The 288358-nt window shown below is 42.5% G+C and overlaps 1 protein-coding gene across 3 annotated transcripts; it reads right to left on the bottom strand.

The window, feature by feature from the left end:
* Nucleotides 1-114019: 114019 nt before the first annotated feature.
* Nucleotides 114020-281005, bottom strand: MEI4 (meiotic double-stranded break formation protein 4). 3 transcript variants are annotated; one of them, XM_075864164.1, is made up of 5 exons: nucleotides 278187-278696; nucleotides 274963-275206; nucleotides 259898-260454; nucleotides 168469-168597; nucleotides 114020-114159 (listed from the first exon to the last, which is right to left on the bottom strand). In XM_075864164.1, the coding sequence occupies exons 2-5, from the start codon at nucleotides 275198-275200 to the stop codon at nucleotides 114022-114024; spliced, it is 1062 nt and encodes a 353-aa protein (XP_075720279.1). In that variant the 5' UTR covers nucleotides 275201-275206; nucleotides 278187-278696; the 3' UTR covers nucleotides 114020-114021. The 3 variants fall into 3 exon arrangements, with proteins under 3 accessions (XP_075720279.1, XP_075720278.1, XP_075720276.1); XM_075864163.1 differs by lacking the exons at nucleotides 114020-114159; nucleotides 278187-278696 and adding exons at nucleotides 114700-115010; nucleotides 280958-281005; XM_075864161.1 differs by lacking the exon at nucleotides 114020-114159 and adding an exon at nucleotides 114700-115010 and having other exon boundaries at nucleotides 278187-278685.
* Between the last annotated feature and the right edge of the window lie 7353 nt (nucleotides 281006-288358).

The following is a 288358-nucleotide window of genomic DNA, read 5'->3' as shown; positions in this document are numbered from 1 at the left end:
ACGGGAGCGTTGCTAGGAGACGTCAGTAAATAGTCACTGTCCAGGGTGCTGAAAGAGTTAAGCGATCGGCAGTAACTGTTTCTGCACCCTGGATAGTGACTACCGATCACAATATACAGCAACCTGTAAAAAAATAGAAGTTCATACTTACCGAGAACTCCCTGCTTCTATCTCCAGTCCAGCTTCCCAGGATGACGTTTCAGTCTAAGTGACGGCTGCAGCCAATCACAGGCTGCAGCGGTCACATGGACTGCCGCGTCATCCAGGGAGGTAGGGCTGGATGCCGAAAGAGGGACGCGTCACCAAGACAACGGCCGGTAAGTATGAAATTCGTTTACTTTCACTAGGGAAAGTGCTGTCCCTTCTCTCTATCCTGCACTGATAGGGAGAAGGGAAGCACTTTTCCCGCAGTCCGCAGCAGCTAGTCCGCATCAATTTACTGCACATTTTGGGCAGATCCGCAGCCGTAATCCGCAACCCAGATTAGGTGCGGCATTGATGCGGACAGTTGCGGAGGAAATCCGCCACGTGGGGGCATGCCCTTAATTTAGTGCAGATTTCCATCCATCCATGGCTGCTGTGGAAAGCAGTTGCAAAAGAAAACAAGGTCCTTCCTCACCTCCTGTGGCATTGCCTTAGCGATGCGTTCCTGATCCTCACGTCTGGTTTCCGTGCAGCCGGCCTCCTGTGAAGGCGCCGCATCCCATGTGATTGACGCAGCCTGTAATAGGCTGCAGCAGCTACATGGGATGCAGCTTCACCACTGAAAACTGATAGCATGGAGAACAGCTGAAGGGACAAGAAACAGTAGCTATGGCAATGCCACGGGATGTGAGTATGGACTTTTTTTCTATTTATACAGGAAATAGGGATTTATTTTTCTACTTGCAATTTTTGCAACGGATTTGCAACATTTGCAATTTGTTGTGGAATTATTCTTCCAAAATGAAATCAATGGGGAAAATCCGCTACAAAAATGCAATGATTCTGCAGCATAAATTGACATGCTGCCAAGTAAAAATCTTCACCGCAGGTCAATTTCTGAACGTTTAGGGTATGTTGACACGCAGTTTCAGACGTAATTCGAGCGTTTTACGCCTCTAATTACGCCTGAAAAAATGCCCCTAATACGCTTACAGACATCTGCCCATTCCTTTCAATGGGTTTTACGGCGTTCTGTTCCCACGAGCCTTTATTTTACGCGTCGCTGTCAAAATATGGCGCGTAAAATGACGGCTCGTCAAAAGAAGTTCAGGACACTTCTTAACACGTTTTTGGAGGCGTTTTTCATTGACTCCATTGAGAAACAGCTCCAAAAACGGCCGTAAAATACGCCACGAAATACGCGAGTTGCTACAAAAACGTCTGAAAATCAGGAGCTGTTTTCGCCTGAAAACAGCTCTGTATTTTCAGACGTTTTCAGTCACTGCGACTGAACATACCCTTACTCTGCAGATTTTTTCTGCAGTATGTAGATTAGATTTGTTAAAATGTCATCCACTGTAATACGCTGCAGACTTTCCATCAGCAAATTCAAATGGAAAATCTGCAGCAAATAGGCTACATGTGAATATTGCCTTTGCATTTTTATTGCAGTTGCGGCTTGTGAAGCCACCCTAATGGCATGACCACACGTGGCGGAACTGCTCTGGAATTCCGCTGCGGAGCATAGGCTGCGGTGCGGAACTTGGTGTCTGCAGCATACACTGACTGTTGTGGACGTGTAGCGGACATGTTGCGGACTCATTGCGGAATTTCTCCATTGACTTCAATGGAGAGTCAAAATTCCGCAATGAAGTCCGCAGATGTTATGTGTGCTGCGGAGCGTATTGGTTTTACTACCATGACATTTCTTCATTCTGGCTGGACCTATGTATTTCTAGGTCTACAGCCAGACTGAGGAAGTCAATGGGGCTCCCGTAATTACGGGTGACTACGTGTGTGCACCCGTAATTGCGGGAGCGTTGCTAGGCGACGTCAGTAAATAGTCACTGTCCAGGGTGCTGAAAGAGTTAAGCGATCGGCAGTAACTGTTCCAGCACCCTGGACAGTGACTTCCGATCACAATATACATCAACCTGTAAAAAAAATAGAAGTTCATACTTACCGAGAACTCCCTGGTTCTTCCTCCAGTCCAGCCTCCCAGGATGACGTTTCAGTCCAAGTGACGGCTGCAGCCAATCACAGGCTACAGCGGCCACATGGACGGCCACGTCATCCAGGGAGGTCGGGCTGGATGGCGAAAGAGGGACGCGTCACCAAGACAACGGCCGGGTAAGTATGAATTTCTTTTTACTTTTACTAGGGAAAGGGCTGTCCCTTCTCTCTATCCTGCACTGATAGAGAGAAGGGAAGCCCTCTTCACCTGAATACGCAATGGCTAGTCTGCATCAATTTAATGCCCATTTTAGGCAAAGCCACAACAGAATCTGCGGCATTGATGCGGACAGTGGCAGAAGAACTCTGCCATGCCTGGGCATACCCTAAGGCATCCTTAACACACACTTTTATGTGCCATTTTTTGCAAATATTCCTCTTTGCGACACATTCTTTTTAAATGCCACCAAAAACGCCATACAAAAACACAACACACACTGACGATTGTATTTTTGTAAATTATGTCAAATTCACAAAAGCCAGATTTGTTGTGATTCTGGAAAAAACAAGTAGGCAGGGACTGAGTGGTGGGTAGATTAGGGCTCACTTGTCTGTCTCCCCACCCCCGTCATTACATATGAACTTCTATTTTTTTTACAGGTTGATGTATATTATGATCGGTAGTCACTGTCCAGGGTGCAGTAACAGTTACTGCCGATCGCTTAACTCTTTCAGCACCCTGGAACTTGACTATTTACTGACGTCGCCTAGCAACGCTCCCGTAATTACGGGTGCACACACGTAGTCACCTGTAATTATGGGTGCACACACGTAGTCTCCCGTAATTATGGGTGCACACACGTAGTCACCCGTAATTATGGGAGCCCCATTGACTTCCTCAGTCTGGCTGTAGACCTAGAAATACATAGGTCCAGCCAGAATTAAGAAATGTCATGTTAAAAAACCAATACGCTCCGCAGCACACATAACATCTACATAACATCTGCGGACTTCATTGCGGAATTTTGAATCTCCGTTGAAGTCAATGGAGAAATTCCGCAATGAGTCCGCAACCAGTCCGCCACACGTCCGCAGCAACCATTGTATGCTGCGGACACCAAATTCCGCACCGCAGCCTATGCTCCGCAGCGGAATTGTCCGCAACGTGCAAACGAACCGTACTAAAAAGATGTGGAAGGCAATGGAGAAACGGGTCCGCTGCGGATTTCCGCTGCGGAGTGTCCTCGTAAGTTCATCCCCTGAATTCGCAATGGCTAGTCTGCATCAATTTAATGCCCATTTTAGGCAAAGCCACAACAGAATCTGCGGCATTGATGCGGACAGTGGCAGAAGAACTCTGCCATGTCTGGGCATACCCTAAGGCATCCTTAACACACACTTTTATGTGCCATTTTTTGCAAATATTCCTCTTTGCGACACATTCTTTTTAAATGCCACCAAAAACGCCATACAAAAACACAACACACACTGACGATTGTATTTTTGTAAATTATGTCAAATTCACAAAAGCCAGATTTGTTGTGATTCTGGAAAAAACAACACTAACCGATAAAAAAATGCAAGTTAGAATGAAAAAAAACCACCACCCCCAAATAAAGCCATGTTTGTAGGGCGTTTTACCTAATTGACTTTAAGTTAACATCTGGCCGTAACATTTTTTTGCAGCTTCAAACGTGGCAAAAACGCCAGGAAAAAAGCCACTAAATCGTGGAGTTTGTATTTTATTGTTTTTTTTACAAATAACACTGTGTCAGTGTGAGTCCACCTTAAGGCCTTATTCACACGGGCGTTGCGCATCTCGGACGTGGAAAACGGCACCATGCACCATCCATGCTCTGCGCTGCAGGACACGATATCACGCATCCCCCATAAACTAGAATCTATGGAGGGATGCGTGAAGCGTGAAAAAATAGGACATATTCTATTTTCTCACGGACCCTTCACGTGGTCCGTTGAAACAACGGCCATGTGAACGGCCACATTGAATTACTTTTAAATCCATGTGACAGCCTTTGTTTTGACGGCCGTTGCTCGGACGTATAACACGTTCATGTGAATAAGGCCTAAAGGGAAGTTTCTGAATGTAATATGTTTCAGTAAGGTTAAGTTTATATCTTGTTTTTACTGTACATCTGACGTGCACGTTTTGACATGAAAAAACAGCGTCCAAACGTGTACCACAGCGTGTACAGATGTAGCCGTCTTTACCTTGACTTTTAACGCAATAAATAAACAACGGCTAGATCTCTTATCTTGACTTTTTCAATGACTTTTCAATGGCTTTTGTTTTGTGATATCACGCTGCAGCAAGTTATCAGAATCAAATTAAAGATGGCTACATCCGTATATTGATTTCTATGGTCAGGGCTGATGCCCTAATGGTGCAGTTTGTGCATACGTTTTGTGTGCTCACGTTCTATCCATTATTTTTCCATGTCCTGAAAAGCGACACTTTTCAGTACTTTTCCAAAACGTATACCATACGTATACGTTTTTACTTGTATTGAAGTCAATGGCGACGTATGGACGACGTATGCAATCTTAAATCCTACGTAAAACGTATGTTTTTGTCACCATATATGGAAAATCTTGACTTTACAACGTTTGATTTAGCTCAAGAACTAAAAACTTTTTTTTAGAAGAACAGAAACAAATGTATGCGACGTATACTAGAAAAAAAATTTAAGCGTATGTTACAAATGCATATGTTTTTGTAACTTTTAGAACTTATACGTCGTCGTATACCACAAAGGTGTGCAGAAAATAAGATGTGAACTTAGCCTTAGGGGTACTCATCTTTGCAGTATATTGTAGCTTAGATGAACCTCATCTATGTACTTTATATTATTTAGAATGTTTGGAAGAGAGTATTTAGACATTTAACCCCTTCCCGACATTTGTCGTATGGATACGTCATGGAAAGCTAGTGCTTCCCGCATTTTGCCATATCCATACGACAAATGCTGGGCACCGGCTCAGAAGCCGAGCCGGTGTCATCATCGTCGGGTGTCAGCGGTATCTTACAGCTGACATTCGGCTGTAATGGCGGGGACCGAAATTTGCTTCAATCCCTGCCATTAACCCCTTAAATGCAGCGCTCAAACGCGATCGCTGCATGGTGTTTGCAGCTCATCGGAACCCCAGCAGCGAAATTGCCGGGGTTCCGGTGGCTGCAATGGCAACCGGAGGCCTAATACTGGCCTCCCGGTCTGCCTAGCATGGAAGCCGTTCAGGACCCGCCCAAAAGCCAAATAGCGCTCTTTCCCTTCTAAGCCCTGCCATGTGTCCAAACAGCCGTTTATGACCACATGCGGGGTATTGTTTTACTCGGGAGAAATTGCTTTACAAATTTTGTGGTGCTTATTCTCCTTCAGTCTTTGTGAAAATGAGAAAAATTAGCTAAACCTACATTTTCCTTGAAAGAATGTAGACTTTCATTTTCAGGGCCTACTTCCAATAATTTTTGCAAAAACCTGTGGGGTCAAAATGCTCACTATACCCCTAGATAATTTCCTCAATAGGTGTAGTTTCCAAAATGGGGTCACTTGTGGGTGGTTTCCACTATTTTGTCCCCTCAGGGGCTTTGTAAATGTGACATGGCCTCCACAAACCATTCCTGCTAAATTTGAGCTCCAAAAGCCAAATGGTGCTCTTTCCCTTCTAAACCCTGCCGTGTGTCCAAACAGCAGTTTATGACCACATATGGGATATTGTTTTACTTGGGAGAAATTGCTTTACAAATTTTGCAGTGCTTTTTCACCTTAAGGGCATGCCCAGAAGTGGCGTATTTCTTCCGCAACTGTCCGCATCAATGACGCACAGAATCTGCGTTGCAGATTCTGTTGCAGATCTGCCCAAAATGGGCATTAAATTGATGCGGACTAGCCGTTGCGTATTGAGGTGAAGTACTTCCCTTCTCTCTATCAGTGCAGGATAGAGAGAAGGGACAGCACTTTCCCTAGTGAAAGTAAAAGAATTTCATACTTACCGGCCGTTGTCTTGGTGATGCGTCCCTCTTTCGGCATCAATGCCCGACCTCCCTGGATGACGCAGCAGTCCATGTTACCGCTGCAGCCTGTGATTGGCTGCAGCCGTCACTTAGACTGAAACGTCATCCTGGGAAGCCGGACTGGAGGAAGAAGCAGGGAGTTCTCGGTAAGTATGATGTAAAGGATCTGCCAGGCACAGCTTCGGGGTTAACGCCCATAGATAATCAGTCTGCACCTGCTTCTATGTCTGTGAGACTGACTCCATCTTCCACCACTCAGGGTGGCAGGCTTAGGAGTGGGAGAACCTATCACAGCCTGGCCAGACGGAGCTAGCTCCCGCCCTCTGTCTATTTATACCTGCCTTTCCTGTTCCTCCTTTGCTTGTGATTCTTCGCGTTTGGTTTCCTGGCCCTGCTGCAGCTTCTTGTACCATTGTCCTTGCTTCATATTGACCCCGGCTTGCTGACTACTCTCCTGCTCTGCGTTTGGTACCTCGTACACTCCTGGTTTGACTCGGCTTGTTTACTACTCTTCTGCTCTGCGTTTGGCACCTCGTACTCTCCTGGTTTGACTCGGCTTGTTCACTTCTCTTGTTGCTCACGGTGTTGCCGTGGGCAACTGCCCCTTTCTCCCCCTAGCTCTGTGAACCCTTGTCTGTTTGTCTGTCGTGCACTTATTGAGCGTAGGGACCGTCGCACAGTTGTACCCCGTCGCCTAGGGCGGGTCGTTGCAAGTAGGCAGGGACTGAGTGGTGGGTAGATTAGGGCTCACTTGTCTGTCTCCCCACCCCCGTCATTACATATGAACTTCTATTTTTTTTACAGGTTGATGTATATTATGATCGGTAGTCACTGTCCAGGGTGCAGTAACAGTTACTGCCGATCGCTTAACTCTTTCAGCACCCTGGAACTTGACTATTTACTGACGTCGCCTAGCAACGCTCCCGTAATTACGGGTGCACACACGTAGTCACCTGTAATTATGGGTGCACACACGTAGTCTCCCGTAATTATGGGTGCACACACGTAGTCACCCGTAATTATGGGAGCCCCATTGACTTCCTCAGTCTGGCTGTAGACCTAGAAATACATAGGTCCAGCCAGAATTAAGAAATGTCATGTTAAAAAACCAATCTGCTCCGCAGCACACATAACATCTACATAACATCTGCGGACTTCATTGCGGAATTTTGAATCTCCGTTGAAGTCAATGGAGAAATTCCGCAATGAGTCCGCAACCAGTCCGCCACACGTCCGCAGCAACCATTGTATGCTGCGGACACCAAAATCTGCACCGCAGCCTATGCTCCGCAGCGGAATTGTCCGCAACGTGCAAACGAACCGTACTAAAAAGATGTGGAAGGCAATGGAGAAACGGGTCCGCTGCGGATTTCCGCTGCGGAGTGTCCTCGTAAGTTCATCCCCTGAATACGCAATGGCTAGTCTGCATCAATTTAATGCCCATTTTAGGCAAAGCCACAACAGAATCTGCGGCATTGATGCGGACAGTGGCAGAAGAACTCTGCCATGTCTGGGCATACCCTAAGGCATCCTTAACACACACTTTTATGTGCCATTTTTTGCAAATATTCCTCTTTGTGACACATTCTTTTTAAATGCCACCAAAAACGCCATACAAAAACACAACACACATTGACGATTGTATTTTTGTAAATTATGTCAAATTCACAAAAGCCAGATTTGTTGTGATTCTGGAAAAAACAACACTAACCGATAAAAAAATGCAAGTTAGAATGAAAAAAAACCACCACCCCCAAATAAAGCCATGTTTGTATGGCGTTTTACCTAATTGACTTTAAGTTAACATCTGGCTGTAACATTTTTTTGCAGCTTCAAACGTGGCAAAAACGCCAGGAAAAAAGCCACTAAATCGTGGTGTTTGTATTTTATTGTTTTTTTTACAAATAACACTGTGTCAGAGTGAGTCCACCTTAAGGCCTTATTCACACGGGCGTTGCGCATCTCGGACGTGGAAAACGGCACCATGCACCATCCATGCTCTGCGCTGCAGGACACGATATCACGCATCCCCCATAAACTAGAATCTATGGAGGGATGCGTGAAGCGTGAAAAAATAGGACATATTCTATTTTCTCACGGACCCTTCACGTGGTCCGTTGAAACAACGGCCATGTGAACGGCCACATTGAATTACTTTTAAATCCATGTGACAGCCTTTGTTTTGACGGCCGTTGCTCGGACGTATAACACGTTCATGTGAATAAGGCCTAAAGGGAAGTTTCTGAATGTAATATGTTTCAGTAAGGTTAAGTTTATATCTTGTTTTTACTGTACATCTGACGTGCACGTTTTGACATGAAAAAACAGCGTCCAAACGTGTACCACAGCGTGTACAGATGTAGCCGTCTTTACCTTGACTTTTAACGCAATAAATAAACAACGGCTAGATCTCTTATCTTGACTTTTTCAATGACTTTTCAATGGCTTTTGTTTTGTGATATCACGCTGCAGCAAGTTATCAGAATCAAATTAAAGATGGCTACATCCGTATATTGATTTCTATGGTCAGGGCTGATGCCCTAATGGTGCAGTTTGTGCATACGTTTTGTGTGCTCACGTTCTATCCATTATTTTTCCATGTCCTGAAAAGCGACACTTTTCAGTACTTTTCCAAAACGTATACCATACGTATACGTTTTTACTTGTATTGAAGTCAATGGCGACGTATGGACGACGTATGCAATCTTAAATCCTACGTAAAACGTATGTTTTTGTCACCATATATGGAAAATCTTGACTTTACAACGTTTGATTTAGCTCAAGAACTAAAAACTTTTTTTTAGAAGAACAGAAACAAATGTATGCGACGTATACTAGAAAAAAAATGTAAGCGTATGTTACAAATGCATATGTTTTTGTAACTTTTAGAACTTATACGTCGTCGTATACCACAAAGGTGTGCAAAAAATAAGATGTGAACTTAGCCTTAGGCGTACTCATCTTTGCAGTATATTGTAGCTTAGATGAACCTCATCTATGTACTTTATATTATTTAGAATGTTTGGAAGAGAGTATTTAGACATTTAACCCCTTCCCGACATTTGTCGTATGGATACGTCATGGAAAGCTAGTGCTTCCCGCATTTTGCCATATCCATACGACAAATGCTGGGCACCGGCTCAGAAGCCGAGCCGGTGTCATCATCGTCGGGTGTCAGCGGTATCTTACAGCTGACATTCGGCTGTAATGGCGGGGACCGAAATTTGCTTCAATCCCTGCCATTAACCCCTTAAATGCAGCGCTCAAACGCGATCGCTGCATGGTGTTTGCAGCTCATCGGAACCCCAGCAGCGAAATTGCCGGGGTTCCGGTGGCTGCAATGGCAACCGGAGGCCTAATACTGGCCTCCCGGTCTGCCTAGCATGGAAGCCGTTCAGGACCCGCCCAAAAGCCAAATAGCGCTCTTTCCCTTCTAAGCCCTGCCATGTGTCCAAACAGCCGTTTATGACCACATGCGGGGTATTGTTTTACTCGGGAGAAATTGCTTTACAAATTTTGTGGTGCTTATTCTCCTTCAGTCTTTGTGAAAATGAGAAAAATTAGCTAAACCTACATTTTCCTTGAAAGAATGTAGACTTTCATTTTCAGGGCCTACTTCCAATAATTTTTGCAAAAACCTGTGGGGTCAAAATGCTCACTATACCCCTAGATAATTTCCTCAATAGGTGTAGTTTCCAAAATGGGGTCACTTGTGGGTGGTTTCCACTATTTTGTCCCCTCAGGGGCTTTGTAAATGTGACATGGCCTCCGCAAACCATTCCTGCTAAATTTGAGCTCCAAAAGCCAAATGGTGCTCTTTCCCTTCTAAACCCTGCCGTGTGTCCAAACAGCAGTTTATGACCACATATGGGATATTGTTTTACTTGGGAGAAATTGCTTTACAAATTTTGCAGTGCTTTTTCACCTTAAGGGCATGCCCAGAAGTGGCGTATTTCTTCCGCAACTGTCCGCATCAATGACGCACAGAATCTGCGTTGCAGATTCTGTTGCAGATCTGCCCAAAATGGGCATTAAATTGATGCGGACTAGCCGTTGTGTATTGAGGTGAAGTACTTCCCTTCTCTCTATCAGTGCAGGATAGAGAGAAGGGACAGCACTTTCCCTAGTGAAAGTAAAAGAATTTCATACTTACCGGCCGTTGTCTTGGTGATGCGTCCCTCTTTCGGCATCAATGCCCGACCTCCCTGGATGACGCAGCAGTCCATGTTACCGCTGCAGCCTGTGATTGGCTGCAGCCGTCACTTAGACTGAAACGTCATCCTGGGAAGCCGGACTGGAGGAAGAAGCAGGGAGTTCTCGGTAAGTATGATGTAAAGGATCTGCCAGGCACAGCTTCGGGGTTAACGCCCATAGATAATCAGTCTGCACCTGCTTCTATGTCTGTGAGACTGACTCCATCTTCCACCACTCAGGGTGGCAGGCTTAGGAGTGGGAGAACCTATCACAGCCTGGCCAGACGGAGCTAGCTCCCGCCCTCTGTCTATTTATACCTGCCTTTCCTGTTCCTCCTTTGCTTGTGATTCTTCGCGTTTGGTTTCCTGGCCCTGCTGCAGCTTCTTGTACCATTGTCCTTGCTTCATATTGACCCCGGCTTGCTGACTACTCTCCTGCTCTGCGTTTGGTACCTCGTACACTCCTGGTTTGACTCGGCTTGTTTACTACTCTTCTGCTCTGCGTTTGGCACCTCGTACTCTCCTGGTTTGACTCGGCTTGTTCACTTCTCTTGTTGCTCACGGTGTTGCCGTGGGCAACTGCCCCTTTCTCCCCCTAGCTCTGTGAACCCTTGTCTGTTTGTCTGTCGTGCACTTATTGAGCGTAGGGACCGTCGCACAGTTGTACCCCGTCGCCTAGGGCGGGTCGTTGCAAGTAGGCAGGGACTGAGTGGTGGGTAGATTAGGGCTCACTTGTCTGTCTCCCCACCCCCGTCATTACATATGAACTTCTATTTTTTTTACAGGTTGATGTATATTATGATCGGTAGTCACTGTCCAGGGTGCAGTAACAGTTACTGCCGATCGCTTAACTCTTTCAGCACCCTGGAACTTGACTATTTACTGACGTCGCCTAGCAACGCTCCCGTAATTACGGGTGCACACACGTAGTCACCTGTAATTATGGGTGCACACACGTAGTCTCCCGTAATTATGGGTGCACACACGTAGTCACCCGTAATTATGGGAGCCCCATTGACTTCCTCAGTCTGGCTGTAGACCTAGAAATACATAGGTCCAGCCAGAATTAAGAAATGTCATGTTAAAAAACCAATACGCTCCGCAGCACACATAACATCTACATAACATCTGCGGACTTCATTGCGGAATTTTGAATCTCCGTTGAAGTCAATGGAGAAATTCCGCAATGAGTCCGCAACCAGTCCGCCACACGTCCGCAGCAACCATTGTATGCTGCGGACACCAAATTCCGCACCGCAGCCTATGCTCCGCAGCGGAATTGTCCGCAACGTGCAAACGAACCGTACTAAAAAGATGTGGAAGGCAATGGAGAAACGGGTCCGCTGCGGATTTCCGCTGCGGAGTGTCCTCGTAAGTTCATCCCCTGAATTCGCAATGGCTAGTCTGCATCAATTTAATGCCCATTTTAGGCAAAGCCACAACAGAATCTGCGGCATTGATGCGGACAGTGGCAGAAGAACTCTGCCATGTCTGGGCATACCCTAAGGCATCCTTAACACACACTTTTATGTGCCATTTTTTGCAAATATTCCTCTTTGTGACACATTCTTTTTAAATGCCACCAAAAACGCCATACAAAAACACAACACACATTGACGATTGTATTTTTGTAAATTATGTCAAATTCACAAAAGCCAGATTTGTTGTGATTCTGGAAAAAACAACACTAACCGATAAAAAAATGCAAGTTAGAATGAAAAAAAACCACCACCCCCAAATAAAGCCATGTTTGTAGGGCGTTTTACCTAATTGACTTTAAGTTAACATCTGGCCGTAACATTTTTTTGCAGCTTCAAACGTGGCAAAAACGCCAGGAAAAAAGCCACTAAATCGTGGAGTTTGTATTTTATTGTTTTTTTTACAAATAACACTGTGTCAGTGTGAGTCCACCTTAAGGCCTTATTCACACGGGCGTTGCGCATCTCGGACGTGGAAAACGGCACCATGCACCATCCATGCTCTGCGCTGCAGGACACGATATCACGCATCCCCCATAAACTAGAATCTATGGAGGGATGCGTGAAGCGTGAAAAAATAGGACATATTCTATTTTCTCACGGACCCTTCACGTGGTCCGTTGAAACAACGGCCATGTGAACGGCCACATTGAATTACTTTTAAATCCATGTGACAGCCTTTGTTTTGACGGCCGTTGCTCGGACGTATAACACGTTCATGTGAATAAGGCCTAAAGGGAAGTTTCTGAATGTAATATGTTTCAGTAAAGTTAAGTTTATATCTTGTTTTTACTGTACATCTGATGTGCACGTTTTGACATGAAAAAACAGCGTCCAAACGTGTACCACAGCGTGTACAGATGTAGCCGTCTTTACCTTGACTTTTAACGCAATAAATAAACAACGGCTAGATCTCTTATCTTGACTTTTTCAATGACTTTTCAATGGCTTTTGTTTTGTGATATCACGCTGCAGCAAGTTATCAGAATCAAATTAAAGATGGCTACATCCGTATATTGATTTCTATGGTCAGGGCTGATGCCCTAATGGTGCAGTTTGTGCATACGTTTTGTGTGCTCACGTTCTATCCATTATTTTTCCATGTCCTGAAAAGCGACACTTTTCAGTACTTTTCCAAAACGTATACCATACGTATACGTTTTTACTTGTATTGAAGTCAATGGCGACGTATGGACGACGTATGCAATCTTAAATCCTACATAAAACTTATGTTTTTGTCACCATATATGGAAAATCTTGACTTTACAACGTTTGATTTAGCTCAAGAACTAAAAACTTTTTTTTAGAAGAACAGAAACAAATGTATGCGACGTATACTAGAAAAAAAATTTAAGCGTATGTTACAAATGCATATGTTTTTGTAACTTTTAGAGCTTATACGTCGTCGTATACCACAAAGGTGTGCAGAAAATAAGATGTGAACTTAGCCTTAGGCGTACTCATCTTTGCAGTATATTGTAGCTTAGATGAACCTCATCTATGTACTTTATATTATTTAGAATGTTTGGAAGAGAGTATTTAGACATTTAACCCCTTCCCGACATTTGTCGTATGGATACGTCATGGAAAGCTAGTGCTTCCCGCATTTTGCCATATCCATACGACAAATGCTGGGCACCGGCTCAGAAGCCGAGCCGGTGTCATCATCGTCGGGTGTCAGCGGTATCTTACAGCTGACATTCGGCTGTAATGGCGGGGACCGAAATTTGCTTCAATCCCTGCCATTAACCCCTTAAATGCAGCGCTCAAACGCGATCGCTGCATGGTGTTTGCAGCTCATCGGAACCCCAGCAGCGAAATTGCCGGGGTTCCGGTGGCTGCAATGGCAACCGGAGGCCTAATACTGGCCTCCCGGTCTGCCTAGCATGGAAGCCGTTCAGGACCCGCCCAAAAGCCAAATAGCGCTCTTTCCCTTCTAAGCCCTGCCATGTGTCCGAACAGCCGTTTATGACCACATGCGGGGTATTGTTTTACTCGGGAGAAATTGCTTTACAAATTTTGTGGTGCTTATTCTCCTTCAGTCTTTGTGAAAATGAGAAAAATTAGCTAAACCTACATTTTCCTTGAAAGAATGTAGACTTTCATTTTCAGGGCCTACTTCCAATAATTTTTGCAAAAACCTGTGGGGTCAAAATGCTCACTATACCCCTAGATAATTTCCTCAATAGGTGTAGTTTCCAAAATGGGGTCACTTGTGGGTGGTTTCCACTATTTTGTCCCCTCAGGGGCTTTGTAAATGTGACATGGCCTCCGCAAACCATTCCTGCTAAATTTGAGCTCCAAAAGCCAAATGGTGCTCTTTCCCTTCTAAACCCTGCCGTGTGTCCAAACAGCAGTTTATGACCACATATGGGATATTGTTTTACTTGGGAGAAATTGCTTTACAAGTTTTGCGGTGCTTTTTCACCTTAAGGGCATGCCCAGAAGTAGCGTATTTCTTCCGCAACTGTCCGCATCAATGACGCACAGAATCTGCGTTGCAGATTCTGTTGCAGATCTGCCCAAAATGGGCATTAAATTGATGCGGACTAGCCGTTGCGTATTGAGGTGAAGTACTTCCCTTCTCTCTATCAGTGCAGGATAGAGAGAAGGGACAGCACTTTCCCTAGTGAAAGTAAAAGAATTTCATACTTACCGGCCGTTGTCTTGGTGATGCGTCCCTCTTTCGGCATCCAGCCCGACCTCCCTGGATGACGCAGCAGTCCATGTTACCGCTGCAGCCTGTGATTGGCTGCAGCCGTCACTTAGACTGAAACGTCATCCTGGGAAGCCGGACTGGAGGAAGAAGCAGGGAGTTCTCGGTAAGTATGATGTAAAGGATCTGCCAGGCACAGCTTCGGGGTTAACGCCCATAGATAATCAGTCTGCACCTGCTTCTATGTCTGTGAGACTGACTCCATCTTCCACCACTCAGGGTGGCAGGCTTAGGAGTGGGAGAACCTATCACAGCCTGGCCAGACGGAGCTAGCTTCCGCCCTCTGTCTATTTATACCTGCCTTTCCTGTTCCTCCTTTGCTTGTGATTCTTCGCGTTTGGTTTCCTGGCCCTGCTGCAGCTTCTTGTACCATTGTCCTTGCTTCATATTGACCCCGGCTTGCTGACTACTCTCCTGCTCTGCGTTTGGTACCTCGTACACTCCTGGTTTGACTCGGCTTGTTTACTACTCTTCTGCTCTGCGTTTGGCACCTCGTACTCTCCTGGTTTGACTCGGCTTGTTCACTTCTCTTGTTGCTCACGGTGTTGCCGTGGGCAACTGCCCCTTTCTCCCCCTAGCTCTGTGAACCCTTGTCTGTTTGTCTGTCGTGCACTTATTGAGCGTAGGGACCGTCGCACAGTTGTACCCCGTCGCCTAGGGCTGGTCGTTGCAAGTAGGCAGGGACTGAGTGGTGGGTAGATTAGGGCTCACTTGTCTGTCTCCCCACCCCCGTCATTACATATGAACTTCTATTTTTTTTACAGGTTAATGTATATTATGATCGGTAGTCACTGTCCAGGGTGCAGAAACAGTTACTGCCGATCGCTTAACTCTTTCAGCACCCTGGAACTTGACTATTTACTGACGTCGCCTAGTAACGCTCCCGTAATTACGGGTGCACACACGTAGTCACCTGTAATTATGGGTGCACACACGTAGTCTCCCGTAATTATGGGTGCACACACGTAGTCACCCATAATTATGGGAGCCCCATTGACTTCCTCAGTCTGGCTGTAGACCTAGAAATACATAGGTCCAGCCAGAATTAAGAAATGTCATGTTAAAAAACCAATACGCTCCGCAGCACACATAACATCTACATAACATCTGCGGACTTCATTGCGGAATTTTGTATCTCCGTTGAAGTCAATGGAGAAATTCCGCAATGAGTCCGCAACCAGTCCGCCACACGTCCGCAGCAACCATTGTATGCTGCGGACACCAAATTCTGCACCGCAGCCTATGCTCCGCAGCGGAATTGTCCGCAACGTGCAAACGAACCGTACTAAAATGATGTGGAAGGCAATGGAGAAACGGGTCCGCTGCGGATTTCCGCTGCGGAGTGTCCGTAGCGGAATTCCAGAGCAATTCCGCCACGTCTGGCCATGCCCTTAGTCCTTTTTTCTTTGAAAAAAATGTAGATTTTAATTTTCACGGCCTACTTCCAATAATTTCTGCAAAAAACCTGTGCGGTCAAAATGCTCACTATACCTCTAGATAATTTCCTTGAGGTGTGTAGTTTCCCAAATGGGGTCACTTTTTGGGGATTTCCACTGTTTTGGCATTGCAAGAGCCCTTCAAACCTGACATGGTGCCTAAAATATTTTCTAATAAAAATAAGACCCCAAAATTTACTAGGTGCTCCTCTGATTCTGAGGTCGATGCTTCAGTCCAGTAGCACGCTAGGGCCACATGTGGATATTTCCTAAAACTGCAGAACCTTGGCAATATATATTGAGTTGCATTTCTCTGGTAAAACTTTCTGTATTACAAAAAAAAATGGATTCAAAATGTATTTCTGAAAAAAAATATGACATTTGTACACTTCACCTCTACTTTGCTTTAATTCCTGTGAAACGTCTAAAGCGTTAAGAAACTTTCCAAATGCTGTTTTGAATACATTGAGGGGTGAAGTTTTTAAAATGGGGTGACTTATTGGGGGTTTCTAATATATAAGGCCCTCAAAGCCACTTCACAACTGAACTGACCCCTGTAAAAATAGCCTTTTGAAATTTTCTTGAAAATATCAGAAATTGCTGCTAAAGTTCAAAGCCGTGTTACGTCCTAGAAAAATAAAAGGATGTTCAAAAAACTATGCCAATCTAAAGTAGACATATGGGGGATGTTAATTAGAGATATTTTGAGCAGTATATCTGCCTGTCTTACAAGCAGATACATTTAAAGTGAGAAAAATACTAATTTTTGCAATTTTTCGCAAAATTTTGATGTTTTTCACAATTAAATACTGAATGTATCGACCAAATTTTGACAGTAACATAAAGTCCAATGTGTCACGAGAAAACAGTCTCAGAATCGCTTGGATATGTAAAAGCATTCCAAAGTTATTACCACATAAAGTGGCACATGTCAGATTTGAAAAATGAGGCTCTGTCAGGAAGGTCAAAAGTGGCCAAAGAGGGAAGGGGTTAAACAAAATAATAGCTTAGTTTTTTTTATTTCAAGGCTATGCCCTATTTTCTTTTGACCATCCTGTTATCTGCAATAAATACAGCCTTACAATCACTCCTTTGTCAAAATGTTTAAGCTATTCAGTTTTTCAGTTATTATTTTAGTCTACAATCACAAGGTTCTACACAAATGTAAAAACACTATAACAACGCTACATATTCCAAAACATTTTGGCAGGTTTGCAATGTGATGTTGCTCAGCCAGCATGGAAATGTGCTACAGTAGCTGGCAAATAAATTAACAAATTATTGCAGTCAGCCCAAACAATTATGTTTGAAGTAATTGAGCATAATAAATGAAAAATAAACTGGAAACAGGAATAAAGTAACATGCAAAATAATTCTGGTCACTCATCTGGTTAAACATCTAAATCATTTATCATGAGATTTAATCATTTTATTGCATGTTGATCTGTGTGCTTGTTTCCTTTTGGCAGGTTGTGAAGATTAATTATACTCCACTGAAGTGGTAATAATAGCTTTTATAACAAGTTGAGCCAGGCTGCATTTCATGGATTCCAGCAAAGCACAGTAAAATGGATTATTTATATTCCCATTCTAACAGTAGAGAGGCTACGTTTCTCTCAGTTGCTATACAATATTTAATTCAACTTCCTCAAATATAGACTAATAAGTCAGCGCATAGGGCAGGAATTATATTGAATAAAATGCAACACATAATAACTAGTGAAAACCCACTTCCAGATAGATGTTTACTGCATATTTGGAGAACTTTAGGCCATCTTCAGACGTGGCAGAATTTTTCCACTGAAAATGTTCCTGCAGATTAATTGCGAATTTGCAGCAACATTTTCATATTTGACAGGTAATTCAGACGTTGCAGATATCACAGCGGACTTGCCACAGATTTAAGTTTTTGCAATGCAAATGCTGAAATCCGCAGTGAAATTCCGCTTCTTCTCTGCAACATAATATGCATGCCGCGGAGGGAAAATTCTGCACCGCAGCCTAAATACAGCACAGTTATTTTCCGCAACATCTGAACTAAGTTTCCTAAAAATGTATAGAAACAAATGTAAAAAAACGGCTGCTGCAAAATTCCACTGCGGACTGTCCACAGCAATTCCGCCACGTCTGAATGTGCCCTTAGGCTAGATCCACATAGGGCAATTTAGTTCCAGGAGTGAATTCTAAAGGATTTATTCACATGTGGCATTTTGTTTATGCGTTTTTTTAATGGTGTTTTTTTTTATTACAGCAAAACTTTTCCCAGTCATTCTTAAGACGCAAAATATTTGCAAAAAAACCTACGTGTGAACATACACTTATACTTATCTTTTTATACATACTTTCTTTTGCTAGAAAACAAAACTGATCCAAACTGCCTTGTGAAAACTTGACTTTCGAACTCAAAGTGTAGCTAAACGTTTGACAAACTTCTGATATGTCATAGTGACATGTCAGAAGTTTGGATTGGTGGGGGCACTGAGACCCCACCAATCGCTAGAATGAAGCAGCTGAATCGTTTGTGTGTGCTCAGTCGCTTTATGTCTGTTCGGCTTTTTCTGGAAAGCCGATGTGTCAGAGTACGGGCTCATAGACTTTCTATTGAGTCCGTACACTACACATTTATTTCCGGAAAAAGCCGAACAGACACGAAGCGGCTGAGCACTCACACAAGCGTTTTAACCCATTCGTTCTAGCGATTGGTGGAGGTCTCAGTGCTCGGACCCCCACCAATCCAAACTTCTGACATGTCAGAAGTTTGTAAAATGTTTAGCTACACTTTAAATAGTTTATTTTAACCCCTTCCCGACTTTTGTCGTAAGTATACGACATGGAAAGCCAGTGCTTCCCGCAAAATGTTGTATACTTGCGCCAAATGTTTGGCACCGGCTCAGAAGCTGAGTCGGTGCCATCATCCCCGGATGTCTGCTGTATCTGACAGCGGACATCCGGCTGTAATGGCGGGGACCGAAATTAGCTTCGATCCCCTCCATTAACCCCTTCAATGCAGCGTTCAAACGTGATCTCTACAGTTAAGCTGTTTGCAGCTCATCGGAACCCCAGGAATGAAATTGCAGGGTTTCCGGTGGCTGCAATGGCAACCGGAGGCCTAATACTGGCTTCCCGGTCTGCCTAGCACGGAAGCTGGTCAAGATCCTGATCGGCTTCCGTAGCCGCCGGCAAGATGGCGCCGGCTCATGAGATGTTCCGGCGTCATCAGCGGTCGAAGTCAGCTGTATGTTACAGCTGACATCCACCTGTAATGGCAGGAACCGGAGCTAGCTCCGATCCCTGCCATTAACCCCTTCGATGCAGCAGTCAAAAGCGATTGCTGCATCTTAGCGGTTGCTAGTAGATCACCAGCCCTGAAAGGCAATCAGGACTGGTGACTGCTGCTATAGCAACAGGAGAGACAATGGCCTCCTGCTCTGCCATTACGGAAGCCGATTAAGCCCTGTCGTGAGGCGAAGCCTAATCAGCTTGCTGTCAGTGAATAACTGACAGATCTAATACATTGCACTATGTAGGTAGTGCAATGTATTAGAAAAAAAATAAATCTGACAGTTGGAACTTCAAGTCCCCTAGTGGGACTTGAGAAAAAGTGTAAAAAAAAAGTATAAAAAAGTGTAAAAAAAAAGTGAAAAAAATAAAAGTTTGAAAACAATAAAAGTTTCAAGTAATAAAATAAAACACAATCACCCTTTTTCTCTTATCAAGTTCATTATTATTGAAAAATAATAATAAACCATATGTATTTGTTATCGCCACGACCATAACGACCTGAAGTATCAAAATATTATATTATTTATTGCACGCGGTGAACAGCGTAAAAAAAAAACCATTAAAAACTTTACCAGAGTTTCTGCTTTTTGGTCACTTTGACCTACAAATATTGGAATAAAAAGTTATCAAAAAGTCGCACGTATCCAAAAATGGTACCTATAAAAACTATAGCTCGTTTCGCAAAAAACAAGCCCTCATACAGCTCCGTCGACAAAAAAGTTATGGTGATCACAACTTGGCGACAGAAAATATACATTCTTTTTACAAAAGTAATTTTGTGCAAAAAGTTGTAAAACATAAAAAAGTGCTATCAATTAGGTATCGCCGTAATCATACGGACCCACAGAATAAAGTTAACATGTAATTTATAACGCTTGGTGAACGCTGTATAAAAATAACTAAACAAACTATGCCAGAATTGTGTTTTTTTGTTTACCTGGCCTCCCAAAAAATAGGATAAAAGGTGATCAAAAAGTCGCATGTACCCCAAAATGGTACCAATAATAACTACAGCTCGTCCCGCAAAAAAAGCCCTCATACCACTACGTCTATGAAAAAATAAAATTAGTTAAGGTTCCAATAAGTCAGGAAATAAAAAATATGCATTTGTGCCGGCCCGAGGGGAACATTTCTTCTGTTTCAAGAGGCGATTTATCAAGGACCTAAAATTAGGGAACCAGGAAAGGGAGGGCCCAAACATATCCGCTGGAAGCGACGATGCCCGTATTATACCAGGACAACATTTTCCCAGTAAAATTCCCCAAACTGCAAAGGTGCGGAGTGTGGACCAAAAGGGGGATAAGAAAGGACGCCATATATCAGTACGACACCGGACTGTGCAGAAAGGATTGCTTCACAGCGTAACACACATCTATGGATCATTTTGTTGTTTTTTTACCCCATAATTATGCCACCTGACTATGCCCCTGATGTACTCTGCCAAGCTTATATGTACCCCCACATTATAAATGGAAACACCAGCAATATTCAAACAAATCTACTACCAAGCAAATCCGCTCTCCAAAAGCTCTCCAAAAGCCAAATGGTGCTCCCTCCGCTCTGAACCCTACAATGTGCCCAAACAGCAGTTTCACTCTGCAACATCGAGTGCACACTAATTTCTACAAAACACCTGCAGGGTCAAAATGCTTACTACACCACTAGGTAAATGCATTGAGGGGTGTAGTTTCCAAAATTGGGTCACTTCTGGGGGGTTTCCACTGTTTTGGGCCCACAGGCGCCCAGAAACCAATCCAGCAACATCTGCACTCCAAATGGCGCTCCTTCCCTTCTGAGCCCTGCCGTGTGCCCAAACAGCAATTTATGACCACATATCGGGTATTTCCGTACTCGGGAGAAATTGCTTTACAAATGTTGGGTTCTCTTTTTTCTTTATTTGTTGAGAAAATGAAAAATTTTGCGCTAAAGCTACGTCTTATTGAAGAAAAAGGATTGTTTTTATTTTCACTGCCCAATTCTAATAAATTCTATGAAACATCTGTGGGGTCAAAATGCTTACTACACTCCTAGATTAATTCCTCAAGAGGTGTAGTTTCCTAAAAGAGTCACTTTTTGGGCATTTTCATTGTTTTGTCCCCTCAGGGGCTTTGCAAATGTGACATGGCCTCTGCAAACCATTACTGCTAAATGTGATCTCCAAAAGCCAAATAGCGCTCTTTCCATTCTAAGCCCTGCCGTGTGTCCAAACAGCCGGTTATTACCTTGCTTTTTCTCCTTCAGTCCTTGTGGAAATTAGAATAAATTAGCTAAACCTACATTTTCTTTGAAAAAATGTAGATTTTCATTTTCAGGGCCTACTTCCAATAATTTCTGCAAAAAAACTGTGGTGTCAAAACGCTCATTATACCCCTAGATAATTTCCTTAATGGGTGTAGTCTCCAAAATGGGGTCACTTGTGGGGGGGTTTCCACTGTTTTTTCCCCTCAGGGGCTTTGTAAATGCGACATGGCCTCCGCAAACCATTCTTCCTAAATGTGAACGCCAAAAGCCAAATGGCGCTCCATCCCTTCTAAGCCCAGCCGTGTGTCCAAACATCCGTTTATTACCACATGTGGGGTATTGTTTTACTTGGAGAAATTGCTTTACAAATTTTACGGTGCTTTTCCTCCTTCAGTCCTTGTGGAAATCAGAATAAATTAGCTAAACTTACATTTTCTTTAAAAAAATTTAGATTGGCATCTTCACGTCCTACTTCCAATAATTTCTGCAAAAAACCTGTGGGGTCAAAACGCACACTATACCCCTAGATAATTTCCTCAATGGGTGTAGTTTCCAAAATGGGGTCACTTGTGGGGGGTTTCCACTGTTTTGTCCCCTCAGGGGCTTTGTAAATGTGACATGGCCTCCGCAAACCATTCCTGCTAAATTTGAGCTCCAAAAGCCAAATAGTGCTCTTTCACTTCTAAGCCCTGCCGTGTGTCCAAACAGTTGTTTATTACCACATGTGGGGTATTGTTTTACTCGGGAGAAATTGCTTTACAAATTTTGCAGTGCTTTTTCTCCTTTAGTACTTGTGGAAATGAGAAAAAAAATCGCTAAACCTACATTTTCTTTGAAAAAATGTAGATTTTAATTTTCACGGCCTACTTCCAATAATTTCTGTAAAAAACCTGTGCGGTCAAAATGCTCACTATACCCCTAGATAATTTCCTTGAGGTGTCTAGTTTCCCAAATGGGGTCACTTTTTGGGGATTTCCACTGTTTTGGCACTGGAAGAGCCCTTCAAACCTGACATGGTGCCTAAAATATATTCTAATAAAAAGAAGGCACCAAAATCCTCTAGTTGCTCCTTTGCTTCTGAGGCCGGTGCTTCATTCCAGTAGCACGCTACGGCCACATGTGGGATATTTCCAAAAACTGCAGGACCTGGGCAATAAATATTGAGTTGCATTTCTCTGGTAAAACCTTCTGTGTTTTAAAAAAAATTGTATTCAGAATTTATTTCTGCAAAAAAATATGAAATTTGTACATTTCACCTCTGCATTGCTTTAATTCCTGTGAAATGTCTAAAGGGTTAAGACATTTTCTAAATGCTGTTTTGAATACTTTGAGGGGTGAAGTTTTTAAAATGGGGTGACTTTTTAGGGGTTTCTAATATATAAGGCCCTCAAAGCCACTTCACAACTGAACTGGCTCCTGTAAAAATAGCCTTTTGAAATTTTCTTGAAATTGTGAGAAATTGCTGCTAAAGTTCAAAGAATTGTAACGTCCTAGAAAAATAAAAGGATGTTCAAAAAATGATGCCAATGTAAAGTAGACATATGGGGATGTTAATTCGAAAAATTTTGTGTGTTATAACTGCCTGTCTTACAAGCAGATACATTTAAATTGAGAAAAATGCTAATTTTTGCAATTTTTCGCAAAATGTAGGTGTTTTTCACAATTAAATACTGAACATATTGAGCAAATTTTGCCAGTAACTTAAAGTCCAATGTGTCACGAGAAAACAATCTCAGAATCGCTTGGATAGGTGAAAGCATTCCGAAGTTATTACCACATAAAGTGAAAGATGTCAGATTTGAAAAATTAGGCTCTGTCAGGAAGGTCAAAAGTGGCCAAAGAGGGAAGGGGTTAAGAAAAAAAAAAGGTCAAAAATGGCAAATGAGCAATAGTGAGATTTTTTAATAGAGAATTCTAAGCAGAAAAAGAGATATATTAGGTCAAGCAAGGCAATATGTTGCATGTTGTAACCAAGTACCACCTACTCAGAAATTAGATCTAGCATGGGGCTACCAGGAAACACAATAAATTCTAAATAATGTTATGGGACATATACACCTTTCAACATGATAAATGCATACATATTTCCATACAAGAAACCTCCATAAATGAAAAACAGCTCACATAGAGATTATAGCAATTTTCACAAAATCACATATAAAGAACATATTGGGGAAATTTACCATTAATTATGCCAGATAAGGTGCAAAAGCCACAAAAGTTGCTACTTGAGCAAAAAAAAAACAAAAAAAACCTCTTGGGGAATTTGAGATGGGTCTCATTTAAGAAGAGACATGTTAACAAACTAGGAACATCTACATTTTCCCCATTGTGTTTATAGTTTTCTCTCCATTTAAATTTTGTGTTATTAAACTTCCTGTTTGCATTGAAGAAAATGTTCAGAATATGTTGATAGGAGTGGATTGTATTCCCTGTTAAGATATTGGAATATTATACACGAAGCTATTTTTTTCAATCGTTGTTTAGTCTTGCACTTATTACTGATAATAGAAAGTCATGAAAAACTTAATGAACATATATCCTCTCATTCTGGGGGAGCATGCGCTGAAACTAGTGCAGAAATGTGGGAAAACAGCTAGAAAACATGCCCATTATCGTAACCAACTTGACATAATATTAAGATGTCAAATATTGCAGCCTACTCTTGGGTTCAATGGATAAATGTTGTAACACTAAGAATTTATAATCCCCAGTTTATATTCAAGTGGATACTGGTAGTCCAAGAGCATTTTTGGTAAGCAGAATGGTAATGCCTAGGTCTCTGTAAAGAAAAGTCAAATGTTTTCCTCTATTGGAGACAAGTTAAAAGCATGTTAAGTTCCGCTAGTTAAGTCAACTGAGGCTTTCAAATTTCATTTTTTGGCTTTATCGCTTGATGAAATTGTTATGAATAAAATATTTTGTGGCAGAGACGATTCCCACCACTAGCTCTTTCTGGGGGATACAGTAAAGGACTATCTTCTTTAGCCTACCTACGTTTTGTTTGATGTCTTTGTTGTTCTGCGCTTTCTTGCTGTCATCTTGGTTAACTGTTTGCCTTTTTGCCTGTACTCGGCTACTTGCTCATGCTCTAGGAATAGAATTATTTTTTCCAAAATATTATCTCAGCTTGCAGTTTTTATGGCAAACTTTGTTAAGCATGAACTCGCTCTTTTCATCTGCACAGCAGTGGCAAGGCCACCACAGCCTAGCTCTATTCAAGTGAATGATCACCAGGGACCCTCGTCGATCTGGAGAATGAAGAGGCCGCAGTACTGCTTTAGTGCTGTTTCCCCTTCACTGTCCCCCCCCCCCTCCAGTGTTCACGGCCACCCACTGTGCAAGAAACCAGAGCTTTGCACAGCAGGTGGCTGGGAGCTCCGCTATGGAGGGAAAGACTCATCTCTTGACCAGTGGTTGTGAAAAACATCTCTCACTCTGAAAGACCTGTTCTGTCCTGCATTACACAGAATATCCATTGATTTTAATGTGCACTTTGTAATTGTATAGCGTCTTCAAATGTTAACGGCACTTGTGTCACTCTTATTGTATCATAATGCGAAGGCCAACCAGGGAGCCAATGAGGGAAAGCGTCCCCTGTTGCTAAGGCTACCTGTTTCATAGGACAATGTGAGATAGGCATCTCCCGTCGTCAAGACAACAATGACGTTGTGTTGAACTTACAACTGCGTACTGAGTACACTTCACAGATTCGGGGACTAAACAATGATAAGCCATCATGTAAGTGGTTCCACGCTTTACGTGTATTATAGACAAATTCTAGTAACTAGATAATCGGCCACACACAACAGTTTACATTGAAACAGGAGGAATCACTATATAAAGTGACCCAAATGCCTCCATAAAAGATTAATGCGCCTGTATATTACTAAGTATTCGTTTGGGACTGGGTCATTGCAATCCAACCCACATGTATCATGCAGACTGTATTCAAAGCTCCATGCCAATAAGGCACAACATCCACACTTTTGTGCAATCAATGCATTCTAAAAGCATAACGGTCCATTTTAAATATATATATAAATCAGGCCATTTTGCAAGGAATTTCCTTCTGTGTAAGCATGCATCATAAAAAATTGTTGTATTTGGACCTTTCTATAAAGAAAACATATATATACATAGATGGCCCAGCCATTATGAAAATCATAGATCAAGAAAAATGATCTCAGTATCCGGTTAGTCCTAAATATTCCAATATGTAGCAGAAACAGTAAAAATCTTTAAACACATTAGCATACAATTGCGGCAATGACTTGCATCCGATGGTATGTGGCACTCCATTCCTCATTATTCATTCAAGAAATCTATAAACAAATAGAAAATAAAAATTCTCCTTCTTAAGTTAATATATCACATCACAACTTTTTTTGGACACCAGCAGAATTCAGAGTAAGTAATAGGGCAAATCTCACATCTCATTTCACCATCAGTCAAGAAATTTTAAAGTCCACGTTGAGACCCTTCGGTCTTAATGTGCCTAGCTAAAATATCCATTCAAGTTTACGTTTAAAAAAAAAAAAGTTAATCTATCTCCACTACGTTTAGGAAAAGAGACATGGTCCAAAATCATGAATCGTAAGTCACGGTCACCATGTTCCAATTCCATGAAGTGCTTGGAAACAGGAAGATCCTGTTGTTTTTTTCCAAATGGTGTATTTATGGTTGTTTAATCTAGTTTTCATATCACACATCGTCTCACCTACATCTAGTAGATTGCACGGACACCAAATGACAAAAACCACGCATTCTGAATCACAAGTTAGAAAATGTTTAATTTTGTATTCTTGAAGCGAAACGGGATTTATAAAAGTCCCTCCTTTTCTCATAAGTGAACAATTTATACATTATTATTAAGACACATTTGTCTAGTCTTAGGGGCACTATTCGTGTCAGTTTTGACCAACCTATCTTTTAAGTTAGTAGGGTGTCTATATGACATAAGAGGAAAAATCTTAAAGTACTCAATGGTTCTGTGACCATCTCTTACCATCAGCCATTTATTTCTGATAATGCTCCCTTTTTCATTACTGAGATCGTTATATGTTGAAACAAAAGGCATTCTGTTGAACTTTCTAGCTCTCTTATTCTCATGTAGGACTTCATCTCTTAATTGCGGTCATTGTCTATGATTATTAACAATATGTTGAGGATAACCCCTTTATCTAAAGTTGTTTACCATAATATCAAGTGTTGGATTAACATTTTTTCCCTGGTCAACAATTCTTCTGATTCAAAGCATTTGACTAAAGGGTAAAGGAATCTATGTTTTTCTTGGATGACAATTATCGTATCTAACTAATGTGTTACAATCAGTAGGTTTCCTAAATAATTCTGTGTGTAATTTGTCACCAGAAACCACAATCTTTGTATCCAAAAATGTGATATTTTCCTGTGAGAAGATCAAAGTACATTTAATCTCAGGATCTATCATATCAACAAATATATGAACTTCTAAAAGTTGTGCTTCAGTCCACGACCAAATGAAGATGTCATCAATGTATCTCCACCACCTTAGTACATGTCTGAAGGGGTGGGATACATAGACTGACATATCCTCCAAGTCCGCAACAAATATGTTGGTGTATGTGGGTGCGGCGTTAGATCCCAACTCAGTCCCTACTTATTCTAAGTAGAAGGAATCATAGAACCAAAAATAGTTTGTAAGTATTAGTGTTAACAATTTAAGAATAAATTCTACGAAAAATCAGATTTCGATAATGCTCTTTTCACTGCCTCTCTATCTTTAGTATGGTCAATAGAAGTATAGACGTTGACGATGTCGAAGCATGCTACAAAAGCCCCTTGTGTAAATGTAGTTCCTTGTAATTTTAATTAAAGAAAATCGATGTATCTCTTATATAGGACCTAGTACTGACAGCAAAAGGTCTCAACAGTTTATCCGAAAAGATCGAGATATTACTTAAGATCGAACCCTTGCCCGACACAATGGGTCGGCCAGGGGGATCCAACAACAATTTGTGGATTTTGGGCAACAAGTATAATATTGGCATAATAGGATTTTGTACTATTACATATTCATTGAGTTCCTTATCAATGAGCCCATTGTTGTAGCATCCTTCCAATATATTAGATATTTTCTTGGTCTCTATACCATTTATGTCTCTTTATTCTTCTGATTCCGATCTAAATTTAATCTGATATGCCATCTGTTTTTCCAAGAATTTAGTATAGTCTACCTCCAATAAAGTTGTCTTTAGATTAGTTTCTAATTTAGACAATTTGTGATTAGTTTCCAATAAATCTTTTTGTAAAAATTCTATGTTTAATAAAATAAGGTCCAGCGAGTATTTGTTTGAGATTTGTGCATTTCTCATATGAAAATCTGCATTTGGGGCATACATATTAGGTTTTAACTGTGCCCTCATTCCTCTGGGGGATACTTTGAATACTGACCAGGCATGGTAAGGTGCAACTCCATGCTGACTTTGCGTTTTAAAAGATTTTCATAATTGTGTTTAATGCTGATATCTGATGGAACGCTTAGGCTGGGTTCACACGACCTATTTTCAGACGTAAACGAGGCGTATTATGCCTCGTTTTACGTCTGAAAATAGGGCTACAATACGTCGGCAAACATCTGCCCATTCATTTGAATGGGTTTGCCGACGTACTGTGCAGACGACCTGTTATTTACGCGTCGTCGTTTGACAGCTGTCAAACGACGACGCGTAAAAATACAGCCTCGTCAAAAGAAGTGCAGGACACTTCTTTGGACGTTTTTGGAGCTGTTTTCTCATAGACTCCAATGAAAACAGCTCCAAAAACGGACGTAAAAAACGCCGCGAAAACGGCGCGAAAAACGCAGCGAAAAATGCGAGTTGGTCAAAAAACGTCTGAAAAGCAGGGTCTGTTTTCCCTTGAAAACAGCTCTGGATTTTCAGACGTTTTTGGTCACTACGTGTGCACATACCCTTAAAAAGGAGGCATCTCCCTCAAAACCACGCAAAATTCTGAACATGTTCAAGTCCGTATAGGAAAAAAACATGAGATGTTGTCATACCACTGTGCACATTAAACGGTTCCTCCATAATCAAAATGTGAGTGCCAGCTGTTAGATCAATCAATAGAAGGTAGAAGATAGCAGCACTTAATTAAATTTAGGGTGCCATGCAAACTTGACCTCTATCCAGGGTCCACAAGATACACAAAAACGAATGAATCGCAGCACTCCAAAAAAATATTGTCAAAATATAGAAAGTGGTTTATTCATCCATGTAAAAGAAAGATGGATTTTCAGCTAAACTTATATATATATAAGCTGCAGCAGCATGAAGGAGATTATACATCAGTAAGGAGCAGTTTAGCTGAAAATCCAGCACTGGAGTGAGAAGATATAAATCTTGCCAGCACCCAGTGTCTCCTCTCTTTTTGCTCCCCCTCCCCTCTGCATAGACTTCTGTGGGCAGGGTTAAGTCTGACTAGTGGTAGTAACTTCACACAGAATTTGCATGGATAAAACACTTACATTTTAAAGGTAAGTAAATAACAAAGTTGATATATATCAGATGTACTATTAAATTACCATAAACTGTTTGAAAAGTTAGTGCCCATTTAATTTCCCCCAGATAAATTAAACACATACTGCCAGGTTTCCCCACAGATAACAGCTGATTGCTGGGGGCCACCATCAGGGGGACACTTTGTGATCTGTTTATTTACAAGGGACCCTTCTGACAAATAAGTAAATTTTTTTGCATACATTTTTTTTTCAGGCAAAATTAATGGCAGACTATGCAAAAAAATTTTTTTTAAGGAAGAAAAAGGAAGAAAAAAAAAACAGGGTGTGAATTGAGTTTTGCCAGTGCATAGTACCACTTTTGCCTGTAAAGCAAATAAAGACTTGTCAATCTGTGAATTTTTTAATAGGCTTTAAAAAAAAAAATTGTATAAAGGGGTTTTCCACGTTCTGACAACTGATGACCTATCCACCGCACCGATCTGCCACTCTGACTGACTCCGGACACCGGACGATATTGCCGGAAGCAGATGCTCCGGTCAAAGAATAGCGGCCAAGCTGCAGTACTGCAGCTTTGCTCCTATTCAAGTGAATAGGAGCAGAGTTGTAGTTCTGTCGAATGGCCGCTGTGCAGTGGTCGGAGCCATCTGCTTCCGGCTCCAACTACTGCAAACTGTTCCAAACATCTGGTGCACAGAGGCAGCCGAAGTGGCAGATCGGTGCGGGGCCAGGTTGTCGGACATGCAGTGATCATATACTGATGACCTATCCTCTGGATAGGTCATCAGTTGTCAGAAAGTGGAGAACCCCTTTAACATTTTCTGAGAATACTATACCTAAAATATATTCTTCATGTGCGTTATAAGCACTTTACAATTGGTCCTAAATATAATCATTTTTATCATAAAATGCAAGACACTCAAAACAGTACTGTCAATTATTTATATATTAACCCGTTAGTGACCGCCAATACGCCTTTTCACAGCGGTCACTAACAGGCTCTATTCTGATGCAGTAGCCTTTTTACGGCACTGCATCACAATAAAGCAGCGCTGCCAAGAGCCAGTTAAAGCTCCCTGCTCTCAGTTACCGGAGGTAGCCGAGAGCTTGCAGCAGACCTGCTAGATCGGGCGGGATTGAAATCAGCATCGATCTCGCCTGTTTAACCCCTCAGATTTGGTGATCAATAGCGACCACCGCATATCAGTGGTTTTAGGGGGAGGTGGCTCCCTTTCTCATGCCATCGGCACACCCACGATGCGATCGCGGGGTGACGATGGTTTCTATGGCAGCCGGGGGCCTAACAAAGGCCCCCAGGTCTGCCTCTAGTGAATGCCTGTTAGTTTTACACTGACAGGCAATAATACAAAGCAATACAGAGATACCTGATAAACTGCAGTGTATTATAAAAGCGATCAAATGATCATATAGTAAAGTCCCCTAGTGGAACTAAAAAAAAAAAGTTTGAAAAAGTTTAATAAAGTTAATAATAAATAAACAAAAATTCCAAGTAAAAAAAAATAAAAAAACACCCTTTCCCTTTACAAAATGCTGTATTATGAAAAAAAACAAAAACAAATTTCAGTTACACATAATTGGTATTGCTGTCTCCGCTATGGCCCCAACTATAATACTATTATATTATTTAAACCACAACGACCCCAACTATAAAGCTATTATGTTATTTAACGCGCTCGAATGCTGTAAAAAAATTAAATAAAAAACAATCCCAGAATTGAGGTTTTCTGTTCATCCTGCCTCCAAAAGAATGTGATAAAAAGTGATCAAAAAGTCGCAAGTACTCCAAAATGGTACTAATAAAAACTACAAGTTGCCCTGCAAAACTAAAGCCCACATGCAGCTGCATCGGCAGAAAAATAAAAAAAATTATAGGTCTTAAAATATGGCGACACAAAAACAAATAATTTTGAAATAGAATTTTTGTGTAAAAATAGTAAAACATGAGAACATTTTATAAGTTTAGTATCGTCGCAATCATAACAACCTGTTACAAGTTATTGTGTTATTTATACCACACAGTAAACGCTGGAAATTTAAGACGCAAAAAAAGAGTGGCGAAATTGCTGGGTTTTTTTCTATTTCCCCCCAAAGAAGTTAATAAAAGTTAATCTATAAATTATATGTACCCCAAAATGGTGCTAATAAAAAATACAACTTGTCCCGCCCAAAACAAGATCTTATACAGCTATATCGACAAAAAAAAAAATAGAAAAGTTTTAGCTCTTTAAATGCTACGATGAAAGAAATTAAAAAAATAACTCGGACATTAAGGCCTAAAATAGGATGGAAACTTAGGGGTTAATGGTACATGTACAGACATAAAACGCAAAATAGGAAAACATGAAACAGTTCAGTAACTTTCCCAATGACGTCTGTCTCATCCGATGCATAAACTGACTAATTAGAACTGGATATGGAATAGGATTTAAGTCATCAGGGTGTGTGATGGTGAAGTACATTAATGCATGAACTTCCTTGGCTGCATTGCAGCATAGTGCTGTACTGTAGTTCAGTAAATATGCAAACTGCCTTGACTGAAATCTTATATGATTATGAGCTTGTTAAACGCTCATATTCATACCAAATTACCGAAATGGCTGATAGCAGTCTGCAAGAAAACTCACCAACAGGTGTGACCTGTAAACAATCTGTGGTTGAGCAGACATCCAAACAGCACAGAAAAAGAGAGAAATATACATTAGTACAGTTTACATTATTTATAAAACTTTTTTTTACTTTTTGAAAGTTTTGACAGTTTTTCACTGTTTTTATTAAAGGAGTTTTCCAGCCAGTAAAAATTGATGGTCTATCCTCAATAGCTGATAGGTCGGGGTCCGACTCCCTGGACCCCAGCCTATTAGGATTTATTAGGATCTGGTGGTTCGGGAAACCTGTTTTTATGATTGGTGGGGCCCCCAGCGATCAGAAAAATATCACCATTATGAGTGCATATGCCTACTGTATTTATTCTAGCTACCTATATAGAGTATAATAGCATGTTTTAACTTTGTTCCTTGTGGGAATAGTGTGAAATAGGTCTAGGGCTCAATCCATCCCCACTTATGCCTGCCTACCTAAGTTTCAAATTAAAACATGATCCTGCCACACCACCCCCTCTGACGTGGTCTTACATACTACCATTGATTGCCTGTTTACTCAAGGGACTAGCACATACTCCTGGTCTTTTGTTTAATGTCCTGGGTCTCCTAAGCTGACCATCACCACATTCAATTGTATACAATAGTAGGTAGCAGGAAAGCAGCCATGGCCATAAGGCAAGAATGGACATCAGTTACTACCTCTGACGAATGGACGTTATTGCCACATGTGCCAAGACAATGAAGAAGCTGGAAGAGGCTAATCACATAGGTAGCATATGTTGCTAAATCTGTGGTGGGATATTGTAGCTGGGCTTGGATTTGTGGGGACATTGTGCCTAGATCTGCGGCGATAGTCATGGATGTCATGGGGGACATGAGTGTAAACTATTACAATTAGAGCAGGTAAGTCATTGAATTTAAAGTTCTTTATTCTGCCTCTGCCTGTACCTAATCAGTACTGTATTCAGTCCTCTAGTTTATGGTAGTAATAATTGGTCACAGGATAGTTGTACTGTATTTTTAAGTCAATGTATGAAATTATTTAGTCATGTTATGGTGGTAACATTTAGTAATAGTGGGGAGGTATTATTTGGTTGATGAGCCATTATTTAGGCCTTGCATATTGCTTTCATTTGGTTACTACAGAAAAAGAGTTCAGTGGTATAGTAAAATGTATTTGAATAAAAATATTTGGGGGAGGGGCTAAAACTGGACACAAACAGTACCAATGGGGAAAAACATGTTCATGTAGAGCTCTATACTGTATCCCATCTCCCCACCCAACCTTTAGTCACCGCTGATGCAATTTTCCTCCCCGCCCGGCAACCAAGCAGCGAGGTGTCCCAGATGTTTTCAAAGTCTAGCAATGCCCCCTGAATGTTGCAATCCAAAACTCGAACTATGAAACTTAAAGTTAAGTCCTAGTTCCTTATGTTTCAGGAAATTAAAAAGATTTTCCTTAAGGTGTTAAAATCTGTGGTAGGGAGATTGATAGGTACCAGGTGCATAATAAATAATACCTTGGAATCAATTTAAGATTTGTGTCGATTTTTCATATCCATCCAGAATAAGTATGCAAAATACTATTTATTTTTTCTATGAATATAGGATTTCAGATTGGATAGATCATTTAAGTATTGCAATATCTGACTGCAAGAGAGTAATGTTTAGAACTATTAATCTATACAGAAATTAGCCTTAGAATCAGATGTTAAAGATTCAAAGGATTTGTGGGAATTATTGTGCACGGTCCATTATTTAGAGTACTCCTTAAATGCAGCTATATGATGTTTGGGGGTACCCACTTTATGATCCTGACAAAAATTGTCTTGTCTGAAAATGTACCTATTCCTACTAAAAACAAAAATTGCAATCACTCCTTGGCCAGGTTTGTGTCTATATAAAATGTAGTGCAGCTATCCACAGATCACATCTCGGTAGTTGTCCAAAGGTTTAGGTTTCCGGCTAAATTCTCTATCTTATCTTTCAATCAATCATGATCTGCAGCTCCTTGACAAGACACAGCAAGCTGCTGAAAATTCGAAAGGGATACTTGGTTTAGAGTTTCAGTTACCATGGATTTAAGGACACCTTTAATACTTTCCCTGCCTGGATGTATCTCATACGTCCTGGCATTAAGGTACTTCAGTAACCAAGCACTTATCTGATACGTCCTTGCTACTAACAGCTTTTTCAGGTCTAGTTTTAAAGCTAAGATTCTGTGACACAGCCAGGGTAAGAGCAGGTTGAAGTGACAGCTGAATATACTTGCAGCTCTCACTTCAACCAACACTACTAATGGTTCTAACTCAGGCTAAGGCCTCATTTACACGAGCGTAATATACGCGCGTGCGACGCGCGTGCTTTTCACGCGTGTCGTACGCACCTATATTAATTTATGGGGCAGTGCAGACAATGCATGAATTTTGTGCAGCGCGAGTGCGTTGCGTAAAACTCACGACATGTTCTATAATCGTGCGTTTTTCGCGCATCACGCACCCATTGAAGTCAATGGGTGCGTGAAAAACACGCATGACACACGGACGCTCCTGCGTTGCATGCGCGAAATTCACGCATCACTTGTTATGTCCATGAAAAAGAGTTTATAAAGCTGGACAAAGCAAACAAAAACCAGGAAGTGCTTGCGTTTTCACTGCGAGTGGGCAAGCCTATTGACTGACACAGAACTTTCCCTCCACTGACATCTGCTGCCATGCCGCGTGGGATTGACGTGGAGCGCCTCATCGCCCTGGTCCAGGGCCATGGTGCAATTTGGGACACTCGCGCGGAGGCGTACCACGACCGCACGGTCAAGGAGGACGCCTGGGAGGAGGTAGCGAGGGAGCTTTTTGGCGAGGAGTGGGAGAGTGGCCGAACCCGGGACCGCAGTCGGTTGGGTGAGTACCATGCTTTTTCTGGCAATGCAATGTCATCCCTATTGAAGAACTGGGGCCCTGTATGTGTCTTCTGCACATTTGCCCAATGACCTTTTGTGGAGCAGGCGCATCACCGTGTACCACGTCATTGACAGGGCAGGGCCCCTCATTTTAGTGAGAGGGCACAGTTCTTATGGCGTTATATTTGTTTTTACTCCAACAGTCCAAGACATCAAAACACGGTGGCGGAGCTGCCGGGACCAATTCCGCCGAGAAATGGAGGAAAAGGGACGCAGCGGAGATGGCGGCTCGCGTAAGCGCCCCTACATGTACACAAAACAGTTGATGTTCCTGAAGGACATAATGGAGATGCACACGTAAGAGATTCTGCTTTTGCATGTGTCTAATGTGTGTTCGCCCATGTCCTGTTTGCCATCGTGTTGTTGTGGGCATTGTTCTATATTCTGTTCTTACGCAATTTTCCCATTCTAGAACCACTGACAATTTGGAGGATACAACTGAGGAGACGGACATCGGAGAGTCTCTGCCGGAACCTCCTGCTGCCCATGTCCTGCTCCTTAGCCCCGAGCCGACACCCCTGGAACCCCGCCCCTGTCCAGTCTGCACGGGCCGTCGCCTCTCCGGCTGAGGAGCGCCCCGTGCGTGCCCCCACTCGCCGGCGCCGTGCTCCACAGGCCTCCGCTGCTGGGCAAGTTGATAGCCGGGTCCTTGAATATCTACGCCGAGCCGCGGATAAGGACGGGAACGACTCCTTTGGGCGCAGCATCGTTCCCCTACTCCTGCTGGTCCCCATGGATCGTATGGCCCGTCTGCAAGCGTCGATCATAACCTTGATCGACGCCTCCACACCGCCCCACAATCCAAACCACTGCTTCACGGCCATTGAGCAGTGGCGCGGATTAGCCATGCCGGCCACCACGCCCCAGATGCCGGCAACATACCATCCAGCCCCCCAGATGCCACGGCCGCACCCCTATATGCGCCCTATGGCTCCCCACTTCCCTGCCCCAACGTACCACGGACAACATCAGCACCACTATGCTGGCGAGGAACAACCTCCGCAGCTCCAGGTCCAGCATAGTGGTGCTGAAATGCCCGCGTATTCCTCCCCGGGCCACCACTACCAACACCTGTGAGTGTGTTTGTGTCGTGATATTTGGGCGGCCAATTTGTTTTTTATGCAGGGATGGCAACTCGTCCTCTCATGTATATTACACCATGTTGGTGTTCGTTTGTTTCTACTATATGTTTGTGTTTTTTCCTGACCACACCATGTTTCCGTTGTGTGAATTCCGAACACATTAAAAACATTGATGTTGATTGTTTCTATTGTGTGTTGTTTTTATTTTACACCCCTCAACACAATGTTTGACCCACATTTCTTTTGGCTATACCCTCTCACACTTCTGGCCTTTGGGCCCAATGCATACACACGTGATATGAGGTTTTAGTTAATCTCTCGGGGTTTGACATTGTTTGCAAGAGGTGCGAACATTTGGGTGCTGTCATGGGCCCCGAAGCACACTAAGTACACTTGCAATTGGACTTGCCTAACTTTAGGCCGCACATTATTCTATCTCCAGAAAGCATGTTGCCAAATGTCCAAAGTCCTGCTCAAACCCCGACAGATGTAAGCTCGCAACCCGCGTCAAGGGTCCTCATGTTTTGCGAGTCCCTAACCCAACACGAACCCCAAAAACGTCAAAAAACCCTGGCCACATGTGACGTGTGTAGTGAAGCCTCCAAACAACAGACAACCCTTCAAAGGTCATCACGCCCCCACGGTGCGGCTCTTGATGGGCACTCGAAATATGCCGCCAAAGTATCCCGCACTCGAACGCCGGATGAGAGAGATCGGCCGAGAGGAATAACCGGGAGAGTGTGGCTGCTGCCTGCATGTGTTAGGATATATTCTGCATCAAAGGTAGCATCATTAATGCGGCAGAAGTTATGCAGAACGACACACGCTTGTATAACACGTGTCACATTCTGCATGGACAATTGCATTGTCGTCAGAAAGACACGCCACCTGTTCGACATAATGCCAAAGGCACATTCCACACATCGACGAGCTCCGCCTAGGCGGAGATTGAAAATGCGCCGACGGTCATCCAAGCCCCTTCTCGCAAAAGGACGCATGAATTGCCTTGTCAGGGCAAACCCCTCATCCGCCACGATGACATACGGGATTGGGGGTCCGCTGGAGCCCGGGAGGATGGAAGGTTCCGGCACCGCCAGTCGATTATTCACGAGTCGCTTCCCCATTCTTGATGAACGGAATATGCGGGCATCTGCCGAGCTTCCATACGAGCCGATGTCAACAATAGTGAAACAATAATTAGTGTCCGCCAAGGCTACCAATACCATGGAAAAAAACTGCTTGTAGTTATAGTATTGCGAGCCACTGCGTGGGGGCTTTCTCACACTAATGTGTTTGCCGTCTAGGGCACCAATGCAATTTGGAAATTCACTTGCTCTAAGAAATCCCTCTGAAATACTTAGCCACTGTTCTGTCGTGGGCTGAGGCATGACCGTGGTCTTTAACCTCTGCCACAACACGACACAGGTGGATGTGACAATGAACGAAATGGTGGTCACTCCCAAAAGAAATTCAAAATGTAACGAATGATAACTATTGCCTGTGGCCAGAAATCTAGAAAACAAAGAGAAAGAAAAAGAAAGCCACAACACATGTTAGGGGGGGGGGCTGGTAAAGCAGACAGCGTCATTGACTAAGTAATAGCAGCTGCACACATACCTCAAGGTCACAAGCAGACGTTCCTCGGGCGAAATGCAGCGTCTCATGTTGGTATTCTTGTAGGTGAGACCAGAGAGAATCTGCTCAAGCAGAAGGTCAAATGTGGCCACAGACATGCAAAATTTTTCAGGATGCCGTCGTAAGTCCTCAAACAGGCTATGGAAATGGCCTTTCTTCGTACGTTGGGCCACAAGTGGATGAACTCAAATGCGACATCTTACAGGCGTCTGGTGCTGCAGCATGGGTCGACGCTCCCCAAAACGACGTGAGATCATCCAGGCAAGAAGCACACGTGCCAGCGACTGAGAAGGCATAAGTGTGCCGTGCAAAGCCAATTCCAACTTCAATGGAGAAACACACACTGGGGTTTCTGCAGAGGCGGAAATAAGGTGCAAAACCGGCTTCTCCCAGCAAGCAGGGGTTGGGCCAGCTGGCCTATTTGTAGGCTGGCCTCGCATTAATCCCCTCTGTGTTTTTTACGCGCGTTGCAAATGCTAGTCGTGCGCGCATTTAAAATGGATCAACGCTGCGTATACGCAGTGCAAACGCAATGCCAACGCACGCTGCGTTTTTTCCACGCGCAAAACGCACACGCTCGTGTAAATGAGGCCTAAGTCATAGCTAGAGCTGTGACTCAGTTCTTGTTTGAAAGTTAAGGCTGTGAGTTAAAGCAGGTTAAAGTGGGAGCTGCATATATTTGCAGCTCTCACTTTAACTGTGTGGAGGAGGAGAGGGGATGCCAGCAGGGGGGCATGCTGGCATCATCTAGGGAGAGGAGGATTCTCCTCCTGTCCCTGTATGGCTGTACATTACCACAGGGGGAGATGTAACATGAACATTTCTTCTAGTTATCACCCCCTTTTATCTATCAGAGAGCTCTCTGATTGCGACATATGAGGAATCTTAATTTTATTTTAGAAAGTAAGTGAGAAGATGAGGAATAGCTTATCGAATCACTCCTCTAGGCATAATTAGGCTGTTTACTGACTCCACGACCCGGATGTTTACCAGTGTCCGTATCATGGCGTCAGATAAGTCGCACCAAGCACTTGAAAAATAAACAAAGTTTGTGCATTTTAGACTGTCCCAATCCTGTCCGTACCAGAACTTCAGTGTAAAATCTGCTGACCACTTCTTTAACAATACCCAATAAACACTACAGTTGTATCGATTACTACCATCACTAGAGGGGAATGTCAAATATATTTCTAATACATTTTTGATGGATGGAAAAGATATCCATCAGTCAGAAAATAGATTTTCATCCACTGACGGTCACCATAAATAATTGTTTTCAATTAGTTCTACTAAAAAAATGTTGTATGAGTTAACACATACGTTTAGGGAATTGTGATTATTGATTTGAGTGAGGCTGGGATCACACGTTGTGGTCAATTTGTGGTTTTTGCCACAATTTTAGTAAAATCACAACTAAATGGAGCTGTTCTGCTGCAATTTTTATTTTTTTTAAATTAAGGCAAAAAGCAAGATTTTATTTTGATGTCTGAACACAGCCTTAGAATTTATACAGGGAGATTGACAAAATATATACCTATATAATGCCCAATTTAATTTGCTTACATTGGTTGATGCATTCCTGTGGTTTTGCCTTTTTTTAACACACACTTTTGAACGTAGACATGTGTGGTATGTATCAACTCCTCACATTTGAGTATGCATTTTGGTCACAAAGATGAATTTTCTTAATTTTTTTTCCTATAATCACTGTTTGATGCAAATTGAGTAAAGGTAGTTGTGTGCATAAATGATTAAGTTGTATTTTTATACACGGTATACTGTGCAGTCTCGAAAAATTTATATTTTGGTAGCATTGTAGCTGTGTGCAGTATATATTCTTAGCACATTTGTAGATGATAGTCAAGTATTGCATGGCCTCTGTTTCAGCATTTTTGGGAGCTCTTGTTGATGTAGATGTACAGTATGTGGTTTATATACTTTGCACACCTTGAACTTTTATATTTACATTGTTTTTGTATTTAACCTCTGCTTTATGTATGTTATGATTTTTTTTTCTTTTAAATAATTCCTGTTTGACACAAAGTTACATGAAGGTGGACATGGCTACCAACAACACGTGAAGACAATTGCAATTGTCAGGTTGTATGCTTTCATTACATTTATGGGGTTAGTGTTTGCACTAACTTTTTAAGGTGTGTAATTTCTGTATTTTATAGGTTGTTACTTTTTAAATTTACAGCTTAAAAACAGATTTTTGGTCTCTTCAATTCATTTTTTTTTTTTACGAAGATATGTGCATGAAAACATAGATATGTATGAATTCTGCACATATTGAACTTTTATTTTTAGGATTTGTGGTGCGTCTAATTTTTTGCTGTGCTAAGGGCATTGTTACAATGTGCCCCGGTACCTACTTTCAGAAAATATATAGGTATATAGGTTTAGTATGATTTTTTTTATTTTGTAATTTAGGTTTTATTTGTACATGTCAAAAGTGTGAAATTTGTCTTGAATCCTGGGTTTTTCTATCTACTACTTTCCTGATTTTTCAGCAGCAAGAGCACCATATTAAGGCATTGAGATGAGAGTAAACTTTGTACATGAAGATATCAGAATTATTTTCACTAAACTCTGTGCTGTCTTAAATGTTTGAATCCTTAATATGATGGACATGGCTTTAATTCTCTAAAACTTTTTCATGACAGGGTTCAGGGCTTGTACAAGGGTGTTTTTCAAGAAAGCCCATTAAATCGAAACTGGGCCAACTGAAGCTCCAGCAGGACTTTTATCATCAGAGTCTTCCAGCACATCGGAATCCATAGCCATTACGAGACACTATTTAAAGGGAATGTGTCGCAAATTAAACGTTTATTTTTAAGTAACTTACTTATTTCTATTATATTTTTTACGTTTTTTGCGGTATTTTTTTTTTCTTCCACATGGTGGAAAATATTAAAAATTAAATAATAATTTGACATGTTTTCCTATGTTGGCCACCAGAGGGACCACTTCCCATAATTACAGCAATGTGAATAAGGCAAAGCAACCTGACTCACAGCTGCTGTAAATGTGGAAGGGAATCTCACCCCCTCCCTATTTTTGGCTACAAGCCAGGAAAATTCAGCATTGTCCGGCTGCCATTTTGGGAGTGATTGTACAAATGGCAGCTGGCAGAAGCTATAGGACACACCAAAAGGCTAAGGGTATGTTCACACACTTACTAAAAAAATGTCTGAAAATGCAGAGCTGTTTTCAAGGGAAAACAGCTCCTGATTTTCAGCTGTTTTTAATCAAACTCGCGTTTTTCGCGACATTTTTTATGGCCGTTTTAGGAGCTGGTTTTCTATAGAGTCAATGAAAAATGGCTCCAAAAAACGTCCCAAGAAGTGACAGGCACTCCTTTTTCGGGGGCGTCTTTTAACATGCCGTTTTTTGAAAATAAGGTGTAAAAAAACGCCCCATTGGAATAGAACGCCATATTTCCCATTGAAATCAATGGGCAGATCTTTGTAGGGGTTCTGCTTCCGATTTTTCTGCCATTTTTTCGGTGCCCGCGCACACAGCTCTGCTACAAGCGCGCGCACACAGCTCTACTACACGCGCGCGCACACAGCCTGCTACACGCGCGCGCGCACACAGCTCTTCTGAACACGCGCGCACACAGCCCTGCTACGCGCACGCGCACACAGCTCTGCTACATGCACACACACAGTAACAGCAGGAGTGCGGGGGGTCGCGAGGGGCGTTTCGGGGGGCACGAGAGGGTTGGCTGTGAGAGAGAGAGATAGAGAGAGAGAGAGGGACAGACAGACACACACACCTTACCGGCTTCTCTGCTGTGTGGCTCTGAATTGCGGCTGCACAGTACAGAGCCAGCTGTCAGATGCAATGGACGGGAGCCGTTCATTGTGTCCTATACACTGTGCTGTCGTATTCCATCTGTGTATGTGTCGTTAAGAGACACATACACAGATGAAATAAAACATAGCAGCCCCCAGTACAGTAAGAAAGTGTTAATAAAAAAAAAAACATTGTGTGTGGGAAAAATAAATAAAGTCAATATAATATTTTATTAAATAAAAACACATAAATGAATAAAAAAAAAATCATGACACTGTCCCTTTAAAAAAGTACAAATCGGAAAGTGGACAAGTTTTTCTTAAGGTCTAGATCACACAAGCATTTTTAATGGAGTTATTGTTTCAACTTTTGGCTCAGTTTATTCAGCTAAATACAGGACTGGACACAAAAGAAAATAGAATCCCCAGTATTTCTTTATACCTGCATCAATATGTTATATGCTGTGTATGACCTCTAGGGGTCTACTTATGTGTGGGCACGACTGGAATATTGGTGAAGCGTCCATGGCTGCGGACCGTCGGGATTACTCACCCCCCGACGGACGGCCGCAGCCATGGATCTGTGAGCGCTGGCCCACATCCCCTCCCCAGGATACGCCAGCGCTCACTTCCGCTCCGGTCTGTGGTGTCCCGTAGGGTGCGCGCGCATGCTCTTGTCTGGCCTTAAAGGGCCAGCGCGCACATGAGAATTATCATTAATTAACCCATGATCACCCTGGAGTATAAGACGGGCCCTGCCCCTTTGCTCATTGCCTGAGCGTTGTTGTGTTTTCCTATGTTAGTCTTGCAAATGGTCCCTTAGTGTTATCCTGTTCCCGTTGTTCCCGTGCCCTGCTACCTGTACCTTGTATCTCGTGCTATTTGTTCCTGTGTTAAATCTGTTGGAGTCGTGTTGTGCCACCTGTTCTGCCTGCTGTGTTACACCATGTCTGGTGTCTGCTCTCAAGGTCCCATCTGTGCCTAGCCGTTGCTACTGTCTGAACCACTACAGGTACCCTTGTGCTTTGACTATTTATATATTGACTTCGTAATCTGTTGGCCAGCTGCTATCCCGCTACGGCGGTATGGCCCAGTGGGTCCACATACCCACAGATAGTGACAATTGGTACTTGTTGTTTGGAGTTCACCAGGCAGAACATCCCAATACAATAAAATAGCTAACATCTCTATACAATAAAATGTCTGTTATCAACTACTGTGTGTGATCACTAAAGAGGAAGATCCAACTAACAGTGCAATACCCTTCCTTACTTTTAGATCAACTTCTGTCTTTCATTCAAAAAACTGAGCCAAAAGCTGCCCAAAAATACTGCATTAATACTACTACAACAATAACAACAGTCTATGTTTGGTCAGCAAAGAAAAGCTCCCTTATTACATGCAAGTGAAACGTCAAATAAAATCACACAAAAGGCAAATGTACAAAAAAGTTAAAAGTTAAGTAACTGTTCTAGAACCTGTTTGTTATGTTTGGAAGGTCTAGTCCTTTATGCCAGTGTCAAATGTAGTATACTTTACTAAGTGGATAAGTATATTTGACAGGTTTAAATCCTTGGTGACCAATGTGTACCTGTACACCTGATACTCTTAAAGTGACATAGTGTTTTCTACCAGTTTATTAAAATTTCTTAAAAGCAACCACTACAGTGGTAAATTATAATTGAATGTCAAGGGCATCATAATCCATTCAAGTGCAGGAATGCAATTGCCATAGGTCAATTATACTTTCTAACTCCCATCCTCTGTTAGAATATAGGAATTGTTGGAATATTCAAAGCTCTGTAACTGCTGCAGTGCTCAAGGACCCTGAGCTCTTGTTTTAACTGATGTAGTGCTCATAGACCCTCCCAACTTTCAAGTATTATAAAGAAGCAAGTCTCCAGTGGCGCTGCATACATTTTTTTTCCATTTAGCAAACACCTCTAAACCTACACAATTCCCAGCCATACACATCCAATTCAGTCCACAGTATATTTCTCCCATAGTGCCCCCACACAGTATTATGCACCCATAGTTCCCCCCCACAATATCATGCACCCATAGTGTCCCCCACAGTATAATACCCCCATAGTGCCCCCCACAGTATAATGCCACCAAACTGCCTCCCCACAATATAGTGCCCCCACACAATATAATGCCACTATAGTGCCTCACCACACAGAATAATGCCCCCATAGTGGCCCTCACACAGAATATTGCTCCCACAGTGGCCCCCAAACAGTATAATGCCACATAGTGCCCACCACACACACACACACACACACAGATCCTCACACAGTATAATGCCCCCACACACAGTATAAAACCCCAGTGCCCACTACACAAAGTATAAAAGCCCATAGTGTCTCTACACACAGTATAATACCCCCCCCCACACACAGTGTAGTGCCTATACGCAGTATGATGCCCCTACACACAGTATAATGTCACATAACTGCCCCACACAATATAATGCCCCATAGCTGCCCTACACAGTATAATGCCCCCACAGCTACCACACAGAAAGAGTACAATGCCCCCATAGCTGCTCCATACAGCAAGTATAATGCCTTCATAGTGCCTAATATAAATAATAAAATAAATGCTCATCTAGCCCCATTCCCACTATGAATGGAAGAGATCCTTCAGCAGGTCTCCTTTGGTCTATGCAGTGTGTACCTTGGCGCAGACAGGAGCGACAACATCACTGCATCGCGTATGTCTGTGCCAAACTGCAGACGGCAAGCATTACATAGTGAATGGTGGAGAAGGGAGCTGACGGCTCCCTGCTCCACCATGATAGAGTTTCTCACACAGGTAGATCAATTATAAAGGTTTATACGGCCTGGAGAATAATCCAGACACATGCAATGCTAGGTGTGTCATGCAGACTCTGCAAAACCAGGGGCTGCAATTTTTATTTATAGCTTCACGCTTTCCGTTAAAACACATAAACCAAATCAGATAATGACAACTGAAGGATACATACATCACTTTTACATAAAGTAAGGGTATGTTCACACGCTTAACAAAAAACGTCTGAAAATACGGAGCGGTTTTCAAGGGAAAACAGCTCCTGGTTTTCAGATGTTTTTTGAGCAACTCGCGTTTTTTGCTGCGTTTTTTACTGCCGTTTCTGGAGCAATTTTAAATGGAGGGCGTAAAACGCCTCCATTATGTCTGAAAAGAGGTCGTGTGCACATGCTTGACAAAGACTCCTGCGGAGTCGAAACGTAGCACTTCACTATTGGGATGTGTTAATAAACTCCTATTTTGACATACGGATGCTGTGCTCGAGTTTTTGGTAACAGTGGCATCTGTCACCATAGACTTTAATGGTATCCGTTAAATATATACGCTGTTAACTAAAACATTAGAGTTTATGACGTATACGTTAAATGGATATTATTACAGCCTCTGAGTGACAGATGTTAGGTATTCATTTAACGTAATATTAAACACCTTTTACTATTTTGCCATACGGATGCTGTCCTCAAGTTTTTGGTACCTATTGAGTGTCCAGGAAGGGATCCCTGGACTAGGAATTTGCATCCTGCTGAAATTGAATGGATACAGTCTGATTAAGTGAGTGCTGTGGATACCTATTTTGCAAGATGCCACTGTTAGTCATCAGTCACAGCCTACATTTAACGTATACTTCGGGAGCTTTTTCGTGACGAACTGTATACGTCAAACGTAGGCAAAAAACGTGATGTAAACGGGGCCCAACAGTCCAAACTTTATTACTGTACAAGCCAAATCTTTTACATAAACTCTCTATATTCTATACGGTTTCACAAAATATAATGATATTGATGTTCATTCTATTATTTATAGAGGCAAAATACGTAGATCATTTGAAATCAATTATTCTAAACAAAATGTGAACAATGTATAAATATGAATTAATAACTTCTTGCACATTTAGCTGATTTACACACAAAATTTTCAACAATTAAAATGCAGAAAAAATTGAAACGTACAATCACACTATAAACTGAAATGTCATTGAATGGACTAAATTTAAATAAACAAGTTAAGAGGAGAGTTAATTGAGCTAAATTTGATTAATAAAGCTTGTCAGTCAAATTTGTGAATGATAAGTGTTTTTGACATTTATATTGATTAAATTAATAGTTTGCTATGTAGCAATAAAGGCATAATAGATTAATAATTGACTAATAAATAACTATGCTAATGACCCTCTAAATATATACTAAAAATATTAATTAAGTAAAAAGTTGGATAGATGGTATGTGCAATACCGATTCAAAGTATTCACCCTCCTAAGATATATGTTATGTGGTTTTTGTATAACAGTTAATAAACAACTCTTATGACACCATAAATAATCTAGACAACTCACATATTTGTAGCTTAAATACATCTGTATAAGTCAGTTTCGTGTTAAAATAACATCACAAGGTGAAAAAAGAACAGCCCAAACAATTTTAATATACCCGTATAATATTGCACCAAACAGAAGTTGGATACAACAAAAATTTTCAAGTCAATCTATTTTTGGGTCACTTAATTTTTAAGGATCTCATACTCGAGGAAGACTGACAGCTTTAAAGGGAACCTGTCACCAGAATTTTACCAATTGAACTCACCCCTCGCTGGTCGCTGCTGTCATAAGTTCATTGCCATTATCCCCTCTCCTAAACTCCTCCTCCGACTGTAAATAACAGGTTGCAAAAATGTTGTGCCTTTTTATGGTAATAATCCGGCAGTCTCGTTCATTCCTCTTCTTATGCCTGCCCACCACTGAAAACTGGCCCGCCATGAATGACAAAATCTCATCCGAGATAGCATCATGTAAGGTCCGATACCCTTCCCTGCTTCGTCCGGGCCTAAAATCTAGTTACTGCGCAAGCACCAGAACAGGACTGGGGGGAGGCGAGGAGTTGTCAATCACAAGTAAGGAGGTGGGGTTAACGCAAAGGCTTGAGGAATGAAGATATGACTCTTTTCGAACGAAGATATGACTCTTTTATGCTCATTAGCAAACAGCACAGGAACACTAAAAAAAGGGAATACTAAAGGTACAGGTAATATAAAAATTATTTTTCACCCACTTCCACCAGGTATTGCCGGTTTAATAGATGAAATGCCGGTGACAGGTTCCCTTTAATCCTTTTAACTTCCTATAATAGTTATTCAGTGTGACTTGAATTCACTCTCGTAACAATAAAATATGAAAGACGGGAAAAAGGGGAGTGAATACTTTTTAGAGGCAGAGAGGTTGTAATGTTGCAGGTGGAATTAATAACATTTAGATGGACTATCATTGGGTGCAAGTAAAGATCTTAAATCTTAAAGAGGACCTGGCAGCACTTTTGACATGTCTGTTTTAGTGCATAGCCCATAAAATATCAATTTAGGAGCGCCTGTTTTTAGAACCATATTGTAACGTCCGCGGTCGCAGACCGCAGACTCCTATCATCCTGCAGACATCTTCCTCCCCAGAGATGCCAGCAGATGCAGCTGTCCTGTCCTGCAGTTACCACTAGGGTGCGCGCACAAGATAATTCCCGGCCTTAAAGGGCCAGAGCACACACAAGTTTTAGATTTGACTGCCTGCTCCCATATCACCCTGGACTATAAGTGTAATGACAGGGAAGGGAGACAGACAGGTGAGCCCTAATCTACCCGTCACTCAGTCCCTGCCTACTTGCAACGGCCCGTCCTAGGCGACGGCGTACAACTGGGCGACGGTCCCTACGCTCAATAAGTGCACGACAGACAAACAGACAAGGGTACACAGAAGCTAAGGGAAATGGGGCAGTTGCCCACGGAAACACCGTGAGCAACAAGAGTAGTGAACGAGCCGAGTCAAACCAGGAGTGTACGAGGTACCAAACGCAAAGCAGGAGAGTAGTGAACGAGCCGAGTCAAACCAGGAGTGTACGAGGTACCAAACGCAGAGCAGGAGAGTAGTCAGTAAGCCAGGGTCAATATGAAGCAGGGACAAATAGTTCAAGCAGCAGCAGAGCCAGGAAACAGGAGAATCACAGGCAAAGGAGGAGCAGGAAGTGAAGGTATAAATAGACAGAGGGCGGGAGCTAGCTCCGTCTGGCCAGGCTGTGATAGGCTCTCCCACTCCTCAGCCTCCCAGCCTGATTGGTAGAAGGAGGGGTCACTCGATCAGACTTAGGAGCAGGTGCAGACTGACTAACCACGGGCGTCGACGCAGAAGCTGTGTCTGGCAGATCCTTTACAATAAGAAGGGCCCGGCCCCTTCACTCATTGCCTGAGTGTTGTTGTGTTTACCCGTGTTAGTCTTTGCAAATGATCCCTTAATGTTTTCCAGTTCCCAGTGTTCCCGTTCCTGCTACCTGTATCCCGTGCTACCTTGTTCCTGTGCCGTAGAGAGTTGGAGTCGTGTTGTGTCGTATACCATACCTGCTGTATTTCACTGCGCCTGGTGTCTGCCTGCTGCCAAGGTCCCATCCGAGCCTGCCATCGCTACTATCTGTATTGCCACAGGTACCCTTATTTGAACTATAGACTTTGCCTTGGTATCCTGTATTGCCAGCTGCTATCCCGCTACGGCGTTACGTCCCAGTGGTGCCACACACCCATAGTGACAGTACGCTCAGGCCATGGACCCCGCTGGTCAATCCAAGACCATGACGACATCACAAGCCATGCAGTCAGATATGCTAGACCTCCGCTCACGACATGACCAACTCCTCCAGGCGGTGAACATCATTGCACATCAGCTGGATACGCAAGCTGCAGCCTTCTCGGCACGTGTTCCTGTTACCTCTGCTGTTCCTCCTACTACACTTCCTGGCAGTGCTAACTCATGATTTTCTCTGCCACTACCTCATTGCTATGATGGAGTACGCCATTCAGTTTCGCACCCTGGCTGCCGAACTAACCTGGAACGAAGACGCCTTGGTGGCTACATTCTGGCAGGGACTGTCCCATAAAATTAAGGACGAGCTTGCCGCCCGAGATCTGCCACCTACCCTGGATGACCACATTCTTCTGGCCGCCCGGATTTACATGAGGATCCGTAAACGGTCCCAAGAGGGAGGACTCCCTAGACCGGCTTCTACATTTCAGCAACCCCTGCTGCCTTCATCAACTGTTCTACCAGAGGAGTCTATGAAGAGGGACCATCTCAAGTTGTCTATCAAGGAGAGACAACGCAGACGCTCTTCGGGACCATCTTGTGCGTCTGTTCCCCAAAAAGCCCCAGAGCTTAGGGTTGATTGGAGAGACAACTCTGGGTGAAGAAGGACTTTCTTCCAAATTGCCCATCACCGTGACCATAGTGTCCTGTGAAAGGACGCACCGGGTCTCGGCCTATCTGGACACTGGATACGCAGCCAACTTCATTCAGAGAGACCTGGTGGATCTTTTCTAGTTGCTCACAACAACCCCGGAGAGGCCTTGATCTTTGCCTCGGTGACTGGACTGCCTCTGCCCGACCCAATTGTAGCTGTGACCAAACTGCTGAGGCTCCAAGTGGGAGCCCTTCTTTCAGAGCTAGCCTCGTTTCTTGTCCACCAATATGTATCCTCAGCATACAATGAACAATCAAGACATAAATATATCACCAAAAACCAGAAAAATGTCTGAACCAAAAAATACACAAAAGTATTCCAGTATTAGAAAAGTACAAATCTTTATTATCCCAGATTGTGAAAAACTCCCCGTCCCCTAAATAGTTAAAAACATACAATTAAAAAAGCCTCGGATAGGAAAGTCCACCATGACCCTATATAATTATTATAACAAACATTTGAAAATAATGTGAAATAGTTCACCAGAGAACAGGAATCTAGATCTCCCTAGGTACACCACAGGTATATTGCACAATGATGGTAACAAAAATCACAACAATAAAGATATCAATACATAAGTGCTTTACCTGTGTGTAGACATAATGGCAGATTACAAATTCCCAATACGAGGGGACACCTCGACGCGCGTTTCGCTACCTTCGTCAGGAGGTGACTGTACTAGTCCCTATACACATTTAAACACTGAACCTAAAGCGGTGATGTCCAATGGTGCATAGCCAGTCACACCCCTTTCCACACATCAGACCATCTGCGTCACGGCCACAAGTATGCGTGCCAGATACCAAGCCTCAATATCAGTAAATGTTTTGACAACTTCCGGTCTAACGTTAGAGAGATCCCATGACAGATATGTGCACTCATCACAACCCAGGTAATTTCTATATAATCAATTGTAAAGTGAATGTAAGAAATGTCATCCGTCAACCTATCAGAGAGAACACCCATCGTAAATTGTATATATAGAAGACATACATAGATGTAGAACTATAAATGGAATATATTTTACATGTATGGCCATACAATACATTAAATATATATATATATATATATATATATATATATATATATACATACATCCGTATATCTCTCCCAAAATTGTAGATGTAACACAGAACCTTTACCCACAAACCCATAAGTTCCGTATGTTTACACATGTATATATACAGTGCACACCAAATAATTTTATATCTCACATCCACATATACACATACATATGCAAATACAGAACCACCAGACCGTAAAATTCAACCAACTGTACATTGTATCCAAAGTTCAACTACAGATAGTTATTACACACGTATACATATATGTACAAATAAGTGTGAGATAACCAATTAACCGAAGCCATGAAGAGGAGAGCACCGCAGGTGACGGTACCATTCCCTCACCCACAGATGCAGTTACCGACTAAACAATATAAATTGTGAAAAGTATATCAAAATGAAAATATTCATAAATATACTATGTGATAATAATTATATTAAACTGTCTTAAATGGATTCAAAATAACCATCCCCCGCATGTAACGTCCGTGGTCGCTGGCCACAAACTCCTTCCATCCAGTCGACGCCCTTCTCTCCAGAGATGTCTGCACATACGGCCGTCCTGTTCCACAGTGACCACCAGGGTGCGCTCGCGAGCTCAGTCCAGACTCAAGAAGCCAGAGCGCACGCATGTGGGAGATTTGGTTGATTGCTCCCAGAGCATCCTGGGTTATAAGAAGGTCTCAACCCCGTCCTACCATGCCTGAGCATTGTTGTCGTATCCTGTTTGTCTTGCAAATGGTCCCCTAGTGTTTCCTGCTCCCAGTGTTCCCTGTTCCTGTATCCTGTAACCTGTATCCTGATCTAGTGGCGTGTTGAGCTGTTGCCATGCTGCATACCACGCCTATCCTGCTACTCCACGCCTGACGTCTACCTGCTGCCTAGTCCCAGCCAAGCCTGCCTTGTTACTGTCCGAGCTGCCACAGGTACCCTATATGAACTATAGACTCTGACCTAATACCTGTTGGCCAGCTGCCAGACCGCCAAGGCGGTAAGGCCCTGTGAGTCCACGAACCCTACGTGACACCGCAAAGGTAGGTAGCCAGGCGCCCAGGTCATTGCCCCGCAAGAGCAGGCGATTAAAGCATAATCAATATCCCGCAAGAGCAGGCAAGTCAAACAAACACCAAAATTACCAGGGATGGATATTCTAAATACATGCAAGCGAAAAAACTGTGAAAAAAAAATTGTGCAATATATATATATATATATATATATATATATATATATATATATATATGTAAGAAAAAGTGTATAAAGAAAAGTGAAAAAAAATTATATAATAAAGTGGTTAACTCGAAGAAGAGACATATTCACTGAAATATATATATTTCTCTCTCTCTCTCTCTCTCTCTCTCTCTATATATATATATACTGTATATATATCTTACATGTGGAATACTCATGTGTGACTCCATACCTGTAAGTATAAATTGATTTAAAGTTTACAATTTACCAGAGGCAAATTAAAAGGCTAAAGTGAGGTTTTAGGAATGAAGGAAGTATAATCATAGGGGTGAGATACCTGAGCACGTATGATTTTGATGTTGACAAAATACCATTACATTCATATATTGTTGAAATTGACAAATAAATAATATGTAGACATTATCCATCTTTTCTACATTTATTTATTCTTATTTTCTCATTTATTTATCTTCATCCCACAAGGGTTCCCAGAGTTAATGTTGTTCAGCATAACATCATTAATTTCCATATTCATCTATCAGTAAGGTCCAGTATCCCGTATCTCTTCAATCAGGTTCATGGGGCCCAATGGTTCTCTAAGTTTGATCTTCGGGGGGCTTATAACCTTATCCGAATCAGAGAAGGGAATGAGTGGAAGACTGTGTTTAACGCGCCTGAAGGTCATTTCGAATACCTCGTCATGCCCTTTGGGTTGTGTAATGTTGCCGTGTTCTTCCAGAATTTCATAAATGAGATTTTAATAGACTACCTGGGGGTATTTCTTGTAGTGTACCTTGATGACATACTTGTGTTTTCCAAGGACTGGTCCTCCCACGTTGAGCATGTCTGGAAGGTGCTCCAGGCCCTTCGGGAAAACAAGCTCTTTGCTAAAACCGAAAAATGTGTGTTTGGGGTGCAGGAGATAAAATTTTTGGGTCAAATCCTCACTCCTAACGAATTCCGTATGGACCCTGCCAAGGTTCAGGCTGTGGCTGAATGGGTCCAAGCTGCCTCCCTGAAGGCTTTACAGTGCTTCCTGGGGTTTGTTAATTATTACAGGAGATTTATTCCCAACTTCTCAGTCATCGCTAAGCCTCTTACGGACCTTACTCGCAAAGGTGCTGATCTCCTCCACTGGCCTCTGGAGGCGGTCCAGGCTTTTGAGATCCTTAAGAAGTGCTTTATCTCTGCCCCAGTGCTGATTCAGCCTTACCAAATGGAACCATTCATCGTGGAGGTTGACGCCTCCGAAGTGGGAGTGGGTGCTGTCTTGTCCCAGGGTACCAGGTCTCTCACCCATCTCCGTCCCTGTGCCTACTTCTCCAAGAAGTTCTCCTCCACTGATGGAAACGATGACGTTGGCAACCGCGAACTCTTAGCCATTATCTGGGCATTTGAAGAGTGGCGCCACTCCTTGGAGGGGGCTAGGCACCAGGTAACGGTCCTTACCGACCACAAGAATCTGGTTTTCCTAGAGTCTGCCCGGAGGTTAAACCCGAGACAAGCTCGATGGGCGTTGTTTTTTACTAGATTCAACTTTGTGGTCACCTATAGGGCTGGGTCTAAAAATATTAAAGCTGATGCACTGTCGCGTAGCTTCATGGCCAGCCCTCCTCCGGAGGAGGATCCTGCTTGTGTTTTGCCCCCAGGTATAATCATATCCTCTGTTGATTCTGACTTAGTCTCCGAAATTGCGGCTGATCAAGGTTCAGCTCCCGAGAACCTCCCTGAGAACAAGCTGTTTGTTCCCCTGCAATTCCGGCTAAGGGTACTCAAGGAAAATCATGACTCTGCACTATCTGGCCATCCAGGCATCCTGGGTACCAAGCACCTCATTTCTAGAACCTATTGGTGGCCTGGGTTGCTTAAAGACGTTAAGGCCTACGTTGCCGCTTGTGAAATTTGTGCTAGCTCCAAGACTCCCAGGTCCCGACCAGCGGGCTTACTGTGTTCTTTGCCCATTCCCCAGAGACCTTGGACCCATATCTCCATGGATTTTTATCACAGATCTGCCTCCATCCCAAGGCAAGTCGGTGGTGTTGGTTGTAGTAGACCGCTTCAGTAAGATGTGCCACTTTGTGCCCCTCAAGAAACTACCCAATGCCAAGACGTTAGCTACCGTATTTGTCAAACACATCCTGCGTCTCCATGGGGTTCCTGTCAATATTGTTTCTGACAGAGGGGTACAATTTGTTTCATTGTTTTAGAGAGCTTTCTGTAAGAAGTTGGAGATTGATCTGTCCTTCTCCTCGGCCTTCCATCTTGAAACTAATGGCCAAACTGAGAGGACTAATCAGTCTCTAGAACAATATTTAAGGTGTTTAATCCCTGACTGTCAAGAGGATTGAGTCTCCTTCATTCCCCTCGCCGAATTTTCCCTTAATAACCGGGTCAGTAACTCGTCAGGGGTCTCCCTCTTTTTCTGTAATTTTGGGTTTAATCCACGGTTCTCCTCCATTTCACCTGGTGGTTCCAACAATCCCGAGGTAGATGTCGTTCATCGGGAACTGTGCACAGTCTGGGCCCAGGTTCAGAAGAACCTTGAGGCGTCCCAGAGCATACAAAAAACTCAGGCAGATAAAAGACGTTCTACTAACCACTTGTTTGTGGTCGGGGATCTGGTGTGGCTGTCTTCAAAAAATTTGCGCCTTAAAATTCCGTCCAAAAAATTTGCTCCTCGGTACATAGGGCAGTACAAGGTCATTGAGGTCCTTAACCCTGTCTCCTTCCGGCTGGAGTTACCCCCGTCTTTTCAAATACACGACGTGTTCCATGCCTCCCTCCTGAAACGCTGCTCCCCGTCCTTGGCTACCTCGAGGAAACCTCCGGTCCCTGTTCTCTCCTCTGAACGGGTAGAATTCTAGGTGGCCAAGATTGTGGACAGCAGGATCGTCCAAGGCTGCCTCCAGTACCTGGTCCATTGGAGAGGATACGGACCTGAGGAGAGGACTTGGGTACCTGCCCGGGATGTTCACGCTGGGTTATTGCTCAGGAAGTTTGATCTTCGGTTCCCCAACAAGCCAGGTCCACCTAGGAAGGGTCCAGTGGCCCCTCATAAAAGGGGGGGGGGGGTACTGTAAAGGATCTACCAGACACAGCTTCTGTGTCGACGCCCATGGTTAATCAGTCTGCATCTGTTCCTAGGTCTGATAAAGTGACTCGATCTGCTACCACTCAGGCTGGTAGGCTGAGGAGTGGGAGAACCTATCACAGCCTGGCCATACGATTCTAGCTCCCGCCCTTGGTCTATTTATACCTTTATTTGCTGCTTGTCCTTTGCCTGTGATTCTCTTGCTTCCTGGCTCTGCTGTTCCTGCTATAACCATTGACCTCTGCTTCATATTGACACTGCTTGTTTGACTATTCTCCTGTTCTGCTTGTGCCACCGCGTTCTCTCCTGGTTTGACTCGGCTCGTCCACTTCTCTTGTTGCTCACGGTGTTGCCGTGGGCAACTGCCCCACTTCCTTTGCTTCTGTGTTCCCTTGTCTTGTTTTGTCTGTCGTGCACATAGTGAGCGTAGGGACCGTCGCCCAGTTGTACGCCGTCGCCTAGGATGGGCCGTGCAAATAGGCAGGAACTGAGTGGCGGGTAGATTAGGGCTCACCTGTCCGTCTCCCTTCCCCGACATTACACGTTGCCACTGATATCAGAACTTTTTGACCGCATATGAGGAGCCAAGATTTTTTCTAAGCTAGACCTGCGTGGGGCTTACAACCTAATCAGGATTTGCTGGGGTGACGAATGGAAAACGGCATTTAACACCCGAGATGGGCACTATGAATGCCCGGTGATGCCCTTCGGCCTGTGTAAATCTCCCGCGGTCTTCCAGGAAGTCGTCAATGACATCTTCTGGGATCTCTTCTATGTCTGTGTTGTGGTCTATCTTGATGACATCTTAATTTTTTCCCCAGACCTGTTGACTCATCAGAGACATGTCCGTCAAGTTCTGTTGCGATTGAGGGAGAATCGTCTTTATGCCAAGCTGGAGAAGTGCATGTTTGAGAGGAATTCTCTACCCTTCCTGGGCTACATCATCTCGGATCAAGGTCTCAAGATGGATCCTGAGAAGATAAAGGCCGTCATGGAATGGCCACGTCCTTAAGGTCCATACAGAGTTTCTTGGGATTCGCCAACTTCTACCGGCAGTTCATTCCGAGTTTCTCCTCACTGACAGCTCACATCTTTACCCTCACCAAGAAAGGCATCAACGCCAAGGTGTGGACTCCAGAAGCAGAATCTGCATTTAATAGCCTGCACAGTGCCTTCACCTCAGCCTCAACCCGATGTAGCTCGAAAATTTTCGTTGGAGGTGGACGCTTCCTCTGTTGGTACTGGCGCACTTCTGTTCCAGAGAGGTGCGAAAGGCAAGGCAGTGGTATGTGGCTATTACTCTAAACTTTTCTCTTCCGCAGAGCGCAACTACTCGATTGGGGATCGGGAGTTACTTGCCATCAAATTGGCTCTGGAGTGGAGACATCTACTAGAGCACACAGCTCATCCCATCCTGATATTTACTGTCCACAAGAACCTCACCTATCTTCAGACGGCCCAACGGCTGAACCCTAGTCAAGCCAGGTGGTCGCTGTTCTTAGCCCGGTTCCAGTTTGAGCTCCACTACCGCCTAGTCGACAAGAATGTGAGGGCATATGCCTTGTCCAGGTCGTTCGAGACTGAGGACACCATGGAGTCTCCACAAAACATCATTGATCTGTCTTGCATTGTCTCTGTCAACCCCCTGCAAGTTTGAGACATCCCTCCGGGGAGGAATTTTGTACGCCTGGCAGATAGAGGAAGAATTCTTCGCTGGGGAAACAGCTCCAAACTGGCCAGTCATGCGGGTGCCTATAAGATCCGCGACCTGATTGCCCGTCATTTGTGGTGTCCCACGCTGCCCAAAGACATCATGGACTTTGTCTCGTCCTGCACTGTGTGCGCGGCTAACAAGGTTGCTCACTCCAAACCTGCTGGTCTGCTCCAGCCGCTCCCATTGCCCAATGCTCCCTGGCAGCATATAGCAATGGACTTTGTCACGGACCTGCCTCCCTCTGCTGGATGCAGTACGGTCTGGGTGGTGGTGGATCGATTCTCGAAGATGGCTCATTTCGTTCCGCTGACCAGCCTACCTTCTGCTTCTCGACTGGCCAACCTCTTCATCCAACACATCTTCCGCCTGCACGGCTTACCTCTGCGTATCGTGTCTGATCGGGGGGTTCAGTTCACCTCAAACTTCCGGAGAGCCCTCTGTAAACTCCTCGATATAAAGTTGGACTTTTCCTCAGCCTACCATCCCCAGTCCAATGGTCAAGTCAAGAGGATCAATAAGATCATGGAGAACTACCTACGACAATTACTCTCTAGGCAGCATTATGACTGGGCGCAGCTGCTTCCTTGGGCCCAGTTCTCTTACAACAACCATACAAGCGAGACCACAAGAACCACACCAGTCTTCATCGTTTACGGCCAACACCCACGAATCCCTCTCCCAGTGTCAGTTATGTCGCAGGTGCCCGTAGCTGACTCTGCATTCAGGGACTTCTTACAGATCTGGCAGCAAACCCGATCCTCTATTTTCCTGGTGGTCGACCGCATGAAGCGAAAGGCAGACACAAGAAGAAGAGAGCCTCCCCAGTTTCGTCCGGGTACCAAGGTCTGGCTGTCCTCAAGAAATATCTGACTGAGGGTGCCGTCGTGTAAATTCGCTCCCAGGTTCCTCGGGCACTTTAAGTTCCTCCAGCGGATCAACCCATTCTCATAAGCTTTGGCTGCCCGCTACGCTCAGAATCCCCAACTCCTTTCACGTGTCTCTTCTGAAGCCTGTGGTCCTGAACCGCTAAACTAAGACTCTTAGCCCTGCAGTTGCCCCCAGCGGTTCTGCCGATGTATTTGAGGTCAAGGAGATCTTGGTCTTCAAGAGGATAAGAGAAAAAGCCTTTTATTTGGTGGATTGGAAGGGGTTTGGCCCAGAAGAGAAGTCCTGGGAGCCTGAGGAGAATGTCAAGGCTCCTTCCCTCCTTTAGAAGTTCCTCTCTCGCTCTGGCCCCAAGAAGAGGGGGCATAAGAGGGAGGATACTGTAACGTCGTGGTTGCAGACCGCAGACTCCTGTAATCCTGCAGACGTCTTCCTCCCCAGAGATGTCATCAGATGCAGCCGTCCTGTCCTGCATTGACTACTAGGGTGCGCGCTCGAGCTCATTCCCGGCCTTAAAGGGCCAGAGAACACACAAGTTTTAGATTTGACTGATTGTTCCCAGATCACCCTGGACTATAAGAAGGGCCCCGCCCCTTACTTCATTGCCTGAATGTTGTTGAATTTACCCATGTTAGTCTTTGTAAATGGTCCCTTAGTGTTTTCAAGTTCCCAGTGTACCCGTTCCTGCTACCTGTATCCCGTGCTTCCTTCTTCCTGTGCCATAGAGAGTTGGAGTCGTGTTGTGTCGTATACCACGCCTGCTGTATTTCACCGCGCCTGGTGTCTGCCTGCTGCCAGGGTCCCATCCAAGCCTGCCATTGCTACTGTAATGTTGGGGGCAGGAGACAGACAGGTGAGCCCTAATCTACCCACCACTCAGTTCTTGCCTACTTGCATGGCCCATCCTAGGCGACGGCGTACATCTGGGCGACGGTCCCTACGCTCAGTAAGTGCACGACAGACAAGCAGACAAGGGTACACAGAAGCTAAGGGAAATGGGGCAGTTGCCCACGGCAACACCGTGAGCAACAAGAGTAATGAACGAGCCGAGTCAAACCAGGAGTGTACGAGGTACCAAACGCAGAGCAGGAGCGTAGTCAGTAAAGCCAGGGTCAATTTGAAGCAGCGGTCAATAGTACTAGCAGGAACATCAGAGCCAGGAAACAAGACAGAATCACAGGCAAAGGAAGAGCAGGAAATGAAGGTATAAATAGACCGAGGGCGGGAGCTAGCTCCGTCTGGCCAGGCTGTGCTAGGTTCTCCCACTCCTCAGCCTACGTGGTAGCAGATCGAGTCACTCTATCAGACCTAGGAGCAGATGCAGACTGATTAACCACGGGCGTCGACACCGAAGCTGTGTCTGGCAGATCCTTTACAGTACCCCCCCTGGCTTATTGGGGAACCGAAGATGGAACCTCGTGAGCAATACCCCAGCGTGAACATCCTGGGCGGGTACCCAAGTCCTCTCCTGAGGCCCGTATCCCCTCCAATAGACCAGGTACTGGAGGGAGCCTTGGACCATCCTGCTGTCCACAATCTTGGCCACCTCGAATTCTACCCATTCAGGACCAAGGACGGTCTGCAGCGTTTAAGGAGGGAGGCATGAAACACGTCGTGTATTTGAAAAGACGGGGGTAACTCCAGCCGGAAGGAGACAGGGTTAAGGACCTCAATGACCTTGTACAGCCCTATATACCGGGGAGCAAATTTTTGGGATGGAACTTTAAGGCGCAAATTTTTTGAAGACAGCCACACCAGATCCCCGACCACAAACAAGGGGTTAGCAGAACATCTTCTATCTGCCTGAGTCTTTTGTATACTCTGGGACGCCTCTAGGTTCTTCTGAACATGGGCCCAGACTGTGCACAGTTCCCGATGAACGACATCTACCTCGGGATTGTTGGAACCACAAGGTGAAATGGAGGAGAACCGTGGATTAAACCCAAAATTACAGAAAAAGGGGGAGACCCCTGACGAGTTACTGACCCGGTTATTAAGGGAAAATTCGGCGAGGGGAATGAAGGAAACTCAATCATTTTGACAGTCAGAGATAAAACACCTTAAATATTGTTCTAGAAACTGATTAGTCCTCTCAGCTTGGCCATTAGTTTCAGAATGGAAGGCCGAGGAGAAGGACAGATCAATCTCCAACTTTTTACAGAAAGCTCTCCAAAACAATGAAACAAATTGTACCCCTCTGTCAGAAACAATATTGACAGGAACCCCATGGAGACGCAGGATGTGTTTGACAAACAAGGTACTAACGTCTTGGCATTGGGTAGTTTCTTGAGGGGCACAAAGTGGCACATCTTACTGAAGCGGTCTACTACAACCCACACCACCGACTTGCCTTGAGATGGAGGCAGATCGGTGATAAAATCCATGGAGATATGGGTCCAAGGTCTCTGGGGAATGGGCAAAGAACATAGTAAGCCCGCTGGGAGTCTTGGACCTAGCACAAATTCCACAAGCGGCGACGTAGGCCTTAACGTCTTTAGGCAACCCAGGCCACCAATAGTTTCTAGCAATGAGTTATGGCTCTTCAAATATGGAGACACAAAAACACATAATTTTGAAAAAGTTTAAAAGTACTAAAACATAAGAAAATCATATAAATTTGGTATTGTTGCAATCATGACGACCCGCTGAATAAAGTTATTATGTTATTCATACCTCATGGTAAATGGCGTAAATTAAAAGATGCAAAAAACTGTGGCGAAATTGCTGGGTTTTCTTCTTTTACGCTCCCAAAAAAGTTAATAAAAGTTAATCAATAAATTATATGTACCCCAAAATGGTGCTATTAAAAAATACAACTTGTCCCACAAAAAACAAGTCTTTATACACCTATGTAGACACAAAAATAAAAAAGTTTAGCTCTTGGAATGCTACGATGGAAAAACGTAAAAAATAGCTTGGTCATCAAGGTTTAACATAGGCTGGTCACTTAGGGGTTAACTTTAGCACTGCTCCGTAGCTGGAAGCGTCGCCGTTGTTAGGGCAACTGAACTTTGGATCTGATTCCTACATTCTAACCTACGTAATTGGTCATAGGTCACCTGACTTCGGACCTTCTATTCCTGTTGGATAGTTTGCCTTTTTGGTCTCTGTTCCAGCTGTATCTGCATCCTCACCCGTCGTGGTAATGGGGATAGGTAAGTATTTTTATTATTTTTCTATTATGCACATATGGGGGCATAATACTGTATGGGGAGCTGATATGGAGGGGACATTATATTGTATGGGGGCTGATAAGGGGAGGGCATTATACTGTATGGGGGGCTGATATGGCAGGGGCATTAAACTGTATGGGGAGCTGATATGGTGGGGGCATTATACTGTATGGAGAGCTGATATGGTGGGGGCCTTATACTGTATGGGGGTCTGATATGGCAGGGGCATTAAACTGTATGGGGAGCTGATATGGTGGGGGCATTATACTGTATGGGGGCTGATATGGCGAGGGCATTATACTGTATGAGGAGCTGATATGGTGGGGGTATTATATTGCATGGGGGGGCATTATACTGTATGGGGGCAGCTATTGGGGGCATTATACTGTGGGGGCTAATATGGAGATCATTATACTGTGTGGGGGCAGCTATGGGGGTATTATACTGTATGAGGGCAGCTATGGGGCATTTTACTGTATGGGGCAGCTATGGCGGCATTATTCTGTATGGGGGGCATTATATTGTGTGAGGGCAGCTATGGGTAGCATTATACTGTGTGGGGCAGCAATGGGGAGAATTGTACTAGGGGGCAGCTATGGGGGCATTAGACTGTGGGGGCATCCATGGGTGCTGTTGGGCAAGGGCGGCTGGGTATAGATGCATGCAGAGGTCTGGTGATGTTGGGGAGCCCAAGCTGAATTCTTGCACCAGGGCCCATGAGCCTTTAGCTACGGCCCTCGATGCTAGTTATTTCTCCCATCAATGTTGGAGTTGGTCAGTCTCAGAAAGTGATACCCATGTAAACAATAGGTAGTAGCCATATACGCGTTTAGAAGCTGCCTTAGCTTTTCCTTCAGTAGCCACACTGATCTGATATCCATTAGTGTGGAACCTTTATAGATGCAAATAAGTTTCCATGAAATCCGGACTGGAACATGGGTTACACAAAATCCGAACGAGATCATGGTTTACAGAATGACGCTATACCAAATATATAGGGATTTTTCTAAATGTTTACACATTTTCATACTTCATTAAAATAGTACAAAACATATTACAAAGACATGTAGTACCTCAAGTAAACATATCTGCATACTTCTACAACTGTTATGTAACTGGCCTCTATAGATATTCTAGAGTGGGTTCGACTGCAGGCTACAACGTGGTGCTGGGGAATAAAAGCCTGACTTTCAGTTGAGGTGCAAATTTTAAATAGTCCAGATGTGAAAAAGGTTAATTCTCCAAGGCAAGTTGTTAATATTATTAAATAATACAATAAATTAGTGCCATATTTATAAGATGAATGGAAGAATTTAGACTATATGATCTGGAATCAATGGATTTATAGTTTTTAATTTTTTTTTATTAGAAAGCTATGTTAATTCTCTTAAAGGAGTTGTCTGATTTAAGCAAATTAATGTGTTTTTTTTGTATAATTAAAGGTTACACATTTTTCCCAATATATTTTTTATATTAACCCCTTCCCACTTTGGCCACTTTTGACCTTCCTGACAGAGCCTTATTTTTCAAATATGACATATCTCACTTTATATGGAAATAACTTTGGAATGCTTTTACCTATCCAAGAGATTCTGAGATTGTTTCTCGTGACACATTGGACTATGTTACCAGCAGAATTTGCTCGATACATTCAGTATTTAATTGTGAAAAACACCAAAATGTAGCGAAAAATTGCAAAAATTTGCATTTTTCTAAATTTAAATGTATCTGCGGTTATACCACACAAAATTGTTGCTAATTAACATCTCCCATATGTCTACTTTAGATTGGCATCGTTTTTTGAAGATCCTTTAATTTTTCTAGGACCTTACAAGGTTTAGAACTTTAGCAGCAATTTCTCACATTTTAAAGAAAATTTCAACAGGTGCCAGTTCAGTTGTGAAGTGGCTTTGAGGGCCTTTTATATTAGTAAACCCCAATCACACCATTTTAAAAACTGCACCCCTCAAACATTCAAAACAACATTAAGAAAGGTTTTTTTTTAACCCTTTTGGATGTTTCACAGCAATTAAAACAAAGTAGAGGTGACATTTACAAATGAAATTTTTTTTTTGCAGAATTTTTCTATTTTTATCAATAACATTTTTATTTGAATTTTTTCAAACAAAGGGAGAAAAGAAAATACAGCAATTGGCCTATGCCCATAGGTCTCCCAACACAGGAAGACAGAAAGAGAATAACATTAATACAAACATAGATATGTAAATCAAATCAAATACATACTGTGTCTCTTATTTTATACAGTCATAATATTAATATCAACAGAATGACAATGTATGACATTTACATAAAATACATTGAACCCATCCATAAATTCCAAGCGTTCAGGCTGTTTTGACGAGCACTTAAATTACAGGATAAAGAAGTTTCATGACTACAATCAATATTTACTCTCCTAATGACCTTTTAGCTATTGACATTCTCGCAGCTATAAGAATATGATGAGATATTAGTCTAACTAAATGAGGAATTTCTTCCAGGCCTAAATCTAATAATATCCATCTCTGGGGTCCCCTGAAGTTGTATACAGGAAAATTCTGAGATAATTTGAAAGACTTCTTTGCATAGTAAAAGTATAGTTGGACAAGACCACCACATATGTAATGTAGAGCCTTTATTTCCACAACCTCTCCAACATGTGTTGGAAACTCCTGCAAAAAAATGTGAATATCTAGAAGGTGTTAAGTACCACCTTAAATGTATTTTCCTTACTAGCTCAATATGGTTTATGCATATAGAATGCTTAAAAATCCAATTAGCAGCTTTAATCCACTGATCTAAGGAAAATGAGTTTGCCATCTCTCCCTCCCATTTCGACATATATGTTTCCTTTGCAGAACGCCCTCTGTGCAGTAATAAGTCATCTCTGAAAGTGAAGCCCTTCTGGAAACCTTGCCAGTTAAATAAGTATTCATGAAATGTAGAGAGTTTAATTGGTTGGGCAGGAAGTTATAAACCTTGTAAAAAATGCCGTATTTGAAGAACATCCTATGAGAAAGATCAAATGAAGTGGCTACATTTTCAAAGGTCCTAAAGATCCCTTTAACATAAGAATTGGAAAGAACATTCAAACCTGCATTATCCCACTCTACCAGGGGAGTGGTAGGTATGACATTTTGAATAGAGGTCACCGGAATATGGTTTAACCCCTCAGTGACCACCAATACGCCTTTTCACGTTGGTCACTAAGGTGCCTTAGGCTAGGCCGTCGCCTTTTCACGGTGGCCTAGTCTAAGTCCTGCACGGGTGTCCCGTGAAGGTTGGAGCTGGGGCTCTGCTGTCTGGTGACAGCTGGGCTCCTGCTCCAACACCCGCGATCAAAGTTTACTTCGATCGCGGCCATTTAACATGTTAAATGCCGCCGTCAATAGTGACCGCAGCATTTAATTTGTTTACAGAGGGAGTGAGCTCCCCTGTCACCCATCGGCGGCCCGCAAATGCAATCGCGGGTCTCCGATGGGGTGTCATGGCAGCCGGGGGCTTGATAAAAGAGGCACGTCCTAATAGATTGCCTGTCAGATTTACACTGACAGGCAATAATGCTATACAAAGTATACCAAAGCATTATAGCAGCGATCTGAAGGTCGCATAGTAATAAATGTGAAATAAAGATTAATAATAAAAATGACAGTAAAAAGTGGTTTTATTTAGTAAAAGTGTAAAAAATAAATAAAAGTACACATATATGGTATCGCCGCGACCGTAATGACTCAATTAATAAAGTTAATATGTAATTTAAACCGCAAGGTGAACACCGTAAAAAAAAACCACAAAAAACAATGGCGAAATGAATTTTTTTTCCATTGTCCCCCAAAAAAGTCATAATAAAAATGAATCAATAGGTCCCATGCACCCCAAAACAGTACCGATCAAAATTACGTCTCGTCCCGCAAAAAAACAAGCCCAAAAAATCACTACATTGATGGAAAAATAAAAAAGTTACGGCTCTTGGAAAGCAACGATGCAAAAACAAATAATTTTAGTTCAAAAGTGTTTTTATTCTGCAAAAGTCGTAAAACAAAAAAAACCTCTACACAACCGTTCAAAAGTTTAGGGTCACTTAGAAATTTCCTTATTTTTGCAAGAAAAGCACAGGTTTTTTCAATGAAGATAACATTAAATTAATCAGAAATACACTCTATACATTGTTAATGTGCTAAATGACTATTCTAGCTGCAAACGTCTGTTTTTTTAATGAAATATCTACATAGGTGTATAGCGGCCCATTTCCAGCAACCATCACTCCAGTGTTCTAATGGTACATTGTGTTTTCTAACTGTGTTTGAAGGCTAATGGATGATTAGAAAACACTTGAAAACCCTTGTGCAATTATGTTAGCACCGCTGTAAACAGTTTTGCTGTTTAGAGGAGCTATAAAACTGACCTTCCTTTGAGCTAGTTGAGAATCTGGAGCATTACATTTGTGCGTTCGATTAAACTCTCAAAATGGCTAGAAAAAGAGAGCTTTCATGTGAAACTCAACAGTCTATTCTTGTTCTTAGAAATGAAGGCTATTCCATGCGAGAAATTGCCAAGAAACTGAAGATTTCCTACAACGGTGTGTACTACTCCCTTCAGAGGACAGCACACACAGGTTCTAACCAGAGTAGAAAGAGAAGTGGGAGGTCCCGCTGTACAACTGAGCAACAAGACAAGTACATTAGAATCTCTAGATTGAGAAATAGACACCTCACAGGTCCTCAACTGGCAGCTTCATTAAATAGTACCCGCAAAACGCCAGTGTCAATGTTTACAGTGAAGAGGCGACTCCGGGATGCTGGCCTTCAGGGCAGAGTGGCAAAGAAAAAGGCCATATCTGAGACTGACTAATAAAAGGAAAAGATTAATATGGGCAAAAGCACACAGACATTGGACAGAGGAAGATTGGAAAAAAGTGTTATGGACAGACGAATCGAAGTTTGAGGTGTTTGGATCACACAGAAGAACATTTGTGAGACGCAGAACAACTGAAAAGATGCTGGAAGAGTGCCTGACGCCATCGGTCAAGCATGGTGGAGGTAATGTGATGGTCTGGGGTTGCTTTGGTGCTGGTAAAGTGGGAGATTTGTACAAGGTAAAAGGGATTTTGAATAAGGAAGGCTATCACTCCATTTTGCAACGCCATGCCATACCCTGTGGACAGCGCTTGATTGGAGCCAATTTCATCCTACAACAGGACAATGACCCAAAGCACACCTCCAAATTATGCAAGAACTATTTAGGGAAGAAGCAGGCAGCTGGTATTCTATCTGTAATGGAGTGGCCAGCGCAGTCACCAGATCTCAACCCCATAGAGCTGTTGTGGGAGCAGCTTGACCGTATGGTACGCAATAAGTGCCCATCAAGCCAATCCAACTTGTGGGAGGGCCTTCTGGAAGCATGGGCTGAAATTTCTCCCGATTACCTCAGCAAATTAACAGCTAGAATGCCAAAGGTCTGCAATGCTGTAATTGCTGCAAATGGAGCATTCTTTGACAAAAGTAAAGTTTGAATGAGAAAATTATTATTTAAAATTAAAATCATTATTTCTAACTTTGTCAATGTCTTGACTATATTTTCTAGTCATTTTGCAACTCATTTGATAAATATAAGTGAGTTTTCATGGAAAACACAAAATTGTCTGGGTGACCCCAAAGTTTTGAACGGTAGTGTACATACACTACCGTTCAAAAGTTTAGGGTCACTTAGAAATTTCCTTATTTTTGCAAGAAAAGAACAGTTTTTTTCAATGAAGATAAGATTAAATTAATCAGAAATACACTCTATACATTGTCAATGTGCTAAATGACTATTCTAGCTGCAAACGTCTGGTTTTTAATGCAATATCTACATAGGTGTATAGAGGCCTATTTCCAGCAACCATCACTCCAGTGTTCTAATGGTACATTATGTTTGCTAACTGTGTTAGAAGGCTAATGATTGATAAGAAAACACTTGAAAACCCTTGTGCAATTATGTTAGCACCGCTGTATACAGTTTTGCTGTTTAGAGGAGCTATAAAACTGACCTTCCTTTGAGCTAGTTGAGAATCTGGAGCATTACATTTGTGGGTTTGATTAAACTCTCAAAATGGCTAGAAAAAGAGAGTTTTCATGTGAAACTCGACAGTCTATTCTTGTTCTTAGAAATGAAGGCTATTCCATGCGAGAAATTGCCAAGAAACGGAAGATTTCCTACAACGGTGTGTACTACTCCCTTCAGAGGACAGCACAAACAGGCTCTAACCAGAGTAGAAAGAGAAGTGGGAGGCCCCGCTGCACAACTGAGCAACAAGACAAGTACATTAGAGTCTCTAGTTTGAGAAATAGACGCCTCACAGGTCCTCAACTGGCAGCTTCATTAAATAGTACCTGCAAAACGCCAGTGTCAACGTCTACAGTGAAGAGGCGACTCCGGGATGCTGGCCTTCAGGGCAGAGTGGCAAAGAAAAAGCCATATCTGAGACTGGCTAATAAAAGGAAAAGATTAATATGGGCAAAAGCACACAGACATTGGACAGAGGAAGATTGGAAAAAAGTGTTATGGACAGACGAATCGAAGTTTCAGGTGTTTGGATCACACAGAAGAACATTTGTGAGACGCAGAACAACTGAAAAGATGCTGGAAGAGTGCCTGACGCCATCTGTCAAGCATGGTGGAGGTAATGTGATGGTCTGGGGTTGCTTTGGTGCTGGTAATGTGGGAGATTTGTACAAGGTAAAAGGGATTTTTAATAAGGAATGCTAACACTCCATTTTGCAACGCCATGCCATACCCTGTGGACAGCGCTTGATTGGAGCCAATTTCATCCTACAACAGGACAATGACCCAAAGCACACCTCCAAATTATGCAAGAACTATTTCGGGAAGAAGCAGGCAGCTGGTATTCTATCTGTAATGGAGTGGCCAGCGCAGTCACCAGATCTCAACCCCATAGAGCTGTTGTGGGAGCAGCTTGACCGTATGGTACGCAAGAAGTGCCCATTAAGCCAATCCAACTTGTGGGAGGGGCTTCTGGAAGCATGGGGTGAAATTTCTCCCGATTACCTCAGCAAATTAACAGCTAGAATGCCAAAGGTCTGCAATGCTGTAATTGCTGCAAATGGAGCATTCTTTGACGAAAGCAAAGTTTGAAGGAGAAAATTATTATTTGAAATAAAAATCATTATTTCTAACCTTGTCAATGTCTTGACTATATTTTCTATTCATTTTGCAAATCATTTGATAAATATAAGTGTGAGTTTTCATGGAAAACACAAAATTGTCTGGGTGACCCCAAACTTTTGAACGGTAGTGTATGTGGTATCGCCGTAATCGTACCGACCCATAAAATAAAGGTAACATGTTATTTACGTCGCACAGTGAACTGCGTCAATTTAAAACGCATAGAACAATGGTGGAATTTCAGTTTTTTTTTTATAATCCCCCCAAAAACAGTTAATAAAAGTTAATAAAAAAATTATATGTACCCTAAAATGGTGCTATTAAAAAGTACAACTAATCCCGCAAAAAACAAGTCCTCATACAGCTATGTAGACGAAAAAATAAAAAAGTTATAGCTCTTTGAATGCGACTATAGAAAAACGAATAAAATAGCTTGGTCATTAGGGCCTAAAATGGGCTGGTCACTAAGGGGTTAAGGAGATATGAATCCACTTTTGTTTACAAACAAACTTTGACATGCTTGTATGGAATCTGTCATAGATTGTAAGGGAAGAATAGGAACTTGTCCCCCAAGATAGGAGGAGAACATAAGCAATTTGAGAGAATGGTTGGGGACAAGCTCACCTTTAAGTCGAGATCAAAAATGCGTAGGTGAAGAGTTCCATAGTTCGCGTAATTGGTTCATTATAGCTGCTACATTATAAGAGGTGACATCATGGACACCTAAACCACCCTCCCTAATCCTGCGGTACAACAATGTTTTAGCTACTCGTGCTCTTTTATTATTCCAAATAAATTTAAGGAAGACATTTTGGAATTGTGTAGTGAGAGAGACAGGCAGAAGAAATGGGATGGTTCTGCATAAGTACAAGAATTTGGGTAATAAGAACATCTTAACTAAGTTTTCCCTAGCCATCCAAGATAACTGAAACCTATTCAGCCTGTCACATTCCTCTTTCAGAGATCCGAGTAATTTTCAGAAATTAATTGAGATGGACATGGAAATAACTTTATACCTAGATAGGGAATGCCTGATTCAGCCCAAGTAAATTGAAGTTTGCATAATTCCACCCTCATTGAAGAAGCTATATCAGATTTAGATATATTTAATTTGTAATATGAAACCGGAGAATATTGTGAAAAAACATTTAATACCTCGGTCAAAGATGTCAAGGGGGAAGTACAAGTCATAATCACATCATCCGCATGTAGTCCAATCTTATGTTCTATGGTAAGTACTTTAATGTCTGAAATATCTGGGATGTTACGGATCATTTCTGCCAAAGGGTTCCATGCAGAGTATTAAAAATTAAAGGGGGCAAGGGGAATCCCTGACGAGTCCCATTAGTTATCCTAATGAGTTTGGACATAAACCTGAGAATAATACCCTGGCCGAGGGAGAGAAGTACAATTAAAGAATTACAGTTTTTATAAAGGACCTGAACCCAAATTTATCTAAGACTTCTTTTTATAAAGGCCCAGTGGACCCTATCAAATAGTCGAATCTGAAGTTTGTGTGACTATCTGAATTAAGTCTAAAAATCGACGTGTACCATCTCTGGCCTGCTGCACTTTAATGAAACCCACTTGGTCTAAAGCAATTAGTGAAGGTAAGCAGTTGTTTATTCTTGAAGCTATCAATTTATAAAAAAGCTTACTATCGCTATTTAAGAGGGATATTGGCCTAAAATTGGCTGCGGAGTCTGGAATTTTTCCAGGTTTGGGAAGCGTGACATTGATATCTTGCAACAATTCCAAGGGAGGTCCTTGATGGGAGACTATACCATTAACCCCTTCCCGCAATTTCACGTACAGTTACATGATGGGAGTTGTTTTTTTCCCGCATCTCCACGTAACAGATGGAACTGGCTCAGGAGCTGAGCCAGCGACATCCCCGCCGATGACAGCTGTATGTTACAGCTGGCACCCTGAGGTATCGGCCAGGACCGGAGCTAGCCTCCGATCTGACCGATTAACCCCTCACATGCTGCGTTCAATGGAGATCGCAGCATGTGAGGAGTTTATAGCCATCGGCACCCCAGCAACGTGATCGCTGGGTTGCCGGTGGCTGCAAAGGCGATCGGAGGGCTAATGCTTACCTCCCGATCAGCCTGTAACGGAATCCTCCTATGTCCCGTCGTCGGCGGGGCCCAGGAGGCTTCCGGTACCATCAGCAAGATGGCGCCGGCTCAGCTTCCGGCTCAGAAGCTGAGCCGGCGGCATCAGCAGTGGGTCTCCGCTGTATGTTATAGCGGACACCCCGATCTATCGACAGGAACCGGAGCTAGCTCTGATTCCTGGCATTAACCCCTTCGATGCAGCGATCCATTGTGATCGCTGCATCCTAGAGGTTTGTAGCAAATCGGCAGCCTTGCCATGCGAAGGCAAGGCTGGCGACTGTTACTATGGCAACAGGAGCCCTAACAATGGACTCCTGTCTGCCATTACGTAAGCTGATTAGGCCCCGCCCAGAGGCGGAGCCTGATAGGCTTGCTGTCAGTGAACAACTGACAGTTCCAATACATTGCACTACATAGGTAGTGCAATGTATTAGAACATCAAACAAACAGTTGGACATTCAAGTCCCCTAGTGGGACTACATTCAAGTCCCCTAGTGGGACTATAAGTGTGTAAAAAAAAAGTGTAAAAAGTAAAAATAAAAGTTGTAAAACATACAATAAAAGTTTCAAGTGATAAAATAAAACACAATCACCCTTTTTCCCTTATCAAGTCATTTATTATTGAAAAAAATAATAAAGCCATACATATTTGGTATCGCTGCGACCGTAACGACCTTAACTATAAAAATATTATGTTATTTATTCCGCACAGTGAACGTCGTAAAAAAACAAAACTAAAAAATACTGACATAGTTGCTATTTTTTGGTCACTTTGTTTTCCAAAAATTGAAATAAAAAGTGATCAAAAGGTCGCATGTACCCAAAAATGGTACCTATAAAAACTATAACTCGTCTCGCTAAAAACAAGCCCTCATACAGCTCCATCGATGAAAAAATTAAAACTGTTATGGCTCTCACAACTTGGCGACAGAAAAAATCCATTCTCTTTACAAAAGTTATTTTATTGTGCAAAAAGTTGTAAAACATAAAAAGTGCTATAAATTAGGAATCACCGGAATCGGACTGACCCGCAGAATAAAGCTAACATGTAATTTATAATGCGTGGCGAACGCTGTATAAAAAGAACTAAAAAAATAAGGCAGAATTGCTGTTTTTTGGTCACCTTGCCTCCCAAAAAAAAAAGGATAACAAGTGATCAAAAAGTCGCATGTACCCCAAAATGGTCCCAATAAAAACTACAGCTTGTCCTACAAAAAAAAACAGCCCTCATACCACTACGTCTATGAAAAAATAAAATTAGTCAAGGCACCAATAAGCCAGGAAATAAAAATATGCAGTTGTGCCGGCCCGAGGGGAACGTTTCTTCTGTTTCAAGTAGCGAATTATCAAGGCCCCTAAAATTAGGGAACCAGGAAGGGGAGGGCCCAAAAATATCTGCTGGAAGTGAGGGCACCCGTATTATACCAGGACAAACCCTTTCCCAGCAAAATTCCCCAAACTTCAAAGGTGCCGAGTGTGGATCAAAAGGGGAATAAGTAAAGACCATTTATTAGTGCGACACCGGCCTGTGCAGAAAGGATTCTTCACAGCGTAACACACATCTATGAATTATTTTATTGTTTTTTTAAACCCCACTATACCACCTGACTATGCCCCTTATATACTCCGCCCACCTTACATGTACCCCCACATTAGAAACGGAAACACCAGTAAGCCTCAAAACAATACTACTACAAGCAAAATCCATGCTCCAAAAGCCAAATGGCGCTACCTCCCTTCTGAACCCTACAGTGTGCCCAAACAGCAGTTTACTTCCACATATATGGCATCACCATACCCGGGAGAACCCTTTAAAACAATTTTTGGGGTGTGTGTCTCCAGTGGCACAAGCTGGGCGCCACATATTGGCATATCTATTGAAAAACCATTTTCACTCTGCAACATCGAGTGCAAACCAATTTCTGCCAATCACCTGTGGGGTAAATATGCTCACTACACCTTGAGGGGTGTAGTTTCCAAAATGGGGTCACTTCTGGGGGGTTTCCACTGTTTTGGTCCCACAGGGACTTTGCAAATGCGACATAGCGTCCAGAAACCAATCCAGCAAAATCTGTACTCCAAAAGCCAAATGGCGCTCCTTCCCTTCTGAGCCCTACTCAGTGCCCAAACAGCAGTTTATGACCACATATGTGGTATTGCCGTACACAGGAGAAGTTGCTTTACAAGTGTTGGGGTGCTTTTTTTCATTTATTTGTTGAGAATATGAAACATTTTCAGCTAAAACTACGTCTTATTGAAGAAAAAGGATTTTTTTTATTTTCACTGCCCAATTCTAATAAAATCTATGAAACACCTGTGGGGTCAAAATGCTCACTACACCCCTAGATGAATTCCTCAAGGGGTGTAGTTTTGTGAATTGAGTCACTTTTGGGGAGTTTCCACTGTACTGGTACCTTAGGAGCTTTGCAAAAGTGACATGGTGTCAAGAAACCAATCCAGCAAAATCTGTGCTCCAAAAGCCAAATGGCGCTCCTTCTCTTCTGATCCCAAACAGCAGTTTATGACCACAAATGGCATATTGCCGTACTCCAGAGAAGTTAGCTTTACAAATTTTGGGGTTCTTTTATTCCTTTATTTGTTGAGAAAATGAAAAATTTTGAGCTAAAGCTACGTCTTATTTTTTTACCTTCACTGCCCAATTCTAATAAAATCTATAAAACCCCTGTGGGTTCAAAATGCTCACTACACCCCTAGATGGATTCTTCAAGGGGTGTAGTTTCCTAAATGGAGTCACTTTTTTGGTGTTTTGACTGTTTTGGTCCCTTAGGGGCTTTGCAAATGCGACGTGGTCTCCGCAAACCATTCCTGTTAAATTTGAGCTCCAAAAGCCAAATGGCGCTCTTTCCCTTCTAAGCTCCGTCGTGTGTCCAAACAGCCGTTTATGACCACATGCGGGGTATTGTTTTACACGGGAGAAATTGCTTTACAAAAGTAGTGGTGCATTTTCTCCTTTTAGTCCTTGTGGAAATTAGAAAAAATTAGCTAAACCTACATTTTCTTTGAAAGAATGTAGATTTTCATTTTCACTGCCTACTTCCAATAATTTATGCAAAAAACCTGCGGGGTCAAAATGCTCACTATACCCCTAGATAATTTCCTCAAGGGGTATAGTTTCCAAAATGGGGTCACTTTTGGGGGATTTCCACGGTTTTGGTGCCGCAAGAGCCTTTCAGACCCGACATGGAGCCTAAAATATTTTCTAATAAAAAGGAGGCCCCAAAATCCTCTAGGTGCTCCTTTGCTTCTGAGGCCAGTGCTTCAGTCAATAAGTGCACTAGGGCCACATGTGGGGTATTTCTAAAAAGTGCAGAATCTGGGCAATAGATATTGAGTTGCATTTCTCTGGTAAAACTTTCTGTGTTACAAAAAAAATAGATGAAAAATGAATTTCTGCAACAAAAAAAAAAGAAATGTGAACATTTCACATCTACTTTGCCTTAATTCCTGTGAAACATCTAAAGGGTTAAGAAACTTTCTAAATGCTGTTTTGAATACTTTGAGGGGTGAAGTTTTTAAAATGGGGTGACTTATCGAGGGTTTCTAATATATAACGCCCTAAAATCCACTTCAAAACTGAACTGGCCCCTGTAAAAATAGCCTTTTGAAATTTTCTTGAAAATGTGAGAAATTGCTGCTAAAGTTTTAAGCCTTGTGATGTCATAGAAAAATAAAAGGATGTTCAAAAAACGATGCCAATCTAAAGTAGACATATGGGTGATGTTAATTAGCAACAATTTTGTGTGGTATTACTATCTGTCTTACAAGCAGATACATATAAATTTTGAAAAATGCTAATTTTTGCAATTTTTCGCAAAATGTTGGTGTTTTTCACAATTAAATACTTAATGTATCGAGCAAATTTTGCCAGTAACATAAAGTCCAATGTGTCACGAGAAAACGATCTAAGAATCGCTTGGCTAGGTATAAGCATTCCGAAGTTATTACCACATAAAGTGAAACATGTCAGATTTGAAAAAATTGGCTGTGTCCTGAAGGCCAAAACAGGCTGTGTCTTGAAGGGGTTAAAGGTATTTTCCATGTGCGGAAATAAGATGTCTGCAAAGGTTTAAAAATATTCATTAGGAAGGCCGTCTGGTTCCGGGGATTTATTTTGTTTGGATCCTAAAACTAGTTTCTTTAATTCCTCATTTTGTAAAGGAGCATTTAACTGGATTAGTTGTGTATTAGATAACTTGGGTAAATTCACTTTACTTAGAAAAGACTGTATCATCTCCTCAGATATCTGCGGGAGGGAATTATCATCTCTGAGATTATAAAGTCCGCAATAGTAATCCGCAAAGGTTTCAGTTACTTTTTGAGGATCATATATTCGTGTCCCGCGTGTAGATTTAAAAAAAGGGATTTTGGTCTTAGCCATTTGCTGTTTAGATTTGTCAGCGAGAGTGAGATCAATTGGTGACCATGTTATTACACCAATATTTGAATTTACCGAATTCAGTATTATCTCTCTGTCCACTAGAAAGAAATCTATTCTGGAGTATGTATTGTGTGGGGAAGAGAAGAATGTAAAATCCCTCTCTGAGGCATGTTGATACCTCCAAATATCGTGCAAGTTTTCCTCTGAAGAGGCAACTTAAGCGACAACATAAGTAAGTATATTGATGCTATACTGAAACCCATGGTCGAGACCCTACCATCATATCTCAGAGATTCCTCAGATCTCCTTAAAAGACTGGAAGGGATCCAATTAGAACCCAACATGTTGCTAGCTACGTGTGACGTAGAATCCCTATATACCAACATCCGACATCAGGATGGTCTCCAGGCAGTGTCATACTTTCTGGGGATGACTGACAGCAACCCATCCATGTCCCAGTTTATTCTCACCCTTCTAGAATTTGTGCTCACGCACAACTTCTTTACTTTTAACGGATCCTTCTACCTACAGCTCCAGGGTACGGCAATGGGGGCAGCCTGCGCACCTTCATATGCCAATTTGTTCCTGGGGCTGTGGGAGAGGGATCTGTTTCTATCCGACCGGATATCATCAATGGACAAGGTGGTCCTTTGGACCCGGTTCATTGATGATATCTTTATCATTTGGCATGGCACCAGTGATGAATTTGCTCTTTTCATGACAAATCTCAACATCAATGATCTCAATATTCACCTGACTTGGAAAACTAGTGAAGTAGCTATTGATTTTTTGGACGTACTTGTCAGACGTGATAATGACGGTTATATCAGGACAGATATACATAGAAAGGATACGTCAGTCAATTCATATTTACATGCCTCATCTTCGCACCCGAGTCATTTGATCCGTGCCATCCCCATCGGTCAGTTTTTGAGGATTAAAAGGCTATGTTCATCTAACGATGACTTTGAGATACAGGCAAAGAACCTTAAACAACGCTTTCTTGACAGGGGATACAACAAAAGATGTATTAACAGGGCATATGAGAGGGCAAGGCGTTCAACACGGATCCAACTCCTTCACCCTACCACCAAGAGAAATGTGGATTCGACAATCAGGTATGTCACTACCTACCATGACAGGTGGGGGCAGATGAGGAAATGTCTGGCCAAACACTGGTCAATATTACAAACCGATATTACCTTATCAAAGATTCTCCCTGTAAAACCTGCAGTAGCATCGAGAAGAGCAAGGAATCTTCGCGATACCCTTGTCCACAGTTACCACCAACCCCAAAGTATAAAACCAATCTTTGGAGCGTCCAAACCAAAATGGGGCTGTCGCCCCTGCGGAAGATGTATAGCCTGCCCAAATGTGGCTAACAGCGATGAATTTGTGGATTCGACTGGCAAGATGACATACAAAATCACTTGGCCAATCAACTGTGGTACCAAGGGAGTGGTCTACTACGCATGGTGTCCATGCCCAAAGATCTATATTGGTCTCACTAGTAGAGAACTCAAGATTAGAACAAGGGAACACGTGAATAGCATAGAGGCAGCGAGGGGCACTGCCCCAGAAAACATTGAATCATTAAAAACCCTCCCGAGGCATTTCTTTAAGTACCATGGATGTGAATCCAGAGCCCTCAAAGTCAAAGGCATTGATTGTGTAAGAACTGACCTGAGAGGTGGTTCAATAATGAAAAAACTGTCAAAATTGGAATCCAGATGGATCTGGAAACTAAAGACAGTACAACCAAATGGTTTGAACGAAAATTTGGGATTTGCAGCATTTTTATAGAGGTGTCGGAATCTTCCATGGTGTCAGTTTTAATTGTCTAGCAACGATCAAGTTACTGTCGTTTCTAACTTTTATTTTTCTAACTTTTATTTTTAATGTTACAGATGATCGTTTATGAACTTGCTGTGATCTAACATTTAATGACTTCCTGAGACCATTACAACTCCCTCATTCGATCTCTAAACAGTTTATTTTAGGGGATTTACTCAACTATCTTACAACAACGGATATGCAGAAGACCTGGGGATACAATATTAATATGTATGGATATTTTGATATGCATTTTTAAGTGCAATTTTGCACAATTGGATGTAAACATTACTTTTCCTTACCCGCAGGGATTAGTTGAGTGTGTTCCTCACACTATTTTATCATATTATTCAAATATATATAAAAAAAAAAATTCTCACTCTATCATTACTTCTATATCACACACATGCACATACACATACACATTCTTCACTCACTTTAATTTATTTTATTTTTTCCATTCTTGCACGCACACACACATATATCTTATATATATATATATATATATATATATATATTATTTTTTTTGACACACCTATCCACATATTCTGATTTGGTAGTTTAATCATATATTTACTTATTATATCTAGTCACTGTCACTTATCCAGTAGCACATGCACTTTCACGTCACTTTTATCATTGGTGCATTTAATAGTGCCATCACCATTACGTATTATACACTTCTTCACCGTTCTTTGAGCGTATTTGTATGATCATCAGATCCGAATTAATGTCTGTTCTATAAATATATATACACAATATACATTTGATGATTTCTTATATTGGAGCTTGTTATACACACCTGTCCCTCATCATCAAAACATCACCACACCACTACACTCCAACCACTATCAAAGCTCTTTTTATTGTGGGCATGTCTTTTTATTTAAATCTGTATTAAAATTATTATATCTAAATACGTCGTTAATTTTTAAATTTCTAATGTATTGAGTGTACATATTATATTGTATTTGAACTTTGGCACTTTTGTATATGTGAATGTGTGGATGTATGTGTGTGTGTGTGTGTGTATATATATGTATATGTATATATATATATATATATATATATATATATATATATATATATATATATGTATGTATATGTGTATGTATATGTTTTTATTTATATGTTTGGTTATGTGCTCACATGCCTTGTATAACAATTTGTACTTGTATATTCTTATTCAAACCGTACTACAACACTGTAATTATCTGAATTCACTTGATTGCATCTGTCTATGTCTGTTTTGAGAAAACACACGGAAATCTCTTTGGATATGGGCACATACGCACACATGCAACATAATTCATATCATCCAATTTATATCATTTTATTTATACTATGAAATTGCGGTAGGGAAAGTAATAGAGACAATCAAACAAAGAATTAATTGTGACCAATTTAATATTAATATTCATATTTATTTCAGTATGACCTTTATTCTTTTATTTTAATTTATTTTATTATATTTTTTCCATCTCCATCTTTATCATATATGTTTAGTTATATTTATATATATATTTCTATATATAATATATTTTATTTCATTTATTCATCTATTTATTTATTATTTATTATTTTTTATTTATTCATATTCATTTTCTCCTTTGTGCTATGTGTACCTTGGTCAAATTCATCCAAATACCCTATCATTGATTTTGGCACTTGTGCAATCTGTGCACAAGTGTAATCTAACACATTATATACATATATACAATTTTTTTCTTATGATTCGTGTCGCTCCGTCTTCTGCCCAGTGCGCATGCGCGGCCTGTCAGTCTGGGTCTTCGCTGCCTCGGCCGGAGCATCTTGGAGGCGTGGCTCCCGTCTTCCGGGGTCTGAGTTCGTGCCTGGGATGTTGACACGCCGGAACTTTTGTCTGGCTGTCTTTGTCCCTGGCCGGACCGGGCTGCGGGACGCGTGACCCTCGTCTGTGTTCCGGTTCTGGCGGCTGACACACCGGACTGTCGGGCCGCGATACCTTAGTTCTTAATACTGATTTTTAGCAGCCTCAGCTGCCCCCCTTATGTTTTATTGGTCTTGGGTTGCTTAAATGATGCCTCCTTACTTTCTGACACCACCCCCAGACGAAGGCTCGAGGGCCGAAACGCGCGTCGGGGTTGATGCCAGACAGTATTGATTGTGACATGGGTAAGACGTCCTTCTTTATCTTAGAGTCTTTCATTAATTTGGTGTGTTGCTGCTTTCATGCATGCATACACCCGTTGATGCCTATATACATGTGAGTAATACTGTTGCTGCACTCAAACTCCTGCATCCGACTGTGACTAATATTCACCGCTTGGTGTGGTTTTCACCTGTTTACTGGATGCAGGACTGTGTGCACACTTTCTCTATACTCACACTCATGCATCTATTTACTCGTGTAATAGGAACTGTCAATTTTCCCATTGTCACTTTGTTATCTAATGTATTATCACTTTAACATTGCATATTTCACTGTCCGGTATCCTTTCATACTGTGGCTATCATCTTTAACTTTTAAATGTTTTTTGTTTATTGTTCTAATAAAACTTGTTATTTTTAATCTAACCTTGGTGTGTCGGACTCCGTTTTTAGGTTTATAATTCCTCTGAGACCAAGTTTTGAAGGTCATTATTTAGTCTTTTTGGTCCTGTAGTTTGATCCATATCTGAATTGTTAACTACATTAAATTTTCCAACCAAAAGCAAACCCCCTCTTTGCATATTTTTAGCTTTAGCTATTACTTTTTTTAATAAACTGAATTTGTCTTCTGTTTGGGGCGTACAGAGAAATCACATTATCAATTTCACACACAAGTATTATGTATCTACCAAGGGGATCAATATATGACTCTAAATGTTTATATGCTACTGAATCTTTGATCGCTATACAACTCCGTTTTTTTTTTACAGTCACTGAAGAGTGAATGGTATGGTATGGGGAAATTTATTATTTTTAAATAAATGATTATTTTTAGAGGATAAATGAGATTCCTGTAGACAGAGCACATCACTATTAGATTTAAATGCTTCCTTTTATAAAATGGACCTTTTGAAAGGAGAATTCAACCCCTGAGCATTAACAGACATAAATTTAACGCCCATGTCGGAAGTTTGCAGTATATTGTGCAAAGGAAGAGTAGGCAAAATTCTAAAACAACTTATATTCAGAGAAACTATATGTGACACAGTAAGAATAATTAGCAGCATATCAAAGAAAGAAAATAAAAATGCAATAACTATAACCAATAACAAATTCCCTCTTTCAGGGAAAGCGTAGAAGAGGCAACAGTCCAGCCAATTACACATTACAGTCACAATGATGCTGGAAAAAAAGAACTTAACTCATCAAGTTTCAGAAAGAAGTTCCAAGAAGGAGAACAAAACCTGTAGGTTAAGTGAAAATAATTCAGTCCCCGGTTCTCTGTCTGGTCCTGCTTGCTTTTTCGGACCAGAGTGGTAATCTCCGGTCGATACTCGTTTTTATGAGAAGGACTTGTGGGAGGTAAAGGGATCAAACCCCAAGTGTGTAATAAGTCCTTTGCTGGAGATAAGCAAACATGCTGAGTGACATTTTTGCTGATGATGAGTTTAACAGGGAAGCCCCATTTGTAGAGGATGCCTTTTTCCCCCAATATCTTGGTTATTGATACATATTCTATATTCTTTGCGTCACAGCATAGTTGCAGCAGAGAGATCTGGGTAAATTGCATGTCTTTAAATTTTTCTGGCCGGTCTGGCGAGGATTTCAGAGCAATCGTGTCTCTAGGTAGATGAGATGCTATGTAGCTTGGCTTGGGAATCCTGTGGATTCTATCAATTGTTAAATCCAAAGTAGATTTTTGAGGTAACAACAGAGCTATTTGATCTGTGAGATAATGAGACAACTCATCAGGCACAATTGATTCAGGGATACTCCTAATCTGTACATTGTTTCTCCTCGATCTATCCTTAAGATCCAAAACTTTATTTGAGAGTCTGGTTACTTCTTCCTCTAGGTTCGAGTTGGCATCTATAAGTAAATTATGAGATTTTGCAAAGTCCTCCATTTTGTGTTCAATATGTTCTGTTCTCGACGCAATAGACAGTATATCAGCTTTTAAGTCTCCAATTACTTCTCATGTTAGATTGGAGAGTCTTGTAAGGAATTCAGTTTATTAATCACATCCTCTGTAACAGGTAAGGAATCCATCCTGTCACTAATTTCATTGTCTACGGAGTCTGCTCGTGATGAGTGAGGAGAGGAGGGAGGGACCGAAATACGTATGTTAACCTCCATTTGTTGGGGAGACAAATTATTAAAGAATTCAATAAGCTTTGTTGGCTTAGCTTTAGTATTTATTTTTGATGTACCTCCTATAGTGTATCAAAATGAAGATGTGCAGAGAAAGTAAATAGTAAATCCCTTTGAGGCCTGATTTACACGAGCGTGTGCGTTTTGCGCGCGCAAAAAACGCTGCGTTTTGCCCGCGTTTGTACTGCGTATGCACTGCGTATACGCAGCGTTGGTGCGTTTTAAACGCGCGCACGACTAGCGTTTGCATCGCGCGTAAAAAACGCAGAGGGGATTAGTGGGACGTCCGCCTACAAATAGGCCAGCTGGCCCAACCCCTGCTTGCTGGTAGTGTGTGTTTTTCCCTTCACGTTGGAATCGCTTTGACACCCAACTATTATGGCTTCGCCAGCGCTGGTGCGTGTGCTTCTTGTCTGGATGATCTCACGTCGGTTTCGCGAGCGCCGACACATGCTGCAGCACCAGACGCCTGGAAGAAGTCGCATTTGGGTTCATCCACTTGTGGCCCAACGTACAATAAAAGGCAATTTCCATACCCTGTATGAGGACTTACGCCGGCATCCAGACAAATTTCGAGCCTTCTGCCGCATGTCTGTGGCCACATTTGACCTTCTGCTTGAGCAAACTCGCTCTGGTCTCACCTACCAGAATACCAACATGAGACGCTGCATTTCGGCCGAGGAACGGCTGCTTGTGACCTTGAGGTATGTGTGAAGCTGCTAGAACTTAGTCCATGCCGCTGTCTGCTTCACCAGCCCCCCACTAACATGTGTTCTGCCTTTCTTTTTCTTTCTCGTTCTTTTCTAGATTTCTGGCCACAGGCAATAGTTATCATTCGTTGCATTTTGAATTTCTTTTGGGAGTCACCACCATTTCCTTAATTGTCATATCCACCTGTGTCGTGTTGTGGCAGAGGTTAAAGAGCACGGTCATGCCTCAGCCCACGACAGAACAGTGGCTAAGTATTTCAGAGGGATTTCTTAGAGCTACTGAATTTCCAAATTGCATTGGTGCCCTTGACGGCAAACACATTCGTGTGAGAAAGCCCCCACGCAGTGGCTCGCAATACTATAACTACAAGCAGTATTTTTCTATGGTATTGTTAGCCTTGGCGGACACTAATTATTGTTTCACTATTGTTGACATTGGCTCGTATGGAAGCTCGGCAGATGCACGCATATTCCGTACATCAAGAATGGGGAAGCGACTCGTGAATAGGCGACTGGCGACTGATGACCTTTGAAGGGGTGTATGTTGTTTGGCGGCTTCACTACCCACGTCACATGTGACCATTTTTTAATTTTGTGTTTTTTTGGGGTTGTTGTTGGGTTAGGGACTCGCAAAACATGAGGACCCTTGACGCGGGTTGCGAGCTTACATCTCTCGGGGTTTGAGCAGGACTTTAGACAGTTGCCGACTTACTTTCCCCAGATATCCTGTTGTGCCGACTACAGTTAGGAAAGTCCAATTGCAAGTGCACTTAGTTTGCTTCGGGGCCCATGGCAGGACCTAAACTTTGCCATCGCTTGCAAGCCATGTCAAACCCCGAGAGATTAACTAAAACCTCATATCACGTGGGCATGCATTGGCCCAAAAGGCCAGAAGTGTGTGAGAGTGTAGGCAAAGGAAATGTGTTGCAAACCTTGTGTTGTGTGGTATAAATGAATAACAACACGAATTCAAACCATTAACCATGAAACATTTTATTTATGTCTTAGGACCAAACACAAACTTTTAGTAGCAAAGCATAGACACCAACATGGTGTAAAGTAATCCAAATCAAAAACATGAGCCCACAACAAACGTGGCCAGGCCTGCACCACACACAACTGTGGCGTCCAAATCTATTGGCACCAACACACTCAGAGGTGTTGGTATTGTTGTCCTGGGGAGGCATACGCCTGCATTTCAGCACCACTATGCTGGACCTGGAGCTGGGTAGGTTGTTCCTCGCCAGCATAGTGGTGCTGATGTTGTGGGTGGAATGTTGGCCCTGCGAAGTGGGGAGCCATAGGGCGCATGTACGGATGCGGCCGGCCCATCTGGGGGACAGGGTGGAATTGGGCAGGCACCTGGGGCGTGGATGGCGGCATGCATGCACTGCGCCATTGCTCTATCGCCGTGAAACAGATGTTTGCATTGTGGGGCGGTATGCAAGCGTCGATCAATGTGACTATCGACCCCTGCAGACGGCCCATACGGTCCATGGGCACCAGGCGTAGGAGGGGGACTATGCTGCGGCTGAAGGCATCATTACCGTCCTCTTCTGCGGCTCGCCTAAGATAGTCGAGGACCCGAGTATCGACCTGGGCAGCTGTGGAGGGCTGTGGTGCACGAACACGGCGACTGCGGGCACGCACGGGGCGCTCCTGTGCTGGAGAGGCGACGGGCCCTGCAGACTGGCTAGGTGCGGGCTCCTGGGGTGTCGGCTCGGGGCTGGGCGGCAGGACATTGGGAGCAGGAGGTTCTCGCAGAGACTCCCCCACGTCAGTCTCCTCTGTGGTGTCCTCCAAATTGTCAGTGGTTCTACAAGGAGAAAAAAACGTAAGAATACAATATAGAACATTGCCCACACCAACACGTTGGCAAACAGGACATTGCCAAACACACATTAGACACATGCAAAGGCATGAACTCTTACGTGCGCATATCCATGATGTCCTTCAAGAACATGAGCTGCTTGGTGTAAATGTATGGGCGTTTGCGAGATGCCCCATCTCCGCTGCGACCCTTGTCACCCATCTCTCGCCTAAATTGATCACGGCAGCTCCGCCACCGTGTCTTGATATCTTGGACTGTTGGATGTAACAAAAACATAACACGCCATCAGAACTATCACCTCTCACTTCTAAATGAAGGGCCCTGCAGTGCCAATGACGTGGGACACGGCGATGCACCTGCTCCACCTAAGTTTCTCGTGCTAATGAGCGGACTACACATACAGGGCCCCAGGTCTTCTATAGGGATGACAGGCATTGACAGAAAATGCGTGGTACTCACCCAACCGAGTGCGGTCCCGGGTTCGGCCAGTCTCCCACTCTTGCTCAAACAGGTTCTGGGCGACCAACTCCCATGCGTCCTCCTTTACCGTCCTGTTGTGGTACTCCTCTGATCGGGTGTCCCATATTGCAGGATGGTCCTGGACAAACAGGATGAGGCGCTCGACATCCATCCCGCGCGGCATGGCAGTAGAATAGATGACACGCTGAAAGCAACCTTGACAGAGTCTCCAGGCACTGGCTAGGCTTGCCCCCTCGCACTGGAAACGCAGGCACTTCCTGGTTTGGGTTTGCTTTGTCTAGCTTTATAGACTCTTTTGCATGGACATAACAGCTCTTGCGTGATTTTCGCGCATGCAACGCAGGAGCGTCCGTGTGTCATGCTTTGTTTTCACGCACCCATTGACTTCAATGGGTGCGTGTTGCGTGAAAAACGCACGATTATAGAACATGTCGTGAGTTTTACGCAACGCACTCACGCTGCGCAAAATTCACGCATCGTCTAAACTGCCCATAGAGTAATATAGGTGCGTACGAGACACGCGTGAAAAGCACGCGCATCGCACGCGCGTATATTACGCTCGTGTAAATGAGGCCTGAGAGTGATAAACTCGTAATGTAACAGAGGAATGTTGTTTTTTGTATGATCTCTAGCAGATATGTCTCTCAGGAGAGGGCCAGAGGATAATAACTCTGATTTCTACAGAGAATAAGTCCCCTTAGAGTTTTGTTGTATGTTTAGTAATGTCCGTTTACCATCTAAGATGGCAGAGGGTAATGCCTGTTCTCCCCGCCTCAGCGGTTAGTGCTGTTAGAAATGAGCTGGAAAAGGAGATGGGATCCTATGAGTAGGATTACCCTTTCCCCGGCTTATATATGGCAGAGTGTGAAATCTGCACAGTCCCCTCTCACCTCTCTGTCCAACGCTGCGTACATCCTTCTGATGAGGAGTGCTCTGCTGCAATGCCTCAACTGATACACAGGAGGCAGAAGGTGCTCGGAGGCCGCAACACCTAGGACCCCTCAGATCACTTCCTATCCCGTCAAAAATCAACAAACTCTTCACTAGATGCTCCAGAGTACCGGGACACTGACATCCACAAAGATCATCAGGTTTTAAGGTTTATTTGTGCCGTTTTAGGCTTCTCACATGCAGGAGCTATTCTGTCATGTGTCCTCCGCCATGCACATCCAGTCCACGCCCCCTGCAGAAATTAATTTTTTTATAAAAAAAATTTGTAATACAGACGGTTTTTACCAGAAAAATGCAACTCATTGGCCAGGTTCTGGAGTTTTAGGAAATATCCCACATGTGGCCCTAGTATGCTCATGGACTGAAGCACAGGCCTCAGAAGCAAAGGAGCACCTAGTGAATTTTAGGGCCTTCTTTTTATTAGAATATATTTTAGGCACCATGTCAGGTTTAAAGAACTCTTGCCAGCGTCGGACTGGCCCACTGGAGGATCCTCCGGTGGGCCCGGGCAGCGAGCTGCTTTTGTCCGGCCGTGGAGCAGGGAGACATTGTCTCTTTGCCCTGCTGCTGACACTTGCAGGCAGGTCCGGCATTAGGGCCCCCTGCCGACTATAGCAGCCACAGCGGCTGCTATGGAACACGTGGCATGATGAGACCCACGCCGCCCGGCACATAAATGGTATGTGCCGGGCGGCACGAGCCCCCTCATGCCCGGTGGCATCGCTAGCACCGCAGCGGGCCCTGGTGCTAGCGACTGCCACATTCACAGATTTCAATTCACAGATACAATTGAACAGCATAGGCTGCAGGCCATGTTAGTCCTGCAGCCTATAAGTCGCTGGGACAGAGTCCCTGCGAAGGCTGGCGTGATGACATCATTGCATCATGCTATCCTGCAATGTCTGAGATGGTGGAGCGCACCATACGTTGTGGGAACGGGACTAGGTAAGTAAAACATTTTTTTGGGGGGTAACACTATCTAGTGAGGGGACTGTGTTGCGCTATCTACTAGGGGGGCTGTGTGATGTTACCTACTAGGGGGCTGTGTGGTGCTACCTACTAGGGGGCTGTGTGGTACTATACAGGGGGAGAGCTGTGTGGCGCTCTACAGGCGGAGGGCTGTGTGCTACTCTCTAGTGGGAGCTGTGTGGCAATATCTACTAGGGGGGGCTGTGTGGCATTATCTACTAGGGGGCTGTGTGGCACGATACAAGAGGGCTGTGTGGCACTATCTACAAGAGGGGGCTGTGTGTGCCACTATCTACAAGAGGGGGGCTGTGTGTGGCACTATCTACAAGAGGAGACTGTGTGGCACTATCTACAAGAGGGGGGATGTGTGTGGCACTATCTACAAGAGGGGGCCTGTGTGTTGCACTATGTACTGGAAGGGACTGTGTGTGGCACTATCTACAAGAGGGGGCTGTGTGTGGTACTATCTACAAGAGGGGGCTGTGTGTGGCACTATCTACAAGAGAAGGGGCTGTGTGTGGCACTATCTATAAGAGGGGGCTGTGTGGCACTGTCTACAAGAAGGGGATGTGTGGGGCACTATCTACTAGAGGGGGACTGTGTGTGGCACTATTTACAAGAGAAGGGGCTGTATGTGGCACTATCTACAAAAGGGGAATGTGTGTGGTACTATCTACAAGATGGGGCTGTGTGTGGCACTATCTACAAGAGGGGGGCTGTGTGTGGCACTATCTACAAGAGGGGTCCTGTGTGTGGCACTATCTACAAGAGGGGACTGTGTGGCACTATCTACAAGAGGGGGCTGTGTGTGGCACTATCTACAAGAGGGGGCTGTGTGTGGCACTATCTAAAAGAGAAGGCTGTGTGTGTGGCACTATCTACAAGAGAAGGGGCAGTGTGTGGTACTATCTTCAAGAGGGGACTGTGTGTGGCACTATCTACAAGATGGGGGCTGTGTGTGGCACTATCTACAAGAGGGGGGCTGTGTGTGGCACTATCTACAAGAGGGGGCCTGTGTGTTGCACTATCTACAAGAGGGGACTGTGTGTGGCACTATCTATAAGAGGGGGCTGTGTGGCACTGTCTACAAGAAGGGGCTGTGTTTGGCACTATCTACAAGAGGGGGACTGTGTGTGGCACTATTTACAAGGGAAGGGGCTGTGTGTGGCACTATCTACAAGAGAAGGGGCTATGTGTGTCACTAACTACAAGAGGGGTGCTGTGTTTGACACTATCTACAAGAGGGGGCTGTGTGGGGCACTATCTACAGGAGGGGGCTTTGTGTGGCACTATCTACAAGAGGGGGGCTGTGTGGCACTATCTACAAGGGGGGGGTTGTGGATGGCACTATCTACAAGAGGGGAGCTGTCTGTGGCACTATCTACAGGGGCTGTGTGTGGCACTATATACAGGGGGCTGTGTATGGCACTATTATTATTATGGGGCCTAAAGGGGTATTATTATAGTGTGTAGCACCGAGGGGACATTATTTCCATTTGGGGCACTCTAGATGGTGAGGGTTTTGTAGAGGGTGGGGAGGTGCTACAAAAGCGAGAAGCCAAAGATGTTTGCGATTCAAATTCTGCCGAGGCAATTTGAAGTTGGCAGAAGGCGTCAGCACAATCTGGGCCGAATGAAGAGGAAAAGGAAAAGTGAGCGACTCCAATCTGAGAAGACGTCACTGGTGAGTCACAGGATGTCACTGTAATGTATTAATTGAGTTTTCCCATCTTAGACATTTATGGCATATCCACAGAAAATGGCAAAAATATCTAATAGATGCGTGTCCTAGCTCTGGTACCCGTACCCATATCTATAACTGGCCGCAGAATCCGGACGGAGACCAGTGGAAATGTTTAGGTCGGCTGTACATATCAAAGTAACATCTACAAACATCAGGGCTTAAGATTTTATTAGACCAAGACACCTTCTATTGCTCCATTGTCTGATACTCACATGCCCTTTATAGATGCTTTTGGCATTGAGCAAAGGGCAGCATGGTCACTCTGACTGGTTTGCGCTCACACAGCCCCAAACGCAGCAAGCTGTGATGCACCGTGTGTACTGATACCTTTCTATCACAGACCGCATTAACTTTTTTTTCAGCAATTTGCACCATAGTAGCTAGTCTGAACTCCCCATGTGAATAAATGAGCCTTGGGTGCCCATGATCCTGTCGCTGGTTAACTAGTTGTCCTTCCTTAGATCACTTTTGGTAGGGACTAACCACTCCATAATGGGGACACCCCACAAGACCGGGCTAGATGACTGGATCAGAGCATCCAAAATGGAGATGCTCACACCCAGTCATCAAGCCATGAAAGTTTAGCCCTTTTCAAAGTTGCTCAGATCCTTACGCTTGCCCATTTTTTCTGCTTCCAACTTCAAGAACTGATTGTTCACTTGCTGCCTAATATTTCTCACCCCTTTACAGGTGTCATTGTAACAATATAATTAATGTTATTCATTTGATAATAGGGCTTATCAGTTAGGCCATGTCATTCAGGGGAAAGGGGTTGGGCAAAAAGGGAAGTAGGGGGAGACAATCTGCAGAGATTTCAGGTTTTGTTTTGTTTTTTTATAAATCAGTGACCCAAGAACACCATTAGTTTTATTTTAGATGAATACAACAAAATTAGCCGACAAAATAAAAAGCGCTGCTATTTTTGACATTTCAAAACCATTTTATAATAGTATTATGTGCTTACAAGAGACCCACCTGTCTCAAGAAAATCTGGGGTGGTTAATAAAAAGCTGGGTGAGAGATATATTTCATTCAATACACTCAATTATTCAAGAGGTGTCTCCATTTTACTTCATATAACTATTGTTTCATAAGGTCAAAATTTTGTGCAATGCTGAGGGAAGATATATATTTATGCAGTATATAATGAATGGTTTAAAATTTGTGGTAGCAGCTATATATATATACTGTATACACTGTATATATCTTTATATACACCTGCTACAAATAACTTTTATGTATTACGTATTAAGTATTAAATTCTGTAAATATGTGAAAGGCATGAAAGATATGTGTTGGTCATACTGGGGGACTTTAATATAGTGTCTGGCTTTGAGCTGGACAGGGTATACAAGCTGAAGGAAAGAAGAACCAAGAGGATGTCTGGCTTTGCCACCCTATTACAACATTTTGGATGGCTAGATATATAGAAAGCCAGAGTTCCGTGAGACAAAGTAAACTCCTGTATATAAAATTGTTAGGCTCCATGTCAAGGATCAATATGATATTGTGTAATAATTTAGTGCTACCTAAGACAGAGTATATAAAATATTAATTTTGTAGACTTTCGGAGAATTCATGTTCAATTCTGAAGCTCAACGTATCACTTCCTAAGTACATATGGAGATTGAATAATTTTTGGCTAAAAAAATACCAAACTTCTTGGAAATAAAAAATGGGGTGGTAGAGTTCTTTAAAGGTAATGTTTGTTCTGCTTCAGAGTCTATAGTGTGGGATTGTTTCAAAGCATTTCTGAGGGGGCAGTTGACAAATAAGATATCCTTTATATGGAAATATTGCAATAAAAAAATAAAGGAAATGCTTTAGGACAGTTAAGGTTGCAGAGGCTTTGTATGTTAAAACTCCTACCGAAGAGAACAAAGGGAATAGGCTACAAACAACAGAGCTTCACCAAGAGTTTCTTGTTTCCCAGGCAGAGTTCCATCTAAACTGGCAAAAGGTTAAATATATCAAAGACAACGGATATGGGAGTAGACTATTGTCTGATTTGGTACATTACAATAGAAATAATGCCATTAGAGCAATCAAAGAAAAAGTGGCCTACTCGTCCAAAACCATGTTTCAAGAAAATGACTTACCCCCCTCTACAAGAGAGACAGTGATCACAATACTGCTCAAATAGGTTAAAGATCCCCCATATTTGAAATCGAATAGGCCGATTTCCTTATTGAACGGGGACATACAAATCTTGGCTAAGTCATTAGCAGATATACCACAAAAATTCATATCTGCAATTATAAAGCCAGATCAGATGGGATTCATGCCTTGGAAAGCAACAAACTATTATATAAGAAGGCTCTTTCATAATATACAACTATCAGAGCAGGAGAAGGTGAACAAAGCAATAGTTTTCCTGGACGCCAACGAGGCATTTGATAAGGAGGAATGGACTTTTTAATGGGAAGTACTATCAAGATGTGGTTTTGGTTCTAGATTAATAAAATGGGTTAAACTTCTTTATTTCACCCTTCTAGCCAGAATAATCGTTGCAGGGGTGCTGTCGGACGCATTTTGTTGCCAAGAGGCACAAGACAAAGTTGTCCACTTTCCTGCTTGTTAAATTCAATCTATATAAAGACCCTTAGCTGAAATTATTAGATTAGATTCTATTTTTACTGGTTTTTGATTGACCATAGGAGAGGGCAGGCTTATTTCCAAATGCCCTGAGTCTTTACTTTCTTCTTTAGGTACGTCTCTAATCAATTCGAATGCACGATTGAATTAAGTCCTACAACTCATTTGTGGTTTTCACTCTGGAAAGTTCATTCACTTGCTCAGAAAGCCCTCACAGAAATTGGCACTTCTTGGCCACTAGACTCCACGTAGCATTAGCTACCCAGTGGCGGAAATCTGCTGTGTATTCAGCAATAGAATGTCTCCCTTGGCGCATATTGTGCAGTTTAGCTTTAGTTGTGGTACAATGATTAGGATCATCAAAAACTTGATTCATAGCAGTGATAAAGTCATCCAAATCATTCAGAAGATTACTATTCATTTCTACATAAGGAGAGGCTCATGCCAGGGCTTCATGAGTCTGAAGATTGAATATAAACAATACTTTTTTCCTTTCACTGGTAAATGGAGCAGGTTGCATTTGACAATATATGCAGCATTGGTTACGGAAACCTCAGTAATAGCGGTGATCAACGCTGAACTTTGATGGTAGTGGAATGCGAGAACTTCAATCATTTGTAAAGCCATACACAACCAGATGTTTTTTTTTTTGCAGTTAAAGCGGCTCTGTCACCACATTATAAGTCCCCTATCTCCTACATAAGGAGATCGACGTTATAATGTAGGTGACAGCAGTGCTTTTTATTTAAAAAAAATGATCTATTTTCACCACTTTATTAGCAATTTTAGATTTATGCTAATGAATTGCTCAATGGACAACTGGGCGTGTTTTACTATTGACCAAGTGTGCGTTGTACAGAGGAGTGTATGATGCTGACCAATCAGTGACCAATCAGCGCCATACACTTCTCTCCATTCATGTACTCAGCGCATAGGGATCCTTTTAGATCAGCATGTGCGGTCTTATACTAACACATTAACGATGCTGAAGTGTTTAGACAGTGAATAGACATTCCACGGGATGTCTATTCACAATCCCTGCACTTCGTTACTGTTTCTGTGGTAGTTACAGCAGAGCAAGCGTAATCTCGCGAGATTACACTGTAAATGATAGGTTACAACGAGATTACGCTTTGCTCTGCTGTAACTACCACAGAAACAGTAACGAAGTGCAGGGATTGTGAATAGACATCCCGTGGAATGTCTATTCACTGTCTAAACACTTCAGTATCGTTAATGTGTTAGTATAAGACAGCACATACTGATCTAAAAGGATCCCTATGCGCTGAGTACATGACTGGAGAGAAGTGTATGACGCTGATTGGTCACTGATTGGTCAGCGTCATACACTCCTCTGTACAACGCCCACTTGGTCAATAGCAAAACACGCCCAGTTGTCCATTGAGCAACACATTAGCATAAATCTAAAATCGCTAATAAAGTGGTGAAAATAGATCGTTTTTTAAAATAAAAAGCACTGCTGTCATCTACATTATAGTGCCGATCTCCTTATGTAGGAGACAGGGCACTTATAATGTGGTGACAGAGTCTCTTTAAATAAGCTCTCTTTGTTTATTTTGCACTAGATCTTGCAGCTTAGAACATTTTTCTTGATAGGTAGCACCCAATTCTTGGAGTTTGGCAATTTGATGCCTCATAGTTGTCAAATAACTTTTTTCAGCAGACTCCATATTGTGCCAGACTACTCTGTCAGGGATTCATTCGGAGTCCAGTGATTGAAATGAACAGGCAGAAGGGTGCAAACAGTAAGAGTAAGCATGTAATAGACCAGGTTTGGTACACAGATTAACAGCAATAGGTAGTTACGTGAAGCAGAGATGTGGTCAGGAACAAGTCCAGAGAGGCAGGAATCAAAGAGAAACTAGACACTAAATCCAGCACTGTTGCTGTCCAACAGTGTAGCACCAGATAGACACCACTTCCTATAGGAGGTAAAATAAGAATTTCTAGTTTCTTGGCAGCTAATGCTTTATATAATTGAGATATAATTGTTGTATAGTAATGTACTTATAGGAAATACATTTATGTCCTTATTTGTTTCAAACATTGATGTTACATTAGGGTAGCAGTCTTGCTGGACAGGGCCCTACCATTCGGTATCTCTTGGGCTCCAAGAAATGTTATGAAGATTATATCCTTAGTGGATGCAGTCCTGAGTCAAGATGGTACCTTCATATTACCGTACTTAGACAACTACTCTACCATACACAGAGATTGACAGAACACACATCAACATGTGACGTTTTTGGGGTTCAAATCAACTCCTAAGCAATACTGATCTATCTGAGTACAAGGAGAAAGCATTTCCTCTGGACGCAAGTCAGTTCATTCAGGAGTTCAGATCCTGTAACGATTCTTAAAGGTATCAATCTGCAGGAAAAAAATTACATCAACAATACAGGTTGTACAGTAGCCCAGCAACAAAAGAAACCACGGACTTGCTAAGGTGGTGAGTTATTCCCTCTAGAATGGTTTGAAGCTCATTATATTGTAGGCACACATCTGAGCAATCTGCATGTACAGACCATTCTTTGTCATTAGACCCACTGAGAAAAAGATAAAAGCCTATTGTCACTGACCAAGTTAATAGGTGGGACATGAATCTCGTTCTTAACCAGCCTACCAGACCAACGTTTGAACCCCTTGGCTACGTAAAATGAATTACAGACCCTAGGGGCTAATTAACCCTTTACTTAATTTTTTTCAGGACAGTAGAGTCCTGAAGACTCTTAGGGTATGTTCACACGGCCAAATTTCAGACGTATACGAGGCGTATTATGCCTCGTTTTACGTCTGAAAATAGGGCTACAATACGTCGGCAAACATCTGCCCATTCATTTGAATGGGTTTGCCGACATACTGTGCAGACGACCGGTTATTTACGCATCGTCGTTTGACAGCTGTCAAACGACGACGCGTAAAAATACAGCCTCGTCAAAAGAAGTGCAGGACACTTCTTTGGACGTTTTTGGAGCTGTTTTCTCATAGACTCCAATGAAAACAGCTCCAAAAACGGACGTAAAAAACGCCGCGAAAACGCCGCGAAAACGCCGCGAAAAATGCGAGTTGGTAAAAAAAAGTCTGAAAAGCAGGGTCTGTTTTCCCTTGAAAACAGCTCTGGATTTTCAGACGTTTTTGTTGACTACGTGTGAACATACCCTTACGGACATCAGACCCATGGCCTCTAACCACAGATCCCTCATTTATCAGATCCTCTTAGCAAGTTATTTTCCTCACTCAGTAGATGAAAAAGAAATGAGACCACATACATTGGACCTGTACAGAGCTCTTAAAATCTATTCAGAGAGAACAAGGATCCATACATTTGTATCTTGTTTTTTTTGTTTTTCTTTTTGCTGTATACATTTAAAATACAAATGTGTGCCTCAACAGTTTCTTGTTTCTTTTTTTGCAAGAAGTGGGGAAATGTAAATTTAGCTATTGACTTTGCAATACTTTAGAATCAATACAGTCTTAAATCTAAGTTGATGAGTGACCACCTTTTAAAATATTTTATCATTAAAACTTTAATTTTATCAATGACAAAAGTCAGAGGTCAAGCTTTGAAATCATTTATACGCCCTTGCAATCAATTTCCTCTCCATCTCTTTGCAATGTTTTTAGACCTATTGGCTGAAAACAATTTCCATAACGAGAAGTTCTGAAGGTATTATTATATTCAATAATTATATAATATTTTAATTTAAAAAATCTATAAACGTTTACTGTATTACCATTCTTAAGTTGTTATGTTGCTTCCCTTATGTTACTGCAAATCATATCTGCTGGACCCAATGTCCCAGGATTATCTGCTCTTATGTGACACTCCCAATTCTACCCATTCATTCATATTGAATGACACTATGAGGTGGCATAAGATTATTGTAGGACATAATAGAGAAAGACGACTCCAGACAAGTGCTCAAGCTAGAAGCCATCCTGCTCATATGTAAGTGTAGATGAGACTCGATACAAGCAGAACGACTCCAGTTATTGCTCATGCCCAGAGTCACCCTGCTATTTTGTTTGTGTTGGACCAGCACTGGACAAAAAGGGAGATTGTGTAGGCTCAAACAATGTATGCTCCTAATATGAATTTACTGAGCATGCGTGTCCACTGCACCATGTACCACCGATTGGACACACTGGATGTTTGTTATAAGACTACCCCTTTAAGCAGTTTTACGACTCCCTTCCCCATATCACAGTGGCAATTTTATCGCATGTTAAATGCTACAGTTATGTGTAGATTTATGTTAATCCCTTTTCAAACATTACAATGGTCAGGAGCATAGCTAGGGGGGTCAGGCGGGGAATGTGCCCCGGGTGCAACTTAGAGGGGGATGCCAGCGACACCCCCTCCTGCACTATAATTGTACCTGCGTCTATAGGACACAGGTACAATTAGAAGCAATGAATGGCCAGGTACGTTCCGTGCCCGGCCATTCAGCGCCATTCTACGAGTGAAGCGGCGCCATACTTAGCGCCGCTTGTGTAGTTGAAAGGCGCTGAATGACAGGGAAAGTTATTCTGCCCTGCTATCAGCACCTTTCATGGATGCTTCTTTCAACCCCAGGAGACCTGCGCAGAAGAGAGCAGGTCTCCATTGCTGCCGGACGGTGTGGGAAGGGGATTAAGGTGAGTTTGAATAATTTGTTATTTCATTGTAATAAAAAAGTGTGTGGCTTTATCTATGGGGGTGGCTTTATCTACAGGGGGGCTTTATCTACAGGGGGTTCTTTATCTACATGGGGGAGCTTTATCTACCGAGGGGGCTTTATCTAGAGGGGGGCTTTATCTATGGGGGTTTATATATGGGGTGGTCTCTATCTACAGGGGGGGCTATATACTGTGGTGGGCTATCTATGGAGCACTATATACAGGGGTGGGCTATATCTACAGTGGGGCTATATACAGGGGTGGGCTATCTATGGAGCACTATATACAGGGTGGACTATATGTGGAGCAATATATACAGGGGTGGGCTATATCTACATGGGGGCTATATACAAGGGTGGGCTATCTGTGGAGCACTATAGGGGGAGCTATTTGTGGGACACTATATACAGGGGTGGGCTATATGGGGGCACTATCTACAGGGGGCTCCATGAGGGGGCACTATCTACAGGGGGCTCTATGGCAGCCACTATCTACAGGGGGCACAGTGTGTGTGTGTGTGTGTGTGTGTGTGTGTGTGTGTGAGTGTGTGTGTGTGTGTGTGTGTGTGAGACACAGTGTATGGTGTATGATACGCTATTATATTTATGGGTATAGTGTGTGGTATAATGAGAACTTTATCTTTGTTTATAGATGTAGAAATGTTGGAAAAGTTAGAAGCTGAAGACATCTGAGCGGCAAACTGCAGAAATCGGCTGTACCGGGAGAAGCCATCATAGAGGTCTGGACCGGATGGAGAAAAAGAACTAGAATCTGAGACGTCACCGGTGAGTCACTTAATGCAAATGTTTATTCTGCCTCTAATCAGTACTGTAGTCACTGTATGATCTGCAGCGAGATGATGGGTGGTATGATTATGATATGATTTATTTTTTGTGAAACAGCATTTCCCAGCATATCCTTACCATTGTTCGGGCCATGCTGGGAGCTGGAAACAAATTAGTGCAAACCTATACGGCAGGGGTTGCACTAAATTGAGCTGTATTTGTGCTGGTGTTGTATTTATGTACTGAGCTTTGTTCTGGTGCTGTATATATGTACTGAGCTTGGTTCTGGTGTTGTGTATAAAACTATATTGCTTGTAAAATGTACAAATGTTTTATGCTCGAGTTACATAAAAAGAAATGTGGAAAAGAAATGACACGTCATTGATTGGTAGAGAAAAAAAACATGGTGAGGGAGAAGGAGATGTCGGGAAAGAGGTTGGGGGGGCGCCAAACTGAAATCTTTGCCCCGGGTTCTGGAGAACCTAGCTACCCCTCTGCAATTGTGTTCTAGAATCAATACATAAAATTAACTATCACAGGGGCATTAAAGTATATATTTAATATAATCTCATGTTTTATTGATAATCTCTTTGTATAGATGTTGAATCCTACTAGGAAGTAAAACTGCTCTTGAGATTTTAACTTAATGAATAAATTCAAGTACATTTACAGATAGTTTATAGAGATAAATATGACTGCTGTTTATTTGGGTTTTCTGTTAGTAAATGATAATTTTTTTTTCCAGTCGCTGTTGCAAGCAATACTAATTAGTTTTTATTAGTCATTATGGTTAAATCATATCAAAGAAGCCAGCCAAAATATGCCTGTGTGCCTGCGTGATCACATATGTAAAATATAATTGCAGATTATGTTGTCATCTTCTTAATATAGTAAGGATTCCTTTGGGATTTAAATTACCGAACCTTTCTTTGCTGCTATATCTATTTTATTTTATTTTTTTTGCAAGATTTTGGTAAAAAAATCAACACAAACTTTTTATTTTAAAATATCTGGATTTATTTAATAAATAAAAAGTGTAAATATTAAGTGGCAGTTAGAAGATATTTATAACCCCTTAAAAAGGACCTGTTACTTGGTCAAAACATTGAACTAGTAATTTGACCTGAATAACGCTGTCTCCCTCATTCCAGCGCTGTTTTTAATTTTTCCTGGACTCACCATGCCCCCCCCAGCACCAGAGATATGGCACACTTTTGCGTTGACTTCCTATATGCTAATTTTCTGCATTTAGCCAACAGGGCATAAACTTCCCTCAAGCTGCCTCTTGCTTGTTCGTCAGCATCAGAAGCAGGGAACCTAGCTCCACCTCGTTAGATAACTATAGCGAATTAGCATATAGGGAGTCAACACAATATTGGACCAAATCTCCGGAACGGAGAGAAAAAATAAACGCTAGAATCAGGGAGACCGTGCTATTCAGGTAAGTAAACCAGTTCAATCTATATAACCTAGTGACAGGTCCTCTTTAAGTATTACTACCAGAAAAAGTAGGGCATAAAACAGATATACACATTCAAAGATATATCAAAATGATAGAAATTTCTTTTATTGACACAAAAAAAAGACAGAAGTTAAAAATGTTGTATACAAACAGGGAAACCCCAATAAGGATCCCACTTCAATACATATAACAATTCCTAAAATAGGATAGAAATATGAAGAAATTTCATATAGAATGCTGAATAATGAAACTCTTATCAGACCAAGGAACTAAAGGACTCACAAAGCCACCGAGGTAAAGTAAAACATAGCTGAAGTTGCTCCTCATGTACATATGGGGTTAACAAAGTGAAATATGAAACATAGGAAAAATAGAAGTTGAATCCAGCGCTTCAGAGTAAAACGTCCAATCCTTATTCCTTATCAATTAAAAAATTGTACAGCGACATCAGGGGGTTGGTGTAGAGCAGGGCTCTCAAACTCAGCCGGGTAAGTGGTCGAAAAAATGGTAGAAAAAATGTGAAGTGGTCGGGCCGCATTACTTCCAAATTTGATACAATACTAAATTATTGTTAGTCAATTTTGTTATTTGAACTACTATAACACTATATTACTATAATAATACCGCTAGGTTAAAAATTTGAGAGATTTCTCCACGTGCTTATTTCAACAATCCAGCTTTCCAGTTTAAGTGTCGCTAAATGCAGTCCGGCGGCTCAGTTAGCACACATGTCAAGATTGGGCAGCCCCTTTTTAGATAGTGCCACAGTGCCCTCGGTGGATGCTGCCGCAGAGCCCTGTGTAGATGCTGCCACAGCAGTGCCCTGTGTAGATGCTGCCACAGCAGTGCCCTCTGTATATGCTGCCACAGCAGTGCCCTCTGTAGATGCTGCCACAGCAGTGCCCTGTGTAGATGCTGCCACAGCAGTGCCTTCTGTAGATTCTGCCACAGCAGTGCCCTCTGTAGATGCTGCCGCAGAGCCCTGTGTAGATGCTGCCACAGCAGTGCCCTGTGTAGATGCTGCCACAGCAGTGCCCTCTGTATATGCTGCCACAGCAGTGCTTTCTGTAGATGCTGCCACAGCAGTGCCCTGTGTAGATGCTGCCACAGCAGTGCCTTCTGTAGATTCTGCCACAGCAGTGCCCTCTGTAGATGCTGCCGCAGAGCGCTGTGTAGATGCTGCCACAGCAGTGCCCTGTGTAGATGCTGCCACAGCAGTGCCCTCTGTAGATGCTGCCACAGCAGTGCCCTCTGTAGATGCTGCCACAGCAGTGCCCTCTGTAGATGCTGCCACAGCAGTGCCCCCTGTAGATGCTGCCACAGCAGTGGCCCCTGTAGATGCTGCCACAGCAGCGCCCCCTGTAGATGCTGCCACAGCAGTGCCCCCTGTAGATGCTGCCACAGCAGTGCCCCTGTAGATGCTGCCACAGCAGTGCCCCCTGTAGATGCTGCCACAGCGGTGCCCTCCGCAGATGCTACCACAGTGATGTCTGGGGCTGTCCATATATGGACAGAGATGTCAGGGGCAACCCCAGAGATGGAGTCCCGGGCAGATGGCTCTTCCTGGGACTCCAGCTGTGCTCCTGACATTACTGGGACTCCTGCTCTGACATCATTGTCGATGTATGGACAGCGATGTCAGAGGCTTCCCCAGAGTCCCGGAGAAGAGCCGTTAATAGCGCTCTGCCCGGGACTCCGCTCTGGGGAAGACCCTGACACACTGTCCATATATGGGCAGCGATGTCAGGGAATTCCACAGCGTCCCGGAGCAGAGCCGATAGTAGCGCTCTGCCCGGGACTCCGCTCTGGGGAAGACCCTGACACACTGTCCATATATGGGCAGCGATGTCAGGGAATTCTGCAGCGTCCCGGAGCAGAGCCGATACTAGCGCTCTGCCCGGGACTTCGCTCTGGGGAAGACCCTGACACACTGTCCATATATGGGCAACGATGTCAGGGAATTCCGCAGCGTCCCGGAGCAGAGCAGATACTAGCGCTCTGCCCGGGACTCCGCTCTGGGGAAGACCCTGACACACTGTCCATATATTGGCAACGATGTCAGGGAATTCCACAGAGTCCCGGAGCAGAGCCTGTACTAGCGCTCTGCCCTGGACTCCGTTCTGGGGAAGACGCTGACACACTGTCCATATATGTGCAGCGATGTCAGGGAATTCCACAGAGTCCCGGAGCAGAGTCTGGACTAGCGCTCTGCCCGGGACTCGGCTCTGGGGAAGACCCGGACACACTGTCCATATATGGTAAACCAAAAGGAGAAACCAGTCACGACCAGATAATAGAAAAAGTGAAAAAACCTTTATTGAAGTCAATTAGACACAAACAAGCACATAGATACAACTATACACAATAAAATAAGCCCTCATAAAAAGATGGAATCAGAACATGAAAACAGAATGGCCCCCCAGATAGAAAACCGGTCACAAGCTCGCCCAGACTATTATGGTGCATAAGTCATAGATTTACAGCGAGTGCTAGGTATAGTACATTTGCACAGATTGATAAATGAACACAGATAGATATAAGTGCAGTCACAGACATATGTTTAATGAAAACGGCAGTATACCTATACCTACAAAGTGCAGAGATAACTGGGAGATCAGACCCTGACACACTGTCCATATGTTGACAGCGATGTCAGGGAATTCCACAGAGTCCCGGAGCAGAGCCTGTACTTGCGTTCTGCCCGGGACTCCGGCTCTGGGGAAGCCCCAGACATCGCTGTTCATATGTGGACAGCGATGTCAGGGAATTCCAGAGTCTCGGAGCAGAGCCTGTACTAGCGTTCTGCCCGGGACTCCGGCTCTGGGGAAGCCCCAGACATCGCTGTTCATATGTGGACAGCGATGTCAGGGAATTCCAGAGTCTCGGAGCAGAGCCGATACTAGCGGCTCTGTGTCCCGCGGGCCGCAGATGACAGCCCCAGGGGACGCTTGCGGCCCGCGTGCTTGAGACCCCTGGTGTAGAGAGTCTACGCGTTTCTGACGGTTCCTCCGTCCTTACTCATGGCTTCATATAAAACAATATTGGAGCCAAGTACAATAAACACTAATGATTGTAACTAAAAATAAATATGCTAATTATTTGAGACATAAATTAAGTTCAATATATATTAAGCCCATTGGGCTGCTGTGTCCCCAGGTTATAGATCAAAAGGTCTCTTTTTTGCTTATATTAATCATAGGATCGCCACCTCTCCATCTATTCTTAACTAATTCCACCCCTTCAAGCTTAAGACCTTTATGGACCCTCTTGAAGTGTGCTGAGACCATATGTGTTTCTAACCCAATTTTAATATTGTGTATGTTATTTCTAACCCAATTTTAATATTGTATAATAGATATATATAATATTTAAATTGGGTGAGAAGCACATAATTTCTTGGAACACATTTCATCTATATGCTTGTATTTTATAGCTGTTTGTGAGAATAACGTATCACTTAGTATTGTTAAACGTATTGAATTTGTTGCTCCAAGTTATACAAATACTTTCATGTCTGCATTTAAGGAGCAATATGTGAAAAGCTGTCAGTACAACAATAATGTCACACTTTGGCTTTACTATATGGATGAGGTTTTTCTATTTTTTGGCGGATATAAGGAAGAGCTGGGTTATTTTGTTGACTACTTGAATGGCTGCCTTGAGTTGATCAAATTCACACTTGAAGAAAATAATAAAAAGTCACACATTATCTAGATATCGAGGTGAGAATGAACCAAAATTGACAATAATATACTACGTTATTCTCGAAGCTAACTGATAAAACTAATATACTGAAAAGAGATAGCTTCCATTCTCCCAAAATGTTCATAGAAATTCCCAAGGGGCAGTCTCTTTGGGCTCGAAGAATCTGAAATAATGATAAGGAATATGTCTCCAATATGGAAAAATTGGTGGAGAAATTTGAAGAACGTGGGTACTTGAGATGAGGAAGATAGGTCGGGAAGTAGGGACAATTCCACGTGAACAATCTAGGAAGCCTGCATCAAAGAAATCAAGGAAGAATAAATCTCTATTTGTGTCCACTTATGACAGCCATTCTGGGATGATTAAAAGTGTGGTATCCAAATATTGGGATACTTTGAAATGTGATCCTAAATATTGGACTATGTTCCATGAACATCCACAACTTGTATATAGAAACGCAAAGTCTTTGGCTAACCAGCTTGTCCGGTCTGATTGGAAACCACAAAGTCTCGAAACAGACCTTCCATAACATACAAACAGATGGCACCTTTCCATGTCAGAATTGTTCATCAAGTATAAAAGGTGGAATTTTCTGCTATTCAACCAAATCTCAATCAGGGGCTATTTTTCATGTAACTCCAAAAATTTTATATACATGCTGAAATGCCTATGTGGGAAGGTGTACATCAGACAGACTACACACTTTATTAAATTGCATCTTAACAAGCATCGTTCAGCGATCAGAACCTTTGTGCAAAAAAGTAGGGATAAAAAGGGAGATGAGAAAACAGGAGGGGGTAAGAAAGAACAAAACAAGTTTGGGGAGACAATGGTAGCCAGACACTACTTTCAAATGGGCTATAAGATCTTTGATCTTAGGTGGCTCGTATTGAAGGAAGTGGAGGGAATTGGGGAGGGACAAATAAGGATACGGTTGCTTCAACAGGAGGTATATTGGATTTATATATTAGACTCTTTGAGTCCAAAAGGGTTAAACGAAAAATGCAGTTTAAGCGTGTTTCTATAGGTTCCCTGAAACTTTGCTTTCAGCGTGAATGAACGCCTGTTCTCCTCTAGCAACATCTTTCCATTGAACATGGACTTTATTTGATAGTAAGGCTACTTTAGCCACTACTGGGACTATCCTAATTATGGAGAATATTGCATCTTTCTACTGCCAATTTTCGGTACTGGAATGATAAAAGAAAAAAGCTTTTTATATTATGCACACGGATCGTGCTTTCTCATTTATTTTATAGAACATATGTAAGGATATATGTGTAGCAGCTGAGCTAAAATGCCATATTGTCCTTGTTGGTGCTTAATCCCCTAAGGAACGTATTTGGTACGTATTTGTGCTTCAGTTTCTTCAATTTGCCCATCTTTGGTCAGCAGTCTTGCTACGCTCACCCACCTCATATCAGCTTTTCTTAAAAATCTAAAATATTATTTACTCTCTTGATTTCATATCATGGCATACCAAATTTGTTTCTAAACATACAGCCCCCACACTAAACCATTTTTAGGGCCAGTTCACACTGACAAGTTTTTTTACACGGAAACCGCGCCACAAAACGCACCAAAAAAACGGCCAAAAATGCCTCCCATTGATTTCAATGGGAGGTGGAGGCGTTTTTGAACCACGAGCGGAAAAACCGGCTCGCGGGGAAAAAGAAGGGACATGCCCTAGCTTCGGGCGTTTACACTTCTGACCTCCCATTGACATCAATGGGAGGCAGAGAAAGCGTATTTCACAGCGTTTTATGCCGGCGGCGCTCAATGGCCACGGGCGAAAAACGCAGCGAAAATCGGCGAGCAGGCAGAGGAAAATCTGCCTCAAAATTCCAAACTGAATTTTGAGGCAGATTTTCCTCCTGCAAAAAACTCAGTGTGAACCCAGCCTTATAGTGTGTAAATATAGCCTAACTGTATATTACGTGAAGACCATTGAAGCTGCTAAGTACCTGATGTAAACCTGATGTCAATGAAGTACCTTTTATCGAGTTGTATCAGACCTTAGGCATACAACATTTAGTGTTAAATGGTAACTAAACTTTCAACAAACTTCTGACATGTCATAGTGACGTCAGAAGTTTTTATTGGTGGGGGTCCGAGCACTGAGACCCCCACCAACTACTAAAACAAAGCGGCAGAAGCGCTCTTGTGAGCACTGAGCCGCTTCGTTTCTGTTCGGCATTTTCCGTAAATCAGTGTAGCAACGTACGGGCTCAATAGAAAGTCTATGAACCCGTACACCGCTAAATCGGCATTCCAGAAAAAGCCAATCATAAACTAAGCGGCTCAGCGCTCACACTAGCACTTCTGCCGCTTCGTTTTAGCAATTGGTGGGGGACTCAGTGCTCGGACCACCACAAATCAAAACTTCTGACATGTCACTATGACATGTCAGAAGTTTGTTGATCATTTAGTTATCCTTTAAGTATTACGATGTAAGAAAATAAACTGCAGCTTAAATGCAAACAAAATGAATTGTTCTTTAGAAAATGTGGTAACCTATATTTTCTCCCAACAGATTAATTATTAAAGAGGACTTGATGGAGTTTACTATGACTTATATTAATAAAATCTGAATTATTCAGTTTGGTTTGTGTCATTGCTCTTAAGCAGGATACGTAGAGGGAGCATCTTAAAGATTATGTGTTCTGAATTTTAAATACATTGGGGAAGATTTAGTAATACAGTCTTAAATTCAGACAGCTTAGAATTAGACAAGATGTGCCAAATTTAACAAAGTGGCTCCTGCTGAATGATACATTTAGTGCATCTTTAGACACCGCTGTCTAACTTTATACCACCTTTTGGTTGGCTCATTTTAGTTCACTTTTTGAAATTTGATATGATCGATAACAGGTGGATCCTGCGTGTCAGAAACATGCAGGACCCGCTGTCACCGAAGCCATCCATCCCGTTGACCTGACGGATTCTGCTCTGAGCACAAGATACAGCTTCTATGTATCCAGGATACATAGAATCTGTAATTCAAACAGTAAAAAACAAAAAACTATTTAAAAGTAAGTTGTTTACAATATCATAATGCTTTGTTTTATTTAAGTGCAAAGGTTTACATAGCCTTTAAGTCACTTGGATAGAAAAAGACAGCTGCTATCATTTATTAAATCATACTGCATACTTCAAATTACATTATTACCAGCACTTTACCAATGAGATTTTAAAAATTAACTGAACTGAAGCCGTGGCCTCGATTTTCACCTGCGGCCGGAGAGACGACTCGTCTGGCTGCTTGCATCTTCTGGAGCCTCGGAAACGGAGGGATTGCCTACCAGGCCTCTCACCCTACTTACTAAGGCAGCTGGACTCCTATTTGGCATACAGGGGCCACGTGGTACGGCTGGGACAGCTGGTGCAGGGCCGCCATCTTGGACTCCTCTCTGCCTGCTCGTTTGGACATTCCTGGGGGTTGGTGAGTAGCCTCTCTGAGGCAATTGTCGTGGTCAAAGCCCACAGTAGTACCTGCTGCAATGGCATCCTAGTACCACCCCAACCCCCCCCCCCACACCACTCCACCACACCTGCCTGCCACATCTGCCTCCACCACCTGGATATAGGCGCCCTTCCGCTAGAAAGTTGCTCTGCTGATCTTAAATTCCCTACTTGTCCTCTGGACCTACAAGGGGCATGGCCCCAATTTTTCTGGACCTCGCTACAAGGGTCTACTCTGCTGTGTCTTCTAGACTGTTCAACCTCACCTCTATTAGGGGCTTGGCCCGAATTTTTCTTGGATAGCCACAGGCTTTCTATCACACTTCTTCATCTACGTCCACCCTGAGGGCTTAAATATGCCTTGATCCTAGACCTATGTAGGGCAGCCTCATGATCATTTAACCCCTTCATGCTCAGTGACATACTATTCCGTCATGGTAACCATCCCGTTCGCGCTCCATGACGGAATAGTACGTCACGGGAGGAACGGCCATTTCGGCCATCTTCCCGACACATACAGGAGCTGTGACAGCTGCTGTCTCGTACAGCGGTTGCCGCAGCTCCCATTACGGGGACCGATCCCCGTTGATTAACCCCTTAAAGGCCACGTTCAATAGCGATTGCGGCTTCTTAGGGGTTAAACCACCATCTACGGCCCGCTACATGATAGCTGGCAGCGATGGTTGCTGTGGCAACCGGACGCCTAACAATGGTGTCCGGCTATGCCATCTATGGGGGCCTAGTGGGTCCTGACAACGTCAGGACCCACTATGCTTGCTGTCAGTGAGTAGCTTACAGCTCTAATACACTGCACTACGCATGTAGTGCAGTGTATTAGAATTGCGATCAGGGCCTCCTGCCCTCAAGTCCCCTAGTGGGACAAAGTCATAGAGTAAAAAACAAAGTTAAAAAAAGTTGCGTAAGAATAAGAAAATAAAAGTTTTAAAAGTAATAAAAGTAAAAATCCCCCTTTTTCCCTTATCAGTACTTTATTATTAATAAAATAAATAAATGAACAAATAAACTATACATAATTGGTATTGCCGCGTACGTAACGGCCTGAACTACAAAATTATTTCATTATTTATCCTGCGCAGTGAACAGCATAAAAGAAAATAATAATAATAAACCGTACCAGAATGACAATTGTTTGGTCACTTCACCTCCTAAAAAATGGAATAAGAAGAGATCAAAAAGTCGCATGTACCTAAAAATTGTTCTGATCGAAACTACAGTTCGTTACGAAAAAAAAAAGTCCTCACACGGCTTTCTTGATGGAAAAATAAAAACGTTATGGCTCTTAGAATAAGGCAGCACAAAAAGTAAATTAATTTTTACAAAAAGTATTTTATTGTGCAAACGCCATAAGACATAAAAAAAACTACAAACATATGGTATCGCCATAATCGTATCGCCCCGCAGAATAAAGTGAATATGTCATTTATAGCGCACGGTGAATGCTGTAAAAAGAATAGAATAAAAAACAATAGTAGAATTGCTGTTTTTTAGTCACCGACTCAAAAATAGAATAAAAACTGATCATAAAGTCGCATGCACCCCATGAAAACTACAATTAATTCCTCAAGGGGTTTAGTTTCCAAAATAGGGTCACTTTTGGTGGGTTTCCACTGTTTTGGCACCACAAGATCTCTTCAAACCGGACATGGTGCCTAATAAAAAGGAGACCTCAAAATCCACTAGGTACTCCTTTGCTTCGGAGGCCGGTGCTTCAGTCCATTACCACACTAGGGCCACATTTCTCAAAACTGCAGAATCTGGGCAATAAGTATTGAGTTGTGTTTCTCTAGTAAAACCTTCTATTTTCCAGAAAAAAATTGAATAAAAAGGATTTTCTGACAAAAAATAAATATGTAAATTTCACCTCTACTTTGCTCTAAATTCCTGTGAAACATCTAAAGGGTTAATTAACATTCTATATGCTGTTGTGAAAACTTTTAGTTTATAAAATGGGGTGTTTGATAGGGGTTTCTAATATATAGGCTCCTCAAAGCAACTTCAGAACTAAATTGGAAGCAAAAAAATAAATAAAAATTAGGCAATACTTTGCTTCTTACATTATACTGATAATGAGCAGTGCCCACCCCGAGATGTCCCCAGTTTTGACCGTTTGTATAAACGGAGACCCCTATTAGACCATTTCAGTGCCGATTTTTCCAAGCATAGACCCCCGAGAATTGTATATCTATTGATATTTTAAAGGGAGGCTTCAATTCCACCCGTACCTGCCGAGTAAGAGGGCAAGGTATGGCGTGAAGATGTATAAGCTGTGCGAGAGTACATCAGGGTATACTTACAAATTTAGGATATATGAAGGGAAAGACACCAGTATTCAGGCCCCAGAATGCCACCCCCTTACTGGGAGTTAATGCAAAAATTGTGTGGGATTTGGTATTTGTGTGCGGTGTGGTATAAGAAGCTGGCCGTGCACATCATACAGATGGCATTGTACAATGCGTACGCGCTATGTCGATGTACAGGCCAGAGGGGAAGTTTCCTGGAATTTCAAGAGGTGGTTATCAAGAACCTAATCTTTAGGGACCAAGAAGGGGGGCACCAGGTACTTCTGGAAGCGAGGCCACACGTATCGTACCAGGGCAACACTTTCCAGGAGAATTTCCCCAAAGTGGCAAGAAGGGAAAAAGTCAAAAAAGATGCAAATGCTGCTATAAGAGGGGGATTAGGAAGGACACAATATATCAATGTGACACATGTCCTGAAAAACCAGGGCTCCGTATGAAAGAGTGTATTAAAATTTATCATACATCCCTTGATTTTTAATCTACCCCAGTCTTACTTACCCTGATGCACTCCGCATAGCTTATTCCCCTCATCTTTCCCTTCTGAGCCCTGCTGCGTGCCCAGGCAGTTGTTAACAGCCACATTGAGGGTATTGCCATACCCGGGAGAACGCACATTACAGTTTATGGGGTGTATGTCTCCGTTTAAAATGCTCACTACACCTCTAGATGAATGTCTTAAGGGGTGTAGTTTTTAAAATGGGGTCACTTCTTTCAACTGTACTGGTACCTCAGGGGCTTCTGCATACATGACTTCACACCAGAAAATCCCCAGTAGGCCAAATGGTGGTCCTTTCCTTCTGAGCCCTCCCATGGGCCCAAACGGCAGTTTATCATCACAAATGGGGTATTGCCACACTCAGGACAAATTGGACAACAAAATGGGGTATTTTATTTCTTGTAAAAATAAGACATTTTGAGAAAAAAATACATATTATTGGAAAAAAAGTCAATTTTTTTTAAATTCATAGCCCAATTCAAATAAGTCCTGTGAAGAAACTATGGGGTCTAAATGGTCACAAAACCCATAAATGAATTCCTTGAGGGGTGTAGTTTGCAAAATGGGGTCACTTTTCGTGGGTTTCCATTGCTTTGATACCTCTGGGGCTCTGCAAATGCGACATGGCACCCGAAAACCAATACAGCAAAATCTGCACTCCAAAGAACACACAGCACTCCTTCCCTTCTGAGGCCTCCCATGGGCCCAAACAGCAATTTATCGACACAAATGGGGTATTGCTGCACTCAGAACAAATTGGGCAACAAAATGGGGTATTTTATTTCTTGTGAAAATAAGACATTTTGAGCCAAAAACGACATATTATTGGAAACAATAATTTTTTTTTAAATTCACAGCCCAATTCAAATAAGTTCTGTGAAAAATCTATCGGGTCTAAATGGTCACAACAGCCATAAATGAATTCCTTGAGGGGTGTAGTTTCCATTGTGTTGATACCTCTGGGTCTCTGCAAATGCGACATGGCACCAGAAAACCAATCCAGGAAAATCTGCACTCCAAAGATCACACAGCGCTCCTTCCATTCTGAGGCCTCCAATGGGCCCAAACGGCAGTTTATCGCCACAATTGGGGTATTGATACACTCAGGAGAAATTGGGCAATAAAATGGGGTATTTTGTTCCCTGTATAAATAAGAAATTTTGATGAAAAGTGACATTTTATTGGAAAAAAAATTTTTTTTTTCATTTCACAGCTCAATTCAAATATGTGCTGTGTAAAAACTGTGGGGTAAAAATGGTAACAACAACCATAAATTATTTCCTTGAGGGGTGTAGTTTCCAAAATGGGGTCACTTTTGGGGGATTCGTACTGTTTTGGCACCTCAACACCTCTTCAAATACGTACTGTGTAAAAACTGTGGGGTCAAAATGGTAACAACAACCATAAATGAATTCCTTGAGGGGTGTAGTTTCCAAAATGGGGGATTCCTACTGTTTTGGCACCTCAACACTTTTTCAAACCTGGCATGCTGCCTAAAATATATTCTAATAAAAAAGAGGTCCCAAAATGCACTAGGTGCTTCTTTGCTTCTGGCGCTTGTGTTTTAGTCCACGAGCACACTAGAGCCACATGTGGGATGTTTCTAAAAACTGCAGAATCTGGACAATACATATTAGTAGTATTCCTCTGGTAAAACATTCTGTGTTACAGAAAATATGGAATAAAATTGAAATTCAGCAAGAAAAATTACATTTTCAAATTTCACCTCCACTTTGATTTAATTCCTGTACAATGCCTAAAGGGTTTAAAACAAAAAAATTCTACCTGCTGTTTTGAATACTTTGACGGGTCTAGTTTTTAAAATAGGGTGTTTTATGGGGGTTTCTAATACATAGGCCCTCAAAGCCACTTAACTGAACACGTACCTTAACAAAAAGGATTTTAAATTTTCTTAAAAATATGAGAAATTGCTGTTTATGTTCTAAGCCTTGTAACGTCCAAGAAAAATAAAAGAATGTTCAAAAAACTATGCCAATCTAAAGTAGACATATGGGAAATGTGAACTAGTAACTATTTTGGGTGGTATAACCATCTGTTTTAAAAGCAGATGCATTTAAATTAAGAAAAATTCTATTTTTTTCTAAATTTTCTCAAGATTTTGCAATTTGTCACAAATAAACACTGAATATATCGACCATATTTTACCACTAACATAAAGCCCAATGTCTCATGAGAAAACAATATCAGAATCTCTTGCATAGGTTTAAGAATTATGAAGTTGTTGCCAAATTAATTGAAATATGTCAGATTTGAAAAATGGGCTCGGAGCCTTAAAGCGCAAACTAGGCTGGGTCCTTAAGTTGTTAAGTGAAAGAAACATCTACGATGGTCAAAATTGGTCCCAGCAAACCTAGAGAACCCGCTGTCTCTACCAGACATGGTAACCTTGATACCTTCTTAAAAAAGAACTCTGCTTCAGACTTGGTTAAAGTTTCCTCAGAGGCATCCGCAATGGGCCCGACCAAACCTCTTGCGAGTTCACAACAGGATTCGGGAAGCGACGACGATGACCAACAGTCCTCCTTGAACTTGCCCATATCCAGATCTTTCATCAACAGGGCCCTGATCAAAGCTCTAGATCCCGTGATCCAGGACCTGCAAGATATCAAACAGGAGGTTAAACAGATTGGCTCTAGGGCGGAAACCTTGGAGTCCTCTCATTTGCAGGTCGTTGCCTATACTGTGGCCTCTAGTACCTCTTTCCAAGCTTGCCAAACCCATCTCAACTCATTGATGAATCTTATAGAGGATCAAGATAATAGAGGAAGACGGAATAATCTGCGCATAAAGGACTTGCCGGAGTACATAGAGTCGGAATCCTTGACTTCTACGGTTAAACAACTGTTTATTTCCATCCTGGGTGACAACTTCCTGGAGGAAATTTCGATTGAAAGGGCCCACAGAGATCAACCGAAGCCTACCGAACCACCTAGAGATGTTATCTGTAGGCTCTTCAGCTCTCAAGTTCAGGATGCCATTCTACGGAAATCAAGGGATACGCACCCTCTTAGTTTTGAGGACGCTCCCATTGCTATTTTTCAAGATCTCTCCACTGTTACGCTAAGAAAAAGGAGGATTTTGAAACCTCTGATCGATGAACTTCGTGGCCAACGTATCTTATACAGATGGCTCTTCCCGTTTGGAATCACGTTTGTGGCTTCTAGCAGAACATTTATCATCCGTCATCACAGAGAACTCCCTGATGCCCTGGCAGCCCTCAACCAACCGGATTTATCCATACCTGACTGGGCGGGAGTTCAAGACCTAGCTTCTCTTCCCGCTCTACAACCACCCACTCCCTGGGAGGTTGTGGGCCCGAACAAATCGAGCAAATCAAGCTTGTCATGCAGGAGGTCCGGGAAACGTAAACCTTAGAAGATCAACATGGACACCACCTGATTTGTGAGATATAATTTGTTTGTCATTACATACTGTCACTAACCCTTTGTCTGCAGGTTTCAGCTGGGACATGTGATATTTGTTTTGCAATGTTGACCTTCATGCATACCGTTTATGTTTTTTTTCCTGTATTTCTGAACAATGTTTAAGTATCTCTGCATTTATATTGGATCCTGGGGTACTGCCCTACCCCTGGTACACCATCCATTATGACTGTTTTAGTCAATACCCTTCCCTTTACAACACCTGTACTTTTGTTTTACACTCCCCTTTCCCCATATGGTTACACATGGACCCAGATCTCTCGACTGGGTGATTGCGGACCTGTAGTGTCAGGTTATTTTTCCCATTACTTGTTTGTGTACCTGTCGCTTGTTCGTCTGAGGTTTACTGTGCTCATTCTCCTCAGTCTTTCATGGTTGGGAGAATTTGGTCCTGGGAGAGGTGTCGTTACTCTCTGAGCATCTACCCCGGTAGGAAATAATTTTCATGGCTAGTCAGGATGTTTGTGTTACTTCGTATAATGTTAAGGGGATCAACGATCCTAGGAAGCGTAGGCAGATACTTTCCCTTTTAAAAAACTGATATTCTTCCACAGCAAGAGACTCCTTTTAAATCCCAAAATACCCCCCAGCTGTCCCGTCACTATTATTCATGGTGGTTCCACAGCACACACCCTTTCTCTGCTTCCAAAGGCACTAGCATTGCTATTAAGAGGTCCCTTCCCTTCTCTCCCACTCTGACTCAATCAGACTCTGAGGGCCGTTTACTTTTTATTAAAGTTCATCTTGCTGGGACTATGGTTACACTAGCTAATTTGTACGCACCGAATGTCAATCAGGTTAAGTGGCTGCTGGAGGTGATAGAGAGTCTACTACTTTTTGCAGAGGGCATGATTATTATGGGAGGAGACCTAAACCTAGCCATCTACCCCCTGGTTGATTCCTCGACCACTAGATCCGCTCACACCTTTTCTTCTCCTAAGAGGTTGATTGCTAAACTACACTTGGCTAAACTAGTGGACGCATGGCGCCTCCAGCACCCAAGTGATAGGGACTATACATTTTATTCAGCCGTACATAACACCTACCATAGGTTAGATTACCTTTTCATATCTGAACGTCACCTCCCATTAGTGCATTCCACACAGATTGGACATATCACACTGTCCGAACATGTACCTTTTCCCGTAGGGTTCGTGGATCCACAGGGCCGTACAACCTTGGCGGTATGGCAGCTAGCCAGCAGGACGCAGGTCAGAGTCTATAGTTCATATAGGGTACCTGTGGCAAGTCGGACAGTAGCAAGGCAGGCTTGGCTGGGACTAGGCAGCAGGAAGACGTCAGGTGTGGAGTAGCAGGACAGGCGTGGTATACAGCACAGCACGGCAACAGCTCAACACGGCACTAGATCAGGATACAGGTACAGGGAACACTGGGAGCAGGAAACAATAGGGGACCATTTGCAAGACAAACTTAGGATACGACAACAACGCTCAGGCGTTAGAGGAAGGGGCTGAGACCTTCTTATAGCCCAGGGTGTTCTGGGAGCAATCAGCTAAATCTCCCACATTGGTGCGCTCTGGCTTCTTGAGTCTGGACTGAGCTCGCAAGTGCACCCTGGTGGTCACTGTGGAATAGGACGGCCGTATGTGCAGACATCTCTGGAGAGAAGGGCGTCGACTGGATGGAAGGAGTTCGTAGTCAGCGACCACCTATTCGACATTACACACCTATTCGCATACGACTTGCTATTACTTCCCTTCCTCCTCGAAGCTGGTCATGGAAACTTAACGACACACTTCTCGATGACGCTAGGGAGGTTGCTCGATTAGAGGAAGCCTTATCTGACTTTTTTGATAGGAATGAGACCTCGGGCGTTTCCCCTCATCCAGTGTGGGAAACACATAAGGCCTTTATTCGGGGTGAGTTCATTACCTTAGGCTCCAGATTGAAAAAACAGAGACAGTTAAGACTGAATTCCTTACTAGCCCAAATTTCTTCTTTGGAAACGATAGGTAAGAGATCCTTAGCGATCTCACTGCAAGACGACCTCTGTGAATTACGGTGCCAATTTAGGGACCTTCTCAAAGTCAGATCGGCCAAACTTTATCAACATAGTCAATTTAAATTCTATGCGAGAAAGGAAGTGACTACATCACTACAGCCAAGTTTAAGGACGCGGCAGTCGTCCGAAACGCGTAGGCCCCGAGGACACGTACCTCCACTTCTCACACACCCAGGACCACATACAACTGGACTTCCTTTTAATTCATTCCATTAAACTTGGAACAGAAAATCCATTTTAATTCCACCCAGCGCTGGATCCTACTTTCTTCCTTTCTTGCTAGCCTGCCGTGTGCCGACACGAGGATCCGAGCGCAATCCACAATCCACATCACACTGGAGTGTGCAAGGTGAGCTGGAGGTTCCCTCCCCAGTTTCTATTTGTTTTTAAATTCTATGCGCATGGTGATAAGGGATCTAAAGTTATGTCCTCCCTGGTTGATAAACGGGTGGGTGTGGCACATATATATCGGAAATTAAAACTAACACAGGTTCTACAGTCTCAGATATTGGTGATATCACCCGCAAATTTCTGTCCTTTTACACCTCCATATATAAGCTACCGGTAGACAGACACTCATCCGCTCAGATTGAAAATTTCTTGAACTCTTTGAATCTGCCTTCTCTCTCCGAAGTAAATAGAACTGCTTTACTATCCCAGTTTACCCTACAGGAACTGACCCTCACGTTGAGATCAGTGCCCAATGGTAAAAGCCCAGGACCTGATGGCCATCCAATCTCTTACCTTAAAAGATTTCAGGGTCTCCTTCTCCCCAAATTTCTTGCTGTTTGCAACAATTTACTCCAGGGTTCCCTATTACCTCAAGCCCTCGAAGTCCATATTACCTTTATCCCCAAAAGAGGGAAAAGACAAGGCTGAGTGTGGTAGCTATCGGCCTATCTCCCTACTGAATGTAGGCTTGAAACTGTTGGCAAAGCTACTCACAAATAGGATCAAACACCTGTTGCACAATCTGATTGGTCCGGAGCAAGCTGGGTTCGTTCCGGGACGAGAAGGCAGGCATAACTCTCCCCGCCTCATAAATCTCGTATATTATGCTAGAAAATCACACGTTCCTTTGGTATTCTTAAGTACCGATGTGGAGAAAGCTTTCAACCGCGTCAACTGGGAATACATGAGAGCGGTTCTGTCAAAATGTGGTTTCCCTCCAGGGTTTATTCAGGCCATTTTCTCATTATACTCTTCCCCTAGGGCTAGACTGAAACTTAACGACACTCTTTCACCTTCTTTCCAAATACTAAATGGCACCAGGCAGGGGTGTCCCTTATCCACTTTCCTTTTCATACTAACAATGGAAACTCTCATCCAGAGGATCCGGGGGTCAGACAAGATTGCGGGTCTAAGGCCGTATTTACACGAGCGTGTGCGTTTTGCGAGCACAAAAAATGTGGCGTTTTGCGCGCGCAAAAGGTACTTAACATCTCCGTGTGTCAGCCGCGTAAGATGCGTGGCTGCGTGATTTTCGCACAGCCGCCTTCATTATGACACTCTGTTTGTATGTTTGTAAACAGAAAAACATGTGGTGCTTTTCTGTTTTTATTCATAGTTTTTACTGCTGTTGCGCGAATCACGTGATTTCAATGGGTGCGTGATGTGCGAACAACACACAAATATAGTTAGTTTTACGCAGCGGACACACGCTGCGTGAAACTCACGGACACTCTGCACAGCCCCATAGACTAACATAGGTCCGTGCGAGGCGCGTGAAAATCACGTGCGTTGCACGGACGTATATCACGTTCGTCTGAATAAGCCCTAAAGGTGGGACATTTTACACACAAGATTTCTGCTTTTGCAGATGATTTATTGCTCATCAGCCGTAACCCTGGACCCGCTTTCCCGGAGATCCTGCGGATCATTGAAAACTTTGGCTTAGCGTCTAATTTCAAAATTTATTTTACTAAATCCTCACCCTTTCGATGGACAGATACTGTAATTAAACACCTTGGTATCCTCTTACCTGAAGATCCTGCACTCTTTTATTCTCTTAATTTTAGCTCGTTCTTACAACATATTCAAACTCACTTAGATGGCCTAAACCTACCCTTTGTGGCCTGGATAGGCAGGGAAAACTTTCTTAAAACCTACATTTTCCCCAAATTTTTATACTTAATCCAGACGGTGCCCATTTTCCTACCCTTGTCCTTTTTTATTAAATTAAAGAGAGTGTTTACACGTTTCTTGTGGTCCAAAAAACATCCCAGACTCTCATATAGTTTACAGTCTCTGCAACGTCACCAGGGTGGGGCCGGTCTGCTGGACCCATACGATTACTACCAGGCAGCACACTTAAGTAGATGGGTTTCCTTGTGCAGAAGAAATGAAAATCCTCCCCATATTGATCTTGAATGCCATTTATTAGGTAACTTTCACTCCGCATTATTGTGGGGATTGTTCCCACACCTCCCTGTCCCCAAAACCATCAGCCCACTCTCCAGAGGGACTATAATAGCCTTTCGTTCCTATCTTGCCTCTTCGGACCCTCCCACAGAGTTTTCCCCACACACCCCCTTGCGTATGGCTCCTATTATATTGCGTGGTAAGCCCCCGCTAGAGGGCTTATGGGATTCATTAGGGAACATCCCCATTTCAGAAGTATTTGATGACATGACTTCTGCAGATGTCTCCTCCATTTTACCACCACACCACAATAACTCCCTACACTTGCTGGGTTTTGGCCATTACTGTAAAACTTTCAAGAATAGCTTCCCTGTTCTCCTTGAGGCTTCCTGGCTAGATGTTCTCACCCACTTCCCCTCACCCCCTAAAAAATTGCTGTCCAAGATCCATTCAGACATCATGATTTGTAGAGCCCCGACAGACAAAAACCGAACTTCATTCTGGCGTGGGAAGTGGAATTGGGGACGAGCATCAATGAACTCGACTTATCCCGGACCCTCACGGGTTCTCATGGCTTCACTAGGTGTGTGAGAGTACAAGAAAATTCCTTTAAAACCCTCACCCGGTGGTATAGGACCCCGGAATTTTTGTTCAAAATAGGTGTCACCTCAGATGATCTTTGTTGGCGTTGTAGAACCCACAGTGGTTCACTCTCGCACATCTGGTGGAGCTGTCCAAAGATTGTTCCTTTCTGGCGGGCAATCTCCTCCTTTATCCCAGCAACAAACACGTGACCTTGTCAGCCGCTTTGGTTCTCTTGTGGAAACCTGATCCAACTCACCAACCTGCAAAACATGATCTAGTGACTTTCCTGATTACCACGGCAAAATTACTTATCCCCTTAAATGGCGGTCTATTGAGCCGCCATCTATTTGAATGTGGGTCGATAAAGTTGATCAACTATGTAGGATGGAGGAGCTTGCTAGCTGGGATGATAGGAATCATGCTAGATTTGAGAAGACCTGGGGTCCTTGGAGGGATGCCATGGATTGATTAATCCCCCCTCCCCCATGTACCTAGGCCATGTCTCTGATTACTCTCCCCGATTCTTTGCCATTGTGTCTCAGCCACATAATAAACATGGTCTTAAATGAGCAGTTTTTCATCCTCCCCCTTGTACATGGTTGTTCTATTTATGTTATGTTTCCTTTGTACTTCATATTACTGTATTAAGTTTTTCCAGCTTATGTGTACATTTTGTGTATATGCATGCTCTTTGCTGAAATATGACTTACAGAGCTTGTCTAAAATGTTTTTTTATCTCCTTTGATATACGAAATGTTGTAAAAATGTTCTTTCTATAAATAAAGAATTGATAAAAAGATATAAGATGTGCTTGACATTTTTATAGAAGCCCTTTTTCAGTAACAAACAGACAAACACATCAATTTTCTTCATTTCCTATGTATGAAACTAAAGTTCCCAGCCTCCACAGGATTAGACTAAGCAATGGAAATCCGTCTGAAATCTGAAGTATTGTATGGTCAAGATTCTGCACAAATAATTTAGTTTCATTGTCAAAAACGTCAAAATGCAATGCTTCTTGATCTTCTTTTCTGCGCTGTAGAATATTTTCCAGCAATGTACATAGCAAAGACATATTCTCATATTTGGTTATGTTGTATTTGTCCTGGACCTGTAATAGTAATAATAATGATGTTGCTAATAATAATAGGAATTAAAAGCATAGTATAAGGCCTCATGCACACGACTGTAGCCATGTTCACGGCCGTGATTTTCGGGTCGGCCGGCCACGGAGTGACAGCCGCCCGCAAATCGCGGGCTGTACACACGGTCGTGGCCATTATTTTCAATAAGCCCGGACCGCAGAGCACGGCTGTAATAACACATGCCCATTCTTTCTGCGGTGCGGGCCCCTGGGCCATGCACGGACCGTGGAAACCACGTTCGTGTGTATGGCCCCATAGGAATGAATGAGATCGCAATTCTCCCATGGATTTTCGGGGGAATTGCGGCCGCAAAAGCACGTTCGTGTGCATGAGGCCTAATATCTGATTTTAACACATATCTTGTTTCATAACATTCTGCTACAGTTTACAATAAACATAATAATGAGTAAATATAAAAAAAACACACAGACATATAATTTACAAGTCAAGTTTACAGATGTTTATCCTTATTTAAATATAGTAGATGTCTTAAAGGCTAGAACTCCATCGCTGCAAAAGATCGATAGCAAAAGACAGTAAAATTGCGACATTACCGTAATTTGCTCACAGCCTCACTGTTTTTCTATGGAAAAAAAAGTTGTGTGACAATTTTAAGATTTTTAACATTGTCAAAATTCTTGCAATCACTGCAAGTCATTATATAATATGGAAGCATTATAGGTGCACACTGAGCACCAACATTATCTAATTTTTTCCTTTCCAAATTTTACTTCCTTTTTTATTTTATTTCAAGTTCTTTATTTTTTTAGACACTAATGTTTTATCTTAATTTAGGCATTATATTGCAAGACCTTTTTATGTTCTATATGTCTTAGCAACAAATGTCAAATCAATGTATTGTATTCATATGCATAACAAGCATTTTGTTGTGCCGGTGGTGTTCTTCCCAAGTATAATGGAATGTAGAAAAAGAATAAAGTCCATTCCATTTAGTCTGGTGCCTAAAATGAACACATTTTAAATGACTTAAAAACAATCATAACTGAAAACAAGATAGCCTCCTTTTATCTTTCCTGTGCCAGGTGAGTTCAAAGAAAATTCTTTGGGGTTATTATATTATGTTAGTTTGTGGGAACAGGTCGCTGTTATGACATATTCACCAGTGTTTATAAAATTTGGGTAGTGGTAATCTCTCTAACATTTTCACGTATAGATAAATGTGGAAATTACATTTAGAATCAAGTGAATAAGAGCAGATCAGCAGTACTGAAGCACGACCGTTATACAGTGGTCGGAGCCTTCTGCTTTCATCACCGAATCCTGCATAGCTTCTGGAGTCCGGAGGCAGCCGGAACAGCAGATTGGTGTGGGGGTCTGGGTGTTGGACCCCCACCAATCATACACTGATGACCTATCCACAGGATAGGTTATCAGTATAAAAAACTCAAACAACCCCTTTAAAGGGACTCTATCACCAGTATTGAGCTCTCAAAACTGCTGGCAGCGCTATATACAGGGTGGGGAGTGTAGAGTTACCGTAGCGCAGGGGTTGGCAACCTACGGCACCCGTGCCCCAGCTTGCACGCGAGGCCTTGATCTCTGGCATGCTTTTCCAATGTCTAGGGCTGTTGCATGCTGCGACGCTGAACAGAGGGAGAGACACAGGGGGAGACAGGGAGAGAGCGGGGAGACACAGGGGCAGAGCGACGCTTCAGTTTGCTGATATAATGAAGGGACACTCACTCTGCCTTGCTGGTTGCGTTTCTTCACTCTCTCCTGTGAGCACCCCCCTACATGCTGGTGTATAGCAGCTGCTCTCTCCTGTGAGTGTGTATCTGTGTGAGCAGATCTTCTCACACATAAATTCCATCCTCAGCCCCTCATGTAGCAGCCTTACTGCAGATCACTGTAAGGCCTGTGTTAAGCTCAAAGTCACCTCATATTCACCATAGATAGATCATCTTTGCAAACTGTAAGTTTAATTTATTTATTTATATCACATACATAGCAACAGTTTGTGTTATATGGCTTTCTTGTTTGCATGGCACACTTAGTACTTCATCTTTGTTTTTTTTTGTTTTTTTATCGGCGCACCATACAAAAAAGGTTGCCCCTGCCATAGAGGATGTATTAATGCCCCCAGCTTTTGCAATGTCCTAATTAGACGCTCTAAGTCATCGCTCAGAGAAGAGGGTAGAGGCCGGCTGCCTTCAGTGAGGAAAGCCTGGAGCACTTGAACTGGCTGCTTCCATAGCACTAGTAAACGTGGTGCCAGGGGCATTAAAATGTTGATTTCTTGGTCATGCAACTTGAATGACCGGCATCACTGTGGTATAGTTATGCTGCCCTCCCAACCCTGTATATAGTAAATTATAATGGTAAAAATGGACACGGCGCCAAAAGACTATGGTGAGAGATGTAAATTCTTAAGAGGGATTGCTTCCCTTATAGTTGCAAATACTGGCAGGTATATGCAAAGTGGTCCAAGCTGCTGCCGATCCCCAACGCAAACACCCTAAGGAGTTGCCTTACATAGAAAATGCATGGAAGCTGAAAAAAGAGGGATGCTTTAGGCGCTGCTTGTATTAAATGATCATTTAATACAAGCAAACCCTGTATATAGGGCTGTCAGACGCTTTGAGAGCTCAAAACTGCTGACAGATTCACTTTAACCCGTTAGTGACCGCCAATACGCCTTTTAACGGCGGCCACTAACCGGCTTTATTCTGATGCATATGCCTTTTTACGGCACTGCATCAGGATAAAGTAAACAGAGCAGGGAGCGTCAAATCTCCCTGCTCTCAGCTGCTAGAGGCAGCTGAGGGCTGGGAGCGTCCCTGCTCTGCCGGGTGAGATCGATATTAGTATCGATCTCACCTGTTTAACCCTTCAGATGCGGTGCGCAATAGCGTGCACCGCATCTGAGTGGTTTTGGAGAGAGGGAGGGAGCTCCCTCTCTCCCCACCGACACCCGGCGATAAAATCGCCGACTGTCTGTGTCTCTAATGGCAGCCGGGGGCCTAATAAAGGCCCCCAGGTCTGCCTGGAGCGAATGCCTGCTAGATCATGCCTCTGGCATGACCTAGCAGATGCCTGCCCGTTTTAAACGGACAGGCAGTAATACACTGCAATACAAAAGTATTGCAGTGTATTACAATAGCGATCGGAGAATCGCATATTATAGTCCCCTAGTGGGACTAGTAAAAAAGTGAAAAAAAAGTTTAATAAAGTTAATTAAAAAAAAAATGTGAAAAAAATGAAAAACCCAGCTTTTCCCCATACATAATGCTTTACTATTAAAAATACAAAATAAAGTAAAAAAGTTACACATATTTGGTATTGCCGCGTCCGTAACGACCCCGACTATAAATCTATTACATTATTTAACCCGCACGGTGAACGCCGTAAAAAATTTAATAAAAAACTATGGGAAAATTGCTGTTTTCTGTGAATCCTGACTTAAAAAAAATGTGATAAAAAGAGATCAAAAAGTCGCATATACTCCAAAATGGTACCAATAAAAACTACAAGTCTTGCCGCAAAAAAAAAGCCCTCATACGACCGCATCGTCGAAAAAATAAAAACGTTACGGCTCTTCAAATATGGAGACACAAAAACAAGTCATTTGGAAAAAAAAGCGTTTTTACTGTGTAAAAGTAGTAAAACATACAAAAACTATACAAATTTGGTATTGTTGCAATCGTAACAACCCGCTGAATAAAGTTATTGTGTTATTTATATCACATGGTAAACGCCGTTGATTTAAGACGCGAAAAAGAGTGGCGAATTTTCAGTTTTTTTTCTATTCCCCCCCAAAAAAAAGTTAATAAAAGTTAATCAATAAATAATATGTCCCCCAAAATGGTGCTATTAAAAAGTACAACTTGTCCCGCAAAAAACAAGACCTTATATGGCTATGTCGACGCAAAAATAAAAAGGTTATAGCTCTTGGAATGCGACGATGGAAAAACGTAAAAAATGGCTTGGTCATTAAGGTCTAAAATAGGCTGGTCATTAAGGGGTTAAATAATCCTTTACAAAATTTGTAAATATTATTTTAAAACAAAGACCATTCACTTTTATCATGTAAAAGGTTATGCCCCTTTTACTACAAAATGAGTAAGCAAAGTAAAGAGAAATATTGTGAAATATCACATTACATCTTGAAGAGACATTGATCTTTAAATGTACAGTATTTGTAAAAGACTGATAAATGAGGATATTAGAAAGTCAACATTGCAGTTTTCAAATAGACCATGTTCAAGAGAAAAATATGTTTCTATATTATCAGAGATTCAGATCAGCAAAGAAGGAAATGAGAACATTATAAAGTAAAAATAAAGCAACAATGGCCTGAGAACATTGCTGAATTATTAAATTAGACATTATGAATGCTGTATTATACAAAACAAATGATCCAACTCACTATGCTGTTATAGTACTTATACAAACAATTATCCAGAGAAACATAACAGAAATACAAGGACAACATTTCATTTTATAACAGAGGGAATCTGAAAAGGGTTTAAACAAGACTGTATATTGCAACAAACTGATAACAGTTATCCAGCTTAGTTTGTATAACATACTTGCATTAACCCTCTGCCTTCAGCCTAAGGGTCTGTTATGATCTGCATGGGAGGCTCCGTTAGGGGCCCCGGTCACAGATCTGGTCCAAAATTACGGAAACAATATTTTTTCAGGTAAACTGACGGACACCATTAAAGTCGATGGGTTCTTTCGGGCGCCGATGGTGCATGCAACGTATCCGACACTTCGGTTATTTTCTTTGTTCTGCTCCTCTGACGCATATGTGAACAGGCCCTAAGGAGTCTAATGCATGTGATCAAATCACAAATACCATTATTTTGCATACATACCATTAAAGTGGTTAGTATTAAGTACTAACTTTCTAATATATTTGCTAAATTAACTGCAGAAGCACTGATTTCCAGGATTGCTGCTGCAGGATGGAAAAATTCTTATTATTTTTTTATTCATAACATATCACTAACATATTCCTTAGTGCTTTACAATCTCAGGGAATAAAAATTAAAAACAAAATGACATTGTAGGCAAAGTTTTTAGCAAACGCTTAGACACAAGGAGAAAGGTCATGCCTATTAGAGGTTTACAATATATATGTCTTTTAGTGAAACCTATAGATGACAACCCTGTAAGTCATTGTCTGACCTGTAGGTGACATTAGAGAGACAATTTTCTGTCATAAATTATGCATAAATTTGTCCCAGGGAGCATTGCCCTTACGACTCCCTACTAGATCTCATCAAGGAGAATCAGTTACTTCCAAGAACAATATAAGAAAGTAATGATACAGTAAGTACACCTGCCATGTTTATACCTGGACATCATAAATAATGTTAAACAAGCAAATTTTACAAATGTAATCTGTGCCCACAGATTAAGCTCAATGAAGAGAAAAATATGAAATAGAGCAGATATGATTTTGGTGGGCACATTCTCAGCCAGCCCCACTCTAGTAATGGCTTATGTATCTATTTGACTAGCAAATGCTGATATTTTATTTAGTAAACAAGAAAACTGAAAGGGATTAGATTGTTTTGTCTGTCGCTTCAGATTGGAGTGGATAGGCAGACACTGGTCAATGACATAAACCAGCTATAGTCTCGAGACGACAGCTGTCATGGTGTTCTGGGAATTGTACTTTCACAATAGCTGGAAAGCCCCAGGTTGGAGATCACGGAGACTCAGTCTCAGACTGTCTGTTGCCCTATATTTACAATGGCGAGAAGAGGTAGTTTGAAAGCCATGTTACCATGATGATCGTGATGATGGCTTTTAGCTACTAACACCATCCTACAGGGGAAAGATTTGACATCATATCCAAAGTGACTGCCTGCCTGGACAGCTGCTAATATTGTAAATTATTACAATGTGTAATTCAGTAAAAAAAATAACTTTAGGCTACAACATTTAGACAAAACAGGACATTAAAAAGATGATAACGGAATTCAGGTATTACAGCACAAAAACAACTTATCGGAAGAATTTATCATCCATACCCTTCAAAATGTGAATCCATGAAACAACCATTACTATGAATTGGAGACTGAATGGAAAAATAGCCTTTGCTAGAACTGTACTGATTACTTTGTTTTCACATAAGAATATGGCTAGGAAATGGAAAAACCAATTCTAGTCCAGTTTTGAAGTGATGTAATTTTTCATATAATTGATGGTGAAGTATTAACAGCAACATTTTAGACTGTCAAGATAAGAACTTGTTATTTGGGAGCTCATGGCACCCCCTCCCTCCACACACTCACAGCTCTGTGTAAATGTGTCCTAACTATTGTAAAAACCAAACTGCTATATAAAATTTATTTAGTTATTCCTTTCTCTGTTGTCTTAGCTTACCTTTTTAATACTATAGCTATGCAAAGGCATTTATAGCAAGTAATCTTTTATAGTAAGCTAGTACTTCACTGGCATAAGATATTATTATTATTTATTTTGAAGATCAAATGAGATGTGTGGAACAAATAAAAAGTTAGTCTAGGTTCACTCCACATTGTCCCGCCGAAGTTGCATACGTCTGCCATTGACTAATATGAAAGAATTATTTTTTTTTAGTTGTATCGAAAACTACACCCACACCAATCTCTAAAACAGGACCCGCTAACTCCCATCCTACTTGCTCCCACTGTTACTGGGCACCGGCCACTCAGTTACAAGGTGGTAGGACTTTCCAAAGACAGTGTCAGGACGTTGTATGTAACACAGCACTCAGGATGTTGAGTGCTGCCTCTCATATAAGGCCTTTACGCCCCGCGGCTGCTGCAGTGTGGTGAGCTCATCCACTCTTTGTATTCTTTTGCTTTATGCCTTTTGTCTCCTCTTGTTTTCTCTAATGATATATATAATTGATTGTCATTTAGTGAAATGTTTAATATTATGCACTATGAACACTTTTATATGAGAACACTGCTATGCATGTAATTGTACACCTGTGTGACTTTCTCTATGACGTGCTGATGTCTTGATTGGATTACCTGCACCATGTGATGTTGTATACTTCCCTATTTAAACTCACACTGTTAGACACATTGTTAGGCTTGAGAAAGACCCTCCACTTGTCACGGGTCGAATCGTTGCCATTTTTTACTGGATGTTTGACCAATAAAAGAACATATTGATTGAAATTTGGGAGACGTGTGCTGCTGTTCAACCACGCTTTTTCTGAGGACCTTGCATGCGTCACGTCCAGCTATGAGAACATGAGGGGATCAGGGGGTAGAAGCGAAGTAGTGAGGTGAGTAAATTATTTTATTTCCGTTTAGCGTAAGCGAAGAGGGGTGGGGTCCGATTGTTATGCCACAATTGTGGTACACGGCCAGCCAAAAGCTGCAATTCTTTCAGTAAGAGGCGTTCACCTCTTAATAAATGTGTCACATCTTACTCCAGCATACTGTTTTTTAAGACTGAAGTATACAATGCCAGTCTTTAAATCTTCCCCTATGTGTGACCACCCAGTGGATGTGATGTGAATTGCGGCCTGTCAAGGGTTTTCCAAGCATGTCGCTATATTGAATTGAATTGGTTTTATAAAAAGTTGGAGCGCTTAACCAAATTCAAGCAAAGGTAAAGGTGGACACATCTGTATCTCACCTACTTCCCTCATTTTCCCCTTCCTTTACTGTTGTAAGTACACACCTACAAACTGCTTGAAACCACTTTAATTCAATGACTTTATTTAATAGCAAGTTCTATATACAGACGCACAAACAGCTTTTAATTCCCTGTTTGGGTAAAATATTGAAATTATTTTATGTCTCTATCACTCTCTATCTGCTCCTGCAGCTGACATCAACAGGGAAGAAGTAAATGGAGGGTAATTCAACTCTCCTCCTAATCTGTTCATTTTGAACTGAATGGATTGCACAGGCTGAAAGTACACGCTGCTTGTATCAGGTCCAGAAGATATGAGAAAAAAGTTGTTGAAATATATGAAAATCTGGAAATGATTACAAAGCCATTTCATATGGCAAGTTTCCAAGCTGTGGATAAGATTTACAGCAGAATTAGCACTTAAAGCGTACCTACTAGTTCAATTGACTTTTCAGAGTAAGCTGTCATGTGTATGTACTAAGGAATAACACTCTTTCTTGGTATTATATGACTTGTGTCCTGCATTTTGTTTTAGCAGCTTTCCCCTCTGCAGGCTCTCTAATTCTAGCTGTGAATCCAGCACTAGGGGGAGATATAACACCTACTAGGAAGCTGCAGCAGTGTTTCTGTGTGTTTCTCTCTCACTCTGCTTCTGCTCCCTCCTCCCCTCTCCATAGGCTTCTATGGGAAATTGTAATCGGATATGTAAGTGAGCTTAGATACAGGACTCAGCAGACAGTATCACACATGATAGTTTTAGATACAGGGCGCAGCAAACAATATCACACATACTAGACTAAGAGACAGGGCCCCAGTAGTAAGCATCTCCACTTTCCTTCCCCTCTCCTGAATCGAGCCCTCTTCATTTCCAGCGAAGAACTGGGTCTTGACGTGATTCAGTGTCAAGTTGTTATGTGCGCCAAACATGCAATGTTGTGATGCTGGACGGCGCCCGGAGGTGAAGAGGACTAGATTCAGGAATGGGAAGGTTTAATATACTTTAGTAACAGGGGCCCGTGTGGTTTATAACATAGGCCTAAGTTACTACAGTAACTGTGGACATACGTGGTGCGGAGGGTCATCGGCCCCCCTGACTTTAGGACTCGGTTGCAACAGCTGCGACCCATATAGCTATGCCACTTAAGCAAATGCCGCCTACGGCTCTACTGAACTACAGACTTGGAACAGTGGTTTATTATCCCAGTATTAGTCATCCTGACAAAATTACTGCAAGACCAGGGGTGCATTTAGAGGGGATTCATAGTACACTCCAAGCCGTTTAGACAAAGTATTCAAATTAAATAATAACATTCTTTTTGTTGTCACTAGGGAAAGATTTATTAGGAAGGATTGATTATTGGTTTGATAATTGTTGTAATGTCTAAATCCCCATTGCGCTCTCTCTAGTGGTGCCTTCAGGAAGACAGAATTTTATAACTAAACTATATGGTTTTGTTAAGTGAAGCAGGGGATTTGGAGTTCTGTATCAGAAAGACCCCTATGAAGAATTCTGAACCTATTTAGATTAAATAAATAAAAATTATAGGAACATTTAATTTTCCTATATTCTCCTCTTAACTGTTCACTAACCTAAACCACCAGGATTATTATATCATATTAAACGTAAACCACTATACCACTCTAGACCCCAAGGAACACATAACCACCCTAGACCACAATGCATAATGGATATCATTGTTAATACATAGAAGCTGTATCTTGTGCTCAGAGCAGAATCCGTGAGGTCAAAAGGATGGGCGGCTTCGGTGACAGCGGGTGCTGCATGTCACGCATGATCCACCTGTTATCGATCACATCTAAGTTCATAACACGCAGGACCCTCTGTCACCGAAGCAGTCAGTCCTGCTGACCTGACCTGATCGGGTTTCAGCACAAGATACAGCTTCTATGCATCTAGGATAAATAGAAGCTGGATCTCAGAAAGTAAAACATTTTTTGAATAAAAAACAATTCAAATGTTGCATTAAACACCATAATACATTGTTTTGTTAAAAAAAGTGTTCAAAGGTTTACATAGCCTTTAAGCCAAACATGGAATTCTTTGGACTACAGAGACCTCATTTCATTCGGTATAAAGTAAATACAGGTTCCACAGTAAGAACATTACAGCAACTGTCTAATATGCTGGTTGTAGTATGATATTGTGGGGTTGCTTTGTATCGAAGCGGCTTAAAGAGCCATGAAGCGTGGAAGCAATAATAGTATTATTTCATATATATTTAATGGACTAAAGCTGGGGATAACGGAACAAGAGAAGGACCTGGGTATTCTGGTTACAAATAAGCTAAGCAGCAGTACTCAATATCAAGCAGCAGCTGCAAAAGCAAATATGATTTTAGGGTGTATAATATTATCTAAAAACCCATGATTCAAATGTAGTATTAGCCCTCTATAAATCCCTTGTAAGGCCACATCCTGAATATGGAATTCAGTTTTGGCCTCCACATTGCAAAAATGATATAGGAGAGGGTTCAAAGGCGAGAGACTAGATTATTAAATGGGATGGGAGGTGTCGCTTACAATTAAAGACTACAGAAATTGGGCTTGTTCAGCTTGGAAAAAAGACGCCTTAGAGGTGATCTAATTAACATGTATGTGTGGTCAATACAAAGAACTAGAACATAATCTGTTCTTTCCAAGAACTTTACAAAGGTACAGAGGACATTCATTGTGTGTTGGAAGAATAGTTAAACTATGGCATGCCCTACCACAAGAGGTAGATATTATGTCAGCATTTAAAAAAAAGGCTGGATGTTTATTTATTTACTGACAAATGGCATTGCGGGTTATAATTAATCAAGCAATAAATGACGTGTAATTTGTTGAGAAAGGTTGGACTATGTATGCAGTCTACCGAAAAAATCTGTCTATCAACTGAAGTGGAATTGGCTTATTCAGCAAAAACATGATCATGAGCATGGCAAAATTATGTTTTTTTTGTAACTGGGTTGGGCAAAGTTCTTTGTTAAACTAAAAAGAGATTCTGTAAAAGGACAAAAAAGGGCCAGATCATGGAAAAAAACTAGCAATATGTCTGAAAGAAGCAATTATGCAAAGAGTCAGTTAAAGAACATCAGTTTGCAATTATTACTGATAAGTGATAGAATTGCTAACACTTTACTGACGGTATGGGGACAAACCATTTCTTTCTTTGTTGTCCATGACATGGGAAGATGCTGAATTAGCCTCAATAAAATTCCCCTACTGTATGGCATATTGTCATGGCTTGCATATTTCAAAGAAAAAAAAAGAACTCTACTGTCTACAGATCCAGGCTAAAAGATGTATGTATCTATAATGGTCAGTAGCAATATGAAACATTGTCTGCACAGAATAATCACAGATGTGACACCATCAAAGATATTAATTAAAACTTAAGATAATTAGAAATAGATCAGATAATATAAAAGGAAATAACATGAATTAATCAACGGCTATTTTCTTTTCTAGAATAATGGTTTGAGAGTGTGTGTGTGTGTGTGGGGGGGGGGGGGAGGGGGGCAACTCTATCTCTCCCTAAAGTAAAATTGTTATGCTTCATAGCTACTTTACATTAGAATCTTTAAATAAGCGAATAACTAGACTTCCACTTTGCTGCCATTGCACAAAATTGGGCCGTCCAAACTGTTCTACACAATTTGAAAATAGCTGAATCTCTATTTTAAATATAGCATTTCACAGCTTATTTGTGCCCCTATTAGCTCCTTATTGTTAAAGCTCTAATACAAAGTTAATAGGGTGCTAATACTAAGCAATTGGGTCTGGAAAAATATGCAAAAACTATGTCAAGGTCTTGAAGCAGATTCAAAGTCCAGTAGCTGAAACAATCTGGAAAGTAAGTGATAATAGCAAGCGTAACAGTCCAGGTTCGGTACGCAGATAAGCGGCAAAAGTTTGTAGAGTAAGGCAGAGACATGATCAGGAAACAATACAAGTTCGGTAAAGGAGCAGTAGTCTGTCAAGTAAGGCAGCAATAAACTAGATTAGAGGCAGGAAGCTCAATAGTTTGTCAAGGAGGAAGTGCAAGAGCCTATTGGAAGCCAAAAGGTTGAGACTAATTAGGTAATGCTCCCACAGGCCGAAAACACTGCACATTTAAAAATAAACAAGCGGAAAATACACAGCATTTACAGTAGAAGCAAAGTGGATGCGATTGCAACAAATCTCATCCATACACTGCGGCTAAAATCTACTCAAAATTCTACATTCTACTGCACATTTTACATTGCGAAAAATCTGCAGCGTATCCGGCCTGCGCCTAAGAGGCAAGAAGAGAACCTAGACAAGAGATTCAGCAGTGGAGCTCTCAACAAAATAGCTACTGCCTAAGACACATGAGCTTCTGTATTTAAATCCTATTATTTCAAACTTCTCTGACTTTGATAGAGCACTGGATAGGGTTGTATTCTCTCCACTGGAGTCCATGGTTCCCTATCTATCGCTCTCTAAGACTATGAATACAAACATTCGTTTGTTTCTAATTAATTGGTTTCGGAGTAAACACAGAGTAGAGTGGCATTATTATTTAAATACATTCTCAAGTTCTCACCTCTGTAATCAGCCTTCATAGACAATGTTCTAAATTGCTACTGTCCAATACAAGTAATAGCTTTAGTGGCTTCTACAGTTAATTCTCAAAGCGGCATGGTTTTTATTTCTCTGATACAGGATAGGCACTTTGCTTAGAGAAAACATCATGCAGTAAAGAGAAAATATAGAGATGCACGCACTATATTTTTAGCTTTGGCATCCACATATCATACGGATACTGTCACATTCATAATCTGTTTTCCCCAGTTACATAGGTACACCCCTACCATATCACCTAAGATAATCATGTCAATATTGTAGATTGTTTTCTACCACCCACCTTAAATCTACAGGAATGTGCAGAAGATAAAATCTGTCAAAAGTCTTAAAGTATTTTTAGTAAAAAAACAACCTTAATAAGAGATAACTATTGAGGTAATTTCTTACTCCAACTAAAAATCTAACAAAACGAAATTAGTCTTTTAAAACTGAAGGTACTTACTAACTCAATGCCATATTTACCAAAAACTCCAGACAGATTGCTTGGGTAATATTTCATTTTAGATAGGTAAAAAAAATAAATAAATAAAAACGATAGTTCTGGATGGCAGGAAACTCCTTTATTATGTACACGCCAAAAGTATACTCAGAAAAGTGAAATCATCATATGCGGCAGCCATTCAGTGTGAACAAAGTCTGTAATTCCATTAAAATTAGTTTTTTTTTATATAACCATCATCATAGCAGAAAGCTAAAATGTACTAAACTTTTATGCAGCAGGGATTCAAAAACGTATCTGACATAATAACATGGCTCACCAACAAAGTTATTTTTAGCTACGGGTGTGGAAGTTGTGAAAGGTAGAAGACATAGGAATAAACTATATGCTATTAACTCTAGCTGTGCAATCCTCCAACTTTTTGCAGAACCCTTCTTCCAATGCATGTAAGGGTCAGAAAAATAACTTTACCCCACTTGGGGAAACAAGCGTAATGGTTGCAGCGTAGCGGTTACAGTCACAAACGGGCACAGAGCTTGGCAGTTACCGTCACAGCTGGGTACAGGGCTTAGCAACTGCGGTCTAATTCACCAGGGCCCAAGTCACTCAGAGCACCTGGCTCAGATCAAGGAAACTAGTGCATACTACTCAGCAGGATTCACAGGGTCAGCCTTTTAAGCAACATACGCTGGTACAAACCAACTACTCTCATACAGCTCTCTCTGTGTGGTACACTATGTCATCAAAGTGCATGATAATCAGAAGCATACAACAGCACCTCATTAAATAGATTTGCTCCACCCACAAACAGAGCAAAATCGGTGTCATGATCAGGAGTCTGCATACATAACAAGAGTCCACTCTCCCACGAGCCCACTGTGTATGCCAAATATACATGGCTTTATTATTAAAGATACAGTGTCAACATATTCACAAGCAACACAGTATAACAATAATGGGACAGTTGAAGTGCACTTTTAAGAAGCACCTCCTCACATTTCCACCAGATTTAATGAGTGCCTCGGCACTCCCTACCCACCATTCTCGGCCAACCCCATAGCAGCATCTCCATCTGACCGACGCCAAGGAAGAACCACCTCAACAGTGGGATGGGTAATTCTCAGTACCTGCAGGTAGGAATGTACCTGTTTGGTTGGGTCTTTCTATAATTCCATGGTCTTCTCTCTCAGCATTCCGTGCCTGCCTTGGCCAGGGCGCAAGCAGGCCAGCACAATGGCCTCAGCAGTGTCTTGCACTTCGGCCTGTTAGCCATCAGAGCCTGGGTCTCCTCTACCTATGGCAGACTTGGTGAGGGTGAGAGCCACCTGGACCAGAACCTTTATGTCCCTCTACTTGATTGACCGCCTGTGCACAAAGATCTCCTCACCGATGTTGTCAACTTGCACAAACCCGTACTTTTGAGTCCGGTGGAATCAAACAACAGTTCCTGTGGCCCCTCCGGGTGGATAATCACCTTTGTCAAGTAACCTTCCCAAAAACCGTGTTAATTTTCTGCCGCCTTCACCCCTTCACTCTCTTACTTCATCCTAAGGCCACTCCTAGGCCCATATTGGTCTTGTGCAGGCTGGCTCTCACTCAGTCCCCTCCATTTTACCCACAGTTATGGGCTTGACCCTGGATGGGTCAAAGTTCTCTTCATCGCCCTAATACCACTAGCGGTGTGAAACTCCGATTTGGATCCTGCCGACTACGCCAACTGTAAGACGGTCAGTTCCTACTGTATGTGGCCCTAGGTCTTGAACCGGTACCCCACTCAATGATGGTCTCTAGTCACTCTCTCCAAATATACAAAACCTCCAGATGCATTGGTACACGAGCTCTCTCCCTCTGGAAGTAGTCCATAACCACGTGAAGAAGTGACAGGGCCCTTAATTTATCCAGTCCTAAGTCACTCACATCAGAAGATAAAGGTAACTGGTTCATATCGCACAGCATAATTCACAGGGTCTGTTTCTTCTGCGATGTATGCTGGCACAACCCACCTTCCCTCCACATATCTTCCTCAGCTTTCAGCTATACTGCCAGTCCCATGTAATTTCTCCTCTCACTTAACAGCTTGCTCCACAATGTACCTCTCAGGATTAAAATGCGAAGACTCTAGTGTCCCAGACACTAGCTATTTTTGTCAAGCCATTGGTGCGGTGGACAGCTCCACTGCTTGATTTATTGATTAGCTTCCCTTGATTCCTGCCTCTCTGGATTCCTTGCCTTGATTGCTTAAATTGGTCTCACTATTGTGGCTTCTACAAAAGCTTGGATTTTGCAGTACCTGCTTGCCAGACTATTGAGCTTCCTGCTTGTGGCCTAGTCGTCTCTACCTCACATTACTACCAATTGCTGTTTATCTGTGTACCAAATTTGGAATGTTTCCTGACCACATCTCTGCCTATTGTAAATTCCTATTGAAATTTTTCTGTGTACCGAACCAGGACTGTTACTCCAAACTGGCCACAGTCCCTGACAGCGCCACTCTGGCTTTCTCTGCCATGCACTATGACACTGTACACTAAGCATTCTCTCCAAGGCATGGCACAGTACAGGCAAACTCAGGTGTCCGCACACATGACCAGACCCCACCAACATCTCCCATGTGCTCACCAAAAAAGGCTTCATAAAGACACAGTGTCAACATTACTAACATATTAACAGCAACACAGTATAAAATGTGTACAACAATGAGACAGTTCAAGTGCCCTTTGGTGAAGCACCTTCTTATATACATGTTTGTAATAAGTTGCTTTATAAGCACCACCACAGCAGGTCTGTCTTCAATAATTCCACACTAAAGAGTTTACGGTCTTGTAAAATTATAGATTGGATACTGTATATCTGTTCACACTGACAATAAGTACTGTATATATTCCTTCTAGGGTTCTATTACGTTTTTACAGCAAGATATAAAGAACTCCCAATGGCCCATTATAAGTCAATAAAGTGGAATAAAGCTTTCCTTGAAAATCATTTTTCTAATTATTTACAAGTCTTTCCTTCCTTCTTGATTGAAGATACGTTTTTTTCTCTAGATGGTAGGAAATTTGTAATTTATGTTCCAGATCTCTGATTGAATTACTAATTGGAATGAAAAGAAGTGCTTGGAACAGATTGAATCTGAAACAAAGGAACTATGAAAAATTGCAAGTGAGGTCTCACAAAGTAATTTAATTATTTTTTTTAAAACAGAACTTGATACACAGTTTCAGACTTGGGAAAAGGAGATACAACAGCTGAAAGCCAGAGTATTCCAACGAGATGTGAGAGATTTCCAGCTTAACAATGTGTACAATTTGCATCATGGGTATTTTAAGAAACAATCACTTACTAGCTCTGCATCCATTACTTTAATATCAACTATAGGTAGCAATTCGGCAGCAAAGTCGGAGGAGAATGTAAGAACATAGTCGGCCACCACAGGTGGAAACATCATCATTAAGTTATCTGATCTGTAGTACTTACTCCTGCACAGACAGATGTTCTATGTCTGGGACTGAACTCTTCACTGACTGCCTCTGTTTATGTATTCACAGCGATAAAGGGTTCATACTTATTTGTTAAGAAGCGGTGTTAAAAAAATATTCCATGAAAAAACAACTTTGGATGAACTAACACTCCCGCCTGCCCCCCGACTAAAAATATATGTCAAATTAGTATTAAATTAATACTTCAAAATACCTCATATGGCAAGGAATAATAATTTTTCAGAAGATCAATGGAGGGCCTTAAGAAATTTACAAAGATGTATTTAAACTGGTCGATAAGGGAGGGAACTTGTGGTCTGGCCCATCCATCAAAATGTTCCAGAAGGAGGGTTTCCATTTGAGGCATTCACTTGAGGGATTTAAAACGTTATTATATTAAAAAAAAAAACGTGTTATCAGAAAAGAGATTCAAGAAGGCCTAATAGTGGAGTACCTTAACATTTGAGAGTCTGTGAGAATTTGGGCCCATTTAGTCAAGAGAGCTTTTGCGAGGTCAGGCAGTGATGTTGGACAAATAGGTCTGTCTGCAATCAGGGCCAACCTTAGGGGTGTGCGACCTGTGCGAGTTCACAGGGCGCTGCACCCTCCCAGCATGTAGGGGGTACCACTGGGCTCCGCCTCTGCTCTGTACTCTGCTTCTCGTTACACACACGGAAGAAACAAGAGCCGAGGAGCAAGAGCAAGGGAAGCTCCGCCCACAGCCCATCCTGCAAGAAACCTGTGATCCTGTCAGCAAGGCGAGATGGTAAGTGTCTATGTGTGTCTGTGTTTGTGTGTCTAGGAGTTTGAGTATGTGTGTGTATATATGCCTTTATTTTAGTGTATATATATGTATGCCTCTGTGTGTGTTTATATATGTATGGGTTTAGTTATCACTGTGTGTTATCTGTGGTGTTACATAGGACAGCAGGTAACATCTACTACATTATCTACACTATGTTAATATAGGTATGTATGTGAATATGTCTTTGTGCTTGTATATATGTGCCTTTTATGTATTTGTTTATGTTCCTGTCAGTGTATATATGTGCCTGTGTGTGTGTGTCTGTTTATACCAGTATGCGTATGTATGCCTATATATTTACCTTTACGTATGTATATATTCCAGAATATGTGTATACAGTGGAGGAAATAAGTATTTGATCCCTTGCTGATTTTGTAAGTTTGCCCACTGTCAAAGACATGAACAGTCTAGAATTTTTAGGCTAGGTTAATTTTACCAGTGAGAGATAGATTATATATAAAAAAAAAAAAAAAGAAAATCACAGTCAAAATGATATATATTTATTTGCATTGTGCACAGAGAAATAAGTATTTGATCCCCTACCAACCATTAAGAGTTCAGCCGCCTCCAGACCAGTTACACGCTCCAAATCAACTTGGTGCCTGCATTAAAGACAGCTGTCTTAAATGGTCACCTGTATAAAAGACTCCTGTCCACAGACTCAATTAATCAGTCTGACTCTAACCTCTACAACATGGGCAAGACCAAAGAGCTTTCTAAGGATGTCAGGGACAAGATCATAGACCTGCACAAGGCTGGAATGGGCTACAAAACCATAAGTAAGGCGCTGGGTGAGAAGGAGACAACTGCTGGTGCAATAGTAAGAAAATGGAAGACATACAAAATGACTGTCAATCGACATCGATCTGGGGCTCCATGCAAAATCTCACCTCGTGGGGTATCCTTGATCCTGAGGAAGGTGAGAGCTCAGCCGAAAACGACACGGGGGGAACTTGTTAATGATCTCAAGGCAGCTGGGACCACAGTCACCAAGAAAACCATTGGTAAAACATTACGCCGTAATGGATTAAAATCCTGCAGTGACTGTGGTCCACCTGCTCAAGAAGGCACATGTAGAGGCCCGTCTGCAGTTTGCAAATGAACATCTGGATGATTCTGAGAGTGATTGGGAGAAGGTGCTGTGGTCAGATGAGACTAAAATTGAGCTCTTTGGCATTAACTCTACTCGCCGTTTTTGGAGGAAGAGAAATGCTGCCTATGACCCAAAGAACACCGTCCCCACTGTCAAGCATGTAGGTGGAAACATTATGTTTTGGGGGTGTTTCTCTGCTAAGGGCACAGGACTACTTCACCGCATCAATGGGAGAATGGATGGAGGCATGTACCGTCAAATCCTGAGTGACAACCTCCTTCCCTCCACCAGGATATTAAAAATGGCTCGTGGCTGGGTCTTCCAGCACGACAATGACCCGAAACATACAGCCAAGGCAACAAAGGAGTGGCTCAAAAAGAAGCACATTAAGGTCATGGAGTGGCCTAGCCAGTCTCCAGACCTTAATCCCATCGAAAACTTATGGAGGGAGCTGAAGATCCGAGTTGCCAAGCGACAGCCTCGAAATCTTAATGATTTACAGATGATCTGCAAAGAGGAGTGGGCCAAAATTCCATCTAACATGTGTGCAAACCTCATTATTAACTACTAAAAATGTCTGACTGCTGTGCTTGCCAACAAGGGTTTTGCCACCAAGTATTAAGTCTTGTTTGCCAAAGGGATTAAATAATTATTTCTCTGTGCACAATGCAAATAAATATATATAATTTTGACAATGTGATTTTCAGGTTTTTTTTAAATATAATCTATCTCTCACTGGTAAAATTAACCTAGCCTAAAAATTCTAGACTGTTCATGTCTTTGACAGTGGGCAAACTTACAAAATCAGCAAGGGATCAAATACTTATTTCCTTCACTGTATATATTTGCCGGATTGTCTAAATATGTACCTCTATGTATGTACAGTATTTATGGTCCAGTATGTGCGTGTCTATATATGTGGTTAATTTTTGGTTTGTGGAGGGGAGCAATAGAGAATCCCACACAGGGCGCCATCCAACCTAAGGCCGGCCATGAATGCAATTCATTCCAAAGGCGTTCAATGGGGTTGAGGTCCGGGCTCTGTCCACACCATACACATCAAACCATGCCCTTTTAAACCTCACTTTGTGCGCAGGGACACAGTCATTCTCGAACAGGAAAGGCTTTTTAAAACTGTTGCCACAAAGTTGGAAGCATACAATGTCTAAAATTTATTTGTATGCTGTAGAATTAACTTTACTCTTCACTGGAAATAAGGAGCTTAGCCCAAATCCTGAAAAACAGTCCCAGACCATGTCCCTTCTCCACTAAATATTACAGTAAGCACTATTCATTCCATTAGGTAGCATTCTCCTGGCATCTGTGAAACACAAATTTATCCAACAGACTGCCAAATAGTGAAACAAGATTTATCACGTCACAGAATAGCTTAATACCACTCCAGCCGATGCTTGGCATTGCGCATGGTAATCTTAGGCTTGTGTGCATCTGCTCGACAATGGAAACCCATTTCATGAAGTTCCCGACACACAGTTCTTGTGCTGATGTCACTTCTAGAGGCAGTTTGGAACTCTGTAGTGAGTGAAGAAACAGCAGACATGTGATCTTACATATAATGCGCTTCTGCATTCGGCGTCCCAGCTCTGTGAGTTGGTGTGGTCTACTGCTTCGTTGCTGAGCTGCTGTTTCTCCTAGATGCTTTCTTCTTCTTCTTCACAATAATAGCACTTACAGTTGACGGAGACAAATCAAGAAAATAAAAAATGAGTGAACTGACTTGTGGAACAGGTGGCATCCTATGACAGTCCTATGTTTAAAGTCACTGAATTCTTCAGTACGACCCAGTCTACTAGCAATGTGTCTCTGGCGAATTGTATTGCTCATTGCCTGCTTTTATCTACCTCTTTGCAATGGGTGTGGCTGAAACACCTGAACTCTAAAATTAGGAGTGCTGTTCAAATACCTTTGGACATATATAGTCTACATCTGACCATTTGGTAGGTCACATGTGATGTAAAGGCTATGTATACCTCCATACAACATTAAGATGGTTTATGGCAACACGCATATTCCTGTCCATGAGTATGATTGAATTGGACTTTATACAATTTCTGATAGAAGCTACACATTTTTTCATATTTAGGTACTCTGCCTACAACTCCAGGGGACAGTAATGGGGGCAGCTTGTGCACCCTCAATCGCCAATTTGTTCTTTGAGCTACGGGAAATGGAGATGTGGGAATGGTCAATCTATAAACATGTTATATAGAGGACATCCTAATGATCTGGCAGGGATCAAAACATGAGCTGATGGATTATGGAGACTGATTGAACAACAACACTAAGAACATCAAGTTAAAATACTCAAATACAGTTAAACCTCAATAGAACTTCTGGACATTCTGATCCAGAAAGAACAGGAGGGTTATTTACATACAAATGTTTTTCGCAAAGAAACCTCAGTTAATGCATTGTTACATGCCTCTTCTTCACATTCACAACCGACAAGTGCAATCCCTTTAGGACAGTTCTTAAAGGAGCTGTCCCACGAAACAGTGACCCTAAAAGTACCTTTTAAATGAATCTAACAATTTTCACCATTGGAAGCAATTAAAAAGAATGTATAGATCTAGAGTTATTCCACTTACAAGTTCCGATTAGCCTCCCCTACGGTTTTCTCATTACGGGTCCATGCATGTCCTTTAAGTGAGGTTTTTCAACAGGACATGCATGTGCAGTGAAACCCCTGTGCTGCCGGAACTTTCCTCTTTCTTCCAGGTGCACTGATTCTTTCACTGTTATTCAGCCATCTCAAGATCAGTAGGTCCCAGCATTACAGGCACTGGGAAAGCAGAGTACAAGGGACAACCAAATGTACTGCCTGTAGTATGACATGGAGAGGAGGGGGAAAGGTTTGAAATGTAGTGTTGGAGACAATTCAGGGCTTTGAGGAGGGGAGGGGGGACAACAAGCGGACGACTAAAGGAGCTTTGTGAAATAAGGTAAAAATAGTTTTTCTGCTTACTTGTCATTACATTGATTTTCGACATAGCACTAAGCCACTGTAAAAATAAATTTTTAAACTCCGGCATGGTCTTGTATTATGTATTCATAAAATTAGGTTATTGACCAAAGCTCGGATTGGTGGCACTTGGCGATATCCTAGTTGGAAAAATCAGAAGACTTCAGCACCACTCCTTTTATAAATCCCGTGTTTTTTTGAAGCGGTAATCCACCATTATTATATGGACAACAGACAAAAGAAGGGGGTTCCAAGGCACCAGATTCTTTTAAAACTTAGTATTTATTTTCTTGGCATGTGACAAAAACAGCAACGTTTCGACCAAATGGCATTTAAGCTGAAGATATCCTAGTGCGATGCTACATTAACTTGACTGGTGAAACCCTTCTTGAATAATATCAGTCAGCACATTCAAGGTGGGCTTATGGGTTGTTTCCTCAATTGGTGTGATGTCTCTATTTAAATACATACCTCTTGAAAAAGCGAAATGTGTGTTGGGATTCCGTCAGCAGCTCCCACTTTCTTTGGCAATCAATTATTTTTTTTCACGCTGTTGCAATTTGCAATATTTACTATTGAGGTGACATTACATTGATTATGAATTGCATGTTTATTTTCTAGTTATTTATTGAGGTGTAGTATAATATAAAGTATATCAATGAATTCCCCACTTGGATGTTATTTATGCTGGGTATTTATTAGTATATTTACTTTTATTACACTTTAACTTTTTTATTTCTCAGTCCAAAAAGGATCCTGTAAAAACAAAACCCATGATATGCGAACAAAGCAAAATCAAGGCATATCAAATAAATAAGCAGCAATTTATTTAGAGAGTCTATAATCCAACCCTGGTTTATATATGAGACAATCTTATCACACAGCTCACCCTAAACGGCTGTTGGCTGAAGAAGGAGTGGGAAGAACATGAAAAGCAAACAGCAATTCCTTGGAAGCGAAAAATTACCGTAATTCACTTAACTGTGCAAATTACCAAATTGTTTGAAAAATTGGAAATTGGTGAACAGATTGACTCAATATCATAGTAAAAAGAAATGAGACTTTGTGCACTCTTTTCTAAAAGTGTCATGTACTTGTTGGTGTCTACCAAGCCATTTCTAAGAATCTTCAGAAAGAAAAGAATGTGGTTAACATTCCAATAAATAAAATATACCGCACATGTAGTGTACAGTTGAGTTATTTATACACAACTTATAGACCATGTGATGTCTCAAGGAACATGACCCCGTTTCTCAAGTGTAAATTTGTATCATACTTATACTCTCAGTAAAGATGTTGCTTAAAATAAACCTTAAGGTTCAGTCAAAAAATGTAAACATTATGATAACTTAGGAAGAAAATCTGTGGGGGAAATTGCAGAAAGCATTTAAAACCAAAAAGTGGGAAAGGCATGAATAATAATATAATGTTCTACTTCTTAGTTTATAGCAGCTTGACATAAGTTGTATTTTTTGAAAGCATTATATTTTTGAGTAAATGTTTTTATGCATTTCATTTTAAAATGACAAAATATCTTGACAGAAAATACAGCATGTGCTGAAAACAGACATCTGGAGATATGTAAGCATTTAATGCTAAATTAAATGAAAAACCCTGGGTTGAATGTTAACATTTTCCTTATTTAAGCAGTTGAAAAAAAAGAAAGTCCAGTATTAAGATTAATTCTGTATTTGAATTTAGATTTACTCTTGCCAGGAGACACAGTACACATGCTGTGTGCAGCTTATGCATTTGTTCTTTGACCATTACTAAAACATTGCTAAAAACGAGACAAAGAGAAAATACAAAAGGAAAAAAAAAAAGAGACATTGATTCTCCGTTCAACCTCATCTGCTGAAGTCCAGAAACAGAATTTCTTCTGGGATGCAGACATTAAGATAACAACATTACATCTCCTCCAAGGTATTCAAGAACTGCATGGTATAAACAATTGCACTTCAACAAACTAAAATCCCTAACTAGTGGCTGCATCAAAATGCTGAAAGGCAACAGATAAATTTCATTTCAATAACAGGGGCATCCATTATTCATTTACCACCCCAGCTGAATGCTGGTTTCAACCCTAGGGGGAGAAGAGGAAAAACTAGAGTGTAAAATGGGCAAACTGCATTCTTACTTCACAGTATTATCAAAAGGAAGCACATTTTTTTTTAAGAGTAGCAGTTATTAAAGCTATCTGTAGGGAACAGAACTGCCAGCGGCAATACTAAAGCACAAAATGCACAGATGGAATTCCAGGTTTGAAAATACTTGTGGTTTAGACTGCATGCATCACAACTGGAGCACTAAGGCTTATTAGACTTGGTTTCCTAATGATAAACGGTATGTTTGTGCATTTGTTAGTATAATCAAGATCAACCAGTTTATTCTTAACATGTTTGTGATGGAACTGAATCTTAATTGTATGCCTTCATAGTACTTAAAGGGACAGTATCAGCTATTCTTGCTGATTAAAGGGCACCTGTCATGTTGAACATACTCTCCAATCTTTTGACAGCATGTTACAGAGCTGGTTTACTGGTAGTTTACTGGTTTAAGTCGCTGCTCGGCCTGGGCTTAGAAGTCCAGTAAATGGTCCTACTACATCAGTGACAGCCTTCCTTGTATGAATGTGTTTACAGATATAATAGCCAATCATAGCTTGCCTACTGGACACCTTAGCACAGAACAACCAAGGATTTAGATGTATAAAATACAAGTTAGGCCTGATTCACACGAGCGCTGCACATCTCAGACGTGAAAAACGGCAGTAATGACAACCTTGTCGGGCTGGGGTCCACACAAACTGGTTGAGGAGTGATTTTTGCATATTTAAAATAAAGAAGAAATAGCCAGCAAATGCTCTGCAGCATAGTCCTCCCTTCAGTAGTCAGAATAGAGCTCCCCTGTTAATGACAGCATCCAGTTCCATGCATCAAGCCCCGGGTGGAAACACTCAGCCACTGAATGCATAAAGGGCAGGTAGCAACAGCTGGTCGCCAGGGCTCATAAGGTTTTGTACAGCCCTGATCTATAGTGATTTGTCTATGAGTCTTAATTTTTACTTAGATTATTTACATACACACACATATTATATATATTTATTTATTACACACATACACACTATATGGACAAAAGTATTAGGTCACCTACACATTACACCTACGACTTTTTTGACATTCTATTCTAAATCCATAGGCATTAATGTGGAGTTGGTTCCCCCTTTGCAGCTAAAAAAGCTTCCACTATTCTGCAAAGGCTTTCATCCCAAAGGTGTTCGATGAGGTTGAGGTCAGGGCTCAGTGCAGGCCAGTCAAGTTTTTCCACACCAAACTTACCCAAACATGTCTTTATGTACCTTGTTTTGTGCACTGGGGCAGTCATGCTGGAACAGAAAAGAGTCTTCTCCAAACTGTTCCCCCACAGTTGGAAGCATACAATTGTCTAGTCAGACAGATTGCATTCTCCTGGCATTTGCCAAACTCAGACTTGTCCATCAAACTGCCAGATAGAGAAACGTGATTCATCACTCCACAGAACACGTCCCAGAGACCTGTGGCGATGTGATTTAACACGACTCCATCGGACGCTTGGCATTGTGCTTAGTGATGTACGGCTTGAAAGCAGATGCTCGGCCATGGAAACCAATGCAATGAAGCTCCCAGTGCACTGTATTTCTGCAGATGTTAATGCCAGAGGAGGTTTCGAGCTCTGCAGTTATTGAGTCAGTAGAGCGTTGGAAACTTTTATGCACTATGCGCCTCAGCATTCGGAGACCCCGCTCCGTAACTTGACGTGGTCTGCAACTTCATTGCTGAGTTACTGTGGTTCCTAAATGCTTTCACTTTGCAAAAATACCACTCACAGTGGAAAGGAAGAAGTTTTGCAAACTGACTTGTTGGAACCGTGGCATCCTATTACAGTACCACGCTCAAATTCAGTGAGATCTTTAGAATGATCCATTCTTTTACAAATGTTTGTATGAAAGTAACCAAAGGGTTAATTAAAGTTGTTTACCATGTATCATTCGGACTATGAGAATGAGATAAAGGGTTAATGATTATTTTATGTACGTGGTCTGTAAAACCCCAGGAACTTTTAAACAGGTTTAAACTAGTTCTCCAATGGTGGGGGCTCAGGGCATGTCCGACAGGCTTCCTCTTTGTTTAAGTACTATGTATGTATATACCATAAGTGATCTTAACCGGTTCGGGACCGGGCTATTTTGAGCCTTCAGGACCAGACACCGTTTAGCCCTTTTTAGCACGCGTTCGTTAAACAGCTATAACTTTTTTATTTGTTGGCCTAGCGACATGATTTTTGCAATATTTTTTTTCCCAAGACAATGCAGGTTTATTCTTTTATATCATTTTTATACACATCCTTTTTGCTATTTTACAATTTTTAGCCTTAAAGTTTGAAAATAATATCTAAAAAGTACAAAAGCTTATTTCTGTTTTTTAGAATTTTTTTCTGGTAATAATATAGTTTTACCCTAAAATAGGCCTTTTATTTGTGATCGTCCTTGTCTACTGTAAATTTGAATACATTACATGTCTATTTTAGGGTAATTGGGTCAAGTCTAGCGTTACTACAATGATTGGTGGGGGGACTTTTTTTTGGTTGGGTATTTTATGTGTATTCATTATTAAAAAATTTTGTAAGTTTTTTTACTTTTATTTTTTTATTATTACCTTTGTGGGACTTTACATATATTTTTTCTTCTTTTACACCATGCTTTTCCACTGTAACTGGGGCTGCACAGCACTGTGCCGCATGCTGCAGTCTGTCTGGTGGAGAGGCGCTTAAATAGTGGGATGCTGGTGTAGAAGTTATCCACGTAAAGGTGGCAACCCTGGTCCAGCAGTGGGTGCATCAGATCCCACACTATTTTCCCCACTAACTCCTAGGATGGGGGGACATTCTGGGGTTCAATGCCTCCTTTCATAAAGTCGAAACCAGTAGATGTACCGTGAGCTACACTCGCACACTTTGTAAATTTTTATCCCATATCCCGCCCCTTCACTGGGAGCGTATATGGGCGGCATTTTAGCCTACCCTTAAAATGCACAAGGGACTCATCTATTGCAATGTTCTTTTGGGGGGTATACTGATGTAGCCGTCTTTATCTAGACTTTGAACGCACAGTGGCAAGATCCTTTATCTTTAACTTTTCAATGGCTTTTGTTGTGTGATATCACGCTGCAGCAAGTTATCAGTCAAGATAAAGATGGCTACATCCGTACGCTTCTTAAAATTTGGTGCAGAAATGATTAATGGCTGGCCTGATTTTGAATAGGCGGTCATATGTGGGGTCATCACGAGGTGGGCACTGTGCATTATCATTATAATGCAAAAATGTAAGAATAGCGTCAAAGCGTGTCTGGGACATTGCCATGCGGTAAATAGGGGTGTTGTAAAAAAATATCTGCACTCCAGTATTGCCTGATCTGTGGCTTCTTTACTTGCCCCATATGCAGCACAAGGCCCCAAAATGTAAACATCATCGCTGCATTTACAGGGGTCCACTTGAAGGGTCTAGCATATGATGATGTGGGGTTCTGGGCAATAAATTGCTGGGCATATAAATTGGTCTGGGCCACCATTAAATTCACAAAATCCTCACAAAAAAACCACCCAAAAAAATCTACTTCTGTGAGGCCTTCAGTCTCAAAATGAGTTCCTGAGCTGCCTATGAAATCAGGTATCTGAGCCTCATAATTCTCAGGGGGGTGGGTTCCACACGGGATCACTTATCTGGGGGGTTGCCTCAGGTAATGTGCTGGGTCGCCTTTGCGGGGGTTCCTCATCACCGGATAATGAAGAGGAGGAGGCGATGATGTATGGGGCAAATTCCTCTTCTTTCTCGCTGGCCGAATCAGTGTCAGAGGCCAGGATGGCGTATGCCTCCTCTGTTGAATAGACCCTTTGGGATGATTGTGAATTATTTTTTAGGAGGGTGTGTAGTGCTTGAACATGTGTAACACTGACTTTATTTTTACACAGGGGGCTGTGTGCGTTGTGCTTTTACATGTATATTTGAAAAATGGTGAATAAAAAAAAAAAGGAAAAAAAAATACTGTATATTCAGTGCTGTGAATAGTACATGGGGTGTCAGTACTATGTGTAATACATGGAGGAATGATGTGCCAGTCGTCAGGTATAGCATATCTTGCCGATGGGAGAGCATGATGGGCTAGTGTTTGGTTTGGCATGCAGAGCAGCCCGCCTTAGCTGACAGAATGGGCGTTACAAACAGGCTGTGATACGGCAAGATATGCTATACATGACGACTGGCACATTATTCCTCCATGTATTACACATAGTACTGACACACCATGTACTATTCACAGCACTGACCCCCATTTATCACATTCATATTTTTTTACATTATCACACACAGTTTTGACCCTTTTATACCGCACACAGGTTCTTTTATACCATACATTCACACCCTTGTACTACACTAATACTGGCACCCATTTATCGCACATAGTTCGCCATTCCCCTCAAGACTAGTGGGAGTGGCTATCACTATTTAATGCACTCTCCTTCTGAAGCATTTTTGACCTGTCTGCGTCCTGCTGGGAATGGGTTTTCACCTACCCACTTAGTAAGTATGGCCTTTTTTGTGTTTTTTAGTTTATCTATGTCCCATTTTTTCTGCTGGTGTTTTTAGTGTAATTACAGTAGCAGCAAAGTGGATGAGATTTCAACTGCGGTGTGAATTTATGTTACAGAGTTGCTGAAGATTTGCCTTTTGTGGATATTCCCCATTGAGATCAGTGGAGTAATACAATTTTGCAACAAATGCAAAAAAATAAAATAAAATAAATAAAAAGACTACACTCCCCTCTCATGACGCTCCTATGGTAATGCCCCCCCCTGCTCTTATGGGTGGTCTGTGCATAAACAGCCTCCTGTGATGACGTTTCATCACTTGTGACCACTGCAGCCAATCACAGGCTGAAGCAGTCAAACGTGATAAAACGTCATCACAAGAGGCAGGCTATCAAAGACCAGCTGGGGCAGCATGGGCACGATGCTAGAAAGGTGAGAACAGTCTTTCTTTGGCTGTTGTCCATTTTCCGCAGAGATCAATCCAGCCTAATATCTGTACACTATATCTTGCAAATATTCGTCTGGCTTTCCCTGCGGGCTCTGGTTCGGATAGGCTGCAGACTTTTCCAAAGAATATCTGACCTGTATTAACATAGCCTAAGGGTGAATATTTATTTGTATTTATACTTGAGCTAAATATTTATTTTTTTATTTTCTTTTTGCAACATCAACAAGGACTTTAAACACTTAGGCTGTGTTCACATCACCATTGCCCTTCCGTTGAGGGGTTCTGTCGGAGGTTTCTGTCGGGTTAACCCCTCAACGGAAAGGCAAACGGAAACCTAAGCTTCTGTTTCCTTCACCATTGATATCTGTCACGGTGGGTGTGTGGACCCACCGGGATGTACTGCCGTAGCGGGATAGCAGCTGGCCAAATAGGATACCAAGGCAAAGTCATTAGTTTGAATAAGGGTACCTGTGGCAATACAGACAGTAGCGATGACAGGATCGGATGGGACCTTGGCAGCAGGCAGACACCAGGCGTGGTGAAATACAGCAGGCGTAGTATACGACATAACACGACTTCAACTCTCTATGGCACAGGAACAAGGTAGCACGGGATACAGGATACAGGTAGCAGGAACTAGAACACTGGGAACTGGAAAACACTAAGGGACCATTTGCAAAGACTAACACGGGTAACACAACAAAGCTCAGGCAATGAAGGAAGGGGCAGTGCCCTTCTTATAGTCCAGGGTGATCATGGGAGCAATCAGTCAATCTAAAACATGTGTGTGCTCTGGTCCATTAAGGCTGGGAATGAGCTCGAACGCGCACCCTAGTGGCCACTGCAGGACAGGACGGCCACATGTGCTGGCATCTCTGGGGAGGAAGACATCTGCAGGATGATAGGAGACTGCGGTCTGCGACCGTGGACGTTATAGTATCCCCCTCTTACGCCCCCTCTTCTTGGGGCCAGAACGAGAGAGGAACTTCTTAATGAGGGAAGGAGCCTTGACGTTCTCCTCTGGCTCCCAGGACCTCCCTTCAGGACCAAACCCCTTCCAATCCACCAAGTAAAAGTATTTTCTTCTTATCCTCTTGAAGTACAAGATCTCCTTGACTTCGAATACATCGGCAGAACCGCTGGGGGCAAGAATTTTGGAGTAGCAGTTCAGGACCACAGGCTTCAGAAGAGACACGTGAAGGAGTTGGGGATTCTGAGGGTAGTGGGCAGCCGAAGCTTATAAGAGACCGGGTTGATCCGCTGGGGGACCTCAAGGGGTCCGAGGAACCTGGGAGCGAATTTGCACGACGGCACCCTCAGCCGGATATTCCTTGAGGACAGCCAGACCCTGGTACCCGGAAGAAACTGGGGAGGCTCTCTTCTTCTTGTGTTGGACTTTCGCTTCATGCGGTCGACCGCCAGCAGAATAGAGGATCGGGTTTGCTGCCAGATCTGTAGGAAGTCCCTGAATGCAGAGTCAGCTGCAGGCACCTGGGACGTAGCAGACACAGGAAAAGGAATTTGTGAATGTTGGCCATAGACAATAAAGAACGTTGTAGAAGCAGTGGACTCACTTGTGTGGTTGTTATAGGAGAACTCTGCCCAAGGAAGAAGCTGCACCCAGTCACCATGCTGCCTGGAGATGAAGTGTTGTAGATAGTTCTCCATGATTTGGTTGATTCTCTTGACTTGGCCATTGGACAGGGGATGGTAGGCTGAGGAAAAGACCAACTTTACATCAAGGAGTTTGCAGAGTACTCTCTAAAATTCGAGGTGAACTGCACCCCCTGATCCAACACGATATCCAGGGGTAAGCCATGCAGGTGAAAGATGTGTTGGATGAAGAGGTCGGCCAGTCGAAAAGCAGAAGGCAGACCGGTCAGCGGAATAAAACGAGCCATCTTCGCGAATCGGTCCACCACCACCCAAACCACACTGCATCCAGCAGAGGTGGGCAGGTCCATGACAAAGTCCATTGCTATATGCTGCCAGGGAGCATTGGGCACAGGCAGCGGCTGTAGCAGGCCAGCAGGTTTGGAGTGAGCAACCTTGTTAGCCGTGCACACCGTGCAGGACGAGTCAAAGTCCATGATGTCTTTGGGCAGTGTGGGCCACCAGAAATGACGGGAAATCAGGTCTCGTGTTTTACGGGCACCCGTGTGACTTGCCAGTCTGGAGCTGTGTCCCCAGCGAAGGATACTCCTGCCTACCAGGCGTACAAAAGTCCTCCCTGTCGGGATGTCTCTTACTTGCCGAGGGTTGACAGAGATAATGCAAGACGGATCAATGATATTTTGTGGAGACTCCAGGGTGTCCTCTGTCTTGAACGACCTGGACAAGGCATCGGCCCTCACATTGCTGTCGCAGGGCAGTAGTGGAGCTCAAACTGGAACCGTGCAAAGAACAGTGACCACCTGGCTTGAAGAGGGTTCAGTCGTTGGGACGTCTGGAGATACAGTGACGGAAATAAGTATTTGATCCCTTGCTGATTTTGTAAGTTTGCCCACTGTCAAAGACATGAACAGTCTAGAATTTTTAGGCTAGGTTAATTTTACCAGTGAGAGATAGATTATATATAAAAAAAAAAAAACAGAAAATCACATTGTCAAAATTATATATATTTATTTGCATTGTGCACAGAGAAATAAGTATTTGATCCCTTTGACAAACAAGACTTAATACTTGGTGGCAAAACCCTTGTTGGCAAGCACAGCAGTCAGACGTTTTTTGTAGTTGATGATGAGGTTTGCACACATGTTAGATGGAATTTTGGCCCACTCCTCTTTGCAGATAATCTGTAAATCATTAAGATTTCGAGGCTGTCGCTTGGCAACTCGGATCTTCAGCTCCCTCCATAAGTTTTCGATGGGATTAAGGTCTGGAGACTGGCTAGGCCACTCCATGACCTTAATGTGCTTCTTTTTGAGCCACTTCTTTGTTGCCTTGGCTGTATGTTTCGGGTCATTGTCGTGCTGGAAGACCCAGCCACGAGTCATTTTTAATGTCCTGGTGGAGGGAAGGAGGTTGTCACTCAGGATTTGACGGTACATGGCTCCATCCATTCTCCCATTGATGTGGTGAAGTAGTCCTGTGCCCTTAGCAGAGAAACACCCCCAAAACATAATGTTTCCACCTCCATGCTTGACAGTGGGGACGGTGTTCTTTGGGTCATAGGCAACATTTCTCTTCCTCCAAACACGGCGAGTTGAGTTAATGCCAAAGAGCTAAATTTTAGTCTCATCTGACCACAGCACCTTCTCCCAATCACTCTCAGAATCATCCAGATGTTCATTTGCAAACTTCAGATGGGCCTCTACATGTGCCTTCTTGAGCAGGGGGACCTTGCGGGCACTGCAGGATTTTAATCCATTACGGCGTAATGTGTTACCAATGGTTTTCTTGGTGACTGTGGTCCCAGCTGCCTTGATATCATTAACAAGTTCCCCCCGTGTAGTTTTCGGCTGAGCTCTCACCTTCCTCAGGATCAAGGATACCCCACGAGGTGAGATTTTGCAAGGAGCCCCAGATCGATGTCGATTGACAGTCATTTTGTATGTCTTCCATTTTCTTACTATTGCACCAACAGTTGTCTCCTTCTCACCCAGCGTCTTACTTATGGTTTTGTAGCCCATTCCAGCCTTGTGCAGGTCTATGATCTTGTCCCTGACATCCTTAGAAAGCTCTTTGGTCTTGCCCATGTTGTAGAGGTTAGAGTAAGACTGATTAATTGAGTCTGCGGACAGGAGTCTTTTATACAGGTGACCATTTAAAACAGCTGTCTTTAATGCAGGCACCAAGTTGATTTGGAGCGTGTAACTGGTCTGGAGGAGGCTGAACTCTTAATGGTTGGTAGGGGATCAAATACTTATTCCTCTGTGCACAATGCAAATAAATATATATAATTTTGACTATGTGATTTTCTGTTTTTTTTTTTATTTTATATATATATATATATATATAATCTATCTCTCACTGGTAAAATTAACCTAGCCTAAAAATTCTAGACTGTTCATGTCTTTGACAGTGGGCAAACTTACAAAATCAGCAAGGGATCAATTACTTATTTCCTTCACTGTAGGTGAAGTTCTTTTGTCAGTAAATATCAGGATGGGATGAACTGCGCCCTCTAGTAGATGTCTCCACTTCTCCAGGGCCAATTTGATGGCCAGTAACTCCAGATCTCCAATCGAATAGTTGTGCTCTGCAGAATTATTTTTTTTAGAATAATAGTCACATACCACTGCCTTGCCCTTGGGACTTCTCTGGAGCAGAACCAACAGAGGAGGCATCCACCTCCAACAAAAACTGTTGAGATACATCAGGATGATGGAGGGTAGAGGCTGACGTAAATTCACCAACCATCAACTACTCCATCCATCTGGACCATCCAGGGTTGCACGGCACTCATCAGTAAACAACACAGTTTGAAAATTAGTCTTCATGTATTTCTAAGCCCACTGCAACCGTTTCTGCTTGTGAGCATTGTTTAGTGGTGGCCGAATAATAGCTTTATGCACACTTGCAAACCTCTGGAGGATCCTACACCTTGAGGTTCGCAGGACTTCAGAGGCACCAGCGGCTCCAAATACCTGTTTGCTGCTTTGCAATTGCATTTTAGCAGCTGCTCTCCTAATCCTATTAATTTGTCTGGCAGAAACTTTCCTCATTATGCCTTTATCTGAACGAACCCGTCTGTGCTCTGAATCAGCCACAAATCTTTTCACAGTATGATGATCACGCTTAAGTTTTCTTGAAATATCCAATGTTTTCATACCTTGTCCAAGGTATTGCACTATTTCATGCTTTTCTTCAGCAGAGAGATCCTTTATCTTTCCCATATTGCTTGAAACCTGTGGCCTGCTTAATAATGTGGAACGTCCTTCTTAAATAGTTTTCATTTGATTGGGCACACCTGGCAAACTAATTATCACAGGTGTCTGAGATTGATTACAATGATCCAAAGAGCCCTAAGACACAATACCATCCATGAGTTTAATTGAAAAACTAATAATTAAATGTTTATGACACTTAAATCCAATGTGCATAATAATTTGGAACACGATGTACATCAGATTTTTACACAAGTCCAAAAAGTAGATAAAGATGACCAAATCAAACAAAGGACTCAAATTTTTTAAGAAATGTAGAAAATTCTGAAAGGTCCACAAAATTTCAAGCACCCCTGTATGTACAGGCAAAATAATAAGTCCACGTTTTGGGTGTTTCCAAAACCAGGAAACACAACATAATAATTAAAGGGTTGTCTTTTTAAAGTGGCACAAGTTGGACACAAAATATTGGGCAATAAAATGTCATTTCTGTGGAAATTAGAATTTTTAGTTTGCCCCATCCACTGCACATTCATTTCTTCAAAACACCTATGGGGTCAAAATGCTCAATATAGCCCAAGATAAATTCCTTAAGGAGTGTAGTTTCCAAAATGAGGTCACTTCTTGGGGGTTTTCACTCTACTAGTAACTCAGGGGCACTGCAAATGCGACATGGCATCCACAAAGCATTCCAGCAAAATCTAAAAAAGCTAAAAAGAGCGCAAGCTAAATGGCGCTCCTTCTCTTCTGAGCCCTGCCATCTGTCCAAACAGCAATTTATGACCACAAATGGGGTATTTCTATACTCATGCTAATACTATACTCTATACTAATGCTTTACACAAGTTAGATGCTTTTTCTTCTTTATTTCCTATGGAGATTAAACACTTTGAGCTCAAATGTAATTTTATTTGAAAAAAAATGGGTTATTAACCCCTTCCCGCCGCAGCCCTTTTTCAGATTTTCATTTTAGTTTTTTTCTTCCCCACCTTCCAAGAGCCATAATGTCTTTATTTTTCTGTCAATATAGTATTATGAGGGCTTGATTTTTGCAGGACGAGTTTTCGTTTTTCGTAGCACCATTTATTTTGCCATATAATGTACTAGGAAACGGGAAAGAAAATATTTGTGGGGTAGAAAATGAAAAAAACTGATTCATCCATGGTTTTTTGCGTGTCGTTTTTACGGAATTCACTGTGCAATTAAAACAACATGTTAACTTTATTCTCTGGGTCAATACAACTACGGCGATACCAAATATATATAGTTTTATCTATATTTTACTACTTTTACAAGTAAAAACCTAAGTGCAAAAAGAAAATTTATTTTGTGTCGCCAAATTCCGAGAGCCACAACTTTTTTATTTTTCCATCGATTAAGTGGTATGAGGGCTTATTTTTTGCGGGATAAGCTGTAGTTTTTAATAATAACATTTTGGTGTAAATGCGACGGTTTGATCACTTTTTATTTCATTTTTTGTGGGAGATTAGGTGACCAAAAAATAGAGATTCTGGCGTTTATAATTTTTTTTTTTTTACGGCGTTCACCGTGCGGGTTAAATAATGATATATTGTAATAGTTCAGACTTTTATGGACGCGTCGATACCAATTATGTTTTTGTTTTTTTACTATGCCCTAGAGGGAAAATGGGAAAAGGGGGGTTTTTTTAACTTTTAAAATATATATTTTTTTTTTACAAAAAAAAGAAAACCTTATTTAACTAATTTTTCTTTTTTTTTTTTATTATTCCCCCTAGGAGACTTCAACCAGCGATCGTTAGATCGCTTGCACGATATACTGCAATACTAATGTACTGCAGTATATCGTGATTCTGACAGGCAACTATTAAGCCCTGCCGGAGGCAGGGCTTAATAGGTGCACAAAGATGGTGGACCTGGGGGCCTTCATTATTCCCCCAGGCAGCCGTAGCAACCATCGCCCCTCCCCCCCATGATTGCATTGCGGGGGGCGCGATGAGCTATTAGAGGGGGTCGCCCCCTATTTCTAACGATTTAAATGCTGCAGTCTCTGTTGACCGCGGCAATTAATGAGTTAAACTAGCGGGATCGCGCTCGAGGGCGATGCCGCTAGTTACTCTGAGGTGTCGGCTGTAACAAACAGCCAACACCTGCATCGTATGAAGCGGGTTCACTCCGTGAGCCCGCTCCATACTTCCCCTACCCGACTTTAGCGTATGGATACGTCAAATGTCGGGAAGGGGTTAATTTTAACGACCAATTTGTAATAAATTCTACAAAAAAACAATGTAGTCAAAATACTCACTAAACCCCTAGATAAATTCCATGAGGGTTGTAGTTTCCAAATTTGGGTCACTTCTTGGGGGTATTCACTATTTGGCACCCCAGGGTGCCAATGGTTTGTCCACAAACCATTCCCGCAAAATATGTGCTCAGAAAGCCAAGTGGCACCACTTCCCTTCTGAGCCCTGCCGTGTGTCTAAACAGCAATTTGGGATCATACATTGCTGTACTCAGGGGTAATTTCCTTTACAAGTTTCTGGTACCTTTTCTCCTTTATTTCTTGCGGAAATTTTTTACCTAAACTACAATTTATTAGAAAAAAACAAATAGTTTTTCATTTTCACGGCCCAATTTCAATAAATGCTACAAAAAACCTGTGTGGTCAAAATATATTTACTCCATTAATAAATTCTTTAAGGAGTGTAATTTCCAAAAAGGGTCACTTCGTTGTATTTTAATGTTTTGGTACCATGTAAATGCGACATGGCGTCTTCAAACCATTTCAGCAAAATCTGCGCCCGAAAGCCAAATGGTGCTCCTTCCCTTCTGAAGCCTGCCGTTTGTTCACGGCTCAATAAAATCAAATTGAGAAAAAATAAAATTTTAGCAAATTTGATACATTTTGGTGTTTTTCACAAATAAACACAATGCATTGACACAAAAAAACTAAAAATCGCTTGGATAAGTAAATACATTCCAAAGTTATTACCACATAAAGTGAGATGTGAAAAATGGGGCTCTGTCAGAAAGGCAAAAAATGGCTGCGGCAGTAAGGGGTTAAGAGACACCACTAACATCACTAATGTTTAATATTACAATTATAAAATGTGGGCTTACGAAACCAGCAGATGGTGCATCCAAAGTGCGTAGTTAAAGCGTGATTAGCATCCATGAGTATCACCACATTTTGAAATGTTTTCTCACTGAGTTGCCAGTTATATAATATATCCAGAATATGAAGTTCATTTGGTCAAGCCCATTTATTGTACCGGCCTTAGGTCCCATTCACATTGCGTTTGTGCTATCCGCCGAGCATATACGTTTTTTAATAAAAACGTAGACCATTGAAAAGGTATACAAAAATTTACCATTTTCTGTTTACGTCTGTGTTTTTTTATAGCATGTACATTTAGCGTATACTCATACATCGGTATACGTTTCGGTCTGATTTTTATCTAAAAAAATATACTTAAAGTATACCTTATTTTTTAAAGTGAACACGGATATATATATATATATATATATATATATACAGTCCAGAGTAGATGAACACAGCACTCCAATGCTATAACAAATCAGGCCATGTGCACGTTACCTGGGGGTGAATCAATTCCCCAAAATCCAATAGAAAAAAATATAGAGCGCAGTAACGGCACCAGGACTTCAAGATAGATGAAAGCAAAAGTGGATTTATTTCACCTCAACACAGCAACGTTTCGGTTCAACAGGAACCTTTCTCAAGCCAGATGGCTTGAGAAAGGTTCCTGTTGAACCGAAACGTTGCTGTGTTGAGGTGAAATAAATCCACTTTTGCTTTCATCTATCTTGAAGTCCTGGTGCCGTTACTGCGCTCTATATTTTTTTCTATATATATATATATATATATATATATATATATATATATATAAAACAGAAAAAAAACCGGATAGATTTACTGTATGTAAACGGATACAAATGTATAGCATTACGTTTGCATACTTCGTCCATTGAGATCAATGCCAAAAAAAAAAATGTTACGTTGCGTTTTTTTGTACAGAATAGAAGCAGTCTACGCTTTTTGGTATTTCCAAAAGACAGTATCCCAACCTAAACCATGACAAACATAGACCAAACAGATGCCATTTTGGTCTACGTTTGACCCATTATAGTCTATGTATACGCCAAGCTATATGTTTCAATACTTTTTTCGTGTTTAAAAAAGTATACGCCCAGTGGATAGCACAAACACGATGTGAATGGTGCCTTAGTCATAATCATTCAGAGGATTTTTTTGTTGCCTTCCTCTGGACCAAGAGACTCCATTAGCTAAAAGCTAAAATTCAAGGACAGTTTTTTTGGTTTTTGTGTTTCCCAGCAGATTCTTTCTCTTGCATTTCCTTGTTTCCTTTTAAAATATTTCATTTAAATTCTCCTCCCTTCACTCTTTTATTACTACAATAAGTAACTTACCTTTCAATATTTCTTTCTTAACATTTTTTACAAATAACTTTACTTCTTTTCCTCATATTTACAGATTTGTGTGTCTAGTGTTATTTCTGCACACCATTGGATTTATTTTATATCTTAATAAATCTTTTGTATTACAGGGTTTTATTCCATTTTATCATGACAGTAAACAAATCCTACCATAACATTACTTTATACCTGACAATCATACTTCTGATTAGAAATCAAATAAAGAAAAGGAAAAAATGAGAAGACGTGACAAATTCCTTCACAGCTTGCAAAGCTTATCAGCAAGGAACATGAGCATTTCTAATGAACAGAATCCACAAAGAAGCTTGCTACAGTATTCTGAATGAAAGAATGAGTATTACATCAAATTACACTATTACTTCCAGCTGAATTCAGTCTAGCCAATTTATTGATTTTTCCGAGCTATGCAGGCTTGAAGCCATCACCGTTTGAAACAAAATTTCAACCACTTTGCAAACCACAATAAAATTCATAGTCATAACAGAATAGTCAAAGCTATTTCCCTAAGCTAGCATAGTCACCTGTCAGCCTTTATTCAAGGTAGTATGACAATAATTACTCGGTCCAATGGAAAACACTGAATTTATATTTACACTAATGAGCTCGAAAACTACTCGAATTCCATTCTGCAGAATGGTTGTAATTTATGAATTCTTGTAATTCACGATTCACTTCAACTAAGTCACAAAATCAAATAGACGTGTTTCAAAGGTCAAATTTACTGTTTGCTTCCAATGTTATTTTTATTTGGTTATTTTCGATAAGATGTTTATGGATAAAAAAAAAAAGTAAGAATTATATCTGTAGAGGTATCTGGCAGCCACTTGTCTCCCTCACCTACTGAAATAATATGCATACACGGCTGAGATGACCGTGCATGCTTATGGGGGAGTCAGAAAGGATAGCGGTCAAAGGAATGACACACACAGCAATGCGTATGACTAGCTTTACACTCACTGCAAGGCTCTCTTCATATCACTGTTAGGGTATGTTCACACGTCTTAACAAATTACGTCTGAAATTACGGAGCTGTTTTCAGGCAAAAACAGCTCCTGAATTTCAGACGTTTTTGCAAGTACTCTCGTTTTTCTCGGCGTCCATTACGGACGTAATTTGAGCTGTTTTTCAATGGAGTCAATGAAAGACGGCTCCAAAAACATCCAAAGAAGTGACATGCACTTCTTTGACGCGGGCGTCTCTTTACGCACCGTCTTTTGACAGCGACGCGTAAAATTACACCTTGTCTGTACAGAACATCGTAAAATCCATTGCAAGTGTTTGCTGGCGTAATGGAGCCGTCTTTTCAGGCGTAATTCGAAGCGTAAAACCCCCGAATTAGACCTGAAAATAGGCCGCATGAACATACCCTTAGGGTATGTTCACACGTAGAGTCAAAAACGTCTCAAAATACGGAGCTGTTTTTAAGAGAAAACAGCCCCTGATTTTCAGACGTTTTTTGAGCAACTCGCGTTTTTCACGGCGTTTTTCGCAGCGTTTTTGCTGCATTATTTACGGCTGTTTTTGGAGCTGTTTTCATTGGAGTCTGTGAGAAAACGGCTCCAAAAACGTCCCAAGAAGTGTCCTGCACTTCTTTTCACGAGGCTGTAATTTTACGAGCCGTCTTTTGACAGCGACGCGTAAAATGACAGGTCGTCGGCACAATACATTGTAAGACCCATTGAAAGTGATGGGCAGATGTTTGCCGACGTATTGGAGGCGTTTTTTCAGACGTAATTCGAGGCGTAAAACGCCTCCAATACGTCTCAAAATAGGTCGTGTGAACCCAGCCTTAGGGTATGTTCACACGCTTACTAAAAAACGTCTGAAAATACAGAGCTGTTTTCAAGGGAAAACAGGTCTTGATTTTCAGCCGTTTTTTAACCCCTTCTCCCTGCTTGCATTCTGGGCCCTAATGACCAAGCAATTTTTATCGTTTTTCCATTGTCAAATTCGAAGAGCTATAACTTTTTTCTTTTTGTGTCGACATAGCTGTATAAGGTCTTGTTTTTTGTGGGACAAATTGTATTTTTTAATAGCACCATTTTGGGGTACATATTATTTATTGATTAACTTTTATGAACTTTTTTTGGGGGGGGGAATAGAAAAAAAACTGACATTTTGCCCCACTTTCTTGCATCCTAAATTTACGCCACCGTGTGGTATAAATAACACAATAACTTTATTCAACGGGTTGTTACAATTGCAACAATACCAAATTTGTATAGATTTTATATGTTTTACTACTTTTACACAGTGTGCGTGGGGCTTAAGGCTACATGCACACAACTGTGCCCGTAATTACGGGCGCAACCGGCCGTTTTTACGAGCCGTGCTCCTATTATAAAGTATAGGAGCATGGTCCGTAAAATAAAAAAATAAGACGTCCTATTTTTTCGGCAGGTTTCTACATCACGGATACCCTCCCATAGACATATGGGAAGGTGTCCGTCGGCCATAGAAATGAAGGGGCCCGTAAATAAGGACTGTAATTACGGTCCGTAATTATGGGCGATTTTACAGTCGTGTGCATGGGGCCTTAGTGACCTTTCCACCAGTTGTTGACAGTCAGAATAGCGTAGACTGCTGCGCTAGTCTTTCCTGTAAGGCTTCATTCACATCTGCATTGGGGTCTCGTTCTGGCGTTCCGTCGAAGGTTTCCGTCAGAACGGGACCATGATTAGAAACAAACTGACACCGACGGAAATCAGAGGTTCCGTTTCCATCACCATTGATTTCAATGGTAACTGATCTGGTGCCCATGGTTTCCGTTTGTGTCTGTTTTGCACCGGACCCGTCGTTTTGCCAGAAGCAATATATATAGGGAGCAGTGACAAGTGGAGATTGATGGAAAGGGGTGATCTATAGTAGGGTGGTTGGAGGAATCAGGATTGTAAGCAATTTATAGAGCCACCCATTGATTGATTTCAAAATTACGAAATAGATCAGGAATACATGAGCCAATAGTTCCTTTTGTGATATGCAGTATATCAAAGTCAGGAACACCTATGCACCTATAAGATTTGTGAGGTACCAATACTTTATAGCCTATACTGGGGTGCTTGTCTTCCCAAATAAAACGAATGGCCAAAATTTAAAGTGTAGCTAAACGTTTGACAAACTTCTGACATGTCATAGTGACATGTCAGACGTTTGGATTGGTGGGGGTCCGAGCACTGAGACCCCCACCAATCGCTAGAACGAAGAAGATGAAGCGCTCGTGTGATTGCTCAGCCGCTTCGTGTTGGTTCGGCTGCCCCTGCCATATACTCACCAAGTCCTGGTGTTTTCAGGTGATAGGTCAGGTGACTGGACTGGTCTGGACTGCTCAACCCCAGTCACTATGGCGCCGCAAACCACCTGCCTCCTCCTAATGCTGATCGCTGCTGCAGCCGCCCGGCATACAGGGCGCATATCAGCAGCGATCAGATGTTTGGTACGGCTGCTCAGCGGTGCCCCCCTTCCCTACCTCAGAGTTGCGCCCGTTTACTATTGTACTATAATTACTATGAGGGATAATGTATAACAAACAGTGTGCAAGTAAATGTGCCACACAGGGCACAAAAACAGGACCATACAGGAGTGCAAATAACATACCAGAGCCATACAGGGCACAGATAACAGAACCATAGAGGGGCCAAATAACAGAAACAAACCAAGTGCAGATAACATAACCACATAGAGCCAAAATAAAATACCCACACAAAACATGCTTAACACAGAAATACAGGTCATAACATAATTTTAAATAAAAATAAAAGTGAAATAAATTATTAATTAAATTGGTTATATTACAAATGAACAACGTGCAAATTTCAATTAAATACAATTCGCACATGCCAAGTGCTTGCTGAACTTGATATCAAGGATCAGATGCTAACCCCAGTGAGACACCTGAGGCCAATCATGCGTCCGCATACTTTAACAACCAGGGTCAGGATTACAAATGCCTAGGTAATATCAGATGTACACTCAATAATGCACACAGCCACATTAATACATACATGCTTACCATGATTTTCTTGGCGTCTTCTATGCGAGCCACAAACAGCAGGTTGCTGGCACATCTGAAAAACCAAATGCCATACACAGCCGGTAGCGCTTACAGTCTCATTACCTCACGTCCACAGCAACTTCAGCCTCCTGATAGAGCATTATGTCCATCCACGCCCTTCCATACTAAAGCATCATCTGCCACCTCATAGCACCATGTCTCCCCCCTCACAAAACAATCTCCTCCTATCCTCACCTGCACCAACACATACTCCCCTCACAAAATCGTATCCTCCTCCCACATTCACAACTTATTCTTTCCCCCTGTACCATGATACCTTCGCCTTCACATCACCATCTCCTCCTCTACCTGCTGCAGCACGACATCCCCTCCTTACAGCATTTTATCTCCTCCCCCTCACATGACAACTTTTCCATCTCATCCCCTGCAAAACTATTTATTCCCACTCTCTCCTGCAGCACCACTTTCCCTGACTCCCTCCTGCAGCACCACAAGTCCCCTCCCCCTGGAATGATCATCCCCCTGCTTGCATCTTTGCATCTTTACTACCTTTCTTTCCTTGCTGTATGACTTGCAGGAGCTATTAGCAGTTCTTAAGAGGTGGCTTGGAGCATATTAACAGCAAACCATATTACCAGCAGACTCACCTTCTCCTCTCACATGAAATAAAGTGCAGGAGCTGCGTAACAGCTGTTGATGGCTCCTGCAACACACACAATGTGAAAGGGAAGAAAGTAGGAGCCGCCACTGTGGGAGTTGGACTGGAAGCTACAGAGGTCATGTGATGTTTGGAGAATATACTCCAACAAGGAAGCAAAGAAAAATGGGGGTTTCCAGAAAAGTGCTGCTGATATCCAGAGGGTTTAGGATCAAAGTTATTTATTATTAATTGAATAAAAGTTTGTAATAAAATCCATAAATTATGTGGCTACGCGTTTCAACACCGTGCTGGTATCTTCATCAGGCCATTACAAACAAGGAAATAAGCACATTCATATATATATATATATATATATATATATATACATAAAAAACAAGTAAAAAAAACACTAAAAAGTGATGAGTCATGGGCACTCTGATGTCATACAGGTTCAAAGGTTTCAACTTTGACAAGCAGTGGAGAGGACCGATAGTCAGGCTGGCTGTCAGCAGGTGAAAATGCAGTAATATACTTATATATTGTTTCAAACGTAAGACCAATCCTGAGTGTTTACAAAAGAAATAAGGTAATAATTTGTTGCCAAAAACGCTTCCTGTGCCGTTGGTGTAATCAGTTCGAATTCTTACTGATTATAATCACTGAGTTTATTAGATATCATAGATTTATTTTATCAGTTCTATTCACTTTATTCTTTGTTCCCTCACAGTTCCATTACTGCAGCACTTTCCTATCTTGAAATGACCTAAAGCACTGATCACCCTGAGATTCCCGATTCATAAATAGAATACCAAAATTTCATTAAAGACTGACACACAAGTAGAACGGTAGTAGATAAGAAGCAGGGGGTATCATTTCTTCAATAGAAGACAACCACAGATATAATAACGTTACTAATGACAATCTTGGATTAATTTCAACATTTCTAATCTTGTTTTCTTTGTGTGAACAAACCAAAACAGAAAAAAATTAAGAAGAATGAACATAAAAACGAAGATACCAAAAATGAGAGATGATGTAATAGTGTATAGACCAATCCTACCAATGGGATTTCATAGGTTAGTCTCTATCATATCATTCAGACCATTCGGTTGTAACACGGATAATTTATAAATCCAATAGCTCTCTCTTTGTCTCAACTTTTGGAATAAATTAGGCACAGTACTGGGGATTTGTCGTATGGGAGTAATTGTCAGCCCATCGCTTTAAGAATTATGGTGCATGGCAAAATGGCGAGAGACTCCATGTTTGAAGTAACCAGAATTAATGTTAGACCTATGCTTATTGGTACGTGTCCATAGGGCCTGTGTTGTGCGGCCTAGTACTGTGCCTAATAGATGCCAACAGTTGAGATGTTGAATTTCTAATGTTGAACTTACTGTTATTATAATCATATAGGCAATAGTCCGCATTACAAAAACAAAATAACCCAAAAATATATCAAAACAAAAGTACATGTTAATACCAAAATCTCTTGCTTCAACTTTTGGAGAAACCCAAATCTCTTGCATGCCTGCAAGGGAAATCAAAATGTTGCGAAGCTTTCTTCCTTGCATAATAGTAGGCTATGTAACAATTGACAACAGTATATGCCATTTGCTGACTATACGCAGTCTGCAGCCTGTTATTGGACATGTTTGGAAACATGGACTTTTTTTGAATTTTCCAAGCAGACCTGTAGTAGATTCAGATGATTCTGTCAATTATTATTATTATTACCCTTAACCCCTTAAGGACACAGCCTGTTTTGGCCATAGAGAGGCTCTGTCACCAGATTATAAATGCCTACATAATATGATCGGTGCTGTAGTGTAGATAACAGTTTTTATTTTGAAAAACAATAATTTTTTAGCAAGTTGTGAACAATTTTAGATTTATGCTAATTGTGTACAGAGAAGTGTAAAGAGCTGACCAATCAGCGTCATACATTTCTCTCCATTCATGTCATGCTGTAAATTACAGCACAGCGTGCTCTCGCGAGGCTCTGGCCTCTTTAAGGACACAGCCAATTTTTTCAAATCTGACATTTGTCACTTTATGTGGTAATAACTCTGGAATGCTTTTATGTATCCAAGCGATTCTGAGAATGTTTTCTCATGACACAATGTACTTTATGTTAGTGGTAAAATTTGGTCGATATAATCAGTATTTATTTGTGAAAACCCCAAAAAATTCAGAGAAAATGTGCAAAAATTTTTCTAAATTGAAATGTATTTGCTTATAAGACAGATAGTAATACCACTCAAAATAGTTACTAGTTAACATTTCCCGTATGTCTACTTTATGTTTGCATTGTTGTTTTTAAAAGTCCTTTTAAAATTTCTAGGACGTTACAAGGCTTAGAACTTTAGCAGCAATTTCTCACATTTTCAAGAAAATTTCAAAGGGCTATTTTTTCAGAGACCAGATCAGTTCTGAAGAGGCTTTGAGGGCCTTATATATTAGAAAGTCCCCATAAATCACCCAATTTGAAAACCTAGACCCTTATAAGCATTCAAAACAGCATTGAGAAAGTTTCTAAACCCTTTTGGAGTTTCACAGGAATTAACCAGTTCAGGACCGGGCTATTTTGAGCCTTCAGGACCAGACACCGTTTAGCCCTTTTTAGCACGTGTTAGTTAAATGGCTATAACTTTTTTATTTGTTGGGCTAACTACGTGATTTTTGCGACGTTTTTTCCGTAGACAATGCAGGTTTCTTTTTTTATCGTTTTTATACACACCTTTTTTGCGATTTTAGAATTTTTATTCATAAAGTTTGAAAATAATAGTAAAAAAATAAGCTTTTTTACGTTTCAGCTATTTTTTCTTGGTAATAACATAGTTTTACCCTAAAATAGACCTTTTATTTGTGATCGTCATTGTCTACCGTAAATTTTAATATATTACATGTCTATATTAAGGTAATTGGGTCAGCGCTAGCGTTACAAAAATGATTGGCGGGGGGGGAATGTTTTTTTTTTTGGGGTGGGTATTTTATGTGTATTTATTATTAAAAAAAAATTGCACTTGACTTTACTATTTTTTTATTACTATCGTCTGTCCCTCAAAGGTCAAAAAAGACCTTTGGGGAACTTTATATATATTTTTTTCTTTCTTTTACACCAGGCTTTTCTCCTGTAACTGGGACTGCACAGCAGCCCCAGTTACAGGGGAAATCAGCTCTCTCATAGTGACGATTGTCAATAATAGGGCTGTGCTGGGTCTTGTAAGACCCAGCAGCAGTCTGTCAGTAACAGCACCCGGTGATCATGTGACCAGTCACATGATCACCGGGAGGAATAGAGACAGCGCCGCTGCCGCTGTCTCTATTCCTATACACAGCTTTCATTGAGCGCTGTGTAAAAAGACATTGGAGAAGACAGAAGCAACGAAAGCTGCTTCTATCCTCTCGGCAGTCACTGACAGCCGGAGATCCGAGATTCAGCTGCCCGATCGCGTGGGCAGCAAGGTAAAACCCGAGCCGTAAAAAGTCTATGTTTCGGGTTTTAAGGACCCTGACCATAAAAACATAGCCAGTGGTCGGGAACCAGTTAAAGAGACTCTGTCACCACATTATAAGTGCCCTATCTCCAGGGCTGGTCCTAGGATAGATGGCGCCCTGTGCGAAATTCTCTTTCGGCGCCCCACCCCACAGTGCCATACAGTCTCCCACCTCCCCCTTGTAGACAGTGCCCCCAAACAAAAACAAAAATTGTTCTCACCTAGGTCCTGTTCCCATGACGAACTGAGCAGCTCCATGACGGGATCCTGTAGCCTAGTACAGAGTTTCCCAACCTTTTCAGACTCGAGGCAGCACTGGAAAAATAACATTTCCTCAGGGCCCCCCTACCAAAAATTGTTTAGAGAAAGACAGAAAATGGCTAAGAGCAAGCACTACACTCGTAGGGTATGTTCACACACGTTTTTTGTAAGGCAAAAAAAATCTGCCTCAAAATTCCTTCAGGAACGGACAGCGTTGTTTGACCTTTTTTTGTGTTTTTTCTTAAGCTGTTGAAGCGAATGCAAAAGACGCTGGCAAAAAAGCACCAAACGTGCGCCGCAGGTATTTTCTGCCTCCTATTAATTTCAATTGGAGGTCAGAGGCGAAAACCACTTGAAGACCATCAGTCCCCTACTCACAGTAAAATCACCATCAGCCCGCCACTCACAGTAAAATGACCATCAGCCCACCACTCACAGATTCCCCCTGTAGGTAGCGCCACACAGTCCCTTGTAGGTAGCGCCACACAGCCCCCTTGTGGGTAGTACCACACAGCCCCTTGTAGGTAGCACCACAGAGCCCTCTTGTAGGTAGCGCCAGACAGCCCCCTTGTAGGTAGCGCAAGACAGCCCCCTTGTAGGTAGCGCCAGACAGCCCCCTTGTAGGTGGTGCCACAAAGCCCCCTTGTAGGTAGCGCAACACAGCCCCCTTGTAGATAGCGCCACACAGCCACCTTGTAGATAGCGCCACACAGCCCCCTGTAAAGAGCGTCACACAGCCCCCTGTAGAGTGCGCCACACAGTTCCCTGTAGGGAGTGTCACACAGCACCCTGTAGGGAGTGCCACACAGCCCCCGGGTAGGAAGTGCCGCACAGCCCCCGGGTAGGAAGTGCCGCACAGCCCCCTGCTATGGAGTGCCACACACCCCGCTGGTAGGGAGTGCCGCACAGACCCCTGGTAGGGAGTGCCGCAAATACCCCTGGTAGGGAGTGCCACACAGCCCACAGTCCCCTGGTAGGGAGCGCAACACAGCCCCCTGGTTGGTAGTGCCCCACAGCCCCCTGGTTGTTAGTGCCACACAGCCCACAGCCCCCTGGTTGGTAGTGCCCCACAGCCCGCTGGTTGGTAGTGTCCCACAGCCCACAGCCCCCTTGTAGTGCAAGGACTACGAAAAAGGACAACTGTGCAGGAGCACACAAAATACCCAGCTTTCCCAGCCATCAAATAAATGTGTGGAAATAAACTAAGATATAACTTTTATTTAGTCTAGCTAAAGGATTAATCCTGCACAGTTGTCCTTTTTTGTAGGTAGTGCCACACAGCCCCCTTGTAGATAGAACCCTCCCCCACCCCTTCCAGTATAGATAGCGCCACTGTAGCTCCTTTAGCGCTGCTTGATGTCTCTGTCCATATATGGACAGTGACATCAGGGGAAACTCCTGAAGCGGAATCCCCGTCCACAGCGTTGCCGACGCTGTGACCGTCGATTACACTCCAGGAGAAGCTCCTGTCATCTGTGTCCATGACGTCATTGGCTTCTCCTGGAGTGGAATCCCCGGTCATAGCGTCTGCAGGTAAGATCGACTTACCTGCAAACGCTGATGCTGCTGCAGAATCAACTGTAGCCTCTGGTGCCGATGTGGCCGTCACGATGCAGGACCTGTGAGTGACGTCACAGATCTGCACTGTCAGAAGCTGGGCGTTATGAAGAGAAGAGGATGTTACTTCTCTTCAAAGCGCCCAGCTAGTAAAAGTATTAAAAACGCCCCGATGTACGCACCTAATACACGCCCACTTGGACTTTTACTTTTAAACACACCCACTTGGACTTTTGCAAGCCTCATTTGCATAACTACAAAAATGGTCATAACTTGGCCAAAAATGCTTGTTTTTTTAAAATAAAAACGTTACTGTAATCTACATTGCAGCGCCTATCTGCTGCAATAGCAGATAGGGGTTGCAAAATCTGGTGACAGAGCCTCTTTAATGACCAAACAATTTTTTTCGCTTTTCCATCGCCGCATTCAAAGAGCTATAACTTCTTTATTTCTCTGTTGACATAGCTGTATGAGGACTTGTCTTTTGCGGGATTAGTTGTAGATTTAATGGTACTATTGTGGGGTATATAAAAAAAAAATGATTAACTTTTATAAACTTCTTTTGGGGGGAATAAGAAAAACAGCAATTCTGCCATTGTTCTTTGTGTTTCAAATTTGCGCTGCTCACCGTGCAGCGTAAATAAGTTGTTACCTTAGTTCTGTGGGTTGATACGATTATAACGATACCACATATGTATAGATTTTTTATGTTTTACTACTTTAGCACAATAAAAACACTTTTGAACTAAAATTATTTGTTTTTGCATCGTCGCTTTCCAAGAGCCATAACTTTTTTATTTTTCCGTATGTAGCGATATGTGGACTTGTTTTTCACGGGATGAGATGTAGTTTTCATTGGTTTTCATTGGTACTTTTTTTTACACTTCCACTAAAATAAACAACACTTTTTAATGGAAAAAGTGTTTTATTAATAATTTTTATTTAAAGAGGCTCTGTCACTAGTTTAGTAATGCTGCCCTATCACCTAGTTAATCTAAGGCCCTGTTCACACAGAGTTTTTTGACGAGTTTTTTGGGGCAGAAACCACACCAAAAAACTCCTCAAAAACCGCCCGAAAATGCCTCCCATTGATTTCAATGGGAGGCAGACGAGTTTTTTTTCCACGAGTAAAAAAAACTCGTCGTGGTAAAAAGAAGCAACATGACCCATCTTGAGGCGGTTTCCTCCTCCAAAACCCCATTTCAATGAGTCAGAAAGAGGAAAAAAAAACTTGACGAGTGTTTTGACGAGTTTTTGTCAAACCACTGTGCAAAAACCTACTGGAGCAGTTTTTGCAGGAGGAATTTTCCTCCTGCAAAAAACTCTGTGTGAACACAGCCTAATAGGCGCTGTCACACTGATAATGCTAGTCAAAATTGTGTCCCAAAAGTTTTATTATTTTAAAAGTTATGAGTTTTTTTCTAAATATGCAAATGAGGCTATACGAGGCAAGTGGGTATCAATACTAGCGATTCTCCTGAGGTGGAGCTACCTCACAGTCTCTAACACTGTCCTATCAGCATAAGGGTATGTTCACACGGCCTATTTACGGACGTAATTCGGGCGTTTTTGCCCCGAATTACGCCCGAAAATAGCGCCTCAATAGCGCTGACAAACATCTGCCCATTGAAAGCAATGGGCAGACGTTTGTCTGTTCACACGAGGCGTATATTTACGCGCCGCTGTCAAAAGACGGCGCGTAACTAGACGCCCGCGTCAAAGAAGTGACCTGTCACTTCTTTGGCCGTAATTGGAGCCGTTATTCATTGACTCCAATGAATAGCAGCGCTAATTACGCCCGTAATTGACGCGGCGTTCAAGCGCCTGCACATGCCGCTACGGCTGAAATTACGGGGATGTTTTCAGGCTGAAACATCCCCGTAATTTCAGCCGTAACGGACGCCCTCGTGTGAACATACCCTAAAACTGCTTCAGACCGTATGAGAGACTGAGGCTTGAGAGAAGGGAGATCACTTCAAATAGCCATATCTCTGGCTGTGGACCACCTAGAACAGATTCTAATCTTTCATATGGCACCAGGATCGCAGTTCTATAAACTACACGATCACGATGTGTTGCTGGGCTGGGAAGAGGAGAACTGTATGACGCTGATTGGACATACAGAAAACATTACACCGCCTAGAGTGAAAAGAAAGAGTTACCTCCCATTTGGCAAGTATAGACAAATTACCATATTTAGAAAAATTCTGATAACTTTGCAAATAATAAACGTTTTTGAAAGAATTTTTACACTGCAGTTATCAGCATCATAGCGCCTATTAGATTAGTTAGGAGATAGGGAATTAATAAACTAGTGACAGATTCTCTTTAACGTGAATTACTTATTTTTCAGTCCCACTAGGGGACTTCACTATGCGATCTTTTGAATGCAGATATAATGCTTTGGGCTACTTAGTATACCAAAGCATTATTGCCCGTCAGTGTAAAACTGACAGGGTATTAGGCCATGCCACTGGCACGGCCCAATAGGCATAAAGCTAGGCATGGCCTGGGGGACTTTTAGGCCCCCGGCTGACATGGCACCCCATTGGAGGCCCGTGTACGCATTTGCAGGCTGCCAATGGGTAACAGAGGGAGCCCCCTCCCTCTGTAAACCACTTAAATGCTGCAGTCACTATTGACCGCAGCATTTAAGAGGTTAAATGGCCGCAATCTAAAGAAACTTTGATCCCTACTTTTAGAGCAGGAGCCCGAGCACCCGCTCCAGTCTGCACAGGACACCTGTGCAGGACTTCGACTAGGCTGCCGAAAAAAGGCAGCGACCTAGCCGAAGGCCCCTTGGTGACCACAGTAAAAAGGCACACTGGTGGTCACTAAGGGGTTAATATAGTTGACATAAGCAATAAATTCAAATCCATTTAAATACTTAATGTTATAACTGCGCTGTACTGTACTGTGTCTCTGACAAAAAAAAAAAATGCTAATTTTGTAAAAGACCATTATGTCATTTTATACATTATAATGATACTGTACTGTATAAAAGATCTCCAACCAAAATGTGTATTTATGTAACCTTGGCTTTCCTCTTTTTGCAAACATATTTTGTTCACATATAAGCCGTAATTTCAGTGGATGCATTTAAGATGCACTTCACTTAAGATAAACGCTGTTTTTTGAAGAAAAGCTTCAGATAGAGGAGATGGAGATTTTGTGATCTGTCATTATTGAAACCGCCAATAAAAATTCTCATTCATAGCCATTACATGTTGAGCATAATAAATCAACAAAACTCAGGGATAAGAATGTTTTATTTATTAGCCAACTTCCAGTGCATTCATTATGCCTCTTATTAAATGGCAGTATTTCCAAAAGGTGAAAAGGAGTCCTGGAGGTTCACAAGAAATGGCTCATTTTGAACCGAATGCTTGTTTTTTTGTTTTCAGTTGGGAAATGTTTGCGATTCTAAATTATTACTAAACAAATAGTAGTTCAATTATTTCCTAAATGTAAATATACATTTAATAATTTCTCAAAATAATCATAACAACTGGAACTGTATGAATTACTTCAAGTATATTTTCAAAAAGTACAGATATCTTTTCGTTTTAGTCAATCACATTTCAATGGCTAATAGATAGCTACTTTCTGTACAGTTCATCTAGGTGCTTTTTTTTTTTTTTTTAAAGCACTGAAATCATAAGCAGCAAGTAGTAAAAAAAATTCAAATGTCTAATTATTTATGGAAGACAGAAAGGACAAAGCATTGGTAAAATGGGCAGCAGGGGCATTTAAAGAGTCCAAGTGGATGAATTTAGGATGGATTTGAGAAGACGTAAACGGTCTTCAAGTACTTCAGTAATCTTTAAGTCAATCATATTTCCAAGGTTAATCGCTACACTATATACTACCGTTCAAAAGTTTGGGGTCACCCAGTCAATTTTGTGTTTCCATGAAAACTCACACTTCTATTTATCAAATGAGTTGCAAAATAACTAGAAAATATAGTCAAGACATTGACAAGGTTAGAAATAATGATTTTTATTTGAAATAATAATTTTCTCCTTCAAACTTTGCTTTCGTCAAAGAATGCTCCATTTCCAGCAATTACAGCATTGCAGACCTTTGGCATTCTAGCTGTTAATTTGCTGAGGTAATCAGGAGAAATTTCACTCCATGCTTCCAGAAGCCCCTCCCACAAGTTGGATTGGCTTGATGGGCACTTCTTGCGTACCATACGGTCAAGCTGCTCCCACAACAGCTCTATGGGATTGAGATCTGGTGAATGCGCTGGCCACTCCATTACAGATAGAATACCAGCTGTCTGCTTCTTCCCTAAATAGTTCTTGCATAATTTGGAGGTGTGCTTTGGGTCATTGTCCTGTTGTAGGATGAAATTGGCTCCAATCAAGCGCTGTCCACAGGGTATGGCATGGCGTTGCAAAATGGAGTGATAGCCTTCCTTATTCAAAATCCCTTTTACCTTGTACAAATCTCCCACTTTACCAGCACCAAAGCAACCCCAGACCATCACATTACCTCCACCATGCTTGACAGATGGCGTCAGGCACTCTTCCAGCATCTTTTCAGTTGTTCTGCGTCTCACAAATGTTCTTCTATGTGATCCAAACACCTAAAACATCGATTCGTCTGTCCATAACACTTTTTTCCAATCTTCCCCTGTCCAATGTCTGTGTGCTTTTGCCCATATTAATCTTTTCCTTTTATTAGCCAGTCTCAGATATGGCTTTTTCTTTGCCACTCTGCCCTGAAGGCCAGCATCCCAGAGTCGCCTCTTCACTGTAGACGTTGACTCTGGCGTTTTGCGGGTACTATTTAATGAAGCTGCCAGTTGAGGACCTGTGAGGCATCTATTTCTCAAACTAGACTCTAATGTACTTGTCTTGTTGCTCAGTTGTGCAGCGGGGTTGTGCACTTCTCTTTCTACTCTGGTTAGAACCTGTGTGTGCTGTCCTCTGAAGGGAGTAGTACACACCGTTGTAGGAAATCTTCAGTTTCTTGGCAATTTCTCGCATGGAATAGCCTTCATTTCTAAGAACAAGAATAGACTGTCGAGTTTCACATGAAAGCTCTCTTTTTCTAGCCATTTTGAGAGTTTAATCGAACCCACAAATGTAATGCTCCAGATTCTCAACTAGCTCAAAGGAAGGTCAGTTTTATAGCTCCTCTAAAAAGAAAAACGGTTTACAGCGGTGCTAACATAATTGCACAAGGGTTTTCAAGTGTTTTCTAATCATCCATTAGCCTTCTAACACAGTTAGCAGACACAATGTACCATTAGAACACTGGAGTGATGGTTGCTGGAAATGGGCCTCTATACACCTATGTAGATATTGCATTAAAAACCAGACGTTTGCAGCTGGAATAGTCATTTAGCACATTAACAATGTATAGAGTGTATTTCTGATTAATTTAATGCGGTCTTCATTGAAAAAAACTGTGCTTTTCTCTCAAAAATAAGGAAATTTCTAAGTGACCCTAAACTTTTGAACGGTAGTGTATACATGGAGGCAGACTGAGAACTCTCTGAACTCCTGGGCAATATAAGACAAAATGCCCCTTAGCAGCCACAAAACATTTGTATTTATTGTTTTATTTTAAAACTTAAATTCAAAGTTTATCTTTTATCATGCTTGGTTTACAACTAATCGGATTTTAATGGGATTAACCCGGATTTTTCAAATTGATGGTCTATCCTAAGGATAGACCATCAATATTAAATCGGTGGGGTCAGACACTTGACAACCCCGCCGATCAACTGTTTGAAGGGGGCCTTTTCATTATTTACATCGATTTTATATTTGCTTGTACACTGTTACTTTTGTAGCAGCTGTGCAAGGTTTCGCAGCATTGTCCCATTCGATTGAATGGGATAGTGTTTCGATAACTTGCACAGTCGTTACAAACGTAACAACGTGTGCAAGTAAGGATATATAAAATGGGAGCTACATAAACCTCTACGTAGTAAACTCTCCCTATTGGTGACATTGATGTAGTTAAAAAAGTACAGTATATTCAAGCAAATAAAAAGTTTCTCTACCATATGTTAAGTCGAATAACAGCAGAATTGCTTTAGAAATTAATAAAATAGGAGTAACAAACCTGTGGCTGGAGAAGATCATCCACACAATGCTTTACTTCTGAAAATAGTAGATTTATTAATGGTCCCTGGAACATGTGACATTTTCCCAGCTGATTTAGACCATCCATTTTGAATTGCTGCATCTGAAACTAGAAAAAAAAAATGTATAGGAATAAAAAAAATGAATATGAATCTATATTGCACTCTTGTCCTATGTGAGTGGATGGAGCAGGGCGGCTGTCGGGTGAATGAGCACAATGTCAGTTATCTTACAGTAGGTCTATGGCTACCTTAAATTCCCTGGAAAAATATTCATCAGTATATTAGTATTTATCTCTTTGGTTTGGTCTGGGCACAAAGTATGTATGTATTTATGTAGTTTTATTTATACATATATTTTTATTTATAGGACTCTCATTTAAAGGTTTAATCTCCTTATGCAACCCCTATTAAAACATAATAACATATAGCAAAAATGAATATTCTTGTTCTCCTAATACTCCAATAACATCTCAGAGCACCATTCACTCCTGCAGCCTTTCCTTATGTCTCCAGACCTTGACTCACCACCGATCCTCTTGTCTTCACTAGACACGTAGGGTATCCGTGTACGTGGCATACTTTTGTTCTAGGTTTTAAAGTTTTCATGGCTACTATTCCCTACTGGTGTGAAAAATGAAGCTTTTTATGGACCAGCAGCATATGTTGGTAATAAAGCAGGAGCTGTTTTTGAATGCAGTAAGGTGTCTAGTTTCAGAATATACAGTATGTGTGGGGGAGTTCTTAGTGGTAAAGTGTGAAAAAAGCTAAACAGGGTTATGACTGGTTATCATTTTTGCCATTTACAAAGAATCTAGTAAAGCAAACTTTGAGGTTTGCAGTATTCATAATGCTATTTTAGTATTTTATGGTTGTTATACCTTGTATCTGTGAAAATTTGGACTGTAAAGTATCATTTCTGTGGGGGGTTTTGCATCAAAAATTCTGTTGGTCTTTTGCTTTTAGAAAACTGTATACATTTAAGCAAGCTTTCAAACTACTTCAACTTGGTTACCATTATTGCCATTCCCTAAATATCCTGTGCAATTGTAGATGTGTGTCGCAGCAAACAAGCACCAAATCATAACATTTTCAACACAAACCATAGGCCTCATGCACACAACCGTAGCCCGGCCGTGATTTTCAGGTCGGCCGGCAGCAGTGTCACCCGCAAGCCGCCCGCGGGCTGTGCACATGGCCGCGTCCATTATTTCCTATGAGCCTGGACCGCAGAACACGGCCGTAATAAGGCATGCCCGTCCTTTCTGTGGTCCAGGCTCCTGGGCCATGCGCGGACCGTGGAAACCACGGTCGTGTGTATGGCCCCATAGGAATGAATGGGGCCGCAATTCTCCCGTGGATTTTCAGGGGAATTGCGGCCGCAAAAGCACGTTCGTGTGCATGAGGCCTTAGTGTTGCCGTGACATTCTTTCTGAAAAGCAAAGGTTTCCTCCTGGCACACCTCTCCTGTTTGTCTTCAGAAGTGGCGAATGCTATCTGTAGGTTCTGTGGTTATATTCTGGGATTCTTAGAGACTTCCTTCTGCATCTTGCACTCAGACTGAGTTTTGTTGTTGTTTGTAATCTCCTCTTGTAGCTCCTGGGCCTGAATGCAAAAATCAGGCGCTTGCTGCTAAGTAGATAGCGCCAACACAAAGTTATAGCAGAGGAAGAGTTATCTCGCGAGATTACGCGGTAAATGACAGGTTACAACGAGAGCGTCCTCTGCTGTAACTACCACAGACAGAGTAACGAAGTGCAGAGATTGTGAATAGACATCCCGTGGAATGTCTATTCACTGTCTAAACACTTCAGTATCGTTAATGTGTTAGTATCACAGCACATAGCGATCTAAAAGGATCCCTATTCGCTGCCTAAATGAATGGAGAGCAGTGCATGATGCTGATTGGTCAGTGTCATACACTCCTTTGTACAACGCCCACTTGGTCTAAAGTAAAAACACGCCCACTTGGGCATTAAGCAACTCATTAGCATAAATCTATAATCGCTAATAAAGTGGTGAAAACAGATCGTTTTTTTTAATAAAAAGCACTGCTGTCACCTACATTATAGCGCCCATCTCCTTATGTAGGAGATAGGGCTCTTATAATTTGGTGACAGAGCCTCTTTAACATGTAATTTTTACCCCATGGTGAACTGTGAATTTTTTCCAGATTCCCAGTACATTATGTGGTACAACAAATCATGCCGTCAAAAACAACTTGTCCCGAAAAAAACCCAAGCCCTTATACGGCTTTATCAACACACAGGACCCACCGACACTGAACCTGTCAGGTCCGCGTGAATAACGGATTCAGTGTAAAACGAGAGATACAAAAGTAAATTTTTTTTTAATAAAGACTAATTACAAAGTTACACTAAACACATTGACTAATCTATTTATTAACAAACAAAAAAAATGGACTCAAAAGGTGTCCATAGCCTTTAACCCCTTAGTGACCAACAATACGCCTTTTCACGTTCGTCACTAAGGGGCCTTAGGCTAGGCTGACGCCTTTTCACGTGAGCCTAGTCAGTCCTGCACGGGTCTCCCGATGACAGTTGAGCTCCTGCTCCAACGCCTGCGATCGAAGTTTACTTCAATCGTTTCCGTTTATCTCGTTAAATGCCCCCGTCAATAGCGACCGCGGCATTTAACTTGTTTACAGAGGGAGTGAGCTCCCTCTGTCACCCATCGGCAGCCCGCAAATGCAATCGCGGGTCTCCGATGGGTTGTCATGGCAGCCGGGGGCTTGATAAAAGCCCCCAGGTCTGCCCTGGACATATGCCTGTTAGGACACGCCGGAGGCACGTCCTAACAGATTGCCTGTCAGATTTACACTGACAAGCAATAATGCTCTGGTATACGAAGTATACCAGAGCATTATAGCAGCGATCTGAATATCGCACAGCAAAGTCCCCTAGTGGGACTAATGAAATAAATAATAAATGTGAAATAAAGATTATTAATAAAAATTACAGTAAAAAACATAAATAAAACCATTTTTTTCTATTAAAAAGTGGTTTCATTTAGTAAAAGTGTAAAAAAAAAAAAGTACACATATATGGTATTGCCGCGACCGTAATGACTCCATTAATAAGGTTAATATGTAATTTAAACCGCAAGGTGAACACCGTAAAAAAAAAAAAAACGCAAAAAACAATGGCGAAATTGCAATTTTTTTCCATTGCCCCCCAAAAAACTCATAATAAAAATGAATCAATAAGTCCCATGCACCCCAAAACAGTACCAATCAAAACTACGTCTCGTCCCGCAGAAAACAAGCCCAAAAAAATCACTACATTGATGGAAAAATAAAAAACTTACGGCTCTTGGAAAGCGACGATGCAAACACAAATAATTTTAGTTCAAAAGTGTTTTTATTGTGCAAAAGTCGTAAAACATAAAAAACCTCTACATATGTGGTATCGCCGTAATCGTACCGACCCATAGAATAAAGGTAACATGTTATTTACGCACAGTAAACGGCGTCAATTTAAAAACGCATGTAAAAATGGTGGAATTTCAGTTTTTTTATATAATCCCCCAAAAAAAGTTAATAAAAGTTAATGAAAAAATTATATGTACCCTAAAATGGTGCTATTAAAAAGTACAACTAATCCCGCAAAAAACAAGTCCTCATACAGCTATGTAGATGAAAAAATAAAAAGTTATAGCTCTTTGAATGCGACTATAGTAAAACGAATAAAATTGTTAAGGATCTGCCAGGCACATCTTCTGTATCAACGCCCATAGGTAATCAGTCTGCACCTGCTTCTATGTCTGTGAGACTGACTCCATCTTCCACCACTCAGGATGGCAGGCTTAGGAGTGGGAGAGCCTATCACAGCCTGGCCAGACGGAGCTAGCTCCCGCCCTCTGTCTATTTATACCTGCCTTTCCTGTTCCTCCTTGCTTGTGATTCTTCTCGTTTGGTTTCCTGGCCCTGCTGCAGCTTCTTGTACCATTTGACCCTGCTTCATATTGACCCTGGCTTACTGACTACTCTCCTGCTCTGCGTTTGGTACCTCGTACACTCCTGGTTTGACTCGGCTCGTTCACTACTCTTGTTGCACACGGTGTTGCCGTGGGCAACTGCCCCTTTTCCCTTGCTTCTGTGTGCCCTTGTCTGTTTGTCTGTCGTGCACTTATTGAGCGTAGGGACCGTCGCCCAGTTGTACCCCGTCGCCTAGGGCGGGTCGTTGCAAGTAGGCAGGGACTGAGTGGCGGGTAGATTAGGGCTCACTTGTCTGTTTCCCTACCCCCATCATTACAAAAATAGCTTGGTCATTAGGGCCTAAAATGGGCTGGTCACTAAGGGGTTAATATATTTTTTCTGGGGTCTGTTTAGATTAGGGGTCTGATTAATTCAGGTGGTCTGATTAATATAGGGTTTCTGATCTGGAAACTGATTTAGAGGTCTGGTCTGATTTCTGAATTTATATAGGGGTTTGGTATAGGGTCTGAATTAATTTAGGGGTCTGGTCTGAGTTCTGAATTTATATAGGGATCTGGTATAGGTTTTGAATTAATTTAGGGGTCTAATCTGGGGGCTGAATTTATTTTTGTTGCTATAGAGGCTGGGGATGGCTGCAGAAGCAAGGGGCCAAAAAATGTCTGGTCCGCAAACTCTGCAGACGGTAGGAGAGGCTGCGATAACGGTCTGGATGGGATGGGGAAGAAAAGGAATGATAATTTCTGCAAAGACATCACCTGTAAGTCACTGAAATTAAAGAGGACCTGACAGCTCTCCGGACATGGCTGTTAGGCCGAGTTCACACAGGGCGGACACACTGCGTAAAAGCATGCAGCGTATCCACCCTCTGCACCGCAGAAAACCACACCAAACTGTGGTGCAGTTTTTCGCCTGGAATGTCCGCTATGGAAAATTGCAGACGTTTAATCCCAGGAGACCACTGCAGACTGTGATTGGCTGCAGCGGGGATCAAATGAGATGAAGAGTCATCCCAGGAGGCCGGCCCTCTGACGTCATCCAGGCCGGCCTACTAGGCTGATATTTCATCCCATGTGCTCGCCGCTACAGCCTGTGATTGGCTACAGTGGTCACATGGGATGAAACATCATCACAGGAGGAAGAAACACAGACTTCTGGTTGAGTATAATATTTTTTTATTTTTCTGAGTTGTGTTTTTTGCAGGGAAATCTCTACGAATCTGCCGCAAGAAACGCAACTGCTGTCTGTTGCGGGTTTTCACTGAATTCAATGGGGAAAACCGGCAACAAACAAGCAGCATTTACACAAATACAATTGACATGCTGCGGAATAAGATGTGAGCGTTTTTTTCCACACAGTATTGACGCAGCGTGTGGATGAGATTGCTCCTATCCTGTGTAGTCAAGTCGGCGTTAGATAAGCATGATGAGTGGTGTTTAAGGCCCTGTTCACAGAGAGTTTTGACACGTTTCTTGCCGCGGTTACGGTGGCAAAAGACGGCCGAAAGTGCCTCCCATTGTTTTTAATGGGAGGTGGAGGCGTTTTTTTTCTGTGAGCAGAAAAAAAAATGCTCAAGGCAAAAAGAAGCGACATGCCCTATTTTGAGGTGTTTTCCACCTCAAAAACCCCATTGAAATCAATCGAACGGCCGGCGCGTTTTATGTCAAAAACCGCTCGCTGTATTTTCCTTTGCCTGTTGAAGAAATAGATTTTAAAAAAGTGTCAAAAAAAAGCGTAAAAAAATGCCTGTGGTGCAAAACCACTTAAAAAAAAAAACCCTGATTTTTCCTGGCAGAATTTTCTGTCTGCATAAAACTCAGTGTGAACATACCCATTTGCCTCTTATTAATAAAACTCCTCAGTGCTCGTGTGCTGCATGGCCTGATAAAAATAAAATGTCCATGGAAAACCCCTTTAAAATTAGAATCAGAAGTATCAGATCCGCTAAAAATGTCTAAAACATTGTTAGGGCATGCCCAGACGTGGCGGAGTTCTGCATACACTGTCCGCATCAATGCCGCAAAGAATCTGCGTTGCAGATTCTGTTGCGGCTCTGCCTAAAATGGGCATTAAATTGATGTGGACTAGCCGTTCCGTATTGAGGGGAAGAGGGCTTCCCTTCTCTCTATCAGTGCAGGATAGAGATAAAGGACAGCCCTTTCCCTAGTAAAAGTAACAGAAATTCATACTTACCCGGCCATTGCCTTGGTGACGCGTCCCTCTCTTGACATCCAGCCCGACCTCCCTGGATGATGCGGCAGTCCATGTGACCGCTGCAGCCTGTGATTGGCTGCAGCCGTCATTTGGACTGAAACGTCATCCCGGGAGGCCGGACTGGAGGAAGAAGAGGGAGTTCTCGGTAAGTATGAACATCTATTTTTTTTACAGGTTGATGTAAATTGTGATAGGAAGTCACTGTCCAGGGTGCTGAAACAGTTACTGCCGATCGTTTAACTCTTTCAGCACCCTGGACAGTGACTATTTACTGACGTCGCCTAGCAACGCTACCGTAATTACGGGTGCACACACGTAGTCACCCGTAATTACGGGAGCCCCATTGACTTCCTCAGTCTGGCTGTAGACCTAGAAATACATAGGTCCAGCCAGAATGAAGAAATGTCATGTTAGTAAAACCAATACGCTCCGCAGCACACAACATCTACATAACATCTGCGGACTTCATTGCAGAATTTTGACTCTCCATTGAAGTCAATGGAGAAATTCCGCAACAAGTCCGCTATACGTCCGCAACAACCAGTGTATGCTGCGGACACCAAATTCCGCACCGCAGCCTATGCTCCGCAGCGGAATTCCAGAGCTATGGTCATGCCCTTAGAGAGAAACCCGTCCTATGGAAACCCCGAACATTTAGTTTATTTTGCCCTTTCTTGTTGAAATGTCTAAATCCCATGGAGATGTTGTAGGAAGATTTCAAAACAGACTTTGCATGCAAGAAAGCCCTCAAACATCCCACAGTGGAAAAAAATTCTCCATGGGAGAGTGGAAAAAGGGAAAAAATTCTCAGACTGAAAGACCGCTAAAAAGCTTGCTGGATGTTTCTACCAAAAGGGGCAATACCAGGTATTAGAGGAAAGGGTGCACTTATGTTTTTCACAGAAGGAAATGGCATGCCAATGTTTTGTGTGAAGTCAAAAAAGCATTTTTTTTTTATTGTTCATTTGTATAATCTTCATATACTGTTTGAATGAAGATCAAATATTGATATGTGAAAATATACTAAAAACATTACATGAGGTAAATTTTTCACATGAATGTACTGATGTAACCATCTTTAACGTCTCTCTGATAACCTGCTGAAGTGTAATATCACACAGCAAAAGCCATTGAAAAGTTATTGAAAAAGTCAAGATAAGAGATCTAGCCATTGCCTATTTATTGCGTTGAAACTCAAGGTAAAGACGGCTACATCTGTACTATATATCTGAATTATATTATGATCTTCTCTAATCCGGATTCCCACGTAACGGAAACGCTGCGGAATTTCCGCAATGGAATTCTGTTTGAAAATTCTGCTGCAATTACAGTAGCAGCAAAGTGGATGAGATTTTGAAAATGTCATTCCCAGGCTGCGGAAAAAAACCACAACGAAAACTTTCATAGATTGACCAGCGGTGTGGAATTTAAATCCGCAGCATGTCCATTTATGCTGCGTTTTCGTTGCTTTTCTGTTGTGGGTTTTCCTCATTGAATTCAATGAGGATGCAAAACCTGCAACAGAAAGCCAAGTGATGCGACTTTTAAGTGGAATGGCAACTCCTAAATCGCAACTCAGAAAAAAACTCGTCAAAAAAACTCAGTGTGAACAGGGCCTAAAGGAGTATTTGAGTTTCAGCATGTCCTTTCCAGACTGTCTCAAATAAGCTAGTTTAAAGGCTGGGTTCTCACGAGACAGATATTTACGTGATTTTTACGCAGCGTAAGCACACATACTTACCTCCTCCCTCCTCTGACGTCCGCTCCAGCCTCCCTGGATGATGTTTCAGACCATGTGACGTTGCAGCGGTTACATGGGATACAACGTCATCCCAGGAGGCCGGACTCCAGGAAGGAGGAGGGCGTTCTGGGTAAGCATGATTTTTTTATCTCTTCAGGCGTTGCGTTGCCGTTTCATTGCGGAAATTCCGCAGCGTTTACGCTATGTGACAACCCGGCCAAAGGGTAACTAAGCGTTCAACAAACTTCCTACATGTCATAGTGACATGTAGGAAGTTTGGATTGGTGGGGGTTTGAGCACTAAGACCCCCAACAATCACTAAAACGAAGCGGCAGAAGCGCTCGTGTGAGCCGCTTAGTTTTGGTTTGGCTTTTTCTGGAAAGCCGATGTAGAGGTGTACGAACTTATAGACTTTCTATTGAGTCCATACACGACTACGTTGATTTCGGGAAAAAGCTGAACAGAAACTAAGAGGCTCAGGGCTCACACGAGCGCTTCCGCGGCTTCCTTTTAGCGATTGGTGGGGGTCTCAGTGCTCGGACCCCCACCAATCAAAACTTCCTACATGTCACTATGACATGTCAGAAGTTTGTTGAACGTTTAGTTACCCTTTAACCTCTAAATGTGCAATTTCATAAATTGGTTGGAGCATTACACAGTCAGGAAATAAGCTTTCATAACGCACTTATCCCACTCAGATTCTAATTGTAAGTTGAGCCCCCTAAGGTCTTACGGAAATATCTTGCCCTTTTAAATAGCTCAGAGATAGGGGATATCTATTTTTTTACTGTGATCTTGTAACTCCCTATAGTTCTTTTATTTTTTTGGCTACAAATATACAAAACAGCTTTAGCTAGTGACCCTATACTAGATTTTCTTAGATTGTTTTTGTCCTCTCACCAAGAGAATGAAAAACGATATATCAGTGTTTAGAAAGGTAAGCACCTGGCAATAACTCAATAGTACACATATAAGTTTTATGGGTTGGCAATTTATCACAACCTTTTACTGAAAATAAAAAATAGAAAAACGTCAAGATAACTTACAGGGAGACCATTGAAAAAGACAACAACAGAACAATAAATAATGTGAACAATCAAGACTCCACTCGGTCACATCTCCCTGGTGCGAATCTACACTGGGATTGAGCCATAATAAGGCTACATGCACACGTAGCATAATTTGATTGTGGAAAATGCACATCAAAACCACAGATAAACACAGGTGATTCGGGTGGTAAAATCTGCCCTTAACCCCTTCTCAACATTTGTCGGATGGCTTCCCGCATTTTGCAGTATCCATACGACAAATGGTGGACACCGGCTCACCATCCCCCGGTGTGAGCTGTATGTTATAGCCGACATCCTGCTGTAATGGCGGGGACCGAAATTAGCTCCGATCCCCACCATTAACTCCTTAAATGCAGCGGTCAAAAGTGATCGCTGCATTTAAGGGGTTTGTTGCTCATCGGCACCCTAGCAATGAAATTGCCAGGGTGCCGGTGGCTGCAATGGCAACCGAAGGCCTAATACTGATGAGCCCGGTTGCCTAGTATGGAAGCCTTCCAGGCCCCGCCCGGAGGCAGGGCCGAAAAGGCTTCCGCAGGCGACAGAAATATGGCGCCGGCTCAAGAGCTGAGGGCGTGTCAAAAGGAAGTGCAATGTATTAAAAAAAACTGACAGTTGGACCTTCAATTCCCCTAGTGGGACTAAAACAAAGTGTAAAACAAAGTGAAAAAAAAAAGTTGTAAAACATATAATATCGCCCTTTTTCCCTTATCAAGTCCTTTATTATTGAAAAAAAATAATAAAACCGTAAATATTTGGTAACAGCCTGAACTATAAAAATTTTGTTATATATTCCACACAGTGAACAGCGTGAAAAACAATGCCAGAATTTGTGTTTTTTGGTCACTTTGCCCATAAAAAATTTGTAATAAAAAGTAATCAAGAAGTTGCATGTATTTAAAAATTGTACCTATAAAAACTATAGCTCGTCTTGCGAAAAACAAGCCCTCATACAGCTCCGTAGACTAAAATAATTAAAAAGCTTTGGTTCTCACAACATGGCGACAGAAAAAATACATGTAATATTATTGTGCAAAAAGTTGTAAAACAAAAAAAAAAGTGATATAAATTTGGTATCGCCGGAATCGTACTGACCTGCAGAATAAAGTTAACATGTAATTTATATAGCATGGTGAACACTGATTAAAAAAAAAACTAAAAAAGTATGCCAAAATTGCTGTTTTTTTGATCACCTTGCCTCCAAAAAAATAGGACAAAAAGTGATCCAAAAGTCTCATGTACCCCAAAATGGTACAAATAATAACTACAGCTCGTCCCGTTAAAAAACAGTCCTCATACCACTACTGTACATCAATGAAAAAATACAATTAGTTAAGGCTCCAATAAGTCAAGAAAGAAAATGCAATTGTGCAAGCCCGAGGGGAACATTTCTTCTGTTTCAAAAGGCGATTTATCAAGGCCCTAAAATTAGGGAACCAGGAAGGGTAGGGCTCAAACCTATCTGTAGGAAACGAGCGTGCCCATATTATACCAGGACAACACTTTCCCAACAAAATTTCCTAAACTGCAAAGGTGCAGAGCAGGGGCGTAACTAGGAAAGACTGGGCCCCATAGCAAACTCTTGACTGGGCCCCGCCCAGGTGCCACACGCAGCCTCCCTTATAGATAGTGCCCCCTGTAGATTGTGTCACACCCGACTTGTAGATAGCGCCCCAAACCTTCCCCTTGTAGATCGTGCCATACAGCCCCCCTATAATTATCGCCATAAAGCCCTCCCTGTGTATACTGCCATACAGTTCCCTCTGTACATAGTGCCACACAGCCCCCCCTTAGTAGATAGTGCCACATACAGACCCCTGTAGATTGCGCCACACACAGCCCCCTGTAGATAGTGAAACAGCCCTCCCCCTTGTAAATAGTGCCTTACAGCCCCCTAGTAGATAGTGCCACACAGCCCCTCCTTAGTAGTGCCACACAGCTCCTCCATGTGTATAGCGCCACACAGCTCCACCATGTGTATAGTGCCACACAGCTCCCCCTTGTGTATAGTGCCACACAGGCCCCCCTTGTATATAGTGCCAAACAGCCACCCCTTGTATATAGTGCCAAACAGCCCCCCAAGTAGTACAAGGCAATAGTGCATCCGAGAAAGTTGTATCAGCCAGGGGGATGTCAATGAAACATGGAAAGGGTTTGGAGGCAGGACTATGTGACTCTTCAGGATAGCGGCACCGCCCCATGACCCTTTAATTAGTAATTAGCATATAGTGTGCGCCGTTTTAAAAGTTGATTTTATAGATTTTGCTGCATCTGAAAAAAACATACATGTGGAAATATTGTCAGGTCCTGTATTACCGCATGGTGGCAGTTCAAGGGGTTAAAACTACCAGACAGGTTCCATTAAATATACAATGAATTGAAAACAATTCTATCTGCCCTGCAATTTTGTTATTATAAATGTAATCCTATATGATTACAGCTCCAGAACCAAGCGCATACATAAACACAGTACTAGAACCAAGCTCTGACATATATACAGTACCACAACCAAGCTCAGTACATAAATACAGCACAAGAACAAAGCTCATACATATATATGGCATGAGAGCCAAGCTCAATACATATATACAGCACCAAAACCAACCTCAGTACATAAATACAGCTTTAGAACCAAGCTCAGTACATGTATACAATACCAGAACAAAGATCAGTACATAAATACAGCACTAGAACCAAGCTCTGACATATATACAATACCACAACCAAGCTTAATACATAAATACAGCACTAGAACCAAGCTCTGACATATATACAGCACTAGAACCAAGCTCTGATATATATACACAATACCAGAACCAAGATCAGTACATAAATACAGCCCCAGAACCAAGCTCAGTACATAAATACAGCCCCAGTACCAAGCTCAGTACATATACATATCCCCAGAACCAAGCTCAGATAAATATACAGCACCAGAACAAAGCTCAATACATAAATACAGCCCCAGAACCAAACTCAGTACATATATACAACACCAGAACAAATACAGCTCAATTTAGTGCAACCCCTACCGTATAGTTGTATGGCATAAAACTAAAGCTCCCAGCATGGCCCGAACAATGGTAAGGATATGCTGGGAGATGCTGTTTTACAAAAAAAAAATTAATGTCACCCATCATCTCGCTGCAGATCACACAGTGACTACAATACTGATTAGAGGCAGAATAAACATCTACATTAAGTGACTCACCGGTGGCGTCTGAGATTCCAGTTATTTTTCTCTTTTCTTCTCCCTCCGGTCCAGACTGCTATGATGGATTTCTCCCAGCCACGACCCATTTCTGCAGTTTTCCGCCCAGATGTCTTCAGCTTCTCGCTTTTAAAATATTTCTGCACCTATAAACAAAGTTAAAATTCTCAACAACTCTAAATATAATAGCACCATATACTGCACCTCTAACTATAATAGCGCCATAAACTGTGTTCCTGATTATAGTAGTACGATACACTGTGTCCCACACACACACACACACACACACACACACACACACACACACACCTTGCCCCATGTAGATAGTGCCCCCATAGCTCCCCTGTAGATACTGACCCCCATATAGCCTCTGTAGATAGGGCCCTACATAGAAGCCCCTGTAGATAGTGCCTACATATGGACTCCAGAGCTGCAAGGCAATAGTGCTAACTCCTGAGCCACCATGCTACCCCACATATAGCATCCCACATATAGCCCACCCCTGTATAGTGCCCAACATATAGCTCCCCCTGTAGATAGAGCCCCCATTGTAGTTAATGCCACTCACAGTTTTAGTATAAAAAAAAAAGTTTACATACACACATGATCCCATTCCCGCGCCGTCCGGTGGCAATGCAGATCTGATCTCTTCTGAGCAGGTCTGCTGGAACTGAATGACGCAAGCGGCGCGTCATTGAAAGGCGCTGATTGACAGGGCAGAATGATTTGCCCCGCCAAACAGCACCTTTTAACCACGGAAGCGGTGCGATGACGTCATCACGCCGCTAGCGTCGTTGAAAGGCGCTGATTGGCGGGGCAAGTCATTTTTCCACACCAATCAGCGTCATTGTAAGGCGCTTAATGGTCGGGAACGGAACTTGCCCGGCCATTCAGCGCTAATGCATGTATTTGTACCTGCGTGCTATAGACGCAGGTACAATTACTGCAAGAGGGGGTGGCTGTCGCTAGCACCGGGGCCCCCTCCGGTGCTAGCGACGCCACTGGGCATGAGAGGGCCCGTGCCGCCCAGCCCATAAGTGTTAGATTCTCAGCGGTGTGGGCCCCGTAGTAGCGTCGCTACTGTGGTAGCAGCCAAAGTGGCTGCTAGCGGCGGCGCCACAGGGCATATGGGGGGCGTGTCGGAGGTCGGCACGGGCCCCCTCATGCCGCGGGCCCCGTAGCAGCCGCTACAGCAGTGCTTACACCACTGGTGCAGTGTGTGGACCAAAAGGGGGATAACAAAGGACATCATATATCAATGTGACACTGGCCTGTGCAGAAAGGATTGCTTCACAGCGTAACATAAATCTATGGATTATTTTTTTTACCCCATTATACCACCTGACTATGCCCCTGATATACTCCAACTAGCTAACATATGCCCCCACATTATAAATTGAAATATCAGTAAAATTCCAAACTAGACTACTACCAAGCAAAATCCACACTCCAGAAGCCAAATGGTGCTGCCCCTCTACTGAGCCCTACAGTGTGCCCAAACTGCTGTTTACTTTCATATATATAGCAACCCTTTTAACAAGTTTTGGGGTATGTGTCTCAAGTGGCACAAGCTAGGCACAACATATTCGCCACTGAATTGGCATATCTAGGGAAAATTTTAATTTTTACTTTGCACCATCCGCAGCACATTCATTTATGGAAAAGACCTGTGGAGTAAAAATGCCCACTACACCCCTTAATAAATGAGGGGTGTAGTTTCCAAAATGGGGTCACTTCTCAGGGGTTTCTTTTATTTCACATTAGAACCTCTGCAATTGTGAACCAATACATTGTAAATCACCAAATTAGGCCTCAATTTCGCATGGTACGCTTTCACTCCTGAGCCTGGTCGAATGTCAAGGCAAAAAAGTCTAGGGCCACATGTAGGGTGTTTCTCAAACCGAGAAACACAGCATAATAATTAGATAGCTGCCGTGTTATGGTGGTAAAAGCTAGCACAAGTGCACACTAATCTTTGCAAAACATTTACGAGGTTAACATGTTCACTACACTCCTAGGTGAATACCTTGAGTGGTGTAGTTTCCAAAATGGGGTCACTTCTGTCAGGTTTCCACTGTTTTGGTACCACAGGGGCTTTGCAAATGCGACACAGTGCCCAGAAACCAATCCAGCAAAATCTGCACTCCAAAAGCCAAATGGCGCTCCTTCTCTTCTGATCCTTGCCCTGTGCACAAACAGCAATTTATGACCACTTATGGGGTATTTCCATACTCCAGAGAAGTTGGTTTACAAATGTTGGGGTTCTTTTTTTCCTTTATTTGTTTTGAAAATTAAAAATTGAGCTAAAGCTACGTCTTATTGAAGAAAAAGGATTTTTTTTTAATTTTCCCTGCTGAATTCTAATAAAATCTATGAAACCTGTGGGGTCAAAATACTCACTACACCCCTAGATGAATTCCTCAAGGGGAGTTGTTTCGTAAATGAAGTCACTTTTGGGGAGTAGCCACTGTACCCTACTATTTGCCCAAATAGCAGTTTATGCCCACATATGGGATATTTCCATACTCCAAAGAAGTTGCTTTTCAAATCCTGGGGGCTTTTTCTTCTTTATTCCTGGTGGACATTGTTGTTGTTTTTTTTTTTTTTTTAGCTAAAACTACATCTTATTGGAAAAAAGTAAAAATTTTTCATTTTGACATCCAAATTCTAATAAAATCTATGAAACACGTGTGGGGTCAAAATGCTCACTACACCCCTAAATGAATTCCTTGTGGGAATGTAGTTTCCAAAATGGGGTCTTTTTTTGGGTGTTTCCTTTGTTTTGGCATCACAAGACCTATTCAAACCGGACATGGTGCCTAAAATATATTCTAATAAAAAGTTCCCCAAAATCCTCTAGGTGCTCCTTTGCTTCTGAGGCTGGTGTTTCGGTACATTAGCACACTAGGGCCACATGTTGGATATTTCTAAAAACTTCAGAATCTGGGCAATAAATATTACGATATGTTTCTCTGGCAAAACCTTCTGTGTGGGGCGGAGCTTGATCGTGAGCAAGAACGGCAGCTTAGTTCGGAGCTCCTCGCACAACCCGACCGAGCCTACCTGACACAGCAGGATTATTTGCACCACGATGGGGAAAACGATCAGGGAGAAGAGCAGGGAACCCTCTGCCACACCGAAAGCGGGGAAAACCCAAGCGGACTTGTATAAATTCCTCCGCAAACGGCTGGACAAGGCTCTGGCGGGGACTTCCAAGATGGCGCCGGACCATGCGGCTGAGGCAGACTCCGATGATGAGAGCATGAGGGAACGTTCTGATGCAGGTGGTGAGTCGGACATTGCCCCTGTATCTAGGGATTTTATAAGGAGCATTTTATACAAAGCCTTGAGTCCCCTTGCTAAGGACCTTGCAGATATTAAAGCTGATTTACGTCATATGGGTGAAAGAGTGGAAACACTTGAAACTGCACACAATGCTGTGCTTACATTTGGCTCTGCAGTACATGAATCTCTCCAGGTGCAACAAGACCACATTAATATGGCACTCTTGTAATCCAAGGATCAAGAGAATAGGAGTCGCCGCAAAAATTTTCGAATTTGGGGATTACCCGAAAGTATAGCATACGAGGCCCTGCCTAAAGTGGCCCTTGAGATCTTTGGCTCCCTGTTGGGGACGGAGGCTGCAGCAGTTATTAAGATTGAAAGGATCCACAGGGCGCTTCGCGCAAAACCGCGCCCCACTGACTCCCCTAGGGACGTTATTTGTGGCATGTTAAGCTATATTGATGCCGCAGCAGTTTTTAAGGCGGCTAGAGCATCCCCTGATTTCAAATATGACGGCTCCTTCATTATCTTCTTTCAAGATTTGGCGGCCTCTACTTTGGCTAAACGCCGCACCCTAAAGCCCTTGCTGGAGGTACTGAGAATTAACAACATGCCGTTCCGGTGGTTATTTCCATTTGGCCTGTCTATCATGAAGAATGAGAAAAATATTGTTATACGGAAACCGGAGGACTTGGACTCTGCCTGGGAACTGCTGGGTATTAGCCCAATCGCCATTCCTTCATGGCTTCCTTTATCTCAGCTTTCTGGATTTCCTACTTTGCCTGCACCGGACACGTGGTCGGAGGTCCCTCATCTCCGTTCACCAGGCGGGAAAAGATCTTCTCACAAGAATCGGGCCCCATATCCTGCGCGCTGAAGTTTCGCTTCACTCATTATGCATATTATTGATTGCCGCATTTTGCACATATGATTGTTATATTTGCATACTCTTCTCCTTGAGTTGTAAGGCACTCCTGCTGCCTATTTTTCAGATTGTATTTGTTAGATTTTATGGGCCTGGTCTGGGTTGTCACGATGTGGGTCAACCTCATTTTCTACTACAGATCTCCCCACTTCTTCAAATTTGAAGGAGTTACGTTTTTCTATACTGAGCTGGTTAATATCGTTATGGGTTGCATCCGTGGTCTCCATGGTTGAGAGATATCGGATGGCAACACAAATTTTGTATGGTTTCCTTTTATATTCCTTTGTCTCAATGTTCTACATACTACCTCTGCTTGCTCTATTGATGACTGTATTTCTACATATGGAATTACTACACTAAAGATAGTTTCACATAATGTGCGAGGCTTGAATGTGCCGCAGAAGCGGAGTCAAGTGTTTAGGTTATTAAGGAAGAACGCAGCGAGTATAGCCCTTTTCAGGAGACGCATTTTAAGCATGATAGAATCCCCTCGCTTCCTACAGGTGAATTTGCTTTATGGTTTCATAGCACTTACCATGCAGCAGCTAGAGGAGTGAGCATTGCCTTTAATAAGCGTGTCCCTTTTACACTTATGTCAGAACTGAAGGATGATGATGGCAGATACTTATTTGTGAAAGGGAAAATAGGGGGAACTATTTATACCGTAGCCAATCTGTATGCACCAAATGTAAACCAAACTGCCTGGATAGTCCAGACTTTGAAGTTACTCAGGGATTTCGCTGAAGGGGTTCTAGTGGTAGGTGGGGATTTTAATCTCCCTCTGAATCCTATGTTGGATACAACTGGTTCTCAGCATGTGTCTTTTCGAAAACTATCTAAACTAAACAAGTTATTGCATTCCCTACATCTGGTGGATATGTGGGGATTATATCATCCCACGGAAAAAGATTACACATAGTTTTCTCCCACACATGACACATACCATAGACTAGATTATATTTTTCTTTTAAAAAAAATGTATCCCTTGGATGCAGGTGGTGGACATTGGTAGTATTGTGCTCTCAGACCATACCCCGGTTTCTCTAGTTCTAAGATTGGCGGACACCCCAAAAGGTGATTGTAGCTGGAGGCTTAATAATACCCTGATTGCTGAGGCTTCTAATGCACATCTTGTTGAGAGCCACTTATCTCAGTATTTTCTTCATAATGCATCTGACTATATCCGCACCTATTTTGTGGGAGGCCCACAAGTCCGTTATTAGGGGTGAACTCATTTCTTTGGGTTCTCATGTGAAAAAAAAGGAACAAAACTCTTGATTCTTTGTTTGATCAGATTTCTCGCCTTGAGGGGGCGCATAAGCATAAGAAGTCCAAGGCTGCTTCTTCTTTGAAGGAATTGTCTGCCCTCAGAGATAGAGTTAAAGATCTTCTCAATGTTCAGTCAGCTAAAATGCTCCAGATTCTGAAGTTTAAACAATATGCACATGGTGATAGAGGTAATAGGATGATGTCAGCCCTGATACGTAAACAACAGGGACATACTTTTATCACAGAGATAAAGACCTCGGGGGGAGGGTGGGGGGAACTCTGTTACGGATACTAAGCTTATAGCAGATGCTTTCCAGTCCTTTTATCAGGGGCTTTATAACATAAACAACCCAACCACTACAGGCTTAGGGGACATTACAGATTCTGAGCTTATGAACTCATTTCTGAATTCAGTTGATCTGCCAGCATTGGAGGGTGAGGCCATAGAGATGCTAGTGCGTCCTTTCACTGAGGCTGAACTGGAGAAAGTGCTCTCCACTATCCCTTCCGGGAAAAGTCCTGGTCCCGATCGGATACTATAAATCATTTAAATCTATCCTGCTCCCACACTTTACTGCTATGTGTAACTCCTTATTTCATGGCTGCTCACTGCCTAAACAGGCCCTGGAAGCCCATATCACTATTCTACCTAAGGAGGGGAAAGATCCAACTCTTTGTGGTAGTTATAGGCCGCTATCCCTGCTTAATACTGATGTTAAATGGTGGTACAAAGCACTTGCATCTAGAATTAGTCAGATCTTGCCGGGATTGATTGGGGGTGATCAGACAGGCTTTGTAAAGCACAGACAGGGAAAGGATAACACATGTCAAGTCATCAGATTGATGGAACTCAACAAATCTAAGGGTACACCGTTGGTCCTTCTCGGAATAGACGCCGAGAAGGCCTTTGACAGGGTCAGTTGGCCGTTTCTCTAAGCTACTCTACGGAAGTTTGGGTTTCCTTAAATGTTTATTGGGGCCATCTTTACTCTCTATCAGTCTCCCAGTGCTAAAATCAGGGTAAATGGAACCCTCTCAAATTCCTTTAATATATGTAACGGTACGAGGCAGGGCTGCCCCCTTTCACCCTCACTATTTGTACTGGTTATGGAACCTCTTTTACAAAAAATTAGGCAGGATCCCATGATAGAAGGATTGAAGGTGGGTTCATATACCCATAAAATAGCTGCATTTGCGCATGACCTTTTGGTTTTAACTACTAATCCAGCTGTTTTAATACTTTAGATCACGCGGTTATTTGAAATGTATGGTACGATACCCAATTTTAAGATTCATTTTGGGAAATCGGAAGCTCCAAATGTCTCTGCACCTACTACACTTATTGACCGGATTAAGGCCCATTCTCCCTTTCAATGGCCAGCTACTTCTATAAAATACTTAGGTATACACCTCACTAAGGATCCTTCTAAACTATATCAATGTAACTATCTCCCTTTGTTAACCACAGTACAAAAACTTCTTCAGAGTTATAAAGTCCCTTTCCTTTCCTGGATGGGTCGTAAAAACCTGCTTAAGACTTTTATAGTACCTACATTTTTGTACCTGCTGCAAACTTTGCCTGTTTGGTTACCACAATTCTTCTTTGACAAAACGAGAAAATTATTCTCCAAATTCCTATGGAATAATAGTAGACCCAGACTCCAACATAAGTCTCTCATTCAAAAACCTAAATTGGGTGGTATAGGGGTACCGGATGTCTTTACATATTATAAAGCTAACCAATTAAATAGATGGATGAATCTTGCTAATGGCTCTACACAATTTGAGAGACTTCTCACCACTGACGACCTGTTCTAGTGTACTATTGAAAGGGGTCTTTAGAGTTGGGCAAGAGATCCACCACTTCCATCCGCTTCTATCTAAGAACTCACCGTTAATGCCCTTAAGTCTTCTGCCTTACCTGGTCCACCCTAAACGTCCTCCACAAGCCAGTTTTTGGGATAAAATAGGGGGGATCACCCTCTCATCCTTCTTTGATACGGAAGACCAGGTATTCACGTATCTACTGCTTAGAAAGACGGGTCTTCTGCTGAAGGGTTTCATACACATCAATGATTTTCAAACTATTTGTACTAAATATGTTGATACCTACACCTCGTCGTTTTCTCTTACTCAATTTGAAACTCGCTTGCAGAACGTGGCCCTACAGAAAAAGGCATTAGCTGCTTCATATGAGTTTCTGTTGCAATTAGATACTGAAGGGCAAGTCAAATCTTTGAAGGACTGGGAGAAGATTCTGCAGGTTTCCTTTAGTGAACATGACTTTAAGACCGCGTTAAAGCACTCACATGGGTTTTCCCAATGTATTAAAATTAGAGAGAACTCATATAAACTATTTTCTCATTGGTACAGAACCCCTGATTGGTTGCATATGATTAATCCAGATATCCATGCTACTTGCTGGAGATGCCAAACGGACACGGGATCCTTATTACATATTTAGTGGGACTGTCCCTTGATTCAGGCATTTTGGGTGGCTGTTATAGACAAGATTAATATAATTTGTTCCTCCTCTGTTCCAGTCTCGCCTACTGCGATTCTCTTGTGGTTACCTGTAGACTCTTTTATACCAAAACGTAATGACCTTCCAACTTTTTTGTATGCTGCAGTAAAACTTCTCATTCCTTTGGGATGGAAGAGTACTTCACCTCCTACAATGGAACAATGGGAGCTCAAGGTTCAATAAATCTTCAGAATGGAAGAGCTTGTTCATTGGGAACGGAGTACTAGGGCTAAGTTTCTGCGCATATGGTCTCCTTGGAGGGTTTACTTGGATAATACTAGGTCCTCTATTGAATAATATGGGTTTAATATGATTCCTTTTTGCCAAGAGTCCGTTATGTAGGTGAGAAACGGCATATTGTATATATTAATTATCATACACCAAATTCTATCTTGTAGTGTTAAGCCGCGACATATGATACACGCGTCTTGTTAACATAAGAACTCTTACAGTCTCTCGAAATGAGGACTTGAGACAGGTACTTTCCTTCCCCCATCATTCCCCCCCCCCTTCCTTCCCTCATTGGTTTGTTATGTTTTTCCTTGTATATTTTCATTCATTCTTTTGTATGTATAACTCTAATGTTATATTTGTATGACTGATACCGCATTGTTATACCTCTGTTTATCTACAAAACCAGTTGTGTGGGTATGATGTTATAGTTTTGATGACTTACTACTCTTTTGTAATTTTGCTGTCTACCCCATGACTAAAAAATAGTTTGAAAACAACACAAATCCTTCTGTGTTACGGAGAAAAATTGATTAAATATGAATTTCTGCAACAAAAAAAAAAAATTGTACATTTCACATCTAGCTTGCTTTCATTCCTGTGAAACGCCTAAAGGGTTAAGAAACTTTCTAAATGCTGTTTGAATACTTTGAGGGGTGCATTTTTTAAAATGGGGTGACTTATGGGGATTTCTTATGTATAGGCCCCTCAAAGCCACTTCAGAACTGAACTGGTCCCTGAAAAAATAGCCTTTTGAAATTTTCTTGAAAATGTGAGAAATTGCTGCTAAAGTTCTAAGCCTTGTAACATCCTAGAAAATAAAAGGATGTTCAAAAAACGATGCCAATCTAAAGTAGACATTTGGGAAATGTTAATTAGCAGCTATTTTGTGTGGTATTTACTATTTGTTTTACAAGTAGATACATTTAAATTGATAAAAACGCAAATTTTTGCAATTTTTCGCTAAATGGTGTTTTTTTTTATAATTCAAGTTTTATTGAATTTTGTAATACATAAAAAAAATAAGCAGTTTTACATGTGGTATACGGCCGTATTTACACGTAAAGACAACCGTTAACTACTATATAGATATTTCAGGCAGAAAGGACATGAGACAACAAATAAAAAAATATATTTTACAAATGAAGTGAAGAACAAAAAAATTATACAAAGAGGGGGGATAGGGGTAAGACAATAAGTCAATTTACAATAAGGCAATTTACAATACATACGTATTATCAAAGTGACAACATATCAGTATATCGGAATATCAAAAGACCTCCAGCTGCCAAACCGAACTCACACAGCCATGTAGAATAGGAACTAAGGAGAGATTTTAGTAAATTTGAGCTATGGAGCCCATGTAGTGATACACGTATATTTATCATGTAATCTATTTGTCCAACTGGACAGTTCTTCAAATCTAGAAATTTGGTTTACTATAGCCAACGTAGGGCGACTAAAGTCTTGGCTGCTGTAATAAGATGGGTAACCAAATTGTGTTTAGAGGGGGTAAAAAGACTACTTGGTCTAGCCAATACTTTCATGTCTACCGTTATGTCAAAATTGGAACCAAGAATAGCACGAATAGTCTGTGTAATTTGCTCCCAGATATGAGCGATGCATGTACAGCTCCACCAAATTTGTGAGTGGGAACCAAGGTCACCTTTGCACCTCCAGCACAGATTGGAGGAGGAGATGTTGCATTTAAATAGAAACTCTGGGGTTATGTACCACCTAGTCAATAATTTGTAATGATTCTCCTGCAACAGCACACAAGTAGAAAAACCATGTGTGCGAGATAAGATAAATTTGGTCTCATAGTCCGATAAGGTGATGTTTAATTCCTTTTCCCAAGCCAACAAGAAATTCGGCTTATCAGCTGCGGGAATAACCAAGAAACTGTGATATAAATTAGATAACTTCCTAGTAACTTTAGACTTCGCAAGAATAACCTTCTCAAACTCCGTGAGAGGTCTTTTAACCCCTTAAGGATGTAGACTGTTTGGCACGTTCAAGACGCAGCCCCATTTTTCAAATCTGACGTGTCCCTCTATGTGGTAATAACTTTGGAATGCTTTTACCTATCCAAGTGACTGTTTTCTCCTGACACCTTGGACTTTAAGTTAGTGGTCAAATTTGGTCGATACATTCAGTATTTAATTGTGAAAAACAGCAAAATTTAGCGAAAAATTGCAAAAATTTGAATTTTTCTACATTTTAAATGTATCTGCTTGTAAGACAGATAGTAATACCACACAAAATAGTTGCTAATTAACATATCCCATATGTCTACTTTAGATTTGCATCGTTTTTTAAACATCCTTTTATTCTTCTAGGACGTTTCAAGGCTTAGAACTTTAGCAGCAATTTCTCACATTTTCAAGAAAATCTCAAAAGGCTATTTTTACAAGGACCAGTTCAGTTCTGAAGTGGCTTTGAGAGGCCCATACAATAAAAACCCTGATAAATCACCCCATTTTAAAAACTGCACCCCTCAAAGTATTTAAAACAGCATTTAGAAAGTTTCTTAACCCTTTAGGCGTTTCACAAGGATTAAAGCAAAGTAGGGCTGAAATGTACAAATTTCATTTTTTTTGCAGAAATTCATGTTTAACACCTTCCCGACCACCCCACGTAGATTAACGGGCTGCAGAGCTGGTCCTTGTGCCTGCAGCACGTTAATCTACGTGTGCTCCTAACAGAGCACACAGACGCTCCCCGCAGCCCAGTATCTCCCAGTACGGGCTGCTATTAGCAGCCTTAGTACTGGGGGAAAACATCGGGTCGGATCACAGCAGTGATCCGAACCGATTAACCCCTTAATTGCGGCAGTCAATAGTGACCGCCGCATTTAAGTTGTTATAGCAACATCGGCACCCCGCTACGTGATTGCGGGGGCCGATTGTTGCAGGGGGCGATTGCTATGGCAACCGGAAGCCTAAGAAAGGCTTCCGGTCTTCCATCTATTGAAGGCGATTACGTCCTGCCAGAGGCAGGACCTAATATGCCTGTCAGTGTAAAACTGACAGGTATAATACCCTGCAATACATAAGAATCACAGGGTATTATAAAAACGATCCAACAATTGGATCGTCAAGTCCATAGAAGGACTAAAAAAAAAAAAAAAGTCACAAAATTAAAAAAAATGTACAAAAGTAAAATATCAAAATAATAAAATGTCAAAATTGACTTTTTCCCCGTATAAAGTCCTTTATTATTAGAAAAAAAATAAATAAACTATTCATAAATGGTATCGCTGCGTCCGTAACGGCCTGAACTATAAACATATAACGTAATTTATCCCACATGGTGACCGCCATAAAAAAAAATAATTAAAAAACTGTACTGGAATCGCTATTTTTAGTCACTTCAGCTCCCTAAGGGTATGTGCACACACACTAATTACGTCCGTAATTGACGGACGTATTTCGGCCGCAAGTCCCGGACCGAACACAGTGCAGGGAGCCGGGCTCCTAGCATCATACTTATGTACGATGCTAGGAGTCCCTGCCTCGCTGCAGGACCACTGTCACGTACTGAAAACATGATTACAGTACGGGACAGCTGTCCTGCAGCGAGGCAGAGACTCCTAGCATCGTACATAAGTATGATGCTAGGAGCCCGGCTCCCTGCACTGTGTTCGGTCCGGTACTTGCGGCCGAAATACGTCCGTCAATTACGGACGTAATTAGTGTGTGTGCACATACCCTAATAATTTTCATAAATAGGGATCAAAAAGTCGCATGTACCCAAAAATTGTACCGATAAAAACTACAGTTTGTTCCGCAAACAACAAGCCCTCACACAGCTTTTCTGATAGAAAAATAAAAAAGTTGTGGCTCTTAGAATATGAATACACAAAAACAAAATAATTTTTTTAAAACCGAGATTTTATTGTGCAAACACCATAAAACATAAAAAACCTATATACATATGGTATGGCCGTAATCGCATCAACCCACAGAATAAATAAATATGTCATTAGTCCGTAAAAATGAAAATCTACAGTTTTGACGCCTAATTCCACTAAATTCAGCAAAAAAACTATGGGATCAAAATGCTCACTATACCCCTAGACAAATTCGTTTTAGGGCTGTAGTTTCCCAAATGGGGTCACTTCTGGGGGTGACCACTGTTTTGGTCCCTCAGGGGCTTTGCATATGCGACATGACACCCGAAAACTAATTGAGTAAACTTGATCTCCAAAAGCCAAATAGCGCTCCTTCGCTTCTGAGCCCTGCTGTGCGTCCAAACAGCTATTTATTACCACATATGGGGCATTTCCGTAATCAGGAGAAATTGCTTTACAAATCTTGGCATGCTTTTTCTTCTTTATTGCTTGTAAAAATGTATAATTTCAAAGTTTTATTGAAAAAAATGTAGATTTTCATTTTTACGGACTAATTCCACAAAAACCAGCAAAAAACCTGTGGGGTTAAAATGCTCACTATACCCCTTGCTTAATTCCTTGAGGTGTGTAGTTTGCCAAATTTTGTCTTTTTGGGGGATTTCCACTGTTTTGGCACTACAAAACCTCTTCAAACCTGACTTGGTGCCTAAAATATATTCTAATAAAAAGGAGGCCCCAAAATCCACTAGGTGCTCCTTTGCTTCTGAGGCCGGTGCTTCAGTCAATTAGCGCACTAGAGCCACATGTGGGATATTTCTAAAAACTTCACAATCCGGGTAATATATATTGAGTTGCGTTTCTCTGGTAAAACCTTTTGTGTTACAGAAAAAAATGGATTTTCCGACAAAAAAAAGAAATGTGTACATTTTACCTCTGCATTGCTTCAATTCCTGTGAAATACCTAAAGGATTAAGAAACTTTCTAAATGCTGTATTGAATACTTTGAGGGGTGTCGTTTTTAAAATTGGGTGACTTATGGGGTTTTCTATATATAAGGCCCTCAAAGCCACTTCAGAACTGAACTGGTACCTATAAAAATAGGTTTTGGAAATTTTCTTTAAAATGTAAGAATAGCTGCTAAAGTTCTGAGCCTTGTAACGTCGTAGAAAAATAAAATAATGTTCAAACAACAATGCAAATATAAAGTGGACATATGGAATATGTGAAATCGTAACTATTTTGTGTGGTATTATTGTCTGTCTTACAAGCAGATACATTTAAAATTAGAATTTTTGCAAATTTTCTTTAAGTTTTGGTGTTTTTCACAAATAAGCAATGAATTTATTGACCAAATTTTTCCACTAGAATAAAGTACAATATGTCACAAGAAAACAATCTCAGAATCGCTTGGATAGGTAAAAGCATTCCAGAGTTATTACCACATAAAGTGACACGTCAGATTTGAAAAAATGGGGCTGGTCCTGAAGGCCAAAATGAGCTCGGTCCTGAAAGGGTTAATCGTTTTTTTCTGTAACACAGGTTTTACCAGAGAAACACAACTCAATATTTATTGCCCAGATTCTGCAGTTTATAGAAATATGGCCCTAGTGTGGTAAATATGGCCCTAGCATAGGCCTCAGAAACAAAGGTGCACCTAGTGAATTTTGGGGACTCCTCTTTATTAGATTATATTTTAGTCACCATATCAGGTTTAAAGCGGTCTTGTGGTACCAAAACAAACGAAACATCCCAAAAAAGACCCCATTTTGGAAACTACACCCCTTGAAGAATTAATCTAGAGGTATAGTGTGCATTTTGACGCCACAGGTGTGTCATGGATTTTATTAGAACTTGGACGTGAAAATATATTTTTTTTATTTTTTCCAATAAGATGTCGTTTTAGCTAAAAAAAACAAAACAATTATCACAAGGAATAAAATAAAAAAAGCACCCCAACATTTGTAAAGCAAATTCTCCAGAGTACGTAAATACCCCATAAGTATTCCTATAATGCTGTTTAGGCACACGACAGAGCTCAGAATGGAAGGAGCACCATTTGGCTTTGGAGCACAGTGTAATGTCCGTGGCTGCGGGCTGTCAGCTCCAGCCTCCCGCTGACAGCTGCAGCCACGAGTCGGCAAGCACTGGCCCCAGCCTCCTCCTCAGGAGACGCCAGCGCTTGCATCCACTCACCTCCGCCGGAGCCCGCAGGGTGCGCGCGCACGCTCGTCCCCGCTCTTAAAGGGGCAGCGTGCGCGCACCGGACATCTTGAACGACCTTTGACCCGTGAGTACCCTGGGCTATAAGAGGGGTCCAGCCCCCTAGTTCGATGCCTGAGCGTTGTTAGTTTTCCCAGTCTGTCTTGCAAATGGTCCCTTAGTGTTTCCCGTTCCTGTTGTTACCCATACCTTGTTCCCCGTTCCTGTTTCCCGTGCTTTGCCCTAGTATCAAGTCGTGCCACGTCCTGTGTCATCTGCCACGTCCAGAGGAATCTGCCACGTCCTGTGTCATCTGCCACATCCGGAGGAATCTGCCACGTCCTGTGTCATCTACCACGTCTGGAGGAATCCGCCACGTCCTGTGTAATCTGCCACGTCCGGAGGAATCCACCACGTACTGTGTTATCTGCCACGTCCGGAGGAATCCGCCACGTCTGGCGCAACTTGCGGCTCCTGTGTCATCCGCCACGTTTGGCGCCATCTGCTGCACCCATCTCACCTGTGCCAAAGCTGCGGCCACCATCTGGACTATTCAGGTACCCTTGTGCGGGACATTGTATTTCTGGGGTGTCCTGTTGTTTGGCCAGCTGCCTCCCCGCTGCGGCGGTACGGCCTAGTGCGTCCACTAACCCGCTCCGTGACACACAGATTTTGCTGGAATATTTTATAAGTGCCATGTTGTGTTTGCAGAGCCCCTGAGGTAACAGTACAGTGGAAACCCCCAAGAAATGACACCATTTTGGAAACTACACCCTTAAAGGAATTTATCTAGGGGTGTAGTGAGCATTTTGACCGCACAGGAGTTTTCCATAATTTGATGGAAAGAATGAAAAGGTACAAATTTTTCCCAATTATGCCATTTGAGTGCCCAATATGTTGTGTCCAGCTTGTATTATTGGAGATACTCCCACCATAAATTGTTACGCAGGTTCTCCCGAGTACGGCAATACCCCACATGTGGCCATTATCTTCTGCCTGGACACACAACGGGGCTCAGAAGGGAAGGAGCACCATTTTGCTTTTGAGCACAGATTTTGCTGGAAAATTTGTCAAGCGCCATGTTGTGTTTGCAGAGCTCCTGAGGTACCAGTACAGTGGAAACCCCCAAGATTTTACTCAATTTTGGAAACTACACCCCTCAAGCTTTTGGAGCTCAGAGTTTGCTGGAATGGTTTTTAGTATCAAATTTATACTGAAAAGTTTATATAACTTTGTATAAAATTTGGATAAAGTTGGAAATCTGGATAGATTGGATGAAAGTCACTGATCAGCCACAGGAATACAGGACTAAAATAGGTGCAGCTGTGTTCAGCTGGTCTTTCCGGGTTCGGCCTAGGCACACACCAGGGCTAAGAAGAAATTTTATTAGACAGTTTGGATAAAATTTTGGGGAGAAAGTCCTGGATTAAAAATTAGTCATGGCAACGTCTGCAGGACTGATATATGTGAAACTGTGTTCAGCTAGTCTTGCCGGGTACGGCTTGAGCACATGGCAGTGCTAAGAAGGGAAAGAGTGGGATGCGGCATAATATTACTGTGGCTGTGCGAAGTACATCAGGGTAAATATAACAGGTGGTTCAACAACAAGATCAGAATTTCAGAGACGTATGGTATATTTTAAAACACTCCTTCATGCACAGTCCTGGCTTCTCGGGGCACGTGTTGCACTGATAGATGGTATCTTTTCTTATGCCGTTTTTAAAGCATACCGTGCATCATTTTTGGCTCTTTCCCTTCTTGCCAGTTTGGGGAACTTCACTGGGGAAATGTTGCCCCGGTACAATGCGTGTGGCCTCGCTTCGAGAAGTTCTGGGTCCCTCAGCTTCCTGATCTCCAAATATAAGGGACTTTATTACCACCTCTTGAAATTCCAGGAAAGTTCTCTGTTGGCCTGAAGATCTGAATAGCACGTAAGCATTATACAATGCAGTTTGCATGATGTGCATGGCCAGCTTCTTGTACCACACCCTTGATTTAAGCATGGCATTGTATGGCTGCAGAACTTAAACTGAGAGATCAACCCCTCCCATGTATTTATTGTAGACAAGATTGCAATTGGGTTTGAGGGTCTCTGTACTGGTACCTCGTACAGGGATGCTGCCATGGCCATGTATTGTTGTCAATATATGGACATCCCTCTTGCCCTTATACTTGACACACAATAGATTGTCGCTGCATTGTGCCCTACTCTCACCTCTTCTTAGTTTTTGCCCGAGCAGCGACTTAGGGAGGCTTCTCTGGTACTTGCGAACTGTGCCGCATGCCACTGTACTTCTGGAAGCAAGGCTCTTGAAAAGTAGTACGCTGGTATAGTAATTATCCAGGTAGAGGTGGTAGCCCTTGTCCAGCAGTGGATGAACCAGATCCCACACTATCTTGCCGTTAACTCCCATGAAGAGGGGGTATTCTGGGGGATGAATAGTGGTGTCCTTCCATTCATATATTTTAAATTTGTAGGTGTACCCTGATGTACTTTCGCACAGCTTGTAAATCTTCACGCCATACCTTCCCCTCTTATTCGGCAGGTACTGGCGGAATAGAAAGCCTCCCTTTAAAATAAACTAGGGACTCATCAACAGCAATGCACTTCTTGGGGGTGTATAACTGGGCAAATTTGGCACTGAAATGGTCTAATAGGGGTCTAATTTTAAATAGGCGGTCAAAGCTGGGGTCACCTTGGGGTGGGCATTGTGCATTATCGCAGTAATGCAAAAATCTGAGAATTATCTCAAAACGAGTCCTGGACATCGCCATGCCGTACATGGGGGTGTGGTACGGTATATCTGTGCTCCAGTATGTTTTTATGGATGGCTTTTTCAGAAGCCCCATACCAAGCACAATACCCCAGAACTTCCTCATTTCCATGGTGTCTACAGGGGTCCACCTGTTGGGCTTGGTGTAACTAGATGAGGCATTCTGGGCGATAAACTGTTGGGCATATAGGTTAGTTTGGGTCACCAATAAGTCAATACATTCATCAGTGAAATAAACTTTAAAAAAGTATATTTCCTGTAACGCTGCCATTTCAAATTGAATCCCTGGGGTGCCCATAAACCCAGAGACCTGGGGCTCGTAGTTCTCTTGGATTGGGTTCCACATAGGGTCACTACTCTTAGGGGCCGGTGTAGTAGACGACCGGGGGCGACTTCTTGGCAGTTCCTCATCCTCACTTGATGAGGAAGAGAAGGAAGAGGAGAGATATAAGAGGGTTTCTGGGTCACTCTCGGACTCGCTGTCCGAAGTAATAATGGAATATACCTCCTCAGCCGTAAATACTCTACGGGCCATTATAACAAAAAAAAACAAAACAAGTGCTCGGAAAAAACCTAGGCTTGTATAAGGCATCAGTTATGGCGATGTCACTGATCCGCCAGGGGGCGCAGAAGACGAGTTTGCGTCACTAGCAAAACCTACCTAACTAAAGTCCTATATTTTTTTTTTTGAGTTTTATATTCTTTTTTTTTATTTTGTCGTTTTTTGAGTTGTTTTTTTTATAACAAACGAAAAAAAGTGCTACAGCAAGGCTTGTATTAGGCGATCAGTGAGAACTAAGTCACTGATCAGAACACAGGACAGCAATACTCGTCCCAGGGTTTTACAAAATAAGTGGCAAAAAAGTAAAAGAAAAAAAAAACCCTGTAGCAAGGGTTTTGAACAGTGATCAGCAACTTATTCAGTTACTGATCAACAGCAGCAACAAAAATCACAGCACAGTGAAAGTAATCACTAGGATGGTGATCAGGGGGTAAACGGTGGAGGATGGGGGTAGTGGTAGATAGATATAGTACTGTATATATACAACAGCTCTTGACACAACTGCTCTGCTCCCTCTCAACAACTGCAATGAGGGATACAGGGCAGGATCATAATGAAAATAGCCACCAGTGCAATATGATTGGTCTGTGTCGTGACAGACCAATCATAGCAATCACTGACGAGGGACCAGTCTGCTTGGTCCCTTGGTGATGTATAGTGATTTGTTGCTGTCCATGACAGCAGCCAATCAGTTGTCTCCACTCCCCCCGAGGCCCGATCGCCGCGTCCAACATGGCGACGGTCAGTCAGTAATGATCACCACTGAGGGACCGCTGCGATGGGTCCCTCAGCGTTAAGCAGTGATAGTCAGTGATAGTCTGCTGTCCAGAATAGAAGCTATCACTGCTCTAAAACACTTACTCCGCCGGTGCCCGATCCTCCAACATGGTGACGGTCAGTCAGTAATGACTGACCTGTCTTGATGATCGCCGCTGAGGGACCGCTGCGCTGGGTCCCTCAGCTTTGAGCAGTGATAGTCTGCTGTCCAGGACAGTAGCTATCACTGCTCTAAACCGGTGTCTGGAGACACAGGTGCCTGTTAACCACATGACGTAAAGGTCCGTCAGTTTGCGTTAACAGGACAACGCCTGTGACAAACTATTACGCAACATAGCAGGAGAGGCAACATGTGACTTAAAAAAAAGAGAGCAATACCTTTTAAAAGGTTGATAGTGAAGAAAGGTAGGGTTCAGAGAAGAAACCATTTGTTTGGAAGAAGGTTAATCTGGAGCTTCATTTGTATTCAACAGGTCATGTATGGATAGGGTATTTAAAGCATTCCATATATGAACCATAGAAATGGCCTTGGATCCTACATAGTGAGGTATGTGCCCTGCAGGGGAAAGTGGAGAGGGAGCAGGCGTGAGGATTGTACTCATCGTGTGCCAGACCTCACAAACACCTTTCAGCAGTGGGTCAAAACCAGGAGCTTTATTTTATATTTTTTCGGATGTGGTAGCCAAATATCAGATATGAAGGAGGGACCACACGACACTTTAGCAACAGTTACAATCTCATGATTTTTACACTGGTTAACCAGGTCTAGCCATCTATTGAGTTGGATGGCTTTGTAATATGCTAGAACGTCAGGTAAATCGATACAACCAGAAGTCTTGTCTTGAACTAGTAATTCATAAGCCAGTCTAGGTTTATGTTTGGACCATAGGAACCTAGTAAAACATCTACTAAGGGAATGGAAAAGGAGAAGGTACATGTAGAGGTGCCATCTGTAAAGTATATAAGATTTTTGGTATTAAATACAACTTCAGGAGATTCCTCCGACCCATCTAGGAGACCAGAGGAAGATCATAAGATCTCAGAAGGCTCGAAATGTTTGCAAAAAGGGGTAGGTAGTTGAGGCGATATATCTCGGATAATTTGGCTGGAATTTGTATGCCAAGGTATGTGATAGCCTCTCTAGACCACGTATATGGTAAAGACCGTTCCAGTCTCTTTGCAACGGTCATGGGTAGACAAATGTTTAACATCTCTGACTTGCTCAAATTTACCTTAAAATTAGAGAGGGTACCAAAAAGAGAGAGAAGCCTAGTGAGGTGAGCAAGACCCGTCTCAGGATTGGTAACCACAAATAATAAATAATCAGCAAATGTAGAGGCCTTTAATTGAGAGTCTTGTATTTGAATTCCCCTGATCTCCTGGTCCTGCCTAACAGCCTGTAAAAGAGTCTCAATGACTAGAATAAAAAGCGTGGGGGACAAAGGACAACCTTGACGGGTTGCATTTGACATCTGGAATGTTGGGGAAAGAGTATCATTTACTTTTAATCTAGCATGTGGTGGCTCATATAAAGTAAATATAGCACATATAAGAAAAGGAGTAAAATTAAATCTCAAGAGGGTAGCTTCCATAAAGGACCAATCGACTATCGAAAGCCTTCTCGGCATTAATTCCAAAAAAGACTAGAGGGATATCGTGAGAATGAGCTAACTGAATGGCATGAAAAAGTTTAGTCGAGTTATCTTTGCCTTCCCTTCCCTTGATAAAGCCTGATTGGTTTACATGTACCAAAGCCTCATGTACCACATGCTCAGCCTAGTGGAGATGAGCTTAGCCCATATCTTCACATCTAGAATCAGAAGGGAAATGGGCCTATAGCTACTACATGCCAGTGGATCTTTACGCTCCTTTAATATCAAAGTGACATGTGCTTCTTGCGCTTGTCTTGGGAACGATGTACCCGTCAATAAGGTATTACAGGTAAGTGCAGACTGTGGTAGAAGAATCTCCTGAAATTTCTATAATAAGGTAAAGGAAAACCATCATGCCCTGGGCTCTTCCCTAGAGGGAAACTACTAACAATTTTCTGCAATTCAGATAGGGAGCGCGGGGCTAGAGGACCAGAAACCATGTCATCATCTATGGTCGGAAGATTCAGTGCATTGGGGAAGGAAGGGATAGATTCACTCCTATCGAGCGAGGGGTCCAAAGTTTCAGATTGGTGCAGATTATAATGTTTAGAATAAAATGCTTGAAAAGCCTGTGCTGTATCTTTAGTGGACATTATCACTGTACCTAGCTCATTTTTTATTGCACTGATATGAGCTTTGGCTCTACCTTTCTTTATGAGAGATGACATCAGTTTACCGCCTTTATTGCCATGGACATATACTTTATGTTGAAAGTAAGGGTGTGAAGGATTTTCCTGACACAGCTTCTGTGTCGACGCCCATGGTTAATCTGGTTAATCAGCCTGCATCTGTTCCTAGATCTGCTAGAGTGACTCGATCTGCTACCACTCAGGCTGGTAGGCTGAGGAGTGGGAGAGCCTGTCGCAGCCTGGCCAGACGGTTCTAGCTCCCGCCCTTGGTCTACTTATACCTTCATTTGCTGCATGTCCTTTGCCTGTGATTCTCCTGTTTCCTGGCTCTGCTCTTCCTGCTGTTACCTTTGACCTCTGCTTCATATTGACCCTGGCTTGACTGACTATTCTCCTGCTCTGCATTTGTTACCACGTACACTCCTGGTTTTACTCGGCTCGTCCACTACTCTATGTTGCTCACGGTGTCGCCGTGGGCAACTGCCCCACATCTCTTGCTTTTGTGTACCCTTGTCTTGTTTGTCTTTCGTGCACATATTGAGCGTAGGGACCGTCGCCCAGTTGTACGCCGTTGCCTAGGACGGGCTGTGCAAGTAGGCAGGGACTGAGTGGCGGGTAGATTAGGGCTCACCTGTCTGTCTCCCTATCCTGACATTACAAAGGGTGGTTTATCGCCGATCCAGCAGTCAATAGTGCTCATAGCTGTTCCCTAAGGGCGATAAGGTCATTCTGCACCAAAAGTGTTTGAGTATTTATGTATACGGTGTAACACTGCTATTTGTGACAGGAGAGAGTCAAAATCCTTTTGTCTGCTCTTCTTAACCCTCGAGCCGAGCGCTATCAGAAACCCACAAATGTAGGCTTTATGGCATTCCCAAACCACTGGTTGATTAATGATGCTAGTAGCGCTAAACTTAAAAAATTCTTGTAAATGATGTAGCGTCCATGGCCGCGGACTGTCGGGGTTATTCACACCTGGCGGCCGCAGCCATGGATCTGTGAGCACTGGCCAGAATCTACTCTCCAGGAGATGCCAGCGCTCACTTCCACTCCGTAGTGTCTCGTAGGGTGCATGTGCACGCTCGAGCCTGGCCTTAAACTGCCAGCATGCTTACATGGAAATTATCACTTATTAGCCCATGATCACCCTGGACTATAAGAATTCCCTGCCCCATTGCTCATTGCCTGAGTGTTGTTGCGTATTCCTATGTTAGTCTTGCAGATGGTCCCTTAGTGTTATATTGTTCCCGTTGTTTCCTGTGCCCTGCTACCTGTACTCTGTATCCCGTGCTAATTTTTCCGGATTTTTCCTTAAACATGTTGGAGTCGTGTTGTGCCACCAGTTCCGCCAGCTGTGTTACACCACGTCTGGTGTCTGCTGTCAAGGTCCCATTTGTGCCTAGCCGTTGCTACTGCCTGAACCACTACAGGTACCCTTGTGCTTGGACTATTTATATATTGACCAGGTACTCTGTTGGCCAGCTGCTATCCCGCTACAGCGGTACGGCCCAGTGCATCCACATAACCACAGATCGTGACAAATGATCTCCCAAAACCTTACCTAAATGGTGTTTTTCACAAATAAATATATTGACCACATTTTACCACTAACTTAAAGTCCAATGTATCACGAGAAAATCCTAGAATCACTTGGATAGGGGAAAGCATTCCAAAGTTATTACAACATAAAGTGACACGTCAGATTGGAAAAATAAGACTGTCAGGAAGGTCAAAGGTGGCAGGAGCGTGAAGGGGTTAATGGTGTTTTGTGATGCGTTTTTAGGTGCGTTTTTTTATAAACTTGTCGGATACAAGCAGAAACGTAAGATAAATTGACATACTACGGATTTTGAAAAAACGCACCACAGGTTAATTTACATGCACAAAATATATGCAATGTGTTGATGAAATTACTTGAAACCTCATTTACTTTGCTGGTACTGTATTACGCTGCGGATTTGCCATGGGAAAGTCTGCACGGCAAATTCGTACATAATACGCATTGTGTGCAGGAGCAGACACAGACTTTGTGGCCTTGCTATACTAAGTGGTATATGCATAAGTGGAGTTAATACACAAGAGTTAGCGGGGAAAAAAACACGAAATAGGCACAAGTTGACTGTAAATGTATTCTCTGAATACGGTAGAACCAGAAAATTCACACTAAATAAAGCAACAGGTTGCTCATATTGATAATAGACATCAGGCTGTGTAATAAACTGGCGAGACACAGGGATACTTGAATACTTTGAAGGAGAGAAGGTCAGAGGTCAGGCAGTAGATTGGCAGTGATAGAAAGATAAGGCACCTCATCATGAAAGAGGAGTCAGGGAATTGAAGTCACAGTTCAAGGAACAATACTGTCAAAATACCAGTCCAGCAAAAAGTGCACCCACTACCGGACTTGGTGCAAGTGGTCAGACTAGGCAAGTGATGCCGAACTCACCCTGCGACGTCACTGCAAATTGGGGCCCTGCCTGCCTGCAGCGAATATTCGGCTATCTGGAACCTGCTAACAGAACCTGAGTGATCCTGCAGGTGAAGGTGAAACTTGCTTTCACCTGGCAGCTGCTGGTAGGTGGAGCGGACAGGTAGAGTAGTCAGGCAAGCCGAGGTAATAACAGAGATAACGTAGAACAGTGCAGTGAAACACAAGATAAGTCAGGTAGTCCGAGGTCTAAATACTATAAATCATATGCAGTCCAAAATCAGAGGTCGAGCACCATGAGTGTTATATGAGGCTAATTAGATGATTGAGAGAAACAGCTAAGCTAAGCATTCAAGATTTTAACCCTCGCCTACCTCTCAGACCAGTTCTGAGAACAGGGAATGTGACAGTAACCCCCCCCCCACATTTACGAGGGGCCACTGTACCCTCAAGATGCGGTTTGAGAGGCTGGTCAGCGTGGAACTTCTTGACCAACCTGGGAGCAGTCACAGCATTGGCAGCTACCCACGACCTCTCCTCGGAACCATATTCCTTCCAGTGTACTAAGTACTGGCGGGAAACTCTAACCCATCTGGAATCAACAATTTTCTGTACCTCGTACTCTAGGTTACCTCGGACTATGAGAGGTGGCGGTGAAGGTTCCACAACTGGACCAGAACAGCGTTTCCTATTAGCGGCCCTCTTTTGTCTTCTGACAGAATCCTCAATACTACGTATAACATGAACTCAAACCTGTCTCAACCGATCAACATAAGACTCAACTTCAGGAGTAATGGAATTACTAGAAGAACAAGTACCAAAACGCGGATCAAAACCATAATTACTAAAGAAAGGAGAAGTAATGGTAGATTTATGATCCCTGTTAAGTGCAAATTCAGCTAAAGGAAGGAATGACACCCAGTCAGTTTGACAATCAGACATAGCATCTGAATTTTTTTTTAACACGTTAGTGACCGCCAATACGCCTCTAATGAATCGGCTTTATTCCGATGCATACACCTTTTCACGACGCTTCATCGGAATAAATAGGGCAGTGAGCCATTAAATCTCCCTGCTCTCAACTACCTCTGGTAGCCGAGGGCTGGGAGCAGCCCTGCCCGAATGGGCGAGATCAATATCAGTATCGATCTTGCCAGTTTAACCCCTCAGAGGCGGCGCTCAATAGCGAGCGCCGCGTTCAAGTGGTTTTAGAGAGAGGGAGGGAGCTCCCTCTCTCACCGCACCAGCACACTGAGTAAGATCGCAGGGTGACGGTGGTTCCTATGGCAGCCAGGGGGCCTAATAAAGGCTTTACACGGACAGGCACTAATACACTGCAATACAAAATTATTGCAGTGTATTATAAAAGGGATCGGAGGATCGCATAGTGAAGTCCCCTAGTGGGACTAGTAAAAACGTTTGAAAAAAGTTAAATAAAGTTAATTAAAAAAAATAAGTGAAAGAAAAAAAAGAAAAACCCACTTTTTCCCCTTACAAACTGCTTTATTATTAAAAAACAAACAAAACAGAAAAGTTAAAAAGTAACACATATTTGGTATTCCCACGTTCGTAACGACCCCAACTATAAAGTTATTAAATTTTTTATACTGCACGGTGAATGCCGTAAAAAAAACACAAAAAACAATGTTTTCTGCGAATCCTGCCTTAAAAAAATTTGATCAAAAAGTCGCATTTACTCCAAGATGGTACCAATTATAACTACAAGTCGTCCCGCAAAAAAACCAAAGCCCTCATACAACTGCATCGGTGCAAAAATAAAAAAGTTACGGCTCTTGAAATATAGAGACACACAAAACAAATAATTTTGGAAAAAAATGTTTTTTTACTGTGTAAGGCCCCATTCACATGACCGTAAAAAACCTCCGTTTTTGTGGACCGCAAAAACAGAGCCATTCACTTTCATTGAACACTGACACCTTTCCGTAGCACTACGGAAGGGTGTCCGTGCCGTGGAAATGTTCCGGGAATTATGGAACATGTCCGTTCTTTCGCATTTTGCGGGCCGTGCTCCTATACTTTGTATGGGAGTACGGCCCGAAAATGCGGCTGTCAGTCAGCGGCCGGCCGTGCCCGCAATCGCGGGCCGGGATTGCAGGCACGGTCGTGTGCATGGGGCCTAAAAGTAGTAAAACATACGAAATATATTTATATATAAATTTGGTATCTTTGCAATGGTAACAACCCGCTGAATAACGTTATTGTGTTATTTATACCACATGGTAAACAACAAAAATTTAGTACGCAAAAGTATGGCGAAATTGCTGGTTTTTTTTTCAATTCCCCCTCAAAAAAAGTTAATAAAAAAGTTAATCAAATTATATGCACCTCAAAATGGCACTATTAAAAAATACAACTTGTCCCCCAAAAAACAAAACTTTATACAGCTACGTCGACGCAAAAATAAAAAAGTTATAGCTCTTTGAATGAGATTATGGAAAAACTTTAAAAATTGCTCGGTCATTAACCCCTTAACGCTCAGTGACGTACTATTCCGTCATGGTAACGATCCCGTTCGCACTCATTGACGGAATAGTACGTCACGGGAGGAACGGCCATTTCGGCCGTCTTCTCGACATATACAGGAGCTGTGACAGCTGCTGTTCTGTACAGCGGTTGCCGCAGCTCCCATAGCGGAGACCGATCGCTGTGTCCCCGCTGATTAAACCACATGATAGCGGGCAGTGATGGTTGCTATGGCCACCTACAATGGCGTCCGGCTATGCCATCTACGGAAGGCTAGTGGATCCTGACAAAGTCAGGACCCACTATGCTTGCTGTCAGTGAGTAGCTGACAGCTTTAATACACTGCACTACGCATGTAGTGCAGTGCATTTGAATAGCGATCAGGGCCTCCTGTCCTCAAGTCCCCTAGTGGGACAAAGTAATAAAATATAAATTTTAAAAAAAAAGTTGTGTCAAAATAAGAAAATAAAAGTTTTAAAAGTAATTCAAGTAAAAATCCCCCTTTTTCCCTTATCAGTCATTTATTATTAATAAAAATAAATAAACAAAATGCAGTAAACTATACATAAATGGTATCGCCGTGTCCATAACGGCCTGAACTACAAAACTATTTTGTTACTATCCCGCGCAGTGAACACCATAAAAGAAAATAATAATAAACTATACCAGAATCACAATTGTTTGGTCACTTCACCTCCCAAAAAATGGAATAAAAAGAGAACAAAAAGTCACATGTAACTAAAAATGATCGAAACTACAGTTCGTTACGCAAAAAACAAGTCCTCACACGGCTTTCATGATGGAAAAATAAAAAAAACGTTATGGCTCTTAGAATAATGTAACACAAAAAGTAAATGATTTTTTACAAAAAGTATTTTATTGTGCAAACGCCATAAGACATAAAAAATACTATAAACATATGGTATCACCGTAATCATATCACCCCGCAGAATATAGTGAATATGTTATTTATAGTGAACGCTGTAAAAGAAATAGAATAAAAAAACAATAGTAGAATTGCCTGTTTTTTAGTCACCACGCCTCTTAAAAATAGAATAAAAACTGATCAAAAAGTCGCATGCACCCTTTGAAAACTCCAATTAATTCCTCAAGGGGGCCAGTTTCCAAAATAGGGTCACTTTTGGGGGGTTTCCACTGTTTTGGCACCACAAGACCTCTTCAAACAGGACATGGTGCCTAATAAAAAGGAGGCCTCAAAATCCACTAGGTGCTCCTTTGCTTCAGAGGCCGGTGCTTCAGTCCATTACCACACTAGGGCCACATGTGGGATATTTCTCAAAACGGCAGAATCTGGGCAATAAGTATTGAGTTGCGTTTCTCTTGTAAAATGGAATAAAAAAAGAAGATTTTCTGACAAAAATAAATAAATATGTAAATTTCACCTCTACTTTGCTCTAAAAAATACCTAAAGGGTTAATAAACTTTCTAAATGCTGTTGTGAATACTTTGAGGGGTCTACTTTCTAAAATGGGGTGTTTGATGGGGGGGTCTAATATATAGGCCCCTCAAAGCAACTTCAGAACTGAACCGGAACCTAAAAAAACCCAAAAAGAGGCAATTCTTCACTTCTTACATTATAATGAACAGTGCCCACCCCGAGATGACCCCAGTTTTGACCGTTTATATAAAGGGAGACCCCTATTAGAGCATTTCAGTGCCCAGTTTTCCAAAGCATACACCCCCAAGAATTGTATTTGTAGAGAGGAGTCCTTGGTACTTTTTAAGGTAGGCTTCAAATCCGCCAGTACCTGCCGAGTTAGAGGGCAAGGTATGGCATGAAGATGTATAAGCTGTGCGAGAGTGCATCAGGGTATACTTACAAATTTAGGATATAGGACGGGAAGGACACCAGTATTCAGACCCCAGAATGCCCCTCCTTACTAGGAGTTATGCAAAAATTGTGTGGCCTCCATAAGACTCTACTTGGGCAAACACTCAAAAGGGGTAAGAGCAGGGCACATTCTAGCAGCAACATATTGTGTGTCAAGTACAAGGACAAGAGAGATGTCCTTGTATTGACAACAATACATGGCCACACCAGTACCCATGCACTTATACGAGGTACCAGTACAGAGACCCCCAAACTAGACTGCATCCTGGACTACAATAGGTACATGGGATGGGTGGACTTGTCAGATCAAGTCTTTAAGCCCTACAGCGCCATGCGGAAATCGAGGGTATGGTATAAGAAGCTGGCCGTGCACATCATACAGATGGCATTGTACAATGCGTACGTGCTACGTCAATGTACAGGCCAGAGGGGAACTTTCCTGGAATTTCAAGAGGTGGTTATCAAGAACCTAATCTTTCGGGACCAAGAAGGGGGTCACCCAGTACTTCTGAAAGCAAGGCTACACGCATCGTACCAGGGCAACACTTTCCAGGAGAAGTTCCCAAAACTGTCAGGAAGGGAAAAAGTCAAAAGAGGTGAAAAGTCTGCTATAAGAGTGGGATAAGGAAGGACACAATATATCAATGTGACACATGTCCCGAAAAATCAGGGCTCTGTATGAAAGAGTGTTTTCAAATTTATCATACATCCCTTGATTTTAAATTTACCAGCTTATCCCCCTCATCTTTCCCTTCTGAGCCCTGCTGTGAGCCCAGGCAGCTGTTAACAGCCACATTGAGGGTATTGCCATACCCGGGAGAACCCACATTACAGTTTATGGGGTGTATGTCTCCGGTCAAAATGCTCACTACACCTCTAGATGAATTCCTTAAGGGGTGTAGTTTTTAAAATGGGGTCACTTCTCAGGGGTTTCAACTGTACTGGTACCTCAGGGGCTTCTGCATACATGACTTGGCACCAGAAAATCCCCAGTAGGCCAAATGGTGGTCCTTTCCTTCTGAGCTCTCCCACGGGCCCAAACGGCAGTTTATCACAACAAACGGGATATTGCCGCACTCAGGACAAATTGGGCAACAAAATGGGGTATTTTATTTCTTGTGAAAATAAGAAATTTTGAGCCAAAACTACAACTTATTAGAAAAAAAATACAAATTTTTTAATTCGCAGCCCAATTTAAATAAATTCTGTGAAAAAACTGTGGGATCTAAATGGTCACAACACCCATAAATGAATTCCTTGTGGGGTGTAGTTTCCAAAATGTGGTCACTTCTGGTGAGTTTCCATTGCTTTGATACCTCTGGGGTTCTGCAAATGCAATATGGCACCCGAAAACCAATCCAGCAAAATCTGGGCTCCAAAGAACACAGAGCTCCTTCCCTTCTGAGGCCTCCGATGGGCCCAAACGGAAATTTATCACCACAACTGGGGTATTTCTGCACTCAGAAGAAATTGGGCAACAAATTGGGGTATTTTGTTCCCTGTGAAAATAAGAAATTTTGATGAAAAATGACACTTTATTGGAAAAAATTTAATTTTTTTAATTTCACAGCTCAATTCAAATACGTGCTGTGTAAAAATTGTAGGGTCAAAATGTTAACAACTACAATAAATGAATTCCTTGAGGGGTGTAGTTTCCAAAATGGGGTCACTTTTGGGGCATTCCTACTATTTTGGCACCTCAACACCTCTTCAAACCTGGCATGCTGCCTAAAATATATTCTAATAAAAAAAAGAGGCCCCAAAATGCACTAGGTGCTTCTTTACTTCTGAGGCTTGTGTTTAAGTCCACAAGCACACTGGAGCCACATGTGGGACATTTCTAAAAACTACAGAATCTGGACAATACATATTTAGTAGTGCTTCTCTGGTAAAACCTTCTGTGTTACAGAAAAAAATTGAATAAAATTGAAATTCAGCAAGAAAAATTAAATTTGCAAATTTCACCTCCACTTTGCTTTAATTCCTGTGAAATGCATAAAGGGTTAAAAAAAACCTCTCTAAATGCTGTTTTGAATACTTTGAGGGTCTAGTTTTTAAAATGGGGTGTTTTATGGGGGTTTCTAATACATAGGCCCCTCAAAGCCACTTCAGAACTGAACAGGTAGCTTTAAAAAAAGGCTTGTGAAATGTTCTTAAAATTAATAGAAATTGCTGTTTATGTTCTAAGCCTTGTAACGTCCAAGAAAAATAAAAGAATGTTCAAAAAACGATGCTAATCTAAAGTAGACATATGGGAAATGTGAACTAGTAACTATTTTGGGTGGTATAACCATCTGTTTTACAAGCAGATGCATTTAAATTCAGAAAAATTCAATTTTTTCTAAATTATCTCTAAATTTAGCAATTTTTTACAAATAAAAACTGAATATAATCGACCAAATTTTACCACTAACATAAAGCCAAATGTCTCATGAGAAAACTATCTCAGAATCGCTTGGACAGGTTTAAACATTCCAAAGTTATTACCACATAAATTGAAATGTCAGATTTGAAAAATGGGCTCTGAGCCTTAAGGCCCAAACTAAGCTGCATCCTTAAGGGGTTAAGGCCTAACATAGGCTGGTTACTAAGGGGTTAAAGACAGATTAAAACTTTCTTTTTGCCCTTTCGATTGAGGGTGATAAGCAGCCATAAATGCCAAATTAACCTGAAGTTGGGCGCAGAACGCCCTCCAAAATTTGGAAACAAACTGCGAACCTCTATCTGAAACCATATTATCCGGAATACCATGCAGTCTCACTACATGTTGGATAAACAACCTAGACAGCGTCACAGAGTTAGGTAATTTAGTAAGTGAAACGAGATGACACGGTTTACAAAACTGATCTACCACCACCCAAATGACGGTCTAATTCTCGGAGGGAGATCTGTAATGAAATCCATGGAGACATGTGTCCTCGGACAGATCGGTATCGGGAGGGGCAGAAGTTCTCCAACAGGTCGAAAACAAAGCAGTTTGGCTTTAGCACACACCCCACAGGCTCGGACATATGCTCTAACATCAAGCACGTACGAAGGCCACCAGTAGTTACGGGACACCAGACGTCCAGTATTAGCAACACCTGGATGTCCTGCCAGTACAGAATCTGTGGCCTTAAAATAATATTATGGATCAACTTCAGCAAGTGGTTAATCAGATGCATGGCATCACTCAGCTTGTTCAGGATCTTGCACTCCGTGTTCAGGCGCAAGAAGCTCAGGCAATTGTACGCACTCCCGCTATGCAGAAACCTAAACTTAATCTCCCTGATAAGTTCTCAGGCAATCTCCAAAAATTTGCTACCTTTAGGGAGAGCTGTAAACTTTATTTCAAGTTCAGACCCAGTTCTTCAGGTTCCGAGGCTCAGCGGGTGGGCATAGTTATTTCCCTTTTACAAAGTGACCCCCAGACCTGGACCTTTTCTCTGTCTCCTGAGTCCCCTGAACTGCCTTCTTTGGATGCCTTTTTCTTGGCTCTTGGTCTACTTTATGACGATACTGACTGTGTGGCTGTTGCGGAGAGCAAGATAATCTCCTTAAGACAGGGTAAATGTCCAGCTGAGGAATACTGCACTAAGTGGGCGACTGATTCTAAATGGAATGATGCGGCCCTTCGTTGTAAGTTTCGTGTAGGACTTCCTGAAGCCATAAAGGATGCCATGGTGCATCATCCTCCTCCTGCTTCTCTTGAGTCAGCCATGTCCCTTGCTATTCTACTGGCTAGACAGCTACACGATCATCATCTGGAACTGTTGTCTGTTATGCCTCACTTGCCCAGAGTGGAAGCTATATTGCCTTCTACTGACGAACCTATGCAAATTGGAGTCGTGCGATCTGCCCAGGACAGGAGGCTCTACCGGAGGAAACATGGACTGTGTTTCTATTGTGGTGATCCCGGTCAGGAAAGCCAGGGTCAGACACCAAGGTAAACAAACAGATCCCATGAAAGCCTAAGATCAAATGAGCCACAGTAAGGCCTCATGCACACGGCCGTGCCCGTAATCACGGCACGCGATTGCAGGCACGGCCGGCCACCGACGGGCGCGGGCCGCAATTTCAGGCCGCGCTCCCATACAAAGTATGGGCGCACGGCCCGTAAAAAACAAAAAGTAGGACATGCTCCATAATTCCCGACACTGTTCTACGGCACGGACACCTATCCGTAGCGATACGGAAAGCTGTCCACGGCCAATACAACCGGGCGGGTCCGTAATTGCAAACCGTATTACGGTCCGCAATTACGGAGATTTTTAATGATCGTGTGCATGGGATCTAAGTAAAGTCAATCTCTCGCTAAGAGGTCTAGCACCATTTGTGTTATATAGGAAGCCAATTAGATGATTGAGATTGACAGCTAAACAAAGGATTCAAGATTTTAACCCTCGCCTACCTCTCAAACCAGTTCTAAAAACAGGGAATGCGACAAATACAAGGACAACAACAGGATCAAGCTTCCATTTAAAAGGGAGACGGAAACAGCAGAACTATTCAATAACTGGCCCATCACTAGTGTAATGGGTAGCATGTTCTCTGGTTTACACAAGTGGGATTGAACGAGCTAACTTCTCTGTAATCGTATACATTTTCTTATTACTTGTTCTAAAAAGGTGATTATGGACTCGCAAGACCTAATGTGAATTTGAGCATTAACATTTCCCCCTTGCCAAAACTAAAACTCCCTGTCTAAGGTAGTTTTCAATCGTGGTTTATAATGACCTAAATTCAATTAAAGGGATTTTACCATAATCAATATTATCACTTATAAACAGGATAGGTGAAAATAACTGATCACTGGGGGGTCCGAAAGCTGGGAGTCAAATATGAATGGAGCAGCTCTGCGCATGCTCGGCCACCGCTCCCTTCTTTTTTATTGGGCTGCCAAGCACTATCTTCAGCAGCCCTATAGAAATGAATGGAGCAGTGGTCAAGCATGCAAACTACCGCTCCATACCTATGGGAGTCACAGGGACAGCAAGGTAAGCCCATTCTTGGGATCGGTGGGGTCGCAGCGGACGGACTCCGCACAATCAGATATCTATCATCTATCCGGTGGATAAGTGATAAATATTTATTATGGGAAAACCCCTTTAACTCCTTAACGCCGAAGGACGGATATATCCGTCCTCAGCAGCTGCTAGTTCGCGCAGGAGGACGGATATATCCGTCCTGTGATGGCGCGGGTACTGCCAGTGTACCCACGCGATCAGCGGCAGGAGCACGGCTGTTATACACAGCCTGGCTCCTGCTGCAACTGCCGGAATTGAAGCGCGCGCCGATTCCGGCAGTTTAACCCATTAAATGCCGCTGTCAATAGTGACAGCGGCATTTAATGTGTTTGACAGAGGGGGGAGCTCCCTCTGTCACCCGATCGGCGCCCCCGCAAACAAATCGCGGGTCGCCGTCGGATTTCCATGACAGCCGGGGGTCTAACAAAGACCCCCAGGTGTGCCTTCAGCATCTGCCTGTTAGGCGATGCCGGAGGCATGACCTAACAGGTTGCCTGTCAGTTTTACACTGACAGGCAATAATGCTTTGGTATACGAAGTATACCAAAGCATTATATATGCGATCGGCACATCGCATAGTGAAGTCCCCTGGTGGGACTTTAAAAAAAAAAGTAAAACAGTTAAATAAAGTTTGTGAAAAAAATAAATAAATAATTACAGTCAAAGTCAAATAAAACTACTTTTTTGGCCCAAAAAGTGGTTTTATTTAGTAAAACGGTCAAAACAAATCACACATACACATATATGGTATCCCCGCGATCGTAACAACTTGACCAATAAAATGAACATATTAATTAAACCGCCGGATGAACGGCGTCCAAAGAAAACGCAAAAAACAACGTCAAAATTCTCTCTTTTCTCCCATTCCCCCCATAAAAAATAAAATAAAAGTTAATCTATATGTCCTATGTACCCCAAAATAGTACTAATAAAAACTACACATTGTCCCGCAAAAATCAAGCCCACATACGGCCACATCGACGGAAAAATAAAAACGTTACGCCTCTTGGAACTCGGCGATGCAAAAACAAGTAATTTTTTTCTAAAAGGCTTTTTATTGTGCAAACGTAGAAAAAACATATAAAACCTTTACATATTTGGTATCCCTGTAATCGTGCCGACCCATAGAATAAAGTTAACATGTTATTTACGCTGCATAGTAAACGGTGTAAATTTATAACGTGAAAATTAATGCTGGAATAGCTGCTTATTTTCAATTCTCTCCTAAAATAAAGTTAATAAAAGTTAATCAATATGTTATAAGCATCTAAAAATGGTACAATTACAAAAAACAACTCGTCCCGCAAAAAACAAGCCCTTATACGGCTATGTCGACGGAATAAAAAAAGAGTTACGACTCTTGGAATGCGACCGTGAAAAAACAAAAAATAATCCTTGGTCATTAACGTGCAAAATGGCCCGGTCATTAAGGGGTTAAGTAGAACCAGGAGAATCTCAGTGTTGTAGCCACATTGCGACCTTGTGAAATCGGCCTTAATCTGTATATAGGGGCTATATTGTGCTAACTGTTTAAGGGGATTATTCTTGCTAACAGATGTACTTGAAAGTGAACAATGGCATAAGGTTTGTAATTTTTCCCGGTTTTTGAGTGGGTTTCCTTCGCGTACTCCAGTTTCCTCCTACATTCAACAGTATCAAATAATTGGCCTTAGTGTGTGTTTGAGATACATAATTTAGATTGTGAGCTATGTAGAGATGTGGAATGTGTTACCGCTATAGAAGCAATAGGAAAAATAGTAGTAAATAGAAAAAATTATAATTTTGTAACATGACTTGAGCAGCATGCATCCATTTTATTATCACTGTATGTGTACACCGAATGTTTCACATAATTTGTGAACTACTGCAAACTATTTTGACATTGCTTCCATCCATTTATAGCAGTATTGGTTAAACTCACAACTATGGAAAATAATTGTTACATAGATGGTGACTGTCTAAAGGCCAGGATTTGAACAGCACCAAAGCACAATTAACTAGCACTTTAGTCTTCTAGTAACTGAAAATATCCAATTCCCCTTTGGCTACCATTATCTGAATTGGATTAATTTAACATATTATTGCTCAATTCCTCTGATTTTATTTTATTCATTTACTGCAAGCTCAATTAATATAAAACCAATTACATCGTAATTGTACAGTATTCTAGGCAGATGGTTCAATTGAGCTGATCTGAAGAGTGCCTGTATAGTACCAGAACATTATTTTGGTTTGAAGGTTTGCAAATTGACAATATATAAGTAGTCAAACAAAACAGTGATCTTTAACATCTTAGTGACCAGCTTAATTTAGGCCTTAATGACCAAGCAATTTTTTCCATTTTTCCATCATCGCATTCAAAAAGCTGTAACTCTTTAATTTTTCCGTTGGCATTGCTGTATGAGGACTTGTTTTTTGCGGAATTAGTTGTATTTTTTAAATTTCTTTATTTAGCAAACTTTCATTTAAAATGTACAAAAAGGATGAGGAAAAAAAGAAATCAAAACCATGTATTTTTACATTGAGATACAGAATATCGAAAATAAGCAAATATGACAGTCCAAGTCAGTTTATCTGACGCAGCAGATGACAAGATTAGCTATAAAATATATTAATATAAGATGGCACGCCTTCGCATAACTCACATCAAGAATTAACGAATCTGTATAGACATTATGTCATATGAAATATAAGAAAGGACCAAAGATACGAATTTTAAAGCATTGGGTGTAGAGGGAAAAAAGAAAAAGAATCATACAGAAAACTCAGGTGACAAACAACATCGCAGGTGAGAGACGGAACGGTTCCGGCTTCTGCCAGGCGTCATATTAATATTACTGTTGCAACAAACCCCAGGTAAAAAACTCTCGTAAAGGAGGACAACTAATAGCCAAAACTTTAGTGCTGATATAACAAACAATGAAGAGCTTATGAATGGGCGTGAATGTCCGATGAGCTCTGAAAATCCATCCATTGTCCCCAAACCCTCAGATGTTTGTCCGAGTTTTGGTGTGAGAGAGCCATTAATTCCTCAATGTTTTGGAGATGTATAATTTCTGTAAACCAATCAGATATGGTGGGAACATTTTTACTCTTTCAGTGTCTGGGGATCACAGTTCTAGCAGCCACGAGCAGATAGTGTCACGATCTGTGGGTATGTGGACCCACTAGGCTGCACCGCCATAGCAGAGTAGCAGCTTGCCAAATAGTGTACGAAGTCTCTACAAAGTCCAAGCACAAGTGTAAAGGATCTGCCAGGCACTACATCTGGGTATACTCCCAGGATTAATCAGTCGACACCTGAGGCCAGACCTCTGAGACTGACACCTGCTCCCACCAATCAGGGTGGCAGGCTCAGGAGTGGGAGAGCCTATCGCGGCCTGGTCAGTCAGAGTTAGCTCCGCCCCCTGTCCATTTATACCTGCCGTTTTCTCTTCCTCCTTGCTTGTTATTCTTTTTGGATTCCTGGCCCCACTGCTGCCTTGCTCCAGCCTGCTTCTGCCGTGCTTCTGCCTTGCTTCAGTTCCGTTTATCCTGCGTTGCTCTGCCCCTGGCTTGCTTCTGCTCCGTGCTCCCGTTTGTATACTGGGGCCCAATGGTTCTCTAAGTTCGATCTACGGGGGGCATATAACCTTATCCGCATCAAAGAGGGGGATGAGTGGAAAACTGCGTTCAACACGCCCGAAGGTCATTTCGAATACCTAGTCATGCCCTTTGGGTTGTGTAATGCCCCTGCCGTCTTCCAGAATTTTATTAATGAAATTCTGAGAGATTACCTGGGTAATTTTCTTGTAGTGTACCTTGATGACATACTGGTGTTTTCCAAGGACTGGTCCTCCCACGTGGAGCATGACAGGAAGGTCCTCCAGGTCCTTCGGGAAAATAATCTGTTTGCGAAGACCGAAAAATGTGTGTTTGGGGTACAGGAGATACCATTTTTAGGTCAAATCCTCACTCCTCATGAATTCCGCATGGACCCTGCCAAGGTTCAGGCTGTGGCGGAATGGGTCCAACCTGCCTCCCTGAAGGCGCTACAGTGTTTTTTGGGGTTCGCTAACTATTACAGGAGATTTATTGCCAACTTCTCGGTCGTCGCTAAGCCTCTTACGGACCTCACTCGCAAGGGTTCTGATGTCCTCCATTGGCCCCCTGAGGCCGTCCAGGCTTTTGAGACCCTCAAGAAGTGCTTTATCTCGGCCCCCGTGCTGGTTCAGCCCAACCAAAGGGAGCCATTTATTGTGGAGGTTGACGCGTCCGAGGTGGGAGTGGGGGCCGTCTTGTCCCAGGGTACCAGCTCCCTCACCCATCTCCGCCCCTGTGCTTACTTCTCTAGGAAGTTTTCGCCCACGGAGTGTAACTATGATATTGGCAACCGCGAACTTTTAGCCATTAAATGGGCTTTTGAAGAGTGGCGTCACTTCTTGGAGGGGGCCAGACACCAGGTAACGGTCCTTACTGACCACAAGAATCTGGTTTTCCTAGAATCTGCCCGGAGGCTTAATCCTAGACAAGCTCGTTGGGCACTGTTCTTTACCAGATTTAATTTCTTGGTTACCTATAGGGCTGGGTCCAAAAATATTAAGGCTGATGCACTGTCACGTAGTTTCATGGCTAATCCTCCTTCTGAGAAGGATCCTGCTTGTATTTTACCCCCTGGTATAATTGTTTCTGCCACTGATTCTGACTTAGCCTCTGACATCGTGGCTGATCAAGGTTCAGCTCCCGGGAACCTCCCTGGGGACAAACTGTTTGTCCCCCTGCAATACCGGCTAAGGGTACTCAGGGAAAACCATGACTCCGCTCTATCTGGTCATCCTGGCATCTTGGGTACCAAACTCCTCATTACCAGAAACTATTGGTGGCCTGGGTTGCCTAAAGACGTTAGGGCTTACGTCGCCGCTTGTGAGGTCTGTGCTAGGTCCAAGACCCCTAGGTCCCGACCTGCGGGCTTACTACGTTCCTTGCCCATTCCCCAGAGACCTTGGACCCATATCTCCATGGATTTTATCACCGATTTGCCTCCATCTCAGGGCAAGTCGGTGGTGTGGGTGGTAGTAGACCGCTTCAGCAAGATGTGCCACTTTGTGCCCCTTAAGAAACTACCTAACGCCAAGACGTTAGCTTCTTTGTTTGTGAAACACATTCTGCGTCTCCATGGGGCCCCGGTCAATATAGTTTCGGACAGAGGGGTACAATTTGTTTCCTTATTTTGGAGAGCTTTTTGTAAAAAGTTGGAGATTGATCTATCCTTCTCCTCCGCCTTCCATCCCGAAACTAATGGCCAAACGGAAAGGACTAACCAATCCCTGGAACAATATTTAAGGTGTTTCATTTCTGACTGTCAATTTGATTGGGTCTCATTCCTTCCCCTCGCCGAATTTTCCCAGAATAACCGGGTCAGTAACTCGTCAGGGGTCTCCCCGTTTTTCTGTAATTTCGGGTTTAATCCTAGGTTCTCCTCCGTTTCCCCTGGTTGTTCCAATAATCCCGAGGTAGAGGACGTTCATCGGGAACTGTGCACAGTCTGGGCCCAGGTTCAGAAGAACCTAGAGGCGTCCCAGAGCGTACAAAAGATTCAGGCTGATTGTAGACGTTCTGCTAACCCCCGGTTTGTCGTCGGGGATCTGGTGTGGTTGTCGTCGAGGAACTTGCGCCTTAAGGTCCCGTCCAGGAAGTTTGCTCCCCGATTTATTGGACCTTATAAGGTCATTGAAGTCCTCAACCCTGTATCCTTCCGTCTGGAGCTGCCCCCATCCTTTCGCATACACGACGTCTTCCATGCCTCCCTCCTGAAACGCTGCTCCCCGTCCTGGTCCCCCTCGAGGAAACCTCCTGTTCCCGTTCTCACCCCTGAGGGGGTGGAATTCGAGGTGGCCAAGATTGTGGACAGTAGGATGATCCAGGGCTCCCTCCAGTACCTGGTCCATTGGAGAGGATACGGGCCGGAGGAGAGGACTTGGGTACCTGCTCGAGATGTTCACGCTGGGGTTTTGATAAGGAGGTTCCACCTTCTCTTCCCCACTAAACCGGGTCCTCTTAGTAAGGGTCCGGTGGCCCCTCATAAAAGGGGGAGTACTGTAAAGGATCTGCCAGGCACTACATCTGGGTATACTCCCAGGATTAATCAGTCGACACCTGAGGCCAGACCTCTGAGACTGACACCTGCTCCCACCAATCAGGGTGGCAGGCTCAGGAGTGGGAGAGCCTATCGCGGCCTGATCAGAGTTAGCTCCGCCCCCTGTCCATTTATACCTGCCGTTTTCTCTTCCTCCTTGCTTGTTATTCTTTTTGAAATCCTGGCCCCACTGCTGCCTTGCTCCAGCCTGCTTCTGCCGTGCTTCTGCCTTGCTTCAGTTCCGTTTATCCTGCGTTGCTCTGCCCCTGGCTTGCTTCTGCTCCGTGCTCCCGTTTGTATACTCCACTACTTCCTGATCCTGACTGGCTCATTCACCGCTCCATTTCCTCGCGGCGTTCCGTGGGCTACTGTATTCCCTTGCATGTTCCCTGTTTGTCTCCCTTGCACTTAGACAGCGTAGGGACCGCCGCCAAGTTGTACCCCGTCGCCTAGGGCGGGTCGTTGCAAGTAGGCAGGGACAGGGCGGTGGGTAGATTAGGGCTCACTTGTTCCCTTCACCTCCTTCCTGCCATTACAACAAGGGTACCTGTAATAGTCCGGACAGTAGCGAGGCTAGGCACAGATGGTACTTTGACAGCAGGTGATGCAAAACGTGGCAGAAGGTACCAGGTGTGGCAGATGACACCAGACAAGGTGTATGACCTCAGGCATAGCAGACGGCACAACACAACTCCAAAACCAGAGAGGGCACAGTAACATATACAGCACCGGATACAGGCTAAACCAAGAAAATATGATCGACTACGGCACACAATATTGGAAAAAATATACAAATTGTATTAATTTACAGACATGAGACAATTAAAAGATGGAATAGGGGATAAGTCACACAATAAAAAGACGTCACATCAATCAAAAGGTCGGATATGAGTATTGTGTCAACATGTAAGCAGTTTATATTGTAGCAGCAAGAGGAAATGCATATGATCACAGAGGAAGCTGTGTCCAATTGAGATCACAGCAGATGAGAGCCAGACATGTCCAGAAACAACGATATGGTAAGTACAAAAATATGGTACTAGTGATTGTAGCAATATCTGAATAAGTATGAGAGGTAAGTAGAAATCGCAGAAAGTTAAATAAACGATGTTATAGGACAGTGTTACATACCAAATATATTTGGAGTCAAAGGAGGTAACCAAAGATGATGGACATAATAAGGCAATAGCTGCTAGACAGGACAAGAGTTATGAGACATACCGGTGGACATGATGGAAGTGTGAGATGAGACGTCTGAACCCGACGCGCGTTTCGGCAACTGCCTTCGTCCGGGGTTAGTACCGGATACAGGTAGCAGGGCACGGGAACACTGGGAACAGGATATGACTAAGGGACCATTTTCAAGAATACCATAGGAATACAAACAATGCTCAGGCAGGGCAGGGCCCTTTTTATACTCCATAGTGATTATGGCTAAATTAACAATATTTTACATCTGCGCGTGCTGGCCATTTAAGGCCGGGCACGATTGCCCACTACGAGACACTGCAGAGCGGAGCGAGTGCTGGCGTCTTATAGGAAGGAGATTCCGGCCAGCGCTCACAAGTCCATGGCCGCGGCCTTTGGGGGGTGAGTAGGAACCGACGGTCCGCAGCCGTGGACGTTACATATAGCTGATCAATGTATGGGATAGTAGCTTTGTTGAAGCCGGAATCATGGACAAAAGAAGTGTCGTTGGGTTATTATCAAGTGTTATCTCAGTGACCTATTGAATCAAAGACACTACTGTAAACCAAAATTGATATATTGGGGGGCATTCCCACCATATGTGAGACATTGTACCTTTAGCCTGATCACAATTGCAAAAAGAAAGGCTGCCTGCAAGCAGCCAAGCCCAATTTCCCAACTACAGATTTTAGTAGAATAAAAATAAAAAATACCTTTATTGGGCTACGTATAGCCAGACAGACCACATAAATTTTGAGTTAAAATGGTCACTACCTAGAAGCCGGACTAAATGTAGAGTACCTGTGTGATTACAGGCATAAGTGGTATTAGACTTAGGAATAGTGTGCAGTTCCCTAGCCAGTTAAATTGTTAGACTAGCTAATAGTAGACAGTGAGTCCGGTCAGCGGCAGGTATTTAAAATTCTAATAGCCCCCCGACATGTTTCGCTACCAAGTAGCGTCCTCAGGGGTACACGGGGCTAATGGCGGCGCGGCAGGAAGGAGATCCTGATATGGACATGTCAGATGACGAATCTGGAGGTGTGTGAGGGCACATAGCCAATAGCAGTGGTAGAGACGTATCGGCATGCCAGCTGTAAGGAGCCGGCGAATGCTCGTGAGGATGAGATGTACCAATAGAAGACAGGAAGCGGCGCATGCGTCTGACAGTGAAAAGAGGACTTAGTACAGGAATCGTCTCCCAGGCCGTGACGGACCAAGTGAGCTCATCGGCGCTTGCGCCGCCGACGATTCCCACTCGGTACCCACAGGTATATTCTGCAGGCCAGGATATAGACTGATGGATTCGAAATATAGAATCCTTCAGTACCGAACTTAGAGGTGCCAGGTATAATTATGTATATGCGGACAGGAATGTGTGAAATGTACAGACTAAAGAAAAACCTGAAATAAAAAATGTGACTGTGCATTGGTATGAAGATAATAAGGGTATGAGAATATACATCAATAGGGATAGTGGCAGAAAATACACATAGGGATAAAGGAATTCATTAGGATGGACCCTATAGATCCATTTTTTCCCAATATAATGGGTGCATGAGTAAGGTTACCGGCACGGGTATTGCAAATAAGCTTGAAAGCAAACCGTCTCTGACTGAAGTCCGGGTTGGCAGAACACAGATAACGAAACTGAATTTCAGACAATGGCTTAGGGGAGGCACAAACATATTAGATATTAAATTAAGGGAAGCCGCTTCCTGAGTTAGATATGGTAAGTATTGGATTACAACATGATCACATATATAGGTGAACTGATATAGAGCCATAACGTTAATCACAACATCCCCAGATAAAGATTTGTGATACATCTGACAGACAAATAATGTCTGTTATGTCCGTGACAGCGAACCGCCACATTATGTGGTCACGGTCGTGTGCTGCATTATGCACAATGTCTGGACCGTAATAGATTTGTATATAGTCATTAATTATTGAAAGAAGTTATAGCATATATATAAATTAGTCGGTACTTGACTGGTATAGATAGATTAGTCGTTAGATAACAGATATAAGGGACACATAGCATTTTATTACATATGTGAGTCTTCCTAACAGTGAGGAAAATTATCAATTATTATTGTGAGTTTAGAGAAAGGCACTAAAGGTAAATCCCTCGTTCAGACCTGAGGGGGACATAGTATTGAGTCGGTGAATCCACCGCGCCTCTTCGTGCAAGAGTTTGCGGTCTAGATTTCCCGCTCTGGGACCCATTTTGATTTGGGTGATAACCCAAAACTGGAGAAGCTTAGAATTACCCCCATGATATTCAAGAATGTGTCTTGAAAGAGTGGTATCTTCCTTACAATTAATGGTACTCAGATGTCTAGACACACGTCTCCTCAACTCCTGGATAGTTTTACCCACATACAGCTTGGGGCAGGGACATTTAGCGATGTAGATGACCCCACTACTCTGGCAATTCAAGAACTGTTCAATTAGGTACCGTTTGCCATCGGTAGGATTGACAAAGCTCTTAACAGTCGGCATCAGAGGACAGAAAGAACATCTTCCACATGGGTGGAATCCCTTGGCTGGTGATCTAAGCCAAGTGGATGGTGTATTGGATTGTCTCGAATAATGACTGTGTACCAAAAAGTCCCGTAAGTTCCTTCCCCTACGATAAGTAATACTAGGATTAGTCGTAACGGCATCCTTCAGATCGGGGTCAGCAGTGAGGATAGCCCAATGCTTTTGTAAGATTTGGGTAACCTGGGGAGAACAGGTATATATACTTATAAAACAAACTCACACTCTAATCCTAAACGTACTACGGTGTTTACAGACTTCTCTGAGTCAGACGCCTCGGGTACAGAGGAACCCAGGAACAATACTGATAGTCTGAGATTGGGTACCAAACGAAAGATCAGGAATAACAGACCGAGCACCTCAAAAAGAACTCCAACCATATCCAAACAAACTACCAATTTTTCTAACCGCATTACCTCATGTCCTTCCATTACATCAAACTCTTCATCTACTTCTTCCATACCTATCTCCACGTCTATGCCAAAAGCTATGAACACACCTGTCAGTTCCCAATCCTATCGTTCCGATCCCAGCCTGAACGGGGGGGGGGGACAATGTGACCCACCATCTTACGGGTCCCCCTACTATATTCCCTTTTTTAGGTCAGCCCAGTCTGAACTGGGGACTAAAATCTTAACATCTAATATACAGGCAACTAGGGACGATGAGATGCAGATAATAAATTTATCCTCCTGTCAACTAAATTCTCATCAAGTATCCTTGCTCAAAAAAGGTCTATCATACACTCCAACTCCATCCTTCGATGAATTTGTATGGGTTAAAGACATCAACCTTTTTGCACGTAAACTGGCCCTACATAAGTATTTTAAGGGTAGTTTATCTGAGAGAACATCACAAGATCGTGTAGAGTCCAATACCCTTAGAGACTTGGAAAGTTTGCTCTATGAAAGCGATTTTGGTGTTATGGATGCGGCTGGACCACTTTCGTCTTTACGCCCTAAGTCCAAACTTACACCTCCCTTCTCACAATACAGTCACATCGACACTTTCGTCAGGATGGTGTGTAATGACCTTAAAAAACTAAAAACTAATAGATCCAGTATTTCTGGTAATCTCACAAATGATGAGAGATTGTCGTGCTTGCATAGATCCTCCATTGCCAGACTAGTCCTCAAACCCTCCGATAAGGGTGGTAACATAGTGATCTTGGACCAGGCTGACTATGTCAGCATGATTCATAGGTTATTGGATGATAAGGCCACCTATGCCATTCTGGGAAGTAATCCTACTGTGAGTTATTTGTCTGAGCTACATACTCTCTTGAGGGGTGCTAAGGATGAGAATCTAATTACTGCTGATGAATTCAGATGCTTATATAACCCCACTCCCACCCTGGCAACCTTTTATGCGCTGCCGAAGGTTCACAAAGCAATCTCTCATCTCCCGGGAAGACCTATCGTGTCAGGTAATGATAGCCTGACACAGGGTATTAGTCTCTATGTCAATGAGATACTGACACCATTTGTTTCCTCCTTATCCTCCTACCTAAAAGACACCAAGGACACCGTCACCAGGATCCACGAGATCAATGTTACTCCTACTACCATGCTGGCGAGCATAGACGTGGAGTCACTATATACCAACATTAAACATGACTTGGGACTCACTGCCGTTAAACACTTTCTAAGCACCAAAGGCACTCAATTCCTGCGACATAATGACTTCGTTGTGTCACTTTTACGTTTCCTACTTACTCACAATTATTTTACTTTTGACAAAAAATATTATCACCAAATTAAAGGCACGGCCATGGGCACAGTCTGTGCACCCACTTACGCGAATCTTTTCTTAGGGTGGTGGGAAGATACCATCGTTTTTTCAGACAATCTTCTTCAATTCACCTCACATATTTCCTTCTGGGGAAGATACATTGATGACATTCTCATCCTCTGGGATGGGGATGTCAACACATTTCGTGACTTCATGTCTATGCTCAACGCCAACTCTATTGGCATGAAATTCACGTATGAAATTCATGACCACACTATCAATTTTCTTGATCTCAAGATCTCTCTGGATCCTGGTGGGGGTGTCCAAACGGACATCTATCGTAAGGCAACTGCTACCAACTGCCTTCTACATTGGGATAGTCACCATCCCCCTGCCCTTAAGAAAGGGATACCCATAGGCCAGTACTTGAGAGCTAAACGCAACTGCTCCAACGAAGTGTCCTTTCAAGCAGAGTGCGATGGCCTTTTTAATAAGTTCAAAGCACGTGGCTACCCGAAAAAATGGTTACATCGAGCCTATGCTAGGGCAAGGGCCTCTGAGAGAAGTGACCTACTGTCAAACAGGGGAAACAAATCCACAAAACCGGGATCACCTGGTGCCATTCGATGCATTGGCACCTTTGATGCCTGTTCTCCCCAGGTTACCCAAATCTTACAAAAGCATTGGGCTATCCTCACTGCTGACCGCGATCTGAAGGATGCCGTTACGACTAATCCTAGTATTACTTATCGTAGGGGAAGGAACTTACGGGACTTTTTGGTACACAGTCATTATTCGAGACAATCCAATACACCATCCACTTGGCTTAGATCACCAGCCAAGGGATTCCACCCATGTGGAAGATGTTCTTTCTGTCCTCTGATGCCGACTGTTAAGAGCTTTGTCAATCCTACCGATGGCAAACGGTACCTAATTGAACAGTTCTTGAATTGCCAGAGTAGTGGGGTCATCTACATCGCTAAATGTCCCTGCCCCAAGCTGTATGTGGGTAAAACTATCCAGGAGTTGAGAAGACGTGTGTCTAGACATCTGAGTACCATTAATTGTAAGGAAGATACCACTCTTTCAAGACACATTCTTGAATATCATGGGGGTAATTCTAAGCTGCTCCAGTTTTGGGGTATCACCCAAATCAAAATGGGTCCCAGAGTGGGAAATCTAGACCGCAAACTCTTGCAAGAAGAGGCGCGGTGGATTCATCGACTCAATACTATGTCCCCCTCAGGTCTGAACGAGGGATTTACCTTTAGTGCCTTTCTCTAAACTCACAATAATAATTGATAATTTTCCTCACTGTTAGGAAGACTCACATATGTAATAAAATGCTATGTGTCCCTTATATCTGTTATCTAACGACTAATCTATCTATACCAGTCAAGTACCGACTAATTTATATATATGCTATAACTTCTTTCAATAATTAATGACTATATACAAATCTATTACGGTCCAGACATTGTGCATAATGCAGCACACGACCGTGACCACATAATGTGGCGGTTCGCTGTCACGGACATAACAGACATTATTTGTCTGTCAGATGTATCACAAATCTTTATCTGGGGATGTTGTGATTAACGTTATGGCTCTATATCAGTTCATCTATATATGTGATCATGTTGTAATCCAATACTTACCATATCTAACTCAGGAAGCGGCTTCCCTTAATTTAATATCTAATATGTTTGTGCCTCCCCTAAGCCATTGTCTGAAATTCAGTTTCGTTATCTGTGTTCTGCCAACCCGGACTTCAGTCAGAGACGGTTTGCTTTCAAGCTTATTTGCAATACCCGTGCCGGTAACCTTACTCATGCACCCATTATATTGGGAAAAAATGGATCTATAGGGTCCATCCTAATGAATTCCTTTATCACTATGTGTATTTTCTGCCACTATCCCTATTGATGTATATTCTCATACCCTTATTTTCTTCATACCAATGCACAGTCACATTTTTTATTTCAGGTTTTTCTTTAGTCTGTACATTTCACACATTCCTGTCCGCATATACATAATTATACCTGGCACCTCTAAGTTCGGTACTGAAGGATTCTATATTTCGAATCCATCAGTCTATATCCTGGCCTGCAGAATATACCTGTGGGTACCGAGTGGGAATCGTCGGCGGCGCAAGCGCCGATGAGCTCACTTGGTTCGTCACGGCCTGGGAGACGATTCCTGTACTAAGTCCTCTTTTCACTGTCAGACGCATGCTCCGCTTCCTGTCTTCTATTGGTGCATCTCATCCTCACGATCATTCGCCGGCTCCTTACAGCTGGCGTGCCGATACGTCTCCACCACTGCTATTGGCTATGTGCCCTCACACACCTCCAGATGCGTCATCTGACATGTCCATATCAGGATCTCCTTCCTGCCGCGCCGCCATTAGCCCCGTGTACCCCTGAGGACGCTACTTGGTAGCGAAACATGTCGGGTGGGCTGTTAGAATTTTAAATACCTGCCGCTGACCGGACTCACTGTCTACTATTAGCTAGTCTAACAATTTAACTGGCTAGGGAACTGCACACTATTCCTAAGTCTAATACCACTTATGCCTGTAATCACACAGGTACTCTACATTTAGTCCGGCTTCTAGGTAGTGACAATTTTAACTCAAAATTTATGTGGTCTGTCTGGCTATACGTAGCCCAATAAAGGTATTTTTTATTTTTATTCTACTAAAATCTGTAGTTGGGAAATTGGGCTTGGCTGCTTGCAGGCAGCCTTTCTTTTTGCAATTGTTGATGTGCCCGCCAACTACTAGGGGTCCTATCTATTTTCTTTAGCCTGATCACAGCACCAATATATGTCAGATGTGTTAGGATAAATTCTGTGTAGAAGAACAGGTACTTTGTACCATCTAGATAAGAATTTAAAGTTGGTCTCTTGAGCCTTACATTAGAAAGAAAATTTATGACCGAGTGAATGATTTTAACCATTCATCAGAAGTAGTTGAGACATTCAATTATTTCTCCCAACTATTTGCGTAGGAGGGTTTCGACCCCGAATACAAATCTAGAGGAGGTTGTAGACAGTGGCTATTACTTTCGGCATTGTGGACCTGGAGAAGTATAAAAGCTCAAAAGGGGGTAAGATCCCTGTGTAGATTCAGGGCTCATCGGACCCTACAATAGTAATGATTAAGTTAAGAATAGTCCCATTGTGTTCTAGATGTTCCAGAAGTTACTGGTACCAGGTCTAGGTTTCATGCCCCCAGTGGACAAAACCTGTTTAAATGTCAAGGTTTCCTCAGTTTGGGATCTAGATAAAAAATTATAATGCTAAACCAGGAGGAAAATCTTTGTTTCCCGTAATTGGCGTGAAAAGAGTTTAGCTTGAGAGAGATATGTCTTGCATGTCATAATCACACTTCTTATAACATACGGCAACATCAGAATATCGGACCTGGGCCAGGCCTCACCGGGTGACCAGGGAAAAACTGTCAAAATGTATTTCCGATTGTATACCTTCTAGTTGTATACACAACTTGGATGATGTATTTTGCGAGACATCTAGAATTCTTGTCAGTGTTGCAGCCACATAGTCTAGGAGGCAGTACGGCAGTGCCAAACCCCCTTTCTGTTTTTTCCAAATGAAAATGCTATGCGCTATCCTGGGTCCTTTAGATGCCCAAGGCATCTGAATATCTTGTTCAGAGTTTGAAAGAGTAGTTTCGGGGGTGTACAGGGTAGTGTTTGGAATAAATAAAGGTGATGCGGTAGAACGTTAATCTTAAGTACATTTATTATCCTGCCTAGCCAAGATATAATTTGGTCTTCCCAGTTAGAGAGTTGTAAGTTTTGTAACAAGGGTAAGTAGTTGAGGGAGTACGGACAGAATCATAATACACAAGTATTTAACCCCTTAATGACCAGCCTATTGACCAAGCTATTTTTTGCGTATTTCCATCCAAGAGCTATAATTTTTTTATTTAGCTGTATATGGTCTTGTTTTTTTGCGGGACAAGTTGTATTTTTTAATAGCACCATTTTGGGGTACATATAATTTATTTATTAACTTTATTCGGGGTAATAGAAAAAAACAGCAACTTCGCCACTCTTTTAGCGTCCTTAATTTACGCCGTCTACCGTGTGGTATAAATAACATAATAACTTCATTCAGCGGGTCGTTATCATTGCGTCAATACCAAATTGATATCGTTTTCTTATGTTTAACTACTTTTACACAATAAAAACAGTTTTTTCAAAATTATTTATTTGTTTTTGTGTCTCCATATTTGAAGAGCCATAACTTTTTTATTTTTCCGTCGATGCAGCTGTATGAGGGTTTTTTTTTTTGCGGGACGTCTTGTAGTTTGACGGTACCATTTTGTAGTACATGCGACTTTTTCATCACTTTGTATCAATTTTTTTGAAGGCAAGATGCACAGAAAACAGCAATTCTGGCATTGTTTTTTATTTTATTTTTTAAAGCGTTCGCCGAGTGGATTAAATAATGTAATAACTTTATAGTGGGAGTCGTTATGGAAGTGGCGATACCAAATATGTACTTTTTTATTAGTCCCACTAGGGGACTCTACTATGCGATCGTTTGATCGCTTTTATAATACACTGCAATACTTCTGTATTGCAGTGTATTATTGCCTGTCAGTGTTAAACTGACAGGCCCCTGCTAGGTCATGCCTCTGGCATGACCTAGCAGGCATTAACTAGAGGCAGACCTGGGGGACTTTCTAAGGCCCCTGACTGTAATAGAAAGCACCGAACCCTGCGATCGCATGCATGGTGCCGGTGGGGTGAGAGGGGGAGCCCACTCTCCCCTCCAAAACCAATTCGATGCGGCGCTCGCTATTGAGCGCTGCATTGAAGGGGTTAAATGGGCAGATTTCGATCCGCCCGCTCAAGCGGCTCTGCTCCAAGTCGTAAGCTGCCTCCGGTAGCGGAGAACATGGAGTTTTTCCTTTTCGCTGCGTCGCTTATTTATTCTGATGCAGCGCCATGAAAAGGTGTATGTATCAGAATAAAGCCCTTTAGTGGCCGCCGTAAAAAGGTGTATTGGCGGTCACTAACTGGTTAAACGCATTCTGTTGCCATCCAAATGTATAGAAGGACTGAAGGGTCTGCACTAAACTATTTTGAGATTTAATAAGTGCGCTGCTTTTAGTAAGATTAATTTTAAAGTTACTATAGTAACTGTATTCCTTAATAGTGGACATTAGGGAAAGTAGGGAAATATTTGGTTGGGAAATATATAAGAGGACGTCATCATCAGTTCCGTCACTAACGCATCGGTGAGAGGGGGACAGCCCTGAGGTGAACCATTGCTGATCGGGAAGGGAGAGGACAGGGAACTATTTACCCAAACTTGGGTCTGAGAACAAATACATTGGAGCATCACTTGTCCCAGTCCCAGTTGTGTTAGAGTCACCTCCATGAATCCCCAGTCCACTCTGCATCCAACGACAGCAACATACATGGCATAGAATGTTGTTTAGCATAAATCGATAAGAGAAGATTTTGAGTGTGTTATCACAAGACTTTCTGGAGGGGATATATCCCACTTGATCCGGAGGACAAGTGATCAAAGCAGACCCCCCAAATCGATTTACTATTAATTTTGCATAAATCTTAGCATCGGTGTTGATAAGAGATATGGGAAGGTAGCTTGCGCATTGCTGAGGGTCTCCTCTTTGAGTATAATGATGATGTGGGCAAGTAGAAATGCAGGAAGGGTGGGAGTAGCGTCAGATAGGGCATGTAGGGCCAAAAGCAGTACTGGACTAATCTTGTCATTTAGGGACTTGTAGAAAGCTGCTGTGAACCCATCAAGGCCCGGGCTTTTACCCGACGAAGGTTTTTAATCACATTGGACAATTCTTCCAGAGTGAAAGGGTATTTCTAGTTGTGCGACAGCATCTGTGGGTAAACTAGGTAAGGCCATATTTTGAATATACTGTGAAAGAGAGCGGGCCTGCTTGGGAAGGGGATTTCTACTGTGTGGGGGAGGAAGGTTGTAAAGCGATAATACTCTAAGAAAGCTTCAGCTATTTTATCATCAGTTAGATCTACCACATTTCCTGCAGCATTTTTGATCAATGGGACATATGAGGCCGCTTTTTTTTTCTGTAGTGATAATGCTAAAAGTTTACCCAGTTATTGCCCCATTCATAAATTATCTGGAGCACAATTGTCAAATGGTGATTATGTTTTTGATTGAGCAAGTTTTGAATTTCCTGGCGAGTATGTGTACGTTTTTGAAGAGTGTCTTGCTGCAGCGTACGTTTAAGTTGGGATACTAATGAGTGTAGGTCAGAGAGTAAAGCTTGTAATTTAGCACTCGCTTCTTTATTTAGTCTGGATCCATTTTTAATCAGTATACCTCTCAGGATGCATTTTAAAGCTACCTTCTTATCGGTTGGGAGGTGGTGTCTGATAAGTGATCCTCTTGGAAGTGCAATATCGCTTGTTTGAGTTCTTATGTGCATACTGCATCCTGAAGGAGAGACTCAGTGAGTCTCCAAGTGAATGATCATTTCATATCTTGTAAAAGTCTTAAAGCACAGAAAACTGGAGCATGGTCCATAAATAATAATATATTGACAATACTAGCTTTAGAAACTTGTGGCAGCAGTTTATGTTGTGCAAAGATATAACCAATTCTGCTATATGAGTTGTGTACATGTGAGTAGAAGGTGAAGTCTGTCATCAGGAATGCGTCAAGTGCCAGATACACAGTTGCATCTCATTCAAGGCTTTACTAAATCTATTTATTTTGTTATATGCAAGTCTCGAGTGTCCTGAAGATGTATCAAGAGAAGAATTAATAGGGAGGTGAAAATCCCCACAAAGTATGAGGCCACCTTGTGTGAAGGAGAACAATTCATCGATGACTCTACCTGCGAAGGCAATCTGATTTGTGTTTGGGGCATAAATATTTGCTATTGTATAAACGTGTGAACTAATTTCACATGACAAAAAGAATACTGGCTTCCACGTCTGCCTTAACCTTTAGTACTTTACATGCAAGTGATTTATGTAGCATGATGGAAACGCCTTTTGTTTTACCATCTGGTTACTGCTGTGGTATGCGGAGGTATAATATCAATTTTTTCATTTTTGGAAAATGGCCAGTGTGGAAATGGGTTTCCTGCAAACAAACTATGTGAGCCTTTTGTTTATGTAGAGAATTTAGGGGTATATTGAGTCCCTGGACTTTTAAAAGAGGCAAGAGTCAGTTCTGCCATTGATAGAAAAATGTTAGTTTGTCAGTTGCTCTGTTGTGAGAAAAAAAAAAGAAAGAAAGAAAAAAAGGGGGAGGTAAAATAAAAGGAGCTGCATGTAATATAATAAACAAACAATAAATCAACACACTCAAAACTGAAAGAGACCGTATTTTATGTCAGTATTAAGCACACTAGTAAAGCGCAGGCACGCTAATTCGACACTTAAATTTAGTGTTGTATAACATATGGGGGGGGGGGTTGTGAAAGACACTTCTAAATCGCAGTCACACACACTGAGAAGGACTGGGTCCTGTAGAGTGTCCGCAGGATTGTGCAGCAAGGTAGGGGCTATTTCAGTAGCAGATAGCCTCTTACCATGTCCATCTGTCTCCGAGTCAGAGTGAGGTAAGTCCCCAGAATTTGGCTGAGAGGACGCCGCTTGCTCAGGAGGAGTGTAAGATATCGCCAGCGGTGCAGAGTCCGCGCCCGAGTCACTGTTCGGTGACTGTGGCGTCTCTTGCAGTGGTTGCAAAAAGTTCCTAATAAGCACATCTGAAGCCATAGTCGTTTGGGAACTTATTAGGGATCCTCTGGTCTTAGCCTATCCCCATGATTAGTGGAGATACAGTCATTTTTTCAGGGACCCAGTCTGGAGCTCTCTTTAACTATGTCTGCCCCCCTTCATTAGTTGTATTTTTTAAAGGCACCATTTTGGGGTACATATATTTTTTTGATTGACTTGTATTAACTTTTGTTTAGTGGGGGGGATAGAAAATAAAACAGCAATTCCGCCATTGCTCTATGCATTTTAAATTTACGCCGATCACCGTAAATATGATGTTACCTTTATTCTATGCCTGCTGTTATACACCACATCTGGTGTCATCTGCCACTCCTGGTATCGTCCACCACCTCTGGCGCTACCTGCCACTTCAAATTCCATCTGCCAAAGCCTCTGCTACTGTCTGGACTCTCACAGGTACCCTTGTGCTAGGACTTCGCATAGACTTTGCATAGCATGTGATTTGGCCAGCTGCCACTCGGCTACGGCAGAGTGGCCTAGTGGGTCCACATACCCCTAGATCGTGGGTCCATGTACCCCTATGCTCAGGCCACGGAACCCGCTGTCCAACCTAAGACTGTGTTTCAAGTGATACAAACGCATGTGCGTAACCTGCATGCACGCCAAGATCAGCTCCTACTGGCAGTAAATTATCACCTATCTGGATCATCCTCCTGGACCACCTCAGGATGCCTCAGCTGTTCTACCACCTGTTACCTTCCCTGCCTGTTCAAGATCCACAGTTTTGCTACCTCTACCGCCTCGCTATGACTGAGATCCTAGAACCTGTGGAGGCTTCATTAACCAATATACTATCCATTTTAGACTGTGTGCTCCTCTCTTTCCCTCTGATGAGGCCAAGGTAGCATTCATAATTTCGCTTCTCGCTGGCAAGGCCCTGGCAAACCTAATCTTGGAATAGGATGGCCTGGAATTCTCGGACCTAGCAATATTTTTGGAGACTTTTCGTACAGTGTTCGAAGAGTCAGGTCGAACATCTTCTGCAGCTGCTACTCTGTCAAACCTCAAGCAACGGGAGTCGACGATCGGAGAATATGCCACCTTCTTCCGTACACTGGCGGCGCAGAACAATGAGGCCTTGGTGGCGACCTTTTGGCAAGGACTGTCCACATACTTCAAAGACGAGCTAGGAGCTCGCGATCTTCCTTCCACGCTGGATGCTCTTATCCTGTTGACAACCCGGGTCGACATGAGGATCAAGGAACGTGCGCAGGAGGTTCGGCGGGAGAGTTGTTTCTACAGACTGCCACCCTCACTCCAGAAACCCCTATTGCCTTCCCCTGTCGTTCCACCAGAAAAGCCTATGCAGGTGGACAGAATCAAATTGTCCAAGCAGGAGAAACAGCGCAGACGCTCTTCAGGTTTGTGTCTGTATTGTGGCCTCAACGGTTGGAGAGACAACCCTAGACAAATGGCGCCGAACACCAGATCCTCTCCCAAATTATCTATTCCTGCGACTATTGTCTCTGGAGAGAGATCGCACACCTTCCCTGCCTATCTGGATTCTGGAGCAGCTGCAAATTTTATCCAGCAGGGTCTAGTGGATAGTCTGCAGCTACCCACGGTTCCTCTGGATAGACCTCTGGCTGTTGACTCTGTGAATGGTCTACCATTGCCCGATCCAATTGTGTCCATCAATGAACCACTGACACTACAATTCTGAGTTCTTTACTCAGAACAGATTACCTTTCTCGTCTAAGCTATCAACCCTATTCTGCTGGGCCTGAATTGGCTTCGTCTACATGCCCCGATTCTCAACAGGAGTTCCAGAGAAGTCCTCCAATGGGGACCCAAGTGCCTTCATCGCTGTCTGCCACAGGTTCTTGCTGTTTTGCTGCCACTGCCTCTGTGTAACACCCATGGCCACGGGCCGTCGTGATTACTCACCTCCCGACGGCCGCAGCCATGGATCTGTGAGCGCTGGCACGCATCTCCTCCTCAGGATACGCCAGCGCTCACTTCTGCTTGATTCTGTGGTGTCCCGTAGGGTGCGCGCGCACGCTTGTGCACATTAATTAAATATGTAATTAGCCCATACTGCCCCTTCCCTTATTGACTGAGAGTTGTTGTGTTTATCCGTGTTAGTCTTTGCAAAAGGTCCCTTAGTGTTTTCTAGTTCCCAGTGATCTCGTACCTGCTACCTGTATCCCGTGCTACCTTGTTCCTGTGTCATTGAGATTTGGAGTCGTGTTGTGCTGTATACCGCGCCTGGTGTCTGCCTGCTGCCAAGGTCCCATCCGAACCTACCGTCGCTACTGTCTGAATTACCACAGGTACCCTTATTCGAACGATAGACATTAACTTGGTATCCTGTTGGCCAGCTGCTATCCCGCTAAGTCGGTACGGCCCAGTGGGTCCACATACCCACAGATCGTGACACTCAGTCACTCTCCGCTCTACCCTCTCATTTAGGGATGCACGATGCATCAAAACTTCGATAGTGTTTCGATACTGTGCATCCCCAAACGGTTCGATACCGTTATTTCATGTATTTCGATACTAAGCTGTGCGGCCGCACAGCTTAGCATTGTAACACATGAATGTATGAGAGCGGGGCTGCAGCTGTGTAATACAGTCATTGCCCCGCTCCAGAGTCCTGACAAGTGCGTGCCATCAGGATGATGCCATGCGGCCAGCGCTGCTCTAATGAGCGGTGGCACTGAAAACCGAACATGGCAGGCGCACTACAAAACACCCCCATGTTCTGTCCTCAGTGCCTGAACCGCCACTCATTAAGTGCGCGCACGGTCAGTATTATGTGATGCGGCCGGCGCTGCACTAATGTCAGGAGCGGGGCAATGGCTGTATTGCACAGGCGCAGCCCCACTCTATAACGGCGGAGATCAGAGAAACCTCTCATCTCCACCGTTATTCCCCTGAATGCTGCGATCAAAGCGGACTGCAGCATTCAGGGGAAAATGAGAAGGGGGATGCCCCTTGGATCGCGTCACAGGAATCCCTGTGACGCAATTGAGGGATATACCATATATGGGCAGTCAGCCCAGGGTCCATTGAAGGACCCCAGGGCTGTCAACCATATTTCCTGTTATGGCATACTTAGGTATGTCCTAACAACTGTCTGTGTACTATCCGTACACAGGCTAATGTACTGTAATATAGATATATGCCAGTACATTAAAGTTTAAAAATAAAGTAAAAACAAAGTAATGATAAATAAGAAAAAGACAACATGTAGAAAAGAAGACGGCACGGCACTCACCATTTGCAAAAGGTTTCTCTTTATTCCAAGATTGAGGCAAGCAACACAGGATTCAAAAGACAACAGAGCCAACTGTTTCACGTCCTTCAGACGCTTTATCAAGGCATCAATAATAAAAAATACACATACACCTTTTTTACAATAAACATTAAAATAAGTCTCAATACATAAAATATACAGATATTCGGTATTGGCGTGGCCGTAATAACCTGCACAACAAATTTTTTGCATCATTTATGATGTGTACGCTGTAAAAAAATAAAATAAAAACTGCTTTCTTTCACTTATTGTGAGGCACGAGGTGTGATGCATTTAACCTCCATGTGCCTCACATTAATAGTAATTAACCCCATAATGTACCTTACACATTAACCCATTATGACTGAGAAACATGATGGGGTTAATTACTATTAATGTGAGGCACATTCAAAATTCATTATCACATCTCGCGCCCCACATCAGAAAATGTAAGAACTTTTTTTTTTAAATTACGGTTGGCAAAGTATCGTTTTGGTATCGAAATCACAGTAATACACGAACTATCGGTATCGAAGTCCAAATTCTGATATCGTGACAACCCTACTCTCATGACACTTTTCTTCAGCAAGAAGGAAGTAGAGACTCTTCCTCCCCATCGCACCTATGATTGGCCTTTTAAGTTGCTTCCTGACGTCTCACCCCCTCATGGAAGAGTCTAGCCTCTCTCTCTGCCGGAGACCCAAGTTCCCTAACATATCCTCAGATCACCCTGGACTATAAAAAGAGCTCTGCCCTTCCACTCCTTGCCTGAGCATTGTTGTTATCTACCCATGCTCGTATTGCAAATGGTCCCTTCGTTGTATCCTGCTCCCAGTGTTCCCTTGCCCTGCTACCTGCATCTTGTATCCCGTGCTGTGTTTGTTCCTGAGCCTTATCTAGTGTTGGAGTCGTGTTGTGCCATCTACCACGCCTGCAGTTATACACCACGTCTGGTGTCATCTGCCATGCCTGGTATCATCTGCCACGTCTTGCGCTACCTGCCACGTCAAGTTCCATCTGTGCCAAAGCCTCTGCTGTCTGGACTCCCACAGGTACACTTGTGCTAGGAATTTGCATGTAACGTCTATAGCCAAGGCCAGTCGGTCTGACTTACCCCTCGACGGATGTGGCCATGGACATGTGTCTACTCTGCAGCGTTGTCCTCCAGTGAGGCGCCGGCACTCACTTCCTGGTATCGAGACTGTCTCCGTGCACGGTCTTAAAGGGCCAGAGTGCGCATAATTGCAGGAAGTCTGTAATCAAGCCCAGAATGCTACTGGACTATAAAAGGGGCTCTACCCTCTTGTTCTTTGCCTGAGTGTTGTTCGTTACCCAAAGTTTGTCTTGCAAATGGTCTCCTAGTGTCTTCCAGTTCCCAAGTGTTCCCTGTTCCTGTATCCCGTGCTATCCAGATCAAGTACCGTGCTGAGCTGTTGTCGTGTTGTACTGCATTCCACGCCTGTCGTTTAATTGCCGCCTGATCCCAGCCGAGCCTGCCTTGCTACTATCCGAGTTGCCACAGGTACCCTGTCTGACATTGACATTGCATAACTTGGCCAGCTGCCACTCCGCTACTGCAGAGCGGCCTAGTTGGTCCACATACTCCTAGATCGTGACACAGACATCCAAAGCAGTCTTCTTCTTTGGTTAGAAAAATTTAATGAAAAGCAATTTAAAGCAGAAGTCTGATTTCTTAGCGAGAACTTCCTGTTTAATATTTAGCTAATCATATTTGTGTTATTTTTGCTTCTCTATAAACTTTATCCTTAACAATGTATTAATTTTATACTGATAAAAATATTTATAATCACGAATTGGCTTACATTAAAGGGGTTGGCCAGGAAAAAATTATTTTCTAAAAAGTGTCCCCCAGCCTTGGTTTGCCTTCCCTAAAAACCTTCTAACCAGTTTCTGTTTGATCTAAATAATCAATGCTGCTCTGTTTGTTTACATCCCTTGCTTCTTAACCTGGCTGTTTCCTGTCTTGTAACCCACCATTCCCATGATCCCTTGCTGTAGCTGAGAAGACCGATTACAGTCCCGCCCCCCTTCCTCCCTCCACGGCATCCCCACCAGCTCTATGTTCACAGGGTGCCTCCCTGCTCTAATTAGTCACCCAGCTCCCTCTCTGCACACTGTCACAAACACTAATAATCATGATGCTCCTCAGTGTCTCCATCTATTTCTGCTCTGATTCCACTCCTAGAGGGAGCCCTAAAGGTGCCATATACAGGAGGGGTGTATTGCTATCTACAGGGGTTGCTTCGCTATCGTCAAGGGGGGTGTCGCACTATCTACAGAGAGAGGTGATGGGGTCCGGAAAAAAGAGACAGGAGGCGGGATGGGTATGCCGTGAGAGGAGGGGGGGCGTGGGTTCATAGGTGGTGCTCTGAAGAGCTCAGAAAACATTTGCCCGCCCCACTGCCTGTACACGTAATTGAGGAGGCGAAGGCTGGGCTGAGGCACGGAACGTCACAGGAAGTTAAAAATTCAGACTGTGCGGTCAAGTGACTGCATTACAGAGCTCAGAAACCCTCAGACCTTGAAAAAGCAAATATATTAGAAAACTACATGTAATGGGCAAATTAATGCATATGAAAAATAATTATTCCTGGCCAACCCCTTTAAAGAGGCTCTGTCACCAGATTATAAGTGCCCCATCTCCTACATAATCTGATCGGCGCTGTAATGTAGATAACAATAGTGTTTTTTATTTTGAAAAATGTACATTTTTGAGCAAGTTATGAACAATTTTAGATTTAAGCTAATTAGTTTCTTAATGCCCAACTGGGCGTTTTTAAACTTTTGACCAAGTGGGCGTTGTAAAGAGAAGTGTATGACGCTGACCAATCAGCATCATACACTTCTCTCCATTCATGTCCATTTGTATTCACAGCACAGCGTGATCTCGTGAGATCACACTGTGCTGTCACATACACCCACATTAACTTTACTGAAGTGTCTTGAGAGTGAATAGACATTGCCTCCAGCCAGGATGCGATGTCTATTCACACTTCCGACACTTCGGTAAAGTTTCTGTGGGACTTACTCACGGCACAGCGTGATCTCGAAGTGTCAGGAGTGTGAATAGACATCGCATCCTGGCTGGTGGCAATGTCTATTCACTCTCAGCATTTAAAGGGGTATTCCCATCTTAGACATTTATGGCAAATCCACAGGAATTTGCCATAAATGTCTGACAGTTCTAGAACCCGCACCTATATTGAGATCAGAGGTCACCCAGGTTTTGCCTGGTGTGGCAGCTGTTGGCCACAGATTTCAGGTGGGGATTAGTGGGGAGTGCTGCTCGGCTCTTTCCCCAACTCCCATATAACAGACTGGAGAGAACCGTGCGGCCCACTCTCCACTAGACTCTGCAGCCATCAGCTGTCGCACCAGGCGGAGCAGAGTCGGGTAACCCTCGTTCTCGATAATCGGTGTGGGTCCAAAAGCTGGGACACAAATGTCTAGAATGGGAATACTCCTTTAATACTAACCCCTAAGTTCTTGGCCCAATGTTAGGAACTCATTTGTTTGCTACTTTGATAAATCTAGCTACCATACCCATGATTAGCTAGTCTAGAATCAAAGAATGCACTAAGAGCGTACCTTCAACGTGGCCGGCCTTAGACCCTTTTCTAGACCTTTCTAAAGAAAATCTAATATTTTGGAGATATTAAGATGACCTGTATTCAAATTCAAGCCCCTTTCAAACTTTATGAATGTCTGACAAATGCGAAACTCAATTGAACTAACGTTGTGCTTTTTTGATGCGTATTTATTACTGAATCTGAAAGGCCTTTTCTTTTTAATATCAGCCTTTCATAAGCCAGGCCATGAGATGCAGATTTTTTATTTCTGAATGGAACACTAGATCCTCACTCAGGAGGCCCCTGTTTTCCAGGAGAACCCAAGGGTTTGAGATAGAGAGAGATCTCAGGCATATAAACCAAGCTTTGCGCAGCCAGAAGGGGGCTATTAATATTACTTTGGCCCTGTCCTCCCTGATCTTCCTCAGAACTCTTGATATCAATGCCAAGGGTGGAAATGCATATGCTAGGTCCAGTGTAATGTTTGGGACAAAGGATCTAGCATTAGAGGATGATCTGCGGGATTTAGGAAGTAAAATTCCTCCACTTGCCAATTTTTTTTCTTATTTCACACAGGTCTATTAATGGTGCTCCCCACAACCCCACTATCATCTGGAAGATTTGTAGATTTAAACACCATTCTCCCTGAGCTAGACTTTGATAATTTAGGTAATCTGCCCTGAGCTTGATTATTCCCAGCTGCGAAGGTTGTTCATGAGGGACGGGTACCGGAGTCTGTAAAGGACTTTGAAAGGTGGGCCCAAGCCTAGGGAGTCGTCGAACTCCGTCAGATTCCCTCACCCTCTCACTGAACCGGATATCAATACAATTGGCCAGAGAAATTAGGTCATCCAGAGTCGCAGGCAATTAGAGAGCAGCCAATTCATCTTTAATTTGGCCATCTAGTCGATCCCAGAACATGGCCACCAGTGCCACGTTATTTCAATTTAGCTCTGAAGCAAAAGTGCAAAATTGAAAGGAATATTGGCCCATGTCGTAGACAGAGCAAGGTAGATGAGGCCCTGCTGGGTTCTTCAAAGACTTTCTCAAAATAGAACGATTGCAGATTGGCCATTATCGGATCATTCCCAGAGCGGAGAAGCCCAGGCTAAAGCTTCACCGGACAGCAGAGAAACTATGTATGCTACTTTAGCTCGGTTGGAGGAGAAATGATGAGCCAGGACATCAATATGAATAGTATATACATTGATGACTCCTTTGCATGACTTGGGTTTCCCATCATAGCGAGGGGAGAAGGCACTTGAAGACCAGGACTGCTTGGAAGTAGTTGTGTAGGTCACAGCTGTGCAAGTGGTGGCACTGATGGAGATGCAGCAATAGGTGTTATAGCGTCCTAATGAGTCGAGACGTTCTGAAGAACATGGAACAGCTGGTCTTGGTGGCTACTCTGCAGTGCAAGTTGAGTCGCCATCTCACAGACCTCAGGCAGAGATGCATCAGAGGGGTGCATAGCCTAAGCAAACGGTCATGCACATGTAGGAACTTCTGTGGACCCACTGGGTTTCTTTGGATTTGGCTCTGGGCTAAACCTGGGAATGGAGTCTAAGGAAACCCACATTTTTAATACTATAGCCCCTATGCAGGGGTCTGGACTTCGCTCCTGGAAAGTCCTTAGGTCGCAACCCCGGGAGACGTTTCTGGTAGCAACAGCTGATGAAGTATAGGAAGTCAGCAAGATGTGGGACCCTTGGTAGAAGGAGGATGTGAGCTGCGTGTCTGGCGCAAGTCTTCTCCTTTCCCTTCGTTCTCTTCGTAAGATGATCGTGTCGGCTGTATGTTACAGCAGAAAATTCTCTGCAACGAGCAGGATCCCGCTCGTTTAACCCCTTAGAGATTGCGGTCAATTGCAATCATGTCATCTAAGCCGTTAAAAATACATGCTGACTGTTGTCATGGCATCCTGGGGGCCCAATGATGGCCCCCAGAAGCAGGGCTTAAATAGGAATATTAAAGCAAAAATTGGTGGGGGTAGTTATCAAAACATATATACTTCTTTCGTCATCGGGCGTTAGTATTTTAATAGATTATAGGTCAAGTTGTAAAGTGGTTAAAGTAAAGATATTGATCAGGGATGATATGTTTTCCTGCAATATGTAACTGAGGGTAGCAGTGGATTTTGGCAGCAATATATATTCCTCCAGGCTCTTATTTAGTTTAACCCTTTAAGGACCAGGCCTATTTTTTTATAAATATTTTATTAATTTCCATTTAATAGCATACACAAAAGATAAAAAATAGTAAAGCTTTACTTTTATATAAATAGAATATACTTTCAAAAATCTCAGACAAAATAAATAGTCTTTAACTGTGTCTTTATATTAACATTCCCCCACACTACCCCTTTTTCCCCACTCTATCCCTATCACGACCTTGCTTTTGTCTTATGTCCTCTCTTTTTATTAAAATTTTGGCCCTAATGACCAAGCATTCTTTTATTCTTTTCTCCCCGCTCACCCGAGTGCTTGTGCCGCTTCGTTTTAGCGATCGGTGAGGCTCTCAGTGCTCGGACCCCCGTCAAAACGTCTGACACGTCACAATGAGATGTCAGAAGTTTGTTGTCACGATGCGGGGTGTGGACCCACTGGGCCGTACCGCATAGCATGATGGCAGCTGGCCAAACAGGTATGGTACAGAGTCTATAGCCCAGAAAGGTTACCTGAGACAATGCAGACAGTAGCAAGGCAGGCTCGGCTCAGGATAGTACTGGATAGCACGGGATACAGGATACAGGTACGGGGAACACTGGGAAGCTGGAAAACACTTAGGAGACCATTTGCAAGACAGACTTTGGGAAACAACAACAACGCTCAGGCGAGGATCAGAAGGGCGGTGGCCTTCTTATAGTCCAGGAAATCATGTGAGTTGTTGATGATTTTCATACACGCGCAGGCCCTTTAAGAGCGGGCACGAGCGCTCGCGCACCCTCCGGGAGACAGTCTCGATACCCGGAAGTGTGTGCCGGCGCCTCACAGGGGGACGACGCAGCACAGCAGCAGGATGTCCATGGCCACGGTCGTCAAGGGGTAAGTTAGAACGACGGACAACGGCCATAGATGTTACAGTTGAATGTTTAAAAACACTTTAACCATTAGGCCTTTGAACCAAATTTATACTGAGGAGTCATGTTAAGCGGTGTCATACTGATACATATATATGTATTTTATCAGTGAATGCCATGCACTTTGTACTCATTTTACATTTGTATTATTGTTTTGACTAATAAAGATACGCCTTTTTATGATTATAGTACAGGACAGTATTTCCGGGGAGAAGTAGGGACTACTAGCATCATACATAACTATGATGCTAGGAACGCCGGCTCCCGGAACCTTGTTCGGTCCGGGAAATGTGGCCGACATATGTTCCGTATATAACGGACCAAACTATGGTCGTGTGCATGAGGCCTTAGTTTTGACTTCCAAATACTGAGGAAAATACTGACCAAAATGCTGCCGTCTGAAAGTGGCCTTACAAGCATGCCCTAAAATCTTTAAATAGGGGTTTTCATTCTGGTCTCTCTCTCGCCATTTTGCCCTGATTTTTGAAAAATTGCAGGAAAACCAAGCGGTTTTGCAAGGTCTTTGCCAAAAACGCATTTTGACCGTGACGTGTAAACCCAGTCTAAGTACACAGCTTGGAAGGAAAACAGATGGTAGTCAACAAACACCTTCTTTCATGTTTGCTTGGAAAACAAATACAGGTGAAAGAACTGAGAACAGATTATTAAAAATACTGATATCTTTGTGTTATAATTATACCAGGACTATTCTCTATTGCACATAAAAGATTAGCAAAAACAAGCACTTACAAAATGATGACGCAATTTGTTCCTCTTATCAGAAAGTCACTTGTGTGCTTCCTAGCATTAAGAGCAAAACGACAGCATTATCGGATATATACAAAGTTAAATGATAAAACCTTCACGACTAGAACAAGCAATGGGGAATGAGCAAACTAAACCACTTGTTAAAAAAGGAATTTTACACGTATCAGGAAAATTAACAGGTTTGACACTCTTCAGTAACTATTCTATCCTAAAAGAGTAGCAATGGATCATTCTCTTGGAATTTTCATTCTTTTTAAAGGGGTTGTCTGGTTTTTTATCTTTTTGTTTACAGAATAGGATAGGTTAGTTAAGAAAAGACTTAAAGAGGCTCTGTCACCACATTATAAGTGCCCTATTTCCTACATAAGGAGATGGGCGCTATAATGTAGGTGACAGTAATGCTTTTTATTTAGAAAAGCAAACTATTTTAAACCACTTTATGAGCGATTTTTAACTTTATGCTAATGAGTTTCTTAATGCCCAAGTGGGCGTGTTTTTACTTTAGACCAAGTGGGCGTTGTACAGAGGAGTGCATGACACTGACCAATCAGCGTCATAAACTTCTCTCCATTCATTTCCTCAGCGCATAGGGATCCTGTTAGATCAGTATGTGCTGTCTTATACTGACACATTAACGTTACTGAAGTGCTTAGACAATAAATAGACATTACCTCCAGCCAGGACGGGATGTCTATTCACAATCCCGACACTTCGTTAATGTTTCTGTGGTACTTACAGCAATTAGGATACCCCCTTGCTCACAGACGGTTATGAATATAGCCTAATTCTAATTGAAAAGGTGCTTGGGTGCTACAGTTCCTCTTAGCCCTCACAAGCTCCCCTACTGGAACCGATTTGAGTGTATATGTTCTGGGCTGCTGACAAATATTATATCGATTTATGCTACTAAGCTTTAGTTAGCTATAGGTCTTTTGTTCATTGTAATATTGTTTTTAGAACTAACATCCTTGTAATATGTATTTAGATTTTATACAATTAATCTAACACCAAGCTCATATTATAGATGTTGGTGAGAAATTAAGGGGTTAATAGTGGAATGTCCACATATACCCTCCCCCCACATCCTGCTCCAACTCTTTTTACATGTAATCTTGTTTGTTACACTGCGATTGGTGCTGATCTACTTGAAATGGTATGTTGTTACTTTAACCAGGTGCGATGACTAAGAACACAGTAGGTGTTTTGAAACATGTAAGTGTAAGGCCAAATGCACACGATGCGCATTACGTGCAAATTTGCCACACTTATTTTCGTGTGGCAAATCCGTAGTGTAATACAGTACCAGCAAAGTACATGAGATTTCAAGAAACATCTATATGTCTCAGATTTTTTTTCTGCACGTAAATAATCCTGCAGTGTACATTTTAAAATCAGCAGCATGTCAATTTATCTTGCGTTTCCACTTGCGAATTCTCATGGCCGACGGCCCGTAGCTTTCAGCTGCATCGCTGGGTCTCCTATGTGACACAAAGATGCAGCACTGGCCAGTGGCGGATCAGCATTAGGGCGGTTCGGGCGGCCGCCCGGGGCCCATGGCTCCCAGCGGGCCCATGGCCACACTGACCCCCTCATGCCCGGTGGCGTCGCTAGCACCGGAGGGGGCCCCAGTGCCAGGGCCGCACCTGTCATAAGGCGAGGTGAGTTTCTGCCCGACTCCCAGCTATTGGCAGCCATGGTCTGTGCTGCGATCTCTCCCTGTGCTGCTTTAGAAGCTCCCCCTCCAGCCCCCCTTCTCTGCTCTACACACCTCTCCTACTGCTGCAGTTACTAGTCGGGACGTGACGGAGGGGGAGGGGAGACTGTCTGCGGCACTGTGTCGGACCATCAAGCTGCTGAATGCCCTTCACAAATATCCTGCATAAAAGGTAAGTGCATGTGTGTTTACAATGTGTACTTTACATGTGTATAATATGCATATTCGTGTGTATGTGATGTGTGTGTGTGTGTAGTGTATATATATATATATATATATATGTAAATATGGTGTGTCTGATGTGTACATGTGCATATATAGTGTATGTATGTATAGTGTGTGTGTGTGTGCGCATGTATAGTGTATGTATGTATGTATATATATATAGTGGGTGTATGTATATATAATGTGTGTGTGTGTGTGTGTGTGTGTGTGTATGTATGTATATATAAATAGATTTAGTGTGTGTGTGTATGTATATATATATATATATATATATATATATTTCTGCAGCAATGCCACAGAAACTGGCAGAAATTCCACTGCAGAATAAAAGCACCATTTCCTGCGGTTTTTACTGCAGAAAATGGTGCGTATTTTGCTGCGTTTTTCGCAATGTTGCGGGATGGTGACGTCTCCTCTGAAAAACGCAGCAATTCAGTCCACTATCCGCAGCAGAAATTGACATGATGCGGCACGAAAAATACGCACCGCGGGACAAAATTTCTGGTCGGTAATTTTACGCAGTGTCTGGATGAGATTTGTTAAATCTCACTCACTTCGCTGCTACTGTATTCTGCGGATTTTCCGGTCAGAAAATTTGCAGCAATTCCGTTAAGTGTGGACAAGCCCTAAAACCATAGCAGCAGAGTAGATTAGATGTGAACAATTCTCATCACACGCTGCGTAAATAAGCGGAAAAAAAAAAAGCACAGAAATTGACCTGCGGTGCGTTTTTTTTATTCCGCAGCATGTCAATTGTATTTGCATAAATACGGCTTATTTGTTTCGGGTTTTCCCCATTTAATTCAATGGGGAGGTAAAACCCACAACAGATAGCAGATGTTATGTAAAAACGCAAATTTAGAAAAAATAAAAATCTTATACTTGCCCAGAATTCAGTTTCTTCGTCCAGGCCGGCCTCCTGGGATGACGTTTCACCCCATGTGACCGCTGCAGCCAATCACAGGCCAATCAGAGGCTGCAGCAGTCAATGTCATCCCAGGGCTGCAGTGTAGCGAAACTATATACAAGGGAGGGAGGGCTGTGTGGCACTATATACAAGGAAGGGAGTGCTGTGTGACACTATATACAAGGAAGGGAGCACTGTGTGGCACTATATACAAGGAAAGGAGCGCTGTGTGGCACTATATACAAGGAAAGGAGCGCTGTGTGGCACTATATATAAGGAAGGGAGCGCTGTGTGGCACTTTATATAAGGAATGGAGCGCTGTGTGGCTCTATATATAAGGAAGGGAGCGCTGTGTAGCACTATATATAAGGAAGGGAGCGCTGTGTGGCTCTATCTATAGGGGGTTGTGTGTGTGGCGCTATCTACAGGGGGGGTGTGGTGCCATCTACAGGAGTGTGTGTGTGTGTGTGTGTGTGTGTGTGTGTGGCGCTACCTATAGGGGGATGTATGTGTGTGTGTCGCTATCTACAGGGGGATGTATGTGTGTGTGGCACTATCTACAGGGGGATGTGCGTGTGTGTGTGTGTGTAGCGCTATCTACAGGGGGATGTGTGTGTGTGTGTGTGTGTGGCGCTATCTACAGGGGGATGTGTGTGTGTGGCGCTATCTACACGTGTGTTTTGTGTGTGTGTGTGTGTGTGTCTCTGTGTACAGGGGGAGTTGGCGCTATCTACAGGGGGCACTGTGTATGTGGTGCTTTACTTTACAGTGTGTGACAGAATTATAGTCAGAGGCGCAGTGCATGGTGATATTATATTTAGGGGCTGCAGAAATGGCCGGGAGAAGTCGTCATGAGCGCTAGATCGGATGGAGAAGAAAAGAGGAAAAAAAACTACTAGCATCTAAGACATCTTCACCTGTGAGTCACTAGATATATAGAGAATCTGTTACCTCTCCTGACCTGTTTATTACAGGAAATCCTTGTATTTCAAAGTCTTTCTGCAGTCCAGGACTGATGTCCCCTTGTCAGGAGGACGTGTCCCTGCACAGTGTGATCCAGTCAGTATGTAGGGAGACAGCCCTGTGACAAGGGGAATCGTAACACTCATTTTTTAATGCTTGTCCAAAAAGGTAGTCTTAAAAATAGTTACGGCACGGCAGCGCGGCGGTGCGGAAGGGGGGCCCAAGTTTGGGTAACAGCCCAGGGCCCATGGTCTACTTAAAGAGGCTCTGTCACCAGATTCTCAAATCCCTATCTCCTATTGCATAGGATCGGCGCTGCAATGTAGATAACAGTAACGTTTTTTTGTTTTTTTTTAAAAACGTTCATTTTTGGCCAAGTTATGAGCTATTTTATATATATGCAAATGAGGTTTGAAATGGACAACTGGGCGTTTTTTTATCGTTATGTCCAACTGGGCTTGTATTGTGTTTTTAACTGGGCGTGTTTACGTGTATGACGCTGACCAATCAGTGACCAGTTAGCATCATACACTCATCTCCATTGATTTACACAGCAGCGATGTGCAGCCACATAAACAGAGATTAACGTTAATCAAGTGTCCTGATAATGAATACACATGATCATCCAGCCTGGACGTCATGTGTATTCAGAATCCTAACACTTCTGAATCTTTTCTGTGAGACTCCGGCAAGGGAAGCGAAATCTCGCGAGATTACGGAGGTAAACGAGATTTCGTTTCACTTGCTCCTCATACAGCTCTGTCCACTAAAAAAATTAAAAACTTATGGCTCTTACAACTTGGCGACAGAAAAAATACATTCTTTTTACAAAAGTAATTTTATTGTGCAAAAAGTTGTAAAACATAAAAAGTTCTATAAAATTTGGTATCGCCGGAATCGTACTGACCCGCAGTATAAAGATAACATGTAATTTATGATGCGTGGTGAACGCTGTATAAAAAAATCTAAAAAACGATGGCAGAATTGCTGTTTTTTGATCACCTTGCCTCCCAAAAAAAAGGATAACAAGTGATCAAAAAGTCGCATGTACCCTAAAATGGTACCAATAATAACTACAGCTCGTCCCGCAACAAAACAGTCCTCATACCACTACGTCTATGAAAAAATAAAATTAGTTAAGGCTCCAATAAGTCAGGAAAGAAAAATATGCAGTTGTGTTCTGTTTCAAGTGGCGATTTATCAAGGCCCTAAAATTAGGGAACCAGGAAGGGGAGGGCCCAAACATATCTGCTGGAAGTGAGGGTGCCCGTATTATACCAGGCCAACACTTGCCAGTAAAATTCCCCAAACTGAAAAGGTGTGGAGTGTGGACCAAAAGGGGGACAAGAAAGGACATCTATCAGTGCGACACTGGCCTATGCATAAAGGATTGCTTCCCAGCGTGACAAATATTTATTGATTATTTTATTGTTTACCCCATTATTATACCACCTGACTATGCTCCTGATGTACTCTGCCCAGCTCACATATGCCCCACATTATAAACTGAAATACCAGTAAATCTCCAAACCAAACTACTACCAAGCAAAGTCCACGCTCCAAAAGCTAAATGGCGCTCCTTCCCTTCTGAGCCCTCCAGCATGCCCAAGCAGTCGTTTACTTTCACATATATGGCATCACCATACATGGGAGAACCCTTTTAACAATTTTTGGGGTGTGTGTCTCCAGTGGCGCAAGCTGGGCACGACATATTTCCCACTGAAATGTCACATCTAGGGAAAAAAAATGTTAATTTTTACTTTGCACCATCCGCAGCGCAATCATTTATGGAAAAGACCTGTGGGGTGAAAATGCTCACTACACGCCTAAAGAAATAACACAACCTATAACTAGGAGTCTGACACACAAACAAATTAATTAAAAGATATGAAAGTTTATTGAATACATTAAAATAAACACATGTATAAAATTTATAGAGATGTAAACCACAAGAAAAAATGGACAGCCAGAACACATATCACACAGCACAGCACTGTGCAAACAGGCTGAGTACACCAGTGTAAAGTAACAGTAATGATGGTATTGAAACAGCCAAACATGGGTCACTAAGAGGTACTAGGAGACAAATGCATCAAAGGTATATATACATTGGTAATGAGTCTACCCAGTATATCTAGGGCAGTAGTGCATCACCGTTCCAAAGAAAAGTACAGTACATCAAATAACAGGAACTAAATGTATAAATGTATATCCTAATGAACTGTGCATGATATGCACATCTCTTACCCATGACAGAGTGTGAGTGGCTGGCGTCCACCCCGACGCGCGTTTCGGCCCGGAAGCCTTCGTCTGGGGGCCTAAAGAAATGCCTTGAGGGGTCACAGAGTTCTGCAATTGTGAACCAATACTGTGTAAGTTGCCAAATTAGGCATCAATTTTGCATGGTACTCTCACATTCCTGAGGCCTGTCGATAGTCCAGGCAAAAGTTTAGGGCCATATGTAGGGTGATTCTAAAACCGGGAAACACAGCATAATAATTAGAGAGCTGTCTTGTTATGGTGGCACAAGCTGGGCACCACATATTGGCATATCTATGGGAAAAATACAATTTTCACACTGCAACATCGAGTGCACACTAATTTCTGCAAAACACCTGCCGGGTTAAAATGCTCACTACACCCCTAGTTGAATACGTTGAGGGGTGTAGTTTCCAAAATGGGGTCACTCATGGGGGGTTTCCACTGTTTTGGTCTCACAGGGGCTTTGCAAATGCGACAGTGACCAGAAACCAATCCAGCAAAATCTGTACTCCAAGAGCCAAATGGCACTCCTTCCCTTCTGATCCCTACTGTGTGTCCAAACAGCAGTTTATGACCACATATCGGGTATTGCCTTACTCAGGAGAAATTGCTTTACAAAGCTATGGTTCTTTTTCTCCTTTGTTTGTTGAGAAAATGAAAAATGTTGAGCTAAAGCTACGTCTTATTGAAGAAAAAGGATTGTTTTTATTTTCACTGCTCAATTCTAATAAAATCTATAAATCCCCTGTGGGGTCAAAAAGCTCACTACACCCGTAGATGAATACCTCAAGGGGTGTAGTTTCCAAAATATGGTCACTTGTGGGAGGTTTCAACTGTTTTGTCCCTTCGGGGGCTTTGCAAATGTGACATGGCCTACGCAAACTATTCCTGCTAAATTTGAACTCCAAAAGCCAAATGGCGCGCTTTCCTTTCTAAGCCCTGCCGTGTGTACAAACAGCCCTTTAGGACCACATGTGGGGTATTGTTTTAATCGGGAGTAATTGCTTTACAAATGTGGCAGTGTTGTTTCTCCTTTAGTCCTTGTGGAAATGAGAAAAAATTAGCTAAACCTACATTTTCTTTGAAAGAATGACGATTTTAATTTTCACGGTCCACTTCCAATCATTTCTGCAATAAACCTGTGCGGTCAAAATGCTCACTATACTCCTAGATCATTTCCTTGAGGGGTTTAGTTTCCCAAATGGCATCGCTTTTTGGAGATTTCCACTGTTTTTGCACTGCAAGAGCCCTTCAAACCTGACATGGTGCCCAAAATATTTTCTAATAAAAAAAAGGCCCCAAGATCCACTAGGTACTCCTTTGCTTCTTAGGCCGGTGCTTCAGTCCATTAGCACACTGGGGCCACATGTGGGATATTTCTAAAAACTGCAGAATCTGGGCAAGAAGTATTGAGTTGCGTTTCTCTATTAAAACCTTCTGTTTTACAGAAAAAAAATTTAATAAAAAGGATTTTCTGACAAAAAAAAATTAATATGTAAATTTCACCTCTACTTTGCTCTAAATTCCTGTGAAACACCTAAAGGGTTAATAAACTTTCTATAGGCTGTGGTGAATACTTTGAGGGGTCTAGTTTCTAAAATGGGGTGATTGATAGGGGTTTCTAATATATAGGCTCCTCAAAGCAACTTCAGAACTGAAACCTAAAAAAAATAAAAATAAATATGAGGCAATATTTTGCTACTTACATTATACTGATAATGAACAGTGCCCACCCCGAGATGACCCCAGTTTTGACCATTTGTAGAAACGGAGACCCCTATTAGACCATTTCAGTGCCCGGTTTTCCCAAGCATACACCCCCGAGAAATATATTTCTGTTGATGAGTCCTTGGTACATTTTAAAGGGAGGCTTCAATTCCGCCAGTACCTGCCGAGTAAGAGGGCAAGGTATGGCGTGAAGATATATAAGCTGTGCGAGAGTGCATCAGGGTATACATACATATTTAGGATATATGAAGGGAAGGACACCAGTATTCAGCCCCCAGAATGCTCCCCCCCCCCCCGTACTGGGAGTTAATGCTGCAAAAATTGTGGGATTTGGTGCACCCACTGCTGAACCAGTACTGTGGCATGCGGCACTGCAAAAAGAAATCTGAGAGGCCTCCCTAAGAGACTGCTTGGGCAAAAACTCAGAAGGGGTGAGAGCAGGGCACATTCTAGCAAAAACATATTGGGTGTCAAGTACAAGGACAAGAGAGATGTCCTTGTATTCACAACAATACATGGCCACACCAGTACCCATGTACCTGTACGAGGTACCAATACAGAGACCCCCAAACCAGACTGTATCCTGGACTACAATAAGTACATGGGAGGGGTAGACTTCTCAGATAAAGCCCTGAAGTCCTACAGCGCCATGCGGTGTGGTATAAGAAGCTGGCCGTGCACATCATACAGATGGCATTGTACAATGCGTACGTGCTACGTCGATGTACAGGCCAGAGGGGAACTTTCCTGGAATTTCAAGAGGTGGTTATCAAGAACCTAATCTTTCGGGACCAAGAAGGGGGACACCCAGTACTTCTGTCAGTACTTCTGAAAGCGAGGCTACAAGCATCGTACCAGGGCAACACTTTCCAGGAGAAGTTCCCCAAACTGGCATGGAGGGAACAAATCAAAAGAGGTACAAAGTCTGCTATACGCGGGGGATAAGGAAGGACACAATATATCAATGTGACACGTGTCCCTAAAAACCAGAGCTCTATATGAAAGAGTGTTTGAAAATTTATCATACATCCCTTGACTTTTAATCTACCCCAGTTTTACTTACCCTGATGCACTCCGCACAGCTTATCCCCCTCATCTTTCCCTTCAGAGCCCTGCTGTGTGCCCAGGCAGCTGTTAACAGCCACATTGAGGGTATTGTCATACCCGGGAGAACCCACATTACAGCTTATGGGGTGTATGTCTCCGGTCAAAATGCTCACTTCACCTCTAGATGAATGCCTTAAGGGGTGACGTTTTTAAAACAGGGTCACTTCTCGGGGCTTTCAACTGTACTGGTACCTCAGGGGCTTCTGCATACATGACTGAGCACCAGAAAATCCCCAGTAGGCCAAATGGTGGTCCTTTCCTTCTGAGCGCCCCCCCCCCCCCCATGGGCCCAAACGGCAGTTTATCACCACAAATGGGGTATTGCCGCACTCCGGACAAATTGGGCAACAAAATGGGGTATTTTATTTCTTGTGAAAATAAGAAATTTTGAGCCAGAACTACATCTTATTGGAAAAAAAAAAAATCAAAAATTTAATTCACAGCCCAATTCAATAAATTCTGTGAAAAAACTGTGGGGTCTAAATGGTCACAACACCCATAAATGACTTCTTTGAGGGGTGGTTTCCAAAATGGGGTCACTTCTGGTGGGTTTCCATTGCTTTGATACCTCTGGGGCTCTGCAAATACGACATGGCACCCGAAAACCAACCAGGCAAAATCTGCACTACAAAGAACGCAGCGCTCCTTCCCTTCTGAGGCCTCCAATGGGCCCAAACATCAGTTTATCACCACAAATGGGGTATTGCTGCACTCAGGAGAAATTGGGCAACAAAATGGAGTATTTTGTTCCCTGTGAAAATAAGAAATTTTGATGAAAAGTCATTTTTTTAATTTCACAGCCTGATTCAAATACGTGCTGTGTAAAAACGGTGGGGTCAAAATGGTAACAACAACCATAAATTCCTTGAGGGGTGTAGTTTCCAAAATGGGGGATTCCTACTGTTTTGGCACCTCAACACCTCTTCAAACCTGGCAAGATGCCTAAAATATATTGTAATAAAGAGGAGGCCCCAAAATGCACTAGGTGCTTCTTTGCTTCTGGGGCTTGTGTTTTAGTCAAGTAGCACACTAGAGCCACATGTGGGACATCTAAAGACTGAAGAATCTGGACAACACATTTAGTAGTGTTTCTCTGGTAAAACCTTCTGTGTTACAGAAAAAAAAAATAATATTATTGAAATTCAGCAAGAAAAATGAAATTTGCAAATTTCACCTCCACTGAAAGATTTAAAAAAGTCTCTTGGTGACAAAATAGTTATGATCAAAAGGGGCTAGTAGCCGCATCTTCTGCTAAAATTTGCAATCAGCAGTTGAAAATTAAACATTCAAACAGAGTGGACAATGTCAAAAGTGTCTCCTGCAGGCAATTGGACATGCAAATATGGTGGAATATGCGGCTAATAGATCCTGACACTGTCGTCACTTTAAGCTTCCGATATATTGATCCACCATTCCTTGTGAATATAGATTTATCATTTCTAATTTATGATTGAGCATATATTTTGATGTATCATAGCGGTTAGATAAAAGGGATTCTCCTTAATTTTGTGACCCCCATCTACTGTGGTATTACCTTCAAGGGCATCAGGGCTGACTATACAGTAGGCACACTATAAACATTTTCAAAGCCTTAACACTTCTAATTACAAATCATTTGTATCTATAGACTATTGTAGAGGAGTCAAATATCCAACTGCATGTTTCAGTTTGTATTACTGCAAATATGGTATTTTATGGTGTAGCTAAAAGTACCCGCAAAGGGTGGCTTTAAGAGAAAGCATGGATTTCAACAATACAGACACTAATAAAAAAAACCTGTATAAAATGCTACTAGAATAAGGTACAAAGATACTCAAGAATTCTTGATAGAAGATATCCTAGAAAGCAGTGGTTCCCAAACGTTTTTGCACCGAGGACCAGTTTGATGCAAGAAATTTTTTCCAGGGACCAGCAGGGCGGGGCTTAGAGTCAGTTCACACTTTGTGTAAATACGGTGTATACCTGTATTATAATACCTGTAGTATGATGCGGAAAATGCACAGCATAATACAGTAGCAGCAAAGTGGATGAGATAAAACAAGTCCCATCCACACTATGCTTAAATACGGAGCGGAAAAAACGCTCAGAAATTGACCTGTGGTGCAGAATTTTGTTCCGCACCAAGTCAATTGTATTTGCGTAAACGCTGCTTATTTGTTGCAGGTTTTCCCCATTGAATACAACGGGGCGGTAAAATGCACAACAAATAGCAGCAGGGGCATAGCTAAAGACTAATTGGTGCAAGAATTCAGCTTGGGCCCCCCTATCCCTCACCAACACCACCAGACCCCTGCCCGTGCCTATGCCCTGCCGCCTTGCCCAACAGTCCCCATGGATGCCTCCACAGTATAAAGCCCCCCATAGCTTCCCTCACACAGTATAGTGCACCATAGTATTATGCTTCCCCATAGCTTCCCGCACAGCATATTGCTCCCATAGTATAATGGTCCCAATGGTGTAATGCTCCCCATAGCTGCCCCCTCACAATATAATGCCCCCCACAGCTGCCCCCTCACAGTATAATGCCTGCCACATTGTATAATGCCCCCCTTAGCTGCCCTGACTGTATAATGCACCCCCATAGCTCCCTCAGCAATATAATGCCCCAATACAGTATAAGGCGCCCCTTAGCTGCCCCATACAGTAAAATGCTTCCATAGCGGCCACCATATCAGCCTCCTTTCCCATACCCAGTATAATGCCCCCATATGTGCCTGATAAAAAATAACAATTACTTACCTATACTCGTACCCACGACGGGTGGAGGATCATCAGATGTGACCGCCGCTGCAGCCAATCACAGACTGCAGCGATCTCCTGGGATTAAACGTCATCCCGAGAGGCCTGCTAAGCAGTTTTCCGCAGCAGACATTACAGGCAAAAAACTGCAGCACAGTTGGGTGCGGTTTTTCGCCCGAAATTCCCTGAGGCCACCGGGGTGGATACCAGATACCGCGGCCCGGTACCAAATGATCCGCGGCCCGGTGGTTGGGGATCACTGCTAGAAAAGATCAGAAATACTGCCAGTGATGTTTTCTTGCTCAGAAGCTCCAGGAATAAGACATTTGTGATTGTCAGGAAATTATTTTCATAAAGACGGAAAGAATATTTTCAAAGTAATTTGACCTTTTTTTTCTTGCCTTGAGAACAGAAAAAGTGACAACTCTACAAATCAGAGCCAAGAACAGTCTGGTAGTAAAATAATATCTACTTTTTAAAAATGTATGACTTCTTAGGCTGAGGCATTACATGTCAATAAAGGCTTTTACACGCTTGGTAGAAAGCATTGATTTTATGCTACTGTAGTTTCTCCAATTCCTACCCAGAAACACCAAATATAAAGGAATCATTCTGAATTAGTACAGTATATCCCCATTAGGGTTTTTTTTTCAATGTGCAGGCTTTGAAAAATAATCAGTTATATAAAAGTGCCTATTAAAGGTTCATTATAAAAGTGAAATATTTTTGCGAACAGAGGAAGCTTCATCAAGCTTTTAGGAGAATTATTCTTCAATTCAATCTAAATTTCATGAAATCTACTTTTGAGCATTAGATGACAAACATACTAAAAGATTCTAAAAAAATTATAGTTTGAAAGATCTTAGTTCTCACATGGCCTTAATATAGGTGCATTTTAGCGCTCTTATTAGCAATTTTGTAATGCAACAGTTCAATGAAAATGTAGACAAATAACTTTTACATTGCATCTTATATGCAAACAAAAAACCGGATGAAACATGCTGTACATGAAAGGTTGGGGAAAATCGCTAAAGTAAAGACTGACAGGCCAAAACATTTAAGAAAACAACCACATCTATAAATATTCTTAATTTAGTTGTTTCTCCACAAGTTATACCTTAAGGATGCTAAACCCTAGAAAACTTTTTGGTTTTTTAAAATTTTCCTAATTATATATACACTAGTCCTTCTCAATGAATTAGAATATAAAAAAGTTAATTTCAGTAATTCAATTCAAAAAGTGAAACTCATATTATATAGATTCATTACACACAGACTGATCCATTTCCAGCATATTTTTTTTTTTAATGTTGATGATTATGGGAACAGTTAATGAAAACCCCAAATTTAGTGTCTCAGAAAATTACATGATATCAGCCCAATTTCAAAAAAGATTTTTAATACCGAAATGTTAGCCTACAGAAAAGTATGTAAAGTATATGCACTCAATACTTGGTCGGGGCTCCATTTGCATGAATTACTGCATCAATGCGGCGTGGAATGGAGTTGGGTTTTCATTAACTGTTAGCCATAATCATCAACATTAAGGCTGGGTTCACACGACCTATTTTCAGGCGTAAACGAGGCGTATTATGCCTCGATTTACGCCTGAAAATAGGGCTACAATACGGCGGCAAACATCTGCACATTCATTTGAATGGGTTTGCCGACGTACTGTGCAGACGACCTGTAATTTACGCGTCGCCGTTTGACAGCTGTCAAACCACGACGCGTGAATTGACTGCCTCGGCAAAGAAGTGCAGGACACTTCTTTGCAACGTAATTTGAGCCGTTCTTCATTGAACTCAATGAAGAGCAGCTCAAGATTTACGAGCGTCACAGACGCCTTGCATAATGCGAGGAGGAGCTTTTACGGCTGAAACGAGGCAGCTGTTTTCTCCTGAAAACAGTCTCATTTCAGCCGTAAAAGCCTCTCATCGTGTGCACATACCCTCAAAGAAAAAAATGCTGGAAATAGATCACTCTGTGTGTAATGAATCTATATAATATTGGAGTTTCACTTTTTGAATTGAATTACTAAAATAAATTAACTTTTTGATGATAGTCTAATTCATTGAGAAGGACTTGTATAACGTGAAAGGTTTTATATGTTGGTCTCCCATTATTTATAAAATTTTTCTTACTGATTGGTCTGCTTTAAATAGGCACAACTGCGTTTACAGTGCCTATCCAAAATATGCAATAATATATCCAACATGGTGACATTTAACTCTGGGCTTTGCAGAATCACCACTTAGCTGCCCAGCTTCTTCACTAGTACAGACATAAATATGATCCAAGATAGTCAAAATTGAGTTTTAAACCTTGTGGTAATATTTAACCCTTTAAGGACACAGCCAATTTTGGCCTTGAGGACAGAGCAATTTACTTTACATTTCCCTCTTTGCATCCCGACGCTCATAACTCTTATTTTTTGTACGACGTAGTTGTATGAGACTTTGTTTTTTGCGGGACGAGTTGTACTTTATGTAGGTACCATTTTTTGGTACAAAAACATTAATCGTTTAATTTCTATACATTTTTATTTTGGCGAAAATGCAGAAAAAAAGCAGTTGCGCAGCAGTTTTAATATTTTTTTTTTACACCATACACGGATCATAAATAATGTTATACATTTGTTGTACAGGTTGTTATGGTCGGGGCGATACCAAATATGTCTATATTTCATGTTTTGGGACTTATATTTTAAAAAGTTTATTTATTATAAAAAATGTGTGTTTGTATTTTTTTTACTTTTTATTTATCTATCATGAATTTTTTTTTACATTAATTTAACTTTTTTTTTTAATCCCATAAAGGAATTTATCATTTTTATTTTTATTTTGTAACTGCAATGCACTGGCATATAGCTATATGCCAGTACATTAGCCTGTGTACTGATTGTGCACAGGCAGTTGTTAGGACAAACCTCAGTATGCCCTAACAACAGGAAATATGTTCAGACAGCCCTGGGGTCCTTCAATGGACCCTGGGCTGTCTGGCCATATGAGTTGTGGGCTTTGATCGCGTCACCGTTATTTTCTGTGACGCGATCAATGTGCAGTCCCCCCTCTTTGAACGCCGCGATCAGCTTTCATCGCAGCATTCAAAGGGTTAATGGTGGAGAGATGTTTCTCTCCTCTCTGCTGTCAGAGCGGGGCCGTGGCTGTGTATTACAGCCGTTGCCCCGCTCTTGATCGCACGCAGAGACGGCGGTCACACAGGACGAGAATGCTCGTCCTAATGCGCTAAGTACTCGCCGCTCAGAACGAGCATACTCGTCCTGTGTCGGCAACCAGTTAAGGAGGGAGCAAGAAATGAGTTATGTCTGATACTGATAAAACAGCCATTTCTAGTGTAAAAGATCTATTCTTTAATCCAAAAAATATTTTGAAATTAAAATTACTTGCAATGTGTGTAACAAAAAAAAAAAAAAAAAAAAGAAGGGGACAGTACGGCTTTAAAAACGATATCTTCCAGAAGGTTGCTAAGATTTATATACTTGAAACAAACATTACTTACCTTAGTGATTTTGCCCCATTCCTGTAGCCCCAATCCCCAGTCCTCCTTGTCCATTAGTAGTGCACAATCATATCGACGACATATCACATGATTTTATCAGCCAATCACTGCTGCATGAAATTAGCATGGACGACAGAAGGTCATAGCAGTAGGCCCCAACTCATTGCCATGATCAGATACAGCCGATAAACCAGGTGGACCAGGGACTTGAGTGCAGATATAGCACATAACCACAAGTATATTAAAATTTGTTTTGATTTGTTTCAAAACGTACCTAACCTTTTAGGTGACTTCTAAGAATAAGCTGGCGTGTGCGAGTGCGTGTGTATGTATGAGGAATGACACTATATCTGACCATTATATGACGTGTATCCTGCATTTTTTTCTAGCAGTTTCCCCCTCTGCAGGCTCGCTTTCCAATTCCCAGATTTGTCTGAGCTAGTCGGTGAAGATTAAAAGGTTTATGCAGGAGCCAAAAATTATTAGCAGTGTACTCACTGCAGTATGTGAGTATACTCGCTAATATACATTCTGGCCCCCGTCGCGATGAATAGGAGATGTATTGATTTTTATAGTGCTGCCAAGGTACCGGAAGTCTAGTTGCAGTCTTCTTTGATGGTGACCAACCCCATTGTACTCGCTGTACTAATGCTCCTTCTTGTACATGGGACTGGAATGTATATTAGCGAATGTACTCTCATACTGGAGTGCGTACACTGCTAATAATTTTTAGTCCCCGCATAACCCCTTTCACTGCTATCATGTCTGCCAAACATTGCATACATATGGAAGAGAATATCCTGCTCTCCAATCTCTTTGTAGCACACCCTCTGAAACAGCAGCAACATGGATGACATTATACAAACACTGTGGTGAGATAGAACACTTACTAGAAGCTGTAGCAGCGTCTGTGTGTTGCTCTCTTTCTGCTCCTGCTCCTCTCTCCATAGACTTCTATGGGCAGCTGTAACGTGATTCATTAGTGTACTGATAGTACGTCTCATCTTGAGGAAATGGATTTAGCAGTAAATTCAGAGTGTGTTAAGGGGTGCGGGGAAGCCAGATAAGTAGCGACAGAGGTATTTTCTCTAATAAGATATTACACCAGAGGAACAGATGAACAGAAAGCCAAACGGAAAGCATTGCTTCAGTTTGCATCACCATTGATTTCAATGGTATTTTTTTTCAATTGGTTTCCATTTGCCTCTGTTCAGCTGGGTTTCAGTTTTTTTTACAGAAGCAATAGTGCTGCCGACTACGCTATTGTTACCGTGAAGAAAACGGAAACCTAGCAGAACAGAGGCAAACTGAAACAAAAAAAAATACCATTAAACTCAATGGTGATGCAAACGGAAGCGATGCTTTCCGTTTGGCTATCCGTTCATCTGTACCTCTGATGGAACAGATGAATGGATATCCTTAACAGAAGCCAGCGCTGATGTGAACAGGCCCTTAAAGATTTAGGCATGTTCTTTATAAATCCCGGAAACCTCCTTTAGTCAATATTTATAGTCCATGTTTGATCATCATTCAATCCATACAATAATAACAGAAGCACTCACCCTATTCATGCTGTCATTTGTTAAGATGCTCTGGATTAGTTGTCTTTCAAAATCTTCTAAACTCTTCATGCACACTTGAAGAATATTTTGGTGTAAGTGTGAGTTGGTAAGAAGGTTCGATAGAATACTAAAGGCTTCCGTTTGAACTCTTACAACAGATGGTTTAGGATTTTTATAAAGGCTAAGTAAACCATTCAATAATCCAGACACTGAATCAGTTACCACAGTGCCGTCATTTCCAGACTTTGCAAAATCTGTTACATGGCTTTGTGTTGTCAGTTTTCCAAGACCAAGAAGATGATTAAGAAACTGTATCTGGCTAGACAGCTGCTCCTCACCAACAGAAAAGCTCTTTATAATTGGAAGATGATTTAATGGAGATGCAGAATGTGACAGATTTCTGAATGTTTGGTCACAGTAGTTAGAACTCTGAGATGCTGTCAATACGTCCACCTCATCTTCATTGGAAATATCACATCCTGAATCCTCTTGTAATAGGTTCAGTGGTTCCAGATCTCCTGTATGTTTCTGCAGATCTTGTGTCAAAGTAATGCTTTCTGCAATTTGGAAAGTTAAACCTATTAATTTTTCAGGGGAAAACGGACTCTTGATACATTTTTAATTTATACAAGATGAAAATAAATTCCAAGCATCCAAAGGCATGACAAAACACATTGATACCCTATATGTTTTGAAAATATTTTTTGCTGTTATTGACAACTGCTCTACTTTCATTGTTCATATACAACTTTCTCATTGTGATTTTAGAACCCAGTGGGCAACAAAGTGAACCTTAACTGAAACGTTGAAGATGGAAGATAAACATATGTGTCTCACCGATTGCTCTTACCATTCCAAAACTGTTTTAGATCAATTGTATAATTTAACCCTTTGTCGACATGAACAGTAAATGTACTGCGCTGGGATCATGTAATTGGGTGGCACAGCGAACGTGGAGGTAGGAGGCGACTGTGATTTACAGCCACCACCCTGCAGCAATGGTGGGGATTGGAGAAAACGCTGATCCTGATAATTTAACCCTTATAATGCTGCGAATAGGTAAGGTAGACCTCCCTCTGGTAGCTGATGGTTTTAAAGGACATCCCTGGGCATAATAAAGTCTGGCCTGTGTAAGACCCTGTAGTTAACAGAGCTGCCTGAGCATTTTACAGAGGAATTCCAATGCATTATAATGAAAACATTTAACTGTAAAATAAGTCCCCTTGAGGGACAAATTAAATATAGTAAATTAAATAAAATTTCAATAAAATAATCTGCTAAAAAAAACAAAAAACTACATTATATATCTCCTTATCCATTAAAATATGTATAATAAATTAATATCATTTAATATGTTTATATAGTTAAAGTGTAGCTAAACGTTCGGCAGTCTTCTGACATATCATAGTGAGATGTCAGAAGTTTGGATTGGTGGGGGTCCGAGCACTGAGACTCCCACCAATCGCTAGAATAAAGCAGCTGAAGCGCTCGTGTGAGCGCTCAGCTGCTTCTTGTCTGTTCGGCTTTTTCCGGAAATAAATGTATCGTGTACGGACTCAATAGAATGTCTATGAGCCCGTACTCCCATACATCGACTTTCCAGAAAAAGCCGAACAGAAATTAAGCAGCTGAACGCTCACACAAACGCTTCTGCTGCTTCGTTCTAGCGATTAGTCGGGGTCTCCGTGCTCGGACCCCCACCAATCCAAACTCCTGACATCTCACTATGACAAGTCAGAAGTTTGTTGAACATTTAGCTACACTTTAAGGCTCTCTGAATGCAATGAGGTAAAAATGTTAAATCCACTTCTCCGTAAGGCTAAATGAGCAGCATCCTTAAAGGGTTAAAGAGGACCACGAGGAGTGCTTTATAAAAGGCCCCTTATGGAAGTTAAAAAGATTACAAAAATCAGTTGAGAGAAACACAAAAAGTGACCGTACATTAAATTACGTATTTTCTCAAAAATATATTGTTAGCAAATCAGAGAATTTCCATCAGTATTATAGGAACACAAGTTTTACCATCATTTTAGCAGTGTGAGGTCCAAATCTCATGAGTTTCGCTTCTTCTCCTGGAAGTACCAACTATAAGGGGAGGAGATGATTCTATACAGCATTTGAATGGCAAAGTGGAGCCTTGTGCCCATGTAGCATATGAGAAGTGAATCGTTAACGAGAACCTTTCACCTCCCCATACATGTCCAGCTGAGTGTAGCATGTAAATGGGGAGGGCTGAACAAACCCTGGGGCACTTTACATTTTTTTTTCTACCTCACTCCGTTATTTAGAGATCGGTGCCGTTATATTTGGCGCCCGATATTTAAAGAGGCTCTGTCACCAGATTTTGCAACCCCTATCTCCTATTGCAGCAGATCGGCGCTGCAATGTAGATTACAGTAACGTTTTTATTTTTAAAAAACGAGCATTTTTGGCCAAGTTATGACCATTTTTGTATTTATGCAAATGAGGCTTGCTAAAGTCCAACTGGGCGTGTTTAAAGTAAAAGTCCAACTGGGCGTGTATTATGTGCGTACATCGGGGCGTTTTTACTTCTTTTACTAGCTGGGCGTTCTGACGAGAAGTATCATCCACTTCTCTTCACAACGCCCAGCTTCTGGCAGTGCAGACACAGCGTGTTCTCGAGAGATCACGCTGTGACGTCACTCACTTCCTGCCCCAGGTCCTGCATCGTGTCGGACGAGCGAGGACACAACGGCACCAGAGGCTACAGTTGATTCTGCAGCAGCATCGGCGTTTGCAGGTAAGTCGATGTAGCTACTTACCTGCAAACGCTGATGCTGCTGCAGAATCAACTGTAGCCTCTGGTGCCGATGTGGCCGACACGATGCAGGACCTGGGGCAGGAAGTGAGTGACGTCACAGCGTGATCTCTCGAGAACACGCTGTGTCTGTGCACTGCCAGAAGCTGGGCGTTCTGAAGAGAAGTGGATGATACTTCTCGTCAGAACGCCCAGCTAGTAAAAGTAGTAAACACGCCCCGATGTACGCACATAATACACGCCCAGTTGGACTTTTACTGTAAACACGCCCAGTTGGACTTTTGCAAGCCTCATTTGCATAACTACAAAAATGGTCATAACTTGGCCAAAAATGCTCGTTTTTTAAAAATAAAAACGTTACTGTAATCTACATTGCAGCGCCTATCTGCTGCAATAGCAGATAGGGGTTGCAAAATCTGGTGACAGAGCCTCTTTAAATAACCCCCTGAACAGTCAACGGGGGGTGTTATTATGGCTGTGACACTGTCCAATCAGATATGGACAGTGTTACAGCAAGCGCTCTCACTCTTACTCTTCAGCTTTCAAGATTAGTCTTCTGCCGAACTGGCAAGGGGGCGTGTCTCTTCTGCGGACAGTGTAAGCGCTCCCCAGCCCTAAAACTGTCCGTAGCAGTGACACACCCCCTTGCCAGTTTGGCAGCCAAAGTACAAGACTGATCAATCACAAGAGCTGAAGAGATGAGAGCGCGCATGCCCACTCTCCCCAGCTCTTGCACTGTCCGTAGCAGTGACACGCCCCCTTGCCAGTTCAGGTGAAAAGGCTGCAATCGCACTCTCTCTCCTCGCTCTTGCTGTGGCACTGTCCATATCTGATTGGACAGTGTCACAGCCATAGTAACACGCCCCCTTGCCAGTACACGCCCCGTTCTCTAAATAACAGAGGGAGGTAGAAAAAAAAATGTAAAGTGCCCCAGGGTTTGTGCAGCCCTGCCCATTACATGCTGCACTCAGATGCCCATGTATGGGGAGGTGAAAGGTTCTCTTTAAGTATTAACAGGAATAGTGTTATGGCCTTGTTGGGGTGTGGGTAATCTTGCCGTCATAAACAGTCCTCACTCAGGATTTGGCAAAACAATGCTCGTATTTATTTTGAGCGAATATAAAATAAAAGTAAAACAACAACAAAAGCAGGCAAATTAGGCGTTGAATTGCAGATGACTTCATATCAAGAAGCTGCACCCCCCCCCAATCCTCAGCTCATATGCTCTGAACTGAGCCTGTCCCACCCTCCTCTGGGTGCACTTAAATACACAATATTCTATTTCCCAGAATTCTACAGTCTTAACCCCTTCCCGTCGCAGTCCTTTTTCAGATTTTCATTTTCGTTTTTTCCTCCCCACCTTCCAAAAGCCATAACGTCTTTATTTTTCCGTTGATATAGTACTATGAGGGCTTGATCTTTGCGGGACGAGTTGTAGTTTTTCGTAGCACCATTTATTTTGCCGTATAATGTACTAGGAAATGGGAAAAAAATTATTTGTGGGGTAGAAAATGAAAAAAACAGCGATTCCTCCATGGTTTTTTACAGAATTCACTGTGCAATTAAAACATGTTAACTTTATTCTGTGGGTCAATACAACTACAGCGATACCAAATATATATAGTTTTTTCTATATTTTACTACTTTTACAAGTAAAAACCTAAGTGTAAAAAATAAAATTTATTTTGTGTCGCCAAATTCCGAGAGCCATAACTTTTTTCTTTTTCCGTCGATTAAGTGGTATGAGGGCTTATTTTTTGCGGGATAAGCTGTAGTTTTTAATAATACCACTTTGGTGTACATGCGACGGTTTGTTCACTTTTTATTTCATTTTTTGTGGGAGATTAGGCGACCAAAAAATAGAGTTTCTGGCGTTTACAATTTTTTTTTTTACGCCGTTAGCCGTGCGTGTTAAATAATGATCTATTGTAATAGTTCAGACATTTACGGACGTGGCGATACCAATTATATTTATTTATTTATATTTTTACTATGCTCCAGGGGGGAAAATGGGAAAAGGTTTTTTTTTTTTACTTTTAATTTTTTTTTTTACACAAAAAAAAAAAACAAAAAACTTTATTTAACTAATTTTTACTTTTTTTATTAGTCCGTTAGATCGCTTGCACGATATACTAAAATACTAATGTATTGCAGTATATCGTGGTTCTGACAGGCAACTATTAAGCCCTGGATAAAATGTCGGGAAGGGGTTAAAGGGACACACACATTTGTGTTTAAATTTCAAACACATACATATTATACATAAACTACATATTATACATATTCCATACTTCCGGTCTCCTTTTAATATGAACTGGAGCTTACAATCTCTATACACATAACCAAATCATACAAAAGAGATATATACTTTGTGTGGCTGCAGCTCGGTTTCACCTGGCATTAATCAAGTGCATCCTATATAAACCCAGCTCACCCTCCATTCTGGTTTGGTCACATACAGGTAATGCTGTGTGTTAGTGGGGAATGCCGAATACGTTTGTCTGTACAAGCAATAGTGGACAGAGACAAAGGTTTGCTGGCCGGCAGGTGAGAGATACACAGACAAGCTAATTCACTATTCACCCTGCAACAGGCCTGCTTTGGCCTTGGTGATCACGGAGGCCAATAATTATCATACTGTTATTGAATGGAGTACTGTGCCGTTAAAACACCCTGATTTAGTATTCTTACACTGCTGTTGTGGCTGTATTTTTTCCACCCGCTACAGATGGGACTTGCATGAACTGGCCAAGATCTGACAATTGATGGGAGAGTATATACTGCATTGGTGAAGAAAGGGTGTCTGACAATGAAGACAGGATGTTCAAATTTTAATATTGTTTTTTACTTAATAATAAAGGTAAGGCAGGCGCTTCGCTTGTTCACATACTTAAAATGGTCTCGCAGTGATGTACGGCCCGAACATCCTTTTGGGCTTCATTGGATTTGGTCTGTAACAGGGTGATGGATGCACGCTGTAGCGTGTTCGCACATCACTTCTGGGCGCGGGGCTGTTTCTATAATTGAGCAGTTTGTCCGCCAAAACACTGTTCTGTGTTGGGAGAGAGTGCTGAAATATCCTTAACTGTGTGCTGTGCTGAGTAGTGTTCGGCCGGGTTCCCACGTAGTGTAAACGCTGCAGAATTTCTGCAATGGAAATGATTAAGAAAAAAAATGCAGCGTAAACGTTAACAAATTGACCTGCGGTGCGAAATTTAAATCTGCATCATGTCCGCTTATGCTGCGTTTTCGTTGCGGGTTTTCCCCATTGAATTCATTGGGGATGCAAAGTCCGCAACAGGGATCCAAGTGTTGCGATTTTTGCGGCGTAATCGCTGCGAAAGTCACAACTACGGAAAAAAAAAAGAACAAACACTTATCCTGTAGTCTGTTTCTTTCCATGTCACCGCTTGCATCCCATGTGACTGCTGCAGCCAATCACAGGCTGTAGGGGCGGTCACATGGGATGAAAAATCATCCCAGTAAGCCGGCCTGGATGACATCGGGCTCGCCTCCTGGGATGACATTACAATCACAGCGAATCACAGGCTACAGCGGTCACCTGGGCTGCAGCGTCATCCAGGGAGGCCGGGCCAGACAGCACAGGAGGGATGCATCACAATAACAATGGCCTAGGAAAGTATGGGCATTTTTTTACTGCTGCTTTACACAGCGGAAAAATCCTTCAGAAAAAACGCACCACAACGTAGTGTGGTTTTTCGGATGGAATGTACTGTAGGTCCCAGGTCGGATATGCTGCACAGTTTTAACGCAGCATATCTGACCCGTGTGAACCCGGCCTTAGGGGTGTTGTTGCAAGGAGGAAGGCATTTGGATGAGGAGGTAGAAGAAGCATGTCAGACTGATTACTTCGGTTCCTCAGTTCCATCTCTAAGAGATATTAATAAGGACCAATCTAGTCAGTATCCACCGTTGGGCATATAGTGGCTACAGATCCTGAAGAGCAAGCAGGGGTGGTGTGTAAGTCCCTAATGTACAAATAGCTGGACTGGGCGGTGTAGTTGACGAAATAGTAGATGTGTAAGCAGTAGTGCAAGACTAAGGGTACTGAGTCGGTCCATAAAAGGAAGCCTGTGTGCTAACCCAGATGCCCCCATACAGTATAATACCCACACAGATTCCCCCATGCAGTATAATGCCCACATACAGCATAATGCCCCCATAGAGTATAATGCCCCCACAGATTCTCCCATACAGTAGAATGCCCCCACAGCTGACCCCATACAGTATAATGCTCCCTTAGCTGCCCCCATACAGTATAATGCCCCCTTAGCTGCCCCTAGTGCCAGTGCCCACATATAAAGCGGCAGTTCCCTTGTAGATCGCGCCACAGTGTCCCCTGTAGATAGTGCTCCTATATAGTGCCAGTGTCCATGTAGATAGTCCCACAACCCCCTTAAAGTTAGCGCCACCCCCTGTAGATAGTGCCATTGAGACTCCCTCTAGGAGCGGAATTCCCAGCCAGAGCATAAGCAGGGAATTCCGCTCCTAGAGTGAAGCCCTTATGTCACAGTCCATATAGGGACAGTGACATCAGGGGCTACTCCTGGAGTAGAATCCTATGCCAGAGCGCTGCTGACTCTCTGGCCGGGGATTGCACTCCAGGAGGAGCCCCTGATGTCACTGTCCGTATATGGACGGTGACCTCAGGGGTTCCCTCTAGGAGAGGAATCACCAGCCAGAGCGTCGGCAACAGTGAATTCGCTCCAGGAATGGCCACTGACATCACTGTCCATAAATGGACAGTGACGTCAAGGGCTTCCCTCGGCACAGCGCTTAGAGTAGCGCTGTGCCCGGGGAGTCCTCAGCGAGCCGAGGAGCTCCCTCTGCTCTGAACTAATTCTGAAGCAGGGAGCTGATGGTTTCCTGCTTCAGCATTGGGTTCAACTAGATCTCTGCACTGAAAAAAACAATTCCCTTTGTGTGTGCACCAGTGTATGTAAGGGGAGGAAAGCGGTGCTAGGGGGTAAGGCTCGGTGGGGGGGGGGGGGGGCACTGGTTGGAAGTTAGCAGACTACTTATAGAAACTACTAATAATTGTGGTTAAAGAGGACCGGTCACCTGCCCAAAAAAACGTAGCTAACATCTCCATTAGATTGCAGGCTCCTCAAAGATTCTGATGCTTTTTATTTTTGCCTTCCAACCCCCACCATTCCTGAGATATCAGGGCAGTTAATTCTGGTGTCCGATATGCAAATGAGGCCTTTGACTGTCAAGTGGGCTACTTGTGACTTGATAAGGGGTAACTGCCCACTTGACAGTCAAAAGCCTCATTTGCATATCGGACACCATAACTAACAGCCCAGATATCTTAGGAACCGTGGGGGCTAAAGGAAAATAAAAAGCATCAGAAACTGTTGCGCGTGCCATCTAACTTAGAGGTCAACTGCAATTTTTTGGGCAGGTGACAGGTCCCCTTTAAGATGCTGCCTGCATGTACAGAACACAGAACAGGCTGCAGCTTCGGGAGCTTTTACAAGTTTATGTCCTACACAACACCACTCACTGTGCTGAGGCTCCTGTATGCCCTCCAATACAAAAGACAAATGGTAGGGTCAGAACTCCCTCCACTTCGAGATAGACAATGCATTCATCTCCTTCCTCCTAGCATCCCTGCACATCACGTTGCGTCACTTTGGAGGAGAGAAGGAGAAAAGAAGAGGAGGCAGACCAGCCGGGCATTTCTCTTCAGAAGTTCTATTGGTTTGGGGCGTGAGAACGGGTGGGGGAGCAACCCCTATGGTGTTACTCAGGTGGAAAGAATATGCCCCCACCCTGCTATTCGCTGAAAATTAATTTATATAGGCTCAACTGGCCCCATCTATGCCAGCAGCGGCAAGTAGGCCACTTTTTTTTTACTTATTTGGCCAGGCCCCTGAAGACAGTAGCACCAGTACTGCCCTGATGGCAGCCCTGCCCATGCCATCCACTGGGTGTACCATTACATTCTTATTGCAGTCAAAGGACTGCAATTAGGACATAATGTCACACCGGTTTGCGGGAATAAGTTATAGTGATTCTGTAGAGTTTGCAAATAGGTGTCCAATTATATGAATACTAAATACACTCCTCAATATTGAAATTGCAACACCAAGAAGGGCAAGCCGTTAGGTTATGCAAATCGTTGAAGTATTAGGTGTCGCTAACATATGCAAGTGAACAAATTTTCGAGCACCTAGCTCCAATCTGTGGCATGTGGGAGAGGCATAAAGGCCAGATTGAAAGCAAAGTTTTTTAGCCACATGAAACCTCAAAAATCAGATCAAGTGGTGTGGAATGATTGCGCGATGATTCTTAACGTGCCAGTTATTGCCATTAGCCCCATTTTCCTCTGAGGACGCCACTGGGGAAGTGAAACATGTAGGGGGGGCTTTTCCTGGTTTAAATTCAATGTGTCCTCTTAAACCTAAGTCCTTTGCAAAGCGGACTGCAGCCGCTATTTTAGGTATCTCATACAAGCAGTGTGGCCATTGGAAGTGGTAGTTTGACTCTGCACTCAGATAGCATAGACTACTGAGTAATAACAACATTGCTATACAGGGACTCTCAGTTCACATGGCGCTTTTACTCTTCACTTGTATGCTTTATTGTCATTGATAAATAAAGTTACATGTTTAATACTATAAGCATTCAATAGGTACCTGGGAAACTAGGGCTAATCTACTTGCGTTTGGCAATATGGATGTGTTTTGTGAGTTATTGCAACTTATCGCAAACAGAGTGGGACAAAATCCTTGAACTGAGAGACCCTTGGCTTATCACTTTGGCAGATCGCTACGCGCCTAGGCCAGGCGTGGATTTGCCAAGATTCCACAGCAGGAAACGGTGGTGGAAACTCAGATTTCTGCCGTGGTTTTGCAGAACAAACAGCCACATTTTGGCACGCAGATTAGCCCCATTCATTTTGCGACGCTGCTTTTGTGGCAGAGCACGCCACGGACGCTGCATCAAGAAGTGACATCAGTTTGCAATTCTGCCCTCTGAAAATGGGAGGCTTTTTACAAGCGAATTCAAATTCATTTCCAAGAAATTCAGGGTGAATTTTTCCCTGTGTGAGCAAAGCCGAACTGTGGTGGGTAGAGGAGAAAACCGAGCAAATAAATAATGCTTCAGAATGTCCACATGGAAAATCTGGTTGGAAATTCAGCAGTGTTTAAGCTGCATGTGACATTAACCTAATAGTGAAAATCTTAGCGGGCTATGATACAACTGGCATACGTCGTGGAGCACAGTGTTAAAATGGGCAACCACCAAAAATTCTTAAAATAAAAGTAGTAACTACATGAAAGAATCGAATCTTTGTTTCACCCATGTCACATCCGCCTCTATCCAGAGCCTTACCAAGCAACAATTCACCTCCATCCAGAGCCTTTAGGGTAAGTCTACACGCAGCGAAAATACTTCAGATTTTCAGCAACGCATTTCATTGCGGAAAACTCACAGCGTATTACAGTAGCAGCAAAGTGGATGAGATTGGAACAAATCTCATCCAAATGCTGTGTAAAAAACTTGCCGAAAAACTGTTCATAAATTGACCTGCGGTGCATTTTTTTAATCCGCAGCATGTCATTTTATGCTTAGGGATCGGTGGTTTTCTGCTGCAGGTTTTTCCCATTGAATTAAATGGGGAGGTAAAACCCGCAACAAATAGCAGATGTTGCAATTTTTGCAGCGGAAAACCTGAGTTTCAGTCGCATAAAAAAAAAAACGCAACTCAATGAAAAAAAGTCTATACTCCTGCCCTCAGGGATGGCGTTTCATCTGCAGCGGTCACATAGGATGAAACGTCATCCATGGAGGCTGGGCTGCAGGATGTCAGAGGGACACGTTGCAATTGACTACGGGCTGTTTTTTTTTTAACTGCTATTTTGCGCAGTGGACATTCCAGCTAAAAAAAAAAAAAAAAAAAAAAAAAAAGGGCACCACAATTTGGTGTGTCTTTTGGTGTGTCTTTTAGGAACACATTAGGCGGATTTTCCGCAACGGAGTTCATTGGGGAAAAACCGCAGCATAATAAAGTAGCAGCAGTGTGGGTGAGATTTGGACGAATCTCAGCCACACATAGCGGAAAATATAAGCTGAAAATATTTGCTGAAAATAACGTTCATAAATGGACCTGCGGTGTGGTTTTTGAAGCCGCAGCATATCAATTTATGATGCAGAATCGCTGCTCTTCTGTTGCGGGGTTTTCCATATTGAATTTAAGGCCTTATTCACATGGACGTGTCAGTTTTGCGAGCGCAAAAAACGCTGCGTTTTGCACACACAAAAGGTCCGTGTGTCATCAGCATATGGTGCGGGGCTGCGTGATTTTCGCGCAGCCGGCATCATGATGACACTCTGGTTTTAGGTTTACAAACAGAAAAGCACGTGGTGCTTTTCTGTTTTCATTCAGTCATGGTTTTTACTGCTGTTGCGCGAATTACGCGCGGCACCCGGAAGTGCTTCCATGTGCGAGCGCGATTTGCACGCACCCATTGACTTCAATGGGTGCGTGCAGCGCGAAACACGGCCAAATATAGGACATGTCGTGCGTTTCACGCAGCGGACATACGCTGCGTGAAATTCACTGACCGTCTGAACGGCCCAATTCAGTAATATAGGTCCGTGCGACGCGCGTGATTTACGTAGCTTGGACGTATTATACGTTCGTGTGAATAAGGCCTAATACCTAAAATCTGCAACAAAGTGCCATGTATTGCGACTTTTGCAGCAATAACACTGCAATTCCACTGCAAAAATAGCAAATGAAAAAAAACTAAAAAATATGTTTTTCAATTGAAATTAATAAAGTTCGAACTTACCTCCCTGCCGAAATCCTAGCGATGCGATCCTCTTCTGAGCGCAGCCTGGCTTCCTGGGATGAGGTAACATCCCATGTGACTTTTGCAGTCAATCAAAGGCTGCAGCGATCACATGGACTACCGCATCAAGTATAAACGGTTTTGTTTTTTTTATTGCTGCATTATTTCCGCAACAGACATGCCGCCCAATAAACCGCACCACAATTTGGCGGAGTTCCCTGCGGCTACGTTGTCGTTTTTACGCAGCGTATCTGCCTAGTGTGTTCCTACCCTTACAAAGCAAAATGTTGCCGCTATCCAGAGCATTTACCAAGCAATATTTCACCTAAACCCAGGGCCAGCCTTAGGATGGATGATGCCCCATGCGAAATAACTTTCGGCGCCCCCCCCCCCATTATAAAACAAAATGGCCCATAAAAAAAAACTATAATGTCCCCACTAGGGATGTTACGATACCGAAACCATACTTTGCCAACAGTAAAAAAATTAAAAAAAGTTCTTCCATTTTCTGATTTGAGGCGCGAGGTGTGATGATGAATTTTGAATGTGCCTCACACTAATAATAATTAACCCCATCATGTTTCTCCGTCATAATGGGTTAATGTGTAAGGTACATGATGGGGTTAATTACTATTAATGTGAGGCACATGGAGGTTTCCATTCATCATCACACCTCGCGCCTCACAATAAGGCCGGATTCACACGAGCGTGTGCGTTTTGCGCACGCAAAAGCGGCGTTTTGCATGCGCAAAAGGCACTTAACAGCTCCGTGTGTCAGCCCCGTATGATGCACGGCTGCGTGATTTTCGCGCAGCCGCCATCATTATGACACTCCGTTTGGATGTTTGTAAACAGAAAAGCACGTGGTGCTTTTCTGTTTTCATTCATAGTTTTACTGCTGTTGCGCGAATCACGCGCATCCCACGGAAGTGCTTCTGTGTGCCATGCGTGATTTTCACGCACCCATTGACTTCAATGGGTGCGTGATGCGCGAAATACGCACAAAGAACGGACATTTCGTGAGTTTTACGCAGCGGACTCACGCTGCATAAAAATCACGGACTGTCTGCGCGGCCCCATAGACTAATATAAGTCCGTGCGAGACGCGTGAAAATCAAGCGCGTTGCATGGACGTATACCACATTCGTCTGAATAAGCCCTAAGTGAAAGAAAGCAGTTTTTATTTTATTTTTTTACAGCGTACACATCATAAATGACACAAAAAAATTGTTGTGCAGGTTATTACGGCCACGCCAATACCGAATGTGTATATTTTATGTATTGAGACTTGTTTTAATGTTTATTGTAAAAAAGGTGTATGTGTGTTTTTTATTTAATATTACTTTATGTTTTTATGTGTATATGCCAGTACATTAGCCTGTGTACTGATAGTACACAGGCAGTTAGGACATACCCAAGTATGCCCTAACAGGAAATATGGTCAGACATCCCTGGGTCCTTCAATGGACGCTGGGCTGTCTGGCCATATATGGTATGTCCCTCAATCGCGTCACAGGGATTCCTGTAATGCGATCCAAGGGGCACCCCCCCCTTCTCATTTACCCCTGAATGCTGCAGTCAGCTTTGATCACAGCGTTCAGGGGAATAACGGCGGAGATGAGAGGTTTGTCTGATCTCCGCCGTTATAGAGCGGGGCTGCGGATGCCGTGTGCCGCGCGTGATGCGTGCTACAGTAGTAAAAACGATGAATGAAAACAGAAAAGCACCACGTACTTTTCTGTTTGTAAACAGAAAACCAGAGTGTCATCATGATGCCGGCTGCGCGAAAATCACGCAGCCCCGCACCATATGCTGATGACACACGGACCTTTTGTGTGTGCAAAACGCAGCGTTTTTTGCGCTCGCAAAACTGACACGTCCATGTGAATAAGGCCTTAAATTCAATATGGAAAACCCCGCAACAGAAGAGCAGCGATTCTGCATCATAAATTGATATGCTGCGGCTTCAAAAACCACACCGCAGGTCCATTTATGAACGTTATTTTCAGCAAATATTTTCAGCTTATATTTTCCGCTGTGTGTGGCTGAGATTCGTCCAAATCTCACCCACACTGCTGCTACTTTATTATGCTGCGGTTTTTCGTCATCATGATGCCGGCTGCGCGAAAATCACGCAGCCGCGCACCATTTGCTGATGCCACACGGACCTTTTGCACGCTCAAAACGTAGCGTTTTTTGCGTGCGCAAAACAGATATGTCCGTGTGAATAAGGCCTAAGAATGCATAAAAATCCACTGCATAAAATCTGCACGTTTCCGCATCAAAATGTAAAATCTGCACCTAAAACCATAAAAAAAATAATTTAAGTGCAGTATTTACCTGCGTAAATCTGCAGTTTTGATTCAGATTCTTTTGCATCAAATTCTTCAATGTGTGCATGGCGTGGACCCGGAAGTTGGATGCTGCTGCTGTTACGGTGACGTGTTGACACAGGCTCCGGGTAAAGGAGCTCCCCCTGTGTGTCAATAAAGGGGCTGACTGACTGGCTCAATTCACCAGCTAAGCCAGCACCCTTCTCGGTTTTTGAATCAGCCGTGACTGTGGATGAATTGAGCCAGGCAGCCAGCCCCTTCATCCACATCATCGAGACACAGACAGGAGAGGGGTGGGATCTTCTTTCCTCTGAGCCTTTGTCGACGCGTCTCAACAACAACACTGAACTTCTGGGTCCACGACACGAAAAATGCAATCCATGAAGGTTTGAAATATAAAGTAGATTAGAAAGTTCCTTTATTTTACAAAGGCAAAATAAAATGTTTTTTCTTTTCGTTGGACAACCCCTTTAATCCCTATCCAGAGCCTTTACCAAACAACATTTTACCTCTATCCAGATCCTTTACAAAGCAACTTATCACCTTTATTCAGAGCTTTTACCAAGAAACGTTTCACCTCGATCCAAAGCAAATATAAAGCAATGATTCACTTCAACTCAGAGCCTTATCCAAGCAACATATCACCTTGATCAAGAACATTCATCAAGCAATACTTGACCTTAAAGGGAATCTGTCAGCAGTTTTGAGGCCTCAAAACTGCTGACAGAGCATTATAGGGGAGGGGGAAGTACAGGGGAGGCACTCTGTGTATTGTGTCATGGTGCTCCGTACAGTTCTGAAGTATTACAGAGTTGTTTTCTGCCCTAGATGCAAAGTGGGTAATATTTTAGATCCTTAATTAGAAAGAAGAAAAGCATTTACATTTGTTATGTCCACCGACTAGCAAACATAAGTCCCCTTGTCTTATAAGGCTGACATACAATTTTCGAATGAGAAAAAAAAAAAAGTAATTGTAAACAATAAATACATAATGAATATTTATTTTGTGAGAGACTTGATTCTTCCACTGACTCAGGCATCACCGCACCCCCCCCCCCCCTCCTATACACGCAATCTATAATATGTATAAATAAACTGTAATCATACCACTGATCCTTGCATATTTACCATTTTCCAATTCTGGTTTATTGTGAATCTTGTGTAAAAGTAGCTCTTGTCGCAAATGTAGAACTTTGTCTTCCAGTTCCTTCACCTTCGCCTTCCAATTCACCTCCTGATCAGACGCAACTTTAGCCAGTTCCTCAGCGTACTCTCTGCTGCTCTTTCCTTCTGGTTTATTTCTAATAATTGATATTGCCAAAGCCACTTTTGCTGTCATCTGAAGACAGCTTTGCCTATCCATCATAGGTTCCTAGAAAACAAAACATGTATGACATCTGATCACATGTATGATCAGTCACTCAATAATGACATCTTGCCTATGTAACTATGCACTAATGATATCTATGGGAAGGCTTCTATCATCATGTTATTTATAATGCTGGAGGATAGAAGTTTCATTTCTGATTAACCTTTAGTTTTAGAAGACTAGAGACACATTTTCTCTCAGGTTTGGGCAAAGTTTCTTCAGGTGCTCTGGTTTGTGATGGGGTAAAGAGTCGATACCCAACAGAAAGCACAGATTGAGGCCTTGTTCACACGAGTATATTTCACATCCGTGTGCTGTCCATTTAAAAACTGACAGCCCAGTGTAATTCACTTGTCCGTGTTTTTCGCTGAGCGCGTATTCATTGTGTTAAGCTCACTGCATGTTCTATCCTGGACCGGAGGTCAATGGGTGCCTGAAAACAATGGACAGCACATGGACGACATCTTAGAAAAAATAAAATAAAAGGTCAAACCAGGAAGTGCTTGCAGAGGAGGAACATGGACAAGAAAAACCGATGACACATAGAAGCCAGATTGACGCAACACGGACAGTCATATGCATCAAAAATAGCCCGTTTTTTTCAGTCGTAAATCTGACACGCACGTGTGAATAAGGCCTTATTTCAGTTTTGAGGGCCAGTAGAAAGGTGTATATCATTAAAAATTCATATAACATCCACTATAAGGGTGTATTCACAGGATGCGGTTTTTACTGCGCGGCCGAAAAACGCATTGAAAGATACGTGTTTTTACTGCGATTTGCCACGGTTTTTCAAATTGCAGTAAAAACGCGTTCGTTTTCAGTGCAGTTTTCAGCCGCGCTGTAAAAAAGCGCCGCAAAACCGCACCACATGAATACACCCGTAAAAGAAATGTGCTGACAACGCAGAGTAATAAAATAAAAACAGCAGCCATGTGGTTATGTTATCATATTTGAAAGCTAACAAAAACTGTCATTTTATTGCAGCACAGCACCACAGATTTTGTTTCAACTAAAAGTGACAAAGAACTCATCATTTGCTTTTCAGTAGGGCCCAATGTAAATTCCTGAAAAATCCCTAGTACCGAATTAGAAAAATGTGGCTGCTTTCTTACAAACATAGCGCCAAATCTGCCCGTGGGTTGTATCTGGTACTGCAGCTCAGCTCCATTGAAGTAAATGTGGCTGAGCTGCAATACCACACACAACCCCTGGACAGGTGTGGTGATGTTTTTGGAAGAAAGCAGCAATGTTTTGTTTTATTAAATTCTGGACAGCCCCTCTAAATTAACAATTGCATAACATATTCCGAGACTTGGTTTTTGTTTTGTCCAGTCTGGAGGTAAAAGCTGTACTGATTTATCATTAACATTGGTCCTGCTTTCTGATAAAGGGAAGTCGCTCGCTTCACATCATCATCAATTCTCCCTGCACTTATAGCCCTCATGATTTAGCTCTACTTGGCACTTGTTGCTTCTTAGGGTATGTTCACACGCACATGTAAAATACGTCTGAAATTACGGAGCTGATTTCATGCACTTCTTTGAGCGGTGCGTAAAAAAAAAAAAGCCCGTCTGCACAGAACACCGTAAGACCCATTGAATTCAATAGGCAGATGTTTGCCGACGGCTTGGAGACGTTTTTTTGGCCGTAATTCCAGGCGAAAGACGCCTGAATTACATCTGTAAATAGGGCGTGTGAACATACCCTTAAGCTAAGTGGTCGCACATAAGTGAGAATTCGTTAAATTATACATGCCAGTTTTCTGACGTAGAAAAGTCGCAAACTTTAGCGAATACCATAGTTTCACAAAACTTTGTGACTTTTTGCACCTCTCTGATTTAGTCGGGGCGGGCAGGGGCTACTGTCTGTCCAAAAGATTTACTAGAATTTGCACCAGGTCTCCCAAAACGTACAGTGAGACGAGACAAGTGCAGCCTGACAGTAGAGCAGGAGTTGGCAGAGGCGTTCCTCATACTTCTGCCCCTGGATACGAGTGATGGTGGCTACAGCCCATGACCTCATTGAAAAAACGGCAGATGTAGCAGGGATTACATGCCTCTGGGGCTATGGATCCTCACTATTTATCTAGGTGCTAATTTCCTGCTGTTAAAGAAATTAAGAGGGAGATTTATAAAGACTTAAACTTCATACTTCAGTCTTAGGCTGGGTTCACACGAGCACATTACGTCCGTAATGGACGGAACGTATTTCGGCCGCAAGTCCCGGACCGAACACACTGCAGGGAGCCGGGCTCCTAGCATCATAGTTATGTACGACGCTAGGAGTCCCTGCCTCGCTGCAGGACAACTGTCCTGTACTGTAATCATGTTTTCAGTATGGGATAGTTGTCCTGCAGCGAGGCAGGGGCTCCTAGCATCGTACATAACTATAATGCTAGGAGCCCGGCTCCCTGCACTGTGTTCGCCCGGTACTTGCGGCCGAAATACGTTCCGTCCATTACGGACGTAACATGCTTGTGTCAACCCAGCCTTAATGTAAAATGCATTGAAGAAAAATGCGCAAAATGTATTAAGAGGTGTATTACCTCTTAATAAATTTGGCGCATCTTTAACCATTCCTGTGCTAGAAATTAAAATCTATGCCTGCTATAAGCAGGTGTACATTTGCTCTATAATGGACACCAATTTCAGTTGTAAATTATAGTAAATGTGTGGCGCCAACGATAGCCCCTCCCCCTTTCTTACCGCTTTGGAAAAGAGTGAAAGGTCGCAAATTTTAGTGCAAATATGGCGTGCACTTAAATTTTTTAAACTTTTCTATGACACGGAAGTTACGTAAATTATTTAGTTAATTCCAGCCTTTTGCTTCTAGTCTTGAGAAATGACACATATTGCGGTTCTATGCTGGAAACAAGTGTCAGATTATCATTCTCTTGGGGTTAGTAGATGCAGCAGTAAAAGAACACCCCAGGCATAACTAATACACGGTTTTAGATCTAGTACAGGCCTTGAGGACTTACTTTGGTGTTCTTTGAATCCGTGTCATGTAGCGCTCCTTCAGACCCTGTACTAGAAACCACAGCGCATATCAACCCGTGGCCCACATGCTTTCTGTGCCGCCCTCCATGATCGGGATTCCTGTCACAGACATGCTTATATAACTGTAACCTGATCTCGCAGTTGTCAAAAAACAGCCTTATCTTTCTGATGCAGAGAACGGAGAGCTCATGTTTGACAGCAGCTTTGTGTGCTTTAGGCTTTATTCAGACGAGCGTGGAAATTACTCGCAGCACAGGGACCCATTGATTTCAATGAGGCTGTTCACACATGCATGAGTTTTCATGCAGCGAGAGTCCGTTGCGTGAAACCCACTGCAAGTCCGATATTGGTGCGTTTTCACGCACCTATGCGCCCATTGAAGACAATGGGTGCGTTAAAATCACGCACAGCCTGTCATGGAGTGAGGTGCACTTCTTATTGCATCAGCCTGTCAGGGAGTGGGGGGAGGGGCTACTTATTGCATCAGCCTGTCAGGGAGTGGGGGGAGGGGCTACTTATTGCATCAGCCTGTCAGGGAGTGGGGGGAGGGGCTACTTATTGCATCAGCCTGTCAGGGAGTGGGGGGAGGGGCTACTTATTGCATCAGCCTGTCAGGGAGTGGGGGGAGGGGCTACTTATTGCATCAGCCTGTCAGGGAGTGGGGGGAGGGGCTACTTACTGCATCAGCCTGTCAGGGAGTGGGGGGAGGGGCTACTTACTGCATCAGCCTGTCAGGGAGTGGGGGGGGGCTACTTATTGCATCAGCCTGTCAGGGAGTGGGGGGAGGGGCTACTTATTGCATCAGCCTGTCAGGGAGTGGGGGGAGGGGCTACTTATTGCATCAGCCTGTCAGGGAGTGGGGGGAGGGGCTACTTATTGCATCAGCCTGTCAGGGAGTGGGGGGAGGGGCTACTTATTGCATCAGCCTGTCAGGGAGTTGGGAGTTGGGAGTTGGGGGGGGGGGGGGGGGGGGGGAGGGTACTTATTGCATCAGCCTGTCAGGGAGTTGGGGGGGGGGAGGGTACTTATTGCATCAGCCTGTCAGGGAGTTGGGGGGGGGGGGGTACTTATTGCATCAGCCTGTCAGGGAGTGGGGGCCCCTTCTTATTACATGAGTCTATCAGGGAGTGGGGGGCCCTTCTTATTGCATCAGCCTGTCAGGGAGTGGGGGGGAGGGGCTACTTATTGCATCAGCCTGTCAGGGAGTGGGGGGAGAGGCTACTTATTGCATCAGCCTGTCAGGGAGTGGGGGGCCCTTCTTATTACATCAGTCTGTCAGGGAGTGGGGGCCCTTATTACACGAGTCTGTCAGGGAGTGGGGGCCCTTATTACATCAGTCTGTCAGGGAGTGGGGGGCCCTTCTTATTCAATCAGTGTCAGGGAGTGGGGGCCCTTGTTACATCAGTCTGTCAGGGAGTGGGGGCCCTTGTTACATCAGTCTGTCAGGGAGTGGGGGCCCTTGTTACATCAGTCTGTCAGGGAGTGGGGGCCCTTATTACATCAGTGTGTCAGGGAGTGGGGGCCCTTATTACATCAGTCTGTCAGGGAGTGGGGGCCCTTATTACATCAGTCTGTCAGGGAGTGGGGGCCCTTATTACATCAGTCTGTCAGGGAGTGGGGGCCCTTATTACATCAGTCTGTCAGGGAGTGGGGGCCCTTATTACATCAGTCTGTCAGGGAGTGGGGGCCGATTATTACATCAGTCTGTCAGGGAATGGGGGCCCTTATTACATCAGTCTGTCAGGGAGTGGGGGCCCTTCTTATTCAATCAGTGTCAGGGAGTGGGGGCCCTTGTTACATCAGTCTGTCAGGGAGTGGGGGCCCTTATTACATCAGTCTGTCAGGGAATGGGGGCCCTTATTACATCAGTCTGTCAGGGAATGGGGGCCCTTATTACATCAGTCTGTCAGGGAGTGGGGGCCCTTATTACATCAGTCTGTCAGGGAGTGGGTGGCCCTTCTTATTCATTCAATCAGTGTCAGGGAGTGGGGGCCCTTGTTACATCAGTCTGTCAGGGAGTGGGGGCCCTTATTACATCAGTCTGTCATGGAGTGGGGGCCCTTATTACATCAGTCTGTCAGGGAGTGGGGGCCCTTGTTACATCAGTCTGTCAGGGAGTGGGGGCCCTTGTTACATCAGTCTGTCAGGGAGTGGGGGCCCTTGTTACATCAGTCTGTCAGGGAGTGGGGGCCCTTATTACATCAGTCTGTCAGGGAGTGGGGGCCCTTATTACATCAGTCTGTCAGGGAGTGGGGGCCCTTATTACATCAGTCTGTCAGGGAGTGGGGGCCGATTATTACATCAGTCTGTCAGGGAGTGGGGGCCCTTATTACATCAGTCTGTCAGGGAGTGGGGGCCCTTATTACATCAGTCTGTCAGGGAGTGGGGGCCCTTATTACATCAGTCTGTCAGGGAGTGGGGGCCGATTATTACATCAGTCTGTCAGGGAGTGGGGGCCCTTATTACATCAGTCTGTCAGGGAGTGGGGGCCCTTATTACATCAGTCTGTCAGGGAGTGGGGGCCGATTATTACATCAGTCTGTCAGGGAGTGGGGGCCGATTATTACATCAGTCTGTCAGGGAGTGGGGGCCCTTATTACATCAGTAAGCATTCTACAAATAACACTTGTGCAGGTAAAATAGGTTCAGATTCAGAATGTTCTATTTAACACTTCAGAGAAGCCTGTAGCCCGGACATGGCCACCTGTAGCCCGGACATGGCCACCTCAGAAGTCCACCCTCACAGACTTACCTCACACTGCACACTAGCCTGAACTCAGCCTGCCTACTGCTGCAATTCAGCTGGATGGAGTAGACCAATTGCATTAAAGGGGGATGCTATGAAATACACTTTATTTTAGTAATTGTTTCTCTATACATTTTACAATTAAAAAAAAGCACCACAGTAAACAGTCAACAGCATCAACTATCTCCAGGGAATTCATTTTACTAGGTGAATATTCTTCACAAAATGTCATATTCTCCTAATTTACCTAGATTGGTTGGAACTATAGAACAGTCCAGGAAATAGAAAGATTCTGTCTACATGTCTGATAGTTCAGGGTCCCAAGTAATAGTAACCCCTTAACCCTTTCACGCCGCAGCCCTTTTTCAGATTTTAATTTTAGTTTTTCCCTCCCCACCTGCCAAAGGCCATAACGCCTCTATTTTTCCGTCGATATAGTACTATGAGGGCTTGATTTTTGCGGGACAAGTTGTAGTTTTTCGTAGCACCATTTATTTTGCCGTATAATGTACTAGGAAACAGGAAAAAAATTATTTGTGGGGTAGAAAATGAAAAAAAACAGGGATTCCGCCATGGTTTTTTGCGCGCCATTTTTACGGAATTCACTGTACAATTAAAACAACATATTAATTTTATTCTGTGGGTCAATACGATTACGCCGATACCAAATATGTGTAGGTTTTTCTATATTTTACTACTTTTACAAGTAAAAACCTAAGTGTAAAAAAGAAAATTTATTTTGTTTCGCCAAATTCCGAGAGCCATAACTTTTTTATTTTTCCGTCGATAAAGTGGTATAAGGGCTTATTTCTTGCGGGATAAGCTTTAGTTTTTAATAATACTATTTTGGTGTAGATGCGACGGTTTTATCACTTTTTATTTCATTTTTTGTGGGAGATTAGGTGAACAAAAAATAGAGATTCTGGCGTTTACAATTTTTTTTTTTTTACGGCGTTCACCGTGCGGGTTAAATAATGATATATTGTGATAGTTCAGACTGTTACGGACACAGCGATACCAATTATGTTTATTTGTTTAATTTTTTACTATGCTCTAGGGGGGAAATGGGAAAAGGTTTTTTTTTTTAACTTTTAATATTTTATTTTTTTTAACTAATTTTTACATTTTTTATTAGTCCCCCTAGGGGACTTCAACCAGCGATCGTTAGATCGCTTGCACGATATACTGCAATACTAATGTATCACAGTATATCGTGATTCTGACAGTCTCCTATGAAGCCCTGCTTCATATGAGTACCAAGTTGGCGGACCTGGGGGACTTCGTCAGACCCCCAGGCAGCCGTGTGAACCAACGGCTCCCCCCTGATCTCGCCGCGGGGGGGCCGTTGAGACGTTACAGGGGGTCGCCCCTGTTTTTAGTAATTTAAATGCCGCGATCTCTATTGAACGCGGCATTTAACGGGTTAAACAAGCGGAATCGCGCTAAAGCGCGATCCCGCTCGTAACCCGGAAGTGTCGGCTGTAACACACAGCCGACACACTCGCTCTATGGAACGGACTCAGCCAGTGAACCCGCTCCATATTCCCCCACCCGGCGTGCGCCGTATATATACGGCGGATGTCGGGAAAGGGTTAAAGGCCAGGCCAATTTATGTTTTTCATTTTCGTTTTTTCCTCCCCGCCTTCCAAAAGCCATAACTTTTATATTTCTTCGTCGACATAGCCGTATGAGGGCTTGTTTTTTGCGGGACAAGTTGTAGTTTCTCATGGCACCATTTATTGTACGCATAATGTACTAGGAATCTGAAAAATGTTTTATTTGTGGTGGGAAATGGGCAAAAAACAGTGATTACCACATTTTTTGAGGGGTTTTGTCTTTTACAGCGTCCATCAGGCGGTAAAAACGACATATTCACCTTATTCTACAGGATGATACGATTTCGGCGATACCAAATTTATATGTTTTGTTTTATGTTTTACGAATTTAAAAAAAATACAACTATTTGCTAAAATAGAAAATGTTTTGAGTCGCCATATTCTGAGAGCCATAACTGTTTTATTTTTCCATCAATTTAGAGGTGTGAGCGCTTAAATTTTGCGGGGCGAGCTGTAGTTTTCACCGATACTATTTTGGGGTACATGTGACTTTTTGATCACTTTTTATTCCTTTTCTTTGGAAAGCTAAGGAGAGAAAAAAAAGCAAAATTTTTTTTTTTCATTTTTTTTTTACGTCGTTCACCAAGCGGGTTAAATAACGCTACATTGTGATAGTTCGGACTTTTACTGATGCGGCAATACCAGTTATGTTAATTTTGATTTTTTTATTTTTAACATTGCTTTAGGGGAAATATGGGAAAAGGGGGGTTTTTTGAACTTTTTTTGGAACATTATAAAAATCTTTATTTAACTGTTTTTTACTTCTTTTATTAGTCTCCCCAGGAGACTTGAAGCAGCGATTGTTGGATCGCTTGCATGATATACTGCAATACTAATGTATTGCAGTATATCGTGATTCTGACAGTCTTCTTTGAAGCCCTGCCGTAGTACAAACATGGCAGACCTGGGGGCCTTTATTAGGCCCCCAGGTTGCCATAACAACCACTGTAAACGGCCAATCGTGACAAGAAGGGGCGCGATGGCGTGTTTGAGGGGGCGCCCCTGATTCTAACAATTTAAATGCCGCGGTCGCGATTTAAGGTGTTAAATGGGCGGAATCAAAGTGATCTTTGATTCCGCCCGTTGCATTGAGGTGTTGGCTGTATAACACAGTTGTCACCCGCTGTGTATGGAGCGAGCTCAGCCCGTACTCCATACTTACCCTTAACGGCTGCCACGTTCCAGTATGTGACATGTCGTTAAGGGGGTAACAAGTTTGCTGTGTCTCAGGCCCCATGCACATGGCCGTGTATTTGTGCCCGCATACTATCCGCAATTGTAGATATTATAGGGCACATTATAGCCTATGGGCCAATGCACAGGATTGTAGTTTCCATGGTCCATGCATTTCCCTGAGTCCGGACCGCAAAAATATAAGGACATGTAATTTTGTGGTCCGGGCTCATTAAACTCAATGCACTCTTGTGTGTGCACGTTCCGTGATTGCGGACAGACCACGGATGGCACTTCTCGGACCGTCCATGTCGTAATCACTTACCGTGCACACAGCTACAGTCGTGTGCATGAGGCCTTACTGTGTCCATAACTCCCGTTCACTTTTATGGGAGCTACAGAAACATCGTAGTTCAGCGAGCTCGGCTGTTTACAAAATTCACATTCTCATGTGCACTGATTCTTGCCCTGGATGCCACAGCCACCTGCTGCCTCACCAGGCAGGAAAGACCCCCTGTTTGGGTGATAGGGGTAGGTCTTACAGGTGAGACTCACATCTATCAGACCTCTATGACATATCCTGTGGAAATACCATAAATGTCTAAGATGGGAAAATCCCTTTAACCCCTTCCCGCTCTTTGACGTACTATTACGTCATGGCAGCTGTATCGTTCGCGCTCCATGCCGTAATAGTACGTCACGGGAGTAACGGCCGTTTCGGCCGTCCTCCCGACACATACAGGAGCTGTGACGCTGCTGTCTTGTTCAGCAGCTGTCACAGCTCCTACAGCGGGGACCGATCGCTATGTCCCCGCTGATTAACCCCTTAAAAGCCATGTTCTATAGAGATCGCGGCTTTTTAGGGGTTAAGCTGCCATCGCCGGTCTGCTACGCGATAGCGGCCGGCGATAGTGACTATGGCAACCGGACACCAAACAATGGCGTCCGGCTATGCCATAGACGGAAGCCTAGTGGGTCCTGACAACGTCAGGACCCACTATGCTTGCTGTCAGTGAGTAGCTGACAGTTCTAATACACTTCACTACGCATGTAGTGCAGTGTATTAGAATAGCGATCAGGGCCTCCTGCCCTCATGTCCCCTAGTGGGACAAAGTAATAAAGTAAAAAAAAAGTAAAAAAAAGATGTGTAAAAATAAGAAAATAAAAGATTTAACCCCTTAGTGACCAGCCCATTTTAGGCCCTAATGACCAAGCTATTTTATTCGTTTTTCTATAGTCGCATTCAAAGAGCTATAACGTTTTTATTTTTTCGTCTACATAGCTGTATAAGGACTTGTTTTTTGCGGGATTAGTTGTGCTTTTTAATAGCACCATTTTTGGGTACATATAATTTTTATATTAACTTTTATTAACCTTTTTGGGGGGGATTATAAAAAAAAACGGAAATTCCGCCATTGTTCTATGCGTTTTTAAATTGACGCCGTTCACTATGCGACGTAAATAACATGTTACCTTTATTCTATGGGTCGGTACGATTACGGCGATACCACATATGTAGAGTTTTTTTTTATGTTTTACGACTTTTGCACAATAAAAACACTTTTGAACTAAAATTATTTGCTTTTGCATCGTCGCTTTCCAAGAGCCGTAATTTTTTTATTTTTCCATCAATGTAGTGATTTTTTGGGCTTGTTTTCTGCGGGACAAGACGTAGTTTTGAATGGTACTGTTTTGGGGTGCATGGGACTTATTGATTCATTTTTATTATGACTTTTTTGGGGGGCAATGGAAAAAAATTGCAATTTCGCCATGGTTTTTTGCGTTTTTTTTTTACGGTGTTCACTTTGCGGTTTAAATTACATATTAACTTTATTAATGGAGTCATTACGGTCGCGGCAATACCACATATGTGTACTTTTTTTTTTTTTTTTTACACTTTTACTAAATAAAACCACTTTTTATGGAAAAAAAATGGTTTTATTTATTTTTTTACTGTACTTTTTATTAATAATCTTTATTTCACTTTGATGACTTATTTTATTAGTCCCACTAGGGGACTTTACTGTGCGATATTCCGATCGCTGCTATAATGCTCTGGTATACTTCGTATACCAGAGCATTATTGCCTGTCAGTGTAAATCTGACAGGCAATCTGTTAGGACGTGCCTCCGGCGCGTCCTAACAGGAATATGTCCAGGGCAGACCTGGGGGCTTTTATCAAGCCCCCGGCTGCCATGACACCCCATCGGAGACCCGCGATTTCATTCGCGGGCCGCCGATGGGTGACAGAGGGAGCGCACTCCCTCTGTAAACAAAGTTAAATGCCGCGTCGCTATTGACGGCGGCATTTAACGGGTTAAACGGCCGCGATCGAAGTAAACTTCGATCGCGGGCGTTGGAGCAGGAGCTCAGCTGTCATCAGACAGCAGAGCCCCGGCTCCTGCCTGCACGGGAGACCCGTGCAGGACTTAGACTAGGCTGACGTGAAAAGGCGTCAGCCTAGCCTAAGGCCCCTTAGTGACTCACGTGAAAAGGCGTATTAGTGGTCACTAAGGGGTTAAAAGTAATAAAAGTAAAAATCCCCCTTTTTCCCTTATCAGTCCTTTATTATTAATAAAAATATATAAACAAACAAATAAACTATACATACTTGGTATCGCCGCGTCCGTAACGGCCTGAACTACAAAATTATTTCATTATTTATCCCGCACGATGAACGCCGTAAAATAAAATAATAATAAACCGTACCACAATCACAATTCTTTGGTCACTTCACCTCCCAAAAAATGGAATAAAAAGAGATCAAAAAGTCGCCTGTACCTAAAAATGGTCCTGATCGAAACTACAGTTCGTTACGCAAAAAGTCCTCGCACGGCTTTATTGATTGAAAAATAAAAACGTTCTGGCTCTTAGAATAAGGTAACACAAAAAGTGAATGATTGTTTACAAAACTTATTTTATTGTGCAAACGCCATAAGACATAAAAAAACGATAAACATCTGGTATCGCCGTAATCGTATCGCCCCGCAGAATAAAGTGAATATGTCATTTATAGCGCACGGTGAACGCTGTAAAAAAAAAAAGAATAAAAAAACAATAGTAGAAGTGCTGTTTTTTAGTCACCACGCCTCCTAAAAATAGAATAAAAACTGATCAAAAAGCTGCATGCACCCCAAGAAAACTACAATGGATTCCTCAAGGGGTCTAGTTTCCAAATTGGGGTCACTTTTGGGGGGTTCCCAATGTTTTGGCACCACAAGACCTCTTCAAATCGGACATGGTGCCTAATAAAAAAGAGGCCTCAAAATCCACTAGGTGCTCCAGTGCTTCTGAGGCCGATGCTTCAGTCCATCACCGCACTAGAGCCACATGTGGGATATTTCTAAAAACTGCAGAATCTGGGCAATACGTATTAATTTGCGTTTCACTGATAAATCCTTTTGTGTTATAAAAAAAATGGTATAAAGAGGATTTTCTGACAAAAAAAACATGTAAATTTCACCTCTACTTTGCTCTAAATTTTTGTGAAACACCTAAAGGGTTCATAAACTTTCTAAATGCTGTTGTGAATACTTTGAGGGGTCTAGTTTCTAAAATGGGGTATTTCATAGGGGTTTCTAATATATGGGCCCCTCAAAGCAACTTCAGAACTGAACTGGAACCTAAAAAAATAAATAAATGAGGCAATACTTCATTTCTTACATTATACTGATAATGAGCCGTGCCCACCCCGAGATGACCCCCAGTTTTGACCGTTTATATAAATGGAGACCCCTATTAGACCGTTCCAGTGCCCGGTTTTCCCAAGCATACACCCCGAGAAGTGTATTTCTATTGATGAGTCCCTGGTACATTTTAAAGGGAGGGTTCAATTCCCCGAGTACCTGCCGGGTAAGAGGGCAAGGTATGGCGTGAAGATGTATAAGCTGCGAGAGTGCATCAGGGTATACCTACAGGTTTAGGATATATGAAGGAAAGGCCACCCCCAAACCAGACTGCATCCTGGACTACAATAGGTACATGGGAGGGATGGACTTGTCAGATCAAATCCTGAAGCCCTACAGCGCCATGCGGTGTGGTATAAGAAGCTGGCCGGGCACATCATACAGATGACTTTGTACAATGCGTACGTGCTACGTCGATGTGCAGGCCAGGCGGGAACTTTCCTGGAATTTCAAGAGGTGATTATCAAGAACCTAATCTTTAGGGACCAAGAAGGGGGGGCACCCAGTACTTCTGGAAGCGGGGCCATACGCATCGTACCAGGGCGGCAACACTTTCCAGGAGAAGTTCCCCAAACTAGCAAGAAGGGAAAAAGTCAAAAGAGGTGCAAAGTCTGCTATAAGAGGGCGATAAGGGATGACACAATATATCAATGTGACACGTGTCCCGAATAACCAGAGCTCTGTATGAAAGTGTTTTAAAATTTATCATACATCCCTTGGTTTATAATTTACCCCAATTTTACTTACCCTGATGACCTCCGCATAGCTTATCCCCCTCGTCTTTCCCCTCTGAGCCCTGCTGTGTGTCCAGGCAGCTGATAACAGCCACATGTAGGGTATTGCCATACCCGGGAGAACCCACATTACAGTTTATGGGGTGTAGGTCTCCGGTCAAAATGCTCACTACACCTCTAGATGAATGCCATAAGGGT

The sequence above is a fragment of the Rhinoderma darwinii genome, chromosome 4 (genome assembly GCF_050947455.1).
Source record: "Rhinoderma darwinii isolate aRhiDar2 chromosome 4, aRhiDar2.hap1, whole genome shotgun sequence".
Classification (NCBI taxonomy): domain Eukaryota; kingdom Metazoa; phylum Chordata; class Amphibia; order Anura; family Rhinodermatidae; genus Rhinoderma; species Rhinoderma darwinii.
This window is presented reverse-complemented; position numbering and strand designations above follow the sequence as displayed.

Bases quoted from the DNA above. Each gene is read 5' to 3' on its own strand.
- MEI4 (XM_075864163.1), bottom strand. From the start codon at position 275,200: ATGATGGATAGGCAAAGCTGTCTTCAGATGACAGCAAAAGTGGCTTTG. The intron at 260,455-274,962 runs GTAAATATGCAA...TCCAAATTGCAG, and splicing joins TAAACCAGAATTGGAAAATG to AAAGCATTACTTTGACACAA. The intron at 115,011-168,468 runs GTTTGTTACTCC...TTACTATTACAG, and splicing joins ATGATCTTCTCCAGCCACAG to GTCCAGGACAAATACAACAT.